Source organism: Sciurus vulgaris (assembly GCF_902686455.1).
Source record: "Sciurus vulgaris genome assembly, chromosome: 2".
NCBI classification, from domain to species: domain Eukaryota; kingdom Metazoa; phylum Chordata; class Mammalia; order Rodentia; family Sciuridae; genus Sciurus; species Sciurus vulgaris.
This window is the reverse complement of record NC_136462.1, coordinates 97,860,282-98,148,639: the sequence shown is the minus strand read 5'-3', so window position 1 is coordinate 98,148,639 and position 288,358 is coordinate 97,860,282. Positions and strand designations below refer to the sequence as shown.

At 34.7% G+C, this 288,358-nt stretch overlaps 3 protein-coding genes and 1 pseudogene across 10 annotated transcripts; 1 reads left to right on the top strand and 3 right to left on the bottom strand.

Moving 5' to 3' along the window:
* Nucleotides 1-63,614: 63,614 nt before the first annotated feature.
* DTWD1 (DTW domain containing 1) lies at nucleotides 63,615-81,300 on the bottom strand. 7 transcript variants are annotated; one of them, XM_079130000.1, is made up of 6 exons: nucleotides 81,058-81,257; nucleotides 76,933-77,274; nucleotides 75,990-76,300; nucleotides 72,140-72,283; nucleotides 70,621-70,876; nucleotides 63,615-64,083 (listed from the first exon to the last, which is right to left on the bottom strand). In XM_079130000.1, exons 3-6 carry the CDS (start codon nucleotides 76,245-76,247, stop codon nucleotides 63,836-63,838), a joined length of 906 nt encoding a protein of 301 aa, XP_078986126.1. In that variant the 5' UTR covers nucleotides 76,248-76,300; nucleotides 76,933-77,274; nucleotides 81,058-81,257; the 3' UTR covers nucleotides 63,615-63,835. The 7 variants fall into 7 exon arrangements, with proteins under 7 accessions (XP_078986126.1, XP_078986130.1, XP_078986129.1 ...); XM_079130004.1 differs by having other exon boundaries at nucleotides 77,180-77,274; XM_079130003.1 differs by having other exon boundaries at nucleotides 76,933-76,985.
* Nucleotides 81,301-134,515: 53,215 nt separating this feature from the next.
* On the top strand, nucleotides 134,516-284,580 carry FAM227B (family with sequence similarity 227 member B; the record flags this gene model as incomplete). Its single annotated transcript, XM_079129696.1, is given in 13 exon segments — nucleotides 134,516-134,699; nucleotides 136,294-136,358; nucleotides 138,907-138,942; nucleotides 139,424-139,458; nucleotides 139,460-139,526; nucleotides 141,061-141,112; nucleotides 141,115-141,158; nucleotides 147,743-147,774; nucleotides 147,776-147,831; nucleotides 147,834-147,863; nucleotides 165,638-165,775; nucleotides 280,180-280,268; nucleotides 284,389-284,580. Coding segments are annotated over 13 exon segments (1,020 nt in total), but the record flags the coding sequence as incomplete, so codon positions are not given.
* FGF7 (fibroblast growth factor 7) lies at nucleotides 190,605-247,159 on the bottom strand. Its single transcript, XM_079130009.1, has 4 exons — nucleotides 246,886-247,159; nucleotides 245,738-246,292; nucleotides 195,433-195,536; nucleotides 190,605-194,366 (listed from the first exon to the last, which is right to left on the bottom strand). Exons 2-4 carry the CDS (start codon nucleotides 246,021-246,023, stop codon nucleotides 194,172-194,174), a joined length of 585 nt encoding a protein of 194 aa, XP_078986135.1. The 5' UTR covers nucleotides 246,024-246,292; nucleotides 246,886-247,159; the 3' UTR covers nucleotides 190,605-194,171.
* On the bottom strand, nucleotides 278,275-279,432 carry LOC306653689 (casein kinase II subunit alpha-like; annotated as a pseudogene). Its single transcript has 2 exons — nucleotides 278,828-279,432; nucleotides 278,275-278,725 (listed from the first exon to the last, which is right to left on the bottom strand). The product of its transcript is annotated as a casein kinase II subunit alpha-like (transcript).
* Nucleotides 284,581-288,358: the final 3,778 nt, after the last annotated feature.

The following is a 288,358-nucleotide window of genomic DNA, read 5'->3' as shown; positions in this document are numbered from 1 at the left end:
CCCCAATGCATATAAATAGACCATAATAGCATTTAGTAATATGACATGAAAACAATGACTATCCCCATCTTTCTCTTCCCTACTCTTGAGGGTGTGGTGTTCATTGTTTATTGCTTAGAGACATTTGCCAAGAACAATGGCTACTCAGGCCAGTAGCATTTATTCCAGCTGCATCTTGAATTGATTAAAATCTATCTCTTCTTGCAAAAATCATTTTTACCTTGAGCCAAAGGATGAGTTCGATTAAGGGTTTTGATCGGATCATCAGAGAAACAATGACATGGAAAGTAAGAATAATAGTATGCTTATCTTGCTTGCTACAATATGAATACATAATTATTCAGATTTGACTGAACCAAATAGGCAATTTCTACTTAAAGATACAAATTTTATGTGTTCATCCACTGAATATTAATTTTTCTTAAAATATGAATAGTTGAATTGATAATAAAAATTGGAAAATTCATTTGATAAGTCTGGGCATTCTAAACTTTAGTTTCAGTTTGTGATAGACACAAAACTAAGAAATGTTTCATTTGGATAAAATTATTAAAGTTCTGAAATAATTTAGGAAATTATCAACAGACACAGAAAGAAGTGCTAATTCTGAGGAGTTGGAAAGGAAAAAGGGTGGGCTGGTTATTTTAAATTGTTTATTCATTCCATGGAATGGGCAAGATTTGGAGTTGAAAAAAATTCCAAGGAAATAAAAACATTCCAGCTGGATTGGATGAGAAATAGATGTACTCTAAAACTACTGGCATACAGGAAAAGATTTTCATAAATACTGAGAATGTTTCTGGGCTGGAGAGATAGCTCAGTCGGTAGAGTGCTTGCCTTGCAAGCACAAGGCTCTGGGTTCTATCCCCAGCACCACAAAAAAAAAATGTTTCTAACCAGTGACTAGGAAATATATGGATTTAGATGCCAATGAATGAGTAAATCAGCAGAACGTGGAAAAGAAACGTGAAGTAAGTATATTAGAAATTTTATGTTCATACCTGCAAAAGAAAACTAGAAATTTTTGAAATCCTCATAAGCACTTTCCATAGAGAACATTCTTTCTTGAAAAGTTTAGCTTAAGAGTCTTTTCAAGGAAGGCCAGGAGATTTTGTCCAAAGGACAGGTGGGTTAGGGAAAATAAGAAGTTGCAATTGATTATTGAATACCAGGGACTATAGCTGCAATAGAGGGAGAGGGGAGTTATTAATGAAACATTAAAAATCTAGGTTACGTAGTATTCAACAAATCTCATGTGTTTTTAAATACACATCATCACTTAATACATATGCACTAGTGTTATAGGTATGGTTATTCTCTAAGAAGTGTGATGTGGCAAGAGGTCAGGTTTGATAGATTATTTATTAATTATTCACCGTCTCTCCTTTGAGGCAGAGGATAGCCATTCTGAGTCCTGGAAAGAATGCCTTCTGTCAGGGGACAGCCGGCTTTAAAAATACTTGGCCCTTTTCTTTTTTCTTATTATATTCTTTTATCGTTCCTTCATAATATATGAAAGTATTCCTTTGAGAAGCATTAGGTTTGAATATATCTTTATAATTAATATTATTCTGATTATATTTTGTGAGAACATCTACATGAGTCTGCATGTAGAATCATGTACATTATTTAACACATGCCAGGTACAGTGTAAGAATAAAGTGGAGCAAACCACAGTTCACTTATTTTATATAAACAGCCAAGAAGTTCTTAACCTATAACCCAGAAGTAAAATAGTTGTCAACTAATTAAATATTAGTTGATCATTAGTCAAATCTGACTTATCCAGCTCATCTTAATCTCAGTTTTTTAAATATTTTTATTTAGTTGTAGGTGAACACAATACCTTTATTTTTATTTTCATGTGGTGCTGAGGATTTAACCCAGGTCCTCACATGTACTAGGTGAACACTCTACCACTGAGCTACATCCCCAGCCCAATCTCATAGAGCTTTAACTATGACTTAACATATTAAATAAATTCCTGCATGTGTTTACCATGTATTACACGTTCAGTCTGACTTTCAGTCTCCGATATGTACAATAGCAGACTTTAAGACCCCTTGGAGAACACAGGTAAAACCTTATCCATGTTTTAGTGACAAATCTGTGACAAGCCCTGAACTTTGTATTGGTAATGTCCATGGAGACTCTAGCCTGTTAGAGGAGACAACACAGACAGATATTTCCAGTAGAATGTGCCAAAAGGATGATGTGCCAAGTGCAAGGAGAGCACAGAGAAGGGAATATTTAACTCTGGGTTAGGTGAGGGGATTACTCTAGTGGATCAAGAAATGTTTGAATTTGTTATTGGAAACTGAATAGAGGTTAGGCAGTGTTGCCATTTAGATATGAGGTGTTCCCCAAAAGCTCATGCGTGAGACGATGCAAGAAAGTTTAGAGGTGAAATCATTGGGTGATTAATCAGTACATTAATCCCCTCATAGGGATTAACTGGGTGGTAACTATTGGAAGATAGGGTATGGCTGGGGGATATAGGTCACTGGAGAGTGGACCCTCCTCACCCTCTCTCCCTACCTCCCACCCCCAGCTTCCTAGTAGCCATGTCCTGAGTCACTTACTTCCATCACAATCTTATGCCATGTCGTTCTGCCACACCTTGGGCAGAACAATGAAGCTGGCTGTCTACAGACTGAGACCTCTGAAGTTGTGAGACCCAAATAAATTTTTCTCCCCTAAAATTGTTCTTGTCAGGTCTTTTGGTCACAGCAACAAAAAAGATGACAAAAATAGGCAGGTAATGCTTAAGTATTTTATAGGAATAGGGAAAAACTTGGTGAAATCATGTTGTGTTAGGCCATGAGGTATCTGAGGAGAAATAAGTGATGAAGTAGAGTTGAGACTTTATCCTATAAGCCATTAAAGGAGACTCATTGAAGGGTATCATGCTGCATGCAGTATGAAGGACAGATTGTGATGAATAAGAATGAAGACAGAGGATATGGTACAAGTCCATTAGACAAAGAGCCCAAGAGATTGATGAGATTCTCAGAATGACACATGTTCAAATTTATTTAATAAATATTTACATAGTCCTTATGTGTCAAGCCATAGTCTAAGTACTTTATAAATATTAACTCATCCTTTATAACTTATAATATCTCTTTTAGGCAAGTAGTATTATCTTCCCTCTTTTATGGATAAAGAAACAATCACTGAGAAGCTAAGAATTTTACTTAATGTCAGAGAAAATAAATGATAAAGATAGTATTTGAACTCAGAAAGTTTGGCTCTAGTGTTCTTCCTCTTAACCATTACACCACCATTGACTTTTTGTATTCTAGAGTAGGAGTCCATTCTATGACATGGGTAACTAGGTGGATGATGTTACCATTCATGGAGACTGGGAATATGGAGGCATAGAATGCTTTTGGATGGGTGTGGAGCTGATAAACTCAGTTTTGAGGTTGAGAACCTTCTTCCCAATATTTTAATTAGACCTGAATCAAAACAGATGATTATTGACAATGCCTGGTTATTCTTAGAACCCTAGAAACTGGGTCTAGAAAGTGTTGATGTCAATGCTGGCCTAAAGCTCTTTGGGAATGTGGTGTGTGTAAGCTGAAAGCAATAACATACCATGGAAGTTAGTAGGACATGTGTATTTGCATTCCCACTTGCCACTACCTGATTCCCCCTAAATCATACCCCAAATAGAACAAATCACTGAGAGCTATACTTCTGTATACTTTTGGAGGAAAGTTAAATAATATGCAGTTCTTTCCTCTTCTTTTCCATCAAATCTTTTCCACTGAAAAGAACTAAAAGACCTTTTTGCATTTTATTGAGCATGTTTTGGGCAAAATTACAGTCCAGAGGTCACAGAGTTAGGGTCACTGTGACAAAAACATCCAATGAATAAACATCTAGAAGACTTTGTTTTAATTGTTAGGACAAGGCAATGAAAATAATATCTGTTTAAGAGAACTAAACTACACCAAAATTCTACCCAAACCCTCAGATTCAACTTCCATTGCTGTCATTTGGAATTAGCTGGAAAAATTTAAAAGAGCAAACTCAGGTTTATGATGAATTATCGTGCCAGTGCGTTTTGTCTCTTGCTTGTTGTGAGCCACTCCACACTCCATTTTCCAAGGTTTAAAATTGACTACAAGATAAAGTGAATTTTTGAAGCAAGTTTCAAATCTTTAATGGTAGTTGAATTTCATTCCTAACTATTCTTACTCCAGGAAAGGAGTGAAATAAAACATTTCTCAACAAATAGGAAAGTCTTTACATTTTATCCTGACATGCAACTAGGGGATGGCACAGGGAATGGCAAGTTGTTTTAATTTGAATAAGTGTTATTTCATGTGCAAAGGTCCTCTGGAAATTTCTCTGAATTCACTTTCTGATTCCTAATTCCTCAAGATGTGTACAGTTTTTCTAAGTTTCCATGATGTAAAGTCTCATTCAATAGTTTTCTCATTGTCCTAGAGTGTAGTCAGCTCTCCCTTAATTTCTCCCAGAAGTTCACAAATGAAGAAGTTGGAAAACCACTGCAGACAAACAATCCTAAATTTTTGGCCGAGTTTGTAGATTATATTAGGGGTATATCTCTCCAAGAACTGGCTGTACCCATAACAGAATGATAGGCATGCCAAGCTCCTCAAAATAGTCCTTCCAATACCAACACATGAGTTTGTATTAAAATACTATATTATTTTCCTTGGAGAGAGTTACGAGAATTTTTCTTTATTGTTTTACTTATGAAAGTTATGAGAAGAATAAAATTTGTAGGGTTGAAAACGTAACTGTAAATTTAAGTTCATCTTTTCCTCTGGACTCATGGCTGACATATCAGACTGCACCCAAGGCATCTTCACCAGAATATCACAGATATTTCAAGCTCAACATGCCTAATATCTTCTCTGAAAGAACATATTGTAGCATTATCTTGTACTTAAACCAGAAATCCAAGAGGACTTTTTACCTCCTCCATTTCCCTGACTTTCCTCATCAATCAACCATCTATGTCTTTATGTATGATCTTTTAAATATCTCTCAGATATATTTCTTTCCTATCACTGCTCTATTTGAGGCCCACATTATCTCTTCTCTGGGCAATTGCAGAGAGATGAATGGCTTTCATCTTCAAAAGTCTGCTCAAATGTTTCCAACTCTGAGAAGCTTTTCTTACTCTATTTGGATTAAGATATCCATTTTTTTCTTATTTGCACTCTACGTTTTGTACACATTTCTGTGTAATTGAGCACTCTTTATTGTGTGATTTTTATTAGATATGGAAAATAAACCCCCAAATAGTGAGGCCTGGGAAAAGGGAATGAGAAAGAAAACCATACATTGAGAGCATTGATCCTTTCCCAATACATTCTTTCCCAGTGATAAAAAAAAAACCCTGGGGAGGAGGTGTCCATCTAACCTAGAAAGGCAGTCTCTGGGAAAAGGCCAAAGCATTGATCCTTCCCTAAACAAATCCTTTCCAGATACTAACCACTTACCCCAGTCCCTCCATCCAGTCCAGCAAGATAAATCCCAGATATTGACTGCTTACCCCAGACCACCCCCGCATTTCACCCAGTAAACAGACCCCAAATTCCTGAGTGACCAAGCTGTCAGGCTCATTAATTGAGTCTTCTCTCAGTATAACCTGTTCCTTCCTTTGTTCAGTGACTCATTTTCCACCAGGAAAGTAGGTCCAATGTCATTACCCCATTCCTGCCCAACCTGTTCCTGAATGGAACTTCGTTCCTGAATAATAGGCTGAGATGATCCATGAAGTTTGCGTCTGGCCTGGTCCTTTTGTGCTAACAATCTTGTGCAATACCTCTAAGTTTGTTGTGTCTAATCTATAAAAATGAAACAAAGCAACTTCAGAGTTGCCACCATATAGTAGATATTCAGTCATGAAAGGATACAGTTAGCACTTTTTCATAGTTTTTACTTTTTAAAACTTCTATCATCAACAGGGTTAAACTTATCTAGAAGAATATTCAACCTAATAAATAATTTAAAACAGTTTTTAAGAAAATATTCTTTGCTGGGTGTGGTGATGCACCCCTGTAATCTCAGTGGCTTGGCGGGGGGGCGAGGGTGCGGGGGTTGAGGCAAAAGTATAGTGATTTCAAAGCCAGCCTCAGCAAAAGCAAGGTGCTAAGCAATTCACTAAGAAGACCCTATCTCTCTAAATAAAATATAAAATAGGGCTGGGGACATGGCTCAGTGTTGGAGTCCCTGAGTTCAATCCAAAGGAAAAAAAAAAAAAAAAGAAGAAGAAGAAAATGTTCTTGACTTTTTTCTGTTTTAAGGGGAAAATGGAAAATTAGAAGAATGAGGCCCCAAATTTTGTGCTCTCAGATTTGTTATGTTTACACTTTATTTATTTATTTATTTTTTGTTAATAAACAGGCAATTTTCACTATCAATTAGGCATTCTCAGTTTTCCAAGTCTTCTTAAAGATTAGCCTCTTGAGTTTCAAGACCTTAACCAATTCCAATTTGTAAATCAAAGATTTCTTTTATAAGGATCTCCATGGTTCTGTTTTACAAAATTTTAAAATAACAATTTCCCTTGGATCTGTCCTCAATGAAACTCTCTCACTGATTTCTCCATAGCCCCTAACAATACCATGGGAGAAAGCTAGTGTAAGGAGAGAAAATTCCTTTGTTGTACCTTCTGGTAAAGGTGAGTGTTTAGTTCTTCCACTTCTCCTTAGGCCCATGGAAGTTATATGTGTAAATAAAATTTAAAATTGGCTGAACCTTCTCATCTCATTGTTTAAGCCTCACCCATGAGATGATTCAGATTGTGTTTACTCAACAGCAAACTATTTTCTGAACTCAACATAGAAAATCTATCAGGCCAGTTGTTGGTACTATAAGAAGATAAAACACAGATAGGAAGAAGTATGTTCTTTCCTGGATCCCAAAGACATTTGTCTTTGATTCAATGGAATAAGGCTTCAAGTTATGCAAATTAATAGTTTTAGTGTTACAAATACACAAGTTCTTAGAATGCTAAGCAAAGATGCCAGGGTAACTTAGAAGGTGATTATCAGCCTGATACAATAGTCCTTTTTACTCTCCAACTTCCTACCCCCATTTTTAAAGTTTTTTCCTCCTGCTTTTCTCTTAACAATAAAAACAAAGGGGTCAAAAACATGCCAAAGAGTGATGAACTGAAGGCGTCGATGCCATTTAGAGATTTTAAATGTTGTGTGGTCTTTTTGCTTTAATAATATTCAGATGCTCAACTACGTTTTCATTCTTTTTCTTTTATGTTTAAAAAATACAGCAGTAAAAGATGTGAGAAACCACTGGGACATCTAATAGTTAGAACTTAAGACAGCTACATTTGTTCCTCCTCCTCACTCCCTTTTATTTGGTCTCAGAATTCTTTTGATATTTGCATAAAACAAATATTTTACAGTTCAGAGAAATTTTTACTACAGTTTTCCTGTGTAAGTTGCCAGAACACTTTGGCTAAGCAAACTGCTCAACCAAAAGTAGCACCATAGAGTACTCCAGAATGTCAGTTATTGTGAGAAAAAAATCATCTATGTTGTCTTTGGTTTTAAATACTGGTTGATATGGAATTTGGGTTTAATTGTTAACTTATTTACTTGTTTTTAGGATTCTTTTTTTTGCGGGGCGGACAGGAATTGAACTCAGGGGCACTCAACCACTGAACCACATCCCCAGCCCTATTTTATATTTTATTTAGAGACAGGGTCTCACTGAATTGCTTAGCACCTCACTTTTGCTAAGGCTGGCTTTGAATTCACAATCCTTCTGCTTCAGTCCCCCCTCCTTCACCCCATACCACTGGGATTACAGGCGTGCACCACCGTGCCAAGTTTGTGTTTACAATTCTTAATCCACACTTTATTTTTGGTCTAGGAGAGCATTCAAAGTTGGGTATTTTCTTGCTTCCATTTAAGTTACACCTCTGGCTATTTTGCTACAAACAAATAATTTGGACTATATGAATCAAGTCCATCAATAGTCAATACCTGCTTCAAATTCCAATATATCTCTGGTAAAGATTCCCTCTACTTCATTCTGCTTCCTACTAAAACCAAATCAAGAGTATCACAGAATTACAGATTCACAAAGTGGAATTACCTGTTTGGACACAGGTTTAGTCACTAAATGTCTAAGTCACTAGACTATTTGTTTTAATACTTCAGGCTACTCATTCATTGATTATTTTGTGGATTACCCGTCTCTGTCTTCACCAAGCATTTGAAACTCATTAATCCTCAGGTATTTTTGGTTTCTAAAATAAAAAGTGACTAAAAGAGGTGATGTGGCGGGCGAGACCCGGGGCCCAGGGTTACGCCACGTGCATCTAAAGATGGTGACTGGCAGAGAGCAAACGGCGTCCTGATTATGCCTGGAGAGAGGCAGGAAGTGTTTACAATTGGCTGCATGATAATCAGTTCAGCCGCCTAGCTCGTGGACAGATATACTTTACATGTATGCTTGAGCGAGTGATCACTTGACCTTTAACAGGATTGGATGGACATATCTGGTTACAATTGCTTATGCATGAGACTGCTTATATATTGAGGGTGATATCTGAATAAAGCGGAAGCTGCTTCATGAACTTCTGAAGAGTACGTGTCTTTTGTCCTGCTGGTCGGCCGAAAGAGCAAGAAGCGGCACCAGCCGCTTGAAGCAACCCAGGCTAAGAAGCGGCGGTTTTCCGTAAGTGGTGGACCGGACCATCATCAGACGAGGATAGGACTGGGAATGGGTGAGCGCTCAGATAAATAAAAGACAGTTTTGCTAGCGTAATTAACGAGAAGGTTTCCCTATTTGAGGAAACAGTTGCCTTAAGGTTTTAACGGAAGGGTCCCCTAGAGAGGGAGCGTAATGGAAGATTCTCCTACAGAGAGAATATATTGAAAGGCTGTCCCAAGAGACAGTGAAGGACGTCCCATAACGAATATGTGTAAGTTATTTGTGTTACCTTTCCTTGTTTGGTTTCTGTTTGTTGTTGTTGTTGTTGTTTTTGTGACATTAGTTCATTTCTGTCTGACTTCCAAAAACCCAAAATCTCAAAAACAGTTAAGAGAAGGGGAAAAGATATTAAAAACTATAGAAAAAGAACAATCAAGTCAAGCTTCTGAAAGAGAAAGTAGATGTTCAGACCTCTGTGCCTCCGCCAGAGAAGTATTAACTCCAGAGATGGGAGTACAACCAATGGTTGTCGGCCCATTACCTAAAGGAACAGTGGAACTAGTTCTGGGGAAGAGTTCTTCTGTTTTTAAAAGGATTAAATATTGTCCTTGGAGTTATAGACCCTGATTTTACGGGAGAAATAAAAATCCTTGCTTCTTCACCAAGAGGTGTAGCAATAATAGCTCAGGGTGATTACATAGCACAATTGTTGGTCTTACCCAGTTGCTATGATCAATATCCATCAAAAAATACTATTAGGGAAAATAAAGGGTTAGGTTCTACTGGCCAAAATATGGTCATGTTAACATGGGGTTTAAAAGATAGGCCTATTGATACCGCCGTTTACCGGTGATGAGTTCTGCTCCTTCTAATGTTGAAGATTGAACACTAGAGAAGCACGCCAAGGCAAGCATATTAAGCAGGTTTTATTTAAAGGTAATAATACAGACTTCTCCTGGCAGGGAGAAGGGGGCCATGGCTGATGTTCTAAAGTCCCAAGAAGTGAGCGTACCCTACATCTTTTATAGGCTAAATTCTCTTTTGTTCTCCAGTTCTCTCCCCCCTTATCTCTCCTTCCTGCCTAGTGACTAGGCCTGGTTTTGCATTAAGTGAGAAGCCATGGGCAGGGGGAGGGCCAGGGTGATTCAGGCAGGTAAGAGCCCAGGGGGCATTAATTAGCAGCTCCTTGTTTGCAGTCCTTCATAAAGGCAGGTAAATTTGGTCATCAATGGGCTCTGGAGATCCTTGACATTCCATTCTTCCAGGGGCAGTCTCCAACTTCCAGAGGCAGATGACTTTATGGCCTCCATTTCCTCGATTTGACCCGATCCCCTATTTCTACACTAACTACCTGTTCCCAATTCTGGCTGCACTATGACAAAGTTAGTGATAGAAGGCAAAAGTTTTGAGGGCTTATTAGATACTGGGGCTGACAAAAGTATTATCAAAATTACAGAATGGCCAAAAGGCTGGCCACTTCAACAGGCAGATCAGACTTTAAGAGGATTGGGTATAGCTTCCAATCCTAACAAGAGTGCAGCCATATTAAAATGGAAGGATAAAGAAGGTCATATTGGTATCGTTCAACCTTATGTTCTTGAACATCTCCCAGTAAACTTATGGGGGAGAGATATCATGGAACAGATGGATTTACATCTCACATCCGAGATCCCATACGGTAATCCAAAAGCTAATCAAATGATGTTAGCCCAAGGATACATATGGGGAAAAGGTCTTGGGAAAAATAGTCAAGGACCTACTTCACTCATTTTAGTTACTCCAAAAAAAAAAAAAAAAAAAAAAAAAAAAGAAAGGGATTGGATTTTCATTAGAGAGGGGCCACTAAAGCAATTAAAATAACATGGAAATCTGATAAACCTGTCTGGGTCCCTCAGTGGCCCCTCTCAAAAGACAAATTAGAAGCGGCCCAGCAATTAGTTTACGAACAACTAGAGGCCGGACACATGAAACCATCCACCTCTCCTTTCAACACACCAATATTTATAATAAAAAAGAAATCAGGAAAATGGAGGCTTTTACATGACCTAAGAGCAGTAAATTCTATAATGGAGCCCATGGGACCTATTCAATTAGGATTACCTACTTTATCGACTATCCCAATTAATTGGCCCTCCACTGTAATTGACATAAAAGATTGTTTCTTTTCCATTCCGTTACATCCTTCAGACACCAAAAGGTTCGCATTTACTGTGCCCTCAACTTAATAATAGCTCTCCTAATAAAAGATATGAATGGATAGTCCTCCCGCAAGGCATGGCCAATAGCCCTACCATGTGTCAAATATATGTAGGCAAGGCTATTGAACCCATACGCCTAGCAAACCCTCAACTTTTAATCTATCATTATATGGATGATATTTTGCTAGCTCATAAGGAAAAACCTGTCTTAGAGCAATGTTATAATTCCTTACTAAAATCACTTGAAAGATGGGGTTTATATATTGCCATTAATAAAGTACAAATCAGGTCACTGTCCCCAGACCTTCTGGACAAGACCTGAGTGAGGTCTGTATTGGGAACAGAGGCCTGTAAAGTATATTTACTCTCTTTACAAAGAATAAGGTTGTTGATTGAGACCACTTGGTGAAAGAAAAAAAATCACAGCACTGAAGTAGAATAGGACTTTGAAGGAGTTATTTCAAGGAAACCTAAAGATACATTTAGCATTCGACACTCTAGGCTTCACTCTCCTGCTTTGGAGACCCAGGTTGATCTACTGTGCAGGGGTTGAAGATCTCTAGGGACAAGTACTGGCTCCCGAGACCCCAGAAATGGAGAGATCCAAGATGGCGGTCTAGAGGGAGGCTGTGTTCCTTGTCGCTCCGCAACACCGGATTCAAGCAGAGGATATCTGTTTCTTGGTGAGGCAGTTTTTGCTGCTTATCGATCCCCTGCTCTTTACCACATTTGTCTGCTGTGATGACCTGCAGTCTGCCAGCATATCGACGCCTTTTTTGAGAGCAGATTGCTCACTGTCAGGCGTCTATCATCCGCCATTTGCCTGCCTCTCGCCTGTCCATTGGTCCATCGCCTGCCTTACCCCTATCCATCACCCAACGCTCGAGGTTCACCTCCCGATCATCCGACAGCAGCCAGCAGACTGACCGCGGACCGCCAGGGGAGGACCAGCTGCCTGCTGCTGCCTGGAAGTTCACTGTTACAGTACTTGCAGATTTGATTACACGTGGCTGCCGCCATTTTGAGACGACAGCCAGGCCCCATAGGACCCCTGGCCGGACTGACTGAGCCGCACCTCCAGGATCCCTCAGCCCGACCAATCACTCCCTGCCTCTGGGGCCCTCACATCAACTGACTGCTCCCTGCCGCCAGGACCCCCAGACCAACTGACTGTGCCCTATAACCGGGAACCCAGACCAACTGATTGCATCTGGCCTCCAGGATCCCACAATCACACCAAACACACCCGACCGCCAGGACCCCTGTTTTTATTTCTTTACGTGTCTTGCTTTCTTTTCCTTCTGTTTACCTGTTCCCTCAGAGTCATTTTCTCCCTTATTTACATGATGTTATTGACCCGTAGGGACTATTTGGTCTAGGATTGCATAGTGTCTGGTTTGGGCACTGCTAATATTGATCTCCCCTTAAAGAAAGGGTTTTGGACACATATAGGGCCACTATAAGCCTATAGGGGGAAATCTGCAATACCCCAGATCTGCACTGCTAGAGGGGAAGATACATGAACAACATGAAAAAACAAGGGAAGAAAATGATCCAAACAAATCTAGATTCTATAGTAATAGAATCCAATGACAGTATGGTAGAAGAAATGTCAGAAAAGGACTTCAGATTATACATGATTAAGATGATTCATGAAGCAAAGGATGAGATAAGACAGCAAATGCAGGCAATGAATGATAATACCAATAAGCTGAAAGAGCACCTGCAGGAAGCAAAAGATCATCTCAACAAAGAGATAGAGATTCTCAAAAAAAGCCAAACAGAAATCCTTGAAATGAAGGACACAATAAACCAAATAAAAAACTCAATGGAAAGCATCACCAACAGACTAGACCACTTGGAAGACAGAACCTCAGACAATGAAGACAAAATATTTAATCTTGAAAATAAAGTCACCCAAACAGAGAAGATGGTAAGAAATCATGAACAGAATCTCCAAGAACTATGGGACATCATGAAAAGACCAAATTTAAGAATTATTGGGATTGAGGAAGGCACAGAGATACAAACCAAAGGAATGAACAACCTATTCAATGAAATAATATCAGAAAATTTCCCAAACCTGAAGAATGAAATGGAAAATCAAATACAAGAGGCTTACAGGACACCAAATGCACAGAATCACAACAGATACACACCAAGGCACATTATAATGAAAATGCCTAACATTCAAAACGAAGATAGGATTTTGAAGGCCGCGAGAGAAAAGCATCAGATTACATATAGGGGGAAACCAATACAGATAGCAGCTGACTTCTCAACCCAGACTCTAAAAGCTAGAAGGGCCTGGACCAAAATATTTCAAGCTCTGAAAGAACATGGTTGCCAACCAAGAATCCTATACCCAGCAAAATTAACCTTCAGATTTGAAGATGAAATCAAATCCTTCCATGATAAACAAAAGTTAAAAGAATTTACAAATAGAAAGCCTGTACTACAGAATGTTCTCAACAAAATATTCCATGAGGAGGAAATGAAAAACAACAATGGAGGTCAGCAAAGGGAGGAACTACCTTAGAGAAAAACCACTCAAAGGAGAAACCAAGCCAAGGTAAAAACCAAAAATAAGCCAAATAACTGGGAATACAAATCATTTCTCAATAATAGCCCTGAAAGTTAATGGCCTAAACTCCTCAATCAAAAGACATAGACTGGCAGAATGGATTAAAAAGAAAGACCCAACAATATGCTGCCTGCAAGAGACTCATCTCATAGAAAAAGACATCCACAGACTAAAGGTGAAAGGATGGTAGGGAAAAACCTACCATGCACATGGACCCAGTAAAAAAGCGGGGTTTTCCATCCTTTTATCAGATAAAGTGGACTTCAAGCTAAAGTTAGTCAGAAGGGATAAAAAAGGACATTTCATACTGCTTAAGGGAACCATAAATCAGGAAGACATAAGGATAGTAAATATTTATGCTCCAAACAATGGTGCATCCCTGTACATCAAACAAATCCTTCTCAATTTCAAGAATCACATAGACCACAACACAATAATTTTGGATGACTTTAACACACCGCTGTCACCACTAGATAGATCTTCCAAACAAAATCCAACCAAAGAAACCATAGAACGCAATAACACAATCAATAACCTAGACTTAATAGACATATATAGAATATTCCATCCATCAATGAGCAGATACACTTTCTTCTCAGCAGCTCATGAAACCTTCTCAAAAATAGACCATATGTTATGCCACAAAGCAGACCTTAGGAAATGCAAAAAAATAGAGATACTGCCTTGTGTTCTATCAGATCATAATGGACTGAAAGTAGAAATCAATGACAAAGTAAAAAAAGGAAATTACTCCAACACTTGGAGACTAAATAATATGCTATTGAATGAAACATGGATAACAAAAAACATCAGGGAGGTGATTAAAAAATTCTTAGCGGTCAATGAGAATGATGATACAACATATCAAAATCTCTGGTACACTATGAAAGCGGTACTAAGAGGAAAATTCATTGCATGGAGCACATTCCAGGAAAGAATGAAAACTCAGCAATTAAATGACCTAACATTACAGCTCAAAGCCCTAGAAAAAGAAGAACAGAATAACAGCAAAAGTAGTAGAAGACAGGAAATAATTAAAATCAGAGCTGAAATCAATGAAATTGAAATAAAAGAAACTATTCAAAAAATTGACATAACAAAAAGTTGGTTCTTTAAGAAAGTAAACAAAATAGATAAACCCTTAGCCACACTAACAAAGAGAAGGAGAGAGAAGACTCAAATTACTAAAACACATGATGCAAAAGGAAATATCACAACAGACACCACTGAGATACAGAACATAATGAGAAGCTACTTTGAAAATCTGTATTCCAACAAAATAGAAACTACCGAAGACATTGACAAATTTCTAGACACATATGCTCCTCCCAAACTGAACCAGGAGGACATACACGATTTAAACAGATCAATATCAAGCAATGAAATAGAAGAAGCCATTAAAAATCTACCATCCAAGAAAAGCCCAGGACCAGACGGATTCTCAGCCGAGTTCTACAAGACCTTCAAAGAAGAACTCATTCCAATACTTCTCAAAGTATTCCAGGAAATAGAAAAGGAGGATACCCTGCCGAACTCATTCTATGAAGCTAATATCACCCTCATACCTAAACCAGGCAAAGACACATCAAGGAAAGAAAATTTTAGACCAATATCCTTGATGAATATAGATGCTAAGATCCTTAACAAAATATTGGCAAACCGTATCCAAAAACATATTAAGAAAATTGTGCACCACGATCAAGTGGGGTTCATTCCTGGAATGCAAGCATGGTTTAACATCCGTAAATCAATAAACGTGATCCATCATGTCAATAGACATAAGGATAAGAATCATATGGTTATTTCAATTGACGCAGAAAAAGCATTTGACAATATACAACACCCCTTCATGCTGAAAACACTAGAAAAAATAGGGATAGTAGGAACATACCTGAACATTGTAAAGGCTATTTATGCTAAGCCCATGACCAACATCATTCTTAATGGAGAAAAACTGAAAACATTCCCTTTAAAAATGGGAACAAGACAGGGATGTCCTCTTTCACCACTTCTATTCAACATTGTCCTCGAAACTCTAGCCAGAGCAATTAGGCAGACTAAAGAAATTAAAGGGATACGAATAGGAAAAGAGGAACTTAAGCTGTCACTATTTGCGGATGACATGATTCTATATTTAGAGGATCCAAAAACCTCCTCCAGAAAACTTCTAGACCTCATCAATGAATTCAGCAAAATAGCAGGCTATAAAATCAACGTGCATAAATCTACAGAATTTTTATACGCAAGCAATGAAACAGCTGAAAGGGAAATGAGGAAAACAACTCCATTTGCAAGAGCCTCAAAAAAAATAAAATACTTGGGTATCAATCTAACCAAAGAGGTAAAAGATCTCTACAATGAAAACTACAAAACACTGAAGAAAGAAATTAAGGAAGACCTTAGAAGATGGAAAGATCTCCCATGTTCTTGGATAGGAAGAATTAATAGTGTCAAAATGGCCATACTACCTAAAGTGCTATACAGATTCAATGCAATTCCAATTAAAATCCCATTGATGTACCTTACAGAAATAGAGCAAGCAATCATGAAATTCATCTGGAAGAATAAGAAACCCAGAATAGATAAAGCAATCCTTAGCAGGAAGAATGAAGCAGGGGGTATCATAATACCAGAACTTCAACTATACTACAAAGCAATAGTAACAAAAACAGCATGGTGTTGGCACCAAAATAGACAGGTAGATCAATGGTACAGAATAGAGGACACAGACACAAACCCAAATAAATAGAGTTTCCTCATACTAGACAAAGGTGCCAAAAACATACCATGGAGAAAAGATAGCCTGTTCAACAAATGATGCTGGGAAAACTGGAAATCCATATGCAACAGAATGAAACTAAACCCCTATCTCTCACCCTGCACAAAACTCAACTCACAATGGATCATGGACCTTGAAATCAGACCAGAGACCCTGCATCTTATAGAAGAAAAAGTAGGTCCAAATCTTCACCTTGTTGGCTTAGGATCAGACTTCCTTAACAGGACTCCCATAGCACAAGAAATAAAAGCAAGTATCAATAACTGTGATAGATTCAAACCAAAAAACTTTCTCTCAGCAAAAGAAACTATCAGCAATGTGAACAGAGAGCCTACAGAGTGGGAGAAAATGTTTGCCACTCATACTTCAGATAGAGCACTAATCTCCAGAATCTATAAAGAACTCAAAAAACTCTACACCAAGAATACAAATAATCCAATCAACAAATGGGCTAAGGAAATGAACAGACACTTCACAGAAGAAGATCGACAAGCAATTAACAGATATATGAAAAAATGTTCACCATCTTTAGTAATAAGAGAAATGCAAATCAAAACTACACCAAGATTCCATCTCACCCCAATTAGAATGGCGATTATCAAGAACACAAGCAACAATAGGTGTTGGCGAGGATGTGGGGAAAAAGGTACACTCATACATTGCTGGTAGGACAGCAAATTAGTGCAGCCACTCTGGAAAGCAGTGTGGAGATTCCTTAGAAAACTTGGAATGGACCTACCATTTGACCCAGCTATCCCACTCCTCGGCCTATACCCAAAGGACTTAAAAATCAGCACACTACAGAGATACAGCCATATCAATGTTCATAGTGGCTCAATTCACAATAGCCAGACTATGGACCCGACCTAGATGCCCTTCAATTGATGAATGGATAAAGAAACTGTCGTATATATATATATAATGGAATATTACTCAGCTATAAAGAATAATAAAATTATGGCATTTGCAGGCAAATGGATGAAATTGGAGAATATCATGTTAAGTGAGATAAGCCAATCTCAAAAATCCAAAAGAGGAATGATCTCACTGATAAGCGGATGATGACACTCAATGGGGGGTGGTATGAGACAAGAATGGAGGAAGGAGGGAATGTATAGAGGGAAAAGAGAGGTGGGAGGGGTGGGGGGGAAGAAAAAAATAATGGAATGAATGAAACATCATTACTCTATTTAAATTTATGAATATGCAAATGGTATGCTGTTACTCCATTTACAAACTGAAACAACATGTATCTCATTTGTTTACAATAAAAATAAATTTAAAAAAAGGAAAAAAATTTTTGTGAATGAAGTTTAGAACTTCATAATTTGTTTTCTTATTTCATTAAAAGTAAAATGTGAATGTTTTATAATTGCATTATACTTACACATAATATTTGGGTTCATTTTGACATAATCATAGAAACATGGAATACGGTTTGCTCCATTTTATTACCCAGTAGTTCCTCTTTTCCTCTTCTCTTACCATTTCCTCTTTTTCTTTTATTTATAGTTTTATATGTTATTGCTTTATAGATACATAAAAGTAGAATTTACTCTGATATATTTATATAGGTACATAACAATTTTACTGAGATATATTGTAGGTTAATTTAGGAGAAAATTGTCTTCTTTGTAATGATGAGTTTTATCATCTGCACATGGGATGTGTGAGTGTGTTATTTGCTTCCAATATTTATTTTCTCACAAGTTAAACATTTTTTTTCTTTCTAAACATGTATACATGTGAAATAAAACATTAATATTACACATATATAAAACTTAAACATGGTATTGTATATTTCTTAAACTGGGCACAATATAGCTAAAGATGTGAGTGGCTCCTAGTAACCATTTTTTCTATAGATTATTTTTTATCTCTTCCAAGATGCATAGCATTTGACCCATGCCCCTAGGTTTGTATGTTTGGTTTTTGGATGAGTTCTGTTGTGTTCTTACATGTTATCATGGTCACATATGCTGTAATTTCTAAAGTCTCTGTGACAGTGAGAATCATATATCTTCATTAGCAAGAGTTTCCACAAATGATAATAAACTCCTCCTGAGTTTATGAATATTCATTTGCTTTATATCACCATCAATATTATAGTTTGTCTATAGTAAAATTTTATTTTATATTTCTCTAAATATTTCTAATATTTCTTTGGATTTTGAAATATTTATGTTTATTGAACAGTTAGATATAGATATTCCCTGTATTAGTTGGCAGCTCAAGGCATTTGCCTGTGATTTTTTTGTGGTTTCTGTCTTCAAAAATAAAAAAAAAAAAAATTATTCAAAAAGGCAGATAAAGTTGGATTCCAAGGGAAAAAAAAGGTTTTGCTTCTAATTAATAAAAAAAACTTATATTTTATACCCCTGAAAAAAAAAAAAAGTACAAATCACAGACACTTCCTGGGATATATCATAAATCAAACTATGGTTAAACCCACAAAAATTACTGTTCAGGTGGATGAGCTTAGAACTTTAAATGATTTTCAAAAACCTTTGGGTGATATTAATTGGATTAGACCTTACCTTCATTTACCCACCTCAGGTTTGGGCCCCCTGTTTGATATTCTTAAAGGTGATTCTGACCCTCTTTCTAAGCGAGTGCTTACCCCTAAGGCTCGAACAGCTCTCAAGCTTGTTGAAACAGCTATGGAAAAGTCTCATCTTGATCGTATTGACATAACTAAGCCTTTATCATTCATTGTCTTTGCCACAAATAAGTTACCCACAGGAGTGTTTTGGCAAAAGGGTCTTATTCTATGGGTTCACATGAATTATGCCCCTAACAAGGTCTTAGCCTTGTTTACTGAATCTGTGGCAGAATTAATCCTTAAGGCATTAAAAGTATCCCTTTCCACCTTTGGATCACATCCTTTAGCTATCACTACTCCATATACTACTGATCAGATACAATATCTTATTAATAATTCAAATTCATGGGCTATAGTCTTTACTAGTTCTTCTGCTGTGTTTGACAATCATTTGCCATCTGATCCTCTTCTCCAATTTTGGAGTCAACATCCTATAATTTTTCCTAAAGTCACCCGAAAAGAACCTATTATAGGAGCTACCCTTATATTTACTCATGGCTCAAAAAATGGTACGGGTGCTATTACTATAGATAATGTTACAGAAACATTGTTGTTTAATACTCTATCTGCACAACGAACAGAACTATTAGTAGCTATAGAAGTATTCAAAACCCACCATGAGCCTTTTAACCTATTCTCTGATAGCAAATATGTTGTTAATGCTGTTCGAAATTTAGAATTAACTGGTCTGATTTCCCTCACCTCCACTATTACTAAATATTTGCAAAGTTTACAAAAACTTATTTGGAACAGAAAAAATCCTTTTTTTTTTTTTTTGGCATGTTCAGGCTCATACTGGCCTTCCAGGTCCTTTAAGTTTACACAATGACTTAACAATATGGCCACCAGAGACCCACACATCTTTAAAACGCTTGAAAATGCAAAAACTTTTCATTCCAAATCTCATGTAAATGCTTCCACTCTACACACACGCTATAAAATTACTAAGGCAACAGCTTGGGACATAGTCAAGTCTTGTGCTAAATGTGTTACACTTATTCCTAACCCCTCATTAGGAGTAAATCCAAAAGGGCTTCAGCCCAATCATATTTGGCAAATGGATGTAACCCATTATTCAGAATTTGGAAAACTACAATTCAATTCACTCATGGGTCTATTGATACCTTTTCAGGACTTATTATGGCCTCTGCTCATACTGGAGAAAAAACCAAAGATGTAATAACACACTGTTTATACTCTTTCTCCATCCTAGGAGTTCCCAAACAAATTAAAACAGATAATGGTCCTGGATATACATCCCAGGCCTTTAAACAATTTTGTTCCACCTTTGGTATTCAACATGTCACAGGAATTCCCTATAATCCTACTGGACAGAGCATTGTTGAGCGTGCCCATTTAACGCTTAAAAACATGCTTTATAAACAAAAAGGGGGAATAGGGGCATCATACAGATCCCCAGAAGACAAATTGTCTGTTGTCTTTTTCATTTAAAATTTTTAAAATCGTGATTCTGAGGGCCGATCGGCTGCTGACTGTCATTCAGAGCCTAATAAAAAGCATCTACCTCAAGTGCTCTGGAAGGACATTCTATCAGGACAATGGAAAGGCCCAGATCCAGTATTAATCTGGACCCGAGGGTCTGTTTGTGTTTTCCCACAGGATGCACAATCGCCAATTTGGGTGCCGGAGAGATTGATCAAGGGCTCAACAGAGACCCAAAAACAGGAAGTAGATGAGGAGGCTGCTCCCGCTGATGGTGCTGGCGAATTCTCGCCAAGTTAATGGAGGAGACTCCCGTGAACTATGGGGGATAGTGAAGATGTGGCCCTATCCTGTACCCCTTACCAACTCCTCTATTCTATATCCTCCTATTTTTACAACAATTGGCCACAGTTCTGCAGTCCGCTGTTCAATGGGGAAAATAATGGTTTGGGTTTTTGTCCAGGGGAGGTCTCTTGTGTGTTGTATCTGTCCTGTGCATATACAAAATGCATATACATCCGTGCAGAGAAACAGCCATTATTCACCAAGCTCTCGTGACAATTGATGCTGGCCCATCCCCCCACGTCTGATTAAATATGCTGGACCGGTAGCCAATGGCGGGTAAGATTCATGGGGAGCTCATACCAACCTAAGACAGGAAATGAGGGCTAGAGCCTCATTGTCCAATGACGGGTAAGGATGTTGCTCTGCCATGGACAACCTAAGACAGGCACAGTCCCTTTTATAAACAGAAAGGGGGAGTTGTGGCGGGCGAGACCTGGGGCCCAGGGTTACGCCACATGCATCTAAAGATCGTGACTGGCAGAGAGCAAATGGTGTCCTGATTATGCCTGGAGAGAGGCAGGAAGTGTTTACAATTGGCTGCATGATAATCAGTTCAGCCGCCTAGCTCGTGGACAGATATACTTTACATATATGCTCGAGCTTGACCTTTAACAGGATTGGATGGACATATCTGTTTACAATTGTTTATGCATGAGACTGCTTATATATTGAGGGTGTGTTATCTGAATAAAGGGGAAGCTGCTTCATGAACTTCTGAAGAGCACGTGTCTTTTGTCCCGCTGGTCGGGCCAAAAGAGCAAGGAGCGGCGCGAGCCGCTTGAAGCAACCCAGGCTAAGAAGCGACGGTTTTCCATAAGGTGATGTGTGGAAATGTCCTTTATCCAGGTAAGTATCAGCCAGCTGATGGAACAGGTTTAATAAACCATATCCAGAACCAATCAATATTTGTTACATTCTTTAAGTATTTCTTCACTCTAATATACTAAGTTGAAGAACAAAATAGCTAACTAAATCACTAACATAAAACTATTGCTTTGTGTATTTGTTCATGCAGTGGGTAAAAGTGCTTTGTACCTCAGTGCGTGACTATTAAGAGTGCACAGTACATGAGAGTGGAAGCTTCCATGGTCAAGGAGCTTAAGTGACTGGGTCTTTTGTTTGCTTGCTTAAATTTTTTTATTGTTGTTGTTGTGTATGTTGTTATAACTTTTAGTTTATATATTGCCAACAGGATTGGCAATGAGTTTGGCAAGAAGGAGGAAATAAATAGAAGATAGTGATCTCACTTGAACTTGAAAAATTCAGATTTTGGAGAAATGGTTAAGGGTATTTACTATGCACTCACCCCAGCAGCTCTTGAAACCCTTCCCACCACACACACACACACACACAAAGGAATTGTAGGGACTGCCAAATTTAGTAAATCAAAATTATAGGATGTACCATCAAATTTGAATTTTAGATAAATAATATTTTTAGCATAAGTTTACCCTGTGTAATATTTATAACCTATTGATACCCCCAAAATGATTTGCTATTTATCTGAAATTCAAATTCAATAGGGCATCCTATATTTTCTCTGGAATCTTAAGAAGTGGCAGGTATAACATGTAACAAAAGGCAAAGAGGTACTTGTGTGGGGAGTGACTACTGGAAATCAGCCCATATACCATGTTGAGCATCTCAGACCTTGAGTGAATGATTTCCTACTGATGTTGAAGGGGATACACACACACACACACACACACATCCTATTATTTATCATTGTATTTAATCTCATTTCTACAAATGTAAATGAAGACTAAAGATATAAGCACTACTCTAAAATAAAATGAATCATTCTCTCTAGGGTAAAAACAGTTGAAATTATGGTATAGTTCACTCTAAGCATAGTATATGTACCCTAAAAACATCATCATTATCATTATTATTATCATTATTATTGTTATTGTTTTATAATTACACATAGTAGATGGCTTCATCCTGACAAACTCATACATGCATGGAAATTGATTTCAGTTCATGACCTCTTTCAGTTCTTTTCCCTCTTTATCCTCCCATCCTCCCATCTTCCCTCCTCTCCCATTCTCTTTCCTTACTCTACTAGATTTCAATGTGCTTGTCTATTTATTTGTATTTGATTGGTTGTTTATGAAAATACTTTTGTTTTAATTGAAGTATTTATTTTATATAGTTTGAGAAATCAGATAGCAGTACAGTGATACAAGGGATAAGAGTTGATCACTGTTCTGCCATCCACCATGGAATCCTGTGCTCCAGAGACAACAACTTTCAATATGCTCTGTTATTTCTCCTGGTGCTTACCTTCTCATTTCTAAGTTGCCTGCATCAACTGCTATTACTATTTTAGATAATATCTATTAGTTTCTGTCTATAAAGTATTAGAATGTATCTTTGTTACACAGTTCAATCTACTTCCCCCATACACACATACTTTCCTTCTCTGATCTTGTACCAATTTTCTCAATATGATAAAATATCTGATTAAATAAATTGTATCATTACTAAGATATAAATATGGTTTACAGCAAAATTACATAGCATATATTATATTTCTTCCTTGTACAACTTATTTTCCCTGAAATTAATAATAGCTTATTTTTCAATGCTTACTCTTCTATGTACTCTCATTTATTCCCAAATTTTTCTGAAGAATTTAAAAACCCTTTCCAATATGTAAACTACGACAAATTACAAGTTCCGTTTTCTTGAAGGTAGCCTTTCTGAAGGCTGCTGTCGTCTTATTTTGATCTGGACCAGTTACTATGCAGGGCCTGCCACCCAGATTTGTTCTTGGATTTTTGTTCACTGTCTTGTGACTTTCTTCATGTTTCCTCTTTTCACTCACCAATATCCTAGGCCCTATATATTCCTCTTTATTTGACTAATCCCTTCTGTTGATAAAAATACATTTTTTACTATTTTGGGGAAAAAGATCCATGGGTGGTGCATATAGATTCCTGAGTACCCCTGAGTCATGCCATTCATCAGAAAGTCTGTGATATTTTTAGAGCTGGAAGAAATTTTTAAATCTACCCTTCATTTTACAAATGAGGAAACTGAGATTGAAAAATGTAATCTTCATTAATGTTACACATTTATAAAGCGTATTCTTAAAAAGAATATAGAAAATGTCTTCTCTGTTCAACTTTGTTAGGAAGCTTGTGATACCTTAAGCAATCAGGTTAAATATGAACAGAGGTGAGAAAGAGGATAAGCATAGTTGTACCCACACTAAGGCAACTCTTCCTTACCCTTATTGGTACAGGGTACTGTCTTATTAATGATGATCCTGAAATGAATGCATTAACTGTTAATTGCAATAATTCAGTGACCTCTACTATTTCATTAATAACTAAAGACAGAAAGTAGAATTTAAGATTTCTAGTGGCTCCATCAATCTTTTAAATCCATTAGAAAAATAAAATTTTTTAAAAAAATTGTATTATGTTGAGGATTCCCATCTCAAAGTTAAAAGAGAACTTAAAGTTGCTCTCCTTTAAGTAACACAAGACTTTTTTCTTAACCCCTTTACCAGCCTGATACAAGTACAACCTTGGAATTCTAGAATTTCTCCCAGCATCGGGAACATTTTAGTAAAACTGGGTCCCTGTCATTTCTGAGGATCCCTCCATGTATAAGAAAGAATGGCCTGCTGTCCACAGCAATGCAAAGTCTCCATCACATGTAAGGAGCATAGAATAAGATTGTTTCAGTTGAGTCCAAGGAAAATGATGTTGAACAGGACAGTAGTTTTCTAATCCTTCAAATTATACCATTGACTTGGGCGGGGGAATGAAAGTGGAGGATTTACCTTAAGGTAATAAGATATTTCACTATAAAGTAATAACACCAATTTAAATAACAAATAATTTTCAGTGCTGTCTAGTGCAATAGCAACAACTGATGCAAAGGATTATGCTATGGTTTGCACCTGGATAATTAAAGCAGAACTTGCTTTATTAATGTTAATTTTGGCACATACTGTTGTGAAGTCTTTTCATCAATTCTCAAAATGTTCCTGTATCCATGGAATTTTCCCAGCTTCTGAAATCATGTGTTAAACTATTTGTAGTCTGTTGAAAGCTATTTGTGACCTTTCTTTAAGCCTAAAATGAAATAACTCAATCTGTTGGCTTCATCACCAAGGAATTCTGGACAAGGAGAAAGCTCAGAAGTAATGAGAGAAGAAAGGAAGATTTTTTTTCCCTGACCTTTGAAATTGTAATGTCATGTTAATTGAATTTGAGTATCTTGCAGCTCTTTCATCAAAATATTTCTGGGAACTATATTAAATCAAATGTTTGTAGGAAAGCAGGTGTTTCCTCTCACGTTTGTGTTTTTTCATATTTTCTACGCATTTCTTTTTTCCTTTATTTTCTCTGAGTAATTCATTCCCATAATGTGTTCTTGACTTTTTACATTGTAAATTCCCTTAAGTGATGAGTTCCTTGTTTAATAAATATTTGCTGAAGAAATACGTGATAAATAGCTGAAAAGGAAAGTCCCCCTCCCTGTAAACACTATTTGTGGCTTTATCAGTAATCATTTGAGTCATAGGATAAATAAAACATCTCTGAAATATCCTATATAAACATGACCCTTGCATTTATACTTTATTTCATTTTAAAAATCTTTAGTCAAAGAAGGTCTATGCCTGTACATTTTAAAACTAAGGAAAATGCCTTTTATGTTTATTCTATTTTAATCATTTCTTGGGATCTTTATTTTCTTTGTATAAAATAGGAAGAAGGTGAGGGACAGAAAGAAGAAAGAGGAGGAGGAAAGGATGGGGAGGAGAAGTAGTAAAAGTAACAGAAGGAGAAGGAAAAGGAGAAGGAGAGAAAGAAGAGGAGAGGGAGAAGGAGGGAGAGGAAAAACTGATCAGTGGATTGTAACAGTTCTGGGACTTTTCTTCAGCTGTCCTTGATTGTCTACTGGTGGATATTCTAAACTCCTCTACAAGGTTTCAACTTTTCTGTAAAAGAGCATTGATAATCAGATCCAATGAGTTAGTTGACCTGAGAATGAAGTAGAGCCAGGTTGTGAAAAAGAACAGCAATACAGTGAAGCTTCTCTGATCTTGTTCTGGATCCATCAGATAAGTTCACCATGCACAGTTGGCTGGAGGCCTTTAACAGGCAAAGCAACTGGCATCTCTTACAAGGCCAGATGCTTATTTTGGGGAAATCAAAACAAGAGCATGTGGGCAAGGAACTAAAAATAAATGGCCAATTGGGTATAGTCTTTTGAAACATAAAGAAAAAGTGGAACCAATCTTCACAGTCATTGATGACTGGTTGCTACAAGTAAATCCTGTTAAATTATTCTGGGCAGAGCATCATAGGGACACGGAAGTGAAATGCTCTTCTGGAACATATTTGGTCTGATTAATTGGGATATTAAAGTAAAATCCAAATTCAATCTTTCTATAGGGTTTCCTTTATACACTAAGGCTCTCTTGGAGCCTCTTAGTCTCAAGAAGCTCAAGTAGAATCCCTTTATTTTCTCAGAAACCATTCCTTAAGAATTCACCGATGTCTTATGTGAATGGCTATGACACTGAGTAGCCACTGAAATCCCATGGAAACTTATTTTATCCCTATTACCAATATCTCAGTGATTCTCGGGTCCATAATAATCTTCAACTCACCTTATTTTTATTTCCACAGACTTAATGAAGCATTAAAAGTAATTATGTTTACTTTAGGAGATTGTCGATGCACTGATTCTGGAATATTTTTGTAGACATAATTTTCTTAGGTTGCAGTGTCATCCTGAAAAAACAAAAAAGGTGTGATTACAATCTGGCATTTTTACAAAACTGAGGGTTAAACATACTGTTGTTCTATTCGGTATGCTTCTAGTCTGAGCTTCTTATGTCAAAAAATTCTGGAGATTCAAGATGGCGGACTAGGGAGATTCAAGATGGCGGACTAGAGGGTGGCTGCGTTTCGTGTTGCTCCAGGACTCAGGACTCAAGAAGAGGAGATATAGAGAGACTTGGGACCAACTCAAAGCAGCCGGGTGAGTGTCCCCCATTGGGTAGACGTCCCAGATGGGGCAGTAGTCCCCGAAGGCAGGCAACTTTGTGAAGTAGAGCTGCCGGCGAGACGCCCCTCCCCCCGCTGGAGCAGTGAACGCGGACAACTGGGAGCATCGAAAAGGAGGCCGCTCGGCACAGCGCTTGGACTTGGCACAACCCACCCGGGCTCTGGGAGGCTGCCCAAAGGAGAAGGTGCTTGGTGAGCTGTTTGGACTGAAAGCGACCACCCCTGAACACAGGGGGCTGCCCAGAGGAGAAGGAGAAATACGGGCTCGGCACGTCACTTGGAATTGGAGCAGCTGCGCCAGGGCTCTGAGCGGCTATCTGGTGGAACAGCGTGGTGAGTGGTTTGGTACCAGAGCATCCGCTCCTGAACACAGGGAGGTTGTCTGGAGAAGGAGGAGGAGCGCGGCGGGGTGCTTGGGCTCGAAGTGACTGCACCAGGGCTACGGGTGGCAGTTGGGACAAGAAGGTGCACAGTGAGTTCCTGGGACTCATGATGCACCAGATCTCTGGGTGACTGCCTGGCGGAGAAGGAGGTGCGTGGTGGGTCACGTGGACTTAGAGCGACTACAGGGAACACCAGGTGGCTGCCAGAGGAAAAGGCGTGTGGCGGGTCACTGGGACTCGAAGCGATTGTAAGGGGCTCCAGGTGCCTGCTCAGAGGAGGGGTCGCATAGCCAGGCGAAAAGTGCAGAGCAGGGTCCCAGGGCCTAGGCGGCTTCTTGGTGGAAGAGCCCCACAGACAAACTGAGAGGCGGAGCGAAGGCTCCAGGTCTGCAGGCAGCTTCTCTGAGGAGAGGCAGCCTAAGGAGATTCATCTGCGAAGGGCGAGGCTTCCAGGCCCAGGAGATAGGTCCGGGTCCCTGGGAACATTGCAGAAGAAGGCTGCCCAGCCCAGGCGGTAGTTGTGAATTGATCGGAACCTCTGGGAGGGAAACCGACCAGCGAGACCTCCCCATTGGGTGAGTCCTCCCTGTCGGGTGAGGTTCTCCCAAAAGGACTGTAAAATCAGAGACACAGACCCAAACTGGCCTTGCATCAGCCCACATCCTACTTCCCCTTTGGATGACCATTCATCAGCAAGTGAAGGTACCTCTGCCCACTAGCAGGGAATATACCCCACCGGAAGGCCACCTCCCCTAGGGAGTCAGCTTCCTTGTGGAGCCCCGCATTATCAACTTCCTCCAAGACTTCAGGCTACTGAAGGCTAAGAGGGGATATACTAGAAAGCTTCAGGGATATTATAAGACAATAGAGGAAATCTGCAATATCACAGCGGTCAACTGATACCTGAACAATATGAGAAAACAAGGAAAGAAAATGCTGCAAACAAATCTAGATGGTACATCAATGAAACCCAACGACAGCATGGCAGAAGAAATGACAGAAAGGGAGTTCAGAATGTACATAATTAAAATGATCAGGGAAGCAAATGACGAGATGCAAGAGCAAATGCAGGCATTGAATGATCGCACCAATCGACAGTTAAAAGAGCAAATACAGGAAGCAAAAGATCATTTCAATAAAGAGTTAGAGATATTGAAAAAAAACCAAACAGAAATCCTTGAAATGAAGGAAACAATAAACCAAATTAAGAACTCCATAGAAAGCATAACCAATAGGATAGAACACCTGGAAGACAGAACATCAGATATTGAAGATAAAATATTTAACCTTGAAAACAAAGTTGAACAAACAGAGAAGATGGTAAGAAATCATGAACAGAATCTACAAGAACTATGGGATATCATGAAAAGGCCAAATTTAAGAATTATTGGGATTGAGGAAGGCTTAGAGAAACAGACCAAAGGAATGAACAATCTATTCAATGAAATACTATCAGAAAATTTCCCAAATCTGAAGAATGAAATGGAAGAGCAAGTACAAGAGGCTTATAGGACTCCAAATATACAAAATTACAACAGACCCACACCAAGGCACATTATAATGAAAATACCTAACATACAAAATAAAGACAGAATTTTAAAGGCCGCAAGAGAGAGGAATCAAATTACATTCAGGGGGAAACCAATACGGATATCAGCAGATTTTTCAATCCAGACCCTAAAAGCTAGAAGGGCCTGGAACAACATTTTTCAAGCCCTGAAAGAAAATGGATGCCAACCAAGAATCTTATACCCAGCAAAACTTACCTTCAAATTTGATGATGAAATAAAATCCTTCCATGATAAACAAAAGCTAAAAGAATTTACAAAAAAAAAAAAATTCTGTCACAGATATAAAACACAGTTTCACTGACCATGTTTTATGCCTCCATTCTAACATTTTTAATATCATAGTGCTTACCATGCAGAAAAGGGTAGAAATACTCAAGCATTCTAACTTGGTGTAGCAACATCTAGATCAGAATTCTTGCAAGAAATAGCTTTCTAATCATCTATTCTTTTTCTGTACTGGGTACAAGGGAGAATGGAACTTTTAGGAAGAGAGTTAGGAAAAATAAGACTGATCAAAATTCTCATCCTCACAGCACAAACTAAATGTCCATTGAGGGAAGAATGGATAAAGAAAATGTAACATATACGATGGAAGAATACAAAGTCTTAAAAAGGAAATCCTGTCATTTGCTACAATGTGGATGAACTTGGGAGACACTCTTTGCTAAATGAAATAAGACACAGAAAATAATTATGATCTCAACTGTGGAATTTTTTTAAGTTAAAATACATAGAGAAAATGAAACAGTGGTTAGTAGAGAAAGGTCATGGTGGGGAGAATAAATGGGGAAATCTACATCAAAGGACACTATATATATATCATATATATATATCATATATATATATGATATATATATAGGATGAACAGGTTTAAGGGACCTAAAATAGAATATGAGGACTAAAGTCAATAAAATTGCATTATATTAGGGATTTTTGTTTAATAAATAGATTTTAGCTGCTTTTACCACACAAAAGTAACCAGATGAAAAACATGGTAATCTGTTTCATTATAGTAACAATTTTATAATTGATATGTATCCTATAACATGTTATAAACCTCAAATATAAACAGTAACACTTATTTTTTTTAAGTCTTTCTTTTAAAGGAAAGTGTTTGAGGAACTAAAGTTTGAAGTCACAGAGGATCTATACCAGTCAACCTACAGCTTTAATATCAAAAACTGAAATACTAGAATTAAATACAGTGTATTTTAAAAACTAACTCGATTTTCCTTCATCTACAGGTGAGTACAGTAAGACAGTTCTATTTGTTTGTTTTTCCATTCCACTCTTTGCCTGGGGCATGATGCATGTGAAATCCCCCATTGCCTTCTGGGAGTCAGATATTCACCAAGCTGAGATTTTAAAAAATGGGCCCTTAAAAAAGTAAAGAAGAAAAAGGAAATATTTTCAGAATGTAATGTCAGAGTTAAGCTTCTTTTTATTTGAGTCATTTTGACAGTGTGAAAAATCTGTTTTCAAGACTGTTTGCATGTGCTTGATCCTGATGACTGAATAATCTATGGGGAAATTAAAACTATGAGACTACCTAATCAATTTCTATCTCTATTTACTCTGTTCCATTCAGGGGAAAGTGTGATGGAAATAATTAATAGAGAACCCAGGCCAAAAACTAAAGAAAGTAGAAAAGTTTCCCAAGGTAGAGGAGACAGAGGAATCTAAAGAGGTGGAGACAAAGAGTTTCTTCATAGGAGAGTGAATTCCAGGTATCCATAAGAGAGGAAACTACATGTAAGAATGGAGGCCCATTTTATCAGAATAGCTGCTGGGAGCAAAATAAAGAGGATGAGTCACTCATCTTTCCACACACAAAACATGCTCCTAGATATATGGCAATTGGTGACATAAGACTGAAGTTAAAAATCTCTGGGCACTTTGGGTAAATTTTTGATTTTTTGTTTTGTTTTGTTTTGTTTTGCAATGGAATATATGATCTTGACTTTTCATGTTAAGAGGTTATATAGAAAGAAAAATAGAATTAAGATTTCTAGAAAGAATAAGAATATATCTGAGTTGAAAACTCCAAATGCAGAAGGATCTTTTTTTCCATCTTACTTGACCCATTTCTTATTACACGAAACCTGTATATAGAAGTCAAGCAAGTCTATTAAACATTAGTCAAAATAACTAAAGTATTGACCAGTCAATTTACTTTCAACAGCCACTTTATAATCGTCATGTTCACAATAAACACAGAGAGTCATCTGCCTTATAAATGAAAAGATAACAGAAGAAAGAAAAATTTTTTTCATGGTTAGCACTATAAGGGAAAATTATCATCTCTGTCTCCATGCAACTGAATTAGGTAAAAATGAATAGAACCAAACAAGGTTTTAATTTTTCTTAAACAGTTGTTTTGAAGCAAGTGTTTCAAGAGTAATTGATTAAGAACTACTCATGAGGAAGAACTAATCATGAGGATTTTAATGTACTAAGGTACCACATCAGTGTAATAGGGACTGATTAGCACTGCTTCCCAGCTCCCTAGTCAATGGGACCATTTCCCATTTCATTGCCAAAGCAGTATAATTCGTCCAATTTTGCTTTATAATCATAAATTGTCACCTGACAGTTAATTAGAAATTCATGTTTTATGTCGCAAAATGGAAATTTTTGAGACAGTGAGGAGACATTATAAGAATAAAATCATCCCTACAATTTTAAAAGGGCAGTTTCATGTGCCTTATTAATAGTTGGTCAGAACCATCATCTTCATTCAACTTGAAAAATACAGATTTCCTGTTGCATATTGAGCAGTGTGCCTAGTTTATGAGGGATAATGTATCTCAGGCTGACAATCATATGGCAAGGATGGGGAAAGAGTAATGAGAAATAAACACAAATATTACCACTCCTTGACTAGTGCTGGGGTTACAGCCCAATAAACACATCATAAATTGAAAATATCAGAAACTGAAAATGCATTTAATACATATAACCTATTGAACATCATGACTTAACCCAGCCTATCTTAAAAATGATTAGAATATTTCAGCTAACCTACGGTTAGACAAAATCATCAAACACAAAGCCTATTTTATAATAAAGTGTTGAATATCTCAAGATAATTATTGAATACCTCACTTCAAAAGACAATGGCGGTTTTCAAGATGGCGGCCTAGAGGGTGGCTGCATTACGTGTTGCTCCAGAACTCAGGATTCAAGAGAGGAGATATTGAGACGCTTGGGACCAACTCAAAGTAGCCGGGTGACTCTCACCCCCTGGGGGGGCATCCCGGATGGGACGGGGGTCCCGGAACGCAGGAAACTTTGTGAAGTAGAACTGCCGGCGAGACGCCCCTCCCCCCGCTGGAGCGCCATAGAGGAGGCCGGTCGGCACAGCGCTGGGACTCGGAGCAGCCACTGGGGCTCCGGCGGCTGCCCGGGGGAGGAGAGGCGGGGAGAACTGTGTGGACTCAGGACACCGGGGCCTGCCCTGAGGAGGAGGAGAGGAGCGTGGCCACTTGGATTCGGAGAGACTGCGCCAGAGCTGCAGGCGGTTGCCAGAGGAGAAGCCGCGCGGCGAGCTGTTTGGAATCAGAACGACGCTTCTGAACCCCGGGGCCTGCCCTGAGGACGAGGAGGAAGAGGAGCAGCCGCTTGGATTCGGGCGACTATACGGGAACTACAGGCGGTTGCCAGAGAAGGGGCTGCGTGGCGAGCTGTTTGGACCCTGACCACTTCTGAACCCCGGGGCCTGCCCGGAGGAGTAGGAGAAGGAGGAGAAGGAGCGCGGCGGGTCCTTTGGACTCGCAGTGACTGCATTAGCGCTCCAGGCGGCTGCTCAGAGGAGAAGGCGAGTGGTGAGTTATTTGGTCTTAAAGTGACAGCTCCTGAACACAGGGGGGCTGCCTGGAGAAGCGTGGTGGGACGCTTGGTCTTGAGGGACCACACCAGAGCTCCGGGCGGTGGCCCAGAGGACCCGTGCAGCGGGTCACGTGGATTCAGAGCCACTCAGAGGGACTGCTCCTGAACACCCGGGGGGTTATCTGGAGAAGGAGGAGGAACGGGCAGGGTCACTTCGACTCGGAGTGATTGATTGCCCCGGGCTACGGGTGGTTGGTGGGAGGAGGAGGCACGAAGTGAGTTTCTTGGACTCCTAGTGACCGCACCGGCATACTGGGCAGCTGTCTGGAGGAAGAGGCCTGTGGCGGGTCTCTGGGACTCAGAGCGATTGTTCGGGGCCACAGGTGGCTGCTCAGAGGAGGGGCCACGCAGCCAGGCGATTAGGTGCAGAACAGGGTCCCAGGATCTAGGAGGCTTCTGGGTGGAAGAGCCGCACAGAGACAGGCTTAGGGCGGAGCGAAGGTTCCAGACCTATGGGCAAATTCTCTGAGGAGGGGCAGCCTAAGGAGATTCATCTGCGAAGGGTGAGGCTCCCAGGCCCAGGAGGTAGGGCCGGGCCCCTGGAAACTTTGCAGAGGAAGGCAGCCCAGCCCAGGCAGTAGATGTAAATTGAGGGGAACCTCTAGGAGGAAACTGACCAGCGAGACCTCCCCACCGGGTGAGTCTTCCCTGCTGGGTGAGGTTTCCCACAAGGACGGTAAAACCAGAGGCTCAGGCCCAAACAGGCCTTGCCTCAGCCCACAGCCTAGGTCCCCTTTGGATGACCATTGGTCAACAAGTGGAGGCACCTCTGCCCACTAGCAGGGAATATACCCCACCTGAAGGCCACCACTCCTAGAGAGGCAGCTTCCTTGTGGAGCACCGCATTATCAACCTCCTCCAAGACTTCAGCCTACTGAAGACTAAGAGGGGATATATATAGAAATCTTCAGGGTCATTGTAAATCAACAGAGGAAATCTGCAATATCTCAGCGGTCCACTGATATCTGAACAACATGAGAAAACAAGGAAAGAAAATGCTGCAAACAAATCTAGATGTTACATCAATAAAACCCAATGACAGCATGGCAGAAGAAATGACAGAAAAGGAGTTCAGAATGTACATAATTAAAATGATCAGAGAAGCAAACGAGGAGATGAAAGAGCAAATGCAAGCATTGAATGATGAGATGAAAGAGCAAATGCAAGCATTGATTGATCGCACCAATCGACAGTTAAAAGAGCAAATACAGGAAGCAAAAGATCATTTCAATAAAGAGTTAGAGATATTGAAAAAAAACCAAACAGAAATCCTTGACATGAAGGAAACAATAAACCAAATTAAGAACTCCATAGAAAGCATATCCAATAGGATAGAACACCTGGAAGACAGAACCTCAGACATTGAAGACAAAATATTTAACCTTGAAAACAAAGCTGAACAAACAGAGAAGATGGTAAGAAATCATGAACAGAATCTACAAGAACTATGGGATATCATGAAAAGGCCAAATTTAAGAATTATTGGGATTGAGGAAGGCCTAGAGAAACAAGCCAAAGGAATGAACAACCTATTCAATGAAATAATATCAGAAAATTTCCCAAATCTGAAGAATGAAATGGAAAATCAAGTTCAAGAGGCTTACAGGACTCCAAATACACAAAATTACAACAGACCCACACCAAGGCACATTATAATGAAAATACCTAACATACAAAATAAAGACAGAATTTTAAAGGCTGTGAGAGAAAAGAACCAAATTACATTCAGGGGGAAACCAATACGCATATCAGCAGATTTTTCAATCCAGACCCTAAAAGCTAGAAGGTCCTGGAACAACATTTTTCAAGCCCTGAAAGAAAATGGATGCCAACCAAGAATCTTATACCCAGCAAAACTTACCTTCAAATTTGACGATGAAATAAAATCCTTCCATGATAAACAAAAGCTAAAAGAATTTACAAAAAGAAAGCCAGCATTACAGAACATTCTCAACAAAATATTCCATGAGGAAGAGATGAAAAACAAAGAAGCAAATCAGCAAAGGGAGGAATTATCCTAAAGGAATTGTCAAATAAAGGAGGAAACAAGTTGTGTCAAACAAATAAATAAACAAAATTTTAAAAATGAACCAAATGACCGGGAAACCAAATCATTTCTCTATAATAACCCTGAACGTTAATGGCCTGAATTCATCAATCAAAAGACATAGACTGGCAGACTGGATTAAAAAGAAAGATCCAACAATATGTTGCCTGCAAGAGACTCACCTCATAGAAAAAGATACCCATAGATTAAAGGTGAAAGGATGGGGAAAAACATACCATGCACATGGACTCAGCAAAAAAGCTGGAGTATCCATCCTCATTTCCGATAATGTGGACTTCAAGCCAAAGTTAGTCAGAAGGGATAAAGAAGGTCATTTCATACTGCTTAAGGGAAGCATAAATCAGCAAGATATAACAATCATAAACATCTATGCCCCAAACAGTGGCTCATCTATGTATGTCAAACAAATCCTTCTCAATTTCAGAAACCAAATAGACCACAACACAATAATACTAGGTGATTTTAACACGCCGCTCTCACCACTGGACAGATCTTCCAGACAAAAATTGAGCAAAGAAACCATAGATCTCAACAACACAATCAATAATTTAGACTTAACGGACATTTATAGAATATTCCATCCAACCAAGAGTGAATACACTTTCTTCTCAGCAGCACATGGATCCTTCTCTAAAATAGACCATATATTATGCCACAAAGCTAATGTTAGCAAATACAAGAAGATAGAGACACTAGCATGTATTCTATCAGATCATAATGGATTGAAGTTAGAAATAAATGAAAGAGTAAAACACAGAAACTATTCCAACATCTGGAGGTTAAACAATATGCTATTATATGATGAATGGATAACAGAAGATATTAAGAAGGAAATTAAAAAATTCTTAGAGGTAAATGAGAACAAAGAAACATCATATCAAAACCTCTGGGACACTATGAAAGCAGTACTTAGAGGGAAATTTATTTCATGGAGCGCATTTAATAAAAGAAGTAAAACTCAACAAATAAACAACCTAACACTACAGCTCAAAGCCTTAGAAAAAGAAGAACAGAACAGCACCAAAAGTAGTAGAAGACAGGAAATTGTTAAACTCAGAGCTGAAATCAATGAAATTGAAACAAAAGAAACAATACAAAAAATTGACAAAATAAATAGTTGGTTCTTCGAAAAAATAAACAAAATTGATAAACCTTTAGCCACACTAACAAAGAGAAGACGAGAGAAAACCCAAATCACTAAAATTCGGAATGAACAAGGAAATATCACTACAGACAGGATGGAAATACAAAACATAATTAGAAGCTATTTTGAAAATCTATACTCCAACAAAATAGAAAACTTCGAAGACATCAACAGGTTTCTAGAGACATATGAATTGCCTAAACTGAATGAGGAGGACATAAACAATTTAAATAGACCAATTTCAAGTACTGAAATAGAAGAAGTCATCAAAAGCCTACCAACAAAGAAAAGTCCGGGACCAGATGGGTTCTCAGCCGAGTTCTACAAAACCTTTAAGGAAGAGCTCATTCCAATACTTCTCAAAGTATTCCATAAAATAGAAGAGGAGGGAACCCTCCCAAACTCATTCTATGAAGCCAATATCACACTGATACCTAAACCAGACAGAGACTCATCAAGGAAAGAAAATTTCAGACCAATATCCTTAATGAACATCGACGCAAAAATTCTCAACAAAATTTTAGCAAATCGCATACAAAAACATATTAAAAAGATAGTGCACCATGATCAAGTGGGTTTCATCCCAGGGATGCAAGGTTGGTTCAACATCAGGAAATCAATAAACGTAATTCACCATATTAATAGACTTAAAGTCAAGAATCACATGATTATTTCAATAGACGCAGAAAAAGCATTTGATAAAATACAGCACCCCTTCATGCTCAAAACACTAGAACAAATAGGGATAGTGGGAACATTCCTTAATATTGTAAAGGCCATTTATGCTAAGCCCATGGCTAATATCATTCTAAATGGTGAAAAGCTGAAAGCATTCCCCCTAAAAACTGGAACAAGGCAGGGATGCCCTCTTTCACCACTTCTATTCAACATCGTTCTTGAGACTCTGGCCAGAGCAATTAGACAAACCAAAGAAATTAAAGGGATACGAATTGGAAAAGAAGAACTCAAACTATCCCTGTTCGCTGATGACATGATTATATATTTAGAGGAACCTGGAAATTCCACCAGAAAACTCTTAGAACTCATAAGTGATTTCAGTAAAGTAGCAGGTTACAAGATCAATGCCCATAAATCCAACGCATTTTTATACATAAGTGATGAATCTTCAGAAAGAGAAATTAGGAAAACTACCCCATTCACAATAGCCTCGAAAAAAATAAAATACTTGGGAATCAATCTCACAAAAGAGGTGAAAGACCTCTACAATGAGAACTATACAACACTAAAGAAAGAAATTAAAGAACACCTTAGAAGATGGAAAGATCTTCCATGTTCTTGGATAGGAAGAATTAATATTGTCAAAATGGCCATACTACCTAAAGTGCTATACAAATTCAATGCAATTCCAATGAAAATCCCAATGACGTACCTTACAGAAATAGAGCAGGCAATTATGAAATTCATCTGGAAGAATAAGAAACCCAGAATAGCTAAAGCAATCCTTAGCAGGAAGAGTGAAACAGGGGGTATTGCAATACCAGATCTTCAACTCTACTACAAAGCTATAGTAACAAAAACGGCATGGTATTGGTACCAAAATAGAAAGGTAGATCAATGGTACAGAATAGAGGACACGGACACAAACCCAAATAAATACAATTTTCTCATACTAGACAAAGGGGCCAAAAATATGCAATGGAGAAAAGATAGCCTCTTCAACAAATGGTGCTGGGAGAATTGGAAATCCATATGCAACAGAATGAATCTAAACCCATATCTCTCACCATGCACGAAACTAAACTCAAAATGGATTAAGGACCTCGGAATCAGACCAGAGACCCTGCAGATTATAGAAGAAAAAGTAGGTCCAAATCTTCACCTTGTTGGTCTAGGACCAGACTTCCTTAACAGGACTCCCATAGCACAAGAAATAAAAGCTAGAATCAACCACTGGGATAGATTCAAACTAAAAAGCTTTCTCTCAGCAAAGGAAACTATCAGCAATGCGAAGAAAGAGCCTACAGAGTGGGAGAATATCTTTGCCAATCATACTTCAGATAGAGCACTAATCTCCAGAATCTATAAAGAACTCAAAAAACTCTACTCCAAGAATTCAAACAGTCCAGTCAACAAATGGGCTAAGGAAATGAATAGACACTTCACAGAAGAAGATCTACAAGCAATCAACAAACATATGGAAAAATGTTCAACATCTCTAGTAATAAGAGAAATGCAAATCAAAACCACCCTAAGGTTCCATCTCACCCCAATTAGAATGGCGATTATCAAGAATACGAGCAACAACAGGTGTTGGCGAGGATGTGGGGAGAAAGGTACACTCATACACTGCTGGTGGGGCTGCAAATTAGTGCAGCCGCTATGGAAAGCAGTGTGGAGATTCCTTAGAAAACTTGGAATGGAACCACCATTTGACCCAGCTATCCCACTCCTTGGCCTATACCCAAAGGACTTAAAATCTGCATACTACAGAAATACAGCCACATCAATGTTCATAGCTGCTCAATTCACAATAGCCAGACTGTGGAACCAACCTAGATGCCCTTCAATTGATGAGTGGATAAAGAAACTGTGGTATATATATACTATGGAATATTACTCAGCCATAAAGAATGATAAAATTATGACATTTGCAGGCAAATGGATGAAATTGGAGAATATCATGCTAAGTGAGATAAGCCAATCTCAAAAAGCCAAAGGACGAATGATATCGCTAATAAGTGGAGGTTGACACATAATGGGGCGGAGGGAAGGGTTAGAGTTAGGGTTAGGGAGGGGGGCAAGTATAGAGGAAGGAACTACTGTATAGAGGGTAAAGAGGGGTGGGAGGGGTGGGGGGAAGGGAAAAAAATAACACAATGAATCAAACAACATTGCTCTATGTAAATTTATGATTACACAAATGGTATGCCTTTACGCCATGTACAAACAGAGAAACAACATGTATCCCATTTGTTTACAATAAAAAAAAAAAAAAAAAAAAAAAAAAAAAGACAATGGCAACACAATATATTGCAGAGTCTCAATTACCTCATGACTATATGGCCAACTGGGAGCTGTGGCTCACTGTGGTTGGCCAGCATTACAAGAAAGTACTGAATCACATATTGCTAGCCTAGGACAAGACCAAGTTTAAAATTGGAAGTATGGTTCACATTGAATGTGTACTGCTTTCCCTCCATCAAAAAGTTAAAAAATAATAATAAGTCAAGTCATTATAAGTTGAGGATCATCTGTTTACTTTTAGATGACTTAATATGATAAATACTATAAAATGATATATAAATACATGTGTAAAACAGTGTATTTTTAAAGTAAGATAGGCCTAGACCATCTCATGTTCATTTTCTTAATTCTTTGTAATATATCCAATATATTTCTGTGTATGCAGATGATTATATATCCATATGAATACTGCCATCTGACCTTGAAATTTTCTTCTATCTTTATACATGGTCTTAGGTGTACAGAGAAGAAATTATATTATTTGGTAACAAAAGTTTTACCTTAGGCTCCACTGATATTTAGAGAAACTTAGGATGTTAAAAAAAAAAAAAGTATAAATCATATGGTTTGTTTTTCCAAAGTACAGTTTACTCCCTCTTCCTTCTGAGGTACAATTGCCCCTCCTCCTTGTCCTCTTTTTCTTCATTCATAGGGTCCCCATTATAGAGATAATTATTATATCAGATAATATTATAATTTAAAACTTGTGTCAACAACATTCCATCCCATCATTCTAAGGAATAGGTCTACTTTATAAATCAAATCAACAAAATTCAACATGAACCTATCTTGACCCACAGCAAGTGGCACTTTGAGGAACTTACCATAACTGATACCATATTGTTTATGAAATGTCAGAGGACATTTTATTTTTTTGAGGAATTAAAAGGTTTAATTTTGTTGTTTAAAAGGATAAGTGAAAAAAAAAGTAAAACAAAAAGAACAAATAATAGAAGTTGGAATGGAATCGAACTCAGTTCTGATAAATAGAAATTCTCTGCTAACTGAAAAGCATAATCAAGAGTTATTGTTTTTCAAGCTGTTTAAAGGCTTCCCAATCTATAAAGTCCCTTTCTTTAGGGTATTATTTCTTATTTTTAAATTAATTTATCTTATTGGTACATTATAAATAAACATAGTAGTGTGATTCATTGTGACATTCATACATGCATATAACATAATTTGGTCTATTTCTAGAGCAGGAATTCTGTTATTCTTTTTAGACATACATGACAGTGAAGTGTATTTTGACATATTATACATATATGGAGTATAATTTACTCTGATTAGGATCTCATTCTTGTGGTTGTACATGATATGGAGTTTCACAGGTTGTGTATTCATATGTGAACATAGGAAGGTTCTGTCCAAATTTTTTTACTGACTTTCCTATTCCCATACCCCCTTCCCTTCATTCCCCTCTTTCTAATCCAATGAACTTCTATCCTTCCCTCTTCCCCCTCATTGTGTGTCAGCATCCAAAAATCAGAGAGAACATTTGGTCTTTGGATTTTGGGGATTGGCTTATTTCACTTAGCATGATAGCCTCCAGTTCTATCCATCTACTGGCAAATGCCATAATTTCATTCTTCTTTATGGCTGAATGATACTCCACTGTGTATACATACCACATCTTCTTAATCCATTCCTCTGTTGTAGGTCACCTAGTTGGTTCAATTGCTTAGCTATTGTGAATTGAGGTGCTATAAACATTGATGTGACTGTGTCACTGTAGTATGCAGATTTTAAGTCCTTTGGGTTTTTAATGAGGAATGGGATAACTGGGTCATATTGTGGTTCCATTCCAAGTTTTCTGAGGAATCTCCATACTGCTTTCCAGAGTCATTGCACCAATTTGCAGTCCTACCAGCAATCTATGAGTGAAGCTCGTCCCCCACATCCTCACCAACATTTACTGTTACTTGTGTTTTTCATCATTGCTATTCTGACTAGAATGAGAAGAAATCTCAGTGTAGTTTTAATTTGCATTTCTCTAGTTGCTAGAGATGTTGAACATTTTTTCACAAATTTGTTGACCATTCGTATTTCTTCTTCTTGAAGTGCCTGCTCAGTTCTTTTTCCCATTTATTGACTGGTTTATTTGTGGGGTTTTTTTGGTGTTAAGTTTTTTGAGTTCTTTATATATCCTGGAGAGTTATGTTGTATCTGAGGTGCAGGTGGCAAAGATTTTCTCCCATTCTGTAGGCTCTCCCTTCACATTCTTGTTTCCTTTGCTGTGAAGAAGTTTTTAGTTTGATACCATCCCACCATTTACTATTGAGGAATTCTGTTCTTAAGCTGACATGATGGACAGTTGGGCTTACATTTTCCTCTAGTAGGTGCAGGGTCATCAGAGGACATTTTCTAGCAGTATCACAATGGAGAGTAAGAACATTAAATCCCCTACCCCACCTCCAAATGAGGTTACTTTTAAATGTTCTTTTTTTTTTTTTTTTTTTTTTTCATTTCTCTAACATATTTCCAGCATGCTAAACACCTCAAATTCTCTACTCACATGTGTTCAGGAATGTGTATAAATTCAAAGAGAAAAATACCATATCTTAAGTTCCCTAGAAGCAGAGCCTGAAACAGAGATTCCTGATGGAGTGATTTCTTGGAAGAGGGGAGTGAGAGAAACCAGATAGTAGAGAAGAACTAAGTGACACAAGAAGGGGTTACTGTGTGAGAAGGCTCTTGCTGGAGAGCAATTCTCTAGAAAAAGAAGTCGCAGTGGAATTGTTATTAGCAGACAGTGGATGGCCACCATGGCCTGATGAACAGCAACTAGGGAGGGCACCAGCAGCATCCATTCCATTACACTTTTTAAATTGGTCCTTTGTAGTCATAAATGACAGTAGAATTCATTTTGACATAATTATAAAAGCACAAACTTTAACTTGTTCTAATTCAGTTCCCAGTATCTCTCCTTCCCCTTCCTTCCCCACCACCACTCCCTTCCCTATATTGATCTTTCCGCCATTTACCCATAGTCATTTTTAAAATTAGTTTCTTGCCATTATACTGTTTGTAAAAATTGTTACTCCTTGGAAGGAGAAAAGTCAGGTCAGGAAGCAAATGTCTTTAAAATCTGGTAGAAGGTCATCAAATTGTAGTTCAAATATACAGTAAATATCCTAGAAGGGTAACTTTTAAAAATTTTGCTTAAAACTTAATTAGTTGGCATTGGATCTCCTCAAAAGTTTCATATGGTCTATAGGTCCTATTCAATTAACAAATAGCTTACTAAATTATGTACATATGATTATGTATGTATACGTAGGATATCAAGTTTTACAGAGGTAGAACATAGAGCCTTCTTGGGAATTTTTTTCATCAATATGATGCAGATAAAATGCCAACATGATTAGTGAAGCTTAATTATGATAATGGTCTAAAATGCTTCATAAATAATATATTGCTTTAAAACTTAATATAGTATTATGGAGACAATGGTGATTAATGGATGCATGGATAGATAGCCAGTTACAAGGAAAGGAATGACACAGAAATGTTTCTCTATGTTTATTATTTATATTTGTGTTGTTTAAGTTTTGTATTTTCTTACAATCACTTCATTTCAATGGTTTGTACTCTGTTTTGGTTTTTGGCTAAACACAGTTAAGGCAATCAGTTTCAACCTTGTTAAAAAAAAATTGTGTAATTTAGGAAAAGACTTCAGCATCACTGAGGAGCCAGTATCTTAAGCCAAAAACCTTAACATCATCCTAATTCCTCTCCTTTTCTTACATTCCAAATTCAATGTGTCAGAAAATTCTGTCAGTTCAACCTGTAAAATATATACAGAATCCCACCCCTTTTCACCAGTCACCTAACTTTTAACACCCAGTTCCAAGACAGTGTCATCTCTCACCCAGATTTTTGCAATAGCCTCCTTCCCTGCTTCTACTTTTGTGCACTACAGAGTATTCTCGATAGAGTAATTCTTTTAAAACTTATCAGGTCCTGCCATTTCTCTGTTGAGAACCTCCTAATAGCTGCTCACACACCTGAATATAAGCCAACTTCCTTACAATGCCTTTCAACTTCTTCTCCAGCTCTCTCCACTCCTTACTCTTTGACAGACATGTGTGGCATCAAGACTACAATAGAAAGTTATGTTTGCAATGATTGCAGGTACACATATGCATACAGGTATTTCAATTGGCAATGAAATGTCTTAAGAGGGGAAGGATATTTGGACAAACAATACTAATTCCATTTTAGAGTTTTACAAATTATGTCTTTAGCCTCTCCCCCATTATATGCTTAGGAAACTCCCTTACCTCCTTTATGTCTTACTTCAAATGCCACCTTCCCAAGGCCTAGCCTGACCTCTTCATTTGATATTACAAACTGTACTCCCTAAAGCATACATACTCATTTCCTAAAACCCTATAGGTTGATTTTTTTCCCCATAGCATGTATTACCTTCTAATATGAATACTTTTTACTTATGTTTAGAGTTGTTCTCTATGTCCACCTACTAAAATTAAAAACTCCATAAGGGCAAGAATTTTAGTCTATTTTACTTATATATGTATTCTAAGCACCTAGAATAGTGCCTGCTATATAGTAATTTTTGTTTAATGAAATAATGCATAATGACTAAGACATTATTTTACATAACCTCTCTGGATCTCTCCTCATCTCTTAGTATAAAGCGGGATTCAGTGGTATAATGGTATAATAGTAAAGGACTTTCTGGGCAAACAAAGTTCTTCTGGTGTTTTTTTTTTTTTTTTTTTTTTTTTTTTTTTTTTTTTAATTTTTTTCCTTCAGTGTATATTCTCTCAGTGATGAAAACAATGATGGCACCCAGAAAGGAAAGTGTCCAGAGCTTACCTATGTCACATACCCAACTTGAGATCAATCACTGCATCCAGGAGAATTGACCAAGCTGGGGAGCTACTTATCCATGATGTGGGAGAGGCAGGACTATGTGATTCAACCCCTTACCAATGGGAGGAATACCTATTCCAAAAGTAAAAGATGCTAACTAGACAAGCAAAACTTTTGACAAATATCCAAGCACTTAGAACAATGTGTGCACTATGTGTCACTCAATAGATGAACCTGTGTACTATGCTCACTCTTTCTTGGTCATGCCTATCTGTGGTCGATTGCTCTTTCCAAGGAACTATCTCTAATTTATTAATCAACTTTCAACATTTTTTTTCTATTTCATTAATTTCTGATATTATTTTTATAATTCCTTCCTTCTCTTTTCTTTTGGTTTATTTTGTTATTTCTTTTTAAAATTTTCACTTGAATTCTTATTTACTTTTAATCTACTTTATTTCAAAATAAATACATGTACTGGTAGCACATTATATGTTTTTAAGTATTAAGTATGTATTGTTTTTAAAGAGACTTATAAACAATTTGTTTTGCTCTTTAGCTCAAGGAAATTTGCTCTCATTTTTATTTTTATTTGTTCTAATTAGTTATACATGACAGTAGAATGCATTTCGATACATTATACATAAATAGAATATAACTTCTCATTCTTCTGGCTAAACATGATGTAGAATTACATTGGTTGTATAATCATATATGCACATAGGGTAATAATGTTTGATTCATTCTCCTATCCTTTCTACCCCCATTCCCCCTTTCCTCTCTTCATATCAATGATTATAGCAGCTCAATTCACAATAGCTAAACTACAGAGCCAATCTAGGCTCCCTTCAACAGATGAATGGATAAAGAAAATGTGGTATATATACACAATGGAATATTATTCAGCCTTAAATAAGAATGAAATTACTGCATTTGCCAGTAAATTGATGGAGCTGGAGAATATCATGCTAAGTGAAATAAGTCAATCCCAAAGGAACAAAGGCTGAATGTTTTCTCTGATATGCAGATGCTAATTCACAACAAGGGGGCAGGGTGGGGTGGGGCTATGGAAGAATAGAGGTACTTTGAAATATGTTGTTTTTAATTTGCATTTCTAAGAGAATATTCTGACCTTTTCATAGTGATTTCCAATTTTATTGCATGTAGGTCAGAGAATGTGGTTTCTTGAGATTTCTTCTTTGGATAATTTATTATGATTTATCTCATGGTCTATCTGATCACATGTTTTAACAAGTCAAGAGTATTTGAACAGTCTATTCTCTGTTCTATGTATATATCTACCACTGCATTTTAAAACTTGCCTCTTTAATAATCTTTCTTTTTTTGTTCATCAGTTTCTAAAACATGTTAAAGGCTACTCTAAATACCTGAAATTTGAATTTCTATAAATTTCTTTTTGTGTTTCTAAGGTATTTTGAAATGCATATTCTATGATTACACTTGATGTATAAGCATTTTCGCTTTTATATACTTGTATATATTTAATGGTCTTTTAAAATACTACCTTAATATTAATGTTGCTCTTTTTACTTTATTTGAGCTAACTTTTGTTAAATTCAACTCAATTCATTCCTTATTTTTCAAAAATTTAGGACAACACTTGGAGTCAGTTACTAAGAACAAGTTTAGCATGGGGTACAAATGAGAGTAGCAAACGCCTCAGCACAGATACCCAGAGTTTTATAGAGGAGATGCATGTGCTAAGCTTTGGTTTCCCAACACTTCATTCCCCTTCCTTAGTCACTGACTAGAACTACTCTTTTTATTCCTTTGTTCTGGGACCTTAATAACGTTTTTTTTTTTTGTTTTGTTTTGTTTTTTTTTGTTTTTTTTGTTTTTTTTTTTTTCAATGAAATGGTAGAAAGTAGGAAGGGAGAGACAGTGGGCTTAAGCTGGTTGGATTAAAAAAAAAAAAAAAAGGAAGAAAGAAAAAGATGACTTGTGTGGGGAGAAAAACAGTTATTCAACTGACCTAGTGGGCAGGCAGTAATGGACTTGAGAAATGAGTTAAGCAAGAATACAATCTCTACAAATTCCTCTGGCCCTAACCTTGTACCTGAAAGTTATGTGTTCTCAAGCAAATGCTCAAGGACCCTGGGCTCCAGTTCTGTGATGAGATGCTGCAGATAAGTTCATGAGAAGGTTGTAGACGTACAACCAGTCAGAGTATCTACAGCTACATCATCTTCCACCGACAACTACCTTAACCCTTTGGTCCTAGAGATGGACAGGCCATGCACCTCAGTACATTGTCAATATGACATATTTTACAACTATAAGTGCTGACGTTTTAATTGAAAAGTATAGCAAAGAGGTGGTGTTGGGGAGGGTCAGTTGCATTCCTCCTTGCTGCTCTCTGATCTGGTGAAGGTTTCACCAATGTTTTTGGCTTTATTGCTTTAAATTTTTATTGCTTTAAAATTATCTACAAAAAATGTACTCTCTAATTGCCTGTACCCAAAGCATATTATTCCCACATCTTCTACCATTACCTCCCCTTGGGAAGCCACTGCTGAGCTCTAACATAGATATCAAAAATTCACAATGGCAGTTCCCAGAAAACTTCCTCATCCTTTCATCAAAATTCCTTCCATAGACCTCCCATTTATCGGCAGTTGGAGGAAATCTGAGAAACGTCATGCTTTCATGCCTGCAAGAGACTACAAGAGAAGGATGGGTTTTATTTTCTGGGTTAAAAGGATAGGCAGGATTAGTCAGGAAGAGTTTTACCAAGAAGGCTTTGATTACAGCTTGCAGTCAAGGAAAAAAAAAAAAAAGAGAGAGAGAGAGAAAGAGAGAGAGAGAGAGAGAGAGAGAGAGAGAGAGAATTGGACACAATGATTGTTGACTTGGTGCATCATATTGATTTGTATGAAGTGGAAATTCTATTTTAGAAACCAGGAGAACTGGACCCAGACCCTAGCATCACCATTAACTTTTTCAGTTATCTTGAACAGGCTATTAAATGTGTCTCAGTCTCTTTTTTTAGGTGGGTTAATCTTATCTTCTGTCTTTCCCAAATGGTTGTTCTGTAATAGTTTGAAGATGATTAAAATGGTTGGGCAATAAGAGTTGAAGAGAACCTTCCCTGCCTTACTACTCACTGAAAAACGGGCCTCTTCAGCTGGCTTCTGGGTCTCTATTTCCAAAGTAAATAAGTGAGCTCTTACTAAAAGGCATATTCCACAATGCTTCTACTGGGTATAATCATTGATTTTACAGATAGACTTGGAGTTACTGTTTTTTATATTCTTTGTGCTACCTGAAGATAAAAAGCAGTGTTTTGAAACAACATACCTTTGATAACTTGATTTTTATAATCATTATAATTATTTATTTTCATTGAATTAAAACATACATAAGAAAAACAGATAAATCATAAGGATATAAATTGTCATAAATTGAACAAATCCATGAACTAGCACTGAGATCAAGAAATAGAACATGAGCAGTACCCTAGAAATCTCACTTGTGCCTAGTTCCCTTCTTCCTACCCTTCTTTTCAAAGGTATTCCCTATCTGACTTCCACTACTTATAATAATTTTCCTGGTATAATGTCTTGGATATGAGGTGTCCCCTGAAGCTCATGTGTGAGAATGCAGGACTGTTCAGAGGCAAAATGAGTAGATTATGAGAGCTGCAACTAATCAATGGGTTAATCCATTTGATAGATTTATAATTTGAAAGGACTACTATACTAGGTGGTAACTGTAGGTGGGAAGGATGTGGCTGAAGGAAGTACATCACTGGCTGTGTGCTCCTCGGGTTTATGTTTGTCCCTGTCTCCTTGCTCTCTCTCTCTCTCTGCTTCTTGGCTGCCACGAGCTGAGGCACTTTCCTTCACCACCCCTTCAAGTTATAATGTGCTGCCTCACTTGAGCCCAGAGTACTAGCACTGGCTAACCATGGGCGAACACCTCTGAAATCATGAGCCCAGATAAACTATTCCTCCTCTAAGTTTTCTTGTCAGGTATTTTGGTCACAGTGACAAAAAAACAAAACAAAACAAACAAACAAAAAAAACAGACTAACACACCTGGTAGCTCTTTTATAGGATAGATATGCTACTTCTATACAGTTGTTACCCTCTCTCAAAATTACAGATTAAGAAACAAGTATGTTTTTTGGTGATTTAATAAAAGACAGGGAGAGAGATAGGTCAAGTGAAAGAACATACACAAAAGATCAGATTGGAAATTATCTTTTCCATAAAATATTGTCAGTTAAGGCTACGGTGTCATTTCTAGCAGGCATATGATCTTCTAAAATTTTTGGCAAAGTAAAGTTTAATTAAGTTGGAATATTTGTGTTTCTTTTATCTCTGATATATTGCAAAATACCATTTATAGAAATTTTTATTTTTTAAAAAGGAAAGCATTTCTTTGTGGCTTAACTTGGTACTTGTCCTTCTTTGGTGAAAGTTAGAGATTTTCAATATAATATTAACATCTTTGATTTTTTTAAGGTCATTTACCACAATATTTCCAAGAGTACAAACAGAATCCAAATGCCAAATCTTGCCCAAATCACCAATGTATTTCTGAGGTGATGATGAGAGGTTGGGAAAAGGGAGAGAGTGACAAGGGGAGGGACCAGGGTCTATGAGTTAACTGCCTCAGGAAAGGAAACTTGGTTTCCTTGACTTTCCCCCACGTTGAATCCTTAACTGCATTCCATTTTCCGCTGGGCTGCTGTAGCCGTTTCCAAAATGAAGATGGAATTTAGCCACACTTGGATTTAGTATTCTCTAGAACTGTTGTTCCTCTGGGCATTATTTTCCAAAGAATCACATTTACATACGGGCTTGATTTTCCTAACTAGCTTTCAAATCCCAAGATATAAAAGATTCATGTAAAAGTCTTCTGTTCATTACATTTTCTTTTGAGATATCCTTATCTAAGTGGAAAATAGAGTGTGATTTTTTGGATCCAGCTATCTGCCTAACAATAATTCTGCACAGCAGATAAACCATATATCATAATAGCTACAATACAGCATGGTATTTGACATAAGAGTTTATGAAGTGAAAGACTCCATGGCAACTTCTTATTATATGATCTGTTCAACTTAGATCAACCAACATTTTCTAAGAGCCTGCACTGTACAGGTAGTATTGGATACAGATGACAAAATAACAAGACATTGTCCCTGCCACAAGGAGTACATAGATCAATGTGAAAACAAATATAAAACCAATAATAACCACACAGTACTTGCTAGCTGAAATGAAAGTGGTATGTACAATATTTTGCAGAGGAAAAAGTGATTAAGTCTCCCTAAATGCATAGTCAGGGACGACATCACAAAAAAGGTGTTAAAGAATAACTGGCCAGTAGAAATGAGGACCATACATGCCAGGCAAAAGGAATAGAAAATGTTAAGAATACAGAGGAATGACATAGCCTAATGTTCTTCAGCAACTCAAAAGGAGATACAAATTACCTAAGCATAAGGTAAAGAATAGCATTCACAGGGCCTAATGCAGAAGTTTGAGTTAATTTCATGAGGTACTTCATCCTCTAGAGTTTTAGGCAAAGGACCAACAGTTAAATTTGCAGTTTAAAGTTTGACTCTGACAAAGAAACTCTACTCTGTTGCCTACATCTCTCCTCTGTTTTTATTATTGGCCTTCTTCCTCCATACTTCTATGGGCCGTCCTTTTATTTTATGTAACACTATAAATTTTTAAGACAATTCTTAAAAATATCCTTATTACCTTACAGCTAATATGTTCAAACTCCAAAAACACTTAGAAAAAATGTAGAGGGTTAATATAACCCATTGAAATAATATGCTAAATTTTCTATTATAAGTATCTAGGAAAAGGTCTTATTAAAAAATAAATATGTCTGGTAGTCCCTTTGCTGGCTCTGTGTGAGTGATAGCAGAGTTGTTAGCAGAACCATATATGATTTCATTACACTAGTATACAACTAAGAAGAAAGTTTCTCATTACTACTGATAATGCCTGGAGAGCTTACTTGGTCTTCAGCCCTTAGACAACCAGCTCTGATAATTCACTAGCTATAACACAAGTGATTCCACTACACACTTCTATATGGGTTAGTTGGTTTCCTTGTGGCCTGCTCCTTCTGAAAGAAAGAGAAAAAGGAAGACAGGAGAAAAGGAAGATACCATCTATGGTAGTGGTCTGCTCCATTTCTGAGAATACAGATGAGCCACAGTCTGACCAGTTAGGTTAGAAAAAACTTTAAGGAGGAAAATAAGCCTACCCAAAGACCTCAAAATGGGTCAGGTATAAATATGATGGAGAGAAATAAATTTCTTTCAACATGAAGTCTCACCCTGAAGGAATGTATATAAAATCAGAAGGGCAGGACATGAAGAATTCCAAAAAAGTCTAAAATTGTTTTTTAAAAATTTTAGGTAAAAAATGTTTCATTTCCTTAGAAAGTTTAAATGTATCAGCAGGACAGTGTAGAACATTTGTTTTTGTACAAAAGGAAACATGGGTTTTGTTTTGTTTTTGCTCTTTCTTTAAAACTAAACAAATGCTGCTTGAACCTACCCCTCTTACTCAAAATAATTAGAAAGAAGTGGTCAGACAAGAGAAAAAGGCTCAAATTTGATACCTGATGCAATAGTTTAAAAGATTTTTTTCTTTCATTACTGTGGGAAGTAGTGATTTGGATCAGGGTTTCTGATTGCCTCATGGTTGTTTGTGCTTTCACTGGGAACTTCTGTGCAAAAGTTCAGATCAAGATTGCCTACTTGCTATGGTGAGGCCCCGCTGAAGAGGCCCTGTGCAAAAGCACAGTTATGAGTCTTGACCTTAAGCTCAAACACCTGCTCCCACTCCCCAGGGGAAAGAGAATTCTGATCATGAATAATAACCACAATGTTTCACCAGTGCTGTGACCTCCAAACCTGCCCACCTAGTAGAAATTTTGGGCAATGGGCTTTCTGGGTGCCATAGGAAGCTCCTAGTATTGCAACAGTAGAATAGCTACAAAATGTTTCTAATCCTGTAACTTTCTAGTGCACAAAGAAAATGCCTCTATAGTTTTTAACTTCCTGATTGTGAGACTGTATATAATAAACATGCTGTGCCAGCTCTGGGTAACTGCTTCTCCATCAGAAATCAGTGCCCACCTGATCCTGGCTTTCTCTATATAAATGTTTTTGTGTTTTTCTGAATCCCCCACCACCCCTTGCTGGTTTCTAGAGTTTACCTGTGCAGGTCATGGCACATTATGCCTCAGTTTTTCCCTCTATAAAGTAGTCTGTTGACTCCAGAATTATCCTTTACACTGATGGCTGAAAGGGAATGGTTTGCAATTATCTTTTTGCAAAGAATAAATAAAATTTGTACATTGCCTAAGTAATTTTGACTTTTCCTCCTTAAGCAAAATATAAAATTCACTTCATAAGATAAATTTGGGTTAAGTATTATGTTGCAAATAACAAAAAAGTTTTTAGAGCTTTTAGAAGTTTTTTATGCTTCATCATGGCATAATGAAAAGAATATCAGCTTTGAAGTCAGAAAAATGGGTTCAAACTACAACTCAAACTTCCATTGCTGGCCAAGACACAGTAAGCCTACAAATACAACCTATCTCCCCCACTGATTATGGAACACTTGAACAACACAACCAATATGATCTAATTGACATTTAAAGGAAACTCCAAACAATAACATGATATACATTTGTTCTATGCCCATATCAATTCATGAAGATAGATCATATCCTGAAACACAACATAAATAATAGCAAATTTAAAATAACTTAAATCATACAAAATATATTCTCTCATCAAAGAAGAATTAAACTTGGAATCAATAACAAAAACTCTCCATAAAATCACCAAATACATGGAAATTTAAATGGCATACTTCTAAGTAACCCATGGGTCAGAGGAAGTTTTCAAGGAATTAGAAATTATTTTGAACTGATTGAAAATGAAAATATAACATGTCAGAATTTGTGGGATACAGCTACAGCAACTGGGTATATATCTAAAGGAAATGAATCAGTAACAATAGCCAAAATATGGACTCAACCTAAGTGTCCATCACTTAGGATGAAAAAAATTTGATATGCATATATAATGGAATATTATTCAGTCTTAAAAAGAAGTAAATCCTGTCATTTGTGGCAAGATGAATGAATCTGGAGGATATTGTATTAAATGAAGTAAGTTAGTCATGGAAAGGCAAATACCATAGGATCTCATTTACATGTAAAATCTAAAATATTTGGAATTATAGAAGTAGAGAATGGAATGGTGGTTACCAGAGGCCAACTCCCAACTAGGAGTTGGGGAGATATTGGCCAAAGAATATAAATTTTCAGTTAGATAGGAGAAATAAATTAAATTTATTATACAACATGGTGACTACAGTTAGTAAAAATATACTGTATTAATGAAAATAGCTAACAAGAGTAGATTTTAAGTGTTCTTACCACAAAAATAAGTATCTGAAATGATATATATGTTCATTAGCTCAACTTAGCCATTCTACAATGTATATGTAATTCAAAACAGTTGTATACCATAAGTATATATAATTTTATATGCCAGTTTTAAAAAACAAGTGACAGGTAAACAATATTTATCAATCCAAGGAGGGCATTTACTTTACTGGAAACATAAAAGTATGTACCTTATTTACAAAAACAAACAAACACAACCTAGCAATGAATGGTAAGTGTTCCCACAATGGAGCATAGCCTAGTAGAGGGTGGTGAAATAATAGATACATTAAGCAGGGTAAAAGCTTTCTTTGGATCAATTGAGTTTTTGATAAAAGGTGGAAAAGATGCTTGTATAAAGAGAATGCTAGTGTTTAAAAACTCAGAATGAAAAGTGCATGGATTGAGGCCTAGAAAAAGATTTTTTTATAACAACATAGATTTGTTACTTTCACAATGTTGAGTGAAAATCACCACATATAAAAAATTATAAACTATATGGTTCTATTAGGTGAAGTTGGAAAGTATGTAAAACTAATCAGTGATCACAAAGATTACAAGGCCATTCACTCCCGGGAAAGAACTGAGAGGAAGAACAGTAAATATTACTATAGTGCTAGAAACTGTCTATATATTTTCTTTTTTAAAGTAATTTATTCATTTTGATTCATTGTAAACAAATGGGGTACAACTTGTTTCTCTGGTTGTACATGAAGTAGAGTCATACCATTTATCTAACCATACATGTACATAGGGTAATGATGTTTGTCTTATTATTATTTTTCCTTTTCCCTACCTCTCCCACCCCTTTTTCCTCTATATAATCCATCCTTCCTCCATTATTGCTTCTTCCCACCTCCCATTATGTATCATCATCAATTTATCAGAGACATCATTCGGCCTTTGGTTTTTTGGGATTCACTTATCTCACCTAGGATGATATTCTCCAACTTCATCCATTTGCAAGCAAATGCCATAATTTTATTCTTCTTTATGGCTGAGTAATATTCATATATATATATGAATATTATATATAAAATATATATATATAAAATCACAGTTTCTTTATCCATTGATCAATTGAGGGGCATCTAGGTTGGTTCCACAATCTAGCTATTGTGACTGGAGCACCTATGAACATTGATGTGGCTGCATCACTGTAGTATGCTAATTTTAAATCCTTTGCGTATAGGCCAAGGAGTGGGACAGCTGGGTCAAATGGTGGGTCCATTCCAAGCTTTCTGAGGAATCTCCATACTGCTTTCCAGAGTGGCTGCACTAATTTGCAACCCCACCAGCAATGATGAGTGTACCTTTTTCCCCACATCCTCATCAACACCTATTGTTGCTTGTATTCTTGATAATCACCATTCTAATTGGGGTGAGATGAAATCTTAGGGTAGCTTTGATTTGCATTTCTCTTATTACTAGAGATGTTGAACATTTTTTCATATGTCTGTTGATTGCTTGTACATCTTCTTCTGTGAAGTGTCTGCTCATTTCCTTAGCCCATTTGTTGATTGGGTTATTTGTATTCTTGGTGTAGTGTTGCCGCCTGCGGCAACAATTGCGCAGGTACTTATCAGTACTACTGATAAGTAGTAGTAGTAAACTACTTTTCCTATATTCACTAATTTATAGAGGAAGAGAGACTTTGAGAGAAAGATAGGCTCTGCTTATAGAGAAAGTTTTAGAGAAAGAGAGGCTTCTATGCTTATCAGATATCTATTTCTCCTTAGAGTTCTGCTACTTCTTCTTAGAGGTGTGTCCTGCATCCTGTGAACTAAAGGGTGCAACCTAGAGGTGTGTTCTCAGTTCTCTGCTCTATGATCTGCCTTATGCCGCTGCCTACTGCTTCTTACTGCTAGCTGCTTCTGCTTCTCTGCTAGCTGCTTCTTCTAGCTGCTGCTTCTTACTGCTAGCTGCTTTCTCTTGCCTTCCGCCTACTGCCTACTGCCTGCTTATATTCCCTCCAGGAGGTGGAGGGGGGGCCATGCCAGTTGAGATCAGGCGAGAAGTCAGCTGCCCTATCACAGCAAAGGTTAAAACGAGCAGGCCCGAGCAGGAGCACTCGGGAACACCTGTGTACGCGTTGTGTGCGTGGACTTAATTGAATATGGCCAATGACAAATCACCTGAATGTGCTTATGTTAATCAACCTCCTCACTGCCCATGTGATCAAAACAGCCTCCGGCTGGCCGCCAGGCGCCATCCCTGTGCAGCCCACATGGCACAGCCCCCAACAGTGTAGTTTTTTGAGTTCTTTATAGATTCTGGAGATTAATGCTCTATCTGAAGATTGTGTGGCAAAGATTTTTTCCCCTCTGTAGGCTCTCTCTTCACATTGCTGATAGTTTTCTTTGCTGAGAGAAAGCTTTTTAGTTTGAATCTGTCCCAGTTATTGATTCTTAATTTTATTTCTTGTGCTTTGGGAGTCATGTTAAGGAAGCTGACATGATGAAGATTTGGACCTACTTTTTCTTCTATAAGGTGCAGGTTCTCTGGTCTGATTCCAAGGTTCTTGATCCATTTTGAGTTGAGTCTTGTGCAGGGTGAGAGATAGGGGTTTAGCAGAGTTTCATTCTGCTGCATATGGATTTCCAGTTTTCCCAGCACCATTTGTTGAACAGGTTATCTTTTCTCCATGGTATGTTTTTGGCACCTTTGTCTAGTATGAGGAAACTCTATTTATTTGGGTTTGTGCCTGTGTCCTCCATTTTGTACCATTGACCTACCTATTTTGGTGCCAATACCATGTCGTTTTTGTTACTATTGCTCTGGAGTGTAGTTGAAGTTCTAACCAAAGAAGTGAAAGACCTCTATGATGAGAACTACAGAATACTAAAGAAAGAAATTAAAGAAAACCTTAGAAGAGGGAAAGATCTCCCATGTTCTTGGATAGGCAGAATTTACTTACGTTTTTCTGCTTCAAAAATTGATGGTTGGTCAATAGTCATGCTATAATTGCACTATATTTCATTAAATATTTATCACACATTTAATCAAATATCAGATATTATCTTTAAGTTTAATTAATATTCATATTAAATGTTATTCTGATTTTATGAATGCTATAATTGTTTCTATTCATTATTATTTTTATTAATTTTCAGAGCTTTTCATCATGGGTTTAGATATAAAGGTGAAATATGCAGACATCATATCTCCTTATAAATTTTTAGCACATCTAGAGTTAAGTCTTTGAAGTATTCCTTACTGTTTTCTATTCCCAACTTCACCAGCCAGCAAAATATTCTTCTTGTCATTTATGGTAAAGAAAAAGTCTAAGGATCTAACAATCCCAGAGTTAAGATAAATCAAAGTCTGCAAAATCTTTTGTGAAGACTTTAGAATCATTTCAAGCAATGCTTCATAAACAGAGACTCCTTTGGACATTTTCTACAGCACCCTGATTCTCAGTCCAAGAAAAGGGGCTTGTTTCAAGACTTACAGAAGTAGCTTTTTGTCAAAGGGGCTGAACTAATAATTTAGTACAAAGGCTCAAAACCTGTTTATGAAAATGGTATTGATGAAGATACTACCAGACAGTTAGAAAAGAGGTATCTAGCCACCCCACTGCCCGTAACTACTACAGGTCTTGTCTTCCACCCCCCCTTAGCCCATCTTCCACAAAACAAAAATACTGTTGTATAAGTGATCAGCTTCTATGTGATGAACCATCCCAAATCCTAATGGCAAAAAAACAGTGATTTTTAAAATGTCTCATGTTTCTGTGAATTGACTAGTAATTCTTCAGCTTTAAATGATGCCACTTCAGGTCAGATGCTGACTAAGCCGAGTTAGAAGGTTCAAAGCCACTCACACTTGTCTGGGGACCTGGTACCTTCTATAGATTGAATATTTGTTTCCTCCTCAAATTCATATGTCGAAGCCCTAATGCTCACTATTATGGTATTTGGCAGTAAGGCTTTAGGAAAGTAATTAGGTTTTGAGAGGTCATATGATGGAGCCTCATGATGAGACTGATGCCCTTAAGGAGATTAATAAAGAACACTCAACACCATGTGAGGATAGAGCAAGTAGATGGCTGTCTGCAAATCAGGAAGAGAGCTCTTACCAACACCCCCAAACATGCTGGAAACCCAGTCTAATACTTGCAGACTCCCAGCTCCAGAAGAAATAAACGTCTGTTATTTAAGTCTCCCAGTCTAAAATTTTTGTTACAGTAACCCAAACTGACTAGGAGTGTTGATACCTGGGGCAACTCAATTCTTCCCTATGTGGCTTTCCTTCCATGAAGTGTCTCTGTACTCTGCACATTGTCCTCTTTCCAGCAGGATAACTTGGATTTATGGTCGTTCAGGAGAGTGAAAGTAAAACTATCAAAACGTAATTTCATTGTATTAGTCAGGTAAATTATGAGGCCACCTCAGATTGAAGGGAAAAGGAAATGAACTTCATCCCCTGAATAGAGGAGTGGTATGTGTATCAGAGGAATGGAAGAAATTGAGAATTAAATTTGAAGACTATCACTACCCTCTTGTCATCCACCTCACATGCAAAAATGTAATCATTCTGTAACCCAAAATTCTTACTCCATTACAGCATAAATTTAAATTCAGTATCTTATTATCTAAGTCAGGTCCATAAATGGATAAAACCCCTGTAATTGTTCCTCAGGTGCAGATGCTGCGAGTGGCTTTTCTCAGCCAACGTTTTGTAGGAAAGGAACACAACAGAAAAGGGGGTCAAGGAAACAGAAGGCATAAAACTAAAATTATTGTCAGGGTCCTTATATTAAAGGCAGGGAATATTCCCCAATTGTAGTTCAGTTCATTCCTCTGGGAGTAGTTTCCTTTCCAATGCTCTTCTTGCTTCTTGGCTCTTCCCACTGGGATTTTGACTACATGCTCCACTCACCAATTTTCCACAATCACAAGTAATGGGTTGGAAATATTTCCTCTAAATTCTGATTTCAAATTGAACAATTTGTTCTTTAGTTCATTTGTATCTTCCTGTACATCATCATAAGTTCATTGGTACCTTTGCTATTCACTTGGAAATCTCCTGAAGAGATCGAAAAGCTCATAAGGTTTATTTTCTATATTTTATATTAAGACAAGCATTCTGTCACTGCAAAGCTCAGTTAATAACTCCAGTATATAATAATTGCTCTGCTTTCCATTTCCTAGTGAGAGTTTGTTCACTATTCCTCAAAACTTGGCTAATAGCTCATTACTGTTTTTCTCTTGCTTCTGTAACAAATTACCACAAATTTAGTATGCTTAAGCAACACAATTTATTATTATACAGTTCTGTAGGTTAGAAATCTAACACAGATCTCACCGGACTAAAATCAAGATGTTGTCTAAACTAATTCCCTTCTGGAGGCTCTAGAAAGAATGCTTACTTTTTCTAGTTTCTTAGAGATTGTGTGCATTCTTTGGCTTAGGGTTCTCTCTGTCCCTTTGCAAAGCCAGCAATGGTGAGTTAAAAACTCATTTTTCATCACTCTGACTTCCTCTTATATTATCTTTCTTCTACTTTTAAGGATTCTGGTGCTTGCATTGGGTGTAACTAAGTAATCCAGGATAATCTCCTCATTTCAATGTCCTTCACTTAATCACATCAACAAAAAAAAAAATCCTTTGACCACATAAAACAGTATATTCAAGGTTTGGGGGATTTGAATATGGACACCTTAAAGTGACAATTATTCTGCCTACACTGTCTTTTCAGCATCCATCAACAGTTTCTTTGCCACTCTTTTAATCTCCAACTGCCACAGAGCCCTAAAGTCAATACCATGTTTTAACTTTTTGTTACTGTAACACTCCACATCTGATAACAAGTTCTGCATCTATTACTGAATAACAAACTACCCCCATATTTTGCATTTTAAAATAATTTGCTATTTCTCACAATTCTGTGTTTGAACTTTCGATTGTTTTTCTACCCATATATGCTAGGTAACTTTTGCCTTAAAGAAGAATGAAATCATGGCATTTGCCAGTAAATGGATGGAGTTGGAGAATATGCTAAGCAAAATAAGCCAATCCCAAAGAACAAAAGGCCGATTATTTTCTCTGATACATGGATGCTAATTTACAGTAAGAGATATAGGGGGACATCTTCTAGGGAACAATAGAGGTACTTTGGATTAGGCAGATGGGAGTGAAGGGCAGGGAGGGGGCATGGGGTAGGATGGACAATAGAATGAATGGGACATTACCCTACATGTACATATGATTACACACTGGTGTAATTCTACATCATGTACAACCAGAAGAATGAGAAGTTATACTCCATTTATGTATGATGCGTCAAAATGCATTCTACTATTACGTTTAACTAATTAAAGCAAATAAACAAAATAAAAGTACCATAAGAGCATTAAAAGTGATGTTAAGGAGATGTGGCTCGGTAGTTAAAGCTCCCCTGGGTTCAATCCTCAGAATTTTATTTTATATATGTAATGAGAGAAATACTACTTAATACAGTCAACATGTAAAATAAGACTGTAGCTGTCAGAGCCTCAAATGTATAGTATGAAAATGCCATGGTCAAAAATAATTTGAAGAGAGCAGCTTTGGCCCATCTCAGAAATCCCATAGAAACTCAGTACCACAAAGATAATACAGTGTGTATGCAAAATAATAGTGTGAATAGACTTTTGTTCCACCAACCTAATGCTTTTTTTGTGAACTTATGATAGTTATTATGAATCTCTAACCTCTCCTTTACAAAAAGGATTAATAATGAGCACTACTGCCTTTTCATTTGTTTTCTTCTACATTAAATATAATGCACATGTACCCTATGGCTTCAGTTACAACTTTTAAATAGGAATGGATTTCAGTATTTTAGAATTTTCTATTCTTGTGCAATATTTTACTTCCAACTCCTGTTTTGAATGTTTTTAGCAAACAGGATCTTTTTAAAAGAATTTATTGCTTGCTATTTTTCATACTATCTCATTCTTGTTCTGTGAGTATAATACAGTCTTTTTTTCTGAAAACATTTTTTTTTCTTTTGTTATCTGTTTCCTTTGGATTCTTCTCTCCTTTCCCCTATATTTTTCATGTAGAGGATTGTATCAATTGGCTAGTGATACTTGACTCTTAGTATCTAGTGATACTATGGATGGTTCTTGGTGGTGACTTTTGGTGGTCTTCAATGTAGGTTCATTGAATCTTTAAATAACCTTTCATTGGGGCCTTTTATTATGAGTATTTGGAGAAAAAAAATTTAGTAAATTATCCTACAACTGGTAGCAGAAAATGTATATGATGCACTTAAAGTATCTGGTGAGATTTTGAGGCAGAAAAATTTTTAAAGAATAAGTTGGCTGATAGTCACTACAATAGATAAGGTACTATAAGAAAAAGACAAGCTCAAAAAAAGAAAAGGAGGTGGGTATATAAATGAATTTAAAGGATATACAGAGCCTAGGATATTAAAGATTGGAAAATGAAGTTGTTTGTCATCAAGTAAAATGTGATCATTAAGCAAAGCCTTAGCACAAAGGAAATCAATATAGCCTCAACAAAAAGGCCAAATACCATAACCATATAATTCTTGTATAAAACTTCTGGAGGGATTAAGGGGGTACTTGTTTGCTGAACCAAAGGGCTCCTACAAAGATTAAGGGAAAGAGAAGCTTAATATTCTGAAGACTTACATATCTCCATAAACTAAGCTATGGGTAACTTTACATTCAGGTAAACTCTATTTCCTTTATTAAACTTCTTTAAAAATTATGCAATAATTATGAGTTTGCTTTCTTGACCAAAAATCTACACTAAAACACCTGGCTTCCTTAGAAAAGAGACTGAGAAAAAGATTAAATCTACTAGTTTATTAAAAAGTATAACTCAGGATGGTTAAAGTAAAGGAGAAAGGAAGTGAGACTAGCAAGAACAGGAAGCAAATGCAAACTGACAAATTACAGTATAGCAATTGCTACTATTTCATGAAAAAAAATTGTTAATCTTTTACCAAGTATACTTGCTTAGCTACATGGTACATCTCTAGACAAACAGGATTAAAGACAGTGCTTCTAAACAGTCCATCAAAAGAAGAGGAATTTACCTGACACTTCTTCTGGTCCATTGACAGTTAACTTTACTGATCTTCCAGATTGCATCCCCTAGCCCTTCAACAGTCACTAGGGAAGCCCACTGGCATGTATTTCCTGGAGTGTAAAAGTGTTGGGACGGGTCAAGGATTCTGGGCATATGTCTAGTTGACCTAAAGCAGAGCAATCACAAAAGCCTGCTAGTAATCTATCACTGCATAAGGCAATATCTAAGGTAAAGCAAGTGGTCAAGGGACTGAGATATAGTGAGGCTGAAAACCTTCTCAGGTGCTTGAGATGCATCTGACACACTATCCAACAATTATATATATATATATATATATATATATATATATATATATATATATCCACAATAATGTATGATCAACAATTAAACTTCAGTGGCATAACAACAGACATAGTTTGCTTACATGTCTAAAATCGGGTAGGGGTCAATTAGGTGACACTGCTGATGTTGGGTGGGGATAATTCATATATCTAGGAGTTGGCTGGCTATTAGCCAATCTATACAGGATTCAGCTAGGGCGATGGGGCAACCTGGCTCTGCTCTATGGGTACCTCATCCTCCAGTAGGCTAAAAGTCATGCATGTTTATATAACACAGCAGAAGCATAGGAGTAAGTAAAAATATAATAAATTTTTGGAAATACATATGGCTTAGATTCAGAGTCAAAGGGTACTTCAAAGAAAACCAAAAAAGCACCATGAATGGGGAAGAACAAAGAAGTAAAGCCATTATCGTAGTCTATCATACCAAAGGAAAACAAAACAAGTGCAATCAATTCTTTGTTCTAACAGGTATCATCATCCTCTTTTGGAATGAACTTGAGATTTTATTTGGCTTCAGTTGTAAATTAGCCTCTTTTGAAGTATGTGGGTCATCTTTCTTATGCCAGCTGTGAGAGGGGGGCAGATGAGTGATAGGAATACTCACTCTTCTTTACCTTCTTTCTTTCAACTGTTATGTTTAGTTGGTTTTTAAATGGCAATAGCTTTTTGGCTCAGGGAAGTCCAAATTTAGCCCAAAGAAATCCAACTTTGGCCCTGCTTAAATCAATTCAAACATTCCTCTATTTCCAGGGCCAAGTTTTACATGTGAAGAAATCTATTTTAATTCCATTCTTGTAAAATAACTGCTAATAAGTAAGCCAGTTAGTTAATCTTAGTTACATGTAAGTAAGATTATGGAGCTAGTAATGTTTAAATCTTACGTAATCCACTGTTATGATTTGGATGTGAGGTGTCCCCCAAAAGCTCACATGTGAGAAAATGCAAGAAGGTTTGGGGGAGAAGTGATTGGGTTATAGCCTTAACATAATCAGTGAATTAATCCCTGATGGGAATACCTGAGTAGTAACTGGAGGCAGGTGGGGAGTGGCTGGAGGAAGTGGTTCATTGGGGGCGCCGCTATGGGGTCTATATTTTGTATCTGGAGAGTGGAGTCTCTGCTTCCTGATCATCAATGTAAGCCGTGTCCCTCTGCCATTCTTCCATACTCTTCTACCATGACCTCACCTCTAGCCCTGAGGAATGGGAGTCAGCCTTCTATGGACCAAGACCTCTGAAACTGTGAGCCCTCAAATAAACTCCCCCCACCCCACAATTGTTCTGGTTGGGTCTTTTAGTCACAGTAGCGAAAAAGCTGACTAAAACATCCACATTTGTTTTATGAATAGCAAATATAATGGTGATCTCACTGAACAAAACCAAATCAGAAGTCCAGGACTATCCAGACCAGGTCTGGCCACTAACTATGTGACCTATTGGCAATTTACTTAATCTCTTTAGTTCTGTTGCTCAGGAGCTGCTCTAAACTACAATACCAAATGTTCTATTTCCATGGATATTAAATAGGCATTATATATTTAAGGCATACTAAATTAAATAAAGTACAGAATGTTTATTTCAGAACTTTTCAGAATCTTTAATGTGCTATCCCTTTTGAATCTTCAAGAGGGAAATATAATGTTCAGCAAAACTAATTTCACTAAGGACTGTTTTATTTTTATGAATTTTGTTGTTTTTTATAAAACGTCCCAATGCACATGCTTTGAGAAATGTACTATAATTCCTAGTGTCTAATACATATTAGTCATAGAGTCCCAGAAAGAAACAGAAACTTCAAATGAAGGAAAGCAAATTCAAGTCATTTTATAACAGCATAATAAAATGACTATTTATAAAGGTATGGGTAGGGGTAGGGAAAATAACAAGTGGTAATCATCTACCCTGAGACTTAGTAACAAGTGGAACCCAATACTATCCTTAAGTGAAAATGTGCAAAGGGAAGGACAGGGATCTGAATCTAGAGAGGAAATTGGGATAACTGCTTGGGAGAGGAAAGGATACCTGATAAGATAGCATTTAGTAGAGGGACACAACCAACCCATGGGGTCCTGGCAAGAAAGGAGTAGGGATATAAATGATTTCATTTTTCTCTCTAATTTCCTGCTGGTGCATCCCATTTATTGAATCAAACCAATAGTTAGAGAACAAGGGAACCTATTTCAGAGGCAGAGAAAAGAATGGAAAAGAGTTAGGGGCAGATACAGAGGGTCAAACAGAAGCTATACAGCTTAATAGGGTTCCATTCACAAGTACCTACATCTGTGCTTATGTCATTGAGACTCGGTCTCTTTTTATTTCTCCACTGTTTTCCTCTTCTGGCTTCATTCTAACATTGGTTACTAGCAGCTCCACCTTTAAATCATTCTTAGTTACAATGCCAAATAAATAATAAGGGCTAGGAGTATGGCACTTAATACTCCAGGTGCTGCTGAAAGCCCTTTTATACATTCATTCAGTTACTCCTCATAGTAATTCTATAAGTAGCTACAGATGAAAAAAAAAACTGACATATGGCTCTTACATAAAAGAGCAAAGTTGAAATTTAGATTCACTTATTTAGCTCTAGAATATGTACATTTAGCCACTGTACCATATTGCCTTTTGAAAAATAAATCACATCTCTGTCTCTCTTTTCAGTTTAAGGATTGAGCCAACCCTTTTTGTTTGTTTGTTTGACACAGTGTCTCACTAAGTTGCCTAGGCTGGCTTCAAACCCAGAATTATTCAGCCTTAGCCTCCGGAGTAACTGGGATGATCATCCTGCACCACTGTGCCCAGCTTAAACCCCACCTCCTACAGCATCCATAGCACTCTTCAAAAAGAACTGCCCTGGACCAGTCACTGTATTTTGGATGGGCTACAACACTCAGCTTGTTAAACTAGGTCACATGTCCATCCCAGTGGAGGACCTCATGAATCTTCCCTTCAAAAAGATAATAGGCAGATCTAAGAGGCAGTAAATGTCCATCACAGGTAGTGTAGACTTGGAGAAATAGCACTAGAAACAATCTAGAGCTCTAATTCTAGTTCTGCCTATGTTTGTCACTAACCTCAGAAAAGTCATATATCACTTTTTTTCAGTATAAACATTTGACTGCATCTAAATCCAAAGGTGATGAGTATAGTTGAAAATATACAAAGAACTCTAATCAAATATTTAATTGTAATTACATAGATAAAATAAAATGTAGCAATAAAACAGGTATGCCAAAATTGAGCAAATAACTTTCAAAATAAGGTTTTTTAATCAACTTTATCTCTGAAAAAATGCCTTAGATACAATTTCTTTTTTAAAAAAATAAGAGGTAAAAAGAGTGAAAATGGAATTTTTTCAAGTGATCTTGCAGCTATTATACACTATTATTTCCCAAGAATAAACAAAGCACAACTATAAGTTTATTAATTTTAACAAAATAAAATGACAGGTGGCTTGTTAACAGCTAATGGCTATGTTTTGCTGTTTCCTTATGTCCAGAGCACCTGGCATTCTTTATCAAATGGTACATAAAAGAATAGAAAAATAAAAGATTGTCATATTGTCCTTTGTATTTTTCTTTTAATACATCAGTATGGTAGTCTACTAGAAAGTAGTAAATGGCTTCAATTGTGGAAAGGAAAGTATCTGGCTTTCCTTTTTGATGGCGCCAAAAGCAAGTTTTTCTTGTTTTCAATTCAACTTGTAACAACCCTGCCAAAAAAAAAAAAAAAAAAAAAGAAGAAAAAATATATAAATACTTCTTAACCAAGGGTGTGATACAATAATAATGATTTCTTTTAATTATTTTAAGGACTTTAAAGAAATATAGGTAAGTTCCTTCAATTCAAATTCTAAATAGAATATAATTTTAAATGTACTGAGGTATATATAGAAGCAACATAGGACACAGAATGAAATCTTACCCATGACAGTCTTCCACCTTGTAGCAATGGAGTAAAAAGTAGCTAACTTTTAAGATATTAATTTCTGTTTTCTATCTACCAGTGTCTTTTTAAACTTTAACCCATGACAAGGCTAAATTTATCAACATTCAAAAGGATTTCATTTTTTTTTTATAAACTGAATTTAAAATGTCATTTTTAAACTTACTGAGAGAGACCGGAAACTTAATGGTCCTTAATATTGGTAAAAGTTTACTTTTAGATTGTCACTTTTAGGTTATATCTTCATGATCAGACTACATAGAGCTATTTCTTTAGCATCCATGCTTCAGAGCCTCAATTACAGTCAGCTAGAATGACTAGCTCTTGTATTTTAAAGAGGAAATGATTAATGATGCAGAACTCTTTTTCTTTTACAACTCAGATATCAGCATACAAACCCGAATGCTTTCAGTTCATCAGACCAGTACTTAGGCTCATGTTACATTCATTGGCCATATTTTTAGCATATTATATTTTAAAGGGAGAAGGTAGCATCAAAATCAGTCCACTAGCCAATCAGGAACCTTGAGACATCAATGATTTCCTACTGTCAGATCTCATTTTCATCCCAAAGCTACCTCAGAAATATAAAAAGTGACAAGAAATAAGTAAGAAATTTTATGGTATTAAGAGATATGGAGGATCAAATGTCTAACAAAAGTTTAAGAAGGAGAAAATAAAGAAGAGAGATAGCATTTAAAGAGATGGTGCCTATGACTTTTCCAGGAATTATTTTGAAAAATACAAAGCCACAGATACATGAACCATAAAATATTTGAAGCAGGATAAATTCAAAGAAATCTGTCTAGACCCAATACATAGTAATGTAAGTATAAGACATTAGGATTAAAGCAAAGATTTTAAAAGAGGTTATGTAAAAGGGACAGATTCCATACGAAGGAATGATAAGTAAAGTGACAGGAAACTTTTCATTTGCAACAAAAAAATGTTGAAGACATTGAAATAATATCATCAACCTGTCAAAAAAGAAAAAAAAAAAAAAACTGGCAACTTAAATCGTGTACCCAGCAGAATAATTCATCAAGGAAAAGCATGAAAATATAAAAAATATTAGTAGACAAAAACTGAAGCATGCCAACAAGACACCTACTTAAAAGAGTTCCTAAAGGATGTGTTTCAGCAAAGATAGTATAAAATAAGAGTGCTGAGCAAAGAAAATGGTAAACATTCATGCAAATCCAAATAATGGTTGCCTATATAAAATAAAAATAATATCTAATCCACGGGCTAACAATAAAGGACAGAACAAAAATAATGAATAGTAGCAATAAGATTGTGAACCAGGAGGAGGCTAAATGAAGCATAAGTGTACCAAGTCCTTATTGTGTTTAAAAGGAGAGGTTAAAATAGTTTGGTTTTTAACATTTTAAAGTGACATATACACAATCTTCTGAAAGAATTCAGAAAGGAATATTAAAAAATAGAATTTTTAAAAAAAACTTCATTCAAAGAAAAGCCAGAAAAACATATTATTAAAAAAAGGTCAAATAGAAATAAAAATTAAGATGGTTAAAAATAGATCCAAATACATCAATATTCACAGCAAATGTAAATAAACTTGCTCTTTAAAAGACAGATTATCAGACTGAAACATGAGAAATATGACCTCTACAGAGTTTTCATTCAATATTGCATTGTAGGTCTTAGCACAGCAAAAAAAATAAATAAATAAAATTAATTAGTTAATGAATTGATTGCATAAGAACTGGAAGGAATACAAGTGACATTATTTGCACAGAAAATGCAAAAAAATACAAAAATTTAAAATATAGTATCTTGAGTTAAAGAAGGATTTAAAATAAAGAAGAGACAAAAAGGTATAAACAAAGATTTATAAATTCCACACTAAGAAAATTTCCTCAAAATCTACCATAAAGAAATTACGAAGATGAACTAGATTACAAAGATATTTCAAAACATTAGAGGATAACTAAAACACTAGAAATTTCACAGAATATTCCCTGTATATGGCAAAATAAACAAAATGCTGCTCAATCCAATTAGTAACTAGAGAAATGCAAATTAACACCACAATGAGACACCATTTATACACAACAGACTTGGAAAAAGCAACATTTGACAATACTAAGATAGGAGGGATTATGACTCAGTGGGAACTTTTATACATTAATGAGGGAAGTATAAATTTATATACCCATTTTGAAAATAATCTGGCATTGTCTCACAAAGCTAAACATTTTCATATTTAACAAACAACCCAGCAATTCAACTCCTAGGTATGTTTCCTAGAGGAGCTTTCATATGCACAATAATGCTTACAGAAGCACTATTCAGAATTGCAAAACCTAGAAATAACCCAAGTGCTTCATTAATAGGAGATGAGACAAACTCTAGTACAGTCAGATAGTCAAACATTACACAACAATGAAAAACGGATAAACCTTAAGAGCAAAATGATGAATTTGGAAAGTAAATCCTGAGAAAACAATATACAGATCAAAAACAAAGCAAACAAGACAACACATAGCTTATGGAAACACATGCACTTAACACTACATTCTAAAAGAAGCGAAAGAATGAAAAACACGGAATTCAGGAAAATAATTCAGTCAGAGGGAAAGGGGAATGATATGGGATAGAAAAACCAATTGGAATTATTGCTATTATTCTGGTGCTGGGACTCTTGACTGTTCATTATATCACTCTGCTCTATAATTTAATATCATGTATTTTTAAAATATACATAACTTACTTTAAAATATAATACAATATCCCTCACCCTGCCCCCATAAAAAAATCCCAACTCTGCCTATATAGTGACAGACCTGGGCCTGGAAGTCAACTCCCAGTCCAGTTCTTTCCATCACAGTTAGAATAAAAACTAATCATGTCAACCACAGGTTTAAAATTCCTTTGATGATGCCACACCCCCGTGGATAAAAGACCAAATTCCCAGGTATGACATTCAAGGGCATTTATAATTTGGATTTCTCTAGTTTCTTCTACCATCCACATTTTGAATGCTAAATTATTTTTAATCTTTATGCATATGCCATTCCCTTGGTCTGAAGTGTCCCTCCCTCACTACTTTATTCATCAAGATTTTAACAGACAGCAAGTCTAAAGTCTTTCAGAGATTCCAGGTAGTCTCCTGAATAATGCCACTGCACTCCAAACCCAGTAAATTTTCTTATCTGTTTACCTGTTTGTTTCCTAAAATAGACTGTTTAACAGAAAATGCCTTTTTCAACATCTACTCTTTTTCTCATGTTAACAAACTTTCAATTCTTTTCAGTGTGGCATGTGTCCGGCTAAAAAAACAATTATCCAGCCAAGATGTGAACCAGTTCCAGTCAAAAAAAAAAAAAAAAAAAAAAAAGAAAACAAATCTGGAGGGAGAACCTTCAGGAAGGTCACTGTTTTCTACTTATTTGGCTTTTGTATTAATAAATACACACACACAAACACACACACACACTCATTTGCCCCTTGTCTTGCCTGGAATATATACGTCTTAACTCCATGAGAAGCCACCACCTGATAAGCATGAGGATGGAAGTAACAGTGGATGAGGAAAACAGAAAAGTCTGGGCTCTCAATGGCATTATGAAGTCCCTCTACCAACCCTAGACTATCCACCTCTGGACTTTCTTATGTGAAAATGTAAAACTGATACTTGTTTAAAAGGTTCTAATCAGGTTTCTATTACATGCAGTTGAACACAGCTCTAATTCATAGCCACTGTAATCAAGGAGAAGGCAGAGTTTGCCTCTGCTTCCCTCAAATCTAGGACACTGCCTATCTAATAACAGGTATTCAACAAATATATGGCACAATATTCAATAAATAATGGAATAAATGGACAAATTTTTTAAAAATTCTGCCTTTATTCTATCTAGGTATTTTAAAAACATTTCAATTTAAATAATTCTGATTCAAAGACAAACAATAGTTATAGCAACCAAAGACTAAGTCCTTTTAAATATTTGTATTAATGTTAATTACAATCAAGAGGTAAAGGCAGACATTTGAACTATCCTTAAAACTACTGGCTTATCTAATATTTCTAATATGTTCTAAGTAATGTTAAATATAAAAATAAATGTTTAGTGGTTATCACCACTAATCCAATGTTTTAAAAATATGCTCGAAAATATATAGAAATCTTTAAAAATATGTTGAATTATATAAAAATGAATATTTTTAAAAATCCAATATATACACTTTAAAAATTCTCTTTCTAGTAGATCTAACAATTAATAACTTTTAAAGGAGAGAATTATAAAGAGCTTTTCCCTCCAAAATTGTTGAATTTCTCCAACCATAAAATGAGCAACTCTTGACCTATCTGTGGTAGTTGTGAGAACTGAATAAGGTAATTTGTACAAATAGTCTCCAATTCAGAATACTTTGACAAGGAATATGCTTTTTGATAGAAACTATTCTTCAAATTTTCATCTTTTCCCAGGCTAATGATATGTGATGTAATACACTGCTGAGGTACTGGGCAGCAGCAGAGAGGTGCAGCTTCAAGTAAGCCATGCAATCTGGAGGGCAAACAATTGTTTTATAGTGTACAGTGTTACTAAGCTATGATGTTTCATAGGTTAAGTACATTAAATTCAATTTCAACTTACTGATCTTACAATTTATGACAGTTTATCAGAATGCAACCCGCCATAAGTCAATGAGCATCTATATATGATACAATTATTAACACAGTATAATTTGGCAATGTTTATAATATAAAAAGTATCACTTTGCTAGTTTTGTCAGTATAATCAGAAAGAAGGAAAACATGACTAATTTTCATATGAAATTACAGTATACATAATTTTTAATAATTTGGACCAACTACCAAAAAAGGAAACCAATTTTCTTCCATATTTTCCCAAAGCTCCCTATGGTCAATCTTCAAAACTGTTATGTCACTCTATTCTTATAGTTTTAAGTTAACCTTCTGTGATTAAATTAGGCACTACACCTTTCTCTGTGTTATGATTTAGATCTTGGTTGTCCCCCAAAAGCTCATGTTTAAAACAACTCAAGGAAGTTTAGAAGTGAAATGACTGGGTTATAAGAGTCTTAACCTATATCAAAATATATATATGCATTAATATTTGAATGGATTAATTGGGTGGTAATTATAGGCAGGTGGTAACTATGGCTCGAGGAGATAGGTCACTAGAGGCATGATTCTGGGGTTTATATTTTATCCTTGGTCAGCCAGAGCTCTCTCTGCTTACTGATTGTCATGTCCTGAACTGTTTTCTTCCACCCCACCCTCATGCCCTGATGTTCTGCCTCACCATAAGCCCAGAGGAATGGAGATGATCATCTATGTAATGAGACCTCCAAAACTATGAGCCCCAAATAAACTTTCCTTCTCTAAAATTGTTCTTGTCAGGTCTTTTGGTCACTAGTGGTGATAAAGCTAACCAAAACATACTGTTTTGTTGTGACACACAGAGAAGATTACCTCCAGAAATTTATTTCATGATTTGATGGGATTCAGAAACCTCTTTTAAAACTTATGATCTAGCACAGAATTGAAACATATACTTTCTATGTGAATTGGGAAGAAGTAACAGAAATCTTTGTACAAATCTATTTTAGGCAAATCTAAAGTACAAGAGACTTTGAATAGTGCCAGAATAATCACTTACATAGTTTTGTCAGGGTTTTTCACTTATCTTCTTTGATCAATTCTTGCAATAACCATGTAAGATAATAATTGGTAAAGCCCCTATTATTCCCTGCTCCTACTGGCTCTGTATTGTACCACGGGGAATAATTGGGGCTTTCCAAATACTTACACCCTCTCTACATGTGAAATACCAATTGCTGAACAAGTTGAGTTACTTCTACAAAACAATCCATTTTTGTTATAAATCACTGGTTTTCTGTTTTAAAACATTTTATCACTTGATAGGATTAAGCTGAACAAACTAACTCCAAATTTCAGTTTAGTGTATTAGAAATTATGTTTGCATTATCTCATGAATGCTGAGCTTAAGAAAGCACCTTTAAAAATGTGAAAATGTATTATTTGCCAGTTTACAGAGAAAATAGATCTGGATGCTTTACCAATGTAAAGCATTGAAAAGCTTGCAACTTACTTTCAAATGGTTTAACACTATATATATAAAAATACATATATACATATCTAATACAGAAAGATATATAAAGCAAATGTGGCAAACGTATAGATATTAAATGTAATTTTCCTTTCAATTTATCTACAAATCCAAAGTTTTTTACAATAAAAAAATGTAGAGGAGGAATCAAAAGAAAAAAAAACAAAAACCTTTTTTATCCTTACCTTGAAGTCGCTCATCAGAGAATATTTTGTTTGTTTGGTTCCAGGTGCTATCTATAAAGACAATTTTTTTTAGTATTGTGTTTTTGCACATACTGTCATTCAAATCACAGTCCTGTTCTTCAGTTTTTTTGCGTTTAAAAGATGGTTTGTCCAGGTCATTATTTTGGTCTCTAATTTTATTTTGAATCCTTTTTTGCAAATGAAAAGAAATATCTTTTATTGAGATAGACTGAGGTCCAGGAAAAACAAGTGCGACCTAAAAGCAAAAGAAACTCAGGTTAGTTGTGTGCTGTGATCAAAGTAAGTTCAGAATGACTTAAAACTGTAGGAAAATAATATGCTGAATATGTGAGAAACAAGTATTAGGTTAGTTCTATTGTATGTGTTTCTTCAATATTCATGATAAAGTTTGTGGCTCCTCCCTAATCTATAATCATAATATACCATCTTAAAGTATTACTTCAAATTAATTTATTTGCTGATTGACAGGGCAAAGTTAATTGTATCTTGAATCAAAAATCAAAACTAATATTTCACAAGATAAAAAGGCAGAGTCAATGATTAAATGCCATTTTCACCTATATGATGAGCAAAGATAAATATATAGTGAATGCTGGAAAGGAAATGGTATAATGGGTCTTTATAGCCATCATTAATGGCAGTGTTTAAAAATATAATACAGTGTGTTCCATTTAATTAATGTAAGTGGTATCTAGATGACCAGAGAAGGAAATACAAATATATTCCTAGATCTACAAGTCAGATATTATTTACAAACACAACTTGGTAAATAAATTAAATCAAAACATATACAGAATGATAAGAAAAGTAAAAACTTACCATGTTCTTCTGGAACAAATGAATGTATAAATTTTATATTTTGTTTCTAGATTAGCCACACTCACAAATAGCCCTCATGAAACCTAAAAGAGTTTAATGTTTCTTTCAGAAGTACCCAAGACCTAATTTTTTGAGATCTAAAAGACCAGTAATATCCCACCAGTGTAATAATATAAACTATGTGGAAACCAATTAAGAATCTAGGTATGAACAAGGAAGACATCTGAGCAGTCAACACATATTACAAAAGCTATGTACTAAGCTTTTAATTTAGAGAAAATTCATGAAAACCTTCTCAGAATTTCTCTTCTTCTTATGGAGATACTCCAACAACATTTCTAATTTGGTTTCCCAGCTTGCCTCAAATTAGACCATCTATATGTATTAGAGGCAGGAAAATGAAGAAAGGAGAAAGCAAAAGTAGGCATAGTAATATTGGCAAGGAGTAAAACCCTAAAAAATAAAGTAGAAAAACTATGAAAATTTAGCATGACTCAAAAAAGCACAATAGCTTAGGATCACTTGACCTGTGAAGACACCAATGAACTAAACTACATATTGTTAAATGTTACATAACACTAGATTAAGAAAAAAATTAAATTATGTTTAAGTTCAGGAAGGCAACTGGAGTTTAAAATTTATATTTAATATAAAGAATTGTAAAAAATAAGCTTCCTACTTCATGGTCCTTTTCGTCATATTCTGGAATACAAGGGTATGTGTAAATGTTCACAAATTCAGGTGCTAAGAGTTTTGCATGTATAGCAGTACTTTTGCCATCTGTTTCATTTGGATGTTTAATGATGTCAATCTTCAGTGGAAGCTAAAGTAGCGGGAAAAAAGACAAATGAACAAAACAAATATAAAAATTATAATTTTACGTTAATAAAAAAAATCTGTAAAACAGCAAGTTCACACTAAGTTTCTATGAAATCATACTCTTCTGATCATAATATTAAGAATGGTGAAAGTCAAAACAAAACCCAAATTTCTTCCTCAATATTGTTAATCACATAGTAGATCAAATATTTTCAACTCATTTTCTAGTGTTATTTTATTTAAATTATACGGGTATTGAGTCTAATTCCTCACATTTCAGTATTTTTGCCAAGAATATTTTTTATAATTCCTATAAACTCTAGGATTGTTTATTTTGTGCTATTTTTAAAGGAAATGCAATGTTGAACAATACTTAAGATTTAAAAATCCAGCTGAAATTCTGTTCCTTATAGAGCCTCTCAAGCCAAAGGTATCCTCTCTTTTGAATGCTGTGAGTTTCAGCAATACATTTTAAGAACATAAATTAAGTACTTACAGTAATAGGTCTAAGAGATGTAATCTTTCTATCACAAATAGCTTTCTTCAAAATTACCTTGCCCAAATATTTCCCATTCACTTTGTTATGAATTACGCCTGCCTCTGGACAAAAATAATACTCTCTTGGATTTCTTGAGTTAGAGATTTCTGTTATTTTACTTTATTTGCTTTAGCTCTCTTTATAATGCCTATGCATATCTTGTATTCAGCCATGATTATAAAAATGAAAGTCAAGTTACATCTTCCCCATTATGTATATAAGAACCCCTCCTGAGATGGGTTCTTTACTTCAGACTTTAAAAGACTTTTTAAAATGCTATTTAAAAAACGTATTTCTCACCATCTTCAAGTGCCCATTCCATATTAAACAAGCAGGATTCTAGGAATTTGCCCTGAAATACAAAACTATTTTTCTTGTATTTTAAACTACACATTGTAAACAAAGTTACAATCTAATAATTTTAATTTATATTACAATTGTGAAGCAATTATCACAATCTAGATAATGATTTGCCACTACCAAACTCTTTTAGTGTCCCTCTTTCTCCCCTATCAACCACTACACCCCCAATCCTCAGGTAACCATTGATTAGCTGTCACTTTAGATTGGTTTACTTTTCTAGAATTTTAAAATAATTTGAATCATAAATACTCTTCATCTTCCCTCTTTAACTGAGAATAATTATTTTGAGATTCATCCATATTGTTGTATCATTACTTCCAAAGCTATTTTTAAAAGGAGCAATTGCACACCACTAAGTAGGCCCAATATCATGCATAATTTTTTCTGGACAATTAAGTAAGGAAAAAACGGTGTAAGTAATATACTCCAGAAAGACCTTGGCCTACAAATAAGTATTTTAAATAGTTTTTAATTAGGGTTTCAAACACCAGTATTTCCTACCCTTCCCACTTAGGCCCAGTGATTGATTATACATTAGAGTCAATTGCTTTAAATCATCAAACCAACTTCTAGTTACTTAAGTAAGCAGTTCACAAATGATTTTATATCAATCTACTTCTGGCTGAACTCTACATCAGGCTCTCCTCATGGTGCTCAGTATCAGTTGACACTATATTCCCTCTCCCCAGGAACTCTGATTACCAGCATTATCTTAACCCAGGTAAAGTAGGCAAGAGAAAAGAAAAGGAAAAAATAGAAAGCAGATCAAAAAAGAGTTTGTTTTTTTTTTTCCAATTCCATTACTAATAAAACTGACTTAATTATATGACTGATGAGTTGAAAATTCCAAAAGCTATAATCAGTATTTCTGACCAGCTGGCTATCTTTAATGATATAATTTATATAAAGGGCACAGAACACTCATTAATGAATTTTGCAAACAATGTGTCTAGCCTAGTTTATAAATCACACAATAAAAAGAGAAAGCCTTATGGACTAAAGTCTCTAAATATCAGACAATTATGTAAAATTTGTGACCCCAGAACCCAACCCAGGTACCATTAGTTCTCAATAATAAGTCTGAGATTTCTGATGCTATGAACCACACAGAAACAGATCAAATTATAGAAATAGATGTTTGTGTTCTACATTCACACATTTTATGATCTAGATTCACACATTTTAAGGAAGAGACATCTTAAATAATTGAGGGGACAGCATTAACACTAATAGTGTTGACCAGAGGGCAGTTTGAGTAGAAATGTTCTGTTTTCAAATATGTAAACAATATCAATCTGTTCTCTAACACCTGTTTTCCACAAGTGGCTTACTATAAACCTTTCTGTTCAAATATAGCAAAATGCATCTAGTAGAGCGACCTAAGCACTTTCCCATGTGATTATTATTTTTCCCATGTGATTATCACTTTTCCCAAAAAGAGCAAAATGTCCTTTATATTAGTCTTTTAAACTAGGACTCTAATAAACTTGACGTTTTCTTTTACTTTCTAATTTTTTGTCTCATTTTAAATAACCTGAAGAGTACAATTTATCTTTACTTATGCATTTGTCATGACTTTAAAAAAGATCACATTCTGCATTAAAACATGGGTATTTATGAATGTATTCCTTGAACTAAAATTAAAAGCATGGGAGGGACTTTCTCTTTATATTGTTATCTTGCCTTCCCAAACAGGCTATCTAAAGGAAATGCTGAAGAATTTTTTAAAATAAAAATAAGGTAGAAACTAGAAAGATCATTTTTTAGTGTTAATATATACTAATATATCAAGTTCTATATGTGGTCACTAAAATATAAACAAACACTTCAGAAAACTTTGCTAAGTCCAGATCATTTAGAAGTGATCAAATACTTGACAGTGTTTTGAGTAATATCTATTTAGTATTGAAGACTGGTTCACTGACTTGGAAAATAATTCTCTGATACTAAATTTCTATAAATGTCTATAAAAATCAGTCCTTTAAATTTATTATCAACTTTTATTTTTCTAATCTGTAATCTTTCTGAACACATCTTAAGATTAAACTTTTAAGGGACATCATCTTTATGAGGCTATGATATAAACAGAAGAATAACCATGTATACTTCAAAAACTATACTTTGAAATGTAACATTTCTGCAGGAAAATGGGAAATTTTAAAAGAATTATTAATATTTAATAAATTATTCTTTGATTACTGACATGATGATCTATAGATATCTTTATACAAAAATAGTCTTAATAAGCACCAAAAATAATAAAGATAAGCAATCAATTCAAATCAACTTTTTAATCTGGCTTAAAATCACTATAACACTGCCTAATGAATAGGCTTTAAGAGTTTTTTAAATTTTATTTTAGTTCAGTTTGGGTAATTGAAATCTATTCCATCTCCACATACAGAATGGGGCTAAGTCACAAAAGCCTAGGCAAAATCAACCCTATTTCTGTTAGGATAGTGTTTTCTCAAGGAGCAGTCCAAGAACAGGAGGTAGTTTTCAAGGATCCTTCAGGTGAATCTGTAAACTTGTCTTTTACAGAATTCACGGATATACCACATTTTCTCTGTTATAAATAAATAGTTACTGATTTTAAAACATAATTTTAATAAAAACAACACCCAAGTATTTTTCCAGAAATAATAAAAACAAATAGGTAGTAGTCTACAGGATTGAATTTTCATTGATAAAATTCATTTTTGTAATGACATTATTTATCCAGCTTATCAATTACATTACAACCAGTATATATAAAACATCTTTTGAAAATCTGTTTTCCTACTTTCAAACAATTTAATTTTTTACCAACCTTCACAAGTGGAATCTGTTCAACAGGTACATTTTCAACTGGGACATAACATGTATAGCAGTAGAACATCCTTGAACCACCACATTTGAGACACTTTGATCTCCCGCTTTGCTGGGCTTTTTGAAGAACTTCTTGAGATGCCAAGCATAAGTTTTGAAGGGGATCCTCTGAAGCTATGGAAGTAGTTTGATTTGCTTTCACAAATTTTGAATTATTTTCTTCAATTTCTTGAAGAAATACAGATGGATTGAGAGACATTCTTCCTTCAAACTGAAGTTTAACACCTATTTCTAAAACACATTATAGGTGCACTGTGGGGGAAAAAAAAAAAAAAAAACAGTCGAGGGGCACAAAGTTAAAACAGGAAATATGGTAGTTTCCATAAAGAAAACTACTCAATTTAATTCACAAACATGTGCTGGTTTCAGTACTTACTAAGAAATATTAACAAGTTTTAAAACCACTGAATTGGCATACTTTAAAATACAAAAAATAATAAACTCACAGTAACAAATTACAGTTGCACCTTTGGGTCCTTCCTTCCATTAAAATAGAAAGGTGTTATCCTAAAAGGTTTATTTCAAATATAAAGTTTAGGCACTGACAATCCATTTTCTAGCTCCCTTTTTGTTCCAGAGATGGAAATTATGTTTTATAAATATTAAGAATTCAGTGGTTTCATGTTAGTATCAGTCAAGAATATACTCAATTCTACAGTGACCTTGAATTGACACTAAATAAGATCATGGCCCTAAATTTCATGCCGGACTCTAAAGAAAATAGAAGGCTGCAGTGATATCAGTAAAATTTTGTTGGATATTGTAATATTATTAAGTATTTATACTTATAGTATTTATACAAATATTTCTATCCACAGTTCCCAGCTCATTACTTTTACTCCCTGCAGATCACAGAAATTTTAACCTTAAATTCTCTCACCCACCTTATCTGATAGTGGATAAGATTCGGGATTCCAGAAAGGATTCTGCCTCATCCCTGGAGGAAAGAAGGCCAAAGAATCTAAAAGGACTTGCTGAAATTCCCCATCCAGTCTATTAGTAATTATACCTATGCAATACAGTCTCCTTAAAAACCCAAAGGCATTGGGTTTAGGGAGCTTCTGGATAGCAAAACACTTGGAGGTTCCCAGAAAGGTGAATGAAGACTCATCCACAAGCCAGGAGGCCCACCTCAGTTCCACAAGGATGAAGATCCTGCACTAGGAACCAGACTTTTCCCTGTGTATCACTTCATTTGGCTGCATATTTGTGTCCTTTAAAATATCCTTTATTTAAAAAACAGCAGAAGTTAGTATAGTGTTTCCCTGAATTCTGTGAACCACTCTAGTAAATTAATCACATTTGAGGAAGGGACTGTAAGAATCCCAATTTATAGCTGGTGAGTATGAAGTTCTGGGGCCCATATTTGCACCTGGGTCTGAAATTGAGTCCTCCTTGGGAAGTGAGCCCTCAATCTGCGGAATTGACCTTATCTCTAGGTACTGTTGGACTGAATTAAATTAGAGGATAAACAGCTAGTATCCACAGCAGATGGATGGGGAGAAATCCCTACACCTTTGGAAGTCACAGGAATTTTCTGTGATTAAGGTGTGGAAAGCAGAGGAAAAACAAGACACTTCGTTTTTCCTAACACAGATATGTTCTAAAAGATTTATTCCTCTCCAACTTAAAACACATATATCTACTACACAGAGAGAGATCTATTATCAGTTATAATTTATAAAATATCCCATAAGGTGAAATAAATATTAAAACTTTTAAATTTTACACAATAGCATTCTATTAATATTGTCTACTAAAAGACTTTTTACTAAAAATTATACAGCATTCAAATTCCTTAGTACCAAAGATAAAATAGTAAAATAACTTTCCCACTTATATATATTCTTCAAAGAAGCATGATGGCTGCATACCCTGGATGCAAGGTATCTTTCAAAGGAGAACAGAGACTGGGCTCTATTATTTGATATGCATTCCACAATTGCAAAGTAATTCTCTAACTGTAAAGCTATATGGCATTGTGGTGTTTATAACAATGAATATTCAGGCACTTTCGAGTACAAACACTAACAGAAGAAATGTTATAACTCCAACAGGAAACTTGCTGTGGTGTCCCAAAGAGAAAGTGAACGAAAAGTCCAGAGAAGCATAAAATACAACAAAATTTGCCAACAAGAAGTCTGTGACACTAATTTTAATTATTCATGAAGAGTTTTTTTTTTAGATTGTAAATCCCAGTGTGTTTGAGACTCAAAGGGATGTAAAGAAAAGAATGCTGGTGGTCACTGAAGGAACAGGAAAACATATTTGCCAAGTTTATGAAAGGCAACCCACCATTCTGCAACCCTGGTGAGAAAAATGTTTTCATTCCTCCTTTTATTCAAATTCCCAAAAAACTAATTATATTCAAACAATATATGCCATAGTGAATATTTCCGCTGTATACTGATAGGCACAGATTTACATCTGAGGCTGCTCAGCAAAAGTGATTTTTAGAATGACCATCCAATTCCTCCTTCCTGCCTTACAAATACAAAACATGTACTCTGAATGCCACTCCAAATTACCTGCCTAAAAGTGGCATTTTGGTGAACATGCTTTAACAACTAGGAGAGGTTGAGATTACATATTTAGATACGGCCTTTTTTTTTTTTTTTTTTTTTTTTTTTAGTCTCAGAAGAATTTAGCAATCAGATGAAAATTTTTTTCTTTATCTCTAGAAAATGTACATAAGGACCCAAATATTTTCTACACAATTTTGGGTGTTTTACAATGTCTACCTACACATTGAGGGAGGAAAAAAAGAAAAAAAAAAAAAAAAAGCCTAAGATAAAAAATTCATTCTAGGGACAGAAGCAACATTAAAAGTTTGGGAAGAGATCCTATAAGACCCCAGAAATGAGAACTACAGTCAGCCAACAAAGTTTCAATGATCACAAGCCTATCAATACAGTACTGCCTTGTTGCTTTTAGGACACTAATTATGTTATGCCTATACCCTGTCAGTCTGGGTTTGTTCTGGTGTCACCTCAGGTACCTCATGAAAAGCATTTTAAGACTATCAGTTCTGAGTTACTCAGATCAAGAGACCTACCAAAAGAGAAAAAAAAAGAAGAAAAAAAAAAAAAAAAAAACTGGACTGGACTAATTCTGGGTATACATGTGCTACCAAAGGGCCCAGACATAGTGGGGCTGAAGAATCCAATTCCTGTGTATGCTATGAAGTTCACCGTTGATTGCCTGATATTCAACAGAAAATTATTTGTAGACATTCCAGAGCTCACAAAGTATACTCTCTTGAGATGCCTCAGAAATATAACTCTAAATGTCACTGGCCTTCCACTAACATAACCAGGTAGATATCAGCGGAACTTTATATAAATGCTTTTTTTTTTCTCTACAAAAATAAAAAACACAAATATCTGAGATAGTGAAAGGAAAATATTTCTGACTCCTTCCGGTGTCTCATCAACTCATTTTTTTTTGTGTTAGACACACAAAAAAGGTCAAGAAGTTGTAAATCATGGACAGCTCCCTCCAAAAGTCTCTCAAACCACGTGATCAAGACATTTACTCTGACCTAACCAACAGCCTGCCTCAAATGTGTATGAATTGTTTGTTGCAAACATGACTATTCAAAACCTTCAAAACACACTTGCTAATATCAGTGGGAATTAAAGAGAAAACACTATGACTATTCCTAAGAAACTAACAAATACCTGATGATTTATCCACCATTCTGCAACCCTGGTGAGAAAAATGTTTTCATTCCTCCTTTTATTCAAATTCCCAAAAAACTAATTATACTCACCAAGTTGTACCATTTCTACTTTGCACATAACCTTATCTGTTCAGACTCAAAGTCAGGACACTAATTCAGTTTCTTATGAAGTCATATGTAAACTGGGGCAATCTCTTACACCTGTTTACCCCTTAATACTTATAATTGATTCCACATATTTGATATTGAAAAAATGTACTTAAAATAGAAGGACCTTTCAGAGAAGATTCACTCCTAACTTTCAATTCTGCAAAAGTAGAATTCTTTCCTGATCAAACATATTCCCGATTGAAGATATTCCTGATTCTTATGTAACAGGAGATAATCAACAAATACTTGTTAACTGAATCAAAACCATTCTGAGTAAAAGGTATACAGTATGCATCTCATCCCACTACTGAATTACCTGATAAACTACTTTTAAAAACCATCTGCAGCCTGCACAAGCGGCAGCCTGGCAACTTCTCTTTCCACACACTCCCCCACCAAAAAATAATGTAAAAGACTCCTAGATTTTCCATTATTCTAAGCTGATTGACTTCCCAGCTAAAATTCCCCTGCCATATGTTGTGTGGGACCATTTCAGTACTGGATAAAAGCTACTTCAAAATTTCTTTCTGGAGTATTTTCAAGAACTGGTCACATAATATGTACAGGTTCAACAATTTTTTATATATATCTAAAATACCACCGTTTTTTATACAGGACTAATGGCTCCTTCCACAGCACCCAACATATACTAGGCACACGGTCTTAAGTTTTCAAGGTGCACTGGGGTCCAATCGGAAATAGTCCTTAAATGTTGCTATCTTAAGTACTGATTTCATCATTCCACTCCGTGGAACTGGCACGTGAAAATGTTAATATACTTCCTTATTTATCTTACTTATCCAAGAAAGAATTTAGACATAAGAATCAAAGACTCAAACTCCTCTCTACGCTTATTATGTAACCATAATCTTAATATTTTAAATACAATGTATGACATAAGTATCCCTGTGTCTGTCCTAAGCTTCTCCTTCCATGACTACCAATTCTCCGCAAACCTCTCCAAAGACTAAAAATTAAAGAATGGGGTCCTTAGAGGACTGACTTTGCCATGACAGACTTTACTGGCGGTAAGAAAGCACCATGTTGGGGGAGGGTTTTTTGTTTTGTTTTGTTCTGCGGAAAAAAATTGCAAAGCCTTTTGCCCAAAGGTCCCTCAAGACTCGCAAGAGCCCGCGCAGGGACCAAAGTCCCCATCACAGGTGACACCCAGCACAACCTCTGCTAGGCTCCTGACAAGGAAGGTCCTCTTCCCGCCGCCGCACGGCTCAGGCCATACCACTGGTCTCTCCACACGCGCAGAGAGCAGCACAGAACCCGCAGAGGGACGCAGACCTGCACAACCCGCGAGTCCTCTCACAGCTCCACGCGTCTTCCGCTCCGCCCAAGGCCAAGGCGCGCTCCGGGCTGTGAAAGCGCGCGGACCAGGCGGAGCGCTTTCCAGGAGACACCAGAGGGCGGAGCCAAACCGTTGCTAAGGCCGTTGCTAGGGCTGAGCGCTACACCGACCCCCAAGCAGAGGTAACCCGCCACGAGGAGAGCGGGGCGGAGTTAGATGGGAAATCCCGCCCAGTCCCTCAAGCCTCTCAAGGCGGTGTATCCTTTCCTTGGAGAGGTAGGCCGGGACCTCAGCAGACAGGCCAGAGTCGCCAGGCCCACACAGAGGTCCTTTCTGAGTCTGGGCGGCGCCCCTGAACTGGAGGAAGTTCCCGAAGTAAACTTTCAAGCCTTAGTTGCAGTGAGTTGTGAAGAAATGCTGCTCCCACAGAACATTTCCCACTTTATCAATCCCCAGAATATTTTAGTCATGAAAATTTAGTTCGATTACTTTTTTGTGACTGTATCAAGATAAATATTCCGTGTGCTGAATAGTTATTGAAAAAGTCGTATATTGATGACTTGGCATGTATAAAAGCATGTATAGAGTTGGTATTTTTCGAATTTGAAATTAAATTTAATATGTGGATAAGTTATTAAATCGTATTTCAACGCCCCACAGCAAGGAAATCCAAACTGAAGGAGTATATGTTACCAATTTTAACATTCAGAAGCACAATAATCAAATATTGAGCAATGTATTTATTAAGTAGTATACGATGAATTTAGCAAGTCAGAGCTAAGCAACAGAGCCTTGCCCTGGAAATGTTTATGATGTAAGGTATGAGTTGTACAGAAAATACAAGATGGCAGGAATTTAAAAAAAAAGCTCAGAATAGAGTGGTTAATTGATTGGATTTTGGTAAGGCCTCAAATAATGGTTATAATTTAGAGCAGTGTTTTTCAGCTGGAAAGGGGATTGTATAGGATGTGTTGGTAGAGGACACATTTGTAATAAAATCTCTTTCACTTTTTAAATAGTGAAATAATACAAAGTAGAAATATCAGTGTATGGAACTTAGTGAAGTATTTCTTCATAGAGCTTTTAATTATATATATGCATGCACTAGGTTCATTTAATTATATCTATATGCATACACTAGGTTTAATTATACACACGCGCCTGCACTTGCCCACATACTATGTTGTTCATGTAAAATTTATTTCTTATGTGTAGTGCTCTGAAAAGTTTGGAATCCACTAATTTAGGGAGAAAGATGAACTTTCTGGGTAGAGAAAACAGCAATGGTGAAAAGTCTCTAAGCCAGGAATAAATAATTCACAAGCATTTTCTTTTTGAAATCTACTTTGTTATCAAAGCAGTTCAGTTATACAGATTAAAAAGCAAATGATACTATTTACTAGAATACCGAGTTGCTGTATCTGTGTAGTAAATTACTCAAAATATGGTAGCTTGAAACAATCATTTTATTATGTTCATAAATCATGTGGTCTGTAGAGCACAGTGAATCAGCTTTTCTCTGGTAACTCAACTGGGAAGTCTGCATGCTAGCAGAAGACCTATTGTAACCTCTCCATGTGGCTGGGCTTCCTCACAAGATAGTCAGACTTCTTGTAGGCCCAGAGCTCCAAAAGGAGTGTTGCAATGAAACTACATGTATTTCTTTCTTTCTTCGTTCCCTTCCTTTCTTCCTTTCTTCCTATTTCTTTCCTTCTCTCTCTCTCTCTCTCTCTCTCTCTCTCTCTCTCTCTCTCTCTCTCTCTCTCTCTCTCTCTCTCCCCCTTTGTCTCTCTCTCTCTCTCTCTCTCTCTCTCTCTCTCCCTTTCTGTCTCTCTCTCCCTTTCTCTCTCTCTCTCTCTCTCTCCCCCTTTCTGTCTCTCTCTCTCTCTCTCTCTCTCTCTCCCTTTCTGTCTCTCTCTCTCCCTTTCTGTCTCTCTCTCTCTCCCTTTCTGTCTCTCTCTCTCTCTCTCCCTTTCTGTCTCTCTCTCTCTCTCTCTCTCTCTCTCTCTCTCCCCCTTTCTGTCTCTCTCTCTCTCTCTCTCTCCAACCCTCTAAAAGTAACAGAAATGAATCCTGTCCAGCTTATTGGGGAAGAGACAGATCCCACTTCTCAAAGGATGGTTAATTTGTGGTCACTTTCAAAAAAAAATAGTGGAAAATGAAAGAAGGGCAAGGAGCCACAGTCCAAAGCTAATCACCAGGGAAGTTCCGTTTTATTTTAAAAATGCACACACTTATATAGGGCCAGAAAGAGGCTGATTGGTTGGGGCATGAAATGGGGTGAGAGTTGATTGGATGAGCCTTGTTGCTAGGGATCTGGGTGGGGTGTCAAGCACCAATTGGGTGGGAGTTCCCACCAGCGGGAGAAGTTATGAGGAGTAAAATCAGGACGAGAAGCTCTGCCAGCGCCATGTTGGCACCTAAGGGTGGTGGGTGACCTTATAAAGAAGATCCATTGTGTATGTCAGAAGAACTGTTTGACTCAAGGACACAAGGCTTTACTTTTCTTTTTCTTTTTTCTTTTTTATTGGCGAGGGGGGGGAGGGGATGGTTTCTGCCTCCTCGTAGGATTTGGGGTTGATAGCTTATTGATAAGAAGGAAAGCTGAGTGTGGTAGTAGGCACCATACTTTCAGTGGCTCCCAAGCTACCTGGGAGGCTGAGGTAGGAGAGTTGTAAATTCAGCGCCAGCATGGGCAACTCGGTGAGACCCTGTCTCTAAATAAAATACAAAAGAGGGCTGGGGATGTAGCTCATTTGTCAAGTGTCCCTGAGTTCAATCCCTGGTATCAACCCAAAAAATAAAAAATAAAAATTTAAAAGGGCTAGGTGTATTGCTCAGTGGTAGAGTATGTGCCTAGTAAGCATCCTAGGTTCAATACCCAGTATCACAGAGTGGGGGCAGGAGGAAATGTAGACCAAAGGGGAATCACAAAAATTATAGCAGTCAGCCTTAAAAATTTGATGTATCAATTTGACCAGAATTAGTCTCAGTCCCCCCCCCCCCATCTTAAATACAAGGGAGACTGGGAAATGTAGAAAAACTTGTAAACATTGATAATCATTAATAGTTTGCCACCTTCTCAGTTTTTAAACTAAATCCTATGGTCTCTAACCCCTCCACTCTGTTCTCAGTTTTTCTCTCCAAAGGAAATTGCTTTCAAATCTTCTATTATTACTTCATGTGTCAAATATACTGCAGTTTCTTGTTTTTCAAATTCAGACCTTATCCATTGTGTTTCTCATTTTGAGAAAAATGATAGTTAGTTCTTTATTGACATCACCCCCAGGCATATGAACATTCACTCTCTCCCTATGTACACATTCCTCCTGTCCTGTGATCTCAAAATATTGATTGATAATTTTTTGTTAAATAAAAAGTTAGTGTTACCACTATTATGTCTTAAGTAAATGTTCAATCTAGTGTCACATAGTGTACTGTGATCACATTAACTTAATATAAGCTTTTATTTTCCTTAATCCCTTTTTATGTAATTATTAGTAATCTGTCCTCAAACATAATCAAAATGATAAAGCATCACAAATACATCACTCTAGCAGATATTTTCTTTCTTACATATATTTATCCAAGGGTATTACCACCACTAGTCCATTCGAGATGAGTCACTTTTACTAATCTAAAACTACTATCCTCTGTTGGATCACTCAGTCCTTTTTTTTTTTTTTTCTTTGTTTAAACCTTTGTTTTTATGAAAAACATTCTTTAGTACCATCCTGAAATAATGTAAATGGGAATGTGGGAGACAAAGTTGTGCCCCCCTCCACATAAATCCACATCCTAGTTTTGAGACCTTTGGCAAGAGGAACTATATCTATAATTACATTAGATACTGAAATGGAAAAACTATCCTGTATTACCAGGCTTTATAAGAGGGAGAAAGAAGACAGATGGGAAAATATTCTACACTCTTGGCTTTAAAGTTAGAAGACTGAACTGTGAGCAAAGGAATGTAGGTAACAGCTAAAATCTGCAAAAGGAAACAGATTCTTCCCCAGATCCTCAAGACGCATAGCCCTGCTGACCCATTGCAGACTTCAGACCTCTGAAACTGAGTTAAAAATTTGTATTATTTGAACCACTAAGTTTAAAACAATTTATGACAGCAGTTATATGAAACTAATATGGGGAAAAATGATGATTTTTTTTAGTGCTTTGCAGATGTGAAAAATATCACAAACATAAATGTTGTCTGTCCTTATTTAAATTTATAGATTGAAAGTCATTTTCCTGGAATAATCCTCAGTTCTTTTTCTTTCTGATTCTTGTTTTCCTTAACATGTTTTTTTCTAGCTTCTAGATTCCTTTAATATTTTTTCCACATAAACTTTTTGTTGACTATTTAATTTATACCATTATATTCATACTTTATTTTTTTTCTTATTCTCTATGCATGTCTTTTGTCTTGTAACATTGTAGTACCTCCCACTTTCATAAGCAGAATATATTTCCCATCCTTTGGCTCTGGACTTATCCATATGACTTACTATGGCCAATGGGATGTTAGCAGATAAGATGAAAAGAAGAGCTTTTTGTCACTTGTGCCTCTGCCATCATCATGAAAAAGAAGAGCATCTTCCAACTAACCTGCTGGTCCCAGGAGGAACAAGAAACAGTTGGGGCAGAACTGGAAGCAGGGCTACCAAAACAAGTTTAGGAAGCCTACAAGAGATGTATAGCCAGCCAGCTGAGAGACTAATCTAGATCAATTAAATATAAAATCAACCTGCAAGTATATGTGGAAAAAATTTTAAGCTATTGAGTTCTAGGGTGGTTTATTATACTGACTAGTCAATACAGAAATACTTTCATAGACTCTAAAAAACTAGGTGCAAACATATTAAGCAATATATTTTAAAAAGAGAATACACTAATGACCGAGTGAGGTATATTCTGGGGATTCTAGGTTGGTTTTACATTTGGAAACCTATCCATATAGTTCACCATATTATTAAAGTATGAATATCTCAATAGGTGTTGAGGAATCATTTATAATGTTTAACACCATTCATGTTAAAACTCATGAGCATTTTAGGACTAGAAGAGAATGTCCTTACTCTGCAAAAATACTTATAGCAAATAATATAATTATGTCAACGTGTTGAAAATTTCCTCTAAATATTGGGAACAAATACAGTTATTACTGTATTGCCAGTATTATTCAGTATTATTCTACTCAGTATTATGAAGTCCTCATTCAGTGAAGTCCATTAAGAAAAAGAAATAAAAGCTATAAGAATGAAAAATAAGAAACTTTCATTACTGGCAGACAACATGGTTCCATTTGTACAAAGTCCAAATTAATCTGCATACCCCATTAAAGTTAATATGTGCATTTAGCAGAGTTACTGGATAGAAAATCAGCACTTAAAGTGAATTGTAAGAACTGATACAATCAGACTTCAAGATTTACTATAAAATAATAGTAATCCAGACAGTATTCACAAAAAAGTAGAGATCTCAGAAATAGAACTGTACTAGTGTAGTCAACTGATCCTTGACAAAGGAGGAAAGGTAATACAATGAAGAAAATATAATCTATACATAGTGTTAGAACTGGATATCTTTATGAGAAAAAAAAAGCAGAATCTAGACAGACCTTACACGCTTCTCAAAAATTAATTCAAATGAACAAGAGACTGAAACAAAATGTGAAAAATTCCTTTAAAATAGGAGAAAACCGGTTTCAAGATGGTGGCCTAGAGGATGGCTGCATTTCATGTTGCTCCAGGACTCAGGATTCAAAAGAGGAGATATTGAGACGCTTGGGACCAACTCAAAGGAGCCAGGTGACTCTCACCCCTCGGGAAGGCGTCCCGGATGGGACGGTGGTCCCGGAACGCAGGAAACTTTATGAAGTAGAACTGCCAGCGAGACGCCCCTCCCCCTGCTGCAGCAGTGAACTCGGACAACTGGGAGCATCGTAAAGGAGGCCGCTCGGCACAGCGCTGGGACTCGGAGCAACCACTGGGGCTCCGGCGGCTGCCCAGGGGAAGAGTGGCGAGGAGAGCTGTGTGGACTCAGGACACCGGGGCCTGCCCCGAGGAGGAGGAGGAAGAGCGTGACCACTTGGATTTGGAGTGACTGCACCAGAGCTACAGGCGGTTGCCAGAGGAGAAGCTGCGCGGCGAGCTGTTTGGACTCAGAACGACGCTTCTGAACACCGGGGCCTGCCCTGAGGACGAGGAGGAGGAAGAGGAGCGCGGCCGCTTGGATTCGGGGTGACTACACCAGAGCTACACGCGGTTGCCAGAGAAGGGGCTGTGTGGCGAGCTGTTTGGACTCAGACCACTTCTGAACCCCGAGGCCTGCCCGGAGGAGTAGGAGGAGGAGGAGGAGGAGCGCGGCAGGTCGTTTGGACTCGCAGTGACTGCATTAGCGCTCCAGGCGGCTGCTCAGAGGAGAAGGCAAGTGGTGAGTTGTTTGGACTTAAAGTGACAGCTCCTGAACACAGGGGGGCTGCATGGAGGAGAAGGGTGGTGGGACGCTTAGTCTTGAGTGGCCGCACCAGAGCTCCAGGCGGTTGCCCAGAGGACCCATGCTGCGGGTCACGTGGACTCAGAGCCACTCAGAGCAACCGCTCCTGAACACCCGGGGGGTTATCTGGAGAAGGAGGAGGAACGGGGAGGGTCACTTCGACTCGGAGTGATTGATTGCCCAGGGCTACGGGTGGTTGGTGGAGGTGGAGGCACGCAGTGAGTTTCTTGGACTCCTAGTGACCGCACCGGAATACTGGGCGGCTGTCTGGAGGAAGAGGCGTGTGGCGGGTCTCTGGGATTCAGAGCGATTGTACAGGGCCCCAGGTGGCTGCTCAGAGGAGGGGCCGCATAGCCAGGCGATTAGGTGCAGAGCAGGGTCCCAGGATCTAGGACGCTTCTTGGTGGAAGAGCCGCACAGAGACAGGCTTAGGGCGGAGCGAAGGTTCCAGGCCTGCGGGCAGATTCTCTGAGGAAGGGCAGCCTAAGGAGAGTCATCTGCAAAGGGTGAGGCTCCCAGGCCCAGGAGGTAGGGCCGGGCCCCTGGGAACTTTGCAGAGGAAGGCAGCCCAGCCCAGGCGGTAGCTGTAAATTGAGGGGAACCTCTAGGAGGGAACTGACCAGCGAGACCTCCCCACCGGGTGAGTCTTCCCTGCTGGGTGAGGTTTCCCCACAAGGACGGTAAAACCAGAGACTCAGGCCCAAACAGGCCTTGCCTCAGCCCGCAGCCTAGGTCCCCTTTGGATGACCATTGGTCAACAAGTGGAGGCACCTCTGCCCACTAGCAGGGATTATACCCCACCTGAAGGCCACCACTCCTAGAGAGGCAGCTTCCTTGTGGAGCACGGCATTATCAACTTCCTCCAAGACTTCAGCCTACTGAAGGCTAAGGGGGGATATATATAGAAATCTTCAGGGACATTGTAAGTCAATAGAGGAAATCTGCAATATCTCAGCGGTCCTCTGATACCTGAACAATATGAGAAAACAAGGAAAGAAAATGCTGCAAACAAGTCTAGATGTTACATCAATAAAACCCAGTGACAGCATGGCAGAAGAAATGACAGAAAAGGAGTTCAGAATGTACATAATTAAAATGATCAGAGAAGCAAACGATGAGATGAAAGAGCAAATGCACGCACTGAATGATGAGATGAAAGAGCAAATGCAAGCATTGATTGATCACACCAATCGACACTTAAAAGAGCAAATACAGGGCACAGCGCTGGGACTCGGAGCAGCCACTGGGGCTCCGGCGGCTGCCCGGGGGAGGAGAGGCGGGGAGAACTGTGTGGACTCAGAACACCGGGGCCTGCCCTGAGGAGGAGGAGAGGAGCGTGGCCACTTGGATTCGGAGAGACTGCGCCAGAGCTGCAGGCGGTTGCCAGAGGAGAAGCCGCGCGGCGAGCTGTTTGGATTCAGAACGACGCTTCTGAACCCCGGGGCCTGCCCTGAGGACGAGGAGGAAGAGGAGCAGCCGCTTGGATTCGGGCGACTATACGGGAACTACAGGCGGTTGCCAGAGAAGGGGCTGCGTGGCGAGCTGTTTGGACCCTGACCACTTCTGAACCCCGGGGCCTGCCCGGAGGAGTAGGAGAAGGAGGAGAAGGAGCGCGGCGGGTCCTTTGGACTCGCAGTGACTGCATTAGCGCTCCAGGCGGCTGCTCAGAGGAGAAGGCGAGTGGTGAGTTATTTGGTCTTAAAGTGACAGCTCCTGAACACAGGGGGGCTGCCTGGAGGAGAAGCGTGGTGGGACGCTTGGTCTTGAGGGACCACACCAGAGCTCCGGGCGGTGGCCCAGAGGACCCGTGCAGCGGGTCACGTGGATTCAGAGCCACTCAGAGGGACTGCTCCTGAACACCCGGGGGGTTATCTGGAGAAGGAGGAGGAACGGGCAGGGTCACTTCGACTCGGAGTGATTGATTGCCCCGGGCTACGGGTGGTTGGTGGGAGGAGGAGGCACGAAGTGAGTTTCTTGGACTCCTAGTGACCGCACCGGCATACTGGGCAGCTATCTGGAGGAAGAGGCCTGTGGCGGGTCTCTGGGACTCAGAGCGATTGTTCGGGGCCACAGGTGGCTGCTCAGAGGAGGGGCCACGCAGCCAGGCGATTAGGTGCAGAACAGGGTCCCAGGATCTAGGAGGCTTCTGGGTGGAAGAGCCGCACAGAGACAGGCTTAGGGCGGAGCGAAGGTTCCAGGCCTATGGGCAAATTCTCTGAGGAGGGGCAGCCTAAGGAGATTCATCTGCGAAGGGTGAGGCTCCCAGGCCCAGGAGGTAGGGCCGGGCCCCTGGAAACTTTGCAGAGGAAGGCAGCCCAGCCCAGGCAGTAGATGTAAATTGAGGGGAACCTCTAGGAGGAAACTGACCAGCGAGACCTCCCCACCGGGTGAGTCTTCCCTGCTGGGTGAGGTTTCCCACAAGGACGGTAAAACCAGAGGCTCAGGCCCAAACAGGCCTTGCCTCAGCCCACAGCCTAGGTCCCCTTTGGATGACCATTGGTCAACAAGTGGAGGCACCTCTGCCCACTAGCAGGGAATATACCCCACCTGAAGGCCACCACTCCTAGAGAGGCAGCTTCCTTGTGGAGCACCGCATTATCAACCTCCTCCAAGACTTCAGCCTACTGAAGGCTAAGAGGGGATATATATAGAAATCTTCAGGGTCATTGTAAATCAACAGAGGAAATCTGCAATATCTCAGCGGTCCACTGATATCTGAACAACATGAGAAAACAAGGAAAGAAAATGCTGCAAACAAATCTAGATGTTACATCAATAAAACCCAATGACAGCATGGCAGAAGAAATGACAGAAAAGGAGTTCAGAATGTACATAATTAAAATGATCAGAGAAGCAAACGAGGAGATGAAAGAGCAAATGCAAGCATTGAATGATGAGATGAAAGAGCAAATGCAAGCATTGATTGATCGCACCAATCGACAGTTAAAAGAGCAAATACAGGAAGCAAAAGATCATTTCAATAAAGAGTTAGAGATATTGAAAAAAAACCAAACAGAAATCCTTGATATGAAGGAAACAATAAACCAAATTAAGAACTCCATAGAAAGCATATCCAATAGGATAGAACACCTGGAAGACAGAACCTCAGACATTGAAGACAAAATATTTAACCTTGAAAACAAAGCTGAACAAACAGAGAAGATGGTAAGAAATCATGAACAGAATCTACAAGAACTATGGGATATCATGAAAAGGCCAAATTTAAGAATTATTGGGATTGAGGAAGGCCTAGAGAAACAAGCCAAAGGAATGAACAACCTATTCAATGAAATAATATCAGAAAATTTCCCAAATCTGAAGAATGAAATGGAAAATCAAGTTCAAGAGGCTTACAGGACTCCAAATACACAAAATTACAACAGACCCACACCAAGGCACATTATAATGAAAATACCTAACATACAAAATAAAGACAGAATTTTAAAGGCTGTGAGAGAAAAGAACCAAATTACATTCAGGGGGAAACCAATACGCATATCAGCAGATTTTTCAATCCAGACCCTAAAAGCTAGAAGGTCCTGGAACAACATTTTTCAAGCCCTGAAAGAAAATGGATGCCAACCAAGAATTTTATACCCAGCAAAACTTACCTTCAAATTTGACGATGAAATAAAATCCTTCCATGATAAACAAAAGCTAAAAGAATTTACAAAAAGAAAGCCAGCATTACAGAACATTCTCAACAAAATATTCCATGAGGAAGAGATGAAAAACAAAGAAGCAAATCAGCAAAGGGAGGAATTATCCTAAAGGAATTGTCAAATAAAGGAGGAAACAAGTTGTGTCAAACAAATAAATAAACAAAATTTTAAAAATGAACCAAATGACCGGGAAACCAAATCATTTCTCTATAATAACCCTGAACGTTAATGGCCTGAATTCATCAATCAAAAGACATAGACTGGCAGACTGGATTAAAAAGAAAGATCCAACAATATGTTGCCTGCAAGAGACTCACCTCATAGAAAAAGATACCCATAGATTAAAGGTGAAAGGATGGGGAAAAACATACCATGCACATGGACTCAGCAAAAAAGCTGGAGTATCCATCCTCATTTCCGATAATGTGGACTTCAAGCCAAAGTTAGTCAGAAGGGATAAAGAAGGTTATTTCATACTGCTTAAGGGAAGCATAAATCAGCAAGATATAACAATCATAAACATCTATGCCCCAAACAGTGGCTCATCTATGTATGTCAAACAAATCCTTCTCAATTTCAGAAACCAAATAGACCACAACACAATAATACTAGGTGATTTTAACACGCCGCTCTCACCACTGGACAGATCTTCCAGACAAAAATTGAGCAAAGAAACCATAGATCTCAACAACACAATCAATAATTTAGACTTAACGGACATTTATAGAATATTCCATCCAACCAAGAGTGAATACACTTTCTTCTCAGCAGCACATGGATCCTTCTCTAAAATAGACCATATATTATGCCACAAAGCTAATGTTAGCAAATACAAGAAGATAGAGACACTAGCATGTATTCTATCAGATCATAATGGATTGAAGTTAGAAATAAATGAAAGAGTAAAACACAGAAACTATTCCAACATCTGGAGGTTAAACAATATGCTATTATATGATGAATGGATAACAGAAGATATTAAGAAGGAAATTAAAAAATTCTTAGAGGTAAATGAGAACAAAGAAACATCATATCAAAACCTCTGGGACACTATGAAAGCAGTACTTAGAGGGAAATTTATTTCATGGAGCGCATTTAATAAAAGAAGTAAAACTCAACAAATAAACAACCTAACACTACAGCTCAAAGCCTTAGAAAAAGAAGAACAGAACAGCACCAAAAGTAGTAGAAGACAGGAAATTGTTAAACTCAGAGCTGAAATCAATGAAATTGAAACAAAAGAAACAATACAAAAAATTGACAAAATAAATAGTTGGTTCTTCGAAAAAATAAACAAAATTGATAAACCTTTAGCCACACTAACAAAGAGAAGACGAGAGAAAACCCAAATCACTAAAATTCGGAATGAACAAGGAAATATCACTACAGACAGGATGGAAATACAAAACATAATTAGAAGCTATTTTGAAAATCTATACTCCAACAAAATAGAAAATTTCGAAGACATCAACAGGTTTCTAGAGACATATGAATTGCCTAAACTGAATGAGGAGGACATAAACAATTTAAATAGACCAATTTCAAGTACTGAAATAGAAGAAGTCATCAAAAGCCTACCAACAAAGAAAAGTCCGGGACCAGATGGGTTCTCAGCCGAGTTCTACAAAACCTTTAAGGAAGAGCTCATTCCAATACTTCTCAAAGTATTCCATAAAATAGAAGAGGAGGGAACCCTCCCAAACTCATTCTATGAAGCCAATATCACACTGATACCTAAACCAGACAGAGACTCATCAAGGAAAGAAAATTTCAGACCAATATCCTTAATGAACATCGACGCAAAAATTCTCAACAAAATTTTAGCAAATCGCATACAAAAACATATTAAAAAGATAGTGCACCATGATCAAGTGGGTTTCATCCCAGGGATGCAAGGTTGGTTCAACATCAGGAAATCAATAAACGTAATTCACCATATTAATAGACTTAAAGTCAAGAATCACATGATTATTTCAATAGACGCAGAAAAAGCATTTGATAAAATACAGCACCCCTTCATGCTCAAAACACTAGAACAAATAGGGATAGTGGGAACATTCCTTAATATTGTAAAGGCCATTTATGCTAAGCCCATGGCTAATATCATTCTAAATGGTGAAAAGCTGAAAGCATTCCCCCTAAAAACTGGAACAAGGCAGGGATGCCCTCTTTCACCACTTCTATTCAACATCGTTCTTGAGACTCTGGCCAGAGCAATTAGACAAACCAAAGAAATTAAAGGGATACGAATTGGAAAAGAAGAACTCAAACTATCCCTGTTCGCTGATGACATGATTATATATTTAGAGGAACCTGGAAATTCCACCAGAAAACTCTTAGAACTCATAAGTGATTTCAGTAAAGTAGCAGGTTACAAGATCAATGCCCATAAATCCAACGCATTTTTATACATAAGTGATGAATCTTCAGAAAGAGAAATTAGGAAAACTACCCCATTCACAATAGCCTCGAAAAAAATAAAATACTTGGGAATCAATCTCACAAAAGAGGTGAAAGACCTCTACAATGAGAACTATACAACACTAAAGAAAGAAATTAAAGAACACCTTAGAAGATGGAAAGATCTTCCATGTTCTTGGATAGGAAGAATTAATATTGTCAAAATGGCCATACTACCTAAAGTGCTATACAAATTCAATGCAATTCCAATTAAAATCCCAATGACGTACCTTACAGAAATAGAGCAGGCAATTATGAAATTCATCTGGAAGAATAAGAAACCCAGAATAGCTAAAGCAATCCTTAGCAGGAAGAGTGAAACAGGGGGTATTGCAATACCAGATCTTCAACTCTACTACAAAGCAATAGTAACAAAAACGGCATGGTATTGGTACCAAAATAGAAAGGTAGATCAATGGTACAGAATAGAGGACACGGACACAAACCCAAATAAATACAATTTTCTCATACTAGACAAAGGTGCCAAAAATATGCAATGGAGAAAAGATAGCCTCTTCAACAAATGGTGCTGGGAGAATTGGAAATCCATATGCAACAGAATGAAACTAAACCCATATCTCTCACCATGCACGAAACTAAACTCAAAATGGATTAAGGACCTCGGAATCAGACCAGAGACCCTGCAGATTATAGAAGAAAAAGTAGGTCCAAATCTTCATCTTGTTGGTCTAGGACCAGACTTCCTTAACAGGACTCCCATAGCACAAGAAATAAAAGCTAGAATCAACCACTGGGATAGATTCAAACTAAAAAGCTTTCTGTCAGCAAAGGAAACTATCAGCAATGCGAAGAAAGAGCCTACAGAGTGGGAGAATATCTTTGCCAATCATACTTCAGATAGAGCACTAATCTCCAGAATCTATAAAGAACTCAAAAAACTCTACTCCAAGAATTCAAACAGTCCAGTCAACAAATGGGCTAAGGAAATGAATAGACACTTCACAGAAGAAGATCTACAAGCAATCAACAAACATATGGAAAAATGTTCAACATCTCTAGTAATAAGAGAAATGCAAATCAAAACCACCCTAAGGTTCCATCTCACCCCAATTAGAATGGCGATTATCAAGAATACGAGCAACAACAGGTGTTGGCGAGGATGTGGGGAGAAAGGTACACTCATACACTGCTGGTGGGGCTGCAAATTAGTGCAGCCGCTATGGAAAGCAGTGTGGAGATTCCTTAGAAAACTTGGAATGGAACCACCATTTGACCCAGCTATCCCACTCCTTGGCCTATACCCAAAGGACTTAAAATCTGCATACTACAGAAATACAGCCACATCAATGTTCATAGCTGCTCAATTCACAATAGCCAGACTGTGGAACCAACCTAGATGCCCTTCAATTGATGAGTGGATAAAGAAACTGTGGTATATATATACTATGGAATATTACTCAGCCATAAAGAATGATAAAATTATGACATTTGCAGGCAAATGGATGAAATTGGAGAATATCATGCTAAGTGAGATAAGCCAATCTCAAAAAGCCAAAGGACGAATGATATCGCTAATAAGTGGAGGTTGACACATAATGGGGGGGAGGGAAGGGTTAGAGTTAGGGTTAGGGAGGGGGGCAAGTATAGAGGAAGGAACTACTGTATAGAGGGTAAAGAGGGGTGGGAGGGGTGGGGGGAAGGGAAAAAAATAACACAATGAATCAAACAACATTGCTCTATGTAAATTTATGATTACACAAATGGTATGCCTTTACGCCATGTACAAACAGAGAAACAACATGTATCCCATTTGTTTACAATAAAAAAAAAATAAAAAAAATAAATAAATAAATAAATAAAAAAAAAAAAAAAAAAAAAAAAAAAAAAAAGAGCAAATACAGGAAGCAAAAGATCATTTCAATAAAGAGTTAGAGATATTGAAAAAAAACCAAACAGAAATCCTTGACATGAAGGAAACAATAAACCAAATTAAGAACTCCACAGAAAGCATATCCAATAGGATAGAACACCTGGAAGACAGAACCTCAGACATTGAAGACAAAATATTTAACCTTGAAAACAAAGTTGAACAAACAGAGAAGATGGTAAGAAATCATGAACAGAATCTACAAGAACTATGGGATATCATGAAAAGGCCAAATTTAAGAATTATTGGGATTGAGGAAGGCCTAGAGAAACAAGCCAAAGGAATGAACAATTCATTCAATGAAATAATATCAGAAAATTTCCCAAATCTGAAGAATGAAATGGAAAATCAAGTTCAAGAGGCTTATAGGACTCCAAATACACAAAATTACAACAGACCCACACCAAGGCACATTATAATGAAAATACCGAACATACAAAATAAAGACAGAATTTTAAAGGCTGTGAGAGAAAAGAACCAAATTACATTCAGGGGGAAACCAATACGGATATCAGCAGATTTTTCAATCCAGACCCTAAAAGCTAGAAGAGCCTGGAACAACATTTTTCAAGCCCTGAAAGAAAATGGATGCCAACCAAGAATCTTATACCCAGCAAAACTTACCTTCAAATTTGACGATGAAATAAAATCCTTCCATGATAAACAAAAGGTAAAAGAATTTACAAAAAGAAAGCCAGCATTACAGAACATTCTCAGCAAAATATTCCATGAGGAAGAGATGAAAAACAAAGAAGCAAATCAGCAAAGGGAGGAATTATCCTAAAGGAATTGTCAAATAAAGGAGGAAACAAGTTGTGTCAAACAAATAAATAAATAAAATTTTAAAAATGAACCAAATGACCGGGAAACCAAATCATATCTCTATAATAACCCTGAATGTTAATGGCCTGAATTCATCAATCAAAAGACATAGACTGGCAGATTGTATTAAAAAGAAAGATCCAACAATATGTTGCCTGCAAGAGACTCACCTCATAGAAAAAGATACCCATAGACTAAAGGTGAAAGGATGGGGAAAAACATACCATGCACATGGACTCAGCAAAAAAGCTGGAGTATCCATCCTCATTTCCGATAATGTGGACTTCAAGCCAAAGTTAGTCAGAAGGGATAAAGAAGGTCATTTCATACTGCTTAAGGGAAGCATAAATCAGCAAGATATAACAATCATAAACATCTATGCCCCAAACAGTGGCTCATCCATGTATGTCAAACAAATCCTTCTCAATTTCAGAAACCAAATAGACCATAACACAATAATACTAGGTGATTTTAACACGCCTCTCTCACCACTGAACAGATCTTCCAGACAAAAATTGAACAAAGAAACCATAGATCTCAATAACACAATCAATAATTTAGACTTAACGGACATTTATACAATATACCATCCAACCAAGAGCGAATACACTTTCTTCTCAGCAGCACATGGATCCTTCTCTAAAATAGACCATATATTATGCCACAAAGCTAATGTTAGCAAATGCAAGAAGATAGAGACACTAGCATGTATTCAATCAGATCATAAAGCATTGAAGTTAGAAATAAATGACAGAGTAAAACACAGAAACTATTCCAACATCTGGAGATTAAACAATATGCTATTATATGATGAATGGATCACAGAAGATATTAGGAAAGAAATTAAAAAATTCTTAGAGGTAAATGAGAACAAAGAAACATCATATCAAAATCTCTGGGACACTATGAAAGCAGTACTTAGAGGGAAATTTATTTCATGGAGCGCATTTAATAAAAGAAGTAAAACTCAACAAATAAACGACCTAACACTACAGCTCAAAGCCCTAGAAAAAGAAGAACAGAACAGCACCAAAAGTAGTAGAAGACAGGAAATAGTTAAACTCAGAGCTGAAATCAATGAAATTGAAACAAAAGAAACAATACAAAAATTTGACTAAATAGTTGGTTCTTCGAAAAAATAAACAAAATTGATAAACCTTTAGCCACACTAACAAAGAGAAGACGAGAGAAAACCCAAATCACTAAAATTCGGAATGAACAAGGAAATATCACAACAGACAGGATTGAAATACAAAACATAATTAGAAGCTATTTTGAAAATCTATACTCCAACAAAATAGAAAATTTTGAAGGCATCAACAGGTTTCTAGAGACATATGAATTGCCTAAACTGAACGAGGAGGACATAAACAATTTAAATAGACCAATTTCAAGTACTGAAATAGAAGAAGTCATCAAAAGCCTACCAACAAAGAAAAGTCCGGGACCAGATGGGTTCTCAGCCGAGTTCTACAAAACCTTTAAAGAAGAGCTCATTCCAATACTTCTCAAAGTATTCCATAAAATAGAAGAGGAGGGAACCCTCCCAAACTCATTCTATGAAGCCAATATCACCCTGATACCTAAACCAGACAGAGACTCATCAAGGAAAGAAAATTTCAGACCAATATCCTTAATGAACATCGATGCAAAAATTCTCAACAAAATTTTAGCAAATCGCATACAAAAACATATTAAAAAGATAGTGCACCATGATCAAGTTGGTTTCATCCCAGGGATGCAGGATTGGTTCAACATCAGGAAATCAATAAACGTAATTCACCACATTAATAGACTTAAAGTCAAGAATCACATGATTATTTCAATAGACGCAGAAAAAGCATTTGATAAAATACAGCACCCCTTCATGCTCAAAACACTAGAAAAAATAGGGATAGTGGGAACATTCCTTAACATTGTAAAGGCCATTTATGCTAAGCCCATGGCTAATATCATTCTAAATGGTGAAAAACTGAAAGCATTCCCCCTAAAAACTGGAACAAGGCAGGGATGCCCTCTTTCACCACTTCTATTCAACATCATTCTTGAGACTCTGGCCAGAGCAATTAGACAAACCAAAGAAATTAAAGGGATACAAATTGGGGAAGAAGAACTCAAACTATCCCTGTTCGCTGATGACATGATTATATATTTAGAGGAACCTGGAAATTCCACCAGAAAACTCTTAGAACTCATAAGTGAATTCAGTAAAGTAGCAGGTTACAAGATCAATGCCCATAAATCCAATGCATTTTTATACATAAGTGATGAATCTTCAGAAAGAGAAATTAGGAAAACTACCCCATTCACAATAGCCTCGAAAAAAATAAAATACTTGGGAATCAATCTCACAAAAGAGGTGAAAGACCTCTACAATGAGAACTATACAACACTAAAGAAAGAAATTAAAGAATACCTTAGAAGATGGAAAGATCTTCCATGTTCTTGGATAGGAAGAATTAATATTGTCAAAATGGCCATACTACCTAAAGTGCTATACAAATTCAATGCAATTCCAATTAAAATCCCAATGACGTACCTTACAGAAATAGAGCAAGCAATTATGAAATTCATCTGGAAGAATAAGAAACCCAGAATATCTAAAGCAATCCTTAGCAGGAAGAGTGAAACAGGGGATATTGCAATACCAGATCTTCAACTCTACTACAAAGCAATAGTAACAAAAACGGCATGGTATTGGTACCAAAATAGAAAGGTAGATCAATGGTACAGAATAGAGGACACGGACACAAACCCAAATAAATACAATTTTCTCATACTAGACAAAGGTGCCAAAAATATGCGATGGAGAAAAGATAGCCTCTTCAACAAATGGTGCTGGGAGAATTGGAAATCCATATGCAACAGAATGAAACTAAACCCATATCTCTCACCATGCACGAAACTAAACTCAAAATGGATTAAGGACCTCGGAATCAGACCAGAGACCCTGCAGATTATAGAAGAAAAAGTAGGTCTAAATCTTCACCTTGTTGGTCTAGGATCAGACTTCCTTAACAGGACTCCCATAGCACAAGAAATAAAAGCTAGAATCAACCACTGGGATAGATTCAAACTAAAAAGCTTTCTCTCAGCAAAGGAAACTATCAGCAATGCGAAGAAAGAGCCTACAGAATGGGAGAATATCTTTGCCAATCATACTTCAGATAGAGCACTAATCTCCAGAATCTATAAAGAACTCAAAAAACTTTACTCCAAGAATTCAAATAATCCAGTCGACAAATGGGCTAAGGAAATGAATAGACACTTCACAGAAGAAGATCTACAAGCAATCAACAAACATATGGAAAAGTGTTCAACATCTCTAGTAATAAGAGAAATGCAAATCAAAACCACCCTAAGATTCCATCTCACCCCAATTAGAATGGCGATCATCAAGAATACGAGCAACAACAGGTGTTGGCGAGGATGTGGGGAGAAAGGTACACTCATACATTGCTGGTGGGGCTGCAAATTAGTGCAGCCACTCTGGAAAGCAGTATGGAGATTCCTTAGAAAACTCGGAATGGACCCGCCATTTGACCCAGCTATCCCACTCCTTGGCCTATACCCAAAGGACTTAAAATCAGCATACTACAGAGACACAGCCACAACAATGTTCATAGCTGCTCAATTCACAATAGCCAGACTGTGGAACCAACCTAGATGCCCTTCAATTGATGAGTGGATAAAGAAACTGTGGTATATATATACAATGGAATATTACTCAGCCATAAAGAATGATAAAATTATGGCATTTGCAGGCAAATGGATGAAATTGGAGAATATCATGCTAAGTGAGATAAGCCAATCTCAAAAAACCAAAGGACGAATGATATCGCTAATAAGTGGAGGATGACACATAATGGGGGGAGGGAAGGGTTAGTGTTAGGGTTAGAGTTAGGGTTAGGGAGGGGGGCAAGTATGGAGGAAGGAAGTACTGTATAGAGGGTAAAGAGGGGTGGGAGGTGTGGGGGGAAGGGAAAAAATAACAGAATGAATCAAACAACATTACTCTATGTAAATTTATGATTACACAAATGGTATGCCTTTACGCCATGTACAAACAGAGAAACAACATGTATCCCATTTGTTTACAATAAAAAAAAAATCAATAGTTATAAAAAGTTATCTGCCCTGAACCTCTATAAAAAAAATAAAAATAAAAAAAAATAAAATAGGAGAAAACCTAGACCTTGGTTTGGGTGATGATTTTTTTTTTTTTAAGTTATATCACCAAAGGCATGATCTGTGAATTGACAGGCCTTATTAAAACTGAAAACTTCATTAAAACTTTAAACTTCTTCTCTGAGAAAGATACTGTCAAAAGAATGAGGAGACTGGGTGTGTGAGTCAGTTTTTCATTACAATGACTAAAATACCTGAAAAGAACAACTTAGAAAAGGAAAGGTTTATTTTGGTTCATGGTTTCAGAAGTCTTTTTCTATGATTAACTGGGTTCAAGGCAGAAACATCATGGCAGGAGGATGTGGTGAAGAAGGCTTCTTAGCACATGGCAACCAGGAAGCAGAGAGAAGTGAGAGAGAGAGAACAAGTGGTGAGGAGTCAGGAACAAGATGTAGTCTCCAGGGACATGACCCCTGTGATCTATCTGCTCCAGCCAGGTCTCATCTACCTATAATTACTGCCCAGTAGGCCATTCACCTATCACTGGATTAATCTACTTACAGGATTAATTCACTTGCTGGATTAATCCAATGATGTTTAGAACCCTAATCATTGCCTAAAAGCCCCACTTCTGGACCTTGTTACATTGGGGATCATGCTATCAAAACATGAACTTTAATACCCAAGACCCTGGATTCAATCCCCTGTACCAAAAGAAAGAAAAGAAAAAAGAAAAATAGATAAGCTTCCAAGGAGACATTCCAGATCCAAATCATATCCTGGGTAAAAATATTTGCAAAAGACATGTCTTATAAAGTACTGTTATCCAAAATATACAAAGAATTTTTAAAACTCAACAACAAAATGTGAAAGGTTTGTTTTACAACCATAAACATCTTAGAACATTTGGGGAAACAGGAAACTGCTGTTTTCACGTACAGGATAATAAGGAGCTCAGGACTAAACTTTCTAAGAGAAAAATGAAATGAGTCCTACAATCCTCTCAACATACTTTCTGGAATACTTTTTAGAACATGTCACTGTAAGGTAAAAAACCAAGCAGAATACATAATTCTTGCTGAATCAAAGAGACAACTATCAGAATTGAAGGAAGCCAAGAAGCTAGATTTTCAGGGAAAATATTGAGAATGTGGAGATAATACAGGGAAACAATGTCTGAAATTAAAACTTCATTAGATGAACTCAATAGCAAATTAGCTATTCCTGAAAAAAAACTCAGTGAACTTGAAGACATGAAATTGAAACTATTCAAACTGAAGCACAGAAAGAAAATAAAAGTTGCAGGGGCACAGGTTTAAGTTCTTTAAAAATAATACAACTAGAGTCCCAAAAGGAAAAAGAGGGGCAGAAGAAAAAACTGAATAAAGAATATTAGAGGGCTGGGGAGATAGCTCAAAAAAAAATGTTAGATATTATCCAAATTTGGTGAAAACCATAGATGTACAGATTTAGAAGTTCAACAAACCAAAGCCAGGTTGAGAAAAGAAAGAGTAAGGGTAGGATAGAGGGGGGAAAAAGGAGAAAGCAATCCCATTAACTGTTGAAAATGATAATAAAGATAATTTTCTTAAAATCAGTCAGAGAAAAGATTACATATAGAAGAACAAAAATAAAATGAGCTAGAAAGTGTTCCCCCTTTCTCTGTTTTCTGCAAGAGTATGTGTAAAATTGGCATGATTTCTTAAAATTTTGATAGAATTTACTAGTAAAACCACGTGTACTTGGAGTTTATCCATAATATTTGTCATTACAAATTCAACTTTTAAAAATTGACATAGGCTGGGTGCAGTGGCACATGCCTGTAAACCCAGTGGCTGCCTTGGGAGGCGGAGGAGGCAGGAGGATTGCAAGTTCAAATCCAGCCTCAGCAAAAGCGAGGTGCAAAGCAAGTCAGTAAGACCCTGCCTCTAAATAAAATATAAAATAAGGCTGGGGATGTGGCTCAGTGGTTGAGTGCCCCTGAGTTCAATCCCTGGTACCCCTTCCCCCGAAAAAAAAATTGACATAGTACAGTCATGTGTCACTTAATTTGAGGAATGCTTAACTGCGGGGATACATTCTGAGAAAAGTATCATTAGCTGTTTTGTCGTGCTAACTTCAGAATATGCATACACAAATCTAGATGGTAAAGCATACTATACACCTAGCATACATAATTGTATGGACTAAGCTTGTATATATATGACTGGTAGCACAGAATGTTTGTTTACACCACCATCACCACAAACACAGGAGTAATGCATTGCACTATGATGTTACAACACTGTCAGTCTTTAGACAATAGAATTTTTCAGCTCCACTCTAATTTTATAAAGACATTGTGTATGTGATACCTTCTTGATCAAAGTGTTATTATGCAGTGCAACACTGTATATACCTTAAACAGTTATATAGGAAAAGTCATAACTTGTCCACAGAAACACTTGTGTGTAATTCTCATAACTTACTTTCATAATAACTTTACTCAAACTCTGAAAACAAACCAAATTATATTTACACACACACACACACACACACACACACACACACATGAATACTACACAGCAATAGTATGCAATGAACTCCAGCCACATGGGCTACAGGATGACTCTCAAAAATATGTTGATTAGAAGAAGCCAGACCTAAGAGTACATAACCATGAGTTCTTTCTTATGAAATTCTAGAACAAGCCAAACTAACCTATAATGAACTAATTTTTACCCAAGCCAAACTAACCTATAATGAACTAATTTTTACACAGATTTAAAAAATTCATATGGTAAGGATTATCAAATTTTGAATTATACTCAACATTGTTATATTAAAGATATTATAAACTTATTATAATTTATTTTTTCATCCCCAAGATAAACCTCACTTGAGCACGATTTATTATTCTTTTTAGACTTCTCTGGGTTCAATTTCCTGGTAATTTGTAAAATGTTTTTTAACTCAATTTTCTTGAGGAATATTTGAATCTATAATTTCCTTTTTTAGTATCCTTGTCAGATTTTGGTATCAAAATTATACTAGTTTCATAAAATGATTAAGAAACTGTTCCTTCCTCTATTTCTGAGTTTATGTTAAATTGTTATTATTTCTTTCTTTGATTATTTTATGCCACAGCCATCTTGATCTGGAATTTATAAGAACATTTTTAATTATGAATTCATATTTTTAAAAAATTATTGGGATATTCAAATTTACTATGTCCATTTTTATTATTTTTAAGGATTTTTCCCCTTCGTTTATTTAATTTATTGACATAAAGTTTTTAATTATATGATCTTCAACCCCCTCCATCATTTCTAATATTGGTCATTTGTATTTCTCTCTCTCTTTTAAATTTACTTCTACTAAAATTTTCTCAATTTTTTCATCTTTTCAAGAACCAACTTCTATTATGTTGATTTTTGTTTTCATATTTTAATTGATTTCTGATCATATCTTTATTTTTATCTTTATATTTTCTTTTCACTGTTTCTCTTCCTAAGCACATAATTTTAGTTATATGACACAAATGTTGATATGTTGTATTTTAATTACCTTTCTCATTCAATTCTAATTGTCATTATTTATTTTCAAGTCATGTCATTTAGAAATGCAGTACTTAATGAAGAATTTTTTAATATATTTTCATAACTTCTATTTTCATTCTATTATAGTCAGAGAACATACTCTGAATTCAAATAATTTCCAATAATTTAATAACTTGAAAATTTTTAAGACTTGTCTTATGATATAGCATAGGTCTATATTGTTGCATGTTCCATGTTCCATTTACTTTAAAAGACCGTTATGTTTACAGTTGTAGGATGTGTTTGTTCTATAAACACCAATTGGGGTAAGTTTCTTGATAATGCTGCTCAAATTTCTTATCTCCTTTTGATTTATTTATATGTGTATACTTGATTCATAAATGACTCATAGAAGTACATTAAAGTTCAACTACAAGGATGGTTTGTATTTCCCTTTAGTTTTTACCACTTTCTGCTACATTTATCTTAAAACTGTGTTATTAGTTACAAACACACTAAGCATTATTGTTTTCTTAATGAACTGACACATTATCAGTATGAAATATCCTTATTTATGTCTGATAATACTCTTATTCTTGAAGTCTACTTTCCTTGATATTAATATGGACACACTAGCTTTTTTAGTACTATATGCATGGTTCTATAATTTCTATTTCTTCTGAAATACCCCATGTCTTCATGCACTATCATCTAACATATGTTGTAACATATTTAACATATTTATAGTAGTTGCTTTAAAGTTCTTGTCTACTAATTACAATAAATGTTTTCTCAGTTAATTGATTTATATTGGAAGTGATTTCCCTGGACTATGGATCCCATTTTCCTCCTCCTTTGTTTATCTTGTTCATCTGTGTGTTAGACATTATATAACAAACATTGAGGAGGTTGAAATGTAATTTTGTTTAGTTTTCAAAGAGCCTTTTCCTCTGGCATTTAGAATGGGTGGCTCATCTCTTAGAATTCTCCTAAAGTTGATTCAAACTTTGCAGGGTTAGCTGCAACTTTAATTAGATTGAATTTACTTGTGATTAACTCAAACTCCAACCTCTCTTCCTTCACAGCTACCTCTTATATCTTGTCAATATTTCATCTGGAACAAATATGAGCTGAAGTTTTAGATATGTCCAGGTCCTGGAATCTAAGAATCATGAGAATGTGTTGATCTATACAATTTCTTTATAGCCCCTTCCTCCATTGCAGCTTTCTTGACAAAATTCAAAACTAAGGTCTGAGGGTAAGGGGAAAGGATTGTTTGAACCATTTGTTTTTGCATTTGGTGTCTTTACAGTTTATTCTCCTAACTCACACTGATGCCTAGAACCTACCTAATTTCTGTTCGTTTCTGCAAAGTTACTGCACCATGGCAGTTCAATGGAAGCCTCAAGGGATAAGCAGAAGTGCCTCCCGGGTAAGGAAGATATCACAGCTTTATGATCAGTTATTAAAGGGCATATTTCTCTTTGGAATTCAGGTCATCAAAGCTGTAAGGCAGGGCTACACATGAACTTGAAACTTCTTCTGTTGCACAGGGACTCATGTTTGAAAGGACCCTGCACTCAACTTAATGCTCTAATGTCAATGTCTTTAAATTCTTAAAAGTTTCTGAAAAAGGGAATTTTTATGTAATTGGTTATGCATTGTGATCCACTGATTTTCATTAACCTCATAGAAAAGTATGATTTTTATTTTGTCCATGTTTTTCTTGTTACCATGGAGCATCATTTTATATCCTACCAAATGCAGAAGTCTATTTAATTTATGCCTCACCTCCTTTTAAATTTATCCCAGAGAACTTTGGAATTTTATTTTGAAATTAGTTGAAACTTTCCTGTGCAAGTTTTACTTCCTTAACTCATTTTCTTAATTCCATTTCATTGAAATTTATTATTTTCAGTTTGTACTAGAAGTAGTTTGACAGCCATTATAAGAAAAAGGTCAATATTTAAATTGTTTTTGTTCTGTGCATTAAAAAAATACAAAAAAATCCTGCATTTTAGTTTAATTCTGTGCATTAAAAAACACACTGCTAGTACCTTTTAGTCAAACAGTTATACTCAGTATCCCTGAAGACATTATATCATGAACATTTTTCTGTCTCTAAATCTTTGTCTTCCATCTCTCATATCTCTTACCCTTCTCAATCTGACTAGCCAAGTCCCATTTTTTCCATAAAACTTAAATGACAGCTCTAGTCATCTTTTACTTTTTTTTGGTGTGGTAGGTACCGAGAATTGAACTCAGGGGCACTCAACTGCTGAAACACATCCCCAACCCTAATTGGTATTTTATTTAGAGACAGGGTCTCACTGAGTTGCTCAGCACCTCAATTTTGCTGAGGCTGGCTTTGAACTTGTGATCCTCCTGCCTCCACCTCCTGAGCCACTGGGATTACAGGTGTGGGCCACTGCACCCACCATCTACTCGTCTTTTGTTCTATCTGAACACTTATTTTCTGTAATGGTTGTCATATGTGACCTTTATTATTATTTCTTATAAGTCACATATTTATTTATATTCATCATATATTTTAAATAATATTGAGAGGTAAACATCACTTTTAATTTAAAATATGTAATTAATTTAACAAGTATATCCCTATGATTTTTTAATGTGGACCATTTTATATAGTGAAGTGAAATATATGTTTCAGTAAATAAAAACATGATGCAATCTCTTCATCCATGTCCTCATGGCCATTAGGGCATTAAGCTTCTGAATTCCTCTTATTTTTGCCTTCTCATTGGTTTTTTAATTCTCTAGAAATATTTTTATGGTTATTTTTCAAATACCTGCACACTTCTTACATTCATCTACTCATTTATTTATTAACTGATGCACATATCAAGTACTTGTATATTGACTGTGTGGTACAGCCACTCTGAAATTTAGATATTCAGCCATGATTGCACCCTCATTTCTATCCTTATAGAGCTATGAAATCTGTTATATGTTACCATGAAGAAACTTTTGGGACCAATAAAGCCTTCCTAGAAAAAGTGACTTTTAATTCAATATTGAACATAAAAACTAAATAGTCAAGAACTGATTGGAAGGAGAGGTATCAGGACAGGGAGACTTCTAAACAGAAGAAATAATGTGTGCAAAGTTTCTAAGGCAAGAAGCAAGGCTTGGTTGGTCTCAATTAAAATTACTTTCAACTCACAAAAACTACTAAATAATAAAAACAGGATTATTACTTATTAGACTAAAACATCCAAATATTTAAATTGTTTTTGTGATCTCAGTAGTGTGGCTTTTTGAAATACTGCATCAAGAGGATAATATTATACATACTATCCACAATAGCCCAAAATGTCTTGAAACTCTTGAAGGAATTTGAGATGAGGACATTTAGCAAGAGTCATGTAGAATTTTTTTATAGATATTATGTATCAAATGCAACCTTTTACAGAATTTGGTTTAGAGGCTCACAATTTAACATTTATCTGTGTTCCTTTTGAAAGTGCAAGGGCTTGCAAAGTCAATATTTAATACCTTATAACTCTGAAATTTGTACCATATTTTATTTAAATACATATAAGTATTTAAATATAAGTATTGTACTTATTTAAATAAATACAAGTTACATATTATAACTTGTACCATATTTTATTTAAATAAATATAATATAAAATTATATCAGTGAACAATATCTATTTTGCTTCATTAGAAATTGCAAGAACCTCCAAAGAGCACTGAAGAATTCTTTAAACTTCAAAATTGGGTGAGTAGAACATCCTACTTTATATGCCAATATATCTTTCTTTTATAGTTAAAGTTTTAAACTTACCTTTGTAATAATATTGTCTTGTTTGGAAACAGTTATATCTTTTAATATGTTATTAGCATATATGTTATATATTATGTACAATTATATATAAATTAATCATAATTGTATATAATAGTAGGCTTCATTAGGATACCTGTGCATGGTATAATTTGGCCTATTTCATTCCCCTGTGCCTCCCATTACCTTTCCCTTTCCTTTCCCCTTGAACCTAGTTCTTGACTTTACTGATCTCCCTTATTTTTTTGTGGGATCCCTTCTTTCCCCTCTTTTTCTCTCTAGCTTGCATGAATGAGAGAAAACATAGGATCCTTGACTTTCTGAGTTTAGCTTAGTTCTCTTAGGATGATGTTCTCCAGTTCCATCCTTTTACCAGCAAATGACATAATTTCATTATTGTTTATCACTGAGTAAAACCCCATTGTGTATATATATTACACTTTCTTGATGTACTAGGTTGGTTTCATAATTTGGCTATTGTGAATTATGCAAATATAAACATGAATATGCTTATATCACTAGAGTATGCTTTCATTCTTTTCAATACATACAGAAGGGTGGTATAAATGGGTCATATGGTGGTTCCATTTCTAGTTTTTTAAGAAACCTCCATACTGATTTCCATAGTGGCTATACCAATTTACTATCCCACCGTCAGTGTGTATAAGTGTTCCTTTCCCCCCACATCCTTACCATCATTTATTATTTGTATTCTTTTTTATTGGTTTTTTTTTTTTTTGCTATATATAACAATAGGATTCATTCTGATGTAATTATAAAAGCATGGAATATAATTTGTTCTAATTCAGTCCCAAGAACTTCCCCCTTGTTATTTGTATTCTTGGTAATAACCATTCTGTGGTGAGATGAAATCTCACTGTAGTTTTGATTTGCATTTCTCTGACTTTTTTTTAAGTGTGTATGACCATTTGTATTTCTTCTTTTGAGAAATGTCTTTTTATTTCATTTGCCCATATATTGATTAGTGTTTTTGTTTTCTTGTGTGTGTGTGTGTGTGTGTGTGTATGTGTGTGTGCACACACACATGCTAAGTCTTTATATTCTTTTTCAGGATATTAATCTTCTGTCAGGAGTGTAGCTGGCAATGATTTTTTTCTCATTTTCTTCACTTTTTATGCTCTTGTTTCTTTTGTTGTGCTGAAGCTTTTAAATTTGATTCCATCCCATTTTATCATTTGTTTTCTTTCTTGAATTTCAGGATTCTTTTTGAGGAAGTCAATGCCTAAATCTTTTTTTTTTTTTTTTTTTTTTTTTGGTATTTATGGTTTTTTTTTTGCTCATAACACTTTTTTTTTAATTGTAAACAAATGGGATACATGTTGTTTCTCTGTACATGGCGTAAAGGCATACCATTTGTGTAATCATAAATTTACATAGGGTAATGTTGTTTGATTTATTCTGTTATTTTTTCCTTTTTCCCCACCCCTCCCACCCCTCTTTTCCCTCTATACAGTCCTTCCTTCCTCCATTGCCTACATCTTTATGTTGGAATATTGACTCTATTATGTTTTTACTAGCAGTTACAGATTTTCTAGTATGATTCCTAGGTCTTTGATCCATTTTCAGTTGACCTTTGTGCAGGGTGATAGATAAAAATCTATTTTTATATCCAGTATTCCCAGCATCATTTGTTTAAAAGACTGTCTTTTATTCCAGATGATGTTTTGGGTAGTTCTGTCAAGAATCAATAGCTTTATGTCTCTGCTTGGTCACAGTGGTGCACGTCTGAAATCCCAGTGGCTCAGGAGGATAAGGCAGGAGGATCAAGAGTTTAAAGCTGGCCTTAGCCATAGCGAAACACTAAACAACTCAGTAAGACTTTGTCTCTAAATAAAATACATACTAGGGCTGGGGATGTGGCTCAGTGGTTGAGTGCCCCTGGTTCAATCCCCAGCACCAAACAAACAAACAAACAAAAAAACTTTCTTTCTCTCTGTGGGTTTGTCTCGGTGCTTTCTGTTCTATTTCATTGGTCTTTGTGTCTCCTTTTATGCCAGGACCATACTGTTTTTATTATTATAGTTCTGTATAATTTGAAGTCAAGTATTATGAAACCTCTAACCCTTTTTACTCAGAATTTCTTTGGCTATTCTGGGTGTTTTATTCTTCCATATGAATTTTTTAGACCATTTTTTTTTTTTTGTCGTGTAATGAATGTCATTAGGTTTTTTGGTGGGAATTATACTGAATCTGTAGATCACTTTTGGTACTATGATCATTTTAACAATATTAATTCTATTCAAATACATGGAGGTCCTTCCATCTTCTGGTGTCTTCTTCCATTTCTTTCTTCAGTGTTCCATAATTTTCATGTAGAGGTCTTTCACAACTTTGCATAGATTTATTTCTAAGTGTTTTATACTTTTGAGATTATTGTCAATGGGATTGTTTTCCTGATTTTTCAGCAATATTAATTTTAGGATATTATTATTTATATATTTTAGGATGTTGATTTATTTTATTCTGCTACTATGCTGAATTTGTTTATTAGCTTTAGAAGTCCTCTGTGAAGCTTCTTTGATGTTCCAATTATAGGATCACATTATCTAACAACAGTTGTAATTTTGTAATTTGATTTCTTCCTTTCCTATTTGTATCGCTTTTATTCCCTTCTCTTGCCTTATTGCTCTGCCTAAAATTTCAAGTACTATATTGAGTAAGCTTGTGGAGAGTCACATCCTTGTCTTGCTGCTGATTTTAAAGGAAATGCTTTCAGTTTTTGGCCTTTGGTTTGTGGTATACAGCCTTTGCAATGTTCAGGGAAATTCCTTCTATCCCTAGTTTCTTCAGTGTTTTTATCATGAATTGGTGCTAAATTTTGTTGAAGGTTTTTCTATATCTATTAAGATGATTATGTGATTTTTGTCCTAAATTCTATTTATGTGGTGAATTACGTTTATTGATTTGCATATGTTGAACTCTCCTTGCATCCTAGAATGAAATCAACTTGATCATGATGTATCATGTCCTTAATGTGTTTTTGAAAATAATTTTGATTGATGCATTTTAATTATACATAATAATGGGTTTCATTATACCATATTTGTGCATGCACAAAACATAATTCGATTAATCTCATTCTCTAGTACCATCTCTTTCCTTCCCCTCTTTCCTCCCCCACCGACTAATCTACTCTAATCTACTGATCTTCATTCTGTTTTCATTATTATTTGATTAGTATATTATAATTATATACATGTGTATGTTATTCATTGTGATATATGGACATAGCATTTGTTAGGTTTTGTACCCCAATATTTCCCAGTACTCTCCTCTCCTCCCTCCCTCTTGATCCTCTTCCTCCACCCTATTTTCTGCTTCCTGATTTTGCAAGATCCTTTAATTTCTTTTCTTTTTTTTTTCTCTCTCCATCTAGCTTCCACATGTGAGAGAAAACATTCAACTGTTTGATTTCCTGAATCTGACTTATTGGCTTATTTCTTTCTTTTATTTTTTTTTTTTTATTGTGGTTGTTGTTTTTGTACTGGGATTGAACCCAGGGGTGCTTTACTACTGAGCTACACTCCCCGTTGTTCTTTATTATTTGACAGGGTCTCACTAATTTGCTTAGAACCTTACTAAGTTGCTGAGACTGGCCTCAAGCCTGCGATCTTCTGTTCTCAGCCTCCTGAGTCACTGGGATTACAAGTGTGCAACACTGCTCTAGGTTTCTAGCTTACTTCATTTAGCAGGATATTCTCCAGTTTCATCAGCCAGTAAATGACATAATTTCATTCCTCTTTTGTGACTGAGTAAAACTCCATTGTGTGTGTGTGTGTGTGTGTGTGTGTGTGTGTCCCATTTTCTTTATCCATTCCATATTTTGACCAGCACCTAGGCTGATTCTATCAAACTTGTGATTTGTGTAGGCAATTATCACCCCAGTGTGCTGATTTTAGTTCTTTTGAATAAATACCAAGGAATGGGATAGGTAGGTCATATGGTGGTACAATTCCTACTTTTTTGAAGGATTTCCTTATTGCTTTCTGAAATGGTTGTACAAATTTTCTGTCTAAGCAACAATGTGTGTGTCTTCTTGTCCCACATCCCTCAAGGAATTATTATTTTTATTCTTGGTGGTGACCATTCTAACATGGGGGGGGGGGTGGGTGAGATGAAATCTCTGTAGTTTTGATTTGCATTTTCCTGATCGCTAAAAATGTTGAACATTGTTTTCATGTATTTGTTGACCATTCATATGTCTTCTTTTAAGAAATGTCTTTTTTTTTCATTTTCCCAATTATTGATTGACTTATTTTTGTTAAGTTTTTTGAGTTCTTTATGTATTCTGGATGTAAATCTGTCAGAAAAGCAGCTGTCAAAGATTTTCTCCCATTGTATAGGTGCTTTCCTCATGCTCTTATTTCCTTTGGTGTGCAGAAACTTTTTAATTTGATGCAGACAAGTGTGTCTGGAAATTTGTCCATTTTTTTTCTAGATTTTCCTGTTTACTGGAATGAGTTTTCACAGTATTTCCTAATAATCCTCTGTATTTCAGAGATGTCTGTGGTGATACCTCCTTTTTCATCTTTAATATCATTTATTTGGATTTCTCTCTCTCTCTCTTTTTTTTTTTTTTGTTAATTCAGCTCTTTGTTTAATTGGTCCTTTTATTATTGGTTATTCTGTATTTCAATTATTTTGGCTCTTTTTGTATTTTTAATTGGGTAAAATAGTTAAGTGCAGGGAAAACTGGTGGGAAATTGTGTGACTCTGCACCTACAGTCCAGTCCCTAACTACAGCACTACAAAATATATTGGACCTCCAAAATAAGAAGAGGCTTCTTAATCTCAAGATAGTCCACAGGCTCCCTAGAATGTGTATCTACTTCTGTATTTTTATTTGTTCTAATTAGTTATATGTGACAGCAGAATGCATTTTGACACATCATACACAAATGGAGTACAATTTCTCATTCTTCTAATTGTAATGATGTAGAATTGCACCAGTCATGTAATTATACATTCACAAAGGGTAATAATGTCCATTCATTCTGCTATCCTTCTTGCATCCATACCCTCTCCCCTACCTTTATTCCCCTTTGTCTAATCCAAAGTACCTCTATTCTTTCCTATCCCCTGCCCCATTGTGAATTAGCATCCACATATGGGAGAAAACATATCACTAAGCCTTTGGTTCTGTGGGATTGGCTTATTTCACTTAGCATGATATTCTCCAGCTCCATTCATTTACTGATGCCATAATTCATTCTTCTTTAAGGCTTGAATTGTATTCCATTGTGTATGTAAACCACATTTTCTTTACCCATTCATCAGTCGAAGGACACCTAGGTTGGTTCCATAGTTTAGCTATTGTGAATTAAGTTGCCATAAACATTGATGTGGCCACATCACTGTGGTATCCTGATTTTAAGTCCTTTGGGTATAAACCAAGGAGTGGGATAACTGGACCAAATTGTGGGTCCATTCCAAGTTTTCTGAGGAATTTCCTTACTGCTTTCCATAGTAGTTGCCCTTATTTCCAGTCCCACCAGCAATGTGTGAGTGTACCTGTCCCCCCACATCCTTGCCAACATTTATTGTTGCTTGTATTCTTGATAATTGCTCTTCTGACTAGAATGAGATGGAATTGCATTTCTCTTATTGCTAGAGATGTTGAACATTTTTTCCTTATATTTTTATCTATTGTATTTCTTCTATGAAGTGTCTGTTCAGTTCCTTAGCCCATTTATTGATTATGTTATTTGTTTTTCTGGTGTTCAGTTTTTTGAGTTCTTTCTTTATCCTGAAGATTAATATTCTATGTGAGATGCAGGTGCTAAAGATTTTCTCCCATTCTGTAGGCTCTTTCTTTGCATTCTTGATTGTTTCCTTTGCAGTGAAGAAGCTTTTTAGTTTGATTCAATCTGATTTATTGATTCTTAATTTTACTTCTTGTGCTTTAGGAGTCTCATTAAGGAAGATAGTTCCTAAGCCTACATGGTGGAGATTTGGGCCTACTTTTTCTACTCTTAGGCACATTTTTCTACTCTTGTTCTAGTGCCTAAGTCCTTGATCCACTTTGAGTTGAGTTTTGTGCATGATAGGGATTTAATTTCATTTTCTTACATATGGATTTCCAGATTTCCAGCACCGTTTGTTGAAGAGGTGATCTTTTCTCTAATGTATGTTTTTGGTGACTTTGTGTAGTATAACTGTATTTATGTGCCTGCTATTCTGTACCATTGGTATATGTGTCTGTTTTGGTGCCAATACCATACTGTTTTAGTCACTGTGACCCTGTAGTTTATTTTGAGGTCTGGTATTGTGATGCCTCCTGCTTCACTTTTCTTTTTTTTTTTTTTTTTTTAACTTGAAACTCTTTAATCTTTTTCAGTACTTTGTAGATCATAACTCCTCCATAGCTTTTTTTTTATTGTAAACAAATGGGATACATGTTGTTTCTGTCTTTGTACATGGAGTCAAGGCATACCATTTGTGTAATCATAAATTTACATAGGGTAATGTTGTTTGATTGTTATCTTTTTTCCCTTCTGCCCCACCCCTCCTACCCCTTTTCCCTCTATACAGTCCTTCCTTTCTCCATTCGTACCACCCTCCTTAACCCTAACCCTAAACCTAAACCTAACCCTAGTGCTAACCCCTCCCACTCCCCATTATATGTCCTCATTCCCTTATCAGCGAGATCATTTGTCCTTTAGATTTTTGAGATTGGCTTATCTCACTTAGCTGATATTCTCCAATTTCATCCTTTTACCTGCAAATGCCATAATTTTACCATTCTTTATGGCGGAGTAATATTCCATTGTATATATATGCCACAGTTTCTTTATCCATTCATCAACTGAAGGGCATTTAGGTTGGTTCCACAATCTGGCTATGGTGAATTAAGCAGCTATGAACATTGATGTGGCTGTATCTCTGTAGTATGCTTATTTTAAGTGCTTTGGGTATAGGCCAAGGAGTGGGATAGCTGGGTCAAATGGTGGTTCCATTCCAAGCTTTCTGAGGAATCTCCATACTGCTTTCCAGATTGGCTGCACTAATTTGCAACCCCACCAGCAATGTATGAGTGTACCTTTTTCCCCACATCCTCGCAAATACCCATTGTTGCTTGTGTTCTTGATAATCGCCCTTCTCATTGGGGTGAGATGGAATCTTAGGGTAGTTTTGATTTGCATTCCTCTTATTACTAGAGATGTTGAACATTTTTTCATATATCTGTGATTGCTTGTACATCTTCTTCTGTGAAGTGTTTGTCATTTCCTTAGCCCACTTGTTGATTGGATTATTTGTATTCTTGGTGTAGAGTTTTTTGAGTTCTTTATATATTCTGGAAATTAGTGCTCTATCTGAAGTATGAGTGGCAAAGATATTCTCCCACTCTGTAGGCTCTTTCTTCACATTACTGATAGTTTCTTTACTGAGAGAAACCTTTTTAGTTTGAATCTATCCCAGTGGTTGATTCTTGCTTTGATTTCTTGTGCTATGGGAGTCCTGTTAAGGAAGTCTGATCGTAAGCCAACAAGTTGAAGATTTAGACCTACTTTTTCTTCTATAAGATGCAGGGACTCTGGTCTGAGTCCGAGGTACGTGATCCATTTTAAGTTGAGTTTTGTGCAGGGTGAGAGATAGGGGTTTAGTTTCATTCTGTTGCATATGGTTTTCCAGTTTTCCCAACACCATTTGTTGAAGAGGCTATCTTTTCTCCATTGCATATTTTTGGCACCTTTGTCTAGTATTAGAAAATTGTATTTATTTGTGTTTGTGTCTGCATCCTCTATTCTGTACCATTGATCTACCTGTCTATTTTGGTACCAGTACCATGCCGTTTTTCTTACTATTGCTTTGTAGTATAGTTGAAGTTCTGGTATTGCGATACCCCCTGTTTCATTCTTCCTGCTAAGGATTGCTTTAGCTATTCTGGGTTTCTTATTCTTGCAGATGAATTTCATGAATGCTTGCTCTATTTCTGTGAGGTATGTCATTGGGATTTTAATTGGAATTGCATTGAATCTGTATAGCACTTTAGGTAGTATCTCCACTGTGACAATATTAATTCTGCCTATCCAAGAACATGGGAGATCTTTCCATCTTCTAAGGTTTTTTTTTATTTCTTCCTTTAGAGTTCTGTAGTTCTCATTGTAGAGGTCTTTTACCTCTTCTGTGAGATTGATTCCCAAGTATTTTATTTTTTTCGATGCTATTGTGAATGGGGTAGATTTCCTAATTTCTCTTTCTGAAGATTCATCACTTATGTATAAAAATGCATTGGTTTATGAGCATTGATCTTGTAACCTGCTACTTTACTGAATTCACTTATGAGTTCTAAAGTTTTCTGGTGGAATTTCCAGGTTCTTCTAAATATATAATCATCTCATGAGTGAACAGAGATAGTTTGAGTTCTTCTTTTCCAATTCATATCCCTTTAATTTCTTTGGTTTGTCTAATAGCTCTGGCTAGAGTTTTGAGAACTATATTGAATAGAAGTGGTGAAAGAGGGCATCCCTGCCTTGTTCCTCTTTTTAGGGGGAATGCTTTCAGTTTTTCACCATTTAGAATGATATTAGCCATGGGCTTACCATAGATGGCCTTTACAATGTTAAGGAATGTTCCCATTATCCCTATTTTTTCTAGTGTTTTGAGCATGAAGGGATGCTGTATTTTATCGAATGCTTTTTCTGCATCTATTGAATAATCATGTGATTCTTAACTTTAAGTCTGTTGATATGGTGAATGACATTTATTGATTTCTGGATGTTGAATCAACCTTGCATCCCTGGGATAAAACCCACTTGATCGTGGTGCACTATCTTTTTAATATATTTTTGTATGCGATTTGCTAAACTTTTGTTGAGAATTTTTGCATCGATGTTCATTAAGGATATTGGTCTGAAATTTTCTTTCCTCAATGTATCTCTGTCTTGTTTAGGTACCAGGATGATATTGGCTTCATAGAATGAGTTTGGGAGTGTTTCCTCCTTTTCTATTTCATGGAATACATTGAGGAGTATTGGAATGAGCTCTTTAAAGGTTTTGTAGAACTCGGCTGAGAACCCATCTGGTCCTGGACTTTTCTTTTTTGGTAGGCTTTTGATGACCTCTTCTATTTCATTGCTTGAAATTGATTTATTTAAGTTGTGTATGTCCCCCTGGTTCAGTTTAGGTAATTCATATGTCTCTAGAAACTTGTTGATGTCTTCAAGGTTTTCTGTTTTGTTGGAGTATAGATTTTCAAAATAGCTCCTAATTATGTTTTCTATTTCACTCGTCTCTGTTGTGATATTTAGTTGTTCATTCCAAATTTTAGTAATTTGAGTTTTCTCCCTCTTTCTCTTTGTTAGTGTGGCTAAGGGTTTATCAAGTTTGTTTATTTTTTCAAGGAACCAACTTTTTATTTTGTTAATTTTTCCGATTGTTTCTTTTGTTTCAATTTCTTTGATTTTGGCTCTGATTTTCACTATTTCCTGTCTTCTACTACTTTTGGTGTTGGTCTGCTCTTCTTTTTCTTGGCTTTGAGCTGTAGTGTTAATTCGTTTATTGTTGATTTCTACTTCTTTTGTTGAATGCGCCCATGAAATAAATCTTCCTCTAAGTACTGCTTTCAGAGTGTCCCAGAGATTTTGATATGATGTGTGTTTGTTCTCGTTTACTTCTAATAATTTTTTAATTTCCCTCCTGATGTCTTCTGTTATCCATTGATCATATAATAGAGTATTATTTAATCTCCAGGTATTGGAGAAGTTTGTTTTTTATTCTGTCATTTATTTCTAATTTCCATCCATTATGATCTGATAGAATACAAGGTAGTATCTCTATCTTCTTGTATTTGCTAACAGTAGTTTTGTGGCATAAAATATTGTCTATTTTAGAGAAGGATCCATGTGCTGTTGAGAAGAAAGTGTATTCATTCTTTGTTGGATGGTATATTCTATATATGTCCAGTAAGTCTAAATTTTGATTGTGTTATTGAGATTTATGGTTTCTTTATTCAATTTTTGTTTGGAGGATCTATCCAGTGGTGAGAAAGGTGTGTTAAAATCGCCTAGTATTATTGTGTTGTGGTCTATTTGATTTCTGGAATTAAGAAGGATTTGTTTGAAGTACATGGATGAGCCAATGTTCGGGGCATAGATATTTATGATTGTTATGTCTTGCTGACTTATGCTTCCCTTAAGCAGGATGTAATGTCCTTCTTTATCCCTTCTGACTAGTTTTGGCTTGAAATCCACATTTTCTGAAATGAGGATGGATACTCCAGCTGTTTTGCTGTGTCCGTGTGCATGGTATGTTTTTTCCCATCCTTTCACCTTTAGTCTATGGGTATCTCTTTCTATGAGATGAGTCTCTTGCAGGCAGCATATTGTTGGATTTTTCTTTTTAATCCAATCTGCCAGTCTATGTCTTTTGATTGATGAGTTCAGGCCATTAACATTCAGGGTCATTATTGTGATATGATTTGTATTCCCTGTCATTTGACTCATTTTTGTTTTTTGACATGATTTGCTTTCTCCTTTACTTGGCTATTCCTTTAGGCTAGTTCCTCCCGTTGCTGATTTGCATTGTTGTTTTTCATCTCTTCCTCATGGAATATTTTGCTGAGAATGTTCTGTAATGCCAGCTTTCTTTTTGTAAATTCCTTTAGCTTTTGTTTATCATGGAAGGATCTTATTTCATCGTCAAATCTGAAAGTAAGTTTTGCTGGGTATAAGAGTCTTGTTTGGCATCCATTCTCTTTCAGGGCTTGGTAAATGTTGTTCTAGGCCCTTCTAGCTTTTAGGGTCTGGATTGAAAAATCTGCTGATATTCTTATTGGTTTCCCACTGAATGTAATTTGATTCTTTTCTCTTGTGGCCTTTAAAATTCTGTCTTTATTTTGTATGTTAGGTATTTTCATAGTAATGTGCCTTGGTGTAGGTCTGTTGTAATTTTGTATATTTGGAGTCCTGTAAGCCTCCTGTACTTGGTTTTTCCATTTCATTCTTCAGATTTGGGAAATTTTCTGATATTATTTCATTGAATAGATTGTTCATTCCTTTGGTTTGTTTCTCTAAGCCTTCCTCAATTCCAATAATTCTTAAGTTTGACCTTTTCATCATTCTTGTAGATTCTGTTCATGATTTCTTACCATCTTCTCTGTTTGGTCAACTTTGGTTTCAAGATGAAATATTTTGTCTTCAATATCTGAGGTTCTGTCTTCCAGGTGTTCTATCATATTGGTTATGCTTTCTATGGAGTTTTTAACTTGGTTTATTGTTTCCTTCATTTCAAGGATTTCTGTTTGGTTTTTTTTTTTTTTTTTTTTTCAGTATCTCTAACTCTTTATTGAAATGATCTCTTGCTTCCCATATTTGCTCTTTTAACTGTTGATTGGTGCGATCATTTAATGCCTGCATTTACTCTTTCATCTCTCGTTTGCTTCCCTGATTGTTTTAATTATGTACATTCTGAACTCCCTTTCTGACATTTCTTCTGCTGTGCTGTCATTGGATATTATTGATATAATATCTAGGTTTGTTTGGGACATTTTCTTCCCTTGTTTTCTCATATTGGTCACATGTCAGTGGGACTCTAAAATATTGCAGATTTCCTCTATTGGCTTATAGTGTCCCTGTAGATTTCCAGTATATCACTTCCCAGCGTTCAGTAGCCTGAAGTCTTGGAGGAACTTGATAATGCAGTGCTTCTGAAGAAAGCTGCCCCTAGCCCGCTACTGGTTCCAGGACTTGGAGCTGGCTCTGTGCAGAAAGGCTCTCACTGGGCGGTCTGCTCCGAGAAGCTGGCCGTGAAAGGAGCCTGCCGCTGGAGGGAGCAGGGCTGCTTGGGGAAGTCCCTGGCTGCCCTGTCCTGGTCCCTGAAGCTCCCTGAGGGCCGGTGCTCGCTGCTGGCTCTGGGATTTGGAGCTGGTTCTGTGCAGAAAGGCTCTCACTGGGGGTCCTGCTCCGAGAAGCTGGCCTGTGGAAGGAGCCTGCCGCTGGAGGGAGCAGGGCTTACCTGGGGAAGACTCTAGCTGCCCTGCCCTGCTCTGAGAAGCCACCCCTACCCGGTCCTGCCACCCTGGCCGAGCTTCACCCAGTGGGGGAGACTCACCTCATGGCTCTATTTTAGTCTGAGTCTCTCAATGCCTCCCCTTCTTGAATCCTGGGTTCTGGAGTGACAGGAGATGCAGTCACCCTCTAGTCTGCCATCTTGGATCATCCTCCCTGCTTCACTTTTCTTGCTAAGTATTTTGGCTATTCTGGGTCTCTTATTTTTCCCAGTGAGTTTCACAATTCCTTTTTCTAGTTATATAAATAATGTCATTGGAACTTTAATAGGAATTGCATTAAATCTTTATAATGCTTTGGGTAGTATGGCCAGTTTGACAATGTTAATTATGCCTATCCAAAAGCATGGCAGATCCTTCCATCTTCTAAGGTCTTCTTCAAATTCTTTTTTAAGTGTTCTGTATTTTTTATTGTAGAGGTCTTTCACCTTTTTTGTTAGATTGATTCCCAAATATTTTAAGTTTTTTATGCCACTGTGAATGGCGTAGTTTTCCTAATCTCTCTTTCAGTGGATTCATCATTGATATGAAAGTGTTTGATTTATGGATGTTGATTTTATATCCTGTTACCTTGCTTAATTCATTTATTAATTCTAGAATTTTTCTGTTAAAATTTTTTTGATCTTCTAAATATAGAATCATGTTATTGGCATGCTATTTGTATTCCTTTAATTTCTTTCTTCTAATTGCTCTAGCTAGAGTTTCAAGGACAATTTTGAATAGAAGAGATGAAAGAAGATATCCCTCTCTTGTTCCAGGTTTGGAGGGAACGCTTTCAATTTTTCTCCATTTAGAATGATGGTGGCCTTGGGTTTAGCATATATGGCTTTTATGGTATTGAGGTATGTTCCTACTATCCCTATTTTTTCTAGTGTTTTGAACATAAAGAGTTGCTGTATTGTGTCAAATGCTTTTTCTGCAACTTGAGATGATCATATGATTCTGAACTTTAAGTCTATTAATGTGATCAATTACATTTATTGATTTCTGTATGTTGAACCAATCTTGCATCCCTGGGATGAACCCCACCTGATTATGCTGCACTATCTTTTAAATATGTTTTTGCATGCAATTTGCCAGAATTTTATTGAGAACATTTGCATCTGTGTTCATCAGGGACATTGGTCTAAAGTTTTCTTTCCTTGAGGTGTCTTTGGTTTTGATATAAGAGTGACACTAGCCTCATAGAATGAGTTTGGAAGGGTTCTCTCCTTTTCTATTTCATGGAATAAATTGAGGAGTATCGATGATAATTCTTCTTTGAAGGTCTTGTAGAACTCAACTGAGAATCTGTCTGGTCATGGAGTTTTCATAATTGGTAGACTTTTGATGGCATCTTTTATTTCATTGGTTGAATTGATCTGTTTATATTGGGTATGTCCTCCTGATTCACTTTGGGTAGGTCATATGTCTCTAGAAATTTGTCATTGTCTTCAAGATTTCCTATTTTATTGGAGTATAAATTTTCAAAATGGTTTCTGAATATCTTCTGTATTTCAGTAGTGTCCATTGTGATATTTCCTTTTTCATCACAAATTTTAGAAATTTGAGTTTTCTCTTTCTCTTCATTAGCATGGCTAAGGGTTTATCAATTTTATTTATTTTTCAAAAAACCAACTTTTGTCAATTTTTTGAATTGCTTCTTTCATTTAAATTTCATTGATTTCAGCTCTGATTTTAATTATTTCCTGTCTTCTACTGCTTTTGGTTTTGATTTGTTCTTCTTTTTCTAGGGCTTTGAGATATAATTTTAGGTTTTTTGTTTGTTGACTTTTTATTCTTTTAATGATTGAACTCAATGCAATGATTTTTCCTCTTAGCACTGCCTTCGTAGTGTCCCGAAGATTTTGGTATGTTGTGTAGCAATACTCATTTACATCTAAGTATTTTTTAATTTCATCCCTGATTTCTTCTGCTATCCATTGGTCATTCAATAGCATAATATTTAGTCTCCAGGTGTTGGAGTAGCTTCTATTTTGTATTTTATTATTGATTTCTATTTTCATTCCATTATGCTCTAATATAATACAGGGTATTATCTATGTTTTTTATATTTGCTAAGAATTGCTTTGTGGCATAAGATATGGTCTGTTTTAGAGAAGGATCCATGTACTGCTGAGAAGAAAGTTTATTCACTTGTTGGTGGATGTAATACTCTATATGTCTGCTAAATCTAAATTATTGATTGTATTATTTAGTTCTTTACTTTCTTTGTTTTGTTTCTCTTTTGGGTGAGAGGGGTATATTAAAGTCTCCAGTATTATTGTGTTCTGGTCTATTTGATTCTTAAAATTGAGAAGGGTTTGTTTGATGTATGTAGATGCTCCACTGTTTGGGGCATAAATATTTAGAATTATTATGTCTTGTTGATATATAGTTCCTTAAGTATGAAATGTCTTTCTTTGTCCTTTCTGATTTACTATGGCTTGAAGTCCACTTTATCTGATATAAGGATAGAAACCCCTGCTTGTTTACACAGTCCATGTGAGGGATGTTTTTTCCCATCCTTTCACCTTTAGTCTGTGGACATCTTTGTTTGTGAGGTAAATCTCTTGGAGACAGTATATTGTTGGGTCTTGTTTTTTAATCCAATCTGATAATCTATGTCTTTTGATTGATGAATTTAGGCCAGTAACATTAAATGTTATTATTGAGATATTATCTGTATTCCGGGTCATTTGGTTTATTTCTAGTTTTTAATTTGAAGTAATTTCCCCTTTGATTGATTATTCTTTTAGTGTAGTTCCTCCTTTTGCTGGTTTTCACTTTTTTTTCCCATTTCATCTTCACAGAATATTTTGTTGAGAATATTCTGTAGTACAGGCTTTCTAGCTGTGAATTCTTTTGACTTTTGTTTATCATGGAAGGTTTTTATTTCATTTTCAAATATGAAGCTTAATCTTATTGGATATAGAATTCTTGGTTGGCATCCATTTTCTTTCCAAGCTTGGTGTGTATTATTGCAGGACCTCCTAGTTTTGAGGGTCTTGGTTGAGAAATCAGCTGAGATCTGAGTTGATTTCCCCTATATGTAATCTGTTATTTTTCTCTCATAACCTTTAAAATTCTATCCTCATTTGTATGTTAGGTATTTTCATTACTAATGTGCCTTGGTGGTGAGTCTGTTGTAATTTTGTACATTTGGGGTCCTGTAAGCTTCTAGTATTTGATTCTCCATTTCATACTTAAGGTTTGGGAAATTTTCTGATATGATTTCATTGAAAAGATTGTACACTTTTTTATTTGTTTTTTTATTTATACAGATTGCATTTTGATTCATTGTACACAAATGGGGTACAACTCTTCATTTCTATGGTTGTGCACGATGTAGATTCATACCATTCATTTAATCATACATATACATAGGGTAATGAAAAGATTGTACACTCCTTTGGTTTGTATCTTCACACCTTAGTCTATCCCAATAAATCTTAAATTTGATCTTTTCATGTTATCCTATAAGTCTTGGAAGCTCTGTTCATAGTTTCTTCACATCTTCTCTGTGTAGTCAACTTTATTTTCAAGATTATATATTTTGTCTTCATTGCTTGAGATTCTGTCTTCTAGGTGGTCTAATGTTAGTGGTGCTTTCTATGGAATTTTTAATTTGTTTTATTGATTCCTTCATTTTGAGGATTTCTGCTTGATTTCTTTTCAGAATCTTTATCTCTTTATTGAAGTGAGCTTCCACCTGAAGTTTCTCTGATTTCACTCCTTACATCATCCTTTATATCAGGGATAAGTTTAACTATATACATTCTAAACTCCTCTCTTGACATTTCTTCTACTGTGTTGTCAATGGAGTCTATTATCAGAGCATCTTTGTTTGGGGTGCTTTGTTCCCTTGTTTTTTCATGTTATTTGTGTGTCTGCCCATATGGTAGTGCAGTTCTGAGGCAGTACAGTTTTTACCCTGTGAACTTATGGTGTTCTTGAAAGTTTCCAGTACCTCATCCTGAAGGGGAAGAAACAGTAACAGCACACAATGCAAACAATATACAGCCTTAACTCAAACAGCTCATATTAAGATGTCTGGAATTTTGTTGCATTAAACAGAAATGATGTGTTCAATTATTGTCTACAATATAAACAGTACGTTTGCAAAGGGTTTACAATTTCAAATGGTGTACAAAGAGAGAACAGAAGTGGTGTAGGATGTGATGTTTATGTGGAAGGAGGGGAGAGGATAGAAGTAAAAAAAAATATAGAAAGAATGAAAGAGGGATTAATAGAGGTTAGTTGTTAGGAGAAAAGAGAGAAAGAGAATCCAGGGACACAGACAAGTGAGAGGAAAAAATATATATATAATGTAAAGATTTAAAAAATTAAAAATAGAAGAAAGTACAACTAAAAGAATACATAACAAAACTGTAATATACTATTCAGACATCCCAGTCCTCAATAAACTGATGCATAAAAAATACTTGGTTTCCAAAATGGTAGAAATGTGAGAGAAAAAAAGAAAAAGCAAAGAAGAGAGGGGGAAAAGAGAAAAAAATCTTGACGAAAAATTGAACAATTTTTTCTGTCAGAGTTCAAAAGTTTCTCAACTTCCCTTCTCAGCAGTTGGGTGGTGTTGTCTGTGGTTTGATGCTAGCTCCACCCTCAGGATGTTTGTGGTTGCTATGGTAAGAGGGTTAGTCCTGGAGGTGGAACTCCTGGAGGCAGGATGTAGGCTGAGGTATGCTCTTCACTAAGAGCCTATTGGTCTGGAGATTTTAAGTCAGCACATTTCCAATGCACTGAAATTGCCTGTTCACAATGGAAGATTTCACGCCTGGAATCTCTTATGGATTCTACATGTGTGATGTAGGAGTTTGTTCTTAGCCCACTACTTTGCCTAAGAACCCCAGGATTCCTGGTCTCTGAGTCAGTCCTGCAAACCACCAGATTGGAGGGGAGGGGAAAGCCAGGTGAGTTTCCCAGCCAGTATTCCCCTGTATCAATCTCTCTCTCTCCTTGATTTTTCTCCTGGTCACTTAGGCACACTCTCTGTCATGTGTGGGTTTGCCCAGCTCATTTTTCATGCCAGACTTAGGTCTTCCCAGTAATCAACTCTCCCAGCTGCTGGCCCCCAGGCTGCAGCTAAAAAATAGTTCCTTCTGCTGTCCTCTGAGCATGCCTCAGAAAGAAAGGGCAGCTTCCCTCTTGTACATGGATACTGTGCAGCACAGCTTACAGCTTATGTTTTTTCAAGCAGTGTCTCTGTTCTCTAAGCTCTCTGTATCCCAACACACCTCAGCCTTCCCTAGAATGGGGTTCCTTTAATTCCTTTATTACTTTACTGTGTTCACATAGGGACTGTTCTGGTTTGCACCTCCAGCCCCTGTTGGCAGCTGTGGGGCTGGGGATCTTTCTCCCTTATTTTATTATGCAAGATCTCCTGAGTCTCCAATGAGTTTTGAGTGTCCAGTATTAAATTCCAGAAAAGACCCCCATTTCTTGATCATTCACCCACCTTTTTGAAAAGCTGCCTGTTTTTTTTTTTTTTTTTTGTTCATGCCATAGATCCTCCAGGGAAGTAACCTCCCTATTCCACCATCTTACCAGTATCCCTATTTGATTTTGCCCTAATAACTTCCTTCCTTCTACTGACTTTGGAGTTGGTTTGTTCTTCTTTTTCTAGGTCCTGAAGGTGCATTATCACATTGTTGATTTGGGATCTTTCTGATTTTTTTATGTAAGCATTCAAGCTTTAACTTTCCTTTAACAACTGCCTTCATAGTATCCCAGAGATTCTGGTATGTTGTATCTCTGTTCTCATTAGATTCTTGTAATTTTTCAATTTCTCCCCTTATTTCATCTATTTTTCACTTATTGTTCAAAAGTGTAGTGCTAAAACTACATGTTTTTGTATTTCTATTAGTTTTCCTTGCTTTTGATTTCTAATTTCATTTCACTATTATAAGATGCAAGGGATTATATTGATTTTTTTATTTACTAAGAATTGTTTATTACCTGAAATGTGGTCTATTTGTTAAAGGAGTCATGAGCTACTGAGAAGAAAGTATATTTGGCTGCTATTGAATTAAAATATTCTATAGATAGAATATGTTATGTCCACTTGGTTTATGATATTTATAGGTCTTAAGAGTCTACCAGTTTTGTATCTGGAAGACCTATGTACTGGTGAGAGATGTGTGCTGAAATCAGCAATTATTATTATATTGGGGCCTATCTAAGTTTTTACATGAAGTATTGATTGTTTTATGTAAGTAGAAGTACCAATATTTGGGGTATAAATATTTATTATCATTATATCTTCTTGTTGGAGTATTCCCTTTACCAGTATGAAGTGGCCATCTTTTATTCTCTGATTATTTTTGGTTTGGTGACTGCTTTGTAAGATATAAAGTAGCTACTTAGGGGCCCCATTTGCATGCCATATCATTATCCATTTCTCTTTCAACCTGTGGCTTTCTTTACCTATAAAATGAGTCTCTTGCAAACAACATATAGTTGGGTCTTGTTTTTTAATCCATTCTGCTAGCCTATATCTTTTAATTGGAGCATTGAAACCATTTTCATTTAGTGTTACTATAAGGAGATGTTTATTAATTCCTGCCATTTTGATTCATTTCTAATGTTTCATTTTGTCCTAATTCTCATTTGCTTATCTACACTTCTAATGAAAAATTTCCATACTTAAGGTTGGGAGTTTGTTTTTAATTTATCTGTGTGTAATATTTCTTTCTGAAGTATTTTTTTAGTGCTCTCTTAGTAGTCATGAATTCTGTTTATGATTATCTTGGAATGTTTTTCTTTCTCATTCCATTCTCAAGGATAGCTTTGCTGTACATAGCAATCTTGATTGGCAGTTATATTTGTTATGTGCTTATAACACATCTTTCCAAGTCCTTCTGGTCTTTGGAGTTGTACTGAGAAATTAGTAATTCTTATTAACTTACCTAAAGAAAAATAGAGAGTAGAATATTAAAAACAAGACTTCCTTGTCTGCTGCTAAAGGAGTTCAAGCAGAGTCTTCATTAATGTTATGGCCCCCCTCTCCTCTTTTAAAAATTTGTTCTTTTTAGATACACATGGCAGTAAAGAGAAGAGTGTATATGGACATATTATATATATATATATATATATATATGGAGTATAACTTATTATAATTGGGATCCCATTCTTGTGGTTGCACATGATGTGGAATTACACTGGTCATGTATACATATATGAACATAGAAAAGTTATGTCCAATTCATTCTACTTTCTTTCTTATTCCCATCGTCCCTCCCTTCCCTTCATTCTCCTTTGTCTAAGCCAGTGAAATTCTATTCTTCCCCTCCCCACCCTCCCTTGTGGTGGTTTTGCATCCACGTATCAGAGAAAACATTCAGCCTTTGGTTTTGGGGATGGCTTATTTCACTTAGCATGATATTCTCTAGTTCCATCCATTTACTAGCAAATGCTATAATTTCAATCTTCCTTATGGCTGAATAATATTCCATTGTGTATATATATAACACATTTTCTTTATACTTTCATCTGTTGAAGGGCACCTAGGTTGGTTACCTAGCTTGGCTGTTGTGAATTGAGTTGCTATGAACATTTATATGGCTACATTATTATAGTATGCTGATTTTAAGTCCTTTGGGTATACACTGAAGAGTGGGATAACTGGGTCAAATTGTGGTCCCATTCCAAATTTTTAAAGGAATCTCCATACTGCTTTTCAAAGTGGTTGCACCAGTTTGCATTCCCACCAGCAATGTGTAGTAAACCTTTTCCCCTACATCCTTGCCAACATTTACTGTTACTTGTATTCTTCATAATTGCCATTCTGACTGGAGTGAGATGGAATCTCAGTGTTGTTTTGATTTGCATTTCTCTAATTGCTAGAGATTAAAAAATGTTCAAAAAATATAAGGCTTCCCCTTTAACTCCTCCACTGGGAATATGAGGGATTTCTTCCATGCCAATTCAGATTCCTATTTCTGAACTTATTTTCTGCTCATATTGAAAATTTGCTGTACTACTTTCTTTCTTTCTTTTTCTTTTCTTTTTTTTTTTTTTTTTTTTTTTTTTTTTTTTTTTTTTTTTTTTTGCTGGACTACTTTCTGATTTCTTTAACTCAAAGGATTTTCTTTTGTCTCATTGGAGGGGATCTTCCCTTTCCCCACTTAACCATCACTCACAAGTTGCTGCTGATGTCTGTTGGTTTTAATTCTATTTTAATTCTATAAACCAATGTTTTTGGTTTTATACCTTGTTGCTAGCTCTCTGGGTTGCCTACTGATGTTTTCCCACAGTTTTTCTACTTTAGTTTGCAACTGCAGACTTCTCTTGGGAAACTGCTGTGATATTGAGTTCCTTTGATGTGCCATTTTCATTTCCTAATATATATTTTTAAATATCAGTTATGCAGTTGTGGAAGACATAGAAATTCAAGAAAATATGTTTATATATATATATATATATATATATATATATATATATTTATGAACATTTGGTTCCTTTCAGTAGAGTCTATGTTATAGCCATTTTCTTGTCAATACTCTATTTTTTTCACGTTTAAAATTTTCTAGCCCTGTACAGACACTTCTATATACTTTTACCAATATAAGAATTTTGTCCCATGTATTTAAACTTTAAGGAAAATATGACAATTATACTTATTTAGTTCATTTATCCATGTGCCATAGCTAAGACTTACAGGTAACCTATGGAGGTGTTACAACAATATTACTTGACAGTTGCATCAGAGTGAAAAATTCAGAATTCATTTTCATGTTGAAAGCACCAGTTTCTTTGTTATATATAACTTCTAACTTCATCTGGAGTTTCTGGGATTGCTAATGATTTTTCTCTTAGGTCCATACATTTTCAAATGTGAAGGTTAGATTTGTTTTGCATTGAGATAGGTCATGTAAGGGTTAATAGACCTAAGTGTAGAAGACAGAAAAGGTGGCTTTATTATGAGGTATGTTCATATTTTGAGTGGAGTATCAATAATTTGCATCTATTTTTGTTTAAACATAAAAAGAACTACTAAACTATTGACAATGGAGTTTCAGATATATCTTTTTAAACATCTATTTTATATTCTTGTATTTGTTTAAATGAGTTTTCCCCCAATGTTTTGAGAAAGGGTTGCATTTACGAGCAAATAGAAAATGGAAACATTTTTACTTTATAAAAGGTTATTTCAATAATTGTGGTAGAGTCAAATATTTTAAAGTACTTTTATGACAAACTTCTTTCAATTTGTTTGACTTAGGTAGTGATGAAAATGTGCTGCAGACTAATAACGTTTGAGGTTTTATAATGTCAAAAGAAAATGACTCGTTCAAATTAAGCAAAATTCAACAAATAATGGAGACGTTTGGATTATATCATTATACAAAGTCACTGTAAATTCAAGAATATAGTCAAATTCAGAATATTCTAATATTTTAATAATGGCTCATAAATAACTTTCAACTCCATTACCAAAGTTAAAAACAAAAATATTAAATATAATTACAGCTACAATAATTTATTAATAGATAACCAATACATAAATATATGATTTGTATTGGTTATGTATATAACCAATACATAAATACGTAAATATATAATATGTATTGATTACATCAATAGCATAAAATGTAGAAGGGGAGATATTAAATAATTTGCTATAATCTCAAAATATAATGTAATAACTATAAGATAAAGAAAAACATGGTATAGATACACAAGAGATAAAGAGAAAGAACTCAATGCATACCACAAGGAGAAAGTAATCAAATCAAAAGGAAGATAGTAAAAGAAAAAAATGGAAGGAATATAAATTATGCATTAAGTGAATTAACAAAATGATAGTAGTAAATCTTTACATATCAATAATTACTTTAAACATAAATTAATGCAGTTCTCTTATCAAAAAATGTAGGTGGTAAATAGATTTTTTAAAAAATACCAAACTATGTGCTTCCAACCGTGTACACATAGTGCCTTTAATGGCATTCAGATTGAAACTGAAGAAATGGGAAAAGACATATTATGCAAATGGTAATCAAAAAAGATCAGGGTGGCTATAATGATATCAGGAAGAAAAAAAGAGAGACTTTAAGTTAAAAGCTGACAAGAGAGATAAAGTTCATCATATAATAATAAAGGTTTAAATTCCTCAGGTGAACATAACTAAAAATATGTATGTATCCAAAATATAAACTTAAAATAAATTAACCCAACTGAAAGGAGAAATACATAGCAAATGATAACATTAGAAGATTCAGCATCCTGCTTTCAAAAATGGATAGCTCATTCAGAAAGAAATTCAATAGGTAAACAAAACTTAACACTATAGACCAAACAGACCAAATAGGTATATATAAAATATTCTGTCTAAGAGTAGCAGAGTATACATTCTTCTAAAGCACTCTCCAGAATAGATCAAATGTTACATCACAAAAGAGATATTAACAAATCTAAGGTTGAAATTCTATCAAGTATTTTTTTCTACTCATGATAGAATGAAATTAGAAATTAGTAACTGGTAGAAAACTGGAAAATTCACAAATATGTAGAAATTGGATAGTAGATGTTTTTAATAACAAACAGACCAAAGAAGAAACCAAAAGGGAAATTTAAAAAGATATCCAGGGGCAAATGAAAATGGAAAAACAATATGACAAAACTTATGAGATGCAATCAAAACAGTTCTAAGAGTGACAATAATAATAAATGCCTACATTAAAAATATACTAAATATTGTGATACCCCCTTCTTCATTCTTCCTGCTAAGGATTGCTTTAGCTATTCTGGGTCTCTTATTTTTCCAAATGAATTTCATGATTGCTTGCTCTATTTCTATGAGGTACATCATTTTAATTGGAATTGCATTGAATTTGTATAGCACTTTTGGTAGTATGGCCATTTTGACAATATTAATTCTGCCTATCCAAGAACATGGGAGATCTTTCCATCTTCTAAGGTTTTCTTTAATTTCTTTCTTTAGTATTCTGTAGTTCTCATTGTAGAGGTCTTTCACCTCTTTGGTTAGAACTTCAGCTATACTACAGAACAATAGTAACAAAAATGGCATGGTATTGGCACCAAAATAGACAGGTAAATCAGTGGTGGAGAACACAGAGACAAACCCAAATAAATACAATTTCCTCATACTAGACAAAGATGCCAAAAACATACCATGGAGAAAAGAGCCTGTGCAACAAATGGTGCTGGGAAAACTGGAAATCCATATGCAGCAGAATGAAACTAAACCCCTATCTCTCACCCTACACAAGACTCAACTCAAAATGGATCAAGGACCTTGGAATCAGACCAGAGACCCTGCACCTTATAGATCACCAAAGCTAGATTGTGGAAACAACTGAGATGTCCTTCAATAGATGAATGAATAAAGAAACTGTGGTATATATACACAATGGAATATTACTCAGCCATAAAGAATAATAAAATTATGGCATTTGCAAGCAAATGGATGAAGATGGAGAATATCATGCTAAGTGAGATAAGCCAATCCCAAAAAAACAAAGGCCGAATGATCTCTCTGATAAGCGGATGATGATACATAATAGGGGTTGGGAGGGCGGCAAGAATGGAGGAAGAATGGATTGTGTAGAGGAAAAAGAGGTGTAGGAGGGGTGGAGGGAAGGAAAAATAACAGAATGAGACAAACATCATTACCCTATGTACATGTATGATTACACAAATGGTATGTCTCTACTTCATGTACAACCAGAGAAACAAGTTGTACCCCATTTGTTTACAATGAATCAAAATAAATAAATATTATTCACTCATGAAGAAGAATAAAATTATGACATTTGCAGTTAAATAGATGAAGCTGGAGAATATCATGCTAAGTGAAATAGCCAATCCCAAAAAAACAAAGACCAATTGTTTTCTCTGATAAGTGGATGATGATACATAATGGGGTAGGGGTAAGAGAAGAATGGAGGAACTTTGGATTGTGTAGAGGGAAGTGAAGGGAGGGGAAGGGATGGGGAAGGAAACATGGTGGAATGAGACAGACATCATTACCCTATGTACATGTATGATTACACGAATGGTGTGAATCTACATCGTGTACAACCATAGAAATGAAAAGTTGTACCCCATTTGTGTGCAATCAATCAAAATGCAGTCCGTAAAAATAAAATAAATTAAAAAAGGAAAAAAAGGAAAAGCAATTAAGAGTCATTAAACAATAGATTGATAAAAAGCATCCATACTAACCAAAGAAACATATAGATTCAATGCAATTCCAATGAATCTTTATTCACAAAAATATAAAACCAATTTAAAAAAAAATATATTACCAAAGAAAGTTTGAGCAAAAAGAACAAAGAAGGCATCATATTACCCAACTTCAAAATGTACTACAAAGCTATGGTAATCAAAAAAGAATGTCACAGTGGCAAGAAAATAGACACATAAATCAGTGGTACCAAATATCCTGGAAATAAACCCATGTATTTATGGGCAATTGATTTTCTTTTTTTTTTTAATTTTTAGTTGTAGATGGACACAATTCTTATATTTTATTTTTTTAATGTGGTGCTGAGGATTAAACCCAGTGCTTTACACATGCTAGGCAAGTGCTCTACCACTGGGCTACAACCCAGCCCTTGATTTTCAACTGATTTTCTAAGGATACATAATGTAAAAAAGACAATCTTCAATAAATGGTGTTGGGACAATTGAATGTTCACTTGAAGAGTGAAATTGAACCCTATCTCTTGCCATATACAAAAATCAACTGAAAATGGATTACAGACTTTAAAATAAGACTCGAAGCTATAAAACTACAAGGGAAAAAAAAAAAAAAACAATGGGGAAAGCTGCATAACCATGGTGTGCACAATGGTAATTTGGATATGACCCCAAAAGCACAGACAGGAAAAGCAAAAATAAACAAATGTGATCACATCAAATTAGGAAGCTTCTGCACAGCCACAGAAATAATTAACAACACGAAGAGGCATTTCTACAGAATGACAGAAAACATTTGCAAAACATACATCTGATAAATGATTATATGAGGAACTGAACTTGGTAGCAAAACAACCTGATATAAAATGGGCAAAGATATTTCTCACTAGAGGCATACAGATAGCCAAGAAGTTCATGAAGAGGTGTTCAACATCACTAATTATCAGGGAAATACAAATTAAAACCATATTAGATGTTACCTCGCACTTAATATAATGGCTACTGTGAAAATACAAAAAAGATAATGTGTTGGCAAGAATATGGGAAAATGGCAACTTTGGAGAGTGCTGTTGGGATTGTAAATTAATAGAGCAATTGTGGGAATCAATACAAAAAAGTAGAACTACCATATGGTCCAGCAATCCTGCTTCTAGATATATCTTCAAAGGAAATGAAATCTGTATGTTAGAGATACCTGCACTCCCATGTTCATTGCAACATCATTCACAAAAGTCAAGATATGCAATCAACTTGTGTCCATCAACATATGAATGGAAAGAATATGTGACATGTATGTATGTATTTTTGTGTGTGCATGCACGTATATACCCATATAACGCAATGGAATATTATTCAGTCTTATGAAAGAAGGAATTCCTGTCATTTGCAACACCACCAATGAACCTAGGAGACATTATTCTAAGTGAAATAAATCAGGACCCAAAACACAATTACTGCATTCTAACTTACATGTAGAATTCAAAAAAGTGGAACTCATAGTAGCAGAGAATAGAATGGTGATTGCCAGAGGCTCATAGGAGGAGTGAGATAAATGGGTTCAAGAATAAAGTTTGGGTTAGGATGAGTATTGGACAGCATGGTGACGCCAGTTAATGTGTATTTGCTGAGAGTAGATCTTAAAATTCCTTACTACAAAAACAAGTCAATATAAAACCTATGTGAGTCAATGGATATGTTAATTAGCTTTACTTTGGTAAAAAATTCACAGTATATACATATATCAAAACATCATATTATATATCATAAATATGTACATTTTTGTCAGTTATACCTCAATAAAGTTGAAAAAAATGAAAAGTAAGAAAACTGCCTCCAAATCTTCCTCTTCTCTCTCACTAAAATACTGAGAAACTACTTTAGATCCAAAGGGACTAAAATGACACAAAACCTAAATATAATGTATGATTCTGAACTTTATTATTTTTCTATAGAATACATCACTAGTTCAAGTGATGAAATTTGAATAGAGTGAGATTAGATAAAAACAATATATTTATGCCAATTTCCTGATTCTGATGTTATATTGTTATTTTGTAGGAGAATGGGGTGTTTTGGGGGAAAATGAAGGCTAAAAGTATTAAAGAATGATGCCCATAAACAACTTATTTTCAAATTATTCAAGATACAAATTTTTGGAAAAGCTCTTGTAGCTTCTCTGAAGTATTTGTTCCAATTTTTCTTTAAAAATTTAATAAGACAATGCTGTGAAGTAAAATCTGCATCACTCACTGATTTGAACTCTATTATTTAAATTTATTTAAAATGATTTAAATTATTTCCTCTCCATTGGCAGGATTGTTGGCCTAGGGAAGTCCATGTGAAAAATGATAAATATGCTCACATTCTGAACAAAATAAAGAAGATAGTTCATTTACTTCAATTTATACACATCTCTGGAAAAATGTCCCTCAAATATTTGAAGCAGCTCTGAACATGGAGTCAAGATTAAAGGAATGTTCACTTCTTTTGCAAGACCATGCATCCAAAATATTTGAGTGTAACAAAGTTATTTGTGAAAAAACAAGTAAGCCTTGTTTTTTTTACATAAGTAAAGTCATGGTATATGTGTCTGTGTGTCTATTGGTCTATCTGCTGCCTCTATATGTGTTCTCATAAAGAATGGAATATAACAAGAATATCTTAAAATATAAAATATATCTTAAAATATCTTAAAACAAGAATATATATTTTAAAACCTCTTCATTTTAAAAAGGTCCAGTACAGATTTTTAGCTGAACATAAACATGTAGTTTCAAAGATACTAGGACAGAGTCTAAAAACAGTTATGAACCTTATAAAGTTAGATGGAGATAGCAAAATATCAGAGAAACATGGACACAAGATTGTATTAACTGATGTTAAGAGTAACAAGCAAATCAGCAAGAGTCAGGATAGAAGAACATAAATTTCTAAAACTGAAAATAAAAGGGATTAGAATTGATCTACATGGGGTAGGTTAGATTATATAGAGTATTTAGAATTCAGTGTGGAATAAATGAATGAGTAAAAAGCATTCTGCAAGTAATGATAATGATAATTTTTCCTTTTTTGGAATTTGTGTACTTTTCTTAATGAATTGTGTTGATTAATACTTCCAGAATAATTTTAAGTATTAATGGTGGTTCTTATCTTGATTTAATGAACAAACTTGTCATATAGAAGTCTTAAAAATGATGACTCTGGTTATTATAAAGTATTTTCTACTTTAAATAAATATGTTTAGTTATATATTTAGATATTTAGTATTCTGTTTTGACCTTAGATTTCCCAAATTCTGAGAATGTTTAAATATACTATTGAATTCACTATCTTAAGTTTTCATCTTGTTTTGTTAAAATTTTATCATTTTTTGAATTTATACAAAATTTATACAAATTTGAATTTATACAAAATTTATATATCTTGTATATATATATGTATATATATATCTTAGGTGTATGATATGTGGAATGTGAGTATATATGTACATATGTACACACTGAGTAATATACATATATATTCACACAGATGTAAATATACATATACACAGTATCTATGTGTGTATGTATATATATACACACACACAAAGCTTATGTGTGTATACACATTCATAAATTCTTTTCTTAAATAAAATATCTACAAATACACAGAAAATAGGAACATATCGCTTCAAATGTTCCTCCTGATTTGAAAATAATTATTATTTTATATATATGTATATGTATTCATTGTCCTCAGTAAATATAAGAGATATTATATTCAAATCTAGGTTATCTAACTTCAAAGCCCCCTTAATCTTTCCAGAGGTCTTGCACCATAGTGTACACTTTAAGGTAATCATGAAATAACCAAATGTAAGTCACTGAGTTGTTTGGAAAAATATGAACTTGTTCAGTAGAGATTGATTGAAGTAAAACTTTAGATACAGAAGTGCAAGTCATAGACAAGTTAGGTGGAACATATGTTTCAGAAAAACTAAAGGAAACAAGATATGTAACATTTCTAGTTATCTAGTATTATGCTTATGTAAATCATTAGTTGATCTCAGTGAATAGTTTCACATATAATTTCTTTAAAGTATTGAAATTTTTCATTTCTATAGGATACGCTCACATGTTTTGAATTCTCCTTTTTTTAAGATTATGAAAAATTGGAAAAATACAAGGCATTTATAGAGAAGTACCATACACACAAAAAGATAATGGTATGATATTTATGTTTTTATTATTCTTCAAATATTGTATGTTCACAGAAAAATATAAACACAATAATTTCACAGATAATCACTAATAATAACATTTAAAAATTATTCTTTTAGTCCTTTGTTATCTACCAACTATCTTTGTGTTTTAAACAACTAGCTGGACTCATCTTTTCATACTCAATTAGCATTGACCTCTACACATCACTACAAGTTATTTGAAGATTCATTTTAGTGTATAAATATCCCATCCTTTGGTTATTTAACAATTTGTAATATACTTAGTAGTATATCAGCCCTCCTCCTTTAGAAAAATTAATAATTTTTATGACCTTTATATTTGTCAAATTTAAAAATCTCCTTGAGATTTTGATTAAAATTATAATATACCTTTAGACAGTCCATAGTCCTTTTCAAAACTATGTTCTGAAAGCCACATGTGATGGAAAGTGCATTAATCCCAGCAACTCAGGAGGCTGAGGCAGGAGGATAGCAAATTCCAGGCCAGCCTCAGCAGCTAAGCAACTTAGTGAGAACCTAAGCAACTTAGCGAGACCCTGTCTGAAAATAAAACATAAAAATGACTGGGAATGTGGCTCAGTTATTTAGTACCCTGGTACCAAAAGGAAAAAAAAAAAGTTCTGAAATTGCATAATGTTAAAGCTATAAAAAGACTTTGTCTCTTACAACCACCCACCTCATTTCATGTTATTTTTAAAATTTCAAATAACTTCTGGTCTTACTCTTCATTATAAATGACTAAAGTAATACTTTTAGAAAATTTATATTTTAACAATAGAATTTATGATTGATCCCTTACCCGTTCCCTTTCTAATATTAAATACTTAATTAAATTAATTATTTTATTTAGCTGTTTATGCTTTAAAAATATTAGTTCTTCTCAATAATATGTTTATCCCACCTTCTTTTAGCCCAATATGGTATTTTTTACTATATTAAATTTTATATTTTCATGTATATATAATTTTTACAAAATTCTATTAGGGATATTATATTTTAGAAGGCTTCCTTCGTCACAGTCATAGAGTCATATGTGTTCTTTTGTATTATTCTAGTAGTTTTTTTAAAATTTTAATTCTTTATCTGATATTTATTCTAGTAAGGCCATGAAATTTAATCATATTATTTTAAGTCCATCAAGAATTTTGTGTGATTTTCTCCATCATAGTTTACACATTCCTTGTTTTTATTTTTCCCCTAGGTGTCTTAAATTTTCATCAGTATTATCAGTGAGAATGTCTTCATTGTTATTAAATGTGTTGTTGTTTTATAGGAAATTATATTGCTATATAGCTATACTCAGTTTAGGGAGATAATACTCAGTTTAGGGGTTTCTCATGCTATCTCTGACATTAATATAAGGGCATTAGTACTTTGCTATTAAGTATAATTTTAAATATTTAGATACTTATATTTTTCACATTAATAACATTTATTTCATTCCTAGTTTATTATAGTGTATGTGTATAGGATGTAGATGTAGATTAAATATAACTATCACTGGGCTCAAAGACTTGAAGAACTCAATGGTTTGAAAGGAGATGGAATGAGTCCACTCTATTGAAAGCAGAAATTATTTTCATCCTTTAATCTGTGAACATGGCAGATTAAACTGTCAGCTTTTCAGAAGTTGAACAACCCTCACATTGTTGGGTTATACTTTTTAACGCATTACTGAATTGATTTTGTTTTATTTAGATTTTTGCATCTATGTTTGATACATTATGATTTTTCCTGTTATCCGTAGTTGATTTCAGTATCAAAATACTAACTTCAGGAAATGATGTTCTTAGCTTAACTCTCTTTCTAATCTAAAATACTACATAGAATATAAAGATACCATTTTTTCCTTTGGATTTTTGGTAAAAGTAGCTTGCAAGAGTCATTGATTAATTTATTATTTATGTTGTTCAATGGGGTAGGTTGCTGGAAAAACTGTGTGGAAATTAGCTAATTACATAAATAGCAACTCTAGTACATACAACTAATATTGAGTGGGAAAAAATCAAGTTACTGAGTAACATGTGCAGTTGATATCATTTTAAATATAAAAGCACAAAAGAAGTGTGTGTGTGTGTAAAGTATTTTTAATCAAATGAAAGGTATACAAGCTAAAAAGAAAAAAAGGGCTTTAGTGACTATCTCAAAGAAAAGGAACAAAAGAATAGAACTAGAGAACAAAGAGGATCTAAACCTTATTATGTAAACTATTTTATTTTAAAACTATAGTCTTAAAGCAAATACTGAATGTCAAAAATAACCTACCTATTCTGGGTTGAGGGAACTTTGGAACACTGATAGTTATGTTATTCATTAAATTTTATTCAAAAGTTTTTAAAATTTTGGTGAATTTTATTAGATGACTGTCAAGATCTATTGGAATTACCTTTAGATGAATTATTCTAACAAAAACTTTAATAGTTATTGTCATTAAATATACATATTTTATGGGAGTTCTTTATTGGAATTTTAACAAGTAAAAAATCTTTTTATTTAGAGTTTTAAAGATTTTATTTTAAATATTTTCCAGCTTTCAGATGAAATGGAGACAGAGAAGAATATAGAGGTATTCAAAAGTTTCTGTTTTGCCAAATCATATATTAAAAGTATTACAAGGGGCTAAAGGAATGCTTATAATAATATAGAAGTAAACTATAAATATAGATAAAGTGCCAGGAAAGAGAATTAAGAACAGGTATAGAATTTTTCTCTTTCTGCCTATTTCATATTTGTGTATGGTGTAGTTAAAATTTTTGATTATTTATTTGTGTACATGCCAAAATTAGTTCTGAATTGTGGGCATTTATGTATTGATTTATTTTTTGCTTTTGGATCTGTCATATGAATATGCAAGGGCTCTTACTTTCATGGAAGCAAAAATATGAAAATTTTCTTAGGAGGGATATATTTTATTCTTAATAGAATAACATGAATAAAATAATCATGTTAAGTAGAGTTAAATGTATCTGTCTTATACAGTCTTATGAAACTACTGTACTGAGAAGAACGAAATAATTACCATTCTATAATATTTCCCATTTTTCTAGGGTTGCAACTTCTCAGGATTCAAAGAAATGAGCTTACTCAATACCCAGACATTTGGATGCTAAACGAATTTATCTTTTTATTTTAAAAGCCCATAACTTTGATGTATGTAAATATTATTTTTATTGTATAATAAACTTTAAGAATATGATTTAATGAATCAGGTCTTTACTTAAAGCTATGATAAATTAGGTGCTTAAGCAATATGTATTTCCCAAAAGAGAATGTATTAGACACTATATTAGTGCCTCAGGAATCTGAGGATGCTAGTGTGCGCTGGCTTGATATGTAACCATAACAGGTGCTTTTGCTCCTGTTGATATTCCATCAGCTTTTAGGATAGTTTAGAGTGCTACTTTGACCCTGAAATCTTTGAGAGCCCTTCTCCACAGGCCTTTTATATGTTCCTATTAAAGCCTAAAAAAGTCGTGGGGAATTTTTTGTAGCATCTTTATAGAGTAACCAAATGATGAAAAGATGCTGGTATAGAAAGGTAACTAGGTCATCAACCAGTGATTATCAGGGATGGAATGAGGTTGGGATGGTTACTGATAAAACTGCTCATTTTTTTTGTGCATTTAAATTTTCTAATTTTCATGTTTGTATACATTACATGTATTATTTGTCATTAAAGTACTAAATCTAAGTTGAAACTCTCACTGGTTGCATCCATACTAACTGGCCTATTTAAAAGAAGTGCCTCACAAAAGACAGGATAATTTTCATGCTATAAAAGTTTGCATGATGCCGTTTTTCTTGACTTTTATTTGAATTGATATTTTTGGATTTAATTAAAATAAATGTTGAAATCTACTGAATCTAGTATTTATAACCATTTGTGAAAAACAAAACTGATCTATTGAATCTACAATTTTTAAACCAAAATTGTTAAATAGACTTAACTTTATGAACCAATTCTGATGAATTCTCTGCTTAAGGGGGAAACACTATATTTACACAGATCAGTAAAATGACTTATTGAAATAGATATTTTTTAATTAATTGTTGACATTTGTCTTCAGTGAGAAATAGGAATAGGAAAAATCATGGCATGTATCTTACATTTTTGCTACTCTTGGTCTATTTTAAATTGTATTTTGCATAGCTACTAGTCATTGAGTATATGAAATGTAGCTAATGTCACTGAGAACCTGAATTTTTATTATATTTCTTTTAATAAATTTATATACAAATCTGAAAAATGGCCTATGGCTCAATTTTTAAAAATGTTCAATTTGCAACAAAATTGTAAATAAGTATTTTATGAAATCTAAATACCAATCTAATATTTCTGATGAAAATATAGTGTTTAAATTGAGATATGCTGAGTATAAATATATAATTCAAAGATCTAATACCAAAAAGAATGTAAAATGTTTTCATTAATCATTGTATATAAATTATACAGAGATATTTAAATATATTCAGTTAAATAAATAAAATATGCCATTAAAATTAATTCACCTTTACTTTTTAAGTAGCTACTAGAAAATTTAGTATGTACATTGCTCATGTTAAATATCTATTGGGCAGTGATAGTCTATAAACATTGAAGACATACTCTTTATAAGGCATATTTTTGCTAACATGTTTTGTAATATATTTTAATTTGATTTCTATATATCTTTTTTCCCCATAGGAAAGAGTATTTAAAATCTGGAAGACTCATTTTCTCTCAGAACCCTCCATTGCTCTTTGCATGACTCCTTTTGGTGGTGGTTTCTCCATAAATTTAAGGCAAATAAGATTTTTAAAGTTATTTTTATAAATTGATTTGTAGCATAATTAATTTGTAAGTAGAAATAACACTGGTAAAAATGTTATCTTTTCACAGAGATTAGTTTTTGAAATGATTATCATGTATTTAATGTTTTTAGACTTTAAAAATACTATTTACTATTTCCTTTTCCAGGAGTTAAGACTTTCATCTGATTTAAAGATTCTGAATAATCTTAATCAGAAAAAAATAATGAAATCAAACACTGTAGTGAATAATAAAGTTGAAGGCTTTATTTAATGTTGTAATGTGCTGATAAATACTAAACAAAGTCCACTGTAATCAGTAACTGTTGAAGAAATTCAGTTTGGAAAAGAAGTCTGCAAATTAGGTAGAAAGAAGGTCTTTATTTGATTCAGAAACATTAGAACTTCTGATTAGGACTAAAAGGATAAAGAGGGGATATCTAGGAAACAAAATGGAAATGAGTAGCACACAAGTTTGACTAGAAATATTTCGGTAAGGACATTGTACTATTCTTAATATTTTAAAAAAATTGCTCATTGGACCTTGGTTCCCCCCAAAAGATGCAATAGGGAAAAAGTGCTATCCCCTCCATACAACTCCATAAGTCAACAACATATAACCTGCAAAGTCACAATATTTTTGAACTAATCATACAAAGTAGATTCCAAGGAAGTAATGTTACAAGGGACAAGGGGAATAACTGCATAAGATAAAATGGTCAGTTCATCAGGATGACATAAGAATCCAAAATATTTATGCACCTATTAAAATTCTTCAGAACACATTTAATAAAAACTTTTAACACTTCAAGGAGAAATAGACAAACTCATGAGTATAGTTCATGATTTCATCATCTCACTCTCAGTAATTGATAAAATATACAGAAAATCAGAAATTATATAGAAGACTTGAGCAACACTGGCAAACAACCTGACATTTATGAAACATTCCTCTAGTCTTTGCTAACTTTGTGTTGCTATACAGATCACCACAGAATAGCTGATTTACAATGAATAGAAATTTTATTTGGCTCACAGCTGTGGAATCTGGGAAAATCCAAGATTCTAGGGTCTACAATCTAGTGTTGGCAAGGTCATTTTTGCTCTAACATTCCATGGCAGAAAGCCATGAGGAGGAGTTGAACCATTTCCATGATAATAGCATGCTGCCATGACACAAATGCCTACTGTTAGGTACCACCTCCTAACACTACAACCTCAGGGATCAATTTTCTTTCACATTAACTCGGGGAGATACATTTAAACCATAGTACCTGCCAACAACAGAATAATATACATTGTTCTTGAGTACACATTAAATATTTACAAAGATATACAATATTCTGAAATATGAAAACATCCTAATAAATTTATAATAATTCAAACCATACAAAGTATGTTTTCATGCAAAATAGTATTATATGATAAAATGAATAATGGTAAAAATATCTGGAAAAATCTCCAATATTTGGAAACTAAATAGCACACTTCTCAATAACCACAGGTCAAACAGAATCAATATGGAAATCAGAAATTATTTTGAACAGATTAAAATTTGTAGAATATAACTGAAGCAGTACTTACTACATTATAATGTCTATATTTGGAAAAAGCAGAACGTTCTCATAAAATAATCTCAGATTCTATCTTAACAAGCTAGAAAGAGAAGAATGAGTGAAACTTAAAGTAAGCATAAGAAAAGAAATAATGATCAACACAAATTTTAAAAAAGAAATTAAAGAAAATCCACCAATATTTAAAGAAGAATGAACATAAAACTTCATATCTTCTAAAAAAACGAAGAGGAGGGAATACTTACTATCTCATCCTACAAGTTAGGAAGCATTACCAAGGTAGCAAAGCCAGACAAAGATACTACAGAAAAACAGAACAAAAATTACAGACCAATATTTCTCATGATGAATATGGATGCAAAAATCATCAAAAATACTAGCAAACCAAATCAGTAGCATATTAAAAGGGTTAGACACCATAACCAATAAGATTTATTCTTGAAATGCAGGATAATTTAACATATGTGAAGTAACTTGATCTAATGAATATCTTGCTCATCCAATGCCCAACCAGCTACAGATACTTTTTTTATCAAGCTTAACAAAACATTTACAAAATAATGATCCTACCATCTTGCTATTTAGTTTCTTATGATACAGACACTAAGTTGAATCATATTAATAAAAAATATATCTTGGCACTCTTTTCTCCTCTTCATGGGTGTTAAATAGAGATTGTGTGGTTGAAACATGCTTTCTTGAGTAATTATATTTGTATTGTACATATATAGATATATATCTCATTTAATTCTCAAATAACTATATGTCAGAACTACTGATATAAGTAAATCAGAATTGCTGTTATTACTATTACTGCTACTATGATAACAGCAAGGAAGTTAATAAACAACTATGCAAATTGTATTGGAAGGTAAGGGACCTGGATTCTTGTCTAATTCTTGATTATTGGATTGCTTTAAATGTGGAAGCTAACTCACAATAAGGGCAAGAATGAAGGGAAGAATAGAAATAGTAGATTAGACGATGGGAAATGGAGGGAAGGAATGGGGAATAAGCGAAGGAAAGACAGTGGAATGAATCTGACATCTGACAAAATTTTCCCATGTACATATATGAAAATCATACAGTGAATTCCACCACCATGTACATCCATAAGAATGGGAACTCTAATGAGCATAAGATATACTCTGTGCTTGTATAATTGTTATCAAAATGGATTCTGCTGTCAAATATGACTAAAAGAACAAATAGATTTTAAAATAATAATTCTCTTAACATTTCTGAAATCAGTGCAGTCACCCACAATAGAAGGATTTAAGCTAGGTGATATGTAGTTTCATTTTAAAGTCTAAGATCTATGTGTCTATAAATCCCAGGTCATTTTGTTTGATGATTTCATAGCAAACTACCTCAAATTTGATAATATGGGGGGTTTTGTTACCAAAAATCTTTAATGCCAGTTTGCACTTCTATAGCAATATCATAAATGAATTGGAACTGTTTAATTAATCTTTATTGTATAATGAATTTAGATTCTAATTCACCTCTTTGTTGCTTAGTAGAGCTAGAATCAGGGTGCTACATTGGGGCTTAATATTGACATTAATATTTCACACTGACTTACTGATAATGAATGAGTTAGAACTGTAGGGAACTAAAGTTAACTAAGCCATTGATTGCCTTCTACATAATAAGTACTATGCAAGAAAACTTCACTAACTCCTCATCTTTATGTGTTTTCTGTGTACCAGGTATCATATTTTGTGTACAAAAACATGATCTTTGTCCTTATTTAATTTTACTACACTTCTTTAATGCGTGTATATCTGACCTACACCTGTCAGATGAGAAAACTGGACATAATTATCTCACCAAAGGAATGCAACTAATAAATAACAATACCATAGGCAATATTCAAATTCAGATCCATATGATGCCAAAACCTATCCTCCTTCCTTTATACCAGTGATCTTCCCTTTTAAGAGTAGAAAAACTACTGATATAATACAAATAAATTCCCAACTGTATTTCCCCTTTATTTTTTAAGGTACATTATAATTATACCTAATAGTGTAATATTGATTTTAATTTATTTTTCAGCCTAACAGAAAAATCAAGATTGCTTATTTGATAGAATTGCAGAAAGTTATGTGACACTTTTCATTAGCATACCTGTAAGTCAGAAAGATGCATTCTTTCAGGTAAAGGTAGAAATGAACAGTTATGCTAATTATTTTAGAGTGAATTAAATAGAAAAAGTAGTTATTTTATTTAGCATATACAAAACATATTTGTTATTTGAAAGCAAAATTTCTGAAATACAGTAAGTAATGGCAATATTTAAAGTGTTATGCTATTACTGCCACTCCCCACCAGAATTCCCTTGCCTCAGAGTCTATAGAATTTCTTTAGTATATATTTTGTATGAATGTTAATAATTTTAAAAATTTACTTATTCTATATACATTCTTGTGTTGGTTCAATTTACCTAAAAATTGATTTTTTCTTTACTTTGTGATGTATCATTTTAATTATTTAAAATAAATTGCCTGTTATACTTAAGAATAAATCACCTGTTACAGTAAAGTACAATGCATAAATTATGAATCAATGCTTGTTTTTTTTTTGCTGTTATGCTAATGAATAAGTTTGATTAAAATAATATTCTTGAGTAAAGTAAAATGAAGAATGTAGAAATTTCATTGGACATTTTTACATTTAATAGCTAGCATTTCAAACACAAGCCATATTCAAATACTTTGTTGCTTGGCAATCTATAAATCAGAAATACATAATTATTTTAGAATTTTAAATGTTTTCATTGGTAAGGCAGACTAAATACAAAGTGTCCTTCACAATGAAAATATATAAAACCTGTATTCATAGTTTCCAAACACTTATGTTTATCCTTGACCTGTCTTACTCACGAATGCATATGTAAAATGTGGTAGAGGGAAAACAGTAGTGACTTGGAATAAGAATTCAGTTTCATATCTGGATCTGATACAAATAACCTATGAATCTTGACATCCATTCACCACTCTCAGGTTCATAACTAGGTTTTGGTTACAGTGGGAATCTTAAATTTTTGTCTTATAGAATAGTGCCTTCTGAAAGAAGTATGATTTCCTTTGCTGATATTGAAATTGTTTTTTTCTTTTTTTCAAGGAAAAAAGTGAATTATTAAAATTTTTGTTATTAAATTATCTGCAGAGTAAAAACACTTTTTTCCTAAACTGTATTCTTTTACTAATATATCCTATTGTGGATTTTATATTAATGTGCATTTACTGAGTATGCCTAGCTTCCTACATGGCTTGATATAATAAAAGCATGCTTTATCACAAGACTCTTATAAAGGATATAACCCTATTTAAAGTGGTTGAAGTGGTCCCATTACGTATCTCCCTTCTTGGTCCTACTTTTATGATCCAAATGTTCTCCCCCAAGATTTATGTGTCATTTAATAGACAATACAATTGTTACTCTCTCAAGTCATGATTTGACTTTTTCTGGGTTTCTATTTGCAGTGTCTTTTCCCAAGGGAAAATTAGAAGTTTGTTTAATCAGATTCAAAGACTTGTTTGAGAACAAACAAGGTACATACCTTAGTAATTAGACTCCTTGTCCTATGCTCATTTCTTCAGTTCCCACTATTAAGTACATTAATATGAACCAAAATATTTAGTGTGGTGTTTACTTCCTTTTCTTCCAATGTCCAATAATCCTTCATTCCTTATTCAACTTATTCAATGTTTCAATTGTTTATATAATCTATACACCACAGATATACTATGTGATCATTTCTGGTAGTAAAGATTTCTTGGTTCATTCAAAAAAATTAAATACAATCCATTACAGAGTTTTCTCCTTTTCCTCATGTATCTTCCCATCCCACAAAAAATCATGGAGGTTTAAAATCAACACTATTTTACTATCAAATTTGAGTTTTCTATTGCTGTTTAATAGATATTTAAGCGTATCACTTAGTTGTTTTAAAACAACATAAATTCATTTTCTTAGTTATGGAGACCAGAAGCCCAAAATGAATCTTATAGGGTAAAATCAAGGTATGGCAAAAACTGTTTTCTTTAGTAGCCCCCAGAATGATCCATTCTTTGCCTCTTCTAGCTTCTGGTGGCTGCCAGTAATCTTTGGTTTATGGTTATATCACTCTAGTCTGTGCCTCTACATTACCTTTTTCTTTCCTCTCTCATCAAATTTTGCTCAGCTTCGCTGTTCTAAGAACTTTATGATTACATTTAAGAGCCAACAGGAGAATCTAGATAAATTTCCAAGATCTGTAGTTTAATTTTATCTGTAAACCCTTTTGCCATATAAAGTAACCTTTGCAAGTTCCAGAGATTAGAACATGTATATCTTTTTGAACCACTACTCAGTCTGCCACAGTAACCTCTAAGGACCCTTCTAGTTCTAAAATTTTACAGAATTAAGGTATTAACTGTTGATTATAAATATTTATCTGAATAAAATATAATAATTGTGCTATAAATCTCTTTAATACAGAAATTTACTTTCTAGGTTTAGTCATTACCTTAGAGAGATAATAGTTTAGAGATTTGAAAGCAAATTGATTACTGGTAGTCCCATAATTTGTTGATATATGATCATGATTTTAATATTAAACAATTCCAGTAATAGTATGTAAACTCATTGAAACAAGCACCAATTATTAAATACACTGTTTATAATGATAACCCAATACATCATTTTCTAAAAGTCAATAGCAGTAACAAGGTTAAATAAATAAATGGCTAATCATCAAACTAATTAATTTCCTTCTTTATATAATTTTATAAAATGCTAACACTCAGATTAGCCTAAATATTTCAACTCTTATGGTTCATGCCCCTCAGAGTTACAAAGAGTAATAAAATGGGCTAAACACAAGTCAGAAGAAAAGAGATATATACACCGCATATACATATTTCACAAGCTAGTAATTTCTTTGATAGTTAAGATATGTTTATAAGACAGTATATGTTACAAAAAATTAAGTTTATTATGAACTGTTTTTTGTAGCTGTATCCTGATTATCTGCACAAGCTATATGCACATCCAGGAATCATTTCCAGAATCTAGTGACCTCTTTAATGATGAATTTAAAGAAGATTGGGGAATAACATTTTTCTTTGGATGTCAGGTATAAAAATATATTTTAAGTATTGGTTATTATTGGTTCCTAAAATTTTGGGATTGCATTGTTTCTTTCTCAAAAAACTGGTAGTTCTTTGTCTTGGAAATATCCCATATTGATGACTATTTAAAATTTTTTCTTCTGAAAATTTTATCAAAATTAACTACTCTTAATTTTAGACTTAATGAACAGTGAAATCATATATAAAACTGGATTGCCACAGAAATAAAAATTTAATGTATATGTAAAATAACTACTTGCTGCTCTGAAGAGTGGAAAATTTTTCAACAGATTTTTTTATGGACTGAATTGGTGTTTCCCTCCAAATTTGTTGAAGTTCTGTAGTTTTTAACCCTCATTACAGCTTGTAATGTGACTGTATTTGGGATAGGGCCTTTAGAAAATTTGTTCAAGTTAAGTGAGATAATATAGGTGGGTTCTAATCCAAAATGATGAGTGTCCTTATGAGAGAATGTTGTTATGTGAGCAAGATGACAGAGTAGAACTATCAACAACAATAACAACAAAACCATTTAGCAATCCAAGAACAGAAATAGTTCCAAGGAGGGATTAGGAGTCCAACTAAGAATCTGTAGCAGGGTACTCTTTCTCATGTCAGACAAAGTGACTTCAAGTCAAAATTAATCAGAAGAAACAAAGGTCACTTCACACTGTCAAGGAAATCATCCAAGAATAAGACATAATGATTTTAAATACTTATTTCCCAAATAACGGTGCATCTGTGTACATAAAACAAACTCTTCTCAATGTTATGAATCAAACAGACCACAATAAAATAACATGGGTGACTTCAACAACCTCTCTTACCACTAGATAGAGCATCCACACAAAAACTAAGTAAAGATTCTTCAGATCTAAAACAAATACTATTAACCAAATGGACCTAATGGACATCAATAGACTATTTCATCCATCAACAATGAATACTTTCTCAGCAGTGCATGGAACATTTTCTAAATAGAACATATTTTAGGTCACAAAGCAAATCTTATTAAATAAAAAATGGAGATAATTCCTTGCATCCTATCATACATAAAGGAGTGAATTTAGAAATCAATGCCAATATAAAGGTCTGGGTGAGGTAGTTCAGTGAGTAGAGCACTTGCCCAGCATTCTCAAGGTCCTTCAATCCCCAGCACGACCAAAAAAGAAAAGAAAGAATGAAATTGATGCCAATATAAAAACCAGAAACCACCCTAATGCCTGGAGACTAAATAATACACTTTTAAAATATTTTATTTTAGTTGTAGATGGACCAATGCCTTTATTTTATTATTTATTTTTTATTTGGTGCTGAGGATCAAACCCAGTGCCTCACATGTGCTGGGTAAGCAAGCACTCTACCCCTAAGCCACAACCCCAGGCCCTAAATAATACACTTTTGACTCATTAAATAGATAGCAGAATATCAGGGAGAAATAAAAGGTTTTTTTTTTTTTTACAAACAAACAAGAATACTGACACAACATATAAAATTTCTGGGACAGTATAAGGCACTGTTAAGAGAAAAATTTATAGCACTGAGTTTATATATTAAAAAATACATACTGAATAAATAATTTAACATTTTACCTCAAAGCCCTAAATAAAGGAGAACAAACCATCATAGTCAGTAGAAGACAGGAAATAATTGAAATCAGAGCTGAAATCAATGAAATGGAGAATTTTAAAAAATAAAGGATCAATGAAAGAAAAAGTTGGTTTTTTGAAAGGATAAACAAGATAGATAAACCTTAGCCAAATTAACCAAAATAAAGAGAGATAAGAGCCAAATAAATAAAATTAGAGATAAAAAAGGACATATCACAGAGTCCACTGAAATCCAGAGACTCATCAGAAACTATTTTGAAAATTTATACTTTAATAAGCTGGAAAATCTTGAAGATATTAACAAATTCCTGGAGACATATGACCTACGCAAATTGAACCATGAGGATATAGAAAACCTAAACAGATAAATATCAAGAAATGAAATTGAAGCAACTATCAAAACATCCCAACAAAGAAAAGTCCATGACTGGAAGGGTTCTCAGCTGAATTCTATGGGACCTTTAAAGAACTATTACCAATCCTTCTCAAACTGTTCTGTTAAATAGAAAAGGGGGAATCACTGTCAAATTCGTTCTATGAAACCAGTATCACCCTAATACCAAAAAACACATTTCCAATACCAAGACATATTAAAGAAAGAAAACTTCAGGCCAATATCCTTGATAAATGGATAAATGCAAAAATTCTTAATAATTATTGTCAAATTGCATACAAAAACACATTGAAAAGATAGTGCACCACAAAAGTGGGTTTCATTCCAGGGATCCAAGGTCGGTTCAACATATGCAAATCAACAAATGTAATTCACCACATAAATAGACTTAAGGACAAGAATCACATGATTATCTCAATGGATGCAAGAAAAGTATTTAACAAAGTGCAACACCAGTTCATGTTTAAAACGTTATAGAAAATAGGGATACAAGGAAATTCCTCAACATTGTAAAGGCTATATGACAAACTCAAAGCCAACATCATACTGAATGGAGAAAAAACTGAAAGTATTTTTCTCTAAGAACAGGAACAAGACAAGGATTCCCACTCTTATCACTCCTATTCAACATAGTTCTCGAAACTCTAACTAGAGCAATCAAATAAGAAAAAGATATTAAAGGGATACAAATAGGAAAAGAAGAACTCAAATTATCTCTGCTGATGACATGATCCTGTATTTAGAAGTTTAAAAAAAATTCCACTGAAAGATTTCTGCAGCTGAAAATGTAGTAAAACTTGAGGATACAAGATATCATACATAAAGCATCACTTTCTTATACTCAAATAGTGAGTCAGCTGAAAGAGAATTAGGAAAACTATTCCATTCACAATAAAACCTCAAAAAAAGTAAATACTTGAAAACTCATCTAACAAATGATGTTGAAGGACTTCTACAGTGAAAACTATAGAAACACAAAAGAAATTGAAAAAGATCATAGAAGATGGAAAGACCTCTATGTTCTTGGATAGGCAAAATCAATATTATTAAAATGGTCATACTACCAAAAACATTATACAGATTCAATGCAATTCCCACCAAAATACCAATGACTTTTTTCACAGAACTAGGAAAAGCAATTCTAAAATTAATTTGGAAAAATAAGAGGACCCAGAATAGGCAAAGCAATCCTGAGCCAAAAGAGTGATACTGGAGGCATCACAATACCAGACCTCAAAATATACTACAGAGCTATAGTAACAAAAACAATTTGATACTGACACCAAAACAGATACAAGACCATGGAATAGAAGACACAACACAGAAATAACCTACATAATACAATTATCTGATACTAGACAGAGGTGCCAAAAACATTTGCTTGGAGCAAAGTGTAGTCTTTTCAACAGATGGTGCTGGGGAAAACTGGAAATCCATATGTAGAGAGAAAAAACTTGACCTCTATCTCTAACCCTGCCTAAAAGTCAATTCAGAGTGAAATCAAAGACCCTAAGAATTAGACCAGAAACTCGCAACTTCTAGAAGAAAATGTAGGCCCAGCACTCCTCAACAAGTTGACACAGGAACTGATTTTCTTAACAAGATTTCAAAAATTACAAGAATAAAATAAAAATAATAGTGGGATGGCAATCAGACTAAAAAACTCCATAGCAAAGGAAACAAGAGAGTGAAGAGATAGTCTACATAATTGGAGATCTGCACCACCTGTGTCTTCATATAGGGCATCTAACTATCCAAGAATATATAAACTCAAAAAATATGATACAAAAATGTGTGTATATATAGATATATATATATATATATATATATCCCAATTAATAAATGTGCAAAAGAACTAAACAAACTTCTCAAAAGGAGAAAAATTGCCAACAAATACATGGAAAAATGTTCAACATCTCTAGCAATTACAGGAATGCAAATCAAAACTACATTGAAATTTCATCTCACTCTAGTCAGAAAGGCAATTATCAAGAATACAAATCATAATGTGGCAAGGATGTGGGGGAAAGGGTACATTCATGCATTGTTTGGTTGGACTGCAAATTAGAGTATCCACTCTGGAAAGTAGTACAGAGATTTCTCAAAAAAATAGGAATGGGAGTCACCCTACGACCCAGCTATCCCACTCCAGGTATGTATCCAAAAGATCTAAATCAGGCATACTATAAGGATACAGTCACATCAATGTTTATAGCACCATAATTCACAATAGCCAAGATATGGAACCCTAGGTGCCCTTCAACAGAAGAATGGATAAAGAAAATGTGGTGTAGGTACACAATGGAGAATTACTCAGCCATAAAGAAGAATGAAATTGTGGCATTTGCTGGTAAATATATGGAATTGGAGGTCCCACCTGCTAAGTGAAATAAGCCAAGCTCAAAGCCAAAGGTCAAAGGTCAACTGTTTTCTCTGATATTGGAAGCTAGTCAAAATGGGGGAATGGAAAGGGGAAAAGGGGTAAATATTCCATCAAACTAGAATAAAAGATCAGTAGACTAGATGAAGGGAACTGAGAGGGCACTAGAAGGGGACAGTTAAGGAAAGAACAACAGAATGAATCAGACCTAAATTTCCTATGTTCATATGTGAATATACTACTGTGAATCTCACCATAATGTTGTATTCCACAAGACACTAACTAAAAATTAAAAATTTTTAAAACTTAAATAGCAGGAAGAGTAGAGTAAAGAAAGGGAACAGGGGAAGAGAGGAAGGGAGGGAAAGGGGAAACTCAGGGGACCTAATTAGAGCAAATTAGTATTCCATGCTTTTATAAATATGTCAAAATAATCCTAATGTTATGTATAACCTAAAAGGAACCAATTTCAAAAACCTGAAGGAACACAGGGGAGAAAAAAGTAGAATAAGTACCAGGAAATATCACTGGGAAGACCAGCACCTGTGAATATCTAGAAATGGCTAGAACAAAGAAGGGTATGGGTTATCAGAATTCAGCAATGTGGTCAGGTACTACTGTTGTTCCCAGAGGTCTGCTCTGCAAAGTGTTATGGCAGTTATTGTTGCCGAGACCTCAACAACCCCACAGCAGGCACAGAGTCCCTGGAGATTTCACATTGCTGTCTCCTCGGTGTTCATCAATGCAGACATTGGCACCTGCTCCACAAAGGACACTGGTAACTTTGGCCATTGAGATAATCACATTCATTGCTGTTGTGGGCCTCCTGGAGAGGGAGATGTTGCTGTGCTCTCACTTCAATAAAGAACCACTGTAATGCTGCCCAAGACACCATATCCTTAAATCTATATATGCCCCAGATGTTGGAACTACTACCTCTGTGCACACCTGCACTCTGGGCCCAGGTTCTATGGCAGCAATGTGCATTCCCATACCCCACACATCAAAACTACCATCTCAGTGAAACTACATCTTGGACCCAAAGCCATAGTTACTCTGCACATGCCTAAGCCTCAAGACTCTGGCCCTACAGCCATTCCATAAATGTCTATATTATGAACATCAGAGTCACTGCTGTAGCAGGAGCAGCCTCAAAGAAGACTCAAAAGCAACAGTAATCTGCATGTTCCCATGCCCTTGACCCCAGATCTTAAGGCAAATAGCCCACCCACAAACCTTAGATACCAGAGCTAGTGCCACATGGGAGCACCCACACCCCAGACCTCAGAGATACTATAGTTCTACATACATGCACACTCCAGAATTTTATCCTCAGTACTCCAAAAGTGCCCACACCATTACCAGTGCTATAGAAGGTCCACCAGTCCCACAGTTGATCCTATACTCTGGAGCCACAATTCCTCCATCTGTGCCCATTCTTCAGGCCCTGGCTCCATGACTACTTCATGAGCAGTTGCATATCAAACATTGGTGCCACGGCCACAATAAAGAATTCCCACAAGGTGGACCTGGCCCCAAGTGAGACTTCCTAAAGCAATGACTTGTACCATGGAAGGAAATAAATTAAGAACGTCCCAGAAGCCTTTACCACTGAAAACCTTAAGAGCCCTCAGAACTGCTGTGAAGACCATAGCCATGGCCACTGAAAACCTTTGCAATGCTGACTTTAGCTAACATTGCTGCATAAAAATTAAGCTGTTGCAACCTTCACCTGAGCCAGAACCACAGTATCTCACCTATCTGGCACTTCCCACTCACCCACAGTTTAAGTTCTTTCATCACAGAAATAACCGGTAAAGTCTGCAAGAGGTGAATGCTCCATCAGATTCACAGACATCAAAGTAAGGATCGAAGAAGAAATTTTAAAAATATATACAAGAGCACATTATATCAATAGTGGAAGAAAACATCATCCAGTACCTACCAAGAAGAAATGGAGAATACAAATTGCCTGATAAAGAATTCAAATAATTGTTTTAAGAAAGTGAAGTGAGCTAAAAGAGAGCACAAACAGATAACTCAACAATATCAGAAAAATAACACTTGAACAAAATTGTTGGATAGCCCTCCCAGAGTCCTGAGCATTAAGACCCCCCAAGGTTGAGTCACAGTTACATCCCTATCCTGTAGGCCTAAGCTGTTGAGGTATGCTACAGAAACAGAGACCCTAGCTTGTGCCTCAGAGAGTGAAACCTGTGACTCAAGTTCCAAGTTTCAAGTATCATATAGTTTGTAAGACCTGGTGCCCAGGACAGACTCCATAGACACATGAGAATCTGTGCCCTGAGTTCCCAGTACAACTATGACTGCTAAGGAACCATACAGACCTAACATAAGAGGGATCGTTTCAGTTAAGACATTACACTGTGGGGAAAAACAAGAACAATAGGATCCCATAAGCCCTTCCCACTAAGGAATCTAATAAAATATGGTGCCATTGTCATAAATTCCTGCAGCCTAGATTACTGACAACAAACTGCAATCATTGCAGACATTGACTTCAACTGAAGGATCTGCTAAGAGTTACACCACTCTGCCACCTGGGACCAGAGTCATAGTACCCTGATCAACAAGATGCCTCAGACCCATCTGCAGATGCAAAGTCTTCCCCATTGAAAAACCACCTCGTAAAGTTTGGAAAAGGTAAACACTTTACCAGATGCACGGACATCAATAGGGCGCAGACACATGAAAAGCAAAGAAACATGACGTCATCAAAGAAACAAAATAACCTCTCCATTAACTAATTCCAAAAGAAACAAAAATGTATAATTGCCAGAAAAGGAAATCAAAATAGTGATCTTAAGGATAAGCAGTGAAATACAAGATAAATTAGATAGACCATTTAGTGATATAAGGAAAAACAATTCACTATCTACATGAGAAATTCAACAAAGACACAGATAACATAAAAAAGAACCAAACTGAAATGTTCAAGGCAAGAATTTAATGAATGAAATTTAAAATACAGATAAAACAGAAGATTTTTTTAACTTGAAGACGGTTCCTTTGAAATTATCCAATCAGAATACGATGAAAGAAAGAAAGAAAGAAAGAAAGAAAGAAAGAAAGAAAGAAAGAAAGAAAGAAAAGAAAGAAAGAAAGAAAGAAAAGAAAGAAAGAAGACAATGAAATAGAGTGAAGAAAGCTTATGAGACTGAAGAGACATAATGAGTAAAAAAATATTGCATTAACATTCCAGATTGAGATGAGACAGATAAAGCTACATAAAGTTATTTAATGAATAAGTGCTGAAAATTTCCAAAGTCTTAAGAGAGGCATGGACCTCCAGATCTATAAGACTCAAGATCCATGAACAAATTCAATCCAATGATGTCTGATCTAAAGCATACTATATTCAATTCTCAAAGTCCAAGACAAAGGGAGAATTTTTTAAAGCAGTAGGAGCTAAAAAATATACAAATATAAGGAAATTTACATTTGAGTATCAACAGTATTTCTCAGAAGAAAACTTGTAGGTCAAAAGGGGGATGATATATTTCAAGCGATTGAAAAAAAAAAAAAACCTACCAATTGAGAATATTTTACCTGGAAAAGTTTGTCCTTCAAAAACAAGAAGAAATGAAGTATTTTCTAGATAAATAAAAACTCAGGGCAATCATTACCACTAACCTGCCTAATAAGAAATGCTTAAGGGACTGCTACCAGCAGAAATCAAAGGACAATAATTATAGCAGGAAATCATAACAATATATAAAGCTCACTGTTTGAGATAAATGCATAGTCAAATTTAGAATACTCCAATACTGCAATGGTGGTATATAAATCAATCATATTTCTAGTATTAGAGTTTAAAAATCAAAAAGGTCAAAAATAATTAAAGCTATAAGTTTTTAAGGAATTCACAATATAAGATGTAAATTGGGATAAAAATATAATTCATGGAAAGGAGGGTAAAAAGACCAGAGGTTTTACATGTAACATAATTTAAGCTTCTACCAGTTTAACAGTCAGTTATAAGATGTTTTATGTAAGCTTCATGATAACCATAAAACAAAAAATTATAGAAGATAACACATATGATAATCAGCAAAGCTTAGCATTATGGAAAATACCCAAGTCACAAAGTTATCTAACAAGAGAGGTAGAAAGGAACTAATGATTTAGAAATAAATGGCAGTAATAAGATCTTACCTATAAATAATTTATGTGATGTGTCCCCCAAAAGGTCATGTGTGAGACAATGCAAGAAGATTTAGAGATAAAATGATTGGGTTATGAGAACCTTACCCCAATAGGTGAATTAATCTCCTGATGATAATTAATCCCCTGGCTGATAACTGAAGGCAGGTAGAGTGTGGCTGGAGGAGGTAGGTCAGTGAGGCATGACTTTGTACCATTTTTGTATCTGGAGTCTCTGCATTCTGATCATCATGTGAGCTGCTTGTCCTTGCCACACTTTCCGCAATGATGTTCTGCGTCACCTCAAGCCCTAAGTAATGGAGCCAACTGTCTATGGACTGAGACCACTGAAACTGTGAGCCCCCAAATAGACTTTTCCTTCCGTAAAATTGTGCTTGTGAGGTATTTTTAGTCACAGCAATGAAAAAACTGACTAAAACAAGGACAGATCCCAGTATAATAGTTGTGTAATGAAAAATAAATGTTCATATTGGAACACAATAGAAAGTTTTGGAAGTTGATTTTAAGTGTTAGAAATAAATAAAATATTAGACAATTATTAACTTTAGAGAAAACAAATTTTATCAAGAAAGTAAAGATAAATGCAGCATACTACTTGGCTCAGCTGTGAATAAGATTTTTATGTAATTAATGTAATGAATACTAATATTCATACAATAAAATATATGAATACTGCTATTTCTAAAATAAAAATTATAACATGTTCAATATGAAAATTATAACATTTGACATTTGTTGAAAAGTGTAGAAGTGATATTGTATATGGTGAGGATGGAATAGAGGGTGTAAGATTGCAAAATCTTCTTTCCTAATTGGAAATGAATAGATATGCATAAAATTAAAACATCAAATATTGACATTTTTTGGTACAATATGGATATGAACCAAATAAAAATGTTTGATTCTGGGAAGCAGAATGTGGTGTCAGTGATATGTGAGAAACTATTAAGAGTTTATTAATATTGATTCTTTAAACTATATGCCTGTATAAGTTTATTAAGGAAATAAAGTTGAAATTTAAAATATATGTAAACATTCAATTAATTGCAAAGATAATTTGGGGATTTCAGCTCTTTTATATTGTTCTTCACTTTTTTCTAAACCCTGCATGATAATAATTTCCTATGAAATTGAATAGATCATATAAAGTCTAATTTTCAAAATGACACACTTCATCTGGGTCTCATGGCCCTACATTAATACCATTCTTTGCATTAGTCCATGTTTAGAAAGTAATTTGAAATTTTTACTTGTAATAATGTCAAGATGTTGTCGCTCAACCAGTGTTTAATTAGGAAGAAATGAGAGAAACTAATTGATATTAAGAACTTATTGTGGACCAGGCAATGTGCAAAATAATTTCACATCTGCCTTGACATAAAATAAGGACTAAATTGAGTAGAATTTTGTATCTTTTGTGTCAACCACATAGTTTGGTACATAGAAAGCCTTCAAAAGTATTTGAATCAATACATTATCTTCCTTTTTATATCAGGACCAAGTACTTTTTATCCAAGAAAGGGAAGGATTATTCAACACTAGATTATATTAACCATGTATTTATTTTCTGTATTCTGGTGTTTAATATTATGGAACTTGCTGATCCTTGGTTCTTGCCCTTCTTGGTTGGGTTCACCAGATTCTAGAAATAGTGTTATCATTTGGATATGAGGTGCCCCCAAAAGCTCACATGTGACACAATGCAAGAATGTTCGGACACATGCCTGCTGCCATTTGAGACAACAGCCAGGCCCCGTAGGACCCCTGGCTGGACTGACTGAGCCCTGTCTCCAGGATCCCTCAGCCTGACTGATCACTCCCTGCCTCTGGGGCCCTCACATCGACTGACTGCTCCCTGCCGCCAGGACTCCCAGACCAACTGACTGCACCCTATCACGGGGACCCCAAACCCACTGATTACACCCAGCCTCCAGGATCCCGCAACCACACCAAACACACCGAACCTCCAGGACCCCGGCCTGACTAACCGCATCCCACCTCCAGAACCTCCAGCTGACCACGGCCACACCCTGAGCTGCAGCTCCCCACTTGCCAACACATTTCAAAGCCAGAGTGGCCATCTTGGATAATCCTGGAAGCTGTAGCTCCGATCTTGAGGTGGGGCAAATCCCATCCTGAGACGCCTGCTGGAGACTTGAAGCCCATTGTCAGGTACCTCTCATGCATCAGACTACTGAACACTGGGAGGTTTCATTACTATATGACTGTTATACTAGAGATTTTCTTTTTTCTCCTTATTGAAGAACTTTAAGTTTTTATTTCTTTACTTTTCTTACTCTCTTTTCCTTTTGTTTACCTGTTCTCTCAGTCTCTTTCTCCCTTTTTGCATGCTAATGTCCAATTTCTTTTCATTACACTCTCACACTTTCTATTATCTAGAACTTCTGTATATTCTTTTCTTATCCCATTAACAGCCACATTCTATATCCCTCTGCATCCTCTTTCTCCTCCATTAGATACTGCAGACCTTATTGCAAATCTGTTTGTTTCACTGAAGATAATATTTGAACTCATTCTGTATATTATGACAATTTTGGTATTATCCTCATGGGGCTTTTTGGTCTAGGATTGCATAGTGTCTGAATTGGGCACTGCTAATATTGATCTCCCCTTAAAGAAAGGATTTTGGACACATATAGGGCCACTGTAAGCCTATAGGGGGAAATCTGCAATACCCCAGATCTGCACTGCTGGAGGGGAAGATACATGAACAACATGAAAAAACAAGGGAAGAAAATGATCCAAACAAATCTAGATTCTATATTAATAGATTCCAATGACAGTATGTTGGAAGGAATGGCAAAAAAGGACTTCAGATTATACATGAATAAGATGATTCGCAAAGCAAAGGATGAGATAAGAGAGCAAATGCAGACAATGAATGATAATACCAATAAGCTGAAAGAGCACCTGCAGGAAGCAAAAGATCATTTCAACAAAGAGATAGAGATTCTATTAAAAAAAAAAAAAAAAAAAAAAAAAAAAAACAGAAATCCTTGAAACGAAGGAAACAATAAACCAAATAAAAAACTCAATGGAAAGCATCACCAAAAGACTAAACCACTTGGAAGACAGAACCTCAATGAAGACAAAATATTTAATCTTGAAATAAAGTTGCCCTAACAGAGAAGATGGTAAGAAATCATGAACAGAATCTCCAAGAACTATGGGACATCATCAAAAGACAATATTTAAGAATTACTGGGATTGAGGAAGGCACAGAGATACAAACCAAAGGAATGAACACCTATTCAATGAAATAATATCAGAAAATTTCCCAAACCTGAAAAATGAAATGGAAAATCAAATACAAGAGGCTTACAGAACACCACATGCACAGAATCACAACAGATCCACACCAAGGCACATTATAATGAAAATGCCTAACATTCAAAATAAAGATAGAATTTTGAAGGCCACGGGAGAAAAGCATCGGACTACATATAGGGGGAGACCAATACAGATAGCAGCTGACTTCTCAACCCAGACTCTAAAAGCTAGAAGGGCCTGGAACAACATATTTCAAGCTCTGAAAGAACATGGTTGCCAACCAAGAATCCTATACCCAGCAAAACTAACCTTCAGATTTGAAGATGAAATCAAATCCTTCCATGATAAACAAAAGTTAAAAGAATTTACAAATAGAAACCCTGCACTACAGAATGTTCTCAACAAAATATTCCATGAGGAGGAAATGAAAAACAACAATGGAGGTCAGCAAAGGGAGGAACTACCTTAGAGAGAAACCACTTAAAGGAGAAACCAAGCCAAGGTAAAAACTAAAAATAAGCCAAATGACTGGGAATACAAATCATATCTCAATAATAACCCTGAACGTTAATGGCCTAAACTCCTCAATCAAAAGACATAGACTGGCAGAATGGATTAAAAAGAAAGACCCAACAATATGCTGCCTGCAAGAGACTCATCTCATAGAAAAACACATCCACAGACTAAAGGTGAAAGGATGGGAAAAAACCTACCACGCACATGGACTCAGTAAAAAAGTGGGGGTTTCCATCCTTATATCAGATAAAGTGGACTTCAAGCCAAAGTTAGTCAGAAGGGATAAAGAAGGACATTTCATACTGCTTAAGGGAACCATAAATCAGGAAGACATAATGATAGTAAATATTTATGCCCCAAACAATGGTGCATCCCTGTACATCAAACAAATCCTTCTCAATTTCAGGAATAACATAGACCACAACACAATAATTCTGGGTGACTTTAACGCACCTCTGTCACCACTAGATAGATCTTCCAAACAAAAACCAACCAAAGAAATCATAGAACTCAATAACACAATCAATAACCTAGACTTAATAGACATATATAGAATATTCCATCCATCAGCGAGTGGATTCACTTTCTTCTCAGCAGCACATGGAACCTTCTGGAAAATAGACCATATGTTATGCCACAAAGCAGACCTTAGGAAATGCAAAAACTAGAGATACTACCTTGTGTTCTATCAGACCATAATCGACTGAGAGTAGAAATCAATGACAAAATAAAAAACAAAAATTACTCCAAAACCTGGAGACTAAATAATATGCTATTGAATGAAACATGGATTACAGAAAACATCAGAGAGGAGATTAAAAAATTTTTAGAGGTCAATGAGAACGACGATACAACATATCAAAACCTCTGGGACACTATGAAAGCGGTACTAAGAGGAAAATTCATTGCATGGAGCACATTCCAGAAAAGAATGAAAAGTCAACAACTAAATGATCTAACATTACAGCTCAAAGCCCTAGAAAAAGAACAGAATAACAGCAAAAGTAGTAGAAGACAGGAAATAATTAAAATCAGAGCTGAAATCAATGAAATTGAAATAAAAGAAACAATTCAAAAAATTGACAAAACAAAAAGTTGGTTCTTTGAGAAAGTAAACAAAATAGACAAACCCTTAGCCACACTAACAAAGAGAAGGAGTGAGAAAACTCAAATTACTAAAATTCATGATGTAAAAGGAAATATCACGACAGACACCACTGAGACACAAAACATAATGAGAAGCTACTTTGAAAATCTGTATTCCAACAAAATAGAAACTACCAAAGACATTGACAAATTTCTAGAGACATATGCTCCTCCCAAACTGAACCAGGAGGACATACACGATTTAAACAGATCAATATCAAGCAATGAAATAGAAGAAGCCATTAAAAACCTACCATCCAAGAAAAGCCCAGGACCAGACGGATTCTCAGCTGAGTTCTACAAGACCTTCAAAGAAGATCTCATTCCAATACTTCTCAAAGTATTCCAGCAAATAGAAAAAGAGGGTACCCTGCCAATCTCATTCTATGAAGCTAATATCACCCTCATACCCAAACCAGGAAAGGACACATCAAGGAAAGAAAATTTTAGACCAATATCCTTGATGAATATAGATGCTAAGATCCTTAACAAAATATTGGCAAACCGTATCCAAAAACATATTAAGAAAATCGTGCACCACGATCAAGTGGGGTTCATCCCAGGAATGCAAAGATGATTTAACATCCATAAATCAATAAGTGTAATCCATCATGTCAATAGACTTAAGGATAAGAATCATATGATTATTTCAATTGACTCAGAAAAAGCATTCGACAAAATACAACACCCCTTCATGCTGAAAACACTAGAAAAAATAGGGATAGTAGGAGCATACCTGAACATTGTAAAGGCTATTTATGCTAAACCCATGGCCAACATCATTCTTAATGGAGAAAAACTAAAACCATTCCCTTTAAAAATGGGAACAAGACAGGGATGTCCTCTTTCACCACTTCTATTCAACATTGTCCTCGAAACTCTCGCCAGAGCAATTAGGCAGACTAAAGGAATTAAAGGAACACGAATAGGAAAAGAGGAACTTAAGCTGTCACTATTTGCTGATGACATGATTCTATATTTAGAGGATCCAAAAAACTCCTCCAGAAAACTTCTAGACCTCATCAATGAATTCAGCAAAATAGGATATAAAATCAACACACATAAATCTAAAGCATTTTTATACGCAAGTGACAAAACAGCTGAAAGGGATATGAGGAAAACAACTCCATTTGCAATAGCCTCAAAAATAAAATAAAATACTTGGGAATCAATCTAACCAAAGAGGTAAAAGATCTCTACAATGAAAACTACAAAACATTGAAGAAAGAACTTGAGGAAGACCTTAGAAGATGGAAAGATCTCCCATGTTCTTGGATAGGCAGAATTAATAGTGTCAAAATGGCCATACTACCTAAAGTGCTATACAGATTCAATGCAATTCCAATTAAAATCCCATTGATGTACCTTACAGAAATAGAGCAAGCAATCATGAAATTCATCTGGAAGAATAAGAAACCCAGAATAGCTAAAGAAATCCTTAGCAGGAAGAATGAAGCAGGGGGTATCATAATACCAGAACTTCAACTATACTACAAAGCAATAGTAACAAAAACGGCATGGCACCAAAATAGACAGGTAGATCAATGGTACAGAATAGAGGACATGGACACAAACCCAAATAAATACAATTTTCTCATACTAGACAAAGGGGCCAAAAATATGCAATGGAGAAAAGATAGCCTCTTCAACAAATGGTGCTGGGAAAACTGGAAATCCATATGCAACAGAATGAAACAATCCCTATCTCTCACCCTGCACAAAAATCAACTCACAATGGATCAAGGACCTCGAAATCAGACCAGAGACCTTGCATCTTATAGAAGAAAAAGTAGGTCCAAATCTTCACCTTGTTGGCTTAGGATCAGACTTCCTTAACAGGACTCCCATAGCACAAGAAATAAAAGCAAGAATCAACGACTGGGATAGATTCAAACTAAAATGCTTTCTCTCAGCAAAGGAAACTATCAGCAATGTGAAGAGAGAGCCTACAGAGTGGGAGAATATCTTTGCTACTCATACTTCAGATAGAGCACTAATTTCCAGAATCTATAAAGAACTCAAAAAACTCTACACGAAGAACACAAATAATACAATCAACAAATGGGCTAAGGATATGAACATACGCCTCACAGAAGAAGATCTACAAGCAATCAACAAACATGAAAAAATGTTCACCATCTTTAGTAATAAGAGAAATGCAAATCAAAATTACACTAAGATTCCATCTCACCCCAATTAGAATGGCGATTATCAAGAACACAAGCAATAATAGGTGTTGGAGAGTATGTGGGGAAAAAGGTACACGTATACATTGCTGGTGGGGCTGCAAATTAGTGCAGCCACTCTGGAAAGCAGTGTGGAGATTCCTTAGAAAACTTGGAATGGACCCACCATTTGACCCAGCTGTCTCACTCCTTGGCCTATACCCAAAGGACTTAAAATCAGCATACTACAGAGATACAGCCACATCAATGCTCATAGCTGCTCAATTCACCATGGCCAGACTGTGGAACCAACCTAGATGTCCTTCAATTGATGAATGGATAAAGAAATTGTATATATATAATGAAATATTACTCAGCTATAAAGAATAATAAAATTATGGTATTTGCAGGCAAATGGATGAAATTGGAGAATATCATGCTACGTGAGATAAGTCAATCTCAAAAAAGAAAAGGACGAATGTCTCGCTGATAAGTGGATGATGACACGTAATGGGGGGTGGGAGGGGGGCAAGTTTGGAGGAAGGAGGGACTATATAGAGGGAAAAGAGGGGTGGGAGGGGTGGGGGGAAGGGAAAAATAACAATGAATCAAACATCATTACCCTATGTAAATGTATGATTCCACAAACGGTATGCTGTTACTCCATGTACAAATAGAAACAACATGTATCCCATTTGTTTACGATAAAAGTAAATTAAAAAAAAAAAAGAAAGAAAACAGAAGAACTCTAGAAATAAATGGGCACAGAAAAAAAAAAAAGACTCTTCGAAGGAGAAATGATTGGGTTACAGCCTTAAACCTAATCAGTCAATTAATCTCTGATGGATTAACTGAATGATAACTGGAGGCAGGTGGGATGTGGCTACAGGAAGTGGTTCATTGGGGGCATGGCTATGAGGTATATATTTTTTATCTGGAGAGTAGAGTCTCTCTCTCTCTGCTTCCTGATCATGTGAGCTGGTTCCCTCTGTCACACTCTTCAGCCACGATGTCCTACCTCATCTTGAGCCCCGAGGAATGGAGCCAGCCTTCTATGGATTAAGACCTGTGAAACTGTGAGCCCTCAAACTTTTCCTCCTTTACAGTTGTTTGGGTTGGGTCCTTTAGTCAAGTGACAAAAAAACTGACTAAAACAAATAGTAAACAATTTCTTGGGAGCATATTTCTCAGATACAAACCAATCAATCTAGAGGCCACCCCACAACCACCTCTTTTATTGTCTCTCATATCCCAGGCACTATCTGCCCTAAACATCCTAGGACCAGATACCAGACAACTAGATAGGATCAGTCCCTATCCCTAGAGCCTGTTGAAATTATTCAAACTAGTTGATCATAAGCCTGTTTACCTGACTTTGCCTATTCTTTCCTAAGGAAAACGGTTCTTGCCCATAGTTTTCTCCTCTTCCTCTGCCTCCTGATTGGTCCCCGTGCTTCCCCATGTGGTATACCCTCTCCTCTTGGGAATTACAGGTAATAAACCATGCTTTCAATGGCATCTGTTGACTTCATTATACATAAAAGTTTCTATTGATACCCCAAATTTTAAGCACAGGCAATCTATCAACCAAGCACTCATGTGACTCAAACTGAAGGCTTTTGCATATTTTATTTAGTAACAACTAATGCTAAAGAGATAACTGTAAATGAAAACATTTAGAAAATTCTAATTTGATAGTAAATGTTGTTAGATAATCCTCACTGAAAAATCACCACTGAGAAAATATTGACTGTATTTACAAGCACAGTACATATATTTGTATAAGTATAGTAATAGTAATAATAATAATAATATTACATCATGTTTGTAGAGCGTGTTCCTATTTACTGAACACTTTAACATATATTTCAATTAATCCTGAAGTACCCAAAGGGATTTTAGTATTTTCAATTTTAAATACAGAAGTTTAGAGTAGTTAAATAGCTTATCTAACTCTACACAACTTAAAAGGAACAAAAGTGGAACTTTTCGTTGTGAAGATGAAATTTGTAAGTCAAAATCCTTTGACAAATGGAAAGGTATTTGTCAAAATGCTAATATCTTTAGCTAAATGTGCATTCCATATTAACAGGTCTGAAACCACGAAAAGGCTTTTGGATTCACTGGAAACTAATAGACCTCTCTACAACAACCATACATGGCAGCAAGAGAGCATCTGCAAAATCAACAAAGGAAAGGATTGCAAGTAGTCAAGAACACATGATATCTAGTGAGTAAAATTTTTGTAACTGCAGAATGGAAAAGGGAGCCAAAATCAAGGATATTAGACTATGTATTAGACAAATTTTTCTAATAATTTATTTTTATGAAGATCTTTAAATACTTGATGTATAAAGTGTCATTATAATGGTAATATATCTGTCTTTTTTCCATTTGCCTGTTATGATATTTTTATATCAGTTTTTAGGAACTTTGTGTCTTTATATACACTACAGATATTCTCACTTTTGACTGTATTACTAACTGGACAATAATGTCTTTCTAACAGATTAGTGTGTTTCTTGTAAACAAAAAGTCTGACTGTTGTTTTTTATTTAGTCTGATGATATTTTCATTTTTAATTGAAATGATAACATATTTAACATAATTATTGATAGAGTTGGTTTTATTTCTACTATGTTTCTATTTTTTTCAATTTTATCTTATCCATTCTTTGTTCTTCAATTCCCCTTTTCTGGCTTCTTTGGGTTAATTGAATATTTTTAGTATTCCATCTTAATTCTTCTCTTGGCTATTTACCTATACCACTTTGTATTTTTTGGAGCTGTTTAAATAATTACAAAATGCATCCTACATTATCAAAAGAAGTTAATATTGTCCTGCTTCACTTAAAATGTAGGAACTTGGAGCTGTATGGTTTACCTGTCCACTATTGTTGTCCTATCTATAGTACATGTAAACAAATTAACAACCTTATATTGGTTATGATTTTTGCTTCAAATAATTAATTTTTTTCATTTTTGAGGTCTAATTGATATATAATAACTTCATATTTTAAAGTGTAGAACTTTGATGAGTTTTGATATATGTATAAAGAAATTGAAACCCCATCACAACTCTTGAGATAGGAAACATATTACTCCCAAAAGTTCCTCATGCTTTTTAAAAATTCCTCTCTCTCACCCAGTCTCTAAGCAATCAAATATGTGATTTTTTTAGCATAGTTTGCATTTTCTGGCATTTTATATAAACAGAATCATAGAATGTATGCTATTTGGGGTTGACATTTTTTAATCTGCATAATTGTTTTGAGATTCATTTGTAATGTTTCATGTCTTAATAGTTTGTTCCTTCCCAATGCTGATGAGAGAGTCCAGAGTAAGGGTTTATTGATTCCTCTATTAATAGACTTTTGCCTTATTTCTAGTATTTAACTATTACAAAATAAAGCTGCAGTGAACATACATATACAAATCTTTGTAAGGACATAGAATTTTACTTCTCTTTGGTAGACGTCTAGTAGTGGAATGCTTCCACAGTATGCTAGGTAGATGTATAATATTTTAAGAAATCGTAAAACTCATCCAAAATTTTATATTCCTGCCAGCGTACAAGTTATACTCACTCTACTTCCTCACTAATAGATCTGTAAACAATCTATGATGGAGTCTTGTTTTTAATGATGTAAATTTTTAATTTTATAATGGCATTTAGTTAGGTTTTATTTTAGTTTTTCTAACTACTAGTGATGATGAGCTTCTCAGGCTGGGGCTGTAGCTCAGTGGTAGAGCACTTACCTAATCTGAGCAGGGTTCTAGATTCAGTCACCCCACACTGAAAAGATTTGTCACTGCATGTTCTCTTCAGTGAAGTGTCTGTTCAATTTTTTGAACATTTTTATTCAGATTATCTTTCATATTCTCTTTGAAAAATATTACAATATAAGATTTTACAATTTATGCATGTAGCTCTTAACTTTGGATCTCTAGTTCATTTTTAGTAATTTTTGCTTAAATGAAGAAAGCATCAAAGATAATTTATTTATTATTGTTTTAGCACCATTGGTTTAAAATATTATCCTTTCCCCTTTTAATTGTTTTGGGGCATTTGTTAAAACAGTGAATGACCATGTGTATGTTGGTCATTGTACTCTATTCTGGTCTAATGATGCCAATACCAAACTATCTTAATAACTGTAGCTTTATAGTTTATCTTGAAACCAGGAAGTAGAAGTACTCCAACTTTGATTTTCTTTTACACCATCATTTTGGCTATTATAATTCATTTAATTTCCATAAAAACCTTTTCATCTTCTTGTTAGTTTCTAAAATATATACTATTTTGATTATAAACACATTTAATCTATAGGTCAATTTGAGTAAACTTAATATCTTAAATTTATTTTCTATCCCATGAACATTTTTACTCTAACAACACACCTTTGTTATGATATTTTTAAAATTTCAATTTCTGATTTTTCACTGTTAGCATATAGAAATGAACATTTTCATATTTAGCTTGTATCCTATAACCTTAATAAACTTGATTATTGGTTCTAGTAGTCATTCATAGGATTCTTAGCGTTTCCTGCAAGATGTGGACAAGCATGCCCTCTGAGAATAAAGATCATTTTACATCTCCATTTCTTATCTATGTTTTCCTTCCTGCCTCTGTTCTTTAGTAGCTGTGTAACACTAAGCAGCTTTTAAAATTTTTAAAAATTGACACGTAATATTTATACATATTTATGGTCTATATGCTTTATGTTTATTTTTCTTGCCAATGTCTAGAATTTCCAGAAAAATACTGACTTAAAAATGGTATTCCTGTGTAATTCTTGATCTTTGAGGGAAAATGTTACATCATTTATCTTTAAGTACATTTTAGTTATAAGTTTCTCTAGATGCCCTTTATAAGGCTCAGGTAGTTCTATTCTCTTCCTAGTTGGCTGTATTTTTTAAAAAATCATGGATAGATTAGAATTTTGACTAATACAATTATTGCTTTTTTATCACATATTGTGATGGACATATATATTTTTCTTTTGTGGTCTTTTAATGTAATGAATTATGTTAATTTTTTAAATGTTTAACCTAACCTTGCAATCCCATGTATCATGCTATATTAACATGATATATAAATAGTATGATGTATTATTCATATTCAATTTGCTAAAATTTTGTTTCCTTTTCCTATAATATTCTGTTTCATTTAGTAATGTGTGTGATGTTCCCACACTTCTCTTTTCAAAAAGAGTTAGTGTAAAATTGGTATTATTTCTTTCTTACATATTTGGTAGAATTTACCAGTGAAGTCATCTGGGTCTGGAATTCTCTTTGTGAGAACTACAACATCAATTTTTACCATAGATATAAAGCTACTCAGATTATTGATTCATTCTTGAGCAAACTTCTTAGTTTTGTGTGAATATTTTATTTTTTTAATATGTTTTAGATTTTTTTTCTGGGAGGTAACTCAGTAACCTAGAAATCTTTTTAATCCATTTGAGACTTTCTTTTAAACTTCATTAGATGAGACTAGAAAAGTCTTTTGTCTATGCCTAATTTGTTTCCACTAATAAAGATATCCTTTAGTACTTCAAGGTCTATGTATTAGTTTCCCACTCTGGCTTTCTGGAGCAACAGATTTCTGTGAACCCCAAGTACTGTTCTGCCACTCCTTTGTGTGGCTCTTTATCAGCTTCAGACAAATGTTTAAGGAAAATCTATTAAGGTCTCCATTATGCTCTCTCTGAGTATCTCTTTCCCCTGTAGTATATTATCCTGTGAAGTTAATTCCCTGGCCTTCCTGAATGTTAAACTTTATTTTCTCAACTTGGTGAGACCACTGGGTTCTATTTGAATTTCCACTCCTTGCACTCACTATACACTGAAAATTCATTTTAAATATATTGAATCTATAGATCAATTTGGGGAGACTTGATATCTTAATAAATATATTTTCCATCCCATGAACAAAGACTACATTTATTTATAATTTTTAAAATTTATCTCAGCAATGTTTTCTAGTTTTCACTCTAACAACACATCTTTGTCAAATAATATTAAACAACTATAACAACTGAAGGGTTTGTTTCTCTTTTCTTGGGAGTCACTGTCCTGTACTGCCTATTGTCTAGCAAATAGAAACCACTGTGTCATATTTTATCCAATTTTTTTACTTAAGACAGAACAGTAAATTCAGTCCTGTTACTCTATTATAGTTAAATGTGGAAGTGATAATATGTGTTCTTAAAAGAAGAGAAATTTTAAAACTAATCTACATTTATTCACATATTTATCTTTCCTGGCTTTCTATTCCTAACCATAAATCTGAATTTCCATCTAGTGTCATTTGTCTTAAGCCTGAAAAGATTGCCTTTTGACACTTCTTATAGTTCAGGTCTGCTAAAAATGAATATTATCAAGTCTATGTATCTATGTAAAAATATCTACATTTTCCTTTTTTTTTTTTTTGAAGGTTATTTTCACCAGATGTAGAACTCTAGACTTCCCTTTATTTCTTTTCCTTCCATAAATTATTGGTCCATTATCTTCTGTATTATTTAATAAAAGGTCAAGACATTATTTGTATCATGATTCCTCTATGTCTGAGATCAGCAAACTTTACCTTAAAAAGTCAGATTGTAAATATTTTTGTCCATATACGTATGTTTTCTTTCACAGAATATTATTTACAACTCTCAAAAATGGGAAAACTATTCTTAGCTTTGCAAACTACATGAAAAATACTCTATAGGCTGATTGGATCTGGAGCCTATATTTTGTTGATTTCTACTTCTATGTAATATGCCTTTTTATCTCTGTCACTACCATTAAGAATTTTTTATTTTTCTTGGTCTTACTTGGAGCTCATTGATTTGATGTTTTTCATCAGGTTGTGAAAAAAAATTCCCTAATATTTCTTCAAATACATTAGTCTGGGCTGGGGAGATGGCTCAGTTGGTAGAGTGCTTGCCTCACAAGCACAAGGCCTTGGGTTCAATCCCCAGCATATATATATATATATATATATATATATATATATATATATATATATATATATATATATATTAGTCTGTTCTATTTCTTTTCTCCTCTGGGACTCCAATTGAATATGCATTATTATTGCTGAATATTGTCACAACTTACTAGGTCTTTTTTCACTTTTTTCCTCTATGTTCCACAGATTTTATACTGCATTTCTTATGAAATGATCATTTTCATTTAAAAAACAGACCTAATTTTCATGTTAGTGAGAAATCTTGATAAATGTACCTTCTATTTAGCCCTAAATATACAGAAAAAATACTTTATACATTTGATCCTAAACCATGACAAGATTTTTGTGTTTCTGTATGAGATCATCTAAGTCTGTGAGAATGGGAAATGAGGAGAGAAGAAGAAGGGGTTAGAGGTTTAATGGATCCTTCTCTTTATATTGCTCAAAATTAAATTATAATAATTTATGTTCAACCTGGAAAAATCTTCCATTTGAGGTATTACTTGATAATGTATGTTAATAGGACTTACTAATAACCTTATTTGGCAAGTGACTTTTATTATCATCCTAGTAATTGAGAAAATTTAAACATAAGGAGGTTAAATAACTTGCCCAAAGTCACATAATTGATAAATGCTAGAATATGAATTCCAATCCATGAAAGTTTGGCCTTAGCATTTGAATTCAATGACTTCACATACTGCCTCTTAGTCATTTAATTTTATATGCCTATAATCTATGAAGGCTTAAAATTATCATCATAGGATAAGAGATAACTTCTGATTTACTATAGACATAATCTTTCATTCATGAAAAATGTGAACAAGCTTTTATATCCTTTCCTGGATTAAATTTTAATGGGTGAGAAGCGAGAAGAACAGATGTTAGTAGAAGGACCAGAAAAGGGGCAGAAAATGGGATTGCAGGGGAGGAAGGTACTTTTTTCCTAATTATATTTGCAGATTCCTTTAGAAATAGTAAGCAATGATTTGGGGTCAAAGTGGTGCAGAGGCATTATGACAGCAAAGATCTCAAAGTTCTAAATATCTAAGAGGAATAGCACTTTCATTGGCAAAGCACATATCTGCTACATAACCACTGTTTATGATAGGGAAACTAAAAAACAAAACTGTACCATTTTTAAAAGATAAGGATTAATGAAATTTTTAAAAATTTTGTTTTTGTTTTCTGTAAACTGCTTAGATTATGACTACCAGGAAATCTGTTTAAGGAAGAAATTTCTTCAGAGCTTTATCTGCTTTTAAGTCTGTTTCTGAGTTTTTATATCAGTTAGTGTTGGTAAATACCTCCTTCTCACACAGGGACTCGGGGTTCTAGATTACTTTAATCTTCTGTATTCACCATGCTATTGAACTCTGTACTTATTTTAATCCATCTGTGTTAGAGAGTAAAAAGGAGTAAGTCTTGGTTCAGAAGTAGCCCACATCACTTTCAAACCCATGCCATTAGTGTAAAAGACATGGTTATACATAGATGTAAGGATGTCAAGCAAATAAAAACACTGACTGATAAACTGTTACATGGTGCTTATACTATGGAAAGGGAAGCACAATTTTGAAGGACAGCTAATTGTCTCTGCCACAAGCACTCAGTTAAAAGAATGAAGAGTAAACTTTTAATACCATGCTTTTACTATGACCAATAATAAAATTTTAGCTAGCTATCAAACAAAAATTTTAGAGAAGTTATATCCCCCACCATGGGTGCATCCAAAATTAAAAGAATTTTTTATGAGAGTAGGGTCATGTTAATGAATGTGAATTTTTGATGTTACATAAAGAAAGGTAATCAACATTTAGAAGATACACATAATTTATTAAACCAGTATTTTCCAAATGACCAATACTTCATGTTAAAAAAAATTGTACATGAATTATTTTTAAAGTGCTAGACCAATGAGCTTAATGTAACACAATGCATATAGCACAGTAATAAGGTTTCAGATTCCACATTGCAACTCACCATTAAGAAATCATACCTTCTTAAGTTTCTGTGTAGTATCAAAGAATATTCACAGTTATAAGGAAAAGGTCTTAAAATATTTCTGTTTCTGAATAATTCTGGCATTCTATGGCACAGCAGCATGAATATAATTAACAATAATGCATTATTGTCTCTCAAAATAGTTTTCAGGGGGTGCTGTTTTGTTTCATTTTTTTTTTTTGGTATCAGGGATTGAACCCTGGGGTGCTTAACCACTGAGCAATATCCCCAACCCTTTTCATGTTGTGTTTTGTTTTTGTTTTTGTTTTTGTTTTTGAGATAGGGTCTAGCTAAGTTGCTTAGGGCCTCATGAAGTTGCTGAGTCTGGCTTTGAATTTGTGATCCTCCTGCCTTAGCCTCCCAAGCCAGTAGGATTACAGATGTGCACCACTACATCTGACCCTCCAAATAAATTGAAGAGAGAAATTTGAATATACTCACCACAAAGAAATGATAAAATTTTACAATGATGCATGTGCTAATTACTCTGAGTTGATCACTACCCAATGTATACATATATAAATAAAACATATCATACCTCATAAATATGTACAAATACTGTGTTCATTATAATTTTTAAAATAAAAAATTCTTCTAACTACTTATCTGTGTAAAGCTGTATTTTCCTTATATACTTTAATACATAAATATGTACTTTATAAAAACTCACAACAGAATTAACATTGACATGGATATGTGTTTTAGTCAGCTTCTTTGCTACTGTGACCAAAAGATCTGACAAGGACAATTTTAGAGGAGGGAAATTTGTTTATTTTCCACTTGCGTTTTCAGCATTTTCAGAGTTTTCAGTCCGTAGACGGTTCCATTGCTCTGGGACCAAAAAGGGAGGCAGAACATCATGGCAGAAGGGTGTGGAGGAGGAAAGCAGCTGAGCACATGGCAATCAGGAAGCAGAGGGGGTTTGGTTCACCAGGGACAAAATATAAACACCAAAGGTATGCCAGTGATCTACCTCCTTCCGTCACAGCCCACCTGCCTCCAGTTACCTTCCAGTTAATCCATATCAGTGAATTAATGCACAAAAGTCTCACATAACCCAGTCATTTCACCTCTAAACTTACTTCTGTCGTCTCACACATGAGTTTTGGGGGAATCCTCATATCTAAACCATAACTATATGAGAATCTAGCTGTATTCTACCAAGCCAGGTATTAAAGAATGTGAAACAATGTTACTATTCCCAAAATTTTTTCTTGAAATGTAGTGTTTTCATAAAAGATGCTTTTATATTAACCATGAAGTGAATTTATTGCTATATTTAGTGAATTTACAGATATTTAACATTTTGTGCTTTTTAATTTTTAATATAGCAAATGTTAGTACAGTAAAAAAAACCCACATAAACAATAGTTCCAGTTTTTCTCAAGACTATACAGGAGTTCTAAGACCAAAAACTTTGAGGACAACTATCCTATTGGCCCATGGCACATCCTACTTGTATTTTAATAGTGTCTGTGTTGCATATGAAGAATCCCTGAACATAATAATCAGATAGTTTATTTATTGGTACCCTAAACATGAGTTTATCTGGAGACTTTACTGCAGTCTCCAATGTTTCTTTGACTTTCTTATGTTCAGCATGTACATAGAAGACTTGAATGTCTTCGATTAAGTCATATAACTCCCTGAGTCTTACTTTTCCAACTGAAAAATGAAGTGACTATAATAGATTATTTTATATAGTCTCTTTTCTGTTATTCCATGACTTCTAGCCATAGGTACCACATAATCTTCCAAAGTGACTGCTGACTGTTGAGGTGGGATTAGCAATAGAAATGGTGATGTAGGCTTCATGACTTTAGAGCTCTTCCCTCTCCATAGTGTGTAGTGGTGGTTGGAGGAGTTGTGTATATTAAAAACTTATATTTGTGTTTGAGGAAGGCAGAGGCAAGTCAAAAACAGAATCAGGGTAAAACATGAGTATGCATAAAGTATGCTTATGTATGACTTTCAAGGAATAGAGTAATCTGTGTTCCATGTTATACATGCTATTTCAAATTTTTTTTCTTCTAATCCAAAACATATTTTTTCTTCTTGACCCTTGGATGCTTATTGTCATGTGGACTTACTCCCAAAATTTTAATTTAAAGAACTTTCTGTTTTTGTTCTTAATGAAATAGACAGTGAATGGTTAAACTTTGGCTTCCAAATAAACTGGCATAAATCTCCCTTTTTAGGACTGTAATGTAAGCAATTATAGAATTTTAGTATCTGGAATGACTCTGGATTTATAAGCCAACTCCCCTGAACCAGTATATTATCAGATTATTTTATAATACTAAAGTTTTAATGTTCGTTTCTCTTATTGTGGTGCAATACCGTTTAAGCTTTTAAACTCAATATTTTTATACTTTTTCCTAATTTTTAAACCCAAGTTTTCCTCTTTATCTGGACTTCAGAGTTAACATGAATGAACCTCATGATTCTTATAAACTATAAACCAAAGCTGTAAGAAAAATCCTTATGTTCAATCAGCATGTAATTTTAAAGTAACTGGTACACATCACTCTCTTGGTGCTATGCAGAAATAAAGAAACATAGTAGTTATTTATACCCAAGTATTATTTGGTGTTTAGCAAATGACATGTTACAGAAATACTTTAAGTAATAGCCAAATGGATTAGGACTCCACGTTATAAAGAACTGTTTGAATTTTAAATTGTTCCTCTCTTTTTTGCTATCTTTTAATTGCTAGCACTGCTCAGGGACAATAAGGGAAGAATCCTTAAACTAAGACATGAGGTAATACTTTGAGAGTTAAGCCTGTAAAATCTCCACATTGTGATTCTCATCATATATCATCAAAAGAAAACCAAGAAGTGTATTACAAAATCAAGTGAGAAAATCCCAAAAATACTGTTAAGAGGACCAAAACTCTCAATATAGTAGCAGTCTAATTAAGTTGTATTGTGTAACTATTGGTTAAATATTATACTGTATGGAGAAAGACTTGTGAAGAGAAGTGTTGTATAAAACATAAGGTATAGAATAGAGGTAAACCAAAAAAGGAAAAACTAGAAATAGGCAGTGTTTTATAGGACTATCCAGATTTGATCATTATGAATTAGTTTTCATAATCATTTAGATAATATATGCATATATATTTTAAAATCATTTTACCATTCTTCCATACTCATCAAAAAAACTCTTAATTACTAATTTAGCTTCAAAGATCAGAATCCATACTACCCTAAGAGACAGAAGCCTCTGCACATCCCCATTCCTGAAACCCCACAAATATTTCCCCATACTTGCACAGAGTTTGAAACCGTACAAACCTGACTAAATCCAGATGTGTAGTTGTGACCCCAGCACCCAAATCCTTGCACATCTCTGCACTAAAGGTTATTTAGCACAGCAGGGGTTGCCACCAGGGAATCAAGGTGCTTCCTCTCTGGGACTTGGGACACACCCACCACCCACTCTCAGTGCAGCTGCCAGATGTTCTTGCCACCAGAAGCACTCACCCAAGCAGGGCCTAGGAACATGTACGTCATGGCCCACAACCACTTCCATTTCTGGAATCTACCAGTGGAATTTGCCCTTGCGGATCCAAGTGACCTGTCACCTGTGCACTCTCCTACTGCTGCTGCTGCCATTTCAGGAGGCCTCCACAATAGCAAAGCTTCCCCAGCAGGGCCACGATTCCCTTTGCTAAAGTGACCACACAGTAGATACCTCATCTCCACTGCCTTGCACACTATACCTGCCTGAGCTACTAGAGTGCCTCCATCCCCAAATGACCCTTGGAGACAGATGGAATCTTTGAACCTGCACACACACACACACACACACACACACACACACACCACCGAAAGTCGCTGATGAAGCTCTATGGAGACTACACCACAGTGTCCAGATGGAACCAAAACCAAAGTCACACCCTAAGTTATCCTCAGTAGAAAAATCTTTTATTATAAAAGCCACCCTTTGGCAGGCATGGTGACTCACACCTGTAATTCCAGCAGCTCAGGAGGCTCAGGCAAGAGGATCACAAGTTGGAAGCCAGTCTTAGCAACTTAGCTGTAAGCAACTTACTGAGACCCTGTCTCAAATTTTTAAAAATTAAAGAGGTGGGGATGTGACTCAATGGTTAAGCACGTTGAGTTCAATCCCTGGAACACATACACAAAAAAAGACTCCCTTTGAGATTGCTAGTGACAACTAATCTGCCGAATGCACAAATATCAACAAAGGGTCATGAGAAGTATGAGAAATCAAGGTAATATAGGTAATTTAATGGCTCTAAAGGAACACAGTAACTCTCTAGCAACAGACTCAGAGAAAACTAATGAAATGATAAAGAATTCAAAAGAATAATTAAATTCAATGAGCTATAAAAGAATGCAAACACAATTCAGTTCAATCAGGAAAAAACTTAGGAATGAAAAATTCAGCACAGATAGGAATCATACAAAAGAACCTGAGATTTTGGAACTAAAGAACTTGATAACTTAAAATATACAGTAGAGTGCCCCAACAACAATTGAAATCAGGCAGACAAAAAGTACTTCTGGGTGTGATGGCTTGTCTTTTGAAATATCTTAGTTAGACAAAAGAAAAATAAAATAGAAAAATAGGATGAATAAAATCTCTGAGACATGAAACATCATTTAACAAACAAATATTTTAATTATGGAAATTCCAGAAGGCAAAGAGGAGATAGACAATAAAAATATATTCATTGAAATAATAGCTGAAAACTTCCCTATTCTTCAAAAAAGCTGTGGACATTTAGGTCCAGAAAGCCCAAAGAATCCCATAGATTTGACCAAAATAGGTCTTCTCTCAAGCACATTATCATTAAACAGTCAAAAGTCCAAGACAAAGAATTCTAAAAACATCAAGAGAAAAGCATCAAGTCACATTTAAGGTAACCCCATTAGACTTTCAGCAGTTTTCTCATTAGAAACCTCACAGGCCAGGAGGGAATGATATGACAGTGTCAACATTCTGAAAGGGAAAAAAAAAATCTACAAAGAATATTGAACCCAGCAAAGCTGTCCTTCAGAAATGAAGAAATACTTTTCTAGAGAGGTAAAACCTGAAGGATTTCATCACTACTCTTCTGGCCCTACAAGACAGAAAGGCTGACAGTAGTCCTGTATCTGGAATATACAAGATGATAACTACCATCAGGAAAATACATGGAAGAATAAACTTAAGGATAAGCAGATACACAAATGAAAAAGAGAAAGGAATCAAATCGTGTCACTGAGAAAAACCACCAAACCACAAAACAAAAAAAGAGAGAGAGAGAGAGAATCAAAGGGAACAAAATAGATAGAGCAATTAGAAAACAACTAAAATGGCAGGAGTAAATCCCAACTTATCAATGATAACCTTGAATGCATAAACAAATTCCCCAATCAAGAATATAGAGTGGATGAATGGATTAAAAAAACAAGAGCCAAATGTATTACATGTAAAAAACTCACTTCACCAATAAAGACATACATAATTAAAAGTGAAGGGGTGAATGTGAAAAGAAAGCCTACAGAGTGGGAGAAAATCTTTTCCACACACACTTCAGATAGAGCACTTATCTCCAATATTTATAAAGAACTTACAAAACTTTATACCAAATATACAAAGAACCCAATCAATACATAGGCCAAGAACTGGACAGACACTTTACAGAAGACATACAGATGATTAATAGATATATGAAAAAGTGTTCAACATCTCTAGTAATTAGAGAAATGGAAAGTGAAACAACTCTAAGATTTCATCTTACTCCAATTAAAATGGCTATTATCAAAAACACAAACAATAATAGATTTTGGTGTGGATGTCAGGGAAAAAGTCACACTTTTACACTGCTGGTGGAGTTGCAAATTGGTGCAGCCACTCTGGAAAGCAGTATGGAGGTTCCTCAGAAAACTTGGAATGGACCCACCTTTTGACCCAGTTATCTCCTCAGTTTATACCCAAAGGACTTAAAATCAGCATACTACAGACATGCAACCACATCAGTGTTTATAGCAGCTCAATTCACAATAGTAAGATTGTGGAACCAACCTAAATGCCCTTCAACAGATGAATGGATAAAGAAACTATGGTGTATATATATATACAATGGAATATTAGTCAGCCATAAAGAAGAATAATATTATGACATTTTCAAATAAATGGATGGAGTTGGATAATATCATGCTAATTACTTAAAAATGCCCATTCCAAAAAACCAAATGTTGAATGTTTTCTTTGATAAGTGGATGATGATATATAATGGGGGTGGAGGGGTGGGGAGTGAGAGAAGAATGGAGGAACTTTAGATTATGTAGAGGGAAATGAGAGGGAGGGGGTTTATGAAAAATTGTGGAATGAGACAGACATCATTACCCTATGTACATGTATGATTACATGAATGGTATGATTCATCATGTACATCATGTACAACCATAGAAATGAAATTATGTACCCCATTTGTGTACAATGATTCAGAATGCAGTCTAAAAAATTTTTTAAAAAATAAATAATTTTTAAAATTTTTTTAAAAAGTGAAGGGACGGACAAAAGATATTCCACACAAGTGAAAACAAAAGGGAACTGGATTAGCTATGTTTATATAAGGTAAAATGGACTTAGAACCAAATACTATAAAAAGAGACAAGACAATGATATAATGATAAAGGGATCAATTCAGCAAGAGTGAAAAACAACTAAAACATATGCACTCAGTACTGGAACACCCAGTTATATAAAGCAAACATTATTAGATCTACAAAATACAGACAGACTTACATACAATAATAGTTGGGGACTTCAACACCCAACTTTCATCAATGAACGGCTCATCCAGACAAAAATAATCAACAAAGAAACATTAGAGTTAAAGTCAACCTAACAGATATTTGCAAAACATTTTATTCAACAGCTGCAGAATTCACATTATTCTCATTAGGACATGGAACATTTTGCAGGATAGACAATATGCTAGGCCATAAAACAAGTCTCTATAAATTCAAAAAAGTTTAAATTATAGCATGTATCTTCTCTGATTACAATGAAATAATGAGAAATCAGCAAGGAGAACTTTAGAAGTTATACAAATACAAACTTTTGAATTACCAATGGATCAATGAAGAAATCAAAAAATAAACTGATGTTTCTTAAAACAAATGAAAATGGAAATAAAATCTACCATAGCCTATGAAATGCAGCAAAGCAATACTAGGAGAAAGTTTGCAGCAAGAAACACCTTTAGCAAAGGGAAAGGCAGGGGAAATTTTGAATAAACAAACTAATCTGCAAATCAAGGAACTAGAAAAGCAAGAAAAACCCAAAGCCAAAATTAGTAGAAATAAAGAAATTATAAAGATCAGAGGAGAAATAAACAGAAACTGAAAAAAAAATATTCAAGTTGGGTTTTTGAAAGGATAAACAAATAAACAAAACTTTAGCCAGGCTAGCCAAGAAGAAAACAGGATACCCAAATAAATACAATCAATCAGAGATGGAAAGAGGGAGGTTACAACTGATACCACAGAAATATAAAGGATTATGAGGGACTATCATGAACAACTATATGCCAACCTATTGGAGGAGCTAGAAGAAATTAATGAATTTGGGGGCACACACAACCTACCAAAATTAGACCATAAAGACACAGGAAACCTGAACATACCATAAACAAGCTACAGGATTGAATCAAGAACTAACGGTGTCCCAACAAAGAAAAGTCCAGAAGCAGATGGCTTCACTGCTGAATTCTCCAAATCATTTTAAAAGAGCTAATGCCAATTATTTTCAAATTATTCCAGAAAAAATTGATAAGTGGGGAATTCTTCCAATCACATCCTATGATGTCAGCATTACACTGATCACAAAATCATACAAAGCCAACAAAAAAGAAAACTACAGATCAATATCCATGATGAATATAGCAAAAATCCTCCACAACATATTAGTAAACCAAATCCAACAGCACACCAAAAATATTAACATCATGATCAAAGGGGAATTATCCCAGGGATGGAAAGATGATTCATCATATGCAAATCAATAAATGAATGAATATTCTAACTTTAGAACTTTTATTCTCTTATTAATTTTAATAAGTTAGTTAACTTTTTATTCTCTAATTAATTTTATTTTTAAATTGATATATTTGTACTTTTGAAGTTCATTATTATATTTGATGCATATATACAATGTGTAATGATGAAATAAGGGTAATTAAGCATTTCCATCTCCTTAAATATTATCATTTCCATGTGTTGGAACATTCAAACTCATCACTTCTAATTATTTGGAAGTGTATATCTAATTATTATAGACTATAGTTGCCCTACTGTGTAAAAGGACATTAGAACTATTTGCTCTCCAACTATATCCCCTCCAACTTGTTATCTACCCTTTCTATATCTTCCCTTCCTAGCCTCTAGTGACCTCTATTCTACTCTCTACTTCTATGTGATAACATTTTTAGCTTCTACCAAGTGAGATCATACAGAGTTTGTCTTTCTGTACCTATCTTATTTCATGTAACATAATGTTTTCCAGCACTGTTGATTGGAATGTATTTTGGGAAAAAAAAAAACCTTCTGAAAATCAATTTTTCAATTCTACTTTTTGCACACATCCTAAGGAAACAATTAGAAGTATAAATAAGATTGGACAAAAATATTCATATACCATATTAGTGAAAATTTTGAAACAACCAAAATAACCAATAATATTCAGTTATATAAATACTAGTAAAATAGAAGCCCTCTTATTTAGCCTAGTCAAATCTATTAATTGATTGATTAGTAGAAAAATTTTGAATGTGGAATAATTTTAAAGTATAGATATATACTTTAAATATTCTATTTTTACTGCAAATATAAAACAGTGCATTCATTTGTCAATTTTGATGCAGGGCTATGGCCTTTATTCTGAGTATGATTCTAATAATTATCATACCCATTAAATAAAGTCTATAATGTCCAATTTCAGTTTGTTTAAAATAAACTGAAAATTCTGAATATCTGCTAAGCAATCTGAATGTATAATTCTATATTATTTTTTTCCTGTTTCTTTGCCCATGCCTAATTCACAGAAAAGTTTTTAATCACTTTCTCACTCCATAGACTTCTGAAAAAATTTGGTATTCTATTCTGTAATGTGGAAAATGATTGGAGTTTTGAACAGAGGAATTTTGTATTATCTAAAATATATTTTAATAGAATCACTCTGGCTGCTCTGTTTGAAAATGGACTATAGAGGGGAGGGAATTTTAGTGCACTTTGTATTCTGTAATTATTTCAACGCAAAAACAAATGTGATTCTCCTTCTGGTGTTTGCATTTCATTTTAGCTCCAACTGTGAATAACAAAACATGAAGGAGTCTAGGAAAACCAGGAGAAATTTTAAAGTAAGTTTCTTCAAAGTGTTTAAGAAAGAAAAGACAAAGATGGAAAACCAGATATAGCTTCTCAGGAAGCTTTTTGCTCCCTGACCCCCCATTTTTCTAGTTAGTTCTCAATTGCAGGGGCACATCAGAACCCCTAGAACTTATAAAAATACCAGTGCCTGTGCCCCATCCCAGACATACTAATGAAATTAGCCTGGAATGGTATTTAGTCTCCATTATTTTAAAAAACAACAACAAAAAGCAAGCAAGCAAACAAAACTCCAAGTACTTCTATTATGTACCTAGCATTGAAATCAATGGCTTTCAGGTCTTCTTAGGTTTTTCCTATGCTCAGATGGTCTTATACAATTTGTAACTGATGCCTCTACCATCTAGGATAAAATATCGGGCTGATAGGAAATTCAACTAACATCTATACTCTGACTCTCTCAAGGAAGGCAGTTAAGGGTGGGATTATTATCAGACTGAGTCTGAAGGCAGGGTATTTCTTTCATATGGAGCTAAAATCCTACCTTAGGATTTCTAAGAAGCTGCAACTTGGGCAGAAGTTCAGACTGTGGTTCAAACCTTTTTCTTAAAATTTCCCATATGAGAATGAACCATACGGTATCCCTCAGTATTCCTCAGGGATGGGTCAAAACTGTCTCCAAAGAGAATACACCTATGTAATCTGTTTCTCTGCTAAATGGCTCACCACTGAAAACCACAATCCAAATTTATCATGGTGGTCTTACAAGCATCTAGTTTATGACTTGTATTAGACAGCCTGTATGACGGCCTTCATTGAGCCTCTTATGCTTATACTTATTCTCTTGGGTAATAAACTCCCCATAATTGTAAACATAGTAACATAATATTTGAAATTATTTTTTTTAAACTGTAGCTTTCATTTGGGTACTTTCACTCTCTCATTCCTTGCTCTGTAGAAAATTGTTGTAGGCAGTGCTATTGGAGACCCCTATATGATATGTCTAACCAATTGTTAGTAAGGACCTCAGCTGGATCCCTCTTTGAATTGAATGTTGAAACAGATAACCGCAGTCCTGGTTAACAACTTTATTGCAATTTTATGAGGGATTACAATCAGAGACAACTAGCTGACCCATACCCAGATTCCTGGACCACAAAAACTATGAGAAAACAAGTATCTGTTGTTTTAAGCTATGAAGTTTTAATCGTTATACAGCAATAAATGACTAAAACAAGAAAAGGATTTGTCATCTTCAAGCTGAATGTTTTTACTTAAAGGACATTTCAATTATTAGGATGTAAGTACTGATCTTGTAAAAGAAAAAAAAAAACTATGTAGGCTCTCATATCTCATATATTCAATGATGATGATTTGGGAAATAGAACATAATTAATAATCAGAAAATAAAAGGAAGTATAAGAGGTATCTTCTCAGATAAGAGTAAATACCTGGTTGCCTAAAAGAAAAGTTTGAAAAGGGAGAAACTGGTTTCAAGATGGCGGCCTAGAGAGTGGCTGCATTTCATGTTGCTCCAGGACTCAGGATTCAAAAGAGGAGATATTGAGACGCTTGGGACCAACTCAAAGCAGCCGGGTGACTCTCACCCGTTGGGAAAGCGTCCCGGATGGGACGGTGGTCCCGGAACGCAGGAAACTTTGTGAAGTAGAGCTGCCGGCGAGACGCCCCTCCCCCCGCTGGAGCAGTGAACTCGGACAACTGGGAGCGCCATAAAGGAGGCCGCTCGGCACAGCGCTGGGATTCAGAGCAACCACTGGGGCTCCGGCGGCTGCCCAGGGGAAGAGTGGCGAGGAGAGCTGTGTGGACTCAGGACACCGGGGCCTGCCCTGAGGAGGAGGAGAAGGAACGTGGCCACTTGGATTTGGAGTGACTGCACCAGAGCTACAGGCGGTTGCCAGAGGAGAAGCTGCGCGGCGAGCTGTTTGGACTCAGAACGACGCTTCTGAACCCCGGGGCCTGCCCTGAGGAGGAGGAGGAGGAAGAGGAGCGCGGCCGCTTGGATTCGGGGTGACTGCACCAGAGCTACAGGCGGTTGCCAGAGGAGGGGCTGCGTGGCGAGCTGTTTGGACTCAGACCACTTCTGAACCCCGGGGTCTGCCCGGAGGAGAAGGAGCAGGAGGAGGAGGAGCGCGGCGGGTCCTTTGGACTCACAGTGACTGCATTAGCGCTCCAGGCGGCTGCTCAGAGGAGAAGGCGAGTGGTGAGTTGTTTGGACTTAAAGCGACAGCTCCTGAACACAGGGGGGCTGCCTGGAGGAGAAGCATGGTGGGACGCTTGGTCTTGAGTGGCCACACCAGAGCTCCGGGCGGTTGCCCAGAGGACCCGTGCTGCGGGTCACGTGGACTCAGAGCCACTCAGAGCGTCTGCTCCTGAACACCTGGGGGGTTATCTGGAGAAGGAGGAGGAACGGGGAGGGTCACTTCGACTCGGAGTGATTGATTGCCCAGGGCTACCGATGGTTGGTGGAGGTGGAGGCACGCAGTGAGTTTCTTGGACTCCTAGTGACCGCACCGGAATACTGGGCGGCTGTCTGGAGGAAGAGGCGTGTGGCGGGTCTCTGGGATTCAGAGCGATTGTACAGGGCCCCAGGTGGCTGCTCAGAGGAGGGGCCGCATAGCCAGGCGATTAGGTGCAGAGCAGGGTCCCAGGATCTAGGACGCTTCTTGGTGGAAGAGCCGCACAGAGACAGGCTTAGGGCGGAGCGAAGGTTCCAGGCCTGCGGGCAGATTCTCTGAGGAAGGGCAGCCTAAGGAGAGTCATCTGCAAAGGGTGAGGCTCCCAGGCCCAGGAGGTAGGGCCGGGCCCCTGGGAACTTTGCAGAGGAAGGCAGCCCAGCCCAGGCGGTAGCTGTAAATTGAGGGGAACCTCTAGGAGGGAACTGACCAGCGAGACCTCCCCACCGGGTGAGTCTTCCCTGCTGGGTGAGGTTTCCCCACAAGGACGGTAAAACCAGAGACTCAGGCCCAAACAGGCCTTGCCTCAGCTCGCAGCCTAGGTCCCCTTTGGATGACCACTGGTCAACAAGTGGAGGCACCTCTGCCCACTAGCAGGGAATATACCCCACCTGAAGGCCACCACTCCTAGAGAGGCAGCTTCCTTGTGGAGCACCGCATTATCAACTTCCTCCAAGACTTCAGCCTACTGAAGGCTAAGGGGGGATATATATAGAAATCTTCAGGGACATTGTAAGTCAATAGAGGAAATCTGCAATATCTCAGCGCTCCACTGATACCTGAACAATATGAGAAAACAAGGAAAGAAAATGCTGCAAACAAGTCTAGATGTTACATCAATAAAACCCAGTGACAGCATGGCAGAAGAAATGACAGAAAAGGAGTTCAGAATGTACATAATTAAAATGATCAGAGAAGCAAACGATGAGATGAAAGAGCAAATGCACGCACTGAATGATGAGATGAAAGAGCAAATGCAAGCATTGATTGATCACACCAATCGACACTTAAAAGAGCAAATACAGGAAGCAAAAGATCATTTCAATAAAGAGTTAGAGATATTGAAAAAAAACCAAACAGAAATCCTTGACATGAAGGAAACAATAAACCAAATTAAGAACTCCACAGAAAGCATATCCAATAGGATAGAACACCTGGAAGACAGAACTTCAGACATTGAAGACAAAATATTTAACCTTGAAAACAAAGTTGAACAAACAGAGAAGATGGTAAGAAATCATGAACAGAATCTACAAGAACTATGGGATATCATGAAAAGGCCAAATTTAAGAATTATTGGGATTGAGGAAGGCCTAGAGAAACAAGCCAAAGGAATGAACAATTCATTCAATGAAATAATATCAGAAAATTTCCCAAATCTGAAGAATGAAATGGAAAATCAAGTTCAAGAGGCTTATAGGACTCCAAATACACAAAATTACAACAGACCCACACCAAGGCACATTATAATGAAAATACCGAACATACAAAATAAAGACAGAATTTTAAAGGCTGTGAGAGAAAAGAACCAAATTACATTCAGGGAGAAACCAATACGGATATCAGCAGATTTTTCAATCCAGACCCTAAAAGCTAGAAGGGCCTGGAACAACATTTTTCAAGCCCTGAAAGAAAATGGATGCCAACCAAGAATCTTATACCCAGCAAAACTTACCTTCAAATTTGACGATGAAATAAAATCCTTCCATGATAAACAAAAGCTAAAAGAATTTACAAAAAGAAAGCCAGCATTACAGAACATTCTCAGCAAAATATTCCATGAGGAAGAGATGAAAAACAAAGAAGCAAATCAGCAAAGGGAGGAATTATCCTAAAGGAATTGTCAAATAAAGGAGGAAACAAGTTGTGTCAAACAAATAAATAAATAAAATTTTAAAAATGAACCAAATGACCGGGAAACCAAATCATATCTCTATAATAACCCTGAATGTTAATGGCCTGAATTCATCAATCAAAAGACATAGACTGGCAGATTGGATTAAAAAGAAAGATCCAACAATATGTTGCCTGCAAGAGACTCACCTCATAGAAAGAGATACCCATAGACTAAAGGTGAAAGGATGGGGAAAAACATACCATGCACATGGACTCAGCAAAAAAGCTGGAGTATCCATTCTCATTTCCGATAATGTGGACTTCAAGCCAAAGTTAGTCAGAAGGGATAAAGAAGGTCATTTCATACTGCTTAAGGGAAGCATAAATCAGCAAGATATAACAATCATAAACATCTATGCCCCAAACAGTGGCTCATCCATGTATGTCAAACAAATCCTTCTCAATTTCAGAAACCAAATAGACCATAACACAATAATACTAGGTGATTTTAACACGCCTCTCTCACCACTGAACAGATCTTCCAGACAAAAATTGAACAAAGAAACCATAGATCTCAATAACACAATCAATAATTTAGACTTAACGGACATTTATACAATATACCATCCAACCAAGAGCGAATACACTTTCTTCTCAGCAGCACATGGATCCTTCTCTAAAATAGACCATATATTATGCCACAAAGCTAATGTTAGCAAATACAAGAAGATAGAGACACTAGCATGTATTCAATCAGATCATAAAGCATTGAAGTTAGAAATAAATGACAGAGTAAAACACAGAAACTATTCCAACATCTGGAGATTAAACAATATGCTATTATATGATGAATGGATCACAGAAGATATTAGGAAAGAAATTAAAAAATTCTTAGAGGTAAATGAGAACAAAGAAACAACATATCAAAATCTCTGGGACACTATGAAAGCAGTACTTAGAGGGAAATTTATTTCATGGAGCGCATTTAATAAAAGAAGTAAAACTCAACAAATAAACGACCTAACACTACAGCTCAAAGCCCTAGAAAAAGAAGAACAGAACAGCACCAAAAGTAGTAGAAGACAGGAAATAGTTAAACTCAGAGCTGAAATCAATGAAATTGAAACAAAAGAAACAATACAAAAAATTGACAAAATAAATAGTTGGTTCTTCGAAAAAATAAACAAAATTGATAAACCTTTAGCCACACTAACAAAGACAAGACGAGAGAAAACCCAAATCACTAAAATTCGGAATGAACAAGGAAATATCACAACAGACAGGATTGAAATACAAAACATAATTGGAAGCTATTTTGAAAATCTATACTCCAACAAAATAGAAAATTTTGAAGGCATCAACAGGTTTCTAGAGACATATGAATTGCCTAAACTGAACGAGGAGGACATACACAATTTAAATAGACCAATTTCAAGTACTGAAATAGAAGAAGTCATCAAAAGCCTACCAACAAAGAAAAGTCCGGGACCAGATGGGTTCTCAGCCGAGTTCTACAAAACCTTTAAAGAAGAGCTCATTCCAATACTTCTCAAAGTATTCCATAAAATAGAAGAGGAGGGAACCCTCCCAAACTCATTCTATGAAGCCAATATCACACTGATACCTAAACCAGACAGAGACTCATCAAGGAAAGAAAATTTCAGACCAATATCCTTAATGAACATCGACGCAAAAATTCTCAACAAAATTTTAGCAAATCGCATACAAAAACATATTAAAAAGATAGTGCACCACGATCAAGTTGGTTTCATCCCAGGGATGCAAGGTTGGTTCAACATCAGGAAATCAATAAACGTAATTCACCATATTAATAGACTTAAAGTCAAGAATCACATGTTTATTTCAATAGATGCAGAAAAAGCATTTGATAAAATACAGCACCCCTTCATGCTCAAAACACTAGAAAAAATAGGGATAGTGGGAACATTCCTTAACATTGTAAAGGCCATTTATGCTAAGCCCATGGCTAATATCATTCTAAATGGTGAAAAACTGAAAGCATTCCCCCTAAAAACTGGAACAAGGCAGGGATGCCCTCTTTCACCACTTCTATTCAACATCATTCTTGAGACTCTGGCCAGAGCAATTAGACAAACCAAAGAAATTAAAGGGATACGAATTGGGGAAGAAGAACTCAAACTATCCCTGTTCGCTGATGACATGATTATATATTTAGAGGAACCTGGAAATTCCACCAGAAAACTCTTAGAACTCATAAGTGAATTCAGTAAAGTAGCAGGTTACAAGATCAATGCCCATAAATCCAACGCATTTTTATACATAAGTGATGAATCTTCAGAAAGAGAAATTTGGAAAACTACCCCATTCACAATAGCCTCGAAAAAAATAAAATACTTGGGAATCAATCTCACAAAAGAGGTGAAAGACCTCTACAATGAGAACTATACAACACTAAAGAAAGAAATTAAAGAATACCTTAGAAGATGGAAAGATCTTCCATGTTCTTGGATAGGAAGAATTAATATTGTCAAAATGGCCATACTACCTAAAGTGCTATACAAATTCAATGCAATTCCAATTAAAATCCCAATGACGTACCTTACAGAAATAGAGCAAGCAATTATGAAATTCATCTGGAAGAATAAGAAACCCAGAATAGCTAAAGCAATCCTTAGCAGGAAGAGTGAAACAGGGGGTATTGCAATACCAGATCTTCAACTCTACTACAAAGCAATAGTAACAAAAACGGCATGGTATTGGTACCAAAATAGAAAGGTAGATCAATGGTACAGAATAGAGGACATGGACACAAACCCAAATAAATACAATTTTCTCATACTAGACAAAGGTGCCAAAAGTATGCAATGGAGAAAAGATAGCCTCTTCAACAAATGGTGCTGGGAGAATTGGAAATCCATATGCAACAGAATGAAACTAAACCCATATCTCTCACCCTGCACAAAACTAAACTCAAAATGGATTAAGGACCTCGGAATCAGACCAGAGACCCTGCAGATTATAGAAGAAAAAGTAGGTCCAAATCTTCACCTTGTTGGTCTAGGATCAGACTCCCATAGCACAAGAAATAAAAGCTAGAATCAACCACTGGGATAGATTCAAACTAAAAAGCTTTCTCTCAGCAAAGGAAACTATCAGCAATGCGAAGAAAGAGCCTACAGAATGGGAGAATATCTTTGCCAATCATACTTCAGATAGAGCACTAATCTCCAGAATCTATAAAGAACTCAAAAAACTTTACTCCAAGAATTCAAATAATCCAGTCGACAAATGGGCTAAGGAAATGAATAGACACTTCACAGAAGAAGATCTACAAGCAATCAACAAACATATGGAAAAATGTTCAACATCTCTAGTAATAAGAGAAATGCAAATCAAAACCACCCTAAGATTCCATCTCACCCCAATTAGAATGGCGATTATCAAGAATACGAGCAACAACAGGTGTTGGCGAGGATGTGGGGAGAAAGGTACACTCATACATTGCTGGTGGGGCTGCAAATTAGTGCAGCCACTCTGGAAAGCAGTGTGGAGATTCCTTAGAAAACTTGGAATGGACCCGCCATTTGACCCAGCTATCCCACTCCTTGGCCTATACCCAAAGGACTTAAAATCAGCATACTACAGAGACACAGCCACATCAATGTTCATAGCTGCTCAATTCACAATAACCAGACTGTGGAACCAACCTAGATGCCCTTCAATTGATGAGTGGATAAAGAAGCTGTGGTATATATATACAATGGAATATTACTCAGCCATAAAGAATGATAAAATCATGGCATTTGCAGGCAAATGGATGAAATTGGAGAATATCATGCTAAGTGAGATAAGCCAATCTCAAAAAGCCAAAGGACGAATGATATCGCTAATAAGTGGAGGATGACACATAATGGGGGGGAGGGAAGGGTTAGTGTTAGGGTTAGTGTTAGGGTTAGGGAGGGGGGCAAGTATGGAGGAAGGAAGTACTGTATAGAGGGTAAAGAGGGGTGGGAGGGGTGGGGGGAAGGGAAAAAATAACAGAATGAATCAAACAACATTACTCTATGTAAATTTATGATTACACAAATGGTATGCCTTTACGCCATGTACAAACAGAGAAACAACATGTATCCCATTTGTTTACAATAAAAAAAAAAATAGAGAGAAAAAAAAAATAAAGCAAAAACGCCAAAAAAAAAAAAAAAAAAAAAAAGAAAAGGGAGAAATTGAAAATTGTTGGGAAGAGACTAGAATTTTATATTTCTTTCTTCCTGTCAAGTCTCTTAAATTCAAGAGAACAAATTTGTTGACAAACCAAAATTGTAGGATGGGTGGGAGCATATGTGGGAACAAGTCACTTTCATTGAAGACAGCAGCCTTCTATATTGAATAAATATAGTAGAATATGATGGAGTAAAAATGGTGAATAAAGAGAGTCCTGACAACAATGTTGAAACAAAAATGAAGTTTTAATTAACTATTTGATATGAAGATACATGTCAAAGACTCAAACAAGAGAGATCAATTAATAGATATTTTCCCAAAACCATTTTAGATGATCACAGGGTTGACCTGGTATCTATCAGTCATAGTGGCCTGCATCCATTCTAATGATCAGTGTTATTCTAGTTGTCAGGAACCATACAACTGAATGTTAAATGTTTTTATTACTCCTGGACTTGGTAAACTTGGATTAATTTTTGGATTTCTTGAGTATTGTGTTACTTAAGTGTAAAGCTGGACTATAGGAGGTAGAAGATCTCTTGTATCTTATTTATTCCCAAGTATTTGGCAGGGAGTAGAGGTGTAAATAAAGCCTCATGATAAACCTTGTATGTCCTGAATCTTTAATTTTGCTCACTGATGTTAGTAGGAGACATTTGCATATTAAAATAAACATATTTTGAAGGAAAATACAAAAATCATGGATATTTTAAGAGAAAAGATTTTCAGGAAGTTTTCTGTCTTTGGCAAACTGTCTGCATTTTTCCCTAGATTATCATTTTATAACTCTTCTGTTTATAGGTATTTTAATAGAAAATCTTGAGGAGCACCACTTCAGGATGTTTGTACTTAGAGAATTGCTTTTATCACAGCAAGACTTCATTGACAATCTTTATATTCTTTGGCACGCTAAAAAATCAGCATCCCATCTCTATGGTCATTATATTGCCAAATTTATAATCAACTAAAAGGCTGCCAATTTTATTAGGATTTACCTAAGGCAAAATGTTTTAGTTCACTTATTGCATTGAGAATAACTTTTGTTATTTATTTTATTAACATTTCATATTCTTTTCATTTTTTTCTTTCCTAGTTATTGGAAACCCATGCATTTATCTATTTTTCTCTGTTAAAGAGTATTGTAGAGAGGATTACTCTGCTTATAAGAATATTTTGCACAATGCTTTCCATTTATAAATAAAGAGGTGCACATAAAAGTTTTAGGAGTCAGAATTGAGAATTGCATTATTTCTTTTCTCCTTTTGAGTGAAATAATCACAGTATAGATGAATCATTGTATATAAAGTAAATTACCATATTTGTTTGCAAATGTTAAGATCATATCTCAATAGAAATAAAAACCAAACAAAAACAGGAGACCATGAGCTAATAATCACAATAATCTATGAGTAAGAAGCATATGCTAAGTAACCTAGACTCTTGTGACCGTTCTGCATCTATCCAGCTGCAGGATGTTGAGTATATCAAAACCTAATTTTCCTGATCTACAAATGACTAAGAAGGATGAAGTTCCCATGAAATTTTTAGGATTCTAGAACTCTAAGTATATGTAAATACTACATATTTTATTTTTCTAAATTTTGCATGATAAATGTGAAAATTAGAGCAAAAACAAGAATTAAAAGTAACAGGTTTTAGAAAGATTAATTTAGATTACCTATACTACTAGAAATGGATTTTCTACTATAGTGCTTGTCTAACTATGTCTTATATGTGTACACACACTATTTCTGTTTAAGTTTCTGCATAGTGATATTTCATTCCAATTTTTAATGAAGTATTCATTACAACGTTTCTTTAATACTCAAACACTGACTTAATTCATACAGAAAATCAATTAAGGATAAACACTCTGTTAGGCACTAAGGAAACAAATATGAAAAATGTTAGTTCTCCTCTTCCCTCAATATGCTCACTCATAAGATTTCAGTCACAGAAGCCTGATCTAGGGACCCAGACTAATAAGCCCTTTATGTTAGATAATAGTTCAGAATACCATTCATAGCATCTCCCCAGAGAGTAACTGAAGAATGGTAATTCTTCCTAGCTTCCTGCAGCCTGATCATGTACATAAAACACAAGAAAATCAAATATCTGCTATTTCTTTTGACAGAGCTTTTTCATGTAACTCTCACGTATAGATGTGTTACCAAATAATATTTTATATAATGTAAAGGGACTTGAATGACAAATATTTTAACATCGAAAGCACAACATATAAAGTACTATCAACATATGCCAAGGGAAGAAGAATTTTGAAGTAGTTGTTCATCTTTCTGGTAAGCCTGATATTTGTGACCTGACCTAAAACCCTCATGGTATTCAGGGCCCCATATCCCTAACTAGATCCTCTATTTGGAGCATTGTGCTTTTGCCATCTACCATGAAAATACCTTTCATCTTTTGGATGGCGTATATTTCTAGAGATCAGAAAATCATTAACTTTAAATATACAGTTTTTTTTAAATGATACATGTCTACTCATGCACTCAAATATATTCTAATTTTAAAACCTTGTAACTTCTTTTATCTGTAAAGATTTTACTTATATGATCCAATTTAATTGGCAAGAATGTTGTGGCAAAACATTTTTCACATATTTGTATTGTTCCCTGTGAGACTTCTATTGTAAGCATTGCTGCAGGCTGTCATTTTTGTCTGCCATCCAGAATTTGCTGGCCCCAGTGTTGTGTACTAGTCCTGTTGTTGGTCACAAGGAGGAGGGGAAATTTGCAGTTCAGCCAGACAGTTTTGTTATTCCTTTAAAATTAAAAGCATATGAAACAGATACAGCTTATTAAGGTTGTTTTTTATAAATAACATAAACTTAAATAACAAAACAATAAAGTTCAAATACAACTTAAAATAGAGTTTAATGCTGTAACCACAGAATAAAAGCATGATTATTTGTGGGGAGAACAGTATTTAAAGTCATATTCCCAAATATGAATTATACAAAGGATAGATTATATTACTTGAAAAAAACTTAAAGATTTCTGAATTTTGCTTTTAGGGATTATAAAATGTTATTTTGTGGCAAGTGAGATGAAGTACAGTATTATCATTATTATTGCTATTTTATATACAAGATTTTTTAAAAACATCCTTTTAGCAATAGCCTTTCAATTTGAGCAGCATTAAGAATTTTTTTCTTGTTAATAGGTGCAAGCATGTTCTAAGCCAATAATTTTGAAAAATTATCTATCTTATCCATTTCCATAATAGATTTTTTCTGATTAGAACTTAAGTGGATTATAATTTTTCATTGGAAAGAATTTCAAATTTCTGCTCATCTTCCTTAGTGTTGGCTTGATTATCTGACAAGTCATTCCAGCAGCCTTTAGGTCTGACATATCTTATATAACATCATCTGCATTATTATTATTATAGCAGCCATTTTATAAGCAGAGAGGAATATTTAAATAATCATTATCAGATAATCAAATCTACCATATTCTTAAGGGTAAATTAATTTAAGAAGAACATTACTATTACTAACATCATGATTGTACAACCAGTTTTACAATTTTTTACAACTTTTATTACTAAATCTGATTTTTGTGTATATTTTTCAACTTTCTTTAATGCAGTCTCTTAAAATAAACATAAATGCGCAAGTCCAGCTTGATCAGTTTTTCAGTAGTTTTCCAGCCTTTCTTGGTTACTTAAAAAAAAAAAAAAAAAAAAAAAAAAGGAAAGAAAGAAAAGAAAGAAAACAGTCCACTTAAAGAAATCTCCCTGCTGGAACTGGTTTCTTATATACCATACATGATTAGGTTATTGCCATAGGAAGAAAGTGGGCTGTTTTTTGTTCTTTCTTTGTTTTTTTCCCTCTTACAGGAACCCCCTTTTGATTCAAGGCAACAAACATTTCTCCTCCACTGTGTGTCCATTTAGCTGATGCATAGGTGTTGTAGTGGTTTTCAAGAATTAATTCTTTGAAGTTGCAGTCGTCATTGCATTCTTTCTGTTAAAACAGCAAACAACATATTCACATGAGTTTTTAAGGTGTTCAATTAAATAATAAGTTAACAGGTAACATTTGGCAGAATTGAAGTATAGATGACTTTTTTTAACCTCAGATTGAGCAGGCCTAATATAGTTTAATAAATATATCTATGTGGTATATTGGCAAAAAAAAAAGGTCATCTTAAATCTAAAACAAAAGAAAATTAAAGAGATAATAATACATATGTAGTTATGTAACATGGTCTCAACATTGTCACTTTTGGTCAGTCACTTCTATGGTTCTTTAATATTAGGATCTATTTCTCCTTAATTAATAGCTCTCATCATCCTCTAAACACTGGAAATTTTGTGTGGTTAATAGAGCTTCTGTATCTCTCTGGTATAGGACCTATTTCACAGCCTTTTCTCATTTGCCACTATATTGTCTTCAATAGTAATAGGAAATAAAAGGTTAATTTATTTGTTCATCTATGCAATCATTCATCTAGTTAAGCCTATACTCTATGTTTTGCCTGTGCCAGGCATTATGCTGAGCTATGGAAATACAAAGGAAAGTCAATTATACTTTATTACAGTGGGATGAACTGTTACATATTTCACATTGTAATAAAGTGGGAACAATGTGAATGCTTATAGATCAAAGCCCATGATTGTGAGATTGATGTTGATAAGTGAACTAAACACATCAGGATTTTTTCCTCAAGAATTTTCATGTCAGCAATATGCAAATGGGTAAACTTTAACAAAAAAAGCTTTAATACTGAGAGATGGAAAATTTCAATTTCAAGTATCTGAAATGCACATGGAAGTACAGAGCTGGAAGGATCCTTAGAGGTCAGTTATTCCAACTCATTTAACAGATGAAAAAGCCAAAGTTCAGATAGCTTAAGCAAAGTCCAAGGTCATACAAATATTGTTCTTTTAATGCTTGGGCTTACAGCATTTTAAATTATTAAATTATACCATTGGAGAGAAATTAATTCTATTTTTACTTTTCAGAAAGGCAAGATGTTTTGACAAAAACAAGTTTGAAAAATTAAGCCTAAACTATGAATTATCAATACCTTTGCATACAGCTTGCCTTCCTTGTTCATTGCAAGATAGTATTCACTTTCCACCCCTTTGATTGCCACAATTCCAACTGCCACTGTCCTGATTTCCATGATATCTGCAAGGAATCACAGAAAGATATACCAATTATTCACTCAACTTCGCAGCTTATTCAAGAATGGCCATTTGTTCTTACTTCTGTTACACCTGGAAGTTATTGAGAGTATTATTACTATGCTTGTTTCCTCAGCTCACATTCCTCTACCCTTTACAGATACACAGAAATACTAGAGTAGCTATTTAATATGGGAAGTGTGTTACTTTTTATTTTGTAGATATCTGTGTTCAAAGAAATAGTTACATATCCAGATATTCTCTAGAACTACATTTCTAATTTATTATAATAAGAAGAACAATAAAAGCTAGTGTTTACTGAGCTCCTACCACATGCCAAGGATTATTCCAGTGCTCTTTTATATCAACTCATGGAATCATCACAATAGAATATGAAGCAGCTACTCTTGTTAACTCCATTTCACAGATCAGGAAACAAAGCAACAGAACTAGAATTTGAACCTGGAGAGTCTGACTCTTAATCATTATGTAATGCTATAAAAGTATATAATAATCTAACATTTTTATTCTTCTATTTGGTTAAAATGCATCTTATAAATTAATGCAGAAAGAATAATTCTCAAATATACAGAAAAGGAATAAAATTCCAAGTGAAGCAATTTTAAATGATGGTAAACAGAACATACTGCCTTTAAAAAAGCATTTAAACTCAGTGTTTTGATATATGAAAAGAATAATTAAAATGAAACTATGAATCCTGTTCACATAAACTTTTATAACTTTATATTTCTAATTTTTAGATCTTTTTATACAATATGCACTTACATAAGAATATTAACCTAGTTTCTCATCCATGTCTTCCTTAATATTATTTTAATGACATACTAAGTACAGTAAAATCTTATAATGACGTAAGAATTAAAAGCTTAGTGAACCTTTTACATAACCTGATACTACTTATATTTTCCTGCATGAAGGTGCAGTCCTGAGACATTCTCTTCACTGTGCTAACACAATGCAAAGAGAATTCTAAGTGAAAATCATTTGTAAATTCTCTCCAAAAGCTGTTTTCTAAAATATTCATGTAATTAACAGAAAATATTATTTTTCAGTCCTAACTGTACTTCATCCTCTTATTTATTATTTTTGCTTCAGTTTTTCCTATCTGAATAATAAAATTGCTGTTTATATCATAGGATTTAATGTACCTAACTAATATTTGTTATCTCTTTCATATATATGCTGCAAACAGAAGCCCTTTTCCCAATATTCTAAACTTGGCACTAGTCAAAGCTCATCTAGAGTTTCACAGCTGCCATCTAGAAATGGGGGTCTGTGAAGAAAATGCAAAATAATGGGTATTGATTTTACATATTTACAAACCATGATCAAATACACAGAACATCATTTTAGGATACAAATTAAGAAAAATAGTCCTGGTTTCTGAACTCCAGAAGATAATACCTAATATAAATAGAAAACACATCTACTGATAAACCTTAATTAAAAGAGAAGAAAGCTTTTTGGAGAACACAGTCTTGACCAAGCTGTAGAAAATTTTAGTAATCATTTACAAGAACATGACAGAGTACGATGCTGACAGTCACATAATACTCAACAAAGTTTTACTGAGAGTCAATTCTGTGTCAGGCTCAATTTAAAGACAAGCACTACCTTCTTAGAGACTCTTATCTGGCAACTGTACATCTTCATTGTCAATAAAGAAAAAAGTAAAGGAAAATAATATATCAGGCATCAGAATCCCATGAGGCTAAATTTGTACTAATACAATGAGGAATATTGAAGAAATTCTTTGATTCAACGTATTTGTAATGCCTTCAAAATTGAGTATATTATTTTAAGAACACATTACACAGTTTATAAAGATCTTACCAATGTAAAATTTTATGAAGTCAATGTTTTCCTTTCCTTCAAGTCCCTTTACTACTCCTGCCATTCCTCCCTTTACTCAATGTTACATTTTCATTCAGATAGAAAGGAGAATGCTGGTATGAAGGCTTAGAATGTCTTTCATGATTGGCAATAAATTAGAAAGTGTAGTTGGTAATGTTTGCTGGCTTTTTTTACAGAACAATTATCCATCAAATATAACTGTTGAATGATAAAGTTATATATATATATATATATATATATATATATATATATCTCATATGTGGAGTCCTTCCCTTTTAGCTTGGGTTATGACAATATGCTCATATTGCCCTACCCCCAAAAGCTTCTCCTCTATACCCTGCCTGTCCAACGCCCACCATTTCTACAACGCACTAACGGTAGGTGATAGAGATTGCCAATCTTGCCTCCTCTACATGTTAGGGCTAAGGATGAAAATAAACCTTAATAAGGCTAGGTTCCTACACCCTTAATTGCCTGATACATTTTTTAAAATCCTTTCACAGCAGGAGATCAATATATCTAAAAATCAATGGTAAAGCATTAAGGCAGTATTGGCAGAATCAATACACTATCAACCCTGATTTTAATTTTTACTGACTGCATTTTGATTCATTGTACACAGGTGGGGTACAACTTTTCATTTCTATAGTTGTACACAATATAGATTCACATCATTCATGTAATCATACATGTACATAGGGTAATGACATCTGTCCTCCCCCCACCCACTCCTGCTCCCTTTCCCTCTACACAATCCAAGGTTCCTCCATTCTTCTCTTACCCACTGCCACCCTCCCACTATGTATCAACCCTGACTTTCTAGTCTGTTTTGCTCCATGTGCTATGCTCCTCTTTTATTTCAGAAAACTCAAGAATGAAAATTTTGCATAATCATTTTTTGTTCAGGTGCAGAGTGGGAAGTGATGTTCTTTTTAATATCCACAAAAAATCAGTAGAAGTATTAACCATGTAAAATTATGGAATTCTGCACCATACCCCCAGGCCAGGAGTCAGTAAATTGCTCATAAAATACAACATAAAAATATATAATGTGCACGTAGTAAGTTAGCAACCAATATAAATTAATTATACTTGGTCTTTTGATCTACAATGTATTTGTTGTTTTATGTAGGATGGAAATAAGATTTTGTCTTGTAGATCTCTAGTTTTGTTTAAGAGAAGCTTGTTCATATAAAAAGCATTCATAGGACATTTATTCCCAGTAAGGTGAGGCATATTACATAGTGCATCAAATTGTTAATATAATTACTACAATAACAATGGTAGAGTTCAGAAGAGAGAAATCAACTCAATAAAAAATGAAAGTTGAAACAATATATGAAGCACATTAATCATTTAAGCCTTCTCAACAATACTATCATCAATAGTAGAAATTCATTATTTAGGATATCATTCTTTAAAATTAGTGAATATGCCCTAAATGGTTTCCCTGTTTACTGCCCCCACCCATGGCTCAGTCATTTATGAATTAATTTAAATCCTTTTGCCCATTTATTACTTAAACCTCTATCACACTTGGAATAAGAAGTAAAGAACACTGGGATGAGTTGTTAACACTTAAAAAATTCTCCAAAATCTACCTCCAGAATTTTAGGTATTCCTCCAGTCTTGTGTTTTGGATATTGATGCTAATTCTTTGTCTTTCTTACAAATAGCTTTATGATTTTAAGATTCTTTAATGTTCCTGTTTGAAAAGTGATTTTAATGCTTTATCACACAGAAATCCACCCCCCATTCCAGCATATTAAATATGTCTTTACTGAACTTTTTAAGCTTTATATAAAAGGTCCTGAGGAACCATATATTAATATGACTATGCTAACATAATTAAACTTTAAAGCTGAAAAAGGTTGAGCTAATTAGATGATTAAGCTAATTAGAGCTTTTAATTTTGTCCTTGACCAAGTTTACCTTCTTTGGGCACATTAGGAGTAAGAACTTCAGCCCTGCGTTGTGGCACATGCCTGTAACCCCAGTAGCTTGGGAGGCTGAGGCAGGAGGATTGCCAGCCTCAGCAAAAGCGAGGTGCTAAGCAACCCAGTAAGACCCTGTCTCTAAATCAAATACAAAATAAGACTGGGGATTTGGCTCAATGGTCAAGGGCCCCTGAGTTCAATCCCTGGTTGCCCCTCCCCCCAAAAAAGAGTAGAAACCAGTATCAACACCACCACAAAAAATTAAAAAATAATGTTTCTGTCAAGCCTGGATTGTTGAGTGGAAAATTTTAACTATCATACATTTATATTATATTTAAGGCTATAGATTTCAATCATTTTATTTCATAAAATACATTTACATATATTTCTGTATATAAAAATGCATCCAGTATCTTCAAAGTATATTAAAAAAAAACTCTTAAAATACAAAAATAAGAAAAAAAAAACAGTTCAAAAGTGGGTAAAGCATCTGAATAGACACCTTTACCAATGAAGATATATAGATGGTAAATAAAGGATTTGAAAAGATGCTCAGTGTCATATGCCATTAGCATTTATAAATTAAAATGACAGTAGAATACCACTATACAACTGCTATAATAACTAAATTCCAAAATGTTGACAATATTATATGCTTGCAAGGATGCAAAGCAACTCAAACCCTCTTTCATTGCTACTGGGAATGCAACATGCAGCCACTTTGGAAGAGACTTTGGCAGTTTCTTACAAAGTAAACATACACTTATTATACAACCCAGCAATCATACCACAGGTATTTGCATTATTGAATAAAAAGCTGATGTCCACACAAAAATCTGAACATGAATGTTTATAGCATCTCTATTTACAGTTGCAACCAACGTGTCCAACAGGTGAATGGATAAACAAATTGTCTTTGATTACAGAAATCCTTTTTAAAATTATTCCCCATAATTAGGGTTGTTTTAAGATTTTCATGAACCTCAGATACTGTTATCTCCTGAAATCACCCTACACAGATTGGTCTTATTAAAATACACCCATTTTGCTCAATTGATACATTATTTTTAATTAGTTTTATGTAATTTTTCTTTTGAAAATATTTAGCCTAAAATATATTAATGAACTTAGTCTTAGCTATAAATTTTCTGCAGCTATTATACAGTCTTGAGAATTCTTACAAAGTGAAACAGTATTATCAAATATTTTTTAAAATGTTAAGAACAATTATTAAATTTAATGAATAATTAAGATGTTTTATATGTTAAGTATTTGTGAATCTCTATTTTTTATTTTATTTTCAAATTTTACTGCCAACATCTTAATTTTAAAGTTTTAAATATATTTGTAGGCCCTTAGAATTTTCATAGGTTTTATGTTCTATGCCTGTGAGCCAAATGAATAGAATGTTCCTATCCTTAATTCTGAAATCTTTTCAAAAAGCCTACTCTGGTTCCTTTTTGCCCCCCACCCCACACTTTTTTTCAATGCATTCTAACTTCTAATCTCTTGATTGGTTTTCTCTTGTCAAGGTCATCTGTGACCTCCTAATTTCCAAATCCAGGAGTTTTTTTCAACAATTATAACTTTCTTTTATGCATCCTTTGGCAGTCTTATTCTATTATTCTATTCTTTATCCTCTCTGTTTCACTGATTTCTCATGACCCTGGTATATTACTTTGCTCAAAATAACTAATTTTCATGTAGCCATATCTATGTGGTTTTGATGATTTATTATACTGTTTTTGTACTTAAGTATTTTCATATCCCATTGCCTAAAATATATTTTATTTTATAGTTTAAATTTCAAAAATGCCCTTAATTTCACTGCATTAGTTCAAGGTATAGTATGAGATGAGACCCTAAATTGATATTTTAATCTTGCAAATAGATATCTTATTTTTTAATATTATTTATCATAATTTCCATTCTTTTTTTACTAACATGATGCCTCTCTTTTACCTTTTATCAACTGTCTTGTCTCATTGACTTACCACATCAATTTATTATAGGTTACCAATTTTTATTACATTTAAGGAGCTCCGATTCTAAGTGTTACCAGTTGTTCATGGCTCTATCTCTAAATCTACACAGAATAAATCAATACCATTTCCACATAGCCCTTCAGAAATAGGGAAACATTGTTCATGCTCACCATCATTCATAGCTTGTTTGGCCATCATTCATACAGTATGAATTCCAAACTCTTCACCAGCTGTATTATTTGCTAAAAATCAGTATCTCAGCAATAACTGAACTAAGCCTAAGATACAACATTCTTCATTATTTTCCTTGATATAGACTATAGGCTTATTTTACAATAATATGAACTCACATTTTTCCATATGACTATTTTTATACTCATTATTTTAGAGTTTGTATATATTAAAATGCATGCCTGTGAAAAATAATTTTGTTTTGTATTAGTATATTTTTCAAGGTTGTATTATAAAGTTTGTTTAAATAAGGTAACATATTTTTACACATAAAGACAAATGTTAACTGTTCCTCTCTAACAAATGAAAGCTTTTTATTTCCTTTATATCAATTATATACAAAAATTTATGATTTATAAACTAATAAATTTCAAACTATGTGTGTATACAGAATCAAAAATATATTAAATAAATGTAAACTGAAACATAAATATGACAACATCAAAGGTGACAGATCATGTTTTCCCGATAGAATTATTAGACTCCTTCTATTCTATGCCTTAAAATAGGTCACTTATTTATACAATTTCTTTAGCTTCTAAATAATACAATAACAAAATTTTTTTTCTGCTACTTGCAAATAATGCTGCACAAATAAAATATTGCAGGGATAGTTGTTTTACCCCAAAAACATGTTAGAAATTCAGTATGATTGTCAGAATGTTTTCTATAATATTCAAAATTATTTCACAGATATTTATTGAATGCATATTACCAAACCCATTCCAAGCACTTTACTGATTGAAGGAGATTATCCAAACATGAACTGTGACTTGCCAAATATACCTCAATAAAAATAAAATTAATAGAAGTGAACTTTGAATTTATTTTATGCTTCTTATTAGCTTATATTTAACTCAATGTCTTTTGTACATTCTATTGTTAGCCATTAGCCTGTTCAGTTTATAAATTTAACAGGATATGAACATGAATCAACCTATTTATATAATAGTGAAAGTCATCATGACGATTAAATGATGAAAGGTTGAGTTAACTAAATCATGAAACAAACTTATCTCTCCAGTTACCAGGCATCCATATTTAATGTTTGTGAGGCATACACACCATTCTTTTCTAAAGTAGAAAAATATAAAATTGATTTTTAAAAATATGTAAGCTGAAAAAAAAGATTCTATTTTGACTTAGTTCAAATTAATCCCCCAAGTATCCTGGAAACTTGTTAATTGTTCCATATACACTTGCTTAAGAAATGGTGAATTGGAGTTCTTAATAAGATCTTGTTAACTATTTTAGAAGCAGTCAGACATTGATGGTTTATATTAAGGTTGCAAAATGCCCAGGACTTACTTTTTGTGAATTAATCACATGACTTACAACTTGCCATCATGCAATTCATTTTTCCACTAAACTTCAGGTTTTTATATTTATGCATAATATTCAGTATTCATGTCTGTCACAATTTTTAAACTTTTACTTTAGCATCCTCAATCTTGTTTGTAAGTTGGCAGGAAAATCCTAAGGACATGATATATGAGTATATTTTGAATTATGGTATCCAACAAATTAATTATTCCTTTCTTTTTTGTCATTGACAATTTTGAGTCATGTCTTTCTCATCACATAGCTCTCTTCTATCTACTATTTATCATTATATCTGTCTTTTTTAAAATACTCATTTAAAGTTATACATTTCAAAACTGGTCCTTTTATTATTAGCTTTCTGTTTGCACATTGTCATATCTTTGGTTTGTAAGTCTTCAAGTTTATGATATACAGTGTCGTTTGTTATATCATCCATTCAATTATACGCAAGCATTTTTCTCCCCAAATTTCTGAGCAAAGTATATTAATTGTTGTTTCCCAATTTCCATTTTCCTCTTTCTACAATGATAGAAATTTTATCTGTCTGTGCAAAACAGACATTAAATTTCCTAGTCTCCCTCACAGCTCAGCGTGACTATGTAACAAAGGTCTAGTGGATAGAAGGTAAGTTAAGTATCCTATGGCATCTTCCAGAAATCTTCCATAACAAGTATTTCACAGGAGCTCTTTATACCTATTTTTCCTCCTTTTATTTTACCTTTTATTTTTTATTTTTACAGACTGCATTATGATTCATAGTACACACATGGGGTACAACTTTTCATTTCTATGTTTGTACATGATTCCCACCATTTGTGTAATCTCTGTCTGTCTCATTCCACTATCTTTTCTACTGCTGCCCCCTCCCCCCTCTCATTTCCCTCTACACAATCCAAAATTCTTCATTCTTTTCCTTTCCCACACCCTCCCCATTGTGTATCATCATCCACTTATCAGAGAAAACATTTGGCCTTTAGTTTTTTTGGGATTGGCTTAGTTCACTTATCATGATATTCTCCAATTCAATCCATTTACCTGCAAATACCATAATTTTATTCTTTTTTATGGCTGAATAATATTCCATTGTGTATATGTACCACAGTTTTTTTAATCCATTTATCTATTGAAGAACATCTATTGTTATCTAGTTATTGTGAATTCAGTTGCTATATACATTAATGTGGCTACATTACTGTAGTATGCTGATTTTAAGTCCCTTGGGTACAAACTGAGGAGTAGGATAACAGTTTCAAAAGGTGGGTCTATTCCAAGTTCTATCCTCTTGCTGGAATTTCGATTCTGCCTTGGATTGTAAGAATGAAGTTACTGTGGAAAGGTGTACTGAATAAACCTGAAAACTCCAAAATGTGTGTGTGCTTAGCAGAGTTTTCATATTTCAGATGTTTATTGGATGGAGAAATACTATTCCATCCAATAAACCATCTCAATTTCATTTTCCTGTCAGGTTCATTCTTCATAAAAGTCATATAAAAATCCAGTAGCCCCCCTTTTTTTTTTCAGTTATCTGAAGCTACTGAAGAAAAAGGCAAGTCCTATTTTCAACACTATTGATAATAACCAGATATTTATTTTCATGGGTTTTTTTGTTGTTTCAAAAGTCATGAGATTAAACTAGAAGAAAAATGAAATCGATGAAAAAAATGTCTTTCATTTTCCAATTCAGAACTTCAGTGTCACTAGAGATTCAAGATTTCTTCCAGTGTTGTCATTCATTCTGCATCTAGTTAGTCTGATAAATCTTCACCAATTCTTCTTTACATCTTGATGTACATGGGCGGAAGGCCCAAGCCCCCATAGTAAACTATATCAAATCTGTGTCCACTTGCTTCCTAACCAGGAAATTACCTAACTTCAGATAACTTTTCTGAAAGCTCCGTTTTTGTTACAAAAAAGCATAAGATGCTGTTGTGATTCTTTCAAAAAGATCAGATTCACCATTTTGTTTAGAATATCATAACTGTTCATTTGTGAAAGAAACAATTTATTGAAACTTAACTATGTTCAGTACTCTGTATGTTTTTTCTCTTTCTCCTCTATCAGTTTATTCCATTTGTCATATTCTTAATGGTACTTAGGATTTTCTAAACTCTTTAATTTTTTTCTTCTTGGCTTCCCCTCTGAATAAGTTTTTCTGTTCCCACTTAAAATACTTACCTTCTTAAACAAGCTGTAACATAGGAAAAGTATCTCAAGTCTTTTTGCTTTCACACCTAGCCATGAAAAATAGTTTATATTTACGTTGCACATGATCATTGACCATTTCAGACACAAGAACTAACACAACAACTACATTCCAAGTCAATCACAATAGTTTCCTTGATGTCCTTACATCCAGGAGGACAGGAAGCTGTCTCAGCAAGTTGTTGAGTTCCCAGAAGCATTTCTTTTAATTCTTTCTGGCTGATTCCTCACCTTACTACTTCTATACTTTGTTAGTCTTCTATGAAGTGGTACATAATACTCAAATGTACCACTTTCATATCAAATCTAGCTTCCTTAGCAAGTATGAGATAACATAAATATTCAACATAAACTTGACAGCAATGAACCAAATTATTTCCACCACATTTACACTTTCCTCTTGCTATACCCATTCCCTCAACTTCCAGGCCCAATAGATGTTGAGGCTAAGTAATGCATAAAGAGTAGGAGAAGCCAGGATCATTTCAAATCCCAGTCATTTTGAAAATAAACAGATAAGAAAAGTTAGGGGATGCTATTTTTACTGGAGTGGTAATGATGATGTGTTGGAGTTTTTATGATAATACTAAGCTTGAAATGATGGTGGTTTCATGTATTCTGTTCATTAAATTTGGCATGAGCAGATCTCTTTGTGATCTAAATCCACAATGAAATTTTAGCTGTACTAGGTAAAATAGCATTCACAGAATTTTAAATAAGAAGTTTATATAGCACCAAAAAAATTCAGAAATTAATCTGATTTTTAAAATATAGTGATAATATTAATGTTTTTAATCAGCATTCCCAGTGTTAAAGAATTATCTGTAGATGTCACTAAAGTGTCTTCACATATGATCCTCTATCCTACTTCCCTAGTTTATCACTAATCTACAGTCACATTCTAGAATTTCATCATCGTCCATGCATAGAACACAATACTGAGGTCTTCAAAACATGGAACAAAATCAAAATTTCCCCACTTGGTTGTATTCAGAGATTAAATTTTAGTAACAAGAATCAGCCTAAGAAATGTATTAAAGCATGATTACCATTTCTACATAATGCCTTCATCTATGGATAAGAAGGAATTATCCAACTCTTTTTTTCTTATTAATTAGCACATTTATTGCCTATAGATTTTTTGATTCATTGTACACAAATGGGTTCAACTTTTCATTTCTCTGGTTGTACACGAAGTAGTCACTGTGTAATCACACATGTACATAGAGTAATGATGTTTGTCCCATTCCATTATCTTTCCTTCCCCCATTCCCTCCCCACCCCTCATTGCTCTCTACACAACCCATCCTTCCTCCATTCTTCCCTTACCCCCTCCCCCAACCCCATTATGCCAACTCTTAATTGTATGGTGGAAGTGAGATTTCTTTGGTTTGATGAAAATATAGTTTCTCAGTTCTCTCCTTATTATCATTCCCCATTTGAATTTATTGTTACTATGACTCTCTGAAGTCTTAAAAGATTGAAAAATAATTGCAATATATTTCAGCCAGTAGCTTCTCAATCACATTATATTGTTATCAATTTTAATGTTACCAGTTACTTTTAAAGGCATAGATATTGTGGCCGCTATCTTGGTAATAAGAAGAGTTTATTAACTGATGCCAGTTATTATTGCAGATGAGGTTCTTATCTACTTTTCATGTGCCTCTTCATAAAAGCAGGGCATTCAAATATGTAACTTGCTGAATTCTTTTTTTTTAAACTATTAGTTTATTTTTGAATTTTTTACAGACTGCATTCTGATTCATTGTACACAAATAGGGTACATCATTTCATCATTTCGTTTCTATGGTTGTGCGCGATGTAGATTCATACCATTCATGTAATCATACATGTACATAGAGTAATGATGTCTGTCTCATTCCACCATTTTCATACCCCCCCTCATTTCCTTCTACATAATCCAAAGTTCCTCTATTCTTCTCTCACTCCCAAATCCCCTACCACTATTATATATTGTTCTCCACTTATCAGGGAAAACATTTGGCCTTTGGTTTTTGGGATTAGCTTATTTCACTTAGAGTGATATTCTCCAATTCCATCCATTTATTTGCAAATGCCATAATATTATTATTCTTTATGACTGAATAATATTCCATTGTGTATACATACCACAGTTTCTTTATCCATTCGTCTTTTGAAGGGCATTTAGGTTGGTTCCACAATCTAGCTATTGTGAACTGAGCTGCTATAAGCATAGAAGTGGCTACATCACTGTAGTATGCTGATTTTAAGTCCTTTGGGTATAAACAGAGGAGTGGGATAACTGGGTCAAAAGGTGGGTATTCCAAGTTTTCTGAGGATTCTCCATACTACTTTCCAGAGTGGTTGCACCAATTTGCAACTCCACCAGCAATTTAAAAGTGTGACTTTTTCCCCACATCCACACCAACATCTATTATTGTTTGTGTTCTTGATAATAACCATTCTAATTGGAGTAAGATGAAATCTTAGAGTTGTTTCAATTTCCATTTATCTATTACTAGAGATGTTGAACACTTTTTCATATATTTATTAATCACCTGTTTGTCTTCTTCTGTAAAGTGTCTGTCCAGTTCCTTGACCCATTTATTGATTGAGTTCTTTGTATTTTTGGTGTAAATTTCTTTATCAATTTTGAAGATAAGTGCTCTATCTGAAGTGCGTGTGGAAAAGATTTTCTCCCATTCTGTAGGCTCTCTTTTCACATTACTGATTGTATATCCTTTGCTGAGAAAAAGCTTTTTAGTTTGAGTCCATCCCATTTATTGATTCTTGCTTTGATTTCTTGGGCTTTGGGAGTCTTGTTAAGGAAGTCTGATCTGAATTCTTAATGACACCTAATAAGTTAATCCATAAGTCACTATTTTGGTCTTAACTACAGAAATAAGCTGTTTTTCCTATCTTTTTAAAAATATTTTTCATTGTAGCTGGACACAATACATTTGTTTAATTAATTTATTTTTATGTGGTGCTGAGGAGCTAACCTAGTGCCTCACATGTGCTAGGCAAGTGCTCTACCACTGAGCCAAAACCTGTTTTTCTTATTCTGACTCTAAGGAAGGGAATAAAAATTGTGCTGTGAAAAGCCAAATAAATGATTTGTTGATCTGAAATTTGAGAATGAAATAATGCTAATACCAATATCATTTATTAGAACTGAATATAAAATATTCTGATGATTAAACTGATTTTAATGCTCCATACCCTTCAAATAGAAATAGAATTAAATTCAATTTTAAGAGTATTTTTGAAAGAAGTAGCAGTTTTGTGTATAGACAATACTTAGGGAATATTTATCTATATCCAAGAAATGGTTCATTAAAGCAAATATATTTGAAAGCAAAATAACATCATTTCACCTTATCCATTGAAAGAAATTGCTTATAAGGAAATAAATGACACAAGTACCATTTTATGTTTACTTTAGTCTTACATCTAATTTTAAGATGGTTTATGAATCATTTTTTATAAATAACATATAAGGGACTTCTGTCAAGAAGTGATTTTTATCAAAATGTCAAATTTATATAGGATATATTCATTTAAGAACATGTAGCTATCAGTGTTTAGCTTCAACTGAAACATAAGCAAATGACCTGTAATAATATATGCATATTAATGAAGCCAACTTCCTCAAAAGTTACACTGGAACAGATAGACAAACCCCAAATTATGATCACTTAGATTAGAATAAATTTGTTTTTATCAATTAAACAAAAGGACTGCTTAACATAGAAGACAAATCTCTTCTTCCAGACTAATGCAAGATTAGGACCATTAGATGGATATGCTATGCACATGTTGACTTTGCTGCTGTAGGGAGTGATTTAGAGTTCAAAATGAGAAAGAAGTGAGTTCACCTTCCTTATGTTTTTGTATTGACTTTCCCTTGGAGGGGGTGACACAAAGGATTTTGTGGAGGCAGTAACCTCTAGCAAGCTGGACACAAAACCCACTTTTAGATTCTCTTTCCTTTCCCATGAATCCTGGGATTCACTATTTAAGATGACAAAATTGATACATATGGTTGATAATTTGGAGTTTGGATCAGTTTACTCTAAGAAAGCATGCCCTGTAACTGTTAAATAACTGATCTAAGACAGACCCTTGGAACACACTAAAAGAAGTTAGAAAATTAATCAAATCAAAGCCAAGAAGTAAGAACTATATGTAGATAAATTATTACTGAAACCCAAAGAATTTAATTCCCTTCAAATCAACATGAAACTCAAAACAGTTCCACATGATTGCATAATTACTGATATCAAGTATAACTGAAATGTTTTGCAACAAGAGAACTGAGTTCACATCATCATTACCATTGTGGAATAAATCAATTATAGTTCTTATCAATCCTGTATCTATTTTATAATTATATTTTAAAACATTTGAAATACTTATCAGGTTAAGTAAGGAGAACTGTGTCATTCTTGCAGGGATTTATTAAGAATATAAATCAAACATCAGAAAAATATTTTAAAAGTATATCAGTACATAGTACAGCATAGTACAGTGATGGAACTGCTTTCTTTTTGGAGGGGACAGATTTGAACCCTGGGGGCACTTTACCACTGAGCTACATCCCCAGCATTTTTTTTTTTTTTAATTTTAAGACAGGGTCTCACTAAGTTGCTTAGGGCCTTATTAAGTTGCAGAGGCTGACCTCAAACTTAGGTTCCTCTTGCCTCAGCCTCCCAAGTCATTGGGATTAAGGTGTGCGCCACCATGCCTGTATTGGAACTGTTTTCTATTGAAAGAATTTAAATTGAAGCAGCTTCTTTCAGCAGGATTAGAATTAGCCAGAATTAGAAGCAAACTATTTGGTTGTGCAATAAATAGGGTGATATTTATCCAGTAGCATATTACTGGAGAGTGTCTTGGGCACATAGTTGAACTGTGTTGTACAGAATTTTGTTTCTATGCCAAGGTAGTAGCCTTTTTTTCCTTATCATTTATGGCCTCTTTGGAACTCAAAGGGTTAAGTTTTCTCCTTGAGGTCAAGAAAGGCATGCTCCCTGAATTATACAGGAGGAAATACACTTTGTTTACAATCACTGGAAATTCTAAATTTTATTCAGAAACAATTGCCTAATCATGTAGACTATTTACATTCGCTAAATACAACATATTACTGTGTTGTAAATGGCTCCAAAACAGTCATAATAGATGTGGATATCATAATCCCAGAATATATTGGAAAATATCATATTTTTATGTGAAATAGAAATAATTGAGGCAACCTCTTCTTATCATCTAGAAAATCTCTCCCACTTTCTGGCTTTTCCTAAAGTATCTTCAATAGGAAAACAAGTCTTTATTACATAGGATTAGAGAGAAGTTTCAAAATACAGATATTCCAGAGAGAGGTTAGTACATAGGCATGAATTCATATTGTCATGTAGATATCTATATCTTTTCTGAGTGCAGAATTTGCTTGGACTTAAAAAGAAGTGAGCACAGGCACCAAGAGTACAACTGAAAGGAGAAAATGATCATAAAAGGTAGAAAATATAAAAGCTTATATTAACATTTTGCCTATTGCTAGTTGTTAGAATCAAGGCATCTTGTTAGACTACTTCCAATTCATAGAGACAGCAGCTTAGAAAATCATCTACATATCAACTTCCTCCTCTGTTTTAACTATTGCTATACCCTATGAAATTGTGCTATCTGGTAGATACATAATGTAGTATTCCTTCTTTCTTTCTTTAACTAGTGTTTGAATATTCTGCCACCCAAGCAATAAGATCATTCTAAATACTTTGGTTTCAGACCACGCTGGACTTAAGCACTGAGAAATCAAAGCATGATTTAAAGTCATTTTGACCATTAGCTCAGGAGTTTTTAAGTTAATGTTCTTTGCTAGCAGTCTTAACAATGAAATCTGATATGGAGAAGTTATATTTTTCACAGAAATGAAAGTGAAAGAAAAGAGGTAGAAATAAAAACATTTGAGTTTATACTGGAAGATAGTAAAAGGTCACTCAGGACACCTCAAGTTCTTATAAGGAGATATTACATTTCTTCTATTTCTATATTATAAATGTGTATCTAGCACTTCTCTCCTGTTTCCATTTTCATCAACATTAGTCAAGGCTTTCATTGTCTTGTACCTCAACAATTACTATGGTTTCTTAACAAGAACCCAGCCTTCAACCTCTCTAGCTTATATTTACACTCTATGTAGTCATAAAGGATATGTTCCAAAGTTTACTCTTATACTCCAAAATTTTCAAGGTGCACTTCCTTAAAAAACAAAGCAAAACAAAACCTGTTTTCTTAGAATTCAAAGCCCTCCAAAATCTGACTGCAGTCTGCTCTTAAAATTGTCTCCCATTGTTCCTTTAGAACTTATCCTTTGGCTTCAAACAAATTGATTTACTCATTGAATTCCTCTCCCAAGAAAAATGTCACACACTTTCCCGGTTTTCTCACCAGTTCCCATAAGGACATACAAATTCTCTGCTTTGCATTTCCCAAACATTGCCTGAGGGACAGGACTAGCTTAAGGTTCTGCAAATGCCCAGTACTTGGGACAGGGATTTGTACTTGGCACACTTTCATTAAATCCTGAAGTAGATAGAATGATATATAAATCCCATACTAATTAGTATATCAGATTATAAATCAGCAAATGAAAGTTATTAATCATTCTTGGATTAAGGATTAATGATTATCTTAATAATATTAAATGTCAGAAGAACTAAAATTAAAAGATGGATTCACCAGAAGTATTTGCCGAAGTAATTTTTATTCTATTTTTGGAGTTTGTCTAATTGGATAAGCACAAGATTTCATGGTTAATTTAAACAATAGTTTATCTCAGATTGTATTTCATGTTACCAACTCAAAAAGGTTGAGAGAACTCCAAACGTCTCTAGTTGTCCCATCAATTATAGGTTTTTCTTTTTTAATTTTGGCTAAACCTCTTAAATCTATTTGTATTTTTAGAATGCAACTCCTACATGGGGAACAGCTTCCATGTTTTCTGTTTGCTACGTAATATAGCATATCTACATAACTGTCTTGCTCCTAGTACAGCAAGATATTAAGAAGTGCACACTAGTTTGAATATTTCATGAGTTAAGTAACAACTCTCTTCTCTTTATCCATATTGTTATGATTCTACAAACATTGAATATAGTCTATCTTAATGTTCATCTTAAATATTTCTTACTCTAGATGATAGCCCAAATTCTTTTTAGCTTGTGTCTACAGTATATGTCCGACATCATTCATTCTAAATCCAGGATGCTTTCATTTAAATATGTAGTCTTTATTAGTGCTAAGCAGAATAACAGGGGGAGGGAGGAGGGAAGGGAAAGGGGAAGTACTGAGGACTGAATTAGAACAAATTTTATTCTGTGCTTTCATAGTTATGTCAAAATGAATCCTAATGTTATGTATAACTAAAATGAACCAATAAAAAGTAAAAATCTGTATTTCAGATGTAGATATACCATGTTGTTTACTCAAAGGTATCATAATGTGTTCTGTTTTGTATCTCAATATTCTTCCTGATAATGCTCATTACTTTATTAGTCTTTTGACCACAAGTGCACATTAAGATAATATCTTGAGAGAAATATCCAAAGTGATTTCTTTTATGAGTAAATCATTATTCAGTGCCTTTTATCTTATAATTTCAATTTTATTGCGAAATTTATTACATTATAACTCATCTGTTAGTTTTCTATCTACCTGTATACAAATGTTCTATCTTCCAACATTTTATCATTATTAGCTTAGTTCACTAATTTCTAGTCATTGGTGTAATCTGCAAACTTGGAATTTTTACTACATACTCTCACTTTTAAAAGTCACTACTAAAAATGTCAACTGATTTAGACCATTTCACTGATCCCTGAGGAATTCCCCCTGTAACACATTTTCACTTAAAATATTAATTCAAATTCCATATTTATTCCTTTAAAAAAGTATGATAGAGTGAGAGTAGAGGGGATGGGAAGAGTATTGTCAGGCAAGGAACATCCTTCCAGAAAAAGGTGTGAGAAATACAGAAACTGTTTCAAATTACCCATTCTCTGTGGAGATTCTGATTACCCAACCTCCCCTTCATCCTAGGAAAGATGTCCTCTGCCTAATCCATCCCTCATTAGGCTCATCAAAGTAATCAGCTAATGATATTAATTAAATTGTTCTCAATAGGTGTTCAGGGGTGAAAAATGTTCACACTTGATTCAAAGTTTGAAAAATTATCTCATCTCTGCAATATAAAGGATCAGCTTTGTCAATCAAGTCATTTTGAGAGTCTAAAAAATTGTCCATGTGTTTATTTTCTCAAAGACACCGTTAGCAAATAGATATAATTTTCCCCTTACAGACACTATCTTGCACTTCCTCAACATCTGTTCCACAAACATTCTATTTTATAACAGCATAGCAGTGAAACAATGAAAACCAGACAGAAGAAAATACAAAATATAAATATAAATATGAAATATAAAAGAGGAAAGAAGCATTAAAACTGTGGCACTGGCGGATTAGTTTACTGTGCTTGGAGCATACACAAGATGAACTGCCAGGAGAGGAGAAACAGAAACACAGGCAGGGTGACATCATAAAAAATCCTTATGTGGCCACTTGACTTTGGATTCTTATTCTATAAAGACATGGGGAGCCACTGAAAAGTTTAGAAAGTTGCCGTTAGTAGCACTGTGACATATAGATTGGAAAGAGACTAGACCAGTGAAGAGAGAGAGATGTGGGGTGATGGAGAGATGGGGATGGGGGATGAGATACTCAAATAGGTTGTATTTGCATAAATGGTTCCTACAAATCCTAAATCCTATTTTGAATGATTTAAGACACAGGATCTTAAAAGACCTCAAAGTATTATTGATATTTAGAGAAACTTATGAAGCTATCACAGTATGGTTCCAGCATACCAAAATTGAATGTATATATGCCTAAATTAGGACCTAGAGAAGAAAAAGTTGCATTTAACTTAAAGAAAAATAAATTTATCAGGAGAAGGAGGTAAAGAAAGCAGTAATAGAATCATTGAGCAAAGGAAGGTTAGCTTTCCTCTTCCTAGTAAGCTGTAACCTGCCCTTAACTGCCTACCCTACACTTTCCAGTTCTGTGCCATGGAGAGCAGATGGTATACAATGAATCAAGAGATGCAAAGTTGAACTAGAATTGTGAGATTTACAAACTATTTATGTGTGTTGAAAAACAGAATTGTTAGTCTAAAGATATTTCTGAACAAAGTCTGAATCTCTAGCTAGTGTGAGGAAAGAAAAGATTGTGAACAACCCTATATTAAAAATCTTATTTGAGAACATGTAAATTTGGTAAACGTATCTGAAGAGTTTATTATTCATCTTGCAAAATACTTTTTTTGGAAAAGGTTTTCTGAAAGAAATATTAAATAATGGGATTCTTCTTAGTGAATTCATATGTGAATAAGGCATAAAGAAAAGCAATAATCAATCTTTCAAAGCTATAACTATTATATAAATCAGGAACATAGTAACCATATGCAAATAGTGAGCTTTCAGCTATTTAGTTCAAAATTAAATCAATTCTATAGTTAGCATAAGAAAATTAAACTTGAATTTTCCATAATTTCTCTTTACTATTTTAATCAAGTATACAAGCTTTTCCTAAAAAAAAAAAAAAAAAAAAAAAAGTCAGGATTGCCTTTATTACTTTTTTGATGCCTTGAGAATGTATACACTATACCCACACTGTCTGAATGCATAGTGTACAAACTATTCTATCCAATATCTGCAGGAATCAATCTCAAGTGTTGAAATTAGACAGGAGTGCATGTTTCTTTCTCAGATATGGAATTAGTATAATAGTAAGTGTGGAGAAGTAACAGCACACAATATACAGTTTCTCAGCTCAGAAAAAAATCTTCACTGACAGATAGATATGATGTCAAATAAGCAACTGCTCTCTTTATAGCTCTAATAATGACCAAGGAGTATGCCATTCAATCATTTCAAATTGGCATAAAATGAACAAGTCTGTGTACTTATTCAGTGTTTAACAAACATTGTGTGGTACATGGCAACACAAAAAAATAAGTTGCAAGTTCTCTATATTTGAGAAACTAACTTTTGAATAAGAAATCTACAGTTAACCCAAATGACAAGGAAGACTCAATGCAAAGTAGTAAGGAAGAAAACGATCCATCAAGTTCTACCAAGGAGGACTTTTGATGACAAGAAGCCCTTGAAGAAGTCCATCAGAATGGGCAACATTTGAATCAGGGAGAAACAGACTAGAGGGAAAATGACTGAGACCATGGAAAAGGTGGGTTGAAGGGCACTGTGTTCAGGGGAAGGCTTAACTCATGATATAAATGTCACCCTTCCTTTGTGGTCCATATGAATGCCAACTATCATCACTGAATTTTTACATAGTAGAATTGAGCTCGGGTGATATTCTTTGAAAAAAGGAAAAGAAAAACTAAACACAAAACAAAAAAATCTGAAAAACAGAACATAAATAAACAAGCAAACAAAAACCTCTTTTTGATATTTACCTCATAAAGACCACACAGCTGTGGCTTCTAATATATCTCTCTGCTCAGGGCAGAAAATCATATTACCGAAACAGAGAAGCTGCAGTTTTATAAGTGCCAGAGGGGTTTCAGATTGCTTAATCATTATATACATGACTGGTATCAAGAATCCTATTTTTTTTTCAGAACATAATGAACACAATATGTGGGTTAAAATATTTGTTTTATGACTTGGCTGTTGCTAGAACATTTTTGGAATTCACTAATACTCCCACCTCGCGTATTTAGTAATGATCGTTTGGACTGTGAAGAAATGTCAAAATATAATTTGGAGAAAAAAATCCTGGTACTACAGATTTAGTCAGATTTTGAGTAGACTCCAATATATTTTTTCCAGACTTTGCATGAAGTTGGAAATTATTTGTGGCCAACTAATACACCTGATACAACTGCATTTTTTTCCACTAAAATCAAACTTCATCTTCCATAAGCATTACCATAAGTGTGTCTCAACATATTATTGTCTATATGTGGATCAGTCATGTATTATGTAATTAAGTGTGTAATTTATCTATCTGGGGGGCACTGAGTTTGGGGGGACCCTTTAATAAGACTTCAGTAGTACCTTCAGTGGGTACCAAGGGAAGGATATAAGGATATAATTTCCTTCCTCTCTTCAGAGTCCAAGGCTTGACTCTTCAATGATGCTTGATGCTCTGGCTTTACCTCCTTTTCACTTGGTGCCACAGCATTGACAAAATCTTGAAATCTGAAGTCTGTTCTTGGTAGGGACAAATAAGGTAGTTATGAGGTATAGTGTCAAGGGAGGAAAGTGATGACTATGGAAAATTCATTAACAGGCTGGGGATGCATCTCGAGGGTAGAGTGCTTGCATAACAAGCATGAGGTCCTGGGTTCAATTCCCAGTACTCTCCCCAGAATTTTAAATCCATAAGCAATAGGTGGACTGGTAAATATTTGACAATGTATTCTCCAGAAGAAAAGAAAAGGCCTGATTTATAGCATTTGTCAATCTCACCAATTTCCATGGTATAAGTATTTCTACCACCTGTCAGTTTCATGCCCATATCAAGTTACCAACATGGTGTTGGGAAATGAATGTGAAGTTGGAAACATGCACACTATTGGTTCTCAGGAGTCAAGGTAAGCCAGGTCCCTACAGGTCTCAAACAGGGTTCATACAATGAACCATAGCCTGGTCTTGGCCCCTGAAATTATCTAAGATCATAAAATAATAATATATGGTACTCTAAAAATGATAGTTATAATTACCCCCAAGTTCTATGATTTTTACATAAAAGCAAAATTTGCAAAATAGTAAAATAGATAAAAAAGAAAATAAGAGGAGTTTAAGATATATAATTAAGAAAAAGAAGACAGTAGCTCCTCTATCAGATGGGAAAGGAAAAGCACTTAACACAATGTTGAATTCAGGTTCATTTAAAAAAAAGAAAGAAAAGAAAAATCACTTTTCCCTTTTCTATCTCTAAATAAGGATAGAAAACAGAACTGTAAGAATATGCAGCACAAGTACCAAGAGGTTCAGAAAATGCACTGATTTAATTTACTAATTACAGTTGTTTTTATTCTGAATTTTTGTGTTTGCTGTAGGCATCAAGTGGTTATGCTGTTTCTCATGAGAGTGCCAAATGGAGAGAACCTTTTGGGATCCTCCTCCTTCATGGTTTAAAGTGGTCAAACACGTATAATTCCCTTCTACTCTATCTAGGAAAGCTTTCATCTACACACCAACTGCAGTCAGATGGGAGAAACAGTTATATATACAAACATTGTCTCTCCTGGACAAAAATTTTGGAGCAATTTGAAACTGTCCAGGGAATTCATAAGATATTCTGTAATGTTTGTATTCATATCACCAAAGAAGGAAGAAATTCAGTTGAGTATTAATTATATGACAAGAGTTTACTTTAAAAAAAATAGAAATTAAGGACAATTGAAGGAATTGTCTTATCAACTTTTATAGCAGATCAATAATTTTACAGTTAGTGGTATTTTTTACTAAATAGCCTAATAAAAATAAACTGATTATGATTAAAGGGTAGATACTGGACAACCTAGAAAAAACAAAATACAGGTACAGAAAAATAACTTAAAATTATCTGCAAGTTTTATTTTTTCTATAAATTGGATTTATAAAACACATTTCTAAAAGACAAAATTTGAGGAACTTTGAAATTATCTACAACTATAATCATATTGCTTTTATGAATTATTATCATAAAGTTGCTTTTGAGTTTTGTTTTTTAATGTATTACAATTTCATTTGTATGAAATTCAGAAAATATGAGAACATAAAGTTCATTCTGATTTCTATAAAGACAAGAGCTTGGCAGTGGTAAAAAGCAATATTTAGTCATTCTGCTCTTAAAGAGTTTCTTCTCATGAATATTATCTTAAAATGCATGAAGTGTGTTGAATCTTAAATTGGGAAAAAGGGAACAGGAAAATCTTGGATGAAAAATAACCCAAATAAAATTGAAACCTTTAAATGATAATTAATTAGAAACACAAGTTTACTATGCTGGAAGTGAATGTTTATGAGTTTAAGTGACCTTTAAAGATGGTCCAAAGCCAAATAATAACTATTTGTGGATTATGACTATCTAAATGTTCTCTTTCTGTTATTGTTGTTCTTTTTCCCCCAGAGAATCAATTGTTTATGTTGGTAAATATAAACGTCTTAACTTATCCATCTTACCAAGCTAAAATTTTACCTTAGTACCTTTCACTAAGTTTTCCAAGTAGTTTTACATATTGTATCTTTTCTGATCTCCCCAACAACACTCTTACCATAAAATAAGTAGTATGCTTCATGGAAGAAAATAGTATCAATCAAGAAAGTGCTATTTAACCAAAGAAAATAACATCAGTAAAGGTTTAAAACATTGACTTCTTTCATTAGCAAAAAAAAAATTAGATTATTTTGTTATGTTTTTGTACTATTATCAGCCTTTTCCGAAATACACCATTCAATTGATGACTACTACAAAAATCCTTTGTTTCTTTAATATAATGCATTCATAAATCTCTTAATTTAAAAATAATATAACAAAACTTCAAGGCTTACCATCTATTTTCTAAATACTAAATTAGCAGACTTTAGAAACCTACTGTTATTGGTACCCTGGGACCATTTCAAAGATTCTGCTCAAAGACCACACTCATTTTATGGATTCATTTTCCATTTACATTATATGCTTTCTCTCCTCTTAAGAAATGGAAATGGAAAAGTTTCTGATCATTGAGAAATTTGATAATATGTTCATTCTTATAAAATTTTTACTATATATTTTATGAAAAAAAGAACTCAAGTAGTTACATCTTACCAAAAATGTTTAGTTCTCTTGATTTTCCTGTTTTAGTTCGTAGATCACATTATATAAACCATTCGACTTTGAAATTTAAATGCATTTTTTAAAATTTTATTTCTCATCTCCCATATCTAATTGCCACTTTCCATGAATTTCATCTACATGGTAGTGTACACACGGGTCCCATTTTTTTTCCATTGCAATTATCAACACCATTGTTGCCACATTTGCATTATAGTATATTTGAACTCTCTCCTCCTACTCTGATCTAATAAGCTGCTCCTGCTTTCCTGAAATAAAAATAAAATAAAGAAGAATGACTTTATGACATTTGCTAGTAAATAGATGGATCTAGATACTATCATGCTAAGTGATATAAGCCAATCCTAAAAAAGCAAAAGTCGGAAGTTTTAACTAATATGTGGAAGCTAAACCACAATAAAGGGGGAGAAGGGAAGAAGAGAAGTTCAGTAGATTAGACAAAGGGAAACAAAAGGAAGGGAGGGGATAAGAATAGGAAAGACAGTAGAATGAATCTAACGTAACTTTATGTTAGATTCCTATGTACACATGAAAATACCTAAGTGAACCCCACCATCATGTCCACCCACAAGAATGGTGTCCTAATTAGAATAAGATATATTCTATGTTTCTATAATTTTATCAAAATAGATTCTACTGTCATGTATAACTAAAAAGAACCAGTAAAATAAAATTTAAAAAGAAAAAGAAAAAAAACTTTTTAAAATTTTTTAATAGTACTCCACTATCCATGAAACAATATCCAAAATCCTTGCTTTAAATTATGAAGACTTCCTATTTTGGTACCATACAGAATAGTGTCAACTGACTTGGAAACCTCACTATAAATTTAGATTCATCTACTCCTTAGCTCTGTGATTTTGAGCAAGGTAACTAGCTTTTGCAATATTGAGCTTTCCTCTTTATAGTATGGTACTAATGTTATCCTTTTAAAAGTTAAGTTAGTTTGAGTTGTAGTACACTTAACATAGTGCCAAACACATAATAGAAATAGTTACCTATCCTTTTCTAATCTTAGTTCTCATCAACAAAGTTAGACTACTGCTGATTCTCACAACTGCATGTTTTGTTTATTCAACAGGGAAAATGACCTCCCGCCCTATGTTCAACTGTCAACAAAGCTGGGCTCAAGTGTCTTCATTCTTCCTCTCCATTTTGCCTTTTACAGAAATCCCCCAAATATATCTCCCACTCTTTAAAAAAGAACACTTAACATTTTGTAGTTATTTGTGGGTTACATTATCTCCCTGCTAGAGCATTTACTTCTTGAGGAGGGAGAAGTTAAAGAATATTCTTCTTGAATATCTTTTAGGGTTATTTTTATATATCTTGTTGAATCCTTTCCCATGGTAGAAATGCTAAATTTATTAAATTAATGGAAGTATAAGATTTGAGAAAATTTACTTAAAATATGTTAACACATAGCGTTACATTTTACATTAACCTTTCTTAACCCTGTCTAGAAATCTTAAATGGCAGAAAAAAACTGTCATGTAAGATATTGTCCAGTTGCTTTCCCTTCCATTATTTCTTTCAATTTCTAAATATAACTCTCTGCTTCTTACTTCTTTCATGTAGGGTTCTATTATGATTATCACATTATGAGAATTGGGGTTATAAGTCAAATCTGGAATGGAAATGGAATAAAAAAAAGTGAAGTTCTGAAGAAACAATCCTGAAATGCAGCTTATCTGGAATAAGAAGAACTGGAAAAAATCTCAATGAAATGTGTTTAACAAAAATAGAATTCTTTAATACATAGTCTAGACTTACTTTAAATTTTTAGAATGCCTCATAAGGGGAATTATAAAAGGCAGAAATGGCATAAATATGTGGTCATGTTAAGTCAGCTTCCATTCTGGAGCAGCTTCCAATATATTTTGAACTCTAGATGAAAATCAAGAGGTGCATATTTCTGAATACCAATTGGGGAAAAAAAAGCCATGGTTCAAAAATGCCCAACAGTTATAGCATACTTGAAATAAACTTAAAATTTTCTTCTATTAACTATTTCCAAAGTAGAGCCTATTTTCTTACTGCTTCCTACTTTGAGCAATAAAATAGCATGAATATGTACTTAAAACACACACAAAAATGATTTAAGTGCTGTCATTTTAAAATGTCTGCTGAGAAGTAAAATATATTTGATAAGAAAAATATTTATTTTATGTTTTGTTAGTGCATTATAATTATACATAATAGTTGAATTTATTTTGACATAATCAGAGATGCATATACATACTTTGTTCCATTTCAATCCGCCATGCTTCCCTTTTCCCTTCCTTCCTTCCTCAGTCTCCTTTCCTCTCTTCTACTGGCCTTTCTTCCATTCATTTATAGTATTTCTATTGGTGCATTATAGTTATACAAATGAAATTTATTGAGATATATTCATACATGAACATAGCATAATTTGATCAGTTTCATTCCACAGTTCCTCCCGCTTTCTATTCCTCCTCCTTCATCCTTAATCCCTTTCTTTTACTCCATTTTTCTCCCTTCTATTTTTATGAGATCTCTTTTTTTGATTACTTATTTTTCTCTAGTCTGTGCATATGAATCAGCATAAGCCTAACCAAAGAAGCGAAAGCCCTCTACAATTAAAATTATAAAACACTGAAGAAAGAAATTGAAGAATATCTTAGAAGATGGAAAGATGTCCCATGTTCTTGGAAAAGCATAATTAGTGTTGCCAAAATGACCACAGTACCAAAAGTGATCTATAGATTCAATATAATCCCCATAAAAAATATCAATGATATTCTTCACATAACTAGAAAAAATCAGTCCTGAAATTGATATGGAAGAATAAAATATATTTGTTAAAGTTTTCTTTAAATTCTTTTCCAGAACAGTGATTAACCAAACCACAGTTTTAAAAAAAAATTGATCTTACATTTTTCAGAGTGCTATGTTTGAACATCTATGTATAATGGCACTATTTTTAATTTATTTATAAATATTTATATATAAAAGTAGAATTCACCGTAGTGTATTTATACATTCATATAGTGTAATTTTATTAAGTTCATTCTTAATTTCCTTCCCTTTACTGTTCCTCCTCCCTCCCTGTCAATCTTCTTCTACTCCACTGATCTTCCCTGTCTTTATTATATCCAACTCCTTCTTCCTTCCTCATTCCCCTCCCCTGCCCCCACTTATTTTCCTTTCCTTTACTCTAGCAACATATGAGCTAGAGAATGACTGACCCTTAATTTTCTGAGTCTAACTTATTTCCTTTAACATGACCAGTTCCATTCATTTACTGGCAAATGCCATAATTTCATTCTTTATGACTAAAACTCTATTGTGTGTGTATATACACTCACACACACACATATATACATATACATATATATACATATACATATATATATATACACACATATATAACTTTTTATTAATCCATTTATCTATCAACAGGTATGTGGGCTCATTCCATACCTTGGCTATTGTGAGTTATGCTACTATAAACATTAACGTGGCTGAATCACTATAGTATGCTGATTTTACTTCTTTTGGATCAATACCAAGGAGTGGATTAACTGTGTCAAATGGTGGTTATATTCCCAGTTATTTAAGGACTCCATACTGTTTTCCAGAGTAGTTGTACTAATTTGTGGTCCCACCTACAATGTATGAATGTACCTTTCTCCCTACATCCTCACCATATTAATATTATTTATTATTTATAAATAATAAATTTATTATTATTTGTATTCTTGATAATTGCCATTATAACAGGAATGAGATGAAAACTCAGTTTACTTTTGATTTGCATTTCCTTGATATAGCACTTAGTATTTTTAACATGGCCTTATTACATTTTTGTTACTTAAGAGAATACATAAAGTTATTTTGAAAAAACAACTTTTGAAACAAATTCATCAATAGATATTTAAAACCAAAAACAATGTAGAAATACAGGGTGACCTTGCTTTTCACGCTAGATGAATTTATGACATATATGAACACTTTACATCAGGGATGTCTTGTCCCCTCTGTTACCCTTTGTATTGAACACCTAGCACAGTGCCTGACCCATAGATGAACAGGAACGCCACCTAGACTTGACATACCTAATCTACAGTATATATACAAATCACCTGAGAAGACCATTCACAACAGAAATTTTGATTCAGTAGTTAAGGGTTGAGGCTTAGAGAGTATGCTTTATAACAAGTAAAATGAGTGATTCAATACAGATGATACCCGAACTATATTTTAAGTCATACTGCTCTATAGGGGCAGAGTTCTTGTTGTCCAACCTAGCTTACTAGAGTTCCTGGAATTGGCTGATTGAGGATAGTAAGACTGAAGGCCTGCATAGAGTGTTTGGAAGAACAGTTATGGGGAATCTCAATCTGAGAGGCCTCAGGAAGACTAAACGTTCAAATGAATGAAGTGTAACAAATTCTCTCTTCCTAATAGGGAACTCCACCAAAGAACTGAATTTATGTGAGGATATGCTGATAGGTAAATATTTTCTAAATACCGAGTAGTAACTAGGCAAATATTGGCTATTATCTTTCCCCACTTTATCTGTATATGTTATGTGTCCGGAAATGGGGAAAAGAAGAGCAAATACATATGAAAGAAAAGGACAGGTGCTCTTAACTCTGTGAACCTCTGAGTAATAAATTGTATATTTCAGGGATTCCAAGTCAATTTACTTAGTCCTTCCTTACTTCTGATGATAACGTATTAACTCTATAATCTCCAATATGGCATTTACTCCATTTTTTAAAATTATGTACCATGGTTGTTCAACAAAGAAAGGGAGAGTGATTAGCCAATGGAAACACACAGACAAGTCAAAACCTGATGTATTTAAGGCACAGAAAGTCATAAGGTATAGAATAAAATCTAGAATGTTAAAGGGAAGGGGGGGTAGCAGGAGATGTCAGAACTAGGTATTTGAATTTGATCCTATAGAATCTGGAAAACCATCAAATTATAATAGGAAGGTAATAATCAGATTTTGATTTTAGAAAAACATAGTGACAGTCTGGAGGACCAATTGGACTCTGATAAAATGGAGAAACAGATCATTTAAAAGATCATTGCAATGATGAGGTTGGAGGGTATGATAAGTGCCTTAACTAAAGCAGTGTCAGTGGGAAATATTGGTAGTGGAAAAGGAAAGGAAAGGGAAGGGAATTAGCTCTTACTAATAACCACCTGTATATTCACTCCATCGTTTAAATCTTCTGTGCCCATTTTACAAGTGAAGAAATTAAAACTCATGAGCATTACATTTATTGCTCTAAATTATATTTATTAGTGGTCAAACCACTTAAAACATAGGCTTATTAATACATCTTCTGTCATACCATACTACCTCCCAGCAACTACCTAGGAAATTTGATGATCCAGCTTGAGAAATACTTAAGTGATAGAATAGTAGAACCTGGCAGCCAAAATCAGAGCTAAAAGATGTAGGAATGAAAGACTTCCAGTGTGGTCAACTGAGTAGATGATGGTATAACTCATATGTAAAGAATACAAGTTAAGAGCAGGTTTGGGGAGAAAGATCATGAGTTTATTTGAGAACATGCTGAATTTTAATTTCCTGGAGGTGATTATAAGTATCTAGTAGCCACCAGATATATACACCAAGAATTTTTTAAAAAAGAAGAATAAAATTTTAAATTTCAGAATAATAAATATATGGGTCATAATTAAAGTCATACATATAGATTCAATAATCCAGGACTATGTGAATAGAAAAACACAATTACTACAATGGATATTATAAATGCAGAACAAGCATGCTATAACTTTTCATTGACTTAGTTATCATTTTTTTAGGAAGATTATTCAAGATGGTTTATAAAAACCACATTTCTACAGTTTTAAGAGAAAACAGAGAAGTCATTATATTAGCAGCACAATTATTAACCAGAGTAACATTTTATAAATTGGGGTACTGTGGAAGGAATCCTGTTTAAATAAAATCCTGACTTAGGAAGATCTAAAATATTTAAAGAAGTTTAATTTTATCATCTTTTTGTTCCTACCATAATAAGGCATATAATAGCTAACATTATGTTGTACTGTGCTTCACACATATGCATTATCTTAATAATCATGTACTCTATAAATTGTATATTATTCCTGTCACTTTAGTGAAGAAACTAAGGTTCACAGTGATTAATTTTCCCAAGGTTAATAGCATTGTGTCAAATCTTGGATTTGAACCCAAACTACAATCTCTTTATTACACTTACAAAAGGGTCATACCCAGGAGAGCTCTCCTTAAGATAATTGTTCAAATGAAAAAATAACAACTGATAAACAAACATACAGTGATTTTACAAAAGACATTTTCTTAAAGTGCCAGAAAATGAGATTTCAGTTTCTCTAATAGCTTTACACTTATTAGTTTACTTAGCAAACATCCTTTTTAACAAAAAGTATAAAGATAAATGCCAACAAGTTTTTGTTTTAATTTTCACAAATTAATTTCCCATTGTGAATTAACAAGGTAGCTAATCTTTAAAATTCTGGTTGTATTGTTAACCAATTTTTGAATCTATGTCAAGTAGTGAAGTAGGATATCATATGGAGAGAAACTTTTTCCCCAAATATCTATTTTTTTTTCTAGTTCTAGAACCCAATTTCTCAACTTGTGAAAAGATCCTGAATCCTGGGCTCTCATTTCATGAGTTGTAATTGGAAGACCCATGTGTAAAGCAGTCATTGTCTAAGAGATTACAAAATAAGTCTTAGTTTTTTCTCCTAAGCAAAGGATTTACTTTACCTATATTGATTGCTATGTATTCTAAATAAAATTCAGGCATACCAAAACTTAACAAAGCCTTGAAAGTTATAATTTGGACAAGCTTAGAATTAGATTAGGTTTATGTGTTTCATTTCATGTTCACTCAAAAGATCAATGTAATGAATGTATTGCATATTCAGCACATATAAAAGAAGAATCATAAGAGAATTTGGAAATGTATATGTATGTGTTTGTGTATGTATGTGGACTAAAATTTTAGTAAAGTTAAGGTTTCAGTAATTTGATATTATAATCCAATATATACACATGTATTTCAGCAAATATACATGTATTTATGTATATATTTCCAGCAAGTAATAAACTTCTGTCTAATTTGAATGTTACTGAAAAATATTTAATATTTTTATGTCAATACCATACTGTTTTTTGCTCTTTTTTCTCAGGATCATTTTGGCTATTTGGAGTCTTTTGTAGTTTCAAGTAAATTTGCAGATTGTTTTTTCTAGTTCTATGAAAATGATATTGCTATTTTAATGGGACTGAATTAAATTTGTAGATAACTTTGGATAGTATGTATTTCAACAATGTTAATTCTTCCAATCCATGAACATGGGAGGTCTTTCACTTTTAAGGATATTCTTCAATTTCTCTTTTAAGTGTAGAGGTCTTTCACCCCTTGGTTAGAATTTTTCCTAGGGTGTAAGGGGGGTTTGTTTGTTTGTTGTTTCTTCAGTTTTGTTTGTTTGAGGCTATCGTGACTGGAAATGTTTTCCTAATTTCTTTCTCAGTGATTTCATTATTGGTATGTAGAAGAGCTACTGATCTTTGTTTGTTGATTTTATATGCTGCTACTTTGTTGAATTTGTTTATCAGTTCTAACAGGCTTTTGGTGGAGTACTTAGGGTCTTCTAAGTATAGAATCATATCACCTGCAAACAGGAACAATTTGACTTCTTCCTTTCCTATTAGAATCCCTTCCTGCCTCTCTTCCCTTGCCTGATTTCTCAAACTAAAATTTTCAATACTATATTGAATAAAATGTGGTCAGAGTGTAAACATTTGTCTCATTCCCGATTTTAGAGGAAATGCTTTCCATTTTCCCCATTCTATGATGTTGGCTATAGGATTGTCATATATAACCTTTTGTGACCTAGTTTTTTCAGGACTTCTGTCATGAAAGGATGTTGAATTTTATCACAGGTTCTTTCCACATCTATTGAGATGAGGATATGAGATGAGGATATTATATCCTTGATTCTATTTATGTAACGCATTACATTTATTCATTGGCACATGTTGAAACAAACTTGCATCCCTGGTATGAAACCAATTTGATCTTTGTGAATGATCTTTTTTAATTTTTTAAGATACAGATCTTGAAGCAGTAATATAAAGTCTCCCAACAAAGAAAAACTGATGGATTCACTACTGGATTTTACAAGACTTTTGAAGAAGAATTAACACCAATTCTCCTCAAATTGGGTACCCTTCTAAGTTCATTCTACAAAGACAGTATTACACTGCTGCCCAAAACTGATAAGGACACACACACACACACACACACACACACACACACACACACACACCACATACAAACTACAGATCAAATCCTTAGTGAACATAAATGCAAAATCTTAATAAAATACTTTTAAACAAAATTCAAGAATTTGTTAAGGATTTTTTTCACTTATTACTGCTTCAGTGTCATTGCTCATTATTGATCTGTTTAGGTTTTTAATTTTGGTAGGCCAAATGAACCACAGTGCCCCTTAATATATTGGAAGCAAATACATAGAAATCCTATAGAGAATTGCTTTTGGTATACTTTTTCTAGGTCATCAGATTCAAATCTGACTTAAAATTTTTGCTGAATTAAACTGTGTCTTAAAAATTTGGGGAAGAAATTGAATATTTCCTTGTCCACATATACTTATAGCACTGACTAAAGCATTTGGGGGTGGAAGATTCCCTTCAAAGGAATCAATTAGCTAAAGACATGCTACTATATATTTAGGTTAGTTGTATGTCCCAAACAAGTTTAGAAAAAAGAATAACCAGGAAGGTCCGAGAATATAAGTTTCCCAATTGCCTGTTAACAGGTTTTGCAGGAAATCAAAATGAGATTTATTAACATAGCAAGTTTAATTTTACTAATTTTTTATTGAATTGGATTTGAAAATTGAGAAATTAATTGAAAGTCTGTGGTGTGAGAATCAACAGGCATGAGGAAATTTTTCTTCTCTGAAATATCTCTTTTATATCAAACTCCTGCCTGCTGCAGCCCCTGAAATTGGACATTTGGAAACTAATCGTTCTACATTTGGCATCATATTTCCAGGGGATGTAACTAAAGGTCACTATTTCTAAGAAATATTACATATTGAGCTATTAACCATTATAACATTAACTTATAAAACTGATCTCTAGTGCCATGGCTAGCTGAGAGCAGGGCTCTGGGTTGGGCAAAGAAGAGAAGGGAAATGCATTCAGGAAACTTGAAAAGGTCAGAGCAAGGGAAAGAAACTGGTCATTATTAGTTAATATTTCCTGTTACCTGAGTCTTGACATATAACAATAAATTCACTTTTCTGTCATTCTATTATTATGAGTTTCTTTACAGTTAATTTCCCTCTAAGAAAGCACATTTCTTCTACAACTTTATGTTTTAAATGTGTTTTGGTGTAAATTTACACAACTTGGACACATGCATAACTGATCTCTTCTTTTTGGGGTCATGCAACTGCATTTGTATGATGGTAGTGTTGATCTAGTTTGTGATTGACCTTGATGAACTCCTACTTATGTCTGTGGATTGTTCACACCATGCATTTCTAAAAGCTTATTTCCTAACTCAAAATTATGGCATTAGAAATTCATAGGATGACAATATTTCTAAAGTTAAGTAATATCTATGAATAGCTGACCTTTCACATGTAACTTTTTAAATAATTGACTGCAATGTTTGGAAGAAGCCAACAAAATAAAAACTGAAGAAACAGAATGACAAAGTACTATGAATACAGATTCAAAATAGCAATTGCACAAATACAGAAGCAGAGGAGAGGTCTGCTTGGCACTAATTCATTTGAAAAAGATCTGGAACTTTTAATAGACAAGCTTAAAATGTGCCAACATCTGCTCCAAACTTTATTAATGGCAAACTTGAATGTGTTAATATAAGTATAGTGTGCCAAGGAAGCAATAATCTTTCTGTTCCTGGCCCTATGCTGCTGTTTGGAGCATTGTGTTCTGGGTACTCTATTTTAGATGACATCCATAGAGGACTGACTGGTAAGAGCTCATACTTAAGTGTAGTCCTTGAGGGGGCTTACATTGCTTAGCCTAACAAAGATAAAATTAAATGGAACTATAACTGCCTCTACACTGCCCAATAGAGGATAATTTGTAAATATAGAGTAAAAGAATATTTATCTAGTCATGCTCTTATTTTATATTATGTATAGATGGATTTCATGATAGTTATATTTCATACAAAAATAAGTAACAGTGCTAGGAGCCCAATATGAGCCTGTGAGCTTGTAGATGGAAATTTCTTTAAGTGTCAAAGAAACCTGGACTTGGTAATAGTCTAAGGTAGTTCTGCAAAGAATAAATAATTTTTCTACTGACTGGAGGTATCATTTCAAGTCTCTAGTCTACTCCTTATCTATTACCCAGGCCAACATTTTAAACAACCAAAAAGATAGATAGATAGATAGATAGATAGATAGATAGATAGATAGATAGATAGATAGATAGATAGATAGATAAAAATCACTTTAAATTGTTTTGGGAATTCTTAGGATATTAGAGCCAAAAGAGATCCTAGAAATCAGTTGGTTTAATCTTCTGATAAAGAATTGAGGCTGAGAAAAAATAAATGATATTAGTAACTTTCAGAATTTATCAAATTATTTCCTATGGAAGCACATTAATGGTAAAAATCAAAAATTCATATTATTTATCTTTGTATCCTTTATTACCTCTATATTAAAGGTACTCCATAAGTATTGAATGATTTGCATTCTTATTTTAAGTCCTAATGAACTAAACTGAATGGCCCCTTGATTCTACATGACATTCAATGAAGATTTTCTATTAGTAGATCTAAACTTTAAAAAAAGTGTTCCCACTTTTATCTGAGTGACACCTTCTCCAGTGAAATTGCTGTTGACCTATGCCCAACTGTCATATACTAATTACTTTATCTTTATTTTAAAAATAGTAAATAAGATCATTTAATTAAACATTGGCATTTTAAAGTATACCATAATTTTATTATACATGAAAAATGGAAAATAATATATTTGCTCTTATAAGGAGAAAATTCATAAGTTGCATAAAATTATAATGAAGATTGAAAAACCTGATACTTTGGCACTAATTTAGTTCATTTTATTTTTGCTCATCTGACTTCACACCAAGAAGTACATTTTAGTGAATTTTATGTAACCCGTGGGAGAACTGAAATACAATATGGCTGCAATTTCAATTAAGTATTTGGACTTACATTGTGGATAATCAACTATAATCTATTTTCTGATTTTTTTCCTATATATAAACACCATACATATATATACATATATATATGTATATATATATACATATATATATACTATAAACACCATGGTGCAATCTTCCCTCTCTGAAGACTCTTTTACAGTATCATTTAACAATGGGAATACTGAGAAATGTATAAGTAGGAGATTTCATTGTTATATGAACAACATGGAAAATACTTACACAAACCTAAATAGTATAGGGCAGTCACTCAATGTGACTTCTTAATGCCATCAAGAAATTCAATAAACAAGGTATATGAGGCAGCTTATGGCATAACAGCATATTGCATCACAGTAAACTTTTTTCTCTAAGTTTAAGGAGTACACTCTAATATAACAATAGAAAGCATGATACAGTATTACAGATACATAAAACAGTAATATAGTTGTTTATTATCATTGTCAAGCATTTCATACTACACATAATTATATATGCTATATTTTTATATGATAGTCTGTACAGTAGACTTGTTCACACCAGTACCACCACAAAACATGAGCAATGTGTTGCAGTACAGCCTTGGCAGCCATGGCATCACTTTGTAATTAGAATTTTTCAGTTCCTTTGTAATCTTATGGAATCACCATGATAAATATGATCTGCCATTAAAAGAGCATTGCTATGTGATGCATGACCATACTTATATAAGATATATCCACTTTTTAACACTTTGGGGGGGGGACAGAAAGGGAAATATCTACATATCAATAGTATATATAAAGAGAAGAAAATCAATTAGGTTTTGGTGTTACAAACCTACTAACACTGCATTTTTCATACACAATGGGTTTAAAAAAGAAAATACTAAACTGAAAAGCCGAAAATTTCAGTTGCAATCCAAACCAATACTGCTATTAATTCATGATGCAATTTTGAAATTTTGCAACTCAGTTCCTTCACCAATTAGACAAACATGATGGACTATATTAGCGCTTTTTAGATTTTTTGCAGAACTACAGATACTTTTCAGACTCTGGTGAAAACTCTACATTCCTTCCCCAATATTTTCTGTATAATTTTTTGTTACTAGTTTCACTAAGGGCCATTGGAAAACTTCATGTCAAAATCTCTGGTCTTTCCAGCTCTCGGGTTCTTTCCAGCTCTATAACTCCAGAATGAAGTTTTCCTTGTTTCATACAACCATTAGTGTGCTTTTATGTGACCAATAAAAATAAGAAAGAAATGATGGCATGTCACATTGGAGCTTCCATTGTGAAGTATCTGTCTCTGTCTCTCTCTTTGCTCAGTTTGGGGGAGGTCAGTTGCCATGTCACCGAACACCCAGAAAGCCTGTGGAGAGGTCCACATGCCACATGGCCAAGTGGTCAACTCTGGCCAACAATTCTAGGAACTAAGGTCCACCAACAGCCATAGGATTGATCATAGAAGCATATCCTTTATCCCCAGTCTATTCTTTGGAAGACTTCAGCCTTGGCTGATCCCTTGACTGCAACCTCATAAAAGACCTAAGCCAGATTACTCTAAACTACTCCCAGATTTCTGATCCTCTGAAACTGTGAGATAATAAATATTGTTTTAAGCTGCTAAATTTTGGGTAGTTTATTATGCAAAAATAGATAACTAATACACTCTTTCCCTACCTCCCATTCTCTGTCTCTGAGAACTTATAGAATCATTGGCAACATTTTTAAGTGAAATTAACTCAAACAATCTAATCTAATTCCCTTAATTTTATATTAAAAAACCCCAGAACCAGGATGATAAAGTACTTGCCAAGGTCATTCAGTTAATTAATGGAAGAAAAGGGATCAAAACCCAAAACTCATAATATCTAGTATTATTTTTATACCCTCATGCTGCCTCTCATGTTCTATCTGTTCAATCTATTATTAGGTGATAAATAATATGTTAAGTGCTTATACTAAAATAGTACAATTGGTGTGATAAACTAAGACCAAGCCTACTTGTTCTGCCTTTTCTTTTCTCCAGTTAACTACCTAGTTCATTCATAAGCTCTGTATCTGAATGAAGGGAGAAAATTAATGGACAACATTAACATTGTTGGTTTTACTACTTGTGGATAGGTCTGCTAAGAAGCTTTGATATGAAAAGAGGCTAGGCTTTTGTCATGAAATAATTTTGGGGATTATTAACAGATATTAAGTATACAAGTTATTTTTGTGAATAATATAAATAACTTTTTTATTGGTTACTACTTTCACTGTTCTTCAATAACTCCTTACGATCTATAGGTAAAGTCCATGGAGATATTAGACTTCATTGTAGTCTCATCCTTCCCTACTTCCTACCTTGAACTTGATGCTCCAAGAAACACTAATTCCCATACATATCTACTAGTACATCACTCAGCTTTTCCTTATATACTCTTTACCAGGCAGGGATGCCCTTCCTTCTGGCTTCCTTCACCATCCTTACCCCTGTCTCTAGCTGATTCATTTCCACCAACTTTTTGAAATGTGTTTCAAATGCCATGCCCTTTAAGTATCTTGCCCTGTCTCTCACAGATTCTCTTAGCTGCCCTCCACCATAGTATCCTAACACCCTCAACATATCTAAAATTTTGACTCTTAGGTGTTGGCATCCCAAATGGGCTGAAATTTTTCCAATAGTAGGTATTTCCCCTATATATCCATGCCTCTGAAACATATAGCACAGTATATACTCAATAAATAAAGACTATTCTAATCACTGGAAAGAGCCACTGCAAATTTCAGAATACAAACTTTCTAAGGTATTTTTAAGAAACTGGAATAACATAACATCAAGCATGTCACAAACATTCTATACATCTAGTATTCAGAAACATCAAACCATGGTTATAATGTGATTTACCCAGAACTATATTTTAAAATTCTCAAAATAGAAATCCAGATAGACTGTCTATGCCTTGACTCATCATTTTTATTCCATTTATTTTACCTCTTTATTTTCATTGGGAACAGTCCTAAAAGGATTAGAAATAAATTGAGAATATAATAATAATGGACAAAAGAAAAAAAACAGTTGCCAGTAAACTGTTCAACCTATCCTTCAGAAGTGCTAGTTGGAACAAACTCACTGATGTTTGTTTTATTGTTTTTGTGTTTATTCCATCTGGATTTAGTGACCTTGAGAAAGAAACTATCTGGATATACTCCTAAAATTCACTAATTTATTCTCTGACTTTAAAATACATATATGTATGCATTCTATAATAATTATACAGACAATTACTAATGAACAGAAGTACAGATATTTTAACAAATGTCAGAAACATGTCTACAACACAACCAAAATAACTTTTCCAGCATCTTTAGCAATTTGTAAGCAAAATAAACTGAAGGTTGCTACGCCAACTCAGGAGAAGACAGATGAAGATGTTTTATACAAGGAAAATTGGAGTAAAGCATTTATTTAATACAAGAAGATAGTGCCAAAGTACTTATTGGGTCATAATACAAAGAAGAAAATTTTATGTTTATACTTTTTTAGCTGCAAATTATCCTACCGCATGGTACAAATTATTATGTGATGTTTTAATAACACCAGTGACAGTATAATGATACATGTGATGATAACTAAAATTCTGCTTTGGAATTAAACCTTCTTGGGTTGATATCCAACTCTGACAACTACTACCTATGTAACCTAGAGCAAGTTACTTAACTCTGTGGACCAATGCTTCCCCATCTGCAAAATAAGTATAAATCTGCCAACTTTACATGTACCCTGTGAAGATTAAATTAGTGTATATGAGTGCTTATCACAGTAACAGGTACACAGAAAATCCATTTGTAATAGTAATTTTTGTTGCTATCTTAAAATAATATTCATGACTGTTTTCATTGAGGAAAGATCTTGCTTTAAAATGCTTCACTTTTTCCCCTTCAAAATGTGTTAGTTACACATCTCAAAAGAACAAATACAAACGGCCAATAACTATATAAAAAATGTTCAGCATCCTTACCAATTAGGGGAAGGCAAATCAAAACTACACTGACATTTCATCTCACACCAGTCAGAGTGGCAGTCATCAAGAATACAAACAATAATAAATGCTGGATAGGATGTGGAAAAAAAGGAATATTTTTACTGTTGGTGGGATTGTAAATTAGTACAACCACTATGGAAATCAGTGCAGAGGTTCCTCAAAAGATCTCCATACTGATGGAATCACCATATGACCAAGCCACACCATTCCTCTGTATTTATCCTAAAAAATTAAAGTCATCATACTATAGTGATACTGCTCATCATGTTTATAGCAGCACAGTTCACGAATAGCCAAACTATGGAACCAGACTAGGTGTCCATCAATGAATGAATGGATAAAGAAAATGTGGCATATACGCACAATGGAATTTTATTCAGACATAAAGAAAAATGAAATTATGTCATTTGCAATAAAATGCACAGAACTAGAGACCATTATGTTAGTGAAATAAACCAAACTCAGAAGGTCAGGGTCATGTTTTCTGTCATATGTGTAAGGTAGAGAGAAAAAAGGAAAAGAAAGTTGTGTGTTGGGGGAAGGTCATGAAAATCAGAGGGAGACCAATAGAGGAAAACGACCAGGGGATGAGAGAGCAGAAGGGACGGAGGAAGTGCTGGAGAGTAATATTGGTCAAATTACATTGTTATATATTGTGCATATACAAATATGTAATAATAAATTTCACCATTATGTACAACTATAATGCACCCATAAAAATGTGGGGAAAAAGTGAAGAAGAAAAAAAGCGTGTCTTAGTTATAAATAAATTGAAAGATTGAAATCAGTATCCTATACATAAACTTCTTGCTTTTTAATTTTTTCTTAGTTGTAGATCAACATGATACCTTTATTTTACTTATTAATTTTTTATGTGATACTGAGGTTTGAACCCAGTGCCTCACACATACTAGGCAAGTGCTCTACCACTGAACTCAACCCTATCCTCAAGTGTCTTGCTTTTAATATAAGATATTACATTGTTATATTAAATTCACCAAATCTATTATTCAATCTACTCTGTAAATTAACTTCTGGAAAACAATCAATCATTGCACTCAAAATATTTCTATTTGATCAACTATTTACCAAGTTTTAAACACCAGTCTTTCTTAATTGAAGTAAACAACACCTAAGTAGGTGTTGACTATGTATAATTTTTAAACTTCTAGTTGATAAACTATTGATATACTAGTGAATTTATTAAACTGGTCAATTTCCTGAAGTTCTTTTCTCCTTCAAAGAAATAAATTAATAGTGTGATTGCAAACTTACAGCAGGAAGAATTTTGAGAAATAATTATCATGGAATAAAATATTCCATATCAGTTATACTATTGGCAAGTATTTTCAAAGACCCAACCATATTTTAGCCATATACTTATATTCAGACACTCAATAAAAATGTTTCCAGTTGTACATTACATAATTTTGCATGGACTAAATTGGAAATTTTATGACATAGTAACAAACAAAATTTATTTATATACAGTTCAGTAATTTTAATGCTAATATTAATGTGAATACCTGATGAATGAACTATTTAAAGTACTATAGTACTTTAAACATCATAAATATCAAGGTATACTTAACAAACATGACATAGATTTATGCTCAGTTCCCTTGGGATGTATAATTTTTTCAATATCTGATCAATTTCAAGAAAGTTAAGAGAAAATTTGAGGACCAAATTTGCCCAGAATCTTTCCAAATTTAAAAATGTTTCTGTCAATTAAGCAACCAACATTACTTTATAGTACATTATTTGTACAAGAGGATGAGCCTGCTTTCTCAGAAACAGTTCAGTAGTCTTATCTCTGTGGAAAAGCGCCTCATTTCTTTGCCAGCTTCATGAATTAGAGGGAGTAAAACTCTGTACAGCTGCTAAGCTACTGATTGTTATAGTTATGTAGTTGAGATAGGTGATTTAACACTTATGAGAGTAAAAATACGTCTTAAAGAATTCAATAGATAACTTCCATAATTTTGTCCTTAAATGCTAAACATAAGCCTGAAAATCATCATTTCTCTAACTCCTTGGCTACTATTATGGAAAAAAAATTGCTATAATGATAATGCAGTTTTGAAAATCATTATTTGTGAACAGTTGACTTAAGCAGGTTACCAAAGGTTGGCTATCAGAGATTGAAAAGGCACTAAAAGGAGAAAAATATGCAGTTATCAAGGAAAAAAATAAAGCTATCTATATTATTCCAATTAGCAGAACTTGAATTATGCCTTCAAAAGCAGTTGCCCTTTAAAGGAAAGACATCATACAAACTTCTGAAAGATTAATGACCTCTTTTTCAATTCTTTCATTTATTCAACAAATAGTCATTGATGCCTCCTTTTTCCACACTGAAGAAATCCCCAGTCTGTGTTTTTAGAGATTTAACAGTTTAGTTAGGCCATACATGAGGTTATACAGCCTGCTGGCATTAAAACAAATGGAGAATGGATTCACCAACTTTCTACTTCTCCCCAGTTCTCTGTCCCATATATATGCCCTTTCCTCCCTTCAGTGCTGATCACAAAGCCCAGGAGCAATCTTGTTAGGAGGCAAATCCCTATTCCTATGACTAATATGAATTATGAATTTTTTCCAATATATATGTATACATGTGTGTGTGTGTGTGTGTGTGTGTATGTAGTTGTGTTTTTTGTTTGTTTGTTTGTTCATTTCTTTTGATACCAGGATTGATCATCCCAGGGGTGTTTAACCACTGAACCACATCTCTAGCCCTTTTTACTTTTTATTTTGAGACAGAATCTTACTAAGTTTCTGAAGAAGGCCTGGGGCTTGAAATCCTCCCACCTCAGCCTTCCAAATCACTGGGATTATAGGCGTGGACCACCACACCTAGCTCTGCATATATTCTGTGATATGCAGAGATTAGTTGACAATCCAGTAAGAAAAAGAATGAATACTAAGGAGGGACACAGTTCTTCCAGGATCTGTCTTCAAATACCCTGCCAATCATCCTTCCAGTGTCACCAATCCCTTTAAAATAAAACAACTTTTCCACTAGTCCCTCGAAATTTACCTAGAAATACATTAAATCAATTGGTCCCAGAGGTCTTCTTTTTAAATGATAGAGAATAAGAGGGAAGTGAGCTGTATTTTGTTTTCACTTCAGCAAGGTTTTTAATACTTATCCACATTAAATTTTCATGATAATTTAGCAATGTGTTTCCTATTTTTAACTAATTTTAAATATATAATAAAGGAGAAATACATTGAATGACTATGTATCTTTCTGCCTTCTTCTACCTCTCTCATTGGGCTAATTGCTGCATATTCTACCATGGAGAGATAGAATAAAGAGTAAGATATAGTGCTTTTCTTTACAGAACTGACATTCTAGTGGCAGTGCCAAATGCAAACAGTAAGAACCACAGACAAGGTAAATGTACTGTAATGAAAAGGAAAACCACAGAGGCCCAGAAGAGAATAAAAACAGTACTGGTTCTGTCTCTATTTAAAATATCAAATGAATGACCTCTAAGAATGTTGAAATAAAAATTAACAATTCTTCCATCAGATTATATTAAACATTAAACTTCTAAATAGCTTTTGGCCAGTAAATGAGACTTGTTCTTTACTGATATAATTGGAATAATCATAACTTTTGCTCAAACCGCTTTTTTTTTAAAGCATTCTCTTTTTTTAACCTTTGTTTTATTTATTTATTTATTTATTTATTTATTTATTCATTCATTCATTCATTCATTCATTCATTTGTTTTTATGTGGTGCCCAGGATCAAACCCTGTGCCTTATACATGCCAGGCAAGCACTCTATACCACTGAGCCACATCCCCAGCCCCATCAAATTGCTTTTTTAAAAAAGTAAAACAAAATTTATGGTTTTAGGTTGATAAGACAAGAATTTTTCAACTATATTAGAATCCTGAAACATTTTTAAGTTACTATATGACAAATGGTTTTTGTCAGTTTACAGGTTGCCTACATAAGAGCTACTGGGCATCATTTTACAATGGGAGATTGGTCCTATGAAACTGTTCAGAACTAAGAAAAGACTTTGAACCAGGCTTAAATTCCACTACAAATCTCTGGTTTTCATCTAGCATCCATGCCCAAAATATCACTTAATAGTTCAAACTCAAAATTCCTGAATTTGGCAGGATTCTTTAGTTAAGCTAAGTCATTCTTAAAATATCAGTTCAGGTCAATTTATAGCACTTTTATTTAGATCAAACAATGGAATGGAAGCTTGATTTAGTTATTGACTACATTATCTTAGATAGGTTTTTCTATCTAAGATAGATTCCAAGACTATAGTTCTCAAATTGTAATTTAGTGAAATTTAAATGTCCTACCCAAACCAGGAGATGAAAGATGACTTGGGGGAGCAAGAAGAGTGAAAATAAATTCAGTTTTAGCATAGTTCTGATTAAAGAAGCAAAGATTATTGCAGTTTTATGCACAAAATTAACTAACAGATTCAAAACTCTTATTTTAGTGCTATGATAATCTATTAACATTTCAATCCCTTTGTGTACTATTACTAAAATTTCTAGTTAAATTTCTTTTATCTCGATTTCTTTTGTCTTCCTCTACTATCTTATTAATCCAATGTATTTCATTGTCCTCATTCCTTAAGTGAATAAAAAAATTAGTAAAGCTTTCTCTAATGAAAATCCTTTACACTTCAAGTTTATAGAGAATTTCAATCCATTAATTTTATATAAAGTCTTTTTTCTTTTCCCATTTTTCTCTTTTCCCTCCTACTCACAAAGATGTTTTCTTTTTACTTATTCTTAGATAGACTACCTATACTCCCAACCACTATACCAAGTACTATACCAAGTACTCCCAACCACTCCAGAAAAAAATTTGACTAGAGCAACTGGAGAATCTCTACAACCAACCCTCCCCAATATATGTCAAGCTTTCTCCCTTTAAGAATGATGTTGCCAACCTTTAAGAATGGTGTTGGCTAATTCTCCTCTCTTCTTTTCCACTGCAACCAAACACATTTATACCTATAACTAAAGAACCTAAATGGTGTTTTTTGTTGTTGTTGTTGTTAGTGAATTTGATATGACTTCTCTACTCAAGTCCAGATTTAATTTCGAAAGCATAGATGAAACTTGGTCAAGAAAGAGTTAAATATTCAGTGACTCTTCAACATGGATTTTCAAATCATATGGGAGGCAAGGGATTTTCTTTTGCAACCTCTTTGGGTGTAAGAATTTTAGATATGGTTTGGAGAAAGGAGTAGATGATATTGAAGCCTAATTTCATGTAACAAAAGTTCTTTCTTCCTCCATATTACTTAAGTATACACACATGCTGCCTTTTCTTCTATGTGTCATATGTGAAATTTAAATATGGAAAACTGTCATATTCCAATAGTAATATTAGGAAAATTCTTCCAAAAATTGATACAAAAGAAACTTTAAAAAACTTTGCCTCATGTTGTCCAATCATCCCAGTCTTACAAAGAGAATAAACTTCTACATTCACATTCTTTTCACTAGTCTGGATAGACCCTCTAAACATGAGGTTCTCTCCCTGCCATAGGTTTTCTAGGTTGGAAATTGTTCCTTTAAACCTCTCCCTTTGAACTAAGTGGGGTGGAGATAGGAGATAGGAGCCTAATTTGGAGGTATCTGGGTTCATAGTCAGAAATAGCTCACTTATGTGCCAAATAAGCTGGTATTGATGCCTATATTCCGGGTACCTTGAAGCAGCACCATTTGAAAGATATCAGAAGAGATTCAGACTGTGAGACTGTGGCAAAGAACCTATTCTTCCCTGCAGTAAAAGCAACTTTCTTAATAAGTAGCTACAGTGCTTGTCATCACATGCGTATCTAAGCAAGTTTATCAAATGTTGAAACCACTAAGATTCGTCAGGTCAAAAGAACCCAAAGAACTGCACAATTCAGAGATTCCAAGATTAAGCCTATTCCAAAATCCTCTCTAGTTAACTCTGAAGCCCGTTAAGGGTTCCAAAATATTCCCAGGACCTCCAAGAGGGTTCAGGCTCAATTAGAATTCTTGGTCCCTATAGCAGTAATTTGCAAGCTTAGCTGCACATTAGAATCACCGGAGAACTTTAACAAAGACTGATTCATGGGTCCTTCCTGTCTTCATGAGATTCTGATTTAATTGAGCTATGGTTTCCCCAATAATTAATGCGATTCTCTTAGTTCCGTAGTCCTCAGCCTTGGCAGCATGTCTAAATTATCTAGGGAGTTTTTAAAATTCCTGATACTCAGACTGCACCCATATCAATTTAATTAGGATCTTTGTGGGTGGATCCTGGCATTAAAATTGTTTTAAAGGTCCCCAGCTGATTATAATATTGAGCCAAGTTTGAGAAAGAAATATCTACAAAAGGCAGCTCCTCCCATCTATCTAACAACTGGCTTCTTACATTCTCTCCAATTCAGTTGGGCCTCTGAATGCACAAAAACCATAGGCTGAAGAGTTGTACAGCTGAGTCAGAGAGATCAGATGCTCTGGTTCAACAGAGAAACAACAGTGATATAGAAATATCAGTTCAAATGAAGATTCAAGAGATGATAAAAGATGCACCTGTGGCAATACATGAAATTATTAGTATTTACGAAGTGCCAGGCACTTATGGCAGCCAAAAAGGAAGATCATAAAACAAAATATAAGCCTTAATAGACCAGTTTCAAAGAACAGTTAATATTTAATATCAGTTCTGTAGGCTTCCATCTTGTCAATAATTTCTAGGATTTTCTTTCATAGATATGTTCCATAGATATATTTCTTATTATCATTTTTCAAAGGCAGAAATTATATTATTTTTATTTTGACAATGAGTTATTATTCTGTTAGACAAGTTGCTAAGAACTGTTTGAAACATAAGCAAATTTACCTTTTCCATATTCAGAGGTGATAGCTATATTTGATAGCTACTAGTAGCAATTATTGTTCAGTAGGAGCCTATCCAAAGAATTGTTGACAATTGAAGTTGCTGAAGATTTTGTGGCCAAAGACAAATCCAACAATGCTGTGTTTATTTGCTTTTCTCCAATTGTTAGACCATATCCCATCACAGTCTAACAATCCAAAAGAGAATATTGCCAAATCATTGGCCAGTTTTCAGAATGGCTAACCCTTTTCTTGCTATGGAGCTAACAATGCTCATTGATATCCATGAAAGATATGCTTTCTCTTGGATCAGTGGTTTATGACAATTAAAAAAGAATGAGTGATATTTACTATTTTGAGAGGAACACAATTTTTAGTAATTAGCTATCAAAAGCAAGAAATTATCTTGAGGGATTGGTTCTCTGTTCCACATCTGTCTTTCAGGGCAGTTGACGGGTGCCCAGCACACTGCTGCCATCTCTCACTCGGCACTTCAATTCCCAGCTAAAACAGCAGTGTTATTTTTGTCAGGTGTGGAGTGACTGACTCTGTCTGCTGATGGTCCAATAATTATCTAAATTCACCCTCTGGCTCTGGCTCTGAGGGGAAAGTTCTGACAACAGAAGTGGAAGTATGGACCATTTCCCCAGTTCCTTTATGATGTTATCAATTCTTCCTCTGTAGAGAACACGAATGTACTTTTTGGAGGGCCATTTTATGCTTTTAGTATCCTTATTATTTGCTCAGGTTAGGTTCCAATTTCATCACTGAGAAATCTACTTTAAGGCTAACTGTGGAAGCACCAGAAAGAACAAGTAAAGAGAAGCAGTTTTTTGCCTCCTGGGTAGGAGCACTGTACAATTCCTTAGAATCAATTCTCTGGTAACATATGCTCTACCCTCAAGTGTCAGAAATAAGGTCCAACTTTTCTTGGCCTTTGATGAGTTCCCCCATCTACATAATTAATTCTTGCTTATATGTTATAAATATAAGTCTTATTTCTGGTGAATTCCTTGGTGCACTCTTTCAGCAGTGTGTGCATTATAAACTAAATTGTCTCGCTTCACAAGATGCCACCATAACTAAGGTAAGACTGAATTAAGTAGTCATAGTCCAGGGTAGTTTTAGTAATTTTTCAAGTTCCTTAAAAGATATGAGACATAGTAATCACAACCACCTCTCCAAACACTCCCCTCTTTGCCTCCCCACCCTTCCTTCTCCTATCCCAGCCCAACTTCTTCTAGAAGCAAGAACATACAACCAGATATTTCATCTCCCTTGCTAATGCCAATCTATATTTACCAATATCTTATAAATTACATTCCTAGGGACTGGTAGTTTGGCTTAATGGTAAAGTACTTGGCTGGCATGCACAAGTCCCTAGATTCAATTCCCAGCCCTCTACCAAAACAGTCTTATGTGGGAGCTGTGCTTCTGTTTGTGGAACTAAGCATCCCTCCAAGCGCTATTAGCATTCTCAAGTCATTTCCCTTTCATTCAAAGAAAAGTCTTGAGAATGGACTGGGTTTTTCTTATGATAAGAAAGAACAATTAATGTTTTATATAGTTGGCATCTTACTTTTCATGTAAAACTTTTTTTTTAATCTTAAGACATTAAAATCTATACCAAGGACCTCCAATCTCAACACCTGTTAAAAATTTTAAGTTATAAAAACATGGAAAATGAAATTCAAAATTTTAATTCTGATCTTCACTAGTTACACAAGTCTGGTACATTTGAATCTAGTAGGCAATCCGATTATCATTAACTCAGGAAAGGAACTTGTTTTGTTCATTCATTCATTCATTCATTCATTTAATTGTTGAAGGCGGTAAATAATCTTTAAATTTTGGAATTTCAAGTTTCTCATCCTCTTGAATTATTTTAAACAAATTCTCCTAGGAATTTCCTTTGTTACCTATCTTTCCTAATAGAATAGCTTCAATTGCACCCTTGTAAATTTGCATGTTCATGTATGGGAATTCACTCTTAAAATGAGTAAGGCTGCCTCTTAAGTAATAGGAAGTAGTTATCAGAATTTTCTTCTAGTAAATTATTCTCCACAGATTCTTCATTAAAATACTTTCTTCTGTATCTTAGTATTTTCTATAGCCAAAACTATCTTAACCTCCTTAACTTTGGAGAAACCTTACTGGCTCATTTTCCAATCAGATAGCAGCACAACTTGACAACTATTTAGAGTTTGCTATTCTGAGGAAGCTTTCTCTTTCCAGGAGAATTTACCATTTCAAAAAAGTAATATCACATATATAGACCTGAAAAAGATTGAAAGTGAAGATTATTTATGTAATGTGTGTCATATCTTTTTAATACACCAATATTGTGATATTCTAATTTATAATGACATAGGATGACTTTTTTCCTTTCTTTTTACTGTAGAATTAGTGTTAGAAGAGAAATGATTTGCAAAATAGCACTATGATAATCAAAGTTAGCAAATTGTATTTCAAACTATAGAATGCTTCTAGCATTTTGTATTATATATAATATATAGCATATATTATATATATATGCACACACAAAATAACTGGGTTTCACAGTTTTAAAAAAATTTAACACAAAACAAAATATACATGTGTGAATGCATTCTAATTACAAATATTTTTGATGCCAAATAATCATACATATTATTCATTTTCACTAAATTTTACATCTGTTTACTTTTTCATTATTTGGTAAAAGCATTCAAAAGGAATTTGAGTGTAGAAGAATTCTACAGTTTATGTTTGATAACCTTTTTACTAGCATTTGAAATTAGCTCTGGCAACAGATCTTGTGATTGAGATAATATTCACTTTCATCTCATTCATTATGGGTGATAGTTATACAATGGATACTTACATTTCTTTACATTTATGCAATATGCTCTGTGGTCAAGGATAGAATAGACTATAAGAACTAGAAGGTTATGTTGAAAAACATATCCCATGTTTTACAGATGAAATTAGAAAAACTGAGAAATTGTCCCAAAGTCATTCACAGATGGGGACTGGAACCATGTGTCATAACTTGCCTCTGAGCTCTGGCCTTTCTACCAGATTCCATTTCCATGATAAATCTCAATAATTTTTAAATAAACTGATAATAAGCCAAATTCTATTGCTCACATAGAAATGATATTCATAAAACTTCCTCCAAATGGTCATTTCCTTAGCTAAACTTCAGTATAATCAGAACAGTCTTCTACAACTAACTTCAGTATAATCAGAACAATCTTCTAGAACTAACATGATACCTTTGTTAATAGCAATAATGATAATAATAAAACTATAACTGTTAACAGTTCATCAAAACGGCCTTAACATTCTGTATCAATTATGGTTAAAGATCCTCTTGTTTTCATATTGCAAGCATGATTCTCCCAAATTCTCACTTATTGACTGATTAGTTTAGAAGCCTAAAAGACATTTAGTAAACAGGAAACAAAAGTTCTAAATAATCACTGTGCGTCTGACACAGTGCTAGGCACATGATCACACCACTATCCCCATGCATCATTTTTCAACTGACTTTAACACACCTAATATGTTTAATATCAACATTTTCCAAGTCCTAGCAATACAAATAAAACTAATTTTAAATTCTTAGGATAAATGTTGCAGTATATGTTTTACATCATTAAATATAATACTATTGAAATTGGTTATGAATCACAGTCATTGAATGAAAAATCCAGTCCTGATATTTTAATATGAAAATAATAACTGATTCTTGGGGAAAATGTAAGGCTTCTTAATTTTAAATGATGAAAATAACATCTATTTCGACTTACTTTTTTATTTTTTTCAGATGTTGACAGAACTTTATTTTATTCATTCATTTATATGTGGTGCTGAAAATTGAACCCAGGGCCTCACACATGCTAGGCAAGTGCTCTACCACTGAGCTACAACCCCATCCCTCAACTTACTTTTATTTCCTGACATTTCCGTTTCTCTTAAAACAACATATATCTTATATGACAGTAGATTTAGATAAAGAAAATGTCAGAAAGAAACTATTTTTCTGCCTAGGTAGATAAGTAAGCAATCTAACACAAACTCATTATGACATGAATGGATGAGGATGCCACAGATTACCTTCAGTTTTATAATTATACACAAAGGAACAAGAATGCATGTTTTTGAACACAGATTAAGTATTTTGCATCATGGAAATATTCTTTAAAAGGAAACTAAACTATAAAAATAAATAAATTTTCTCTTCCTCAAATTTGTGATTAGTACTTTGGTGAGCATTTACTGAAAAGTATGTGAAAGCTCCTAAAAAATTTTACTAGGAAAAAAGAATCACATTTCAATGTGAATAATACTATTTACATTTTCCTTAACATAAGAGAATTTCAAGCTCAGCATATGAAGTATGTGTTTTCCCGTTGACTTAAGTTTTAAGTTCCAACTATAATAGTAAATTTGCCCTGTTCCAAGATATATTTTTAGGAACATAGTTCACACAATCCCAATTTACAGAAATTAGAAAGCAATATTGCATTTAATTATTATTTCACATGTAAAGGAAACTGTGAAAGCTTGTCACCTGAAAATTGATCCTTTAACACATGGTCAAGGCTATAAACAGTGCTTTAAATAAAGGACGTACTTACTGTAATTGTTCTTCATCTCTTGGGTCCCTTTTACTTTTCCTCGTTTATCAATCCTCAGATACCACTGTGTTCGACAGAAAAGTCTTCTCACTCTTATATCCCCTCCTTCCATGTAATCATAACTTCTGGTATGTCGTTCAGGACTGGAGCAGTTCACATTTGTAGCCATTTGCTCTGGAGTCATGTCATTGCAAGCTAAAGATAGAGTGCCCACTAGACACATAATGTGAAAGCATGATGTGTAGAGCAAGGTTGGCAGGATCCATGTCAGTATCCATTTGTGCATTATAGTGTAGTGCTCCGGGTGTTCATGAATAACATAATGAAAAGTAAAATCTTGAGTTGATTGTTATTCCTAGGTCATTGACCTCTTCCTATCTGTGAATTATAGATTTATTTAAGAAAGAGTAGTTGCTCTTTCCAAATTGTTACCCTTATCCTTTTAGTTTCTGATAACAATACAGAATCCTCCTTAAATAACTCTGTGTAGATAAATCCTTATAAAAACAGGTTGTAATAAGCCCAGTTGCTGTGGCGCTGTTTGCTACTTGACTTCTGTTTGCAATGAGAGATTAAGAATGGGGAGGGAAAGAGAGAGGAAGATAAAAAAAATTGTGTTATAAATTTCAGTGAGTAAATAGGATGATACATTCAGTGTAGTTAATACTTTGAATATACATTTAAGACAGCTTTCACAGAGGATGCCAACAGCTTTGCCGCTCTACATATAGATTTATAAAAGTTATGTATTATTAGAAACAAATCAGAATATGACTAAACCATTCATTTCAGTCACTCTTTTATAAGAAACACCCTGCAATCAGAGCTATTGATTTAAATCGAGTTCTGCAATTACTGCTAACAAAGTATAAATGCTTTCCCTGCATTTCTTTATTATATGCCTTTACATTTATGGTTAATCAATAATTTTCTCCTGAACTACCCGCATTTTTCAAGTTAAATGTCAGGATTGCTCTGGAGAGCTTCAACTTTATGTAAGCTCTACAACATAATGTCTCTAGATATTTTTTACATGGTTCAAAAATCTGGTAAATTTTACCTTCCCCCTCGATACCATAACCAGAGAAAAAGATAAAGTTTTAGAAAACATTCAGAATTGTTTTTAAAGACAAATAACAGTAACTTACTTGTTCTGTTTATAACAGCTGGATACACAAGAATTCCATGTCTGTTGTCTGCCTTGTGCAACTTGAGCCTCTCTACTGTAGCTACAAACTATTTCTCAGCTGAGAAATCCTCAGCAGAATCATAATTGTTTCCATAAATCAACAGGCAAGAGGATTTTCTCGGTGTATGTGAGCGCGTGTGTGCTTGTGTGTGTGTGTGTGGAGCCTTTTATTCAGGGCTTTTCGATAAATACCTTTGCTGACCTCATTGGAAGCAATTAAAACTTAACCAGTGAGCTGTTAGTTGAATGCAACAGCGAGAATAGAAGGAGACTTGTATAATATTCAATGGTCATGAGAGGGAGCTATGAACATGCTTAAATCTACAAGTGGGTATCCACTTTGTAGAAACAGATCTCTGATTCTGAAGCAGTTAGCAGGGGAAAGGAAATTGTTAGACCTTCTTTACAATACAGCAGTTACATAAACTTTGGAAAATATTTCCTTGAACATATATGAAAGTGATTTTTACTAGTTAGAAAATCTTTTCTACAGCTTTATGATGCATGTATTTCTTCAATTACTCTTTTGTGCTAAAAAGTCAGAACAAAACTAAAGTGTTAACTCAAATATCAATGTCTTAAAACACTCCGTTGCTGAGTTAAGTATTTATCTTTGCACACAGAGATCATTCAATATTGCATATGAGTATAACTTTTACGTTCCTAGGCTGAAAGCAAGAAGACCTAGTTTTTTATTTGACATGGTTTACTTATAACTAGTATGACCTTGGGTAAGTCACTAGACATCCCTGAGTCTCAACTGTTGTACATTTGTAAAATTAAAGTTTTCATCTAAACAACCCAGTGGTGCTTTGTACTCTTAAAATTCTTTATCCTGTGACTTATACCAATGGCTAACATAAGGAAGAGGATACACAATTTCAACAATTGTTATTCTTAAAAATTAAAAGTAAAGAAAACAGTTTTACCTTGGTGCCAGGGTTTGACTTTTGCCTCAATGAAAATATTCGCCTAATAAAAAATATAATTTTAGGAATGGAATTATAAAACCTATAACTAACATAAATAACAGAAATCTATTATACTTTTCAAAATGAGCTGTTCTCTTTATTCCCTGTACGAGTGTATATATGGCAGGGTCCAAGTGTTTTATTAGATATTTGGTTAGAATAATTGCATCATCAGTCTAACTCAGTATTTAGGAATGTATATTAAAATTTTTCCCATGTTGTACTCCTACACACACACACACACACACACACACACACACACACACACACACACAAAAAAAAAAAAAAAAAACTTCTGTACTTAAAATGCACTACTTTACCACCAGGTGGTGCATGTAGACCAAATAGGGAAAAAAAAAAAAATGAAATCAAGTCCATTCAATTGGATTATGGCTTGTGTTTTCCTATACGTCTATGCTTTTAGGGAACAGAATCAATAGCACAAAATATTTTAAACATACCCAGTTACCTTTTATTTATGAAATATTAAAAAGTGTTACATTTTTAAGCAAAGCAGGGTGGGCTTTTCTATAATTACATCTGTGGGAAGCAAGATGACTCAAAACATTCTGTCATCCCTGTAAAAGCAGAAGAGGAATGAAAATATGAGGCTACTGTGTTCTGAATTATATCCCACTAGTTTTGGAGCCAACAGTAATGAATGGGGTCAGAATTCCTAGGTCTTGGATATTTCTTCCAAAGAAATGAAGAGTTATTAACAGTCAGTACCCAGTTTAAATATATTCAAGAACTACTAAATTTATCTGTTCTACACTGACCCTACAGATTGCATAAATTTATGTGTTCTACACTGACCCTACAGACTGCATAACCATGTGATCCTACGATATGTAAAATCAGAAAGATGAGAGATTACACTCCATTTATGTATGATCTATCAAAATGTCTAAATGCATTCCACTTTCATGTACAACAAATTAGAACAAACAACAATTAATTAAAAAGAGAAATCAATGGATTAGAAGTCAATATTTGCTAACTAAATGCCTAGGATTTAAATAAAAGAAACAGATACTTTACTCCTAAAGAATGCTTAGTAGTGCCTTAAAATCTTCTACATAGAAACTGACTGTAGAACCAGAAACAAAGAATAAAATTATGAGTGAAGCCTTAGATGCTACTATATTCTGATATGGAATTAGGATCTAAGTAATAATGAACAGATCAATCTCAACAATCTCAATATGAGGAGTTTGAATTCTTTGATGATCAGTTTCCTAGTTGAAGAATAATTACCTTCAGATAGGTGCATAACCTGTTTCACTGGTATCACAGCTATAAAGCAGAGCCTCACATAAACTTATGTCCAAATTATACCTACATTCACGAGGGATTCTCCAAGAACTAATAAGCTTAGTTAGCTCCAGATGAAGTAACCCTCTTGGATTTTATTTCCAGTTTGATTTTAGGAGATAATATATGAATATATAGATAATTTATTTCTGTGAATATCATAAAAACAGAAGTTGTTAAATAATTTACCACATAACTCTGTTTAAGCAACCTCCATTGAATCCTTTATTCCATGAAGAAATAAATAAAGCACAATAACTTTGATTTAATGGATTTTGAGATTCAATAATTTTAAAATGGTGCATCTTTTATAATTATGCATAATATAATCAATAGAAGGAAACATCATTAAATATTTTCATTTCTTTGCATTTTTACATACTATCCTGTTGCCCATCCTCCCAGTTTCCATCTTTTCCCCAAAATACAGATAGTCGTTATTAGTTTCTTGTTTTTTTACTTTCTTTTCATAAAGAAAGTAACATTTCCTACATACTGTTCTGCATGTTACTTTTTCACTTAGTAAAAATATAGAATCTCCCCATTTCAGTATTCAAGAAGATCCCTTGTTTTTTTATCGCTGCATAGTATTCCATTGAGTGGGTTTATCCCTGTGTATTTAACCAGCTTCCATTAAGGAACATTTAATTTATTACCAAAATATGTTATAGTGAATAAATTTACAAATATGTCACTTTATAGTGTACAAATATATCTGCAGAATCAATTTTCAGCACTGGACTATCTGGGTCAAATGATGTGTGTGTGTGTGTGTGTGTGTGTGTGTGTGTGTGTGTGTGTGGTGTATGTGTATATATACGTGTGTGTGTGTGAATTTTGATGTTGCCAACTTATTGTCCTTGAAGAGTTTACTGACTTTTTAATCCCACTAGCAATACTTTAAAATAAATGCCCATTTGCTCAACAGTATATTGCCAAAATATGGAATTTTGCTAAACTGACAAGTGAAAATGGTATTTCATTCTTATGAGACAAGATTACCATAATATACAAATACTACAAAGCCAAGATAAGTGGTGCTGTAAATACAGAATAAGTGGCAGAAGAATTTTCACTGGAAAAATGCCAGCAGAGCTGCAATTGGAAGCATAAGTGGGAATGAACAAGGTGAAGAGGTGCTAGTGAATGTATGAAAACCCTGTGTTGAATGAATGACAGCATCCTCTTTCAGCAAGAAACTAGCGTGCCCCCAGTAGGAAGAAGAGGGCCTGGCATGCCCCTCTATTAGGGAAGTAGAGGGCCCATGAAAAGAATGAAGAGGCGGGCGGGATCTCTGTGGGCCATGTTAAGGAGATTGATCTTTATACTAAGAGCAAAGGGAAGCCATTATGGTATGTTAGGCATAAGAATAGCCTGATGAGAACTGCACTCCATCTCTGTTCTCATCACAACTTAATTCCTACTGGCAGAATAAGTTTATGGTATATTAAACTCTATTCATTCATCCTGTTTTTTCTGTTCTTCATATTATCAAAAAGATAGCCAAATTTTTATAACTGGAAGGGCAAAATTGTAGGGAAAAGTCATGTTTCCTGACGGGTAAAATATAAATCCATTTTAAAAATTCATGTGAAGTGCCCTAAAAATAAGGGCAGCATAAGAATGTTTTTGAGAAGCAGCACATATAAAATTAGAGTTCCATGGACTGGGGAGCACAGAGAAGAGTCTATAGGTCCCATACGTGGGGGGCCATGTCCCTGTATTTCTAGTTTCACCACACATCAGAGATTCAAAACTCCAGAGAACAAGGACTGTCTCTTGTGTCTAAACAGAGTGACCCATAAGCATCCCTTGAAATAGTTCTCATGTTTAAATAAAAAATCAGGAAACATCATGGAACCCAGTCCTGAAGGAACTATGTAAATAAAGTCAGTGAACACCCCAAAAATAACCAGAGTAGCCAAATGACTCAATGATTAAAGCCTTTGCCTTGGCTTTGCATAAAATCCTTGAAACCCAAGAATAACAGAAGTTAAGTTTTCCATCAACCTGGGAGGGTAGAATTCTCAGAATTAAAGCTAGGTTGATTTATATTTATAAATATAAATTTATACGTTCTTCCTTGCATATCTGAAATTGTGGTCCAAGATTTATTTCCACTACATTCCTACAGCTGTTCTCAGACTATGAATTTATCTTCATCTTTTCTCCTGTCAGTTTCATTCTATAAATTCAGCCTCAACTCTGGATCATACCACAACCAATTCTACTTATCTCCTTGATTCATCTATTTAACAAATATTTATCAAATAGCTGCTCACTACCAGATGTTGTGTTAGCCATCTGAGATACAATAGTGCTCTTTCTGGAAGTGAACTCTGCCCTTACAGAGTCTGCACTCCAGTGAGAGAACAAACATGAACAAATGGGTCTGGGCACAGTGGGGGTGAAGGGGTAGTTGAAGATCTTGTGTTCCAAGAGGTCAACATGAATGAAGTACATGAGCAGTGGGGAGAAAGGTACGCAGGGATTCCATCATTAAGAACTTGTCATGATAGGAACTTGAGTTTATTCTAAGAAATGGGAAACTAAAGTACAGGTATGTCTTTCTGAACTTGATCCACCTGGTCAAAGACAATAGCTTCAACTCAGGAGTAAAATCCCAAAAGAAATTAAGCAAAACTGAGGTCCCTATAAATCCTCAATTATGTAAACTTTGTGCTTACCCATGGCATAATGCCCTAACATTTAAAAACTAACTGTATATAAGATGTGAAGTCTGAGTCATATGCTCAAAATTTTGGTGTGCCTGTGACTCAACTATGTAAATATCTCAGTTTACAAATGTTATTTGATTCTTTGAATCTCTGAGTTTATAAAACCTTTTGTTTTATTTAATTTATACTTATAAATTCTCTGAAATGCTAATCTAAATTTAAAGTTCTTCAAATTATATTATTAATTTACTGAATTATGGTTCAAGTTTATATAGCTGGAGCAAGCTCTCTAGTTAGAGCTCCTAGGTTTTTGCAAGGGGTTGCTATTTGATTTCTATTTGTGAATTTCTATGTAATGAATGTGAGATACAAATTTAGGAATATAGAGAAAAGAACTCAGTCTTAAAAGGAGAAATGCCCCTGTTGGAATGTAGAATTGCTGGCTTTTGGACAACTTGTAAGCCATGAGCCAAGAGTCCAAGTGATAGAAAAAGACCATTAACTTTGTGAAGCTAGGGTCAAATACTTGTTTGGACCATAACCTTCTGGCCCAATCAACCACCCAATCAACTGCCCAAATGTCAGAGACCTTGATATGAGCTCAAAGATGCATGCCAGATCAGACACCCTAATGGGGAAACACAATCTTGCTCAATATTTCCCAATCCCAAGGAAAGTCCAACCCCTTTGCATCATACATGTTCTACTTAATTATGTACCTTAATAAAAACTCAGACCTGAAGCCCTGGCAACACATCTCACTCTTGAGATAGCCCACCTTCTGCCCTGAAAATGTATACCTTCAACTTTTGCTTTCTAATAAAGTTCTGATCCTTTCTTTGATAAAACTTGACTCATCTTTAAATTCTTTTCTACAATGTGTCAAGCATCTGAGAAGTCTGAGTAGAGGCCTCTTCTGCCTCTGGACAGACCTCCTTGAATCCCCTTACAAGGACAAGGGCACTTGTCTCTGTATAAGTCATTCTTAATAGTCTTGATTTCCCTTCAGTTACTAACTTTACTGACTTTCCCTGACACTACTAAAGAATCAATCTCCTTGATTCAATGCTATATACATCAGTGCTTGGTTTTAACAACCTAATGCCTTTCTAAAAGTTGAAAAGTGTTCTAATGGACAGAGTTTTACTTGACCCTTAGGAGAACATCTTGAAAAACACAAAGATCCCGGGTAATTATGCTATTACATTGTTTGCTTTAAATTGTCATTCTTTAGTTCCATATGAATCATCTACATAGTAAGACAGCAGAATGAGGGGTAAAGTTAGCATAATAACTTTTTAAAATGCTTCATGAATGTCAATGTGTCAGTAGTGAACTTGGGTTAATTTTCAGTTCATTAGCTTGAAACCATGACTTTTCAACACCAGATGAATTCTTCAAAAGTAGGAGAAAAAGGCAGAATAAAGGTAATTATGATAGTAAAATAGAGAGAGAGAAGAAAGTTATGGAGTTTACCATCATTAGAATAAAGATTGAGGAGTTCATGAAATGCCACCCCAAAATATGATACTTTGGTACCCTGATTATTTTGAACTGAGGGTATTTGGGGAATAGTGGACACAGGCAGAGACTTTCTCTGAGAGATCAGTCCTTTGAAGGAAACTCAAGTTTGGCTTTTGTTATTTATAATAACCACTTTTGAGCACACCAGAGTTTATACTAGTGAGTGATTCAGAGTAGGACCTCTCAACAGTCTCAGAATGAAGCCAGTCAGCAGAAAGACCAATTTGGTCAGAGAATTGGGACTTTTGGCCCACTCACCAGTCCCGGGGTGGAGACTTGAGGTTGGAGGTTGAGTTCTATAAAATCTCTCAAATGATGAGATTTAATGATCTTCTAAGTTGGACAATGTATCTATGTGCTGGAATGGCAGTATAGCCCATCTGGAAGGGAATAAAAGCTCCTGTGCTCTGGAAACTTCCAGACCTCTCCCTATGTATCTTTTCATCCAACTATATCCTTTGTAATATATTTTATAATAAACTTGGATTAGCAAGCTAAAAAATTCAATTTCCATGAATCTCCTCCCAAAATATCTCATAGACTCTAAGAGGGGGACTGGAGGTCAACACCACACCCACATGATCCAATCACCTATTCTGAGAGCTGCTTGGAGACATTTTATTACTTGAGTGACTATTTAATCTGCATAAAAGACAACCTTTCCTCATCATAATTTTCCCACTTCATCCTCCCACATCTTGTGTCACCATAACCCCAGAGAAGCCCCAAGCCTCTTTATCCTCCTTTCTGGAATACATGACGATGATGACATGTCAGCTTCAGTCAGTCTCAAATTTTGCGGGACTCCTGAGCATATATATGTAATTAAAATAGTCTGTCCTCCTGTTAATCTGTTTTATGTCAGTTTCATTCATATCCAAGCCAAGAAATCTACAAGGAGGGAGGAAAGCCAATTTTCACTCCCCAAGAAAATACAGTCACAAAAAACTAGGTACCTAGTAAAAGTTGTATTTGTATAAACCTGGTGGCTAACACAATAACTTATGAATAAGAAAAAGGCAGTTTATACTTACCCTTAAGCTTCTCTTTAAGGTAAACAAACATCCGTGTTATCTTCAAATATTACTCAGTTTTTCCCTCAAGGGCATTTAATATTAACTAGACACAGTGAGTCCTTCTTATTCCTATAATCAGTTCCAAAAATTATCAGTTCTACCACTATAACTTCTCTCACACCTGTTTCTTCCTATCAATCATTACTTCCAACTCCTAGGTCACGTCATTGTTTTTGCTCATGTTCACTCTGTTCCTAACCCATCTCTGTGCATCTCCAATTTCCAATTCATTTTAAATGTTGCTATCAGACTAATCTTTCTAAAGCACAGTTGCAATTGTTACTTTTCCACTCAAAAGTTTTCACTAATACCCCAATTTTTCCTGAATAAAACCCTCTTCATCTTTTTCTGATGTGCAGACTACCATTTCCAGTGTCCTCTGTAACTCTCAGTATGCCCCAAGCACTAGGCTCTCTCACTTGGTTTGGGGTAACAGAAGATTCACTCCACCACCACCACTTCTCTTAGTAGAGAAAGGAACTACAGGGAAGATATCCTTACAAATTCCCTCTCTCTACCTTCTCTCCCTAGCTCTCCCTCTTTCTTTCTTCCTTTTTATATATTCCGTCTGGGTGAGGAACTCAAGAGTAACAAAAGCTCATCAGATATTTCCTTTGAAATCTTACATATTGGGTTTTCAATGATGCAATAAATTCTTGGTTCTGTTTATTCTGTTAACTAATTACTTCAAATCAACACTATGTATTCAGAAAATGTACGATATAACAGAGATATACTGTTGGGTAGGATAAGCAAAGTCCCTGACTTAATGGAACTTAAATTATGCAGGAGGGAGCTGATAATGAACATATTAAAATAATTCTGATAATATTTCAGGGAAAATAAGTAGGTTACTACAGTAGCAAATGATACAAAGGAGAAGAGGTACTTGGAATCTGATCATATAAAGTCTTTCTAAGGAGGTGAATTTAAGCTGAGACCTGAAGGATAAGAAGAAATCAGAAGTAGAGTTAGAGAATTCTAGATGAAAGTAACCAGGAGAACAAAAATTCTGAGGTCAAAATGAGCTTATTGTTAGAAATTAAAGATGGTATAACTGGGACATTGGTGAACAAAGGAAAAAAAAGTTAGATGATAAGACCAATATACATAGAGCCTAGATATCAATAGGGATTTGATCCTAAGTGTAATGGGTTACAATTTAGTGATGTGACTATTCTGAAAACCTTTGTGGAGAATGGTTTGGGAGGTGGTAAAGATTGGAGTAAGGAACCTCTAAGGGGGCTATGGTTGAAATCCACCTCAGAGATGGTGATATCTCAGACTAGAATTATGGCATGGGAGTTGTAAATTAGTGGGCAGAAACATGTTGAGACAAAACTTGATGATAGATTTAATTAAAAGACAAAGAGGAATCAAGGTTAAATTCCAGAGGTCTCACATCTGTATCTAGATTAATGGTGGTGTCTTTTGCTGAACCAAGGAAGATTGGGAGAAGACCAGCATTGTAAGGGAAATCAGAAAGTTGGGAAGTCTGGGGATGGTAGGAAGGAATGCTATAGCCCAAAGTCCAACTCACTCTAGAGCAGAGGAATCTGAACCTCTACTTCCTTGAAATGAGAACCTGGAAGCATCTTGGAAATCAATTACCACAAAAGTATAGAAGTACAATCTTTTTAGACCAGGCACCACAGTGGCACATACCTGTAAGCCCAGCAATTTAGGAGGATGAGGCAGGGGGATTGAAAGTTTGAGACCAACCTTGGCAATTTAGAGACACCTTGTTTCAAAATAAATTTAAAAGAGGTGGAAATGTATCTCAGTGATAAAGTGCCTGCCTAGATACACGAGACCTTGTGTTTAGCCCTACCTTACCAAAACATAAATAAAATCTCTATTTTAAGTATATCTAGTACATAAAGAAAGCTTTTCTTATGCATTATTAATTATGTATTTTGATGAAAATGTTAAGAAAAATCCTCCCTAGTTTTTCTAATTAGGAAGGTCTGACGACCATAATATGATAGACCCTAGCAGTAAAACACAAGAAATACATCAGAAGTCAAACTATGTTGTGGGACTTTATTGTAAAAGCCTAAGGAGTTTTATTCTTAGACAAATGGGTTTCAGAGTTGTCAAATATAAGTTAGTGTGTAGTGTTCATGTCAATTCTTGGGACACAAAAAAATTTCTTAAATATAACAATATTGGCATTTTTAAAAAAGAAATCAAAACTTAGTATCTTTTCTGGTTATTTCACCTAAAAGAAATTTGCTTTTATATTTTATATTTCCTTCCAAAGAAGAAAATATGTTAGTAGAGAAATATATTAGAGTAATTCATAAAACACCATAGTGGATTGTACAATTAAAAGAATATAATAAAAATCAAAATCTATCCAATGCCAAGAAAAATTGATTAAGTTGGCAAAAAAGCAGGACAGGGGTCAGGGAGATAATCATTTCAGTCAGTTCTATCAGTTTTGATAGTGACCAAAAGAACTAAGTGATTTATTTTTTTCTAATAGAACTATTTGGCTGCATATGATTATAGCTTTGATTTCATAGCCTAAAGAACTTGGGAGTTAGAAACATTGTATTGAATTTAGAAAGTTGCTAAATTAGCAAAAACCCCAAATTGTAACATATTTTAAGAGAAATTATGTTTATTAATGCCAAGTGTTATATTTGTAATAAACCTGGCTTAATTGAATCTTTAAGAAGAATATGGAAATAACTTTTTAGGTTATCTGCAATTATAAATGTAGAAATACTAAAAAATGTTAGAAAATTGCTTATCTCTTAAATATGTTGAAATTCCCTGTGACAAATGATATATCCTATTATTTTGCACAATCCTGGAAGCATCTTCAAAGCAAAAAGACAAGTTTCACTCCAAACTCAATTTCAGTGGTAACAAATTCTGAATTAAGGAATGTTAGATAAATGATGTTTTACTATTATTTTAAATTATTCTAAGAATGGATGACATATTAAGATATTATTCATTATATTATTTTTGCCTTTGGTAAATAAAATTAACGAAGATAATTCTAGTTCTTACTACAATGAAAGGTTTGATTTAAAGACTAGTTCAAAAATGGTAATGAAATTACTTATGAGGTATTTCTTCTCCCTTCCTTTGACTTATCCATGACTTTCATTCCATTTTATTCTACTTTGCATACTGACATATTGCAGCAGTAAATGTACTCTATTTCTGAAATAACCAAACATAAAACCAGGATACAAACTCAAAAATATCAAAAACATTGTTATTTTTTTTATCCCTCAAAAAAAAAAGTGAGCACGAATGGATGAAATACAGAAAATTTCTTAACCATTTTCCCATATCTAAAACATATTTTATATTTAAAAGATTTCATTTCTTTCAACAATAGTCCTCATTCCATTAGTACTTAATTTAATTCTTCTAGACTGAGAAAGAGACCATCTTTTCTCTGCTTTTTATTTCCTTGATTTACTAGTTAAAATTAAATTATGCTATTTCCTTGATGTTACTAAATATTTACAAAGATTGGGAATTTTTGTTGTTGAGTTCTCAACTCCTCCTTCCTTTTCTGTGCTTTTCAACTTTGCTTTTTTTATTCTACTCATGTGCCCTTCCTCCCTTCCTTTACTCTCTTTTTCTCTCACATGCACACAGACACAAACACACACACAAACACACACACACACACACACACACACACACACTCACACACTCACACACTCACACACACACACAGAGTCATATGCTTCATTCTCTCACGCCCATGATAAAGGTTTTTGGAAACCTCCTTATGTCATTCTTATATTAATTTTCTGTTTGTCTATCTTTTTTTTTCTTTTTGGTCTAGTTAAAAACACATCTGGTTTCTATTCTAATCAGTTTTCCTCTGAGAGTAACTTCATATTATAGAAAGCAAACAATTCTCAAATAATAACCGATAATGATGCAACTTCTGGTAATTTAAACTTTTATCCAATAATTTTATTCATGCAGTCTAACTTAGCAGACTTTTTCTTAAGATAAAAGTTTATAGAGAAGTGAATTGTATGGGTAATCATTTGAATTCATTAATACTTGGAAACCTGTTTTCAAAATGAGAAATCTTGGAAACTAAACATGGAAAATGATTCACTCTTCTCATTAGTAATTCACTTCCGAGAGTTCACAAGTTAAATGACACATTCAAAGTGTTATGGGAATGGCAAAGGAATTAGAAGAGAGCAAAGCCTGTGCACTGAAAACAGGAAGACAAAAAAACAGAACTACTAAAAAACAATAAATAAACATTAAGTGAGAAATTATTGAAAACTACCTACAAAACATGAAACTATGTAAACAGTTCTCTCATAATGAGAGAATGTAGTATTTAGAGGTCATATGAGTAAAGCTGGTCTATGAAGAGTTTTCAGGATTCAGATAATTTGCATCCAGGCCTATCCAAATTGGAATTATTGTCCTTAGTAATCATGTGACAGAGGCAAGTTACTTCACTTCTAAGTTCATCATATGTAAAAAGAGCAATAAGAACTAATTTCCCTTCAAAGAAGCCTAAGTGGCTGGGGACTAGATTTGAAAAATAAATACTTTTAGACATTCTGAAGTGGGTGTATAGTTTTGAAAGAGGAATGTTTAGGTAATTCTAGTGAGAGCAGTCTAGGTTATATTGAGCAGGAATTTTTTGAGGGAAGGTAAGCTTAAAAGGAAATGTGACCAGGGAAATTTTAAGAGCACAGAGGAGCATAAAGAATAGTGAAAACAAAGATGAATATTGTAAGAATTAGAAAGAGACTAATTTGTTAACATATATCTCTAGTTTATGTATTACATGCCTACACGGCACTTACTGGCAATTTTCTAAGCATTTTATAAAATTAAGTAATAGAGTTCTTCCAAGTTGGTACTGTTTTTATCTTCATTCTTCAAATATTGAAACTAGTCTTGAAGTCTTGATAGAGAGAATAAAAAGTATAGCTACTCTTACATCCTCATTTTGTCAATGAGGAAATAAGGCATAAGAGAATTTGAATAACTTTCACAAGGTTATGAAGTTAGAAATAAATTGAGAAATGTATACAGATGAGTAGTGTAGGAACCTGAGCTACTAATCACATTTGTATTCAATATAGAATTTATTTTCATAAAGGGTATGGAGGGCCTAATCTTCCTGCTTCTTCAAGTACACAGAACTTTAGTATTGATTATGCCAGTTGCCATAACCAGTTCATATGTAAAGAAATTATGGGAAGAAATTTGTTGCGAAAAAAGCTTTAAATCTCAAGAGAAACTCATGCTAATCATCTATAATAGTAAACGTAATCTTTAATTCAGACATATGAACAAAGAATGACAGACATTTGGGGAAAACATGAAAGGGAAGGATCAAGGTGAAGGTATTAAAAGCTGATCAAAGAAATATAAAATATTTATTTCAAATTCTCACTAGAATTACTACACAATTTCTATAAAATTCTAAAGAATTTTAACAAGTCTTCACTGAACATCTCCTAAAATGTTTAGACTCTGAATTTTAGTACTAACTGCCATGGTGATACCCCAATCTTGTACCCTCAGAAAAAAAATCATAATACCTGCTCCCATGGAGCTTATTTGAAATCTTATTGCATCACATAAGAAACATAGGTTAGCAAGAAAATGAAGAAGAAAAAATAGTTCTTGGGAATCAGTAAGATGATGTTTGAGTACATAAATTAGCAGAATGGTTAAGTAGCATAGAATTGTTATGGCTAAAGAGCAAATGATTTGGAATATCACAGCATTCAAAGGTAGAACAATAGGGATATAAATTTTAAAGAAGACGAGAAATAGAAAATAGAGATATCAATGTTAAAGAACATGGAAGATCATGAAGATGATAGTTCATCTTCACTCCGGGAAGAGAACATGATGGAAAACAGAGAAAGAGCACTTTTTAAAACTGAAGTGGTGAGATTTAAATGACTAACCAAGGACCAAGCAGAATAAGTAAAGACCTACACATTGGTGAAAATTCTAAATTCTAAAAGTAGAGAAAATTCTGGAATTTTCAAAAATTAAAAAGCTACACAAATTGCTTATGAGGAACTAGAATCAGATTGGCATCAGTTTATACAATTCAGCAGCACATGATGCTAGAGGAGTACAGAAATACCTTCAAAGGCCTGAACAAAGATATTTTTAAAAATACACCAACCAAAATATCATTCGGATCACACAAATAAGAACTTCAAAGGTTTACCAACTATAAACCCACCCTGAAATAATTACTGTAGCAAAATAAAGTTTCCAAGTGAGATTGTGGAACACAGAGAATTATATTCATCTTGGAACAGTTTTATATTTTAATTGTGGTGCTTATACAGCATATGCTTTTTGCAAAACTCAGTACACGAAAGAAGGTGATAAACAGAATATATAAATGAAGTATCATTTATATAATATATGTAAATATGCATGTATTAATATTAATGAGGAGCAAAACCCAATGAATAAATAAACTATTTTAATTTTAAAACTTTTCAAATAATCTTGCACTAAAATCCCAATGAGAACAACCTTGAAGTGTGGAAGAAGTTTAGGAAGAAGAAAATTGACTTCACTGAAATTCTTCCTTCATTTAAGAGCAGATAGAAATAGCAATATATTTTAGATATTGACAAAATATGATTAAGCATTTTTGGATTAACCTTTAGGAGAATGGAAATGGAATTTATAACTTCAAAGCAGATGAATAAAATAACAAAAAATAGAATAAAAAAGTTAAATAGAATGACTCATAAGTATGACTGAAAAAGCAAGAAAAACTAAAAGAAGGTAAAAATAATTTCAAATAAATTAGTCATCATAATATATGTGAATGTATTAGACTTTCATATTAAAAGAAAGGCCCTAAGATATGGTTAAACATGCACACAAATAAAAATATATATTTTATTTAAGACATATCTAAGATAAAATGACACAGAGGGTGATCATATTATTGAATGCCAAAAAAGATAATAATTAGCATGATTTAATATTTGTTTGTGATAAAAATTAACTTAAACTTAGTTTGGTATGACTGAGAGAAAACTTCATTAGTTTGATTTAGAGAAACTACAACAAACCTGCAGATCATCACACTTAATGGTGATGTACTAAAACAGAATCACTGCTTAACTCAACTTTGTTATGGCAGCTTTTAATCAACATAATAAGAGAAAGAAGAATTTTAACACCAGTAGGGCTGAATATGACAGCTAATCTCAATCTAGTAATTACTCCTACCAAGATTTTTGCTTGTTTTTTGTGTTTTTGTCTCAATAATTTCACAAGTGCATTGTTCTGAACAGTTTTATTCCTATTTTCTTATTTGACTATACTAAATTGGCTCTCAAAAAATTATTGGTGTTCCCTACAGACCAGCCTGCCTTCCGTTAGACAGCAGCTGTAGCTTGGGCTGAGGGATGCCAGATCTCACTTTGCCCACACATGGAGGACCAGAATTAATAGCCCCTGAAGCAAATTCCTTAATCAGTGACTGATGAGAGCGGGTCAATAAATGTCACAGCTTTCCTCCCTTCCTTGGCTGGGATAATTATGTGCTTTGCCCTTTTATTTTTGTATTTATTTTCAAGAGTCTCCTTAGGAGATTACGGTCCAGTTACTCACTGGGATAGCCGGCTTGATACTGCATCTTTTCATTGACTGCCCGTCTTTTCCTGGACAATCCTTTCCCTGTCCCCATGTTCCTTGCTCCTTCCAATAAACTGCTTACCCTTGAATCCTTGGCACAGGATCCGCTACTGGAAAACATGAATTATGCATAAACAGTAATAATCAGAGATATGTAAATGCTTTTCATTTGCTTCATTTTTAATGCAATCAGTTTCAACTTATTCTCAAAATGAAAAAAAAAAAAAAAAAAGTAGAAAAGCTGCCAAACCAATGAGGGTGGGGCAAGGAGAGTGAGGGAAAAGGAACAAGAAAAATGAATGACAGCTGAAGGACATTCACCAGAAAAATGATACCATAGTATAGAAGAAAGTTATAACTAAATACCACATATTTTGAAACTTTAATGATGTACTTCTGTGAATGAAAATCAAAAAGCATAAAAGCAAAACTATAATGAAGGGTCAGATTGAAAAGATGTGAAAAACAAAACCATCGATAGAATCGAGGGTGAAACTGGAAGACACCCAAGAGAAAATAAGAGGCTGATGAAAAGATAGTAAGGGACGTTAAGGAAATGAGCAAAATGGAAATAAAGAAAAGTTTTAAACGTTAGGGAAAATGATAATAAAGACAGGCACTCACATTTGGAATATAAAAAGTTGATCTCATTCAAGTTGAGAATAGAATGATGGTTACGAGAGGCAGAGACATGCAGGAGGAGAAAAGTTGGTCTGTGGGTAGTAAGTCTCAGGCGGAAGGAGTTCTGGTGTGCTAGCGCACAGAATGGTGACTGTAGGTACCAATCATGTATTGTGTATTTCAAAAACTAGAAGAAGGGACATTTGGGGAAAAATGAATACTTTCGCCATAAAAATGATAAATGTCTGAGAAGGTAGATAAGTGTAAACTGATTTAAACATTATAGGATGTACACATATACCAAAAAGTCACATGATACCTCATTAACATGTATGATTCTTTCATATTAATTAAAGGGAAAACTATGAATAGACTAAGCGGGATTAATTTTGTGTCTGTCAAAGTCTGCATTTGATATATTTAAGAATATTTTTGTAGAATATTTATTTCCAGGTTGGCAGTGGATTTTGTTTGTTTGTTTTGGTTTTTAGGCACTTTAAACTAGTTTCCACTGTTTCTGTTGAAAACTCCTACTACTCCTTTCAAGGGAATATATATCTCTTTTCAGTCTGAGTCTGTTGTACCTTAGAATGGTTTTCTTTATATTTATCCTCCTTGTGATTTGCTTTCCCCAGCCTTCCATGCTCATAACTCAACAAATGTACTACGGTAAAAAATAGCAGCCATGTATGTGGGGTTCCTCCAGATCTAACATCAGCCTAAAGTCCCAGTGCATAACATCATAAAGTCCCAGTTGACTCAATAGTGCTCAGAACCAGTAAAGCTTTCAAGAGACAAAATTAGAGATTGACAGCTCACATCGGAAGGACTTCCCTCTCTGGAATTTTAACTTTTCTTGTTCTCGTTATATCCAATGTCCTTACAAATAGTATCTTTGTAATTTATCTGGATCTTTTTTTCTTTTACTTTTTGAGTTGTTGAAGTAAAAACATTGCCTGTGAGGCCTACTACATCCTGCTGAAAAAGAAGTCTCAAATAGGTTTTTGGGTTTTTTTTTTTTTTTAATTGGTTCTTTTTAGTTATTCATGACAGTAGAATCCATTGTGACATAATTATACAAGCGTGGAATATATTTTGTTCTAATTCAGATCCCAGTACCTCTACTTCCTCTTCCTTCATCCTGCCCCTTCTCCCTTCCCTCTATTGCTCTCTCTGCCCTTTCCCCATTGTTATCTTCTTTAATTAATTTCTTGTGGATGTACACAATGGTGAGATTCACTATGGTATATTCATATATGTACATAGGAAAGTTATGTTAGATTAATTCAGCAGTCTTTCCTTTTCCTATCCCCCGTCCTATCCTTTCATTCCCCTTTGTCTACTCCACTAAACTTCTCTTCTCCTCCCACCCCTTATTGTGGGTTAGCTTCTACATATCAGAAAACATTTGACTTTTGGTTTTGGGGGATTGGCTTATCTCACTTAGCATGATAGTCTCCAGTTCCATCCATTTACTGGCAATGTTCATAGTCATTCTTCTCAATGATTGAGTAATACTCCATTGTGTATATATACTGTATTTTCTTTATCCATTCATCTGTCGAAGGGTACCTAGGTTAGCTCTTTAGCTTAGCTATTGTGAATTGAGCAGCTATAAACATTGATGCAGAGCTGGGGTTGTGGCTCAGTGATAGAGTGCACACCTAGCATGTGCAAGGCACTGTGTTGGATCCTCAGCACCACATAAAAATAAACAGATAAAATAAAGGTATGGTATTCAAATACAACTAAAATATAAATATATTTTAAAAAATTGATGTGGTTATATCATCTAGTATGCTGACTTTAAATCCTTTGGATATATATACCAAGGAGTGAGATAACTGGGTCAAATGGTGATTCCATTCCTAATCTTTTGAGTCATCTCTCTACTGCTTTCCAGAGTGGTTGCACCAATTTGCAGTCCCACCAGCCAAGTAGGAGTGTACCCTTTTCCCCACACTCTGGCCAACATTTGTTACTTGTATGCTTGATTATTGTCATTCTGACTTGTGTGAGATGAGATCTTATTGTAGTTTTGATTTGCATTTCTCTAATTGCTGGAGATATTAAAAATTTTTTCATATATTTGATGACCATTCATATTTCTTCTGAGAAATGTCTGTTCAGATTGTTTGCCAGTTTATTGATTGGGTTTTTTAGGTTTGTTTTTTTTTTGTTTTGTTTTTTTTTTTTTGGTGTTAAGTTTTTTGAGTTCTTTGTATATCCTAGAGATTAATGCTCTAAGTACATGTGGCAAAGATTTTCTCCCATTCTGTAGGCTGTCTCTTCATGCTCTTGATTGTTTCTTTTGCTGTGAAGAATCTTTTTAATTTGATACCATCTCATTTATTGATTATTGATTTTACTTCTTGCACATCAGGCATTTTGTTAGGAAGTTCATATGTCAGAGTGTTGGGCCTTCAAGTAGGCTTTTTTTCATTTTTTTATTGGTTCTTTTTAGTTCTACATGACAGCAGAATTTTTTTAAACCATCTTTATTCTTTTTACAAAAAGAAAAAATCTAAAACAAAATCTCAGAGAGGAGTTAAAAATAGATCAATAGGAAAAATAATATCATGTAAATGTTCACCAAAAGAAGCCTCAAGTAGTAGGGCATGCTGTGTGAATCAGTGGTAGAGTGCTCACCTAGAATGCCGGAGGCCTTGAGTTCCATTCTCAGCACCACACACACAAGACACACATACACAAAAAGCCAGTATAATGGTATAATAATATTCATATGAGAAAAAATAAAATTATAGGAAGAAATCTCTAAAAGGTATATAGAGAGAGACTACTTAAAAACAATCCAACTAGAAGACAGTGTAAGTGTAAATATGTGAGTACCAAAAACATTGCCTAGAAATACATAAAACAAAAATATTTTGATCTTAACAACTAACTGATAAATTCATACTTACAGTAGAATATTTTAATACCTCTCTGGATAACAATAGTTAGATCTGACAAAAAGAATTAATAAAGAAAATATATTAGGAAAGCATTAGTAAGTTTGACATGTATGAGAGAAGAGAGAAAAGAGAGCATTCAACTTATCTAGACTACACATTTCTTTCAAGTACAGTAACACGCAGAACATTTATAAAAATATTCCATATACCATCATAAATGAAATCTCAGCAATACATTCTCTTTTACCTCCTTGCCTAAATAAAATACCATAGTATTTTAGGAATAGTAGAAATCATTGCAGTTATTCCTTTACATTAACCTTAAATTTCTTTTTCCATTTATCAGTTTATTTGAAAAAGCCACAAACCTAATTAAAGGTAATTCTCTACCTTCTTCACACCTTAACAAATACAAGTTAAATAGATACAGAGGAATCATGCAACCATGCTGACTAGTCTCATTGTTAGTTCACAGTTATGTAACTTAAGCGGGTCTTAATATTGTGTGCTCTTTACCATTTATCTCAGTATCTACGCAACTATTTCCACCCTTTTTTCCTTCAGATCTCTAGCCCTACCTCCCCTATCCTAAATCTCAAATCCTAATTTTGCTATTTCAATGAAAAATATTAAAGTAATAAGAACTTTCACCAATTCCCATAACCACATCTACCAATTTCCAGCATTATCTACCATATTCTCTGCTTTCCTTCCTGTGCTGATAACTAAGATCAACTTTGTCTTGCACTTCACAAACAAAATTTCATTTACTCTTCCAGTGATCCTATGGAGTGCCATCAATGGTATCATTTCATATCTGAGAGCACAGATTTAAAATCACATTGTTAGGGAAGAACTGTTCCTACTTGGCATTCTCTATTCCTTACTGCTCAAAGGGTGGCTCCACATGACATAGAATCACCAATCCCTGTGATACGAGACCCCAGACCTACTTAAATTTTAAAAAATGCATTTTAAAAAGATTCCCTGTTTTTTTCTTATGCACCTTGATATTTAAAGAACGCTCCTGTTCTTTTCCATGCACTTTCTACTATAAAATAGCGCCAATTATTTTTAAAATAAAATTGGTTCTTAGATCATATAGTAGCACTCAGTCTCTCTCTCTAGAGAAACAGCATTGAAGGACAGGTCTTCCCAAGGTACTAACTAATTCAAACCTTCCAAAATCCTGTTAATGTCTGTGGTCTTACAAATGAAGCTTCTGGTGGTGTTCCTTCTCTTCCTGTGATTGATTTGATTAACTTTGGATTCAGGGAGTCTCAGCAGTCAGGGTAGGAGATTAGTGGTAGCCAGATCAAAGAATTTGGGATTACCAGCCTTATAAGAGCCCATTCTTATTCTAATCATTTATTTTAACTGTTAATTTCTCATTCACTGAGAAAAGAGTTTGGCTTAATTAAAAGCAGAACCAAACTTTGCAAATTTGATCTTGGAATATGGACTTATTTTAAGACATATTGTTAGTGGTGAATATTGAAAATCCACCCATGGAAAGAGTTTGAGAGCCTATAATTTATTTTTTTAAATAATGGAATCAAATGCTAGTTTCTTTATTCAGTACAAAAGTCTGACTTACAGTAAACATTCTGATGGAAAGATTCTGGTGAGAGGGTGGGGAAATGACCCTGCGTCACTAGGACTTCTGCTAGCATTTTTCCCATTAGAGCACAATGACTCCAAACAAAGAGGAAATGATATGGGTGAACCACAACACCCTCGATTTAACATTTATACCGAAAGAAAGCACAATGAACTCTTGCAAAAGTTTTCTCCCCACTCTATTTGGTACTTCCACCCATAATTTGAAAGAATCGTGTATTTCACATATAGTATACATAACATTGACCTCATGAAAGTGTAAATCCTTTATCACTTTGATTTCCTTATGTCTAGGGTTTAATTTTTAAATGGAAAATACTTCACATTTTTCTCTACAGTAATACGAAACTATATTTTCAGCACCTATTTTCACCATAATTCTCATAGTGGTAGGGTTAGTCCATTTCTGTTGCTATTACAAAAGACTCCAACTGCTAACAAAAAGTTCGAAGCCTTTGGCAAAAGTTTTAAATTATTAGATGACAATAAGTAAAAGAGACACAATTGCTTTCAACTTCCAACAAGCTATCATGTTACTTTTCTGTCTTACAAACAATCTATGGGGAAATGAAGTTTATGATAATTTGAAATAATTAGGTTTATTAACAACTTTATGACTTAAGGGGTAAAACCACATTACTCACATCATTTGTTTAGCAACCGTAGTATTTAAATTAACTCATAATTACCCACCAATTATTTCAATCATCCTCAAAGATTTGAATTCAATGTATTATTTCCTGACAGACACATTTTTAAAATCTTCTTACACTAGGACAACCACTCCATCTTAATGCCCTTTGCTTTTTTTCTTCTGCACATTCTTGAAGTAAGGACACTCCCAAAGGAACCCTGCACTGCAACCAAGGTGGTCTTTTCATGGTCCTGCCCAAATGCCTTGTTACACAGTCTTATTCTTGTGTATCAGTGGTCTGAAATTTTGCCCACGTCTGAACCCTACAAATCTAATCAATTTTTAAGTGAGACTTCTTTAATTATCTCATCCTACAAATAGTCCCCGTCTCATCCTAAAGTTTTCATTTTTGATACAATGTATTTGCTTTTTCATTTCATATGAACTTTATAATAGATGCTGAATTTTCTACAAGTGTGACCTATAATGTGTTATCAGCTTATTTAATTAAAATAATGAAATGCTAAAGCCTGTATCCTTTGTTTCTCTTAAACTTTGCAGTATTTTTCATGTAGTATTCAAAAATATTACTTTCTTTTTTTTTCCTGGTGGTTCTAAGGATCAAACCCAGGGCCTTACTCATGCTAGGCAAACGTTCCTCTCCTAAGGCACAAACCTAGCCTTACAATAAATATTTATTAAGGGAATGTGTGAATAAACAAATAATTGGAAAATAAAAGATTCAAGTTTGAGAAATCACATTTATGTTTTTTTCCCATTTAACAGAAGTAGATTAATTTGATCTATCTCATATCTTAATAGAATTTAAAATAAGAAGCAACATTTGAATATTAATTAAATTTTTTTCAAAAAGGTCTTACTTTTACAAATGAAAAAGTTGAGACCCAGTTGGAAAGCAGGTTGCTTTAGACTACATATATAGTCTGTGGGAACATTAAATCAAATCTTGGATACCTAACTCCTAATAGTTGATCTTTCTAAGGACAATGTTTTCCAGTGGGGATACCAGATTGATAGTGGTCTCAGGCATTAGGCTATTTGAAAGAAAAGATAACTGAAAGGTAAGGAAAAGCCAGGCATGGTGGTGCATGCCTGTAATCCCAGCAACTCAGGAGGCTGAGGCAAGACGATTGCAAGTTCAAAGCCAGTCTCAGCCTTAGTGAGGCCCTGTCTCAAAATAAATAATAAAAAAAAAAAAAAAACTGAGGATGTGGCTCAGTGATTAAGTGTCCCTGTGTTCAATCATGCAGTTCAGTTCATATTACATGTCACATGTTTTAGATTACAGCAATGGACAATAGACTCAGGGAGGATATATTTCTCTTCAACCCTCATAAATTTATAGTTGAGATGGACCCCTATAACAAAAGATAGATTAACAAGAGAAAAGCAAGTTTATTAACATGCACAGGTCACATCATGTAAGAAAAACCTCAATGAAAAGGAATTCAAAGCAGTAGCTTGACACTCTGGCTCATATGGAATCTTCAACAAAGAATAATAAACTTTAGAGAAGCATCAAAGCAAAGGAAAACAGTTTTAGAGGCAGGTAAATATATGGGAAGAAATTAATGGAGTACACTTTGCTTGTAGATTCCTCTAGTATTATCTCCAGTTGATAAGGATCTATGGGTGTCTCCAGTGATTAACTTCTGTCCTTTCTAATAAAGACAGAATGCTTTACAGATTTATGTTCTCCTTTGGGGAAAATAGTGGGAGGGCAGAGGGATTTTCTGCATCGGCTTCTTCTTAATTGTCTTCATTTCAACAATTCTTTATATTTTGGGGAGGCATATTCTGGTTTCCCATAGTCCTCACTTTGAAACATTATTTTCAGAAAGTTTTACATATTAAAGGAGATTTGGTCACTATGGAGAGATTTTGGTTTTAAGTTTTGAAATAAGAGATTGGTAAAGAGAGAGAAAAAACAGATTGGGACCAGCAGAAAAGAACAGACTAAAGCATATTGTCCCATATCTTACTGAATTGGTCTCTTAGATCTGAGAATAGGTCAGTTTAGGTAAAAAATTGTGTCTCATTTTAGGAGGTGATATTCTAGGTAAGCTCCCATCAAAATTAGGCCTCACTCTGTACACTGCCCCTCAGGCTGTACAATGGGATTCTTTGTCCAAATTATAATTCCAGAGTTCTCTATATGCTTCCAAGAGCAAAGAAAATCAATACATCTCTGATGGCTGAATGGAGGTACCAAACACTCTCCTCCTCTCCTCCTCCTCCTCCTCTTCCACAAAGAAGAACCAAAGCAACAGCTGAACAGCTGCATTTTGAGGTGAGTCACCATGGGAGAACACTGGAACTCAGGAAAGGGGAGATTAGAACATGGCAAGACTTGGAGACCTGGAACAACCACATAGAAAGAGGAACAAAGAACCCCAGCAACTACCACCTTGGCTTCCCAGTCAGGGGACAGGGATTATATTTTGCAGGGGAAGGAGTGAACAAAAGAATCGCAACAAACTCCATCACCACAAGCAACAACAATTCTAGCTACCAGAAAGTTTCATAATTATCACAAGTTTGCAGCCCAGTTAGGGGAGAAACCTGGAGTCCACACAGCAGCTTTCTTTGGGAAAAGAACTCACATCAGCTCCTTGGAAAACCTCAGAACCCAGGCTGCTGTGTCTTATGCCATCTTCAGAAGGAACTCATTGTCTGAATTCATACTTTTCTAGGGATTAGAATACCCTTCAGATACCCATCTCTGGGACCCCACAGTTATTCTACCATACTAGTGTAGGTATTGAATTGCAGACCCAAGAAGGCCAAGAAAGGCAACTGTGACCCCAGCACCCAAGCCTGCCCAAGGCCCTGAATTTCAGGACATAGGTGTCTCAGGACAGAGAGGAACCAAGAGTGCTATCCTAGAGAACTGAATGACCATGGTGCTTTCTATTGGGAACAAGGGAATTGCCAGTCATATGTAGACTTACACCATTGTTAGAACTGAAGGCAGTCACCTGCATGGTCACCACTGGCCACATCCCCCCATCCCCTGGATCAATGCATGTTCCTCTCCTCCAACTACTTCTACCCACAGCATGTGTGGGCCATATTGCTGGCAGGTCTGAGTGCAAGGTGCTTCAGGCCCTCTATCACTGCTGTAGATGCCAGTGCCAGAGACCCTTACCAGCAGGAGTGCCTGAGGAAATGCCCATCACCCAACTGGTGGCATCACTCTCATTGTTGGAGTGGCTACGCAGTTGGCACCCCACACCTACTGATGTGTATATCACAACTGCCTGCGCCATAAAAGTGTCCCCACCTTTGTGAGGCCTCCAGAAATAGTGGGTGTCTTTAATTCCATGACACCCCAAACTGTACCCTTGGTCAGTTAAGCCAAAGAGGCTATAGGGAGAGTACACTATGTTACCCAACTAGAACCAAAGTCAACATTGCGTTCCAAACTGACACATCAAGACACGTCTTCAGGAGAAAGTCTTTTACTAAGAAGTCTACCCTCTAAGTAGTAGAGATAACTGATCCACCAGGCATGTAAATGTCAATGTAGAGGCATGACAAATGTGAAAAAAAAACAAAGTAAGAAAATGCCTCCAAAAAAACATAATGGCCCTAGTAACATATCCCAAAGAAAATGGTATTGCTGAGATGCCCAAAAAAGAATTTAAAAGAATGATTACAAAGAAGCTCCTTAAGATTCAAGAGAATACAGACAATTGAACACAACTGGGAAAACAATCCATGATAAGAATGAGCAGTTCAGCAAAGAGAAAGATTTTAAAAAGAAGGAAAAAAAAAAAAAAAAAAAAAAACAGAAAATCTTGGAAATGAAGAACTCAATTAGTTGAATAAAATGTACAATTGAAAACTTCAATGACAGACTAAATTAAACAGAGAATATCTGAACTTGAAGATAGGTCTTTTGAAATATCTAAGTTGGATCAAAAAATTAAGAAAGAAAAGGAAGAAAAAGAGAAAGAATTTCTTTGAGACTTCTGACATGTCACATTTTATAGATACCTGAAGGAGGGAAAAAAAAAGACATAGAAAACCTGTTCAATTAAATAATAACTGAAAAATTCCATACCTTACAACAGATGTAAACATGCAGGTACAGGAAGCCTTTGGAACTCCAAATAGACATAACCAGAAAACTTTCCCCCCTTGACATATTATATCTCAGCTGTTAAAAGCACAAGACAAAGAGAAAATTCTAAAAACTATAAGAGAAAAGTGCAAAGTCACACTTAAGGGAACCCCTATTACAGTAATAACTTTTGACAAAAAATAGCTGTCTACCCAAGAATACTATATCCAACAAAGCAATCCTTAAGAATGAAGAATAAAAATAATTTTTCAACACAAAAACTGAGGGAATCCATCACCACCAGACTGAATTTTCAAAAGATTCTTAAGGCATTCCTACGTCTAGAAGCAAAAGAAAGATTCTTATCATCATGAAAACATACGAGTATAGAAGAAATCCACTGGTAAAGTAGACACATGAAAGAGAAATAGAAAAGAATTACACTTTATCAATACTACAAACCACCAAGCCATAAAGATGAACAACAAGAAAGGAACTATTTGAAACAAATAGAAGAACTTTAGCAGAATGAGAGGTATAGAGTAAGTCCTTACATATCTATAATAACCTTGAGCATAAATGAACTAAATTACCCAACTGAAAGATAAAGACAGGTTGAGTGGGTACAAAAACAAGACACAATGATATGCTGCCTATAAGAAACTCACTTCACCAGTAAAGATACACAGAGACTGAAAGTGAAAGGATGGAAAAAGACGTTCCATGCAAACAGAAAACAAAAACTAGCAGGAGTAGCTGTCAGACAAAATAGACTTAAAGACAAAAACAGCAAAAAAAAAAAAAAAAAAAAAAAACCAAAAAAGGTATTTATATAATAATTAAAGGTTCAATTCAATAAGAGGATTTAATAATTGTAAACTTAAATAAACTTGATGCCAGAGCATACCATTTTATAAGACAAAAATTATAGATCTACATGGAGAGATAAGATCCAATAAAATAATAGTGGGAGACACTGTACTTTCATAAATGAACAAATCATTTAGACAGAAAACCAACAAAGAAACAGCAGAGGTAATTTATGGTTTAAATCAAGTGAATTTAACATTATTTATAGAATATTTCATCTGACAACTACAGAATACACATTCTTTTTTTCTAGCACATAGAAGATTCTCTAAAGTAGACTGTATATTAGTCCAAAAAACAAGTCTCAACAACTTTTTTAAAACATTGAAATCATATTATGTATCTTCTCTGACCTAAATAGAATAAAACTAAAAACTAACAACAAAAGAAACTTCAGAAGCTATATGAATTCATAGAGACTTAGAAATATGCTACTGAATGAACAATGGGTCATTGAAGAAATCAAAAGGGAAATTTTAAATTTTTCTAAACAAATGAAGGAAAGAAATAACAAAGATCAGACCAGAAATAAATTCAATGTGGAGACTAAATTTTTAAAAATTGATGAAACAAACAGTTGCCTTTTTAAAATGATAAAATGACAAACCTTTAGCTAGATCAATAAAGAAAAAAGAGAGAAGACCCAAATAAAATCAGAGATGAAAAGGAAACATTAAGCTGATAACAAAGAAATATAAAGGATCAATAGAGACTATTATGAACAACTATGTGCTAACGAATTTAAAAACCTGGAAGAAATGAATATATTATGGACACGCATAACCTACTGAAATGAAACCGTTTAGACAAACAATGCCTAAACACATCAATAATGAGTAGTCAGAATGAATGACATAAAATTAATAATGAGATTTATCCGTAATAAAAAGTCTCCCAACAAGGAACAGTGTTCACAACAGACTTCACTGCTGGTATCTGTCAGGCTTTTAGAGAATAAATAGCAACAATTCTTCCCAAATTATCCCAAAGATTTGAAAAGGGAAGGAATCCTTCCAGATATCTTCAATGAGGCTAGAAATTACTCTGATACCAAAACCAGATGAGGATACAACAACAACAACAGAGGAACTATAGACTAATATCCCTGATGAACATAGATACAAAAAAGTCTTAACAAAACATAAGCAAATAAAATCCAGTAGCACATAAAAAATATCATTCACCATGATCTAGTTGGATTTTCCCAGAGATGCAAGGATGATTCAACATGCAAATAAAAAATTGTAATACATCATATCAACAGAATAAAGGATACAAAGTATATGACCATCTCAATCAATGCAGAAAAAGCATTTACTAAAATATAACATGACATTGTGATTAAAAATCCTGGATAAATTAACTATAGAAGATCATACAGCAAATAATAAAGGTTCTACATGGCATATCTGCAGCCAGCATCATATAGAATGGGGACCACTCTTAATAGAGCACCAGAAATTTTACCTAGAGTGAGAAACTCTAGCGAGGCAAGAGAAAAAAATAAAGGCATATAAATAGGAAGGGAGGAAGTCAAATTATCCATTTACAAATAAGACACTGTATTTAGAAAAACCTAAAGACTCTGCTAAAAGACTGATAGAACCAATAAATGAATTCAGTAAATTTGCAGGATACAGAATCAACATACAAAAATAAGTAGCACTTATACTCTTGGGACAAAATTAACCAAGGCAGTGAAACACCTCTACAATGAAAATTAAAAAAAAAAAAAAAAAAAAAACACTCATGAAAGAAACTGAATAACATACAAACATATGGAAAAACTTCTTGTGTTCATAGATTAAAAGAAGATTTTTAAATGTCTATACTACCCAAGCAACTTACAGATTCAATGAAATCCCCATCAAAATACCAATGACATTCTTCACAGAACTAGAAAGAACAATCCTTAAATTCATATGGAAACACAGAAGACCCTGAATAACCAAAGTAATCTTGAATAAAAAGAACAAAGCTATAGGAATCACAATTCTGTTTTACAGTGTGTTTATGATGTTAGGTTCCTCAAAGCCTTAGTTTATAAATACATTCATTTCTTACTCAAATACTTGTCATTTTGTTCTTTACATGAAACCACAGAAATACTTAGAAAGCTAATCACTTGTTTCTTGGATCTATAAGTTGTCTGAGCAATGATTGAGTCCTTGAAGATAAAATAGAATTCAAAGTAAGAAACTTGAGAAAGAGGTAATCTCTCCAAGTGCCAAAATAAAATAAGGTGGCAATTTCTTTGGAAATCAAACGTGACAGAAATTCCTATTTTATCATAAGATCTTCATGTTCTTGGATATACTAAATTCAGCTCAGAGTTGGTGAACCAAAGATGCTAATGATGCCCTACCTGTACATAGTACTTCATAGTTATAAGCAATCAAAGTGGATAACCACTTCAAGGTAAATCACAATTATACGTTAACCTACCAACACTAGGAGAAGCAATTTAATTTTACTGTATAGCATTATGAAGTTCTTTGTGTTGTATTAAACCATAAATTGCAAACAAAAAGGTATTAGGGTGACTCTGCTTGTAGGCATGCAGACAGATATAACCTGCTTGAGGTCTAATATGAAGATGGCAATACTGAAGGGATTTGGGAGGTGTGTGTATAAGGAACTGAAAAAAAGAAAAGCATAAGAAAATATATACAATAAGACAATAAGAAAATGCTCATAGGTATACAATGCTTTCTTTGAAATACTCATCATTTTCCTACACCACTGAAACAAAATTGCATTCATGTCTTATTTCTTATTTGTTCATATCACACGTATTTTTTTTAATGGCTACCTATGTTTTCTCTTTCCTTTATTTCCTATTGCGTAATAAAAGTCACTGTGAGAGTAGTTTTGGTTTATATTAGATAGATCATAAAATTGATCTGTGTGTATTGTTTCTATAGTGTATTCAATTACTGATTAATATGTATGACCTACTTGATCTTGTTTTAAGTATTCCAAGATGTGAGTCATTTACATTTCAGAAAACTACTAAAATAAAAACTGCAGAAGTGCACGGAGATAGCCATACTTATTTGTGTAAATGTCTCTTTTTTAAGAGAAACAACATCCCTAAGATAAATAAGTGATAATTATGTAAATGAAATTTTCTCAAAGCAAGTAGAAAAAAACCTGAATTTTTTTTCACTAGTGAAATTTTGAAGACCTAGTAAAAACACTGAAGACGTACTGTCTTAGTTTCATCAAGTAGAGTGGTTGTGGTATTTCAGGTACTCTTCCTAAACTTTCAGGGATGCTGAGAATAGAGAAGATATGAAAACTATAACTAAGATTTTTCCCTTAAATAAATTAGTGGGTTAGAGGAAAGTGGAAAGGAAAAAAGCTAATAATATAGTTATTTTAAAATTGTTTACTAACATTTGTATTTAATGGGATTTGGGGGTTTTGTGTTTTGCGATTTTTTTCTTTGACTCTTTTTCTCCTTAAACTTATTTGCTTGTTTTGTATTGATTGCCAATTATCCCTAGTTTAGGTTCTATGCATGATATTAATGTATACTACTTTCTGTAATATGCAAACCAAAATCAGGTGATCTGGAAAGTAAACTTTTGGTTGTGAGTGCAGTGGACATGAAATAGAGGTTCCTTTATTATTCAAATTGTTAGAAAAATCCAAAAATAAATATCACATAAATCTGCTTAAGGATGATTCAAAATTGAGAAAATGTTTAAAGATTATGTAACATATTACTTTTCTGGCCCAGTCTAATTCCAACTTACTTGGTTCTACTTGAATTTTTAAATGTACCCTTTGGCTAACTAATCCTTTAATCTCTGAGGGTGTTACATGTTCACCTGTGTCTAGTCTTTCAGGTTATTGTCCAATATTTCTGAATACATTACCTTAAAAATCAGTTCAAGTGACTTTCCTCAACTCTAATGAGGCTTGTCATCAACATTACAACCTCTAGATCTGATCAGTCTACCTGGTAACTGACGATCAGTACCAGATTCTAGAACAAATCTCCCGGGTCACCTTCTTCCTCTGCCCTGTGTTTAGATATACTTAATACCTAGCTTGTGTTTTTAGGTTGATTGACATGACTAATTATATCAAATGACTTCTCTCTTTTTTTTTTTTTTTTTTTTTTGATAAATAAAACCAAACGTTTATTTACACCAAAGAATCCCAACACTGAATCTCTCATATATGAGGGACAAAGTATTATATATACATACACACACACGGCAAGGGGTGGCAGGGCTGTAACAAGAGTTACAGGTCTACCATTTCTGTTTCACTGGAGATAATGGCTCTACTCCTGCCTCTTAGACACATTTACAAGACTGATGAACAAGTCTTCTCATTGCATGGCATGTAAAGGATGAGGAGGTAGGAGGAAAAGAAGACAGAAAGCTTAAAGGGAGACTCAGTGTGGCCTCAGTGCCTATTAGCTCTTAAAGTTGCTAGCATGAATCCTATATAGAATATGTTTCTTTTGAGAAAATCAGTAAGTTATGCCCAGTAACTAACTGACTTCAACATGGCCAAGTCAAAGAAAATGAAGATTTTTACCTTCTCCTTCCTACCAGCTATCGAGCATAGCATATTGGGAGACAAAAGGGGGAAAAATACCAAGGCAGGAGCCTGAGAGGAAAGGTATCACAATTTTAAACTAAACTAAAACTAAAATTATAAGTGAGCTGGATTTAGGGTTAGGTTAGTAAGACATAATGCATACTAAACAGAAGTTCTTAGGATCTGTCTGTACTGTCTAGATTTTCAACATCTCAACATAAGTAAGACACACTTCCACTAGCATTGCCAGAATAATGCCACTGAAGCACTTCTGGAGTAAAGTAATTTAAACGCCCAGCAGTACACTGCTCTTAGATTGAGTCCACCCTGCCTCTCTTTCTTCCTGCCTCCTGAGAAAGTACATTTTTTCAATCTCTGAAGAAGAGAGAGAGATACGACCCACTCCAAATTATAGAATGGTGGGGTAAGCAACAGTGAAAATGGGAAGAAATCTCCTGCCAAATGCAGCAACTGGGATTGAGGCTGGTTTACCTTTGTTCTTTAGTAATAAGGAACTGAATTTGGAAGGGGAGAAAATAATTGTCCACGAAATATTCCACCTGCAGGTAATTCTTCAAGGAATCCCCTGAGTTTTAAAATTTTTGAGTTAAAAAAAAAGAAAACAAAAAGAAAATCAGCCTATTTTATATATATGTATATACATTTTTTTAATGACTGAAATACTCCACAAGCAACAGTTCAGACACAGTGCTTCTAAAGCATTCACCCCTCCTCACCAGGCGCAAGGTGCCTCAAGGAAAAGGTAGACTTCCCCACCTCTGCTCAGGCACCAGGAAACAATGGGGTTCAAGCATCAAGAAAAAGATGGGACCATTACCATTGAGCAACAGCAGCAGTTGGAAGAGGCATCCCAAGGGGGTTGGCAGCAGCAATCATGGGTGAGCCTGCCAGAGGTTCAAGGGGTGATGGGGTTGGCACTAAGGAAATCCCTGACATCATGTTGCACTGCTGACAGGTGTACTGCTCCCTGCACATTAGATGAACCCATCTGAGCCTGGTCCTTTACAACAGTGTAGATATTGGGGTGCTCCACAACCTTTCTTGCAGTGAGCTGTGACTGGTGGTCATACCACAGCAGCTTGTCCAAGAAATCCAAGGCCTCAGGGCTGATAAGGTGCTGGTTTTCACTATGTACAAAGCATTCCTATCACTTACAAGAGTGTCTCCCCAAAATAATATTGAAATGTGGATCTAATTCATTGTTGTATTTGTCAATAAAGTCATATAAATCTTCTATCCCCAAAACCCTGGCTATCCTTACTAACTAATCATAATTGTCATGTCCATGGAAAAATGGCTCCTTCTGGAAGATCATACTCTCCAGCATACAACCCATGCTCCACATATCCAAAGTATAATCATACATCTGATAGTCTACCAGTAGCTCGGGGCCTTTTAACTATTGGGATGCAACTCTGACATTATATTCTTGGCCAGGATGGTAAACCTTAGTAAATCCCAGTCTATTAGCCATAGCTTTCTTTGCACATGATCAATCATGGCATTATGGGGCTTCACGTCTTTATGCATAATTCCCATGCTGTAACAATAATCCAGGGCCTTCAGAATTTCAGACTTGTAAAATCAAATATCATAGTCTGTTAACATCTGGTACAATTGCTTGAAGTCTGTGTTGTTTATATGTTCAAAAACCAAGGCACACTGAGTCATTTATAATCTCTGCCAGCATGATGATGTTGGGACTTTCTCTTAAATTCTCCAAAATCTTTGTTTCATGTCTAATTATCTTCTTTTTTATTGCTTGAGAATTTTAACAACATTTTCGTTATTTGTGATGTTGATGGCTTTGAATACTTCACTGTATTTACCCTGGCCTAACGTTCTAATGAGCTGGTAGTCATCTTGATTTCCCCATTCCACCACCAGTGACTCATAATCCCAGTATTCTTGGGGTCTGTGTTTATTGACATCTGTGTAAACTCTGGCACTGTGTGGAATGGGTCCCAACATTTCAGGTTGGTGGACAAAGCTAAACTTGAGGCTTGAAGATCTGGCAGTCACTGCGTACAGAGATAGCTGCGGGTAAGACCTTGTGTCACACATTTTTCTTCAAACTATGGTGGCAGCTACCATGGCAGCCACTCTCCCCTCTTCTCACCCATACAATAGGGAGCTCAAATAGTTCTTTTCCTTTGAAGGTGTAGCAAGTTTCCCTCAGTACCCTCAAGCATATTCATACTAGTTGAAAGATTACCAGATCTCTGAATGTGCTGTCAGAATATGGGGGAAGTGGACTTTGACATGCAGAGGCCCAAGCTCCTACTGGATTTAACAGGAGGGTGTTGAAAAGAACTCTAAACTTAGAAGCAAGGGACTATCTGCATCTTCTCTCTTCATTACTTCATGAACAGTGGCCTAAACTCGTCATGAAATTTCTTGCACTTTAGTTTTCTCATCTGTAAATTGTGGAAAATGTTAACTTAGCTCATAGAATGGTTTTGCGAGGATGACATGAGATAATATAAATGAATGAATTTTATAAACTCTAAAGCCCTATTTGGTAAAAATATAAGATGGGATAGTCATTTCCTATGACTGGAGCAAGCTATAACAATTTTCCAACTCACATCCATGTTTGCCTCTCTCCATGTTTCAGGTATAGTGCCATAAAGAAAAAAGGATATTATGCTTTGTGTGAAGGGAAAAAAACCCACAATTTTAAAATTTTGGTTTATTTTATTTTATTTTTTGTTCTAGCTATGGACTCCAATGTGGCAAAAATTTTGAAGAAACCAAGAGTAAATGTAATATCCACAGTCAAGGAAGACTCAGAATCAATAACAAAGGTTTGGAATATAGTAGTTATTGTTAAACTGTTTACTTTGCCTTGTAATTGGAATTGACCAGCTTCACATAGGCAATTTCAGTTATTACATTCTCAATATTTTTTTAGAAAAAAATTTAATGATCAAAGGAGTTTTTTTTGAGACTCATTTATTAATGTAATATCTTAATATTAAAAAGTTTTGTTTTCTTCTGAAAATATCCCCATCTCTAATGGAAAAAAAACTCATACCATTTATCTTTTCTTCACAACATTTCTTGTTACTGCTTCTCCTTAGGTTGACATGCAAAGATTTCTTCTAGTGTTTTGGCATAACTGTGATCTCAATAAGCATCAAAGTTTCAGGGACAACTTCAAAGGAGTATCAGCAATGGTCAATCTGCCCTCATTGCTTAAGCTATGGTCCATATATAGATACTGAGGCTCTTGATGCTTGAAAGCTTTGTTTCTTCACATTCTTTAAGGTTCCTGGCAAGTACAGATCCCATTGCCTTGCTGCCTTGTGTTGCTTCAGCCAAGATTCAATGAGGTCATTGGCTTATAATTCTGAATTTGAGCTCTTAATTTGTTAGGTAATTAGGTTTTAAGTCAGTTATCATCTGTATTGCTAAAATTTTATCTAATTTATCTAGCCAAGTCTATTATTTAAAATGAGAAATTATAGTAATATAAAGTCTACTTTCTGAAAGTCAGTATTTATATATTTCTTGGTCTTTAATAATCCAATTTTATAAAATCTCTTCCTACCTCCATTCAACTTTCACAATACTGCCAAGGATTATTTGTAAATACTCAGGATATAATCTGGCAATCTGTAAAATTCCACTGTGGAAAGATGACAATGCCATGTCCTTTACTTTAGGGGCAAGATTGCTAGATTTAGAAATCAGGGAAATGTAATAGAAATTATATATTTTAATATTTAGAAAGCATAAACAAATGGGAATATATGGGTTTATAACTAACTAAACAACCTTTTCCAGAGGACACTTAAAAGATAGAAAGTCAATTGAAGATACACCCTTAGTAATACATCAAATTTCTGCCTCATTGACCCTGTCCCATGTATTACTCAGCTTGGGCTAACATTTTTTTTTTAAATATCATAGACTGGGCATCTTAAACATTTATTTCTCATAGTTCTAGAGGCTAGAAAGTTCAAGATCAAGGAGGCTGCCAATGTGGTTTTCCAGAGAGGACTCTCCCTCACTTATAGATGACTTCCTTTTTGTTGTGTCCTTACATGACAGAGAGAGCAAGCTGTGGTCTCTTAAGACACCACTCCCATCATGAATGGCCTCACCTAAACCTAATTATCTTCAGAAGACCCACCTCCAAATACCACCACAATGGGGGTTGAGACTTCTACATATGAATTTGGGGCAGGGGAGACAAATATTAACATGCCATAACATACAGGATCTACTCTACTAATTAGACAATTTATATATTTATGCCTAATTTTTTGGAAACCAACACTGAAAAATCTTGTGGACAAACAGATGAAGGGCTATGAGACTATATTACTTAAACAATGCCAGTATATTTAAAGTTATTTCTGTTAGGGAAAAGACTCTAGAAGTCATAATAACTGTTTTCAAATATGTGGAGAGCTGCTGTAGAATATAAGAATCAGACTTTCTGTGTGGCTCCAAAAAAAAAAAAAAAAAAATATATATATATATATATATATACACACATATAACTTTTACCAATAAATGAAAGGTATGGGGAGACAGATTTCAGCTCAACATAAAGAGTTTTCTAAGCATCAAAGTTGTTTAAATGCTATGAGTCCCAGTCACTGCAAGTGACATTGTCAATGAGCATAGGCAGAACACACAATCCTCAAAAATCAAAATTTAACTTTTAGTCACTGTCAGCCAGTAACCTTTAATAAAGTAATAGAAAAATTGGACACCAAAACCACACTTTGAACTTTCTAGTTCACCCCCTATAATCCTTTCAAAGTTTACATGATTGCTTAGTTCTTCAAATTTGTGTTAAATTAACTTTTTACTGTAAAAGTCTTATTTATGGAATCTTAAAAAAACTCTGTCAAATTTCTGCCTTTATCTTTTGTGGGATGAATAGAATCATTAGAGACTTATTTTAATTGACTTAGTTATACAGAGGACTCTAGCAAGACCCTCTTTGGGCAACTTGAGAACTTATGCTTTAAAGTACTTAGAACGTGGGCATGGGTTCACAAAACACTGAATGCACATCTAATACCTAGTTCAGCTCTTACCTGATTGATTACCCTTAAAAATCATGGATCCTCAGAGAGAAAAAGGGAGCTGTGAACTGTGATTTTCCTATTTTAAAAACTGATAACTTCAGAAAAATAACAGAAATGCCTATTTCTAGAATTTTAGTAAGATAGAACATTTATCTTATACTACCCAAGATAGAAGGAAGAAAAGATTTTTCTTAACCTAAACTGAGCTTGTTCTGTATTATTAGTCAACTTTGTATACTGTGAATAAATGCCTGATATAATAAGCTTCAAAAGAGGAAAGATTTGTTTCACCTCACAATTTTGGGGGTTTCAGTCCCTGGTTAGTTCCCATATTGCTTTTGGACCTGTGGAAGGCAGTACATCATGGCAGGAGCACATGGTAGAGGCCTGTTTACCTTATGACAACCAAGAAGCAAAGAGAGAGGTCGGGGGAAGGGGTTGGGGCCTTAATATTGTTTTCACTAATCTAACCTCCCGCTATTAGATCCTTCTATTAGGAGATTCCATCACTTCCTGATAGTGCCGTAGCTTAGGACCAAGTCTTTAACACACAGGCTTTGGAAAGACATTTTGGATCCAAACTGCAGCAAGTGAGCTTTGTACACATTTTAAAGACCAGGCTAGATGTAACCCTATGTGAATTACCATGGGATTTTTTTGGGGGGGTGCGGTTTGCTGGGGATTGAACTAAAGGACATTCAACCACTGAGCCATATCCCCAGCCCTATTTTGTATTTTATTTAGAGACAGGTTCTCACTAAGTTGCTTAGCACCTTGCTTTTGCTGATTGTGGCTTTAAATTCACCATCCTTCTGCCTCAGCCTCCCAAACTGCTGGGATTACAAGTGTGCACCAGCTATCATGGGATATTAAGATGAAGGAAATTATTTACATAATAGAAAATATGACTAATAACATGACTGATATGTACATTAAGTTTTCATCATCAAATAATTGCTATACTCCCATTTTGATCATGGTACTCCCATTTTTTAAATAATTCTGTATCAGGAATTCTGAAACACATATTATTCATAAAAACCTACAGCATAAAAATATTTCCACACCAAAAAAAAAAAACTTTAGAGAGGTTTATGCATCAATAAAACAAATAACAATAAAATCTTATTTCCCCACAGGAAGTGGAATCAATAATAAGTCTCTCAACATTACAAAGATTGAAAAAAGACTTTAAATGAGTAGCTGCAATGCTGCTCTTATCTTCCTGTAGAATAATAGAATCTTGGAGTAATTATATTATGGCCATTGTTTTTGTGACTTACAATTCTTGGTCACCAATTATTTTTTTCATCAGCACTTTATCATGTTATCCCACTGCCTTCTGGTCTCCTTGGTTATGATAATAAGTTAGCTGTTACTGTTATTTAGATTCCTATATGTGATGAGCTGTTTTTCTCTTATTGCTTTTAAGATCTCTCTTTAAAAATGTTTATCTTTAATTGTTTGTCTGTGGTGTATCTAGGTGTGAATTTATCCTACTTAGAATTTGATCGACTTCTTGGATGTATTTTTTATAAAATTTGGGAAGTTTTGGCCATTATTTCTTCATAATTTTTCCTGCCCTTTTTCCTGACTCTGTGCTTCAAATATTTTTTCTTTCTGTTCTTCAGACTGAATAATCTGTATTGACATAGTATACTCAAAATCAAAAGGCTGGAAGAAGCTGCACATGCTCGTGGACTCATAATTTGATAAATTTCTTTAATTAAGAAGATACTTTGTAGAATTTCCTGTTATACATTTTAAAACATCTAATAGCAATTTTTATTAATGCTACAGTGCAGTTAGTTTGTTTATAGTTCTTTAAAAACAAAAAGGCAATAATTGACTTGATTTTCTTTCTTTCTTTCTCTTACAGACCCATTATGGGAGCATTGGTCCAGAGTTTTACCGTATTCTCTTCAATTTGGGAGGTCAGAGTCCACTGATTTTGTACTATCTTAAGAGGAATAACCTAGCTGGCATTTCCAAAACCCCTAAACAGACCAAGATTAAACTCACTGAAATATTACGAGAACCATATCCTTTTTTGAGCTTTAATTTAATATGATTATTTTCTAAAATGTTGGAAATTTTTTGCTAAATATCTAATTTTTTTTAAAAAAGAATGTATTTTTTAAATTTTTTATTTGTTCTTTTTAGTTATACATGACAGTAGAATCTATTTTGACATATCATATATACATGGAGTATAATTTCCCATTTTTGTGGTTGTACGTGATGTGTAGTTACACTGGTCATGTATTTATATATGAACATAGGAAAGTTATGTCTGATTCATTCTACTGTCTTTCTCATTCCCATTCCCTTTCCCCTACTCCACCTGTATATCAGAGAGAACATTGGGCCTTTGGTTTTGGGGATTGGCTTATTTCACTTAGCATGATGGTCTCTAGTTCCATTCATTTACCGGTAAATGCCATAATTTTATTCATCTTCATGGCTGAATAATATTCCAATGTGTATATACACCACATTTTCATTATCCATTCATCTATTGAAGGACACTTAGGAACCAACTTAGGTTGGTTCCATAGCTTTTCTATTGCGAATTGAGCTACTATAAACATTGAACATTGATGTGGCCACGTCACTGTAGTATGCTGATTTTAAGTCCTCTGGGTATTAATCAAGGAGTGGGAAAACTGGGTCAAATTGTGGTTCCATTCCAAGTTTTCTGAGGAATCTCCATACTGCTTTCTAGAGTGGATGCACCAATTTGTAGTCCCACCAGCAATATATCAGTGTACCTTTTCCCCCACATCCTCACCAACATTTATTGTTACTTGTTTTCTTGATAATTTCCATTCTGACTAGAGTGAGATGAAATCTAAGTGTAGTTTTAATTTGCATTTCTCCATTTACTAGTAATGTTGAACATCTTTTCACATATTTGTTGACTGTATTTTTTCTTCTGTGAAGTGTCTATTCAATTCCTTTGCCTAATTATTGTTTGAGTTACTTGGATTTTTTGGTGTTAAGTTTTTTGAGTTATTTGTGTATCCTGGAGATTAATGCTCTATCTGATGGGCAGATGGGCAAGATTTTCTCCCATTCTGTAGGCTCTCTCTTCACACTCTTGATTGTTTCTTTTGCTAGAAAGAAGCTTTTTAGTTTAATATCATCTTATTTATTGATTCTTGATTTTACTTCTTGTTCATCAGGAATCTTGTTGAGGAATTGATGAATGAATATTTGACCAATGCTTTTATATAGCATTTAATACCCAAAGCCTTTGTGCATATTTGGCTCACCTATTTCTCTTTTAGACCTGAGGCTATGATTTTGCCTGTAAGAAAAGTAAAACAAACATAAAACCCAGGAAATTTAAAATTCAGTATACTGAGCTCTGTTATAAAAAGCTAGTTTTGCAACTTATTGTTCAGTGTTCAAGTATTTATCAGAAGTGATGGTCATAGCCTTCTAGGCTTCTCCAAAAAGATTTAGACATGTTTTGGATAGAAGACTATTCAAATGAAAATTTAACAGAAAGCTCAATGTTTTAAACAATGTTTTTGTCAAGAAAACAAAGAAATTAGTGATCTTTAGTTGTACCAGGGGTGGAAGCATGAAGTTTTATCTATTTATACTCCTGTACCCTTAAAACCCATCCTGGCCCAGGCTTTACTGGGGACTCAGATGAACCCCAAAGAGATGTAGTACGGTGGTCTCCAAATTGGTGTATATACTGCTGTGAGTACAGAAGAATATTTAGGACTCTTATTTGTAATTTTTATTTCTATCTTTAAGAATAGAACTTACATTTTACCAATATTGAGTGAACATACTCCTCACTCAGCTGATATCTCAGGCTACACTCTGCTATGTTGAGGGATAATGATAGCATATTTTTGCTTGTATTATTTTCTGACTATTACATCACATTGCTATTGTTGCGTATGGGAGATTAAGTGGATTTATATCTGATTTTAACTAAATTAATACTCATTAATGGTCCAAAAGCTTGAGAATATTCCTGAAAAGACACTGGGGATTGATACACTTATAATGTCAGAATAAATGCTAAAAACAAGAAAATGGCAGAATATTTCACCTATTTTCTAAAACAGCTGCTTTTCAGCCATGCGGAGATGAAATTAGTGATGACCCACTTTGTTCTGATAAGATAGTACAAAAGAAATTAAAAATTTACATTTTCAAAAAGACTTCGAAAGATGGATATAATCATTATTATAAACAATGAATCTAACCCTAAGTGTAGGTTTTACTTTTTGATAGTACCTAATGATGCTGGTTTAATTTGCGAGGCCTTTAAAACCCCACTGACTTAGATATCTGTACAAAGCTCAACAATTTGAGGACAAAATGGTTTGGTGCACCCAACTAATGAATAAAATGAGTTAAATTTTATTTTTAAAATATTTTATTTAATCTCTTCCTTTTCTATTTATAGATTGCATGTCTTTAATAATATGTTATAATACAGATTGATGTATACATAATTTCTGAATTTAAAACTATTCTTGTATTGGAGTATGTTCACATATGTAACCCATGGGATACCCAATCAAACAAAAACAGAAACCATTACTCTAACATATTCTTGGGACCCTTTCCAGGACACTTCTTCCCCCACATTTCAATCAAGACAACCTCCAGAAACTCACTGATCATAAGCACATGGAATTAACTTGGACAGCCCTGGAACACAAGGAAAGAGGTAAATTACAGGGTTAAATCAGTCTGTTCTCAATTTTGTAACTTAAGTAGTGATGCAAAAATTCCCACCTGTGTTGGATTATGTCCAAAACAAGATTTTAAAAAATACTTATGAGTGAAATTTGAAATTTTTTCATAATAGATTACTTTTATGTTGACTAATTTTCATTGTAACTATTAAAATGTCAGACTTTGTGTTTGAATTTCTGATGGGCATGTATTTACTCAATGCCTATGCAAGCCTTCATACCACCGATTACTGAGATTGTGAGTAGGTGTGGGCAGAGAAGGGAGGAAATAGAGATCTAAAGCACAAAAGTTGGCTGGGCATGGTGGTACACCACTGTTACCCCAGTGTCTAGGGAGGCTGAGGCAGGAGGATCACAAGTTCAAAGCCAGCCTCAGCAAATTAGTGAGGCCCTAAGCAACTTAGTGAGACCCTGTCTCTAAATAAAATACAAAAAAGGGCTAGGGATATGGTTCAGTGGTTAAGACCTATGGGTTCAATTCCCAGTACCAAAAATGGAGGAAGGGAGAGAAAATTTGACATTTATATTTAAAATTAAGAAAATTAAGAGGACAGAGATGAAAGAGAAATTTTGGGGATGATAGGTACAAAGTTAATCATTGTCAAAATGACGCATTAAAATTTTATCAAAGAGCTACTGTGTACCAAGCAGTGTTCTGAGTACACAATTCTCATGCAGACTTCTGAGATAGATACTACTGTCGTTTCCTACTTTACAGATAGGGAGAATGAGGCGCAGGAAACTCAGGTAACTTGCCTGATGAATACTAGAGCAAGTGACAGCCCTTGGAATCTATCATTGGTGGATTAGTTTCAAAGCCAAAGCACTCCAACATTCTGGTACTTAATTGTTTATGACAGGAGAATGTGCAGCTCCAAAAGAAGATAAAAGCATATTCCAGGCTTTGAAGGACAATCAGAATTGTAGCTTGAGGGGAAGGATGGTGAGAGGCACAGGAGTCAACAGAAGACAGAAAATACAGGATGCAGTTATACTCTTCTCACATTGGAGAATAAATGGTTTTTTGAAATTTCTGACTAGTTCTTCATTATATCACTTTAGCAGTTTTCCCTCTAAACATTTAAGATTGAAAGGCATGCACAGTCTATTTAAGAATCC

Excerpts from the sequence above, each read along its gene's own strand:
- DTWD1 (XM_079130002.1), bottom strand. The coding sequence starts at position 76,247 with ATGTCTCTCAATCCATCTGTATTTCTTCAAGAAATTGAAGAAAATAAT. Across the intron at positions 72,284-75,989 it reads AACAGATTCCACTTGTGAAG|CTTCCACTGAAGATTGACAT; the intron begins GTTGGTAAAAAA and ends CCGCTACTTTAG. Across the intron at positions 64,084-70,620 it reads CTCTGATGAGCGACTTCAAG|GGTTGTTACAAGTTGAATTG; the intron begins GTAAGGATAAAA and ends TTTTTTTGGCAG.
- FGF7 (XM_079130009.1), bottom strand. The coding sequence starts at position 246,023 with ATGCACAAATGGATACTGACATGGATCCTGCCAACCTTGCTCTACACA. Across the intron at positions 195,537-245,737 it reads AGAGATGAAGAACAATTACA|ATATCATGGAAATCAGGACA; the intron begins GTAAGTACGTCC and ends GATTCCTTGCAG. Across the intron at positions 194,367-195,432 it reads AAGGCAAGCTGTATGCAAAG|AAAGAATGCAATGACGACTG; the intron begins GTATTGATAATT and ends CTGTTTTAACAG.